The 288,358-nt window shown below is 39.4% G+C and overlaps 13 protein-coding genes, 1 long non-coding RNA gene and 2 other non-coding genes across 47 annotated transcripts in view; 7 read left to right on the top strand and 9 right to left on the bottom strand.

The window, feature by feature from the left end:
* LOC110182196 (E3 ubiquitin-protein ligase CHIP-like) overlaps positions 1 to 40,957 on the top strand; it is a 167,973-nt gene extending 127,016 nt beyond the window's left edge. The window contains exons 5-6 of the mRNA XM_020950209.2: positions 40,428 to 40,484; positions 40,591 to 40,957. Of these exons, the coding sequence (XP_020805868.1) occupies positions 40,428 to 40,484; positions 40,591 to 40,842 (309 nt within the window). The 3' untranslated portion in view covers positions 40,843 to 40,957. The remainder of the gene's footprint in view (positions 1 to 40,427; positions 40,485 to 40,590) is intronic.
* Positions 40,958 to 64,915: 23,958 nt separating this feature from the next.
* On the bottom strand, positions 64,916 to 66,878 carry LOC110182189 (trypsin-2). Its single transcript, XM_020950198.2, has 3 exons — positions 66,465 to 66,878; positions 66,128 to 66,398; positions 64,916 to 66,063 (listed from the first exon to the last, which is right to left on the bottom strand). Exons 1-3 carry the CDS (start codon positions 66,779 to 66,781, stop codon positions 65,719 to 65,721), a joined length of 933 nt encoding a protein of 310 aa, XP_020805857.2. The 5' UTR covers positions 66,782 to 66,878; the 3' UTR covers positions 64,916 to 65,718.
* Positions 66,879 to 72,079: 5,201 nt separating this feature from the next.
* Positions 72,080 to 72,152, bottom strand: TRNAV-AAC (transfer RNA valine (anticodon AAC)). Its single transcript has one exon. It is a non-coding gene; the product is annotated as a tRNA-Val (tRNA).
* A 144-nt stretch (positions 72,153 to 72,296) lies between these two features.
* TRNAG-GCC (transfer RNA glycine (anticodon GCC)) lies at positions 72,297 to 72,367 on the top strand. Its single transcript has one exon. It is a non-coding gene; the product is annotated as a tRNA-Gly (tRNA).
* A 7,354-nt stretch (positions 72,368 to 79,721) lies between these two features.
* On the top strand, positions 79,722 to 81,917 carry a6. Its single transcript, XM_020950235.2, has 2 exons — positions 79,722 to 80,066; positions 80,131 to 81,917. Exon 2 carries the CDS (start codon positions 80,133 to 80,135, stop codon positions 81,384 to 81,386), a length of 1,254 nt encoding a protein of 417 aa, XP_020805894.2. The 5' UTR covers positions 79,722 to 80,066; positions 80,131 to 80,132; the 3' UTR covers positions 81,387 to 81,917.
* On the bottom strand, positions 81,798 to 83,201 carry LOC110182209 (RNA demethylase ALKBH7, mitochondrial). Of its 3 annotated transcripts, none has more exons than XM_020950236.2 (3): positions 82,603 to 83,201; positions 82,377 to 82,544; positions 81,798 to 82,325 (listed from the first exon to the last, which is right to left on the bottom strand). In XM_020950236.2, exons 1-3 carry the CDS (start codon positions 82,819 to 82,821, stop codon positions 82,062 to 82,064), a joined length of 651 nt encoding a protein of 216 aa, XP_020805895.2. In that variant the 5' UTR covers positions 82,822 to 83,201; the 3' UTR covers positions 81,798 to 82,061. The 3 variants fall into 3 exon arrangements, with proteins under 3 accessions (XP_020805895.2, XP_086688939.1, XP_020805896.2); XM_086832813.1 differs by having other exon boundaries at positions 81,798 to 82,303; positions 82,603 to 83,070; XM_020950237.2 differs by having other exon boundaries at positions 82,383 to 82,544; positions 82,603 to 83,070.
* LOC110182203 (coiled-coil domain-containing protein CG32809) lies at positions 82,998 to 104,486 on the top strand. 22 transcript variants are annotated; one of them, XR_015271707.1, is made up of 18 exons: positions 82,998 to 83,238; positions 84,270 to 84,391; positions 84,502 to 84,555; positions 84,620 to 84,786; positions 84,849 to 85,466; positions 89,911 to 90,001; positions 92,293 to 92,407; positions 92,485 to 92,589; positions 93,755 to 93,918; positions 94,144 to 94,209; positions 94,292 to 94,375; positions 95,566 to 95,628; positions 95,901 to 96,363; positions 96,434 to 96,616; positions 96,694 to 96,787; positions 98,054 to 98,097; positions 101,319 to 101,510; positions 101,583 to 103,625. XR_015271707.1 is itself a non-coding variant. In XM_086832810.1 (18 exons), the coding sequence occupies exons 2-18, from the start codon at positions 84,289 to 84,291 to the stop codon at positions 102,750 to 102,752; spliced, it is 3,828 nt and encodes a 1,275-aa protein (XP_086688936.1). In that variant the 5' UTR covers positions 83,010 to 83,238; positions 84,270 to 84,288; the 3' UTR covers positions 102,753 to 104,486. The 22 variants fall into 22 exon arrangements, 8 of the variants coding, with proteins under 8 accessions (XP_020805884.2, XP_086688936.1, XP_086688932.1 ...); XR_015271713.1 differs by having other exon boundaries at positions 83,004 to 83,238; positions 98,054 to 98,780; positions 101,583 to 102,164; XR_015271710.1 differs by having other exon boundaries at positions 83,010 to 83,238; positions 84,505 to 84,555.
* b6 (pentraxin-related protein b6) lies at positions 85,484 to 89,916 on the bottom strand. Of its 2 annotated transcripts, none has more exons than XM_020950234.2 (5): positions 88,326 to 89,916; positions 87,001 to 87,094; positions 86,802 to 86,922; positions 86,485 to 86,706; positions 85,484 to 86,418 (listed from the first exon to the last, which is right to left on the bottom strand). In XM_020950234.2, the coding sequence occupies exons 1-5, from the start codon at positions 88,858 to 88,860 to the stop codon at positions 85,720 to 85,722; spliced, it is 1,671 nt and encodes a 556-aa protein (XP_020805893.2). In that variant the 5' UTR covers positions 88,861 to 89,916; the 3' UTR covers positions 85,484 to 85,719. The 2 variants fall into 2 exon arrangements, with proteins under 2 accessions (XP_020805893.2, XP_086688937.1); XM_086832811.1 differs by lacking the exon at positions 88,326 to 89,916 and adding an exon at positions 87,381 to 87,643.
* LOC147643641 (uncharacterized) lies at positions 91,561 to 93,857 on the bottom strand. Its single transcript, XM_086832814.1, has 2 exons — positions 93,027 to 93,857; positions 91,561 to 92,961 (listed from the first exon to the last, which is right to left on the bottom strand). The coding sequence occupies exons 1-2, from the start codon at positions 93,044 to 93,046 to the stop codon at positions 92,586 to 92,588; spliced, it is 396 nt and encodes a 131-aa protein (XP_086688940.1). The 5' UTR covers positions 93,047 to 93,857; the 3' UTR covers positions 91,561 to 92,585.
* A 3,672-nt stretch (positions 104,487 to 108,158) lies between the features above and the next one.
* On the bottom strand, positions 108,159 to 111,862 carry hfw (leucine-rich repeat domain-containing protein hfw). Its single transcript, XM_020950233.2, has 4 exons — positions 111,475 to 111,862; positions 109,941 to 110,821; positions 109,372 to 109,882; positions 108,159 to 109,064 (listed from the first exon to the last, which is right to left on the bottom strand). The coding sequence occupies exons 1-4, from the start codon at positions 111,493 to 111,495 to the stop codon at positions 108,672 to 108,674; spliced, it is 1,806 nt and encodes a 601-aa protein (XP_020805892.2). The 5' UTR covers positions 111,496 to 111,862; the 3' UTR covers positions 108,159 to 108,671.
* On the top strand, positions 110,601 to 111,176 carry LOC147643640 (uncharacterized). Its single transcript, XR_015271706.1, has 2 exons — positions 110,601 to 111,003; positions 111,073 to 111,176. It is a non-coding gene; the product is annotated as an uncharacterized LOC147643640 (long non-coding RNA).
* A 984-nt stretch (positions 111,863 to 112,846) lies between the features above and the next one.
* dor (vacuolar protein sorting-associated protein 18 dor) lies at positions 112,847 to 117,467 on the bottom strand. 2 transcript variants are annotated; one of them, XM_086832803.1, is made up of 6 exons: positions 116,804 to 117,467; positions 116,088 to 116,746; positions 114,588 to 116,034; positions 114,371 to 114,522; positions 113,812 to 114,309; positions 112,847 to 113,752 (listed from the first exon to the last, which is right to left on the bottom strand). In XM_086832803.1, the coding sequence occupies exons 1-5, from the start codon at positions 117,078 to 117,080 to the stop codon at positions 113,827 to 113,829; spliced, it is 3,018 nt and encodes a 1,005-aa protein (XP_086688929.1). In that variant the 5' UTR covers positions 117,081 to 117,467; the 3' UTR covers positions 112,847 to 113,752; positions 113,812 to 113,826. The 2 variants fall into 2 exon arrangements, with proteins under 2 accessions (XP_086688929.1, XP_020805891.2); XM_020950232.2 differs by having other exon boundaries at positions 112,847 to 114,309.
* Positions 112,923 to 113,815, top strand: LOC110182211 (protein Nazo). Its single transcript, XM_020950239.2, has 2 exons — positions 112,923 to 113,403; positions 113,485 to 113,815. Exons 1-2 carry the CDS (start codon positions 113,202 to 113,204, stop codon positions 113,703 to 113,705), a joined length of 423 nt encoding a protein of 140 aa, XP_020805898.1. The 5' UTR covers positions 112,923 to 113,201; the 3' UTR covers positions 113,706 to 113,815.
* Positions 117,468 to 121,110: 3,643 nt separating the features above from the next.
* br (broad-complex core protein) lies at positions 121,111 to 169,552 on the bottom strand. 5 transcript variants are annotated; one of them, XM_086832797.1, is made up of 8 exons: positions 169,305 to 169,552; positions 149,298 to 149,945; positions 146,226 to 146,414; positions 145,641 to 146,157; positions 145,315 to 145,564; positions 145,102 to 145,247; positions 144,901 to 144,951; positions 132,727 to 134,985 (listed from the first exon to the last, which is right to left on the bottom strand). In XM_086832797.1, the coding sequence occupies exons 2-8, from the start codon at positions 149,481 to 149,483 to the stop codon at positions 133,451 to 133,453; spliced, it is 2,874 nt and encodes a 957-aa protein (XP_086688923.1). In that variant the 5' UTR covers positions 149,484 to 149,945; positions 169,305 to 169,552; the 3' UTR covers positions 132,727 to 133,450. The 5 variants fall into 5 exon arrangements, with proteins under 5 accessions (XP_086688924.1, XP_086688927.1, XP_086688923.1 ...); XM_086832798.1 differs by lacking the exons at positions 132,727 to 134,985; positions 169,305 to 169,552 and adding an exon at positions 121,111 to 123,824 and having other exon boundaries at positions 149,298 to 149,483; XM_086832801.1 differs by lacking the exons at positions 132,727 to 134,985; positions 169,305 to 169,552 and adding an exon at positions 127,576 to 128,300 and having other exon boundaries at positions 149,298 to 149,483.
* Positions 127,576 to 128,046, bottom strand: LOC147643639 (uncharacterized). The gene has a single exon (XM_086832802.1). The coding sequence runs from the start codon at positions 128,044 to 128,046 to the stop codon at positions 127,738 to 127,740; it is 309 nt and encodes a 102-aa protein (XP_086688928.1). The 3' UTR covers positions 127,576 to 127,737.
* Positions 155,400 to 254,550, top strand: Mur2B (Mucin related 2B). 3 transcript variants are annotated; one of them, XM_020950178.2, is made up of 9 exons: positions 155,400 to 156,113; positions 165,416 to 165,547; positions 175,252 to 175,304; positions 208,312 to 208,355; positions 246,559 to 247,385; positions 248,932 to 249,045; positions 249,118 to 252,226; positions 254,137 to 254,262; positions 254,329 to 254,550. In XM_020950178.2, the coding sequence occupies exons 5-9, from the start codon at positions 247,074 to 247,076 to the stop codon at positions 254,463 to 254,465; spliced, it is 3,798 nt and encodes a 1,265-aa protein (XP_020805837.2). In that variant the 5' UTR covers positions 155,400 to 156,113; positions 165,416 to 165,547; positions 175,252 to 175,304; positions 208,312 to 208,355; positions 246,559 to 247,073; the 3' UTR covers positions 254,466 to 254,550. The 3 variants fall into 3 exon arrangements, with proteins under 3 accessions (XP_020805837.2, XP_020805835.2, XP_086688922.1); XM_020950176.2 differs by having other exon boundaries at positions 252,325 to 254,262; XM_086832796.1 differs by lacking the exon at positions 165,416 to 165,547 and having other exon boundaries at positions 155,403 to 156,113; positions 252,325 to 254,262.
* The last annotated feature ends 33,808 nt before the right edge of the window (positions 254,551 to 288,358 follow it).

Here is a 288,358-nt window from a genome sequence, read left to right as displayed (position 1 = left end):
ATTTGAAATTTTTCGACAAATCAAAATTTAAAAATCTCATAACTAGGCCAAAAACGCATTAATTTCAATTCGGAAAGCGGCCGTATGCAATTTTTTAGCAGGTTAACAAAACTGCATACTTCATTTAAAATGTGAATTTTTGGCCGATTTTCGCAAATTTTCATGATGGTACCCCTTTCCTTTTTTTTAAAAAATGGGAAATTTCGGAGAAAAATTTTTTTCGGCCGGAGATGGCTTAAAAGATTCGCCTGTAGATGCTGATCAAGAATATATATGATTTATAGGGTCGGAAATGACTCCTTCACTTTCTTTTAAGCTTCTGAATAAAGGTCCATTACCATTTTTGTACCGATATTAACAATATTTTTATTTGAAATTTTTCGACAAATCAAAATTTAAAAATCTCATAACTAGGCCAAAAACGCATTAATTTCAATTCGGAAAGCGGCCGTATGCAATTTTTTAGCAGGTTAACAAAACTGCATACTCCATTTAAAATGTGAATTTTTGGCCGATTTTCGCAAATTTTCATGATGTAACCCCTTTCCTTTTTTTTAAAAAATGGGAAATTTCGGACAAAAATTTTTTTCGGCCGGAGATGGCTTAAAAGATTCGCCTGTAGATGCTGATCAAGAATATATATGATTTATAGGGTCGGAAATGACTCCTTCACTTTCTTTTAAGCTTCTGAATAAAGGTCCATTACCATTTTTGTACCGATATTAACAATATTTTTATTTGAAATTTTTCGACAAATCAAAATTTAAAAATCTCATAACTAGGCCAAAAACGCATTAATTTCAATTCGGAAAGCGGCCGTATGCAATTTTTTAGCAGGTTAACAAAACTGCATACTTCATTTAAAATGTGAATTTTTGGCCGATTTTCGCAAATTTTCATGATGTAACCCCTTTCCTTTTTTTTAAAAAATGGGAAATTTCGGACAAAAATTTTTTTCGGCCGGAGATGGCTTAAAAGATTCGCCTGTAGATGCTGATCAAGAATATATATGATTTATAGGGTCGGAAATGACTCCTTCACTTTCTTTTAAGCTTCTGAATAAAGGTCCATTACCATTTTTGTACCGATATTAACAATATTTTTATTTGAAATTTTTCGACAAATCAAAATTTAAAAATCTCATAACTAGGCCAAAAACGCATTAATTTCAATTCGGAAAGCGGCCGTATGCAATTTTTTAGCAGGTTAACAAAACTGCATACTCCATTTAAAATGTGAATTTTTGGCCGATTTTCGCAAATTTTCATGATGTAACCCCTTTCCTTTTTTTTAAAAAATGGGAAATTTCGGACAAAAATTTTTTTCGGCCGGAGATGGCTTAAAAGATTCGCCTGTAGATGCTGATCAAGAATATATATGATTTATAGGGTCGGAAATGACTCCTTCACTTTCTTTTAAGCTTCTGAATAAAGGTCCATTACCATTTTTGTACCGATATTAACAATATTTTTATTTGAAATTTTTCGACAAATCAAAATTTAAAAATCTCATAACTAGGCCAAAAACGCATTAATTTCAATTCGGAAAGCGGCCGTATGCAATTTTTTAGCAGGTTAACAAAACTGCATACTTCATTTAAAATGTGAATTTTTGGCCGATTTTCGCAAATTTTCATGATGGTACCCCTTTCCTTTTTTTTAAAAAATGGGAAATTTCGGAGAAAAATTTTTTTCGGCCGGAGATGGCTTAAAAGATTCGCCTGTAGATGCTGATCAAGAATATATATGATTTATAGGGTCGGAAATGACTCCTTCACTTTCTTTTAAGCTTCTGAATAAAGGTCCATTACCATTTTTGTACCGATATTAACAATATTTTTATTTGAAATTTTTCGACAAATCAAAATTTAAAAATCTCATAACTAGGCCAAAAACGCATTAATTTCAATTCGGAAAGCGGCCGTATGCAATTTTTTAGCAGGTTAACAAAACTGCATACTCCATTTAAAATGTGAATTTTTGGCCGATTTTCGCAAATTTTCATGATGTAACCCCTTTCCTTTTTTTTAAAAAATGGGAAATTTCGGAGAAAAATTTTTTTCGGCCGGAGATGGCTTAAAAGATTCGCCTGTAGATGCTGATCAAGAATATATATGATTTATAGGGTCGGAAATGACTCCTTCACTTTCTTTTAAGCTTCTGAATAAAGGTCCATTACCATTTTTGTACCGATATTAACAATATTTTTATTTGAAATTTTTCGACAAATCAAAATTTAAAAATCTCATAACTAGGCCAAAAACGCATTAATTTCAATTCGGAAAGCGGCCGTATGCAATTTTTTAGCAGGTTAACAAAACTGCATACTCCATTTAAAATGTGAATTTTTGGCCGATTTTCGCAAATTTTCATGATGGTACCCCTTTCCTTTTTTTTAAAAAATGGGAAATTTCGGAGAAAAATTTTTTTCGGCCGGAGATGGCTTAAAAGATTCGCCTGTAGATGCTGATCAAGAATATATATGATTTATAGGGTCGGAAATGACTCCTTCACTTTCTTTTAAGCTTCTGAATAAAGGTCCATTACCATTTTTGTACCGATATTAACAATATTTTTATTTGAAATTTTTCGACAAATCAAAATTTAAAAATCTCATAACTAGGCCAAAAACGCATTAATTTCAATTCGGAAAGCGGCCGTATGCAATTTTTTAGCAGGTTAACAAAACTGCATACTTCATTTAAAATGTGAATTTTTGGCCGATTTTCGCAAATTTTCATGATGGTACCCCTTTCCTTTTTTTTAAAAAATGGGAAATTTCGGAGAAAAATTTTTTTCGGCCGGAGATGGCTTAAAAGATTCGCCTGTAGATGCTGATCAAGAATATATATGATTTATAGGGTCGGAAATGACTCCTTCACTTTCTTTTAAGCTTCTGAATTAAGGTCCATTACCATTTTTGTACCGATATTAACAATATTTTTATTTGAAATTTTTCGACAAATCAAAATTTAAAAATCTCATAACTAGGCCAAAAATGCATTAATTTCAATTCGGAAAGCGGCCGTATGCAATTTTTTAGCAGGTTAACAAAACTGCATACTCCATTTAAAATGTGAATTTTTGGCCGATTTTCGCAAATTTTCATGATGTAACCCCTTTCCTTTTTTTTAAAAAATGGGAAATTTCGGAGAAAAATTTTTTTCGGCCGGAGATGGCTTAAAAGATTCGCCTGTAGATGCTGATCAAGAATATATATGATTTATAGGGTCGGAAATGACTCCTTCACTTTCTTTTAAGCTTCTGAATAAAGGTCCATTACCATTTTTGTACCGATATTAACAATATTTTTATTTGAAATTTTTCGACAAATCAAAATTTAAAAATCTCATAACTAGGCCAAAAACGCATTAATTTCAATTCGGAAAGCGGCCGTATGCAATTTTTTAGCAGGTTAACAAAACTGCATACTCCATTTAAAATGTGAATTTTTGGCCGATTTTCGCAAATTTTCATGATGTAACCCCTTTCCTTTTTTTAAAAAAATGGGAAATTTCGGAGAAAAATTTTTTTCGGCCGGAGATGGCTTAAAAGATTCGCCTGTAGATGCTGATCAAGAATATATATGATTTATAGGGTCGGAAATGACTCCTTCACTTTCTTTTAAGCTTCTGAATAAAGGTCCATTACCATTTTTGTACCGATATTAACAATATTTTTATTTGAAATTTTTCGACAAATCAAAATTTAAAAATCTCATAACTAGGCCAAAAATGCATTAATTTCAATTCGGAAAGCGGCCGTATGCAATTTTTTAGCAGGTTAACAAAACTGCATACTTCATTTAAAATGTGAATTTTTGGCCGATTTTCGCAAATTTTCATGATGGTACCCCTTTCCTTTTTTTTAAAAAATGGGAAATTTCGGAGAAAAATTTTTTTCGGCCGGAGATGGCTTAAAAGATTCGCCTGTAGATGCTGATCAAGAATATATATGATTTATAGGGTCGGAAATGACTCCTTCACTTTCTTTTAAGCTTCTGAATAAAGGTCCATTACCATTTTTGTACCGATATTAACAATATTTTTATTTGAAAATTTTCGACAAATCAAAATTTAAAAATCTCATAACTAGGCCAAAAACGCATTAATTTCAATTCGGAAAGCGGCCGTATGCAATTTTTTAGCAGGTTAACAAAACTGCATACTCCATTTAAAATGTGAATTTTTGGCCGATTTTCGCAAATTTTCATGATGGTACCCCTTTCCTTTTTTTTAAAAAATGGGAAATTTCGGAGAAAAATTTTTTTCGGCCGGAGATGGCTTAAAAGATTCGCCTGTAGATGCTGATCAAGAATATATATGATTTATAGGGTCGGAAATGACTCCTTCACTTTCTTTTAAGCTTCTGAATAAAGGTCCATTACCATTTTTGTACCGATATTAACAATATTTTTATTTGAAATTTTTCGACAAATCAAAATTTAAAAATCTCATAACTAGGCCAAAAACGCATTAATTTCAATTCGGAAAGCGGCCGTATGCAATTTTTTAGCAGGTTAACAAAACTGCATACTTCATTTAAAATGTGAATTTTTGGCCGATTTTCGCAAATTTTCATGATGGTACCCCTTTCCTTTTTTTTAAAAAATGGGAAATTTCGGAGAAAAATTTTTTTCGGCCGGAGATGGCTTAAAAGATTCGCCTGTAGATGCTGATCAAGAATATATATGATTTATAGGGTCGGAAATGACTTCTTCACTTTCTTTTAAGCTTCTGAATAAAGGTCCATTACCATTTTTGTACCGATATTAACAATATTTTTATTTGAAATTTTTCGACAAATCAAAATTTAAAAATCTCATAACTAGGCCAAAAACGCATTAATTTCAATTCGGAAAGCGGCCGTATGCAATTTTTTAGCAGGTTAACAAAACTGCATACTCCATTTAAAATGTGAATTTTTGGCCGATTTTCGCAAATTTTCATGATGGTACCCCTTTCCTTTTTTTTAAAAAATGGGAAATTTCGGAGAAAAATTTTTTTCGGCCGGAGATGGCTTAAAAGATTCGCCTGTAGATGCTGATCAAGAATATATATGATTTATAGGGTCGGAAATGACTCCTTCACTTTCTTTTAAGCTTCTGAATTAAGGTCCATTACCATTTTTGTACCGATATTAACAATATTTTTATTTAAAATTTTTCGACAAATCAAAATTTAAAAATCTCATAACTAGGCCAAAAATGCATTAATTTCAATTCGGAAAGCGGCCGTATGCAATTTTTTAGCAGGTTAACAAAACTGCATACTCCATTTAAAATGTGAATTTTTGGCCGATTTTCGCAAATTTTCATGATGTAACCCCTTTCCTTTTTTTTAAAAAATGGGAAATTTCGGAGAAAAATTTTTTTCGGCCGGAGATGGCTTAAAAGATTCGCCTGTAGATGCTGATCAAGAATATATATGATTTATAGGGTCGGAAATGACTCCTTCACTTTCTTTTAAGCTTCTGAATTAAGGTCCATTACCATTTTTGTACCGATATTAACAATATTTTTATTTAAAATTTTTCGACAAATCAAAATTTAAAAATCTCATAACTAGGCCAAAAATGCATTAATTTCAATTCGGAAAGCGGCCGTATGCAATTTTTTAGCAGGTTAACAAAACTGCATACTCCATTTAAAATGTGAATTTTTGGCCGATTTTCGCAAATTTTCATGATGTAACCCCTTTCCTTTTTTTTAAAAAATGGGAAATTTCGGAGAAAAATTTTTTTCGGCCGGAGATGGCTTAAAAGATTCGCCTGTAGATGCTGATCAAGAATATATATGATTTATAGGGTCGGAAATGACTCCTTCACTTTCTTTTAAGCTTCTGAATAAAGGTCCATTACCATTTTTGTACCGATATTAACAATATTTTTATTTGAAATTTTTCGACAAATCAAAATTTAAAAATCTCATAACTAGGCCAAAAACGCATTAATTTCAATTCGGAAAGCGGCCGTATGCAATTTTTAGCAGGTTAACAAAACTGCATACTTCATTTAAAATGTGAATTTTTGGCCGATTTTCGCAAATTTTCATGATGGTACCCCTTTCCTTTTTTTTTAAAAATGGGAAATTTCGGAGAAAAATTTTTTTCGGCCGGAGATGGCTTAAAAGATTCGCCTGTAGATGCTGATCAAGAATATATATGATTTATAGGGTCGGAAATGACTCCTTCACTTTCTTTTAAGCTTCTGAATAAAGGTCCATTACCATTTTTGTACCGATATTAACAATATTTTTATTTGAAATTTTTCGACAAATCAAAATTTAAAAATCTCATAACTAGGCCAAAAATGCATTAATTTCAATTCGGAAAGCGGCCGTATGCAATTTTTTAGCAGGTTAACAAAACTGCATACTTCATTTAAAATGTGAATTTTTGGCCGATTTTCGCAAATTTTCATGATGGTACCCCTTTCCTTTTTTTTAAAAAATGGGAAATTTCGGAGAAAAATTTTTTTCGGCCGGAGATGGCTTAAAAGATTCGCCTGTAGATGCTGATCAAGAATATATATGATTTATAGGGTCGGAAATGACTCCTTCACTTTCTTTTAAGCTTCTGAATAAAGGTCCATTACCATTTTTGTACCGATATTAACAATATTTTTATTTGAAATTTTTCGACAAATCAAAATTTAAAAATCTCATAACTAGGCCAAAAACGCATTAATTTCAATTCGGAAAGCGGCCGTATGCAATTTTTTAGCAGGTTAACAAAACTGCATACTCCATTTAAAATGTGAATTTTTGGCCGATTTTCGCAAATTTTCATGATGTAACCCCTTTCCTTTTTTTTAAAAAATGGGAAATTTCGGACAAAAATTTTTTTCGGCCGGAGATGGCTTAAAAGATTCGCCTGTAGATGCTGATCAAGAATATATATGATTTATAGGGTCGGAAATGACTCCTTCACTTTCTTTTAAGCTTCTGAATAAAGGTCCATTACCATTTTTGTACCGATATTAACAATATTTTTATTTGAAATTTTTCGACAAATCAAAATTTAAAAATCTCATAACTAGGCCAAAAACGCATTAATTTCAATTCGGAAAGCGGCCGTATGCAATTTTTTAGCAGGTTAACAAAACTGCATACTCCATTTAAAATGTGAATTTTTGGCCGATTTTCGCAAATTTTCATGATGTAACCCCTTTCCTTTTTTTTAAAAAATGGGAAATTTCGGAGAAAAATTTTTTTCGGCCGGAGATGGCTTAAAAGATTCGCCTGTAGATGCTGATCAAGAATATATATGATTTATAGGGTCGGAAATGACTCCTTCACTTTCTTTTAAGCTTCTGAATAAAGGTCCATTACCATTTTTGTACCGATATTAACAATATTTTTATTTGAAATTTTTCGACAAATCAAAATTTAAAAATCTCATAACTAGGCCAAAAACGCATTAATTTCAATTCGGAAAGCGGCCGTATGCAATTTTTTAGCAGGTTAACAAAACTGCATACTCCATTTAAAATGTGAATTTTTGGCCGATTTTCGCAAATTTTCATGATGTAACCCCTTTCCTTTTTTTTAAAAAATGGGAAGTTTCGGAGAAAAATTTTTTTCGGCCGGAGATGGCTTAAAAGATTCGCCTGTAGATGCTGATCAAGAATATATATGATTTATAGGGTCGGAAATGACTCCTTCACTTTCTTTTAAGCTTCTGAATAAAGGTCCATTACCATTTTTGTACCGATATTAACAATATTTTTATTTGAAATTTTTCGACAAATCAAAATTTAAAAATCTCATAACTAGGCCAAAAACGCATTAATTTCAATTCGGAAAGCGGCCGTATGCAATTTTTTAGCAGGTTAACAAAACTGCATACTTCATTTAAAATGTGAATTTTTGGCCGATTTTCGCAAATTTTCATGATGGTACCCCTTTCCTTTTTTTTAAAAAATGGGAAATTTCGGAGAAAAATTTTTTTCGGCCGGAGATGGCTTAAAAGATTCGCCTGTAGATGCTGATCAAGAATATATATGATTTATAGGGTCGGAAATGACTCCTTCACTTTCTTTTAAGCTTCTGAATAAAGGTCCATTACCATTTTTGTACCGATATTAACAATATTTTTATTTGAAATTTTTCGACAAATCAAAATTTAAAAATCTCATAACTAGGCCAAAAACGCATTAATTTCAATTCGGAAAGCGGCCGTATGCAATTTTTTAGCAGGTTAACAAAACTGCATACTTCATTTAAAATGTGAATTTTTGGCCGATTTTCGCAAATTTTCATGATGGTACCCCTTTCCTTTTTTTTAAAAAATGGGAAATTTCGGACAAAAATTTTTTTCGGCCGGAGATGGCTTAAAAGATTCGCCTGTAGATGCTGATCAAGAATATATATGATTTATAGGGTCGGAAATGACTCCTTCACTTTCTTTTAAGCTTCTGAATAAAGGTCCATTACCATTTTTGTACCGATATTAACAATATTTTTATTTGAAATTTTTCGACAAATCAAAATTTAAAAATTTCATAACTAGGCCAAAAACGCATTAATTTCAATTCGGAAAGCGGCCGTATGCAATTTTTTAGCAGGTTAACAAAACTGCATACTCCATTTAAAATGTGAATTTTTGGCCGATTTTCGCAAATTTTCATGATGTAACCCCTTTCCTTTTTTTTAAAAAATGGGAAATTTCGGAGAAAAATTTTTTTCGGCCGGAGATGGCTTAAAAGATTCGCCTGTAGATGCTGATCAAGAATATATATGATTTATAGGGTCGGAAATGACTCCTTCACTTTCTTTTAAGCTTCTGAATAAAGGTCCATTACCATTTTTGTACCGATATTAACAATATTTTTATTTGAAATTTTTCGACAAATCAAAATTTAAAAATCTCATAACTAGGCCAAAAACGCATTAATTTCAATTCGGAAAGCGGCCGTATGCAATTTTTTAGCAGGTTAACAAAACTGCATACTCCATTTAAAATGTGAATTTTTGGCCGATTTTCGCAAATTTTCATGATGGTACCCCTTTCCTTTTTTTTAAAAAATGGGAAATTTCGGAGAAAAATTTTTTTCGGCCGGAGATGGCTTAAAAGATTCGCCTGTAGATGCTGATCAAGAATATATATGATTTATAGGGTCGGAAATGACTCCTTCACTTTCTTTTAAGCTTCTGAATAAAGGTCCATTACCATTTTTGTACCGATATTAACAATATTTTTATTTGAAATTTTTCGACAAATCAAAATTTAAAAATCTCATAACTAGGCCAAAAACGCATTAATTTCAATTCGGAAAGCGGCCGTATGCAATTTTTTAGCAGGTTAACAAAACTGCATACTTCATTTAAAATGTGAATTTTTGGCCGATTTTCGCAAATTTTCATGATGGTACCCCTTTCCTTTTTTTTAAAAAATGGGAAATTTCGGACAAAAATTTTTTTCGGCCGGAGATGGCTTAAAAGATTCGCCTGTAGATGCTGATCAAGAATATATATGATTTATAGGGTCGGAAATGACTCCTTCACTTTCTTTTAAGCTTCTGAATAAAGGTCCATTACCATTTTTGTACCGATATTAACAATATTTTTATTTGAAATTTTTCGACAAATCAAAATTTAAAAATCTCATAACTAGGCCAAAAATGCATTAATTTCAATTCGGAAAGCGGCCGTATGCAATTTTTTAGCAGGTTAACAAAACTGCATACTCCATTTAAAATGTGAATTTTTGGCCGATTTTCGCAAATTTTCATGATGTAACCCCTTTCCTTTTTTTTAAAAAATGGGAAATTTCGGAGAAAAATTTTTTTCGGCCGGAGATGGCTTAAAAGATTCGCCTGTAGATACTGATCAAGAATATATATGATTTATAGGGTCGGAAATGACTCCTTCACTTTCTTTTAAGCTTCTGAATAAAGGTCCATTACCATTTTTGTACCGATATTAACAATATTTTTATTTGAAATTTTTCGACAAATCAAAATTTAAAAATCTCATAACTAGGCCAAAAACGCATTAATTTCAATTCGGAAAGCGGCCGTATGCAATTTTTTAGCAGGTTAACAAAACTGCATACTCCATTTAAAATGTGAATTTTTGGCCGATTTTCGCAAATTTTCATGATGTATACCCTTTCCTTTTTTTTAAAAAATGGGAAATTTCGGACAAAAATTTTTTTCGGCCGGAGATGGCTTAAAAGATTTGCCTGTAGATGCTGGTCAAGAATATATATGATTTATAGGGTCGGAAATGACTCCTTCACTTTCTTTTAAGCTTCTGAATAAAGGTCCATTACCATTTTTGTACCGATATTAACAATATTTTTATTTGAAATTTTTCGACAAATCAAAATTTAAAAATCTCATAACTAGGCCAAAAACGCATTAATTTCAATTCGGAAAGCGGCCGTATGCAATTTTTTAGCAGGTTAACAAAACTGCATACTCCATTTAAAATGTGAATTTTTGGCCGATTTTCGCAAATTTTCATGATGTAACCCCTTTCCTTTTTTTTAAAAAATGGGAAGTTTCGGAGAAAAATTTTTTTCGGCCGGAGATGGCTTAAAAGATTCGCCTGTAGATGCTGATCAAGAATATATATGATTTATAGGGTCGGAAATGACTCCTTCACTTTCTTTTAAGCTTCTGAATAAAGGTCCATTACCATTTTTGTACCGATATTAACAATATTTTTATTTGAAATTTTTCGACAAATCAAAATTTAAAAATCTCATAACTAGGCCAAAAACGCATTAATTTCAATTCGGAAAGCGGCCGTATGCAATTTTTTAGCAGGTTAACAAAACTGCATACTTCATTTAAAATGTGAATTTTTGGCCGATTTTCGCAAATTTTCATGATGGTACCCCTTTCCTTTTTTTTAAAAAATGGGAAATTTCGGACAAAAATTTTTTTCGGCCGGAGATGGCTTAAAAGATTCGCCTGTAGATGCTTATCAAGAATATATATGATTTATAGGGTCGGAAATGACTCCTTCACTTTCTTTTAAGCTTCTGAATAAAGGTCCATTACCATTTTTGTACCGATATTAACAATATTTTTATTTGAAATTTTTCGACAAATCAAAATTTAAAAATCTCATAACTAGGCCAAAAACGCATTAATTTCAATTCGGAAAGCGGCCGTATGCAATTTTTTAGCAGGTTAACAAAACTGCATACTCCATTTAAAATGTGAATTTTTGGCCGATTTTCGCAAATTTTCATGATGTAACCCCTTTCCTTTTTTTTAAAAAATGGGAAATTTCGGAGAAAAATTTTTTTCGGCCGGAGATGGCTTAAAAGATTCGCCTGTAGATGCTGATCAAGAATATATATGATTTATAGGGTCGGAAATGACTCCTTCACTTTCTTTTAAGCTTCTGAATAAAGGTCCATTACCATTTTTGTACCGATATTAACAATATTTTTATTTGAAATTTTTCGACAAATCAAAATTTAAAAATCTCATAACTAGGCCAAAAACGCATTAATTTCAATTCGGAAAGCGGCCGTATGCAATTTTTTAGCAGGTTAACAAAACTGCATACTCCATTTAAAATGTGAATTTTTGGCCGATTTTCGCAAATTTTCATGATGTAACCCCTTTCCTTTTTTTTAAAAAATGGGAAATTTCGGAGAAAAATTTTTTTCGGCCGGAGATGGCTTAAAAGATTCGCCTGTAGATGCTGATCAAGAATATATATGATTTATAGGGTCGGAAATGACTCCTTCACTTTCTTTTAAGCTTCTGAATAAAGGTCCATTACCATTTTTGTACCGATATTAACAATATTTTTATTTGAAATTTTTCGACAAATCAAAATTTAAAAATTTCATAACTAGGCCAAAAACGCATTAATTTCAATTCGGAAAGCGGCCGTATGCAATTTTTTAGCAGGTTAACAAAACTGCATACTCCATTTAAAATGTGAATTTTTGGCCGATTTTCGCAAATTTTCATGATGTAACCCCTTTCCTTTTTTTTAAAAAATGGGAAATTTCGGAGAAAAATTTTTTTCGGCCGGAGATGGCTTAAAAGATTCGCCTGTAGATGCTGATCAAGAATATATATGATTTATAGGGTCGGAAATGACTCCTTCACTTTCTTTTAAGCTTCTGAATAAAGGTCCATTACCATTTTTGTACCGATATTAACAATATTTTTATTTGAAATTTTTCGACAAATCAAAATTTAAAAATCTCATAACTAGGCCAAAAACGCATTAATTTCAATTCGGAAAGCGGCCGTATGCAATTTTTTAGCAGGTTAACAAAACTGCATACTCCATTTAAAATGTGAATTTTTGGCCGATTTTCGCAAATTTTCATGATGGTACCCCTTTCCTTTTTTTTAAAAAATGGGAAATTTCGGAGAAAAATTTTTTTCGGCCGGAGATGGCTTAAAAGATTCGCCTGTAGATGCTGATCAAGAATATATATGATTTATAGGGTCGGAAATGACTCCTTCACTTTCTTTTAAGCTTCTGAATAAAGGTCCATTACCATTTTTGTACCGATATTAACAATATTTTTATTTGAAATTTTTCGACAAATCAAAATTTAAAAATCTCATAACTAGGCCAAAAACGCATTAATTTCAATTCGGAAAGCGGCCGTATGCAATTTTTTAGCAGGTTAACAAAACTGCATACTTCATTTAAAATGTGAATTTTTGGCCGATTTTCGCAAATTTTCATGATGTAACCCCTTTCCTTTTTTTTAAAAAATGGGAAATTTCGGACAAAAATTTTTTTCGGCCGGAGATGGCTTAAAAGATTCGCCTGTAGATGCTGATCAAGAATATATATGATTTATAGGGTCGGAAATGACTCCTTCACTTTCTTTTAAGCTTCTGAATAAAGGTCCATTACCATTTTTGTACCGATATTAACAATATTTTTATTTGAAATTTTTCGACAAATCAAAATTTAAAAATCTCATAACTAGGCCAAAAACGCATTAATTTCAATTCGGAAAGCGGCCGTATGCAATTTTTTAGCAGGTTAACAAAACTGCATACTCCATTTAAAATGTGAATTTTTGGCCGATTTTCGCAAATTTTCATGATGGTACCCCTTTCCTTTTTTTTAAAAAATGGGAAATTTCGGAGAAAAATTTTTTTCGGCCGGAGATGGCTTAAAAGATTCGCCTGTAGATGCTGATCAAGAATATATATGATTTATAGGGTCGGAAATGACTCCTTCACTTTCTTTTAAGCTTCTGAATAAAGGTCCATTACCATTTTTGTACCGATATTAACAATATTTTTATTTGAAATTTTTCGACAAATCAAAATTTAAAAATCTCATAACTAGGCCAAAAACGCATTAATTTCAATTCGGAAAGCGGCCGTATGCAATTTTTTAGCAGGTTAACAAAACTGCATACTTCATTTAAAATGTGAATTTTTGGCCGATTTTCGCAAATTTTCATGATGTAACCCCTTTCCTTTTTTTTAAAAAATGGGAAATTTCGGACAAAAATTTTTTTCGGCCGGAGATGGCTTAAAAGATTCGCCTGTAGATGCTGATCAAGAATATATATGATTTATAGGGTCGGAAATGACTCCTTCACTTTCTTTTAAGCTTCTGAATAAAGGTCCATTACCATTTTTGTACCGATATTAACAATATTTTTATTTGAAATTTTTCGACAAATCAAAATTTAAAAATCTCATAACTAGGCCAAAAACGCATTAATTTCAATTCGGAAAGCGGCCGTATGCAATTTTTTAGCAGGTTAACAAAACTGCATACTTCATTTAAAATGTGAATTTTTGGCCGATTTTCGCAAATTTTCATGATGTAACCCCTTTCCTTTTTTTTAAAAAATGGGAAATTTCGGACAAAAATTTTTTTCGGCCGGAGATGGCTTAAAAGATTCGCCTGTAGATGCTGATCAAGAATATATATGATTTATAGGGTCGGAAATGACTCCTTCACTTTCTTTTAAGCTTCTGAATAAAGGTCCATTACCATTTTTGTACCGATATTAACAATATTTTTATTTGAAATTTTTCGACAAATCAAAATTTAAAAATCTCATAACTAGGCCAAAAACGCATTAATTTCAATTCGGAAAGCGGCCGTATGCAATTTTTTAGCAGGTTAACAAAACTGCATACTTCATTTAAAATGTGAATTTTTGGCCGATTTTCGCAAATTTTCATGATGGTACCCCTTTCCTTTTTTTTAAAAAATGGGAAATTTCGGAGAAAAATTTTTTTCGGCCGGAGATGGCTTAAAAGATTCGCCTGTAGATGCTGATCAAGAATATATATGATTTATAGGGTCGGAAATGACTCCTTCAATTTCTTTTAAGCTTCTGAATAAAGGTCCATTACCATTTTTGTACCGATATTAACAATATTTTTATTTGAAATTTTTCGACAAATCAAAATTTAAAAATCTCATAACTAGGCCAAAAACGCATTAATTTCAATTCGGAAAGCGGCCGTATGCAATTTTTTAGCAGGTTAACAAAACTGCATACTTCATTTAAAATGTGAATTTTTGGCCGATTTTCGCAAATTTTCATGATGGTACCCCTTTCCTTTTTTTTAAAAAATGGGAAATTTCGGACAAAAATTTTTTTCGGCCGGAGATGGCTTAAAAGATTCGCCTGTAGATGCTGATCAAGAATATATATGATTTATAGGGTCGGAAATGACTCCTTCACTTTCTTTTAAGCTTCTGAATAAAGGTCCATTACCATTTTTGTACCGATATTAACAATATTTTTATTTGAAATTTTTCGACAAATCAAAATTTAAAAATCTCATAACTAGGCCAAAAATGCATTAATTTCAATTCGGAAAGCGGCCGTATGCAATTTTTTAGCAGGTTAACAAAACTGCATACTCCATTTAAAATGTGAATTTTTGGCCGATTTTCGCAAATTTTCATGATGTAACCCCTTTCCTTTTTTTTAAAAAATGGGAAATTTCGGAGAAAAATTTTTTTCGGCCGGAGATGGCTTAAAAGATTCGCCTGTAGATGCTGATCAAGAATATATATGATTTATAGGGTCGGAAATGACTCCTTCACTTTCTTTTAAGCTTCTGAATAAAGGTCCATTACCATTTTTGTACCGATATTAACAATATTTTTATTTGAAATTTTTCGACAAATCAAAATTTAAAAATTTCATAACTAGGCCAAAAACGCATTAATTTCAATTCGGAAAGCGGCCGTATGCAATTTTTTAGCAGGTTAACAAAACTGCATACTCCATTTAAAATGTGAATTTTTGGCCGATTTTCGCAAATTTTCATGATGTAACCCCTTTCCTTTTTTTTAAAAAATGGGAAATTTCGGAGAAAAATTTTTTTCGGCCGGAGATGGCTTAAAAGATTCGCCTGTAGATGCTGATCAAGAATATATATGATTTATAGGGTCGGAAATGACTCCTTCACTTTCTTTTAAGCTTCTGAATAAAGGTCCATTACCATTTTTGTACCGATATTAACAATATTTTTATTTGAAATTTTTCGACAAATCAAAATTTAAAAATCTCATAACTAGGCCAAAAACGCATTAATTTCAATTCGGAAAGCGGCCGTATGCAATTTTTTAGCAGGTTAACAAAACTGCATACTCCATTTAAAATGTGAATTTTTGGCCGATTTTCGCAAATTTTCATGATGGTACCCCTTTCCTTTTTTTTAAAAAATGGGAAATTTCGGACAAAAATTTTTTTCGGCCGGAGATGGCTTAAAAGATTCGCCTGTAGATGCTGATCAAGAATATATATGATTTATAGGGTCGGAAATGACTCCTTCACTTTCTTTTAAGCTTCTGAATAAAGGTCCATTACCATTTTTGTACCGATATTAACAATATTTTTATTTGAAATTTTTCGACAAATCAAAATTTAAAAATCTCATAACTAGGCCAAAAACGCATTAATTTCAATTCGGAAAGCGGCCGTATGCAATTTTTTAGCAGGTTAACAAAACTGCATACTTCATTTAAAATGTGAATTTTTGGCCGATTTTCGCAAATTTTCATGATGTAACCCCTTTCCTTTTTTTTAAAAAATGGGAAATTTCGGAGAAAAATTTTTTTCGGCCGGAGATGGCTTAAAAGATTCGCCTGTAGATGCTGATCAAGAATATATATGATTTATAGGGTCGGAAATGACTCCTTCACTTTCTTTTAAGCTTCTGAATAAAGGTCCATTACCATTTTTGTACCGATATTAACAATATTTTTATTTGAAATTTTTCGACAAATCAAAATTTAAAAATCTCATAACTAGGCCAAAAACGCATTAATTTCAATTCGGAAAGCGGCCGTATGCAATTTTTTAGCAGGTTAACAAAACTGCATACTCCATTTAAAATGTGAATTTTTGGCCGATTTTCGCAAATTTTCATGATGTATCCCCTTTCCTTTTTTTTAAAAAATGGGAAATTTCGGAGAAAAATTTTTTTCGGCCGGAGATGGCTTAAAAGATTCGCCTGTAGATGCTGATCAAGAATATATATGATTTATAGGGTCGGAAATGACTCCTTCACTTTCTTTTAAGCTTCTGAATAAAGGTCCATTACCATTTTTGTACCGATATTAACAATATTTTTATTTGAAATTTTTCGACAAATCAAAATTTAAAAATCTCATAACTAGGCCAAAAATGCATTAATTTCAATTCGGAAAGCGGCCGTATGCAATTTTTTAGCAGGTTAACAAAACTGCATACTTCATTTAAAATGTGAATTTTTGGCCGATTTTCGTAAATTTTCATGATGGTACCCCTTTCCTTTTTTTTTAAAAATGGGAAATTTCGGAGAAAATTTTTTTTCGGCCGGAGATGGCTTAAAAGATTCGCCTGTAGATGCTGATCAAGAATATATATGATTTATAGGGTCGGAAATGACTCCTTCACTTTCTTTTAAGCTTCTGAATAAAGGTCCATTACCATTTTTGTACCGATATTAACAATATTTTTATTTGAAATTTTTCGACAAATCAAAATTTAAAAATCTCATAACTAGGCCAAAAATGCATTAATTTCAATTCGGAAAGCGGCCGTATGCAATTTTTTAGCAGGTTAACAAAACTGCATACTCCATTTAAAATGTGAATTTTTGGCCGATTTTCGCAAATTTTCATGATGTAACCCCTTTCCTTTTTTTTAAAAAATGGGAAATTTCGGAGAAAAATTTTTTTCGGCCGGAGATGGCTTAAAAGATTCGCCTGTAGATGCTGATCAAGAATATATATGATTTATAGGGTCGGAAATGACTCCTTCACTTTCTTTTAAGCTTCTGAATAAAGGTCCATTACCATTTTTGTACCGATATTAACAATATTTTTATTTGAAATTTTTCGACAAATCAAAATTTAAAAATCTCATAACTAGGCCAAAAATGCATTAATTTCAATTCGGAAAGCGGCCGTATGCAATTTTTTAGCAGGTTAACAAAACTGCATACTCCATTTAAAATGTGAATTTTTGGCCGATTTTCGCAAATTTTCATGATGTAACCCCTTTCCTTTTTTTTAAAAAATGGGAAATTTCGGAGAAAAATTTTTTTCGGCCGGAGATGGCTTAAAAGATTCGCCTGTAGATGCTGATCAAGAATATATATGATTTATAGGGTCGGAAATGACTCCTTCACTTTCTTTTAAGCTTCTGAATAAAGGTCCATTACCATTTTTGTACCGATATTAACAATATTTTTATTTGAAATTTTTCGACAAATCAAAATTTAAAAATCTCATAACTAGGCCAAAAATGCATTAATTTCAATTCGGAAAGCGGCCGTATGCAATTTTTTAGCAGGTTAACAAAACTGCATACTTCATTTAAAATGTGAATTTTTGGCCGATTTTCGTAAATTTTCATGATGGTACCCCTTTCCTTTTTTTTAAAAAATGGGAAATTTCGGAGAAAAATTTTTTTCGGCCGGAGATGGCTTAAAAGATTCGCCTGTAGATGCTGATCAAGAATATATATGATTTATAGGGTCGGAAATGACTCCTTCACTTTCTTTTAAGCTTCTGAATAAAGGTCCATTACCATTTTTGTACCGATATTAACAATATTTTTATTTGAAATTTTTCGACAAATCAAAATTTAAAAATCTCATAACTAGGCCAAAAATGCATTAATTTCAATTCGGAAAGCGGCCGTATGCAATTTTTTAGCAGGTTAACAAAACTGCATACTCCATTTAAAATGTGAATTTTTGGCCGATTTTCGCAAATTTTCATGATGTAACCCCTTTCCTTTTTTTTAAAAAATGGGAAATTTCGGGGAAAAATTTTTTTCGGCCGGAGATGGCTTAAAAGATTCGCCTGTAGATGCTGATCAAGAATATATATGATTTATAGGGTCGGAAATGACTCCTTCACTTTCTTTTAAGCTTCTGAATTAAGGTCCATTACCATTTTTGTACCGATATTAACAATATTTTTATTTGAAATTTTTCGACAAATCAAAATTTAAAAATCTCATAACTAGGCCAAAAATGCATTAATTTCAATTCGGAAAGCGGCCGTATGCAATTTTTTAGCAGGTTAACAAAACTGCATACTCCATTTAAAATGTGAATTTTTGGCCGATTTTCGCAAATTTTCATGATGTAACCCCTTTCCTTTTTTTTTAAAAATGGGAAATTTCGGAGAAAAATTTTTTTCGGCCGGAGATGGCTTAAAAGATTCGCCTGTAGATGCTGATCAAGAATATATATGATTTATAGGGTCGGAAATGACTCCTTCACTTTCTTTTAAGCTTCTGAATAAAGGTCCATTACCATTTTTGTACCGATATTAACAATATTTTTATTTGAAATTTTTCGACAAATCAAAATTTAAAAATCTCATAACTAGGCCAAAAATGCATTAATTTCAATTCGGAAAGCGGCCGTATGCAATTTTTTAGCAGGTTAACAAAACTGCATACTCCATTTAAAATGTGAATTTTTGGCCGATTTTCGCAAATTTTTTTCCCTTTCCTTTTTTTAAAAAAATGGGAAATTTCGGAGAAAAATTTTTTTCGGCCGGAGATGGCTTAAAAGATTCGCCTGTAGATGCTGATCAAGAATATATATGATTTATAGGGTCGGAAATGACTCCTTCACTTTCTTTTAAGCTTCTGACTGAAGGTCCATTACCATTTTTGTACCGATATTAACAATATTTTTATTTGAAATTTTTCGACAAATCAAAATTTAAAAATCTCATAACTAGGCCAAAAATGCATTAATTTCAATTCGGAAAGCGGCCGTATGCAATTTTTTAGCAGGTTAACAAAACTGCATACTCCATTTAAAATGTGAATTTTTGGCCGATTTTCGCAAATTTTCATGATGTAACCCCTTTCCTTTTTTTTAAAAAATGGGAAATTTCGGACAAAAATTTTTTTCGGCCGGAGATGGCTTAAAAGATTCGCCTGTAGATGCTGATCAAGAATATATATGATTTATAGGGTCGGAAATGACTCCTTCACTTTCTTTTAAGCTTCTGAATAAAGGTCCATTACCATTTTTGTACCGATATTAACAATATTTTTATTTGAAATTTTTCGACAAATCAAAATTTAAAAATCTCATAACTAGGCCAAAAATGCATTAATTTCAATTCGGAAAGCGGCCGTATGCAATTTTTTAGCAGGTTAACAAAACTGCATACTCCATTTAAAATGTGAATTTTTGGCCGATTTTCGCAAATTTTCATGATGTAACCCCTTTTCTTTTTTTTAAAAAATGGGAAATTTCGGAGAAAAATTTTTTTCGGCCGGAGATGGCTTAAAAGATTCGCCTGTAGATGCTGATCAAGAATATATATGATTTATAGGGTCGGAAATGACTCCTTCACTTTCTTTTAAGCTTCTGAATAAAGGTCCATTACCATTTTTGTACCGATATTAACAATATTTTTATTTGAAATTTTTCGACAAATCAAAATTTAAAAATCTCATAACTAAGCCAAAAACGCATTAATTTCAATTCGGAAAGCGGCCGTATGCAATTTTTTAGCAGGTTAACAAAACTGCATACTTCATTTAAAATGTGAATTTTTGGCCGATTTTCGCAAATTTTCATGATGTAACCCCTTTCCTTTTTTTTAAAAAATGGGAAATTTCGGAGAAAAATTTTTTTCGGCCGGAGATGGCTTTAAAGATTCGCCTGTAGATGCTGATCAAGAATATATATGATTTATAGGGTCGGAAATGACTCCTTCACTTTCTTTTAAGCTTCTGAATAAAGGTCCATTACCATTTTTGTACCGATATTAACAATATTTTTATTTGAAATTTTTCGACAAATCAAAATTTAAAAATCTCATAACTAGGCCAAAAACGCATTAATTTCAATTCGGAAAGCGGCCGTATGCAATTTTTTAGCAGGTTAACAAAACTGCATACTCCATTTAAAATGTGAATTTTTGGCCGATTTTCGCAAATTTTCATGATGGTACCCCTTTCCTTTTTTTTAAAAAATGGGAAATTTCGGAGAAAAATTTTTTTCGGCCGGAGATGGCTTAAAAGATTCGCCTGTAGATGCTGATCAAGAATATATATGATTTATAGGGTCGGAAATGACTCCTTCACTTTCTTTTAAGCTTCTGAATAAAGGTCCATTACCATTTTTGTACCGATATTAACAATATTTTTATTTGAAATTTTTCGACAAATCAAAATTTAAAAATCTCATAACTAGGCCAAAAACGCATTAATTTCAATTCGGAAAGCGGCCGTATGCAATTTTTTAGCAGGTTAACAAAACTGCATACTCCATTTAAAATGTGAATTTTTGGCCGATTTTCGCAAATTTTCATGATGTAACCCCTTTCCTTTTTTTTAAAAAATGGGAAATTTCGGACAAAAATTTTTTTCGGCCGGAGATGGCTTAAAAGATTTGCCTGTAGATGCTGATCAAGAATATATATGATTTATAGGGTCGGAAATGACTCCTTCACTTTCTTTTAAGCTTCTGAATAAAGGTCCATTACCATTTTTGTACCGATATTAACAATATTTTTATTTGAAATTTTTCGACAAATCAAAATTTAAAAATCTCATAACTAGGCCAAAAACGCATTAATTTCAATTCGGAAAGCGGCCGTATGCAATTTTTTAGCAGGTTAACAAAACTGCATACTCCATTTAAAATGTGAATTTTTGGCCGATTTTCGCAAATTTTCATGATGTAACCCCTTTCCTTTTTTTTAAAAAATGGGAAGTTTCGGAGAAAAATTTTTTTCGGCCGGAGATGGCTTAAAAGATTCGCCTGTAGATGCTGATCAAGAATATATATGATTTATAGGGTCGGAAATGACTCCTTCACTTTCTTTTAAGCTTCTGAATAAAGGTCCATTACCATTTTTGTACCGATATTAACAATATTTTTATTTGAAAATTTTCGACAAATCAAAATTTAAAAATCTCATAACTAGGCCAAAAATGCATTAATTTCAATTCGGAAAGCGGCCGTATGCAATTTTTTAGCAGGTTAACAAAACTGCATACTTCATTTAAAATGTGAATTTTTGGCCGATTTTCGTAAATTTTCATGATGGTACCCCTTTCCTTTTTTTTTAAAAATGGGAAATTTCGGAGAAAAATTTTTTTCGGCCGGAGATGGCTTAAAAGATTCGCCTGTAGATGCTGATCAAGAATATATATGATTTATAGGGTCGGAAATGACTCCTTCACTTTCTTTTAAGCTTCTGAATAAAGGTCCATTACCATTTTTGTACCGATATTAACAATATTTTTATTTGAAATTTTTCGACAAATCAAAATTTAAAAATCTCATAACTAGGCCAAAAACGCATTAATTTCAATTCGGAAAGCGGCCGTATGCAATTTTTTAGCAGGTTAACAAAACTGCATACTCCATTTAAAATGTGAATTTTTGGCCGATTTTCGCAAATTTTCATGATGTAACCCCTTTCCTTTTTTTTAAAAAATGGGAAATTTCGGACAAAAATTTTTTTCGGCCGGAGATGGCTTAAAAGATTTGCCTGTAGATGCTGATCAAGAATATATATGATTTATAGGGTCGGAAATGACTCCTTCACTTTCTTTTAAGCTTCTGAATAAAGGTCCATTACCATTTTTGTACCGATATTAACAATATTTTTATTTGAAATTTTTCGACAAATCAAAATTTAAAAATCTCATAACTAGGCCAAAAACGCATTAATTTCAATTCGGAAAGCGGCCGTATGCAATTTTTTAGCAGGTTAACAAAACTGCATACTCCATTTAAAATGTGAATTTTTGGCCGATTTTCGCAAATTTTCATGATGTAACCCCTTTCCTTTTTTTTAAAAAATGGGAAGTTTCGGAGAAAAATTTTTTTCGGCCGGAGATGGCTTAAAAGATTCGCCTGTAGATGCTGATCAAGAATATATATGATTTATAGGGTCGGAAATGACTCCTTCACTTTCTTTTAAGCTTCTGAATAAAGGTCCATTACCATTTTTGTACCGATATTAACAATATTTTTATTTGAAATTTTTCGACAAATCAAAATTTAAAAATCTCATAACTAGGCCAAAAATGCATTAATTTCAATTCGGAAAGCGGCCGTATGCAATTTTTTAGCAGGTTAACAAAACTGCATACTCCATTTAAAATGTGAATTTTTGGCCGATTTTCGCAAATTTTCATGATGTAACCCCTTTCCTTTTTTTTTAAAAATGGGAAATTTCGGAGAAAAATTTTTTTCGGCCGGAGATGGCTTAAAAGATTCGCCTGTAGATGCTGATCAAGAATATATATGATTTATAGGGTCGGAAATGACTCCTTCACTTTCTTTTAAGCTTCTGAATAAAGGTCCATTACCATTTTTGTACCGATATTAACAATATTTTTATTTGAAAATTTTCGACAAATCAAAATTTAAAAATCTCATAACTAGGCCAAAAATGCATTAATTTCAATTCGGAAAGCGGCCGTATGCAATTTTTTAGCAGGTTAACAAAACTGCATACTTCATTTAAAATGTGAATTTTTGGCCGATTTTCGTAAATTTTCATGATGGTACCCCTTTCCTTTTTTTTTAAAAATGGGAAATTTCGGAGAAAAATTTTTTTCGGCCGGAGATGGCTTAAAAGATTCGCCTGTAGATGCTGATCAAGAATATATATGATTTATAGGGTCGGAAATGACTCCTTCACTTTCTTTTAAGCTTCTGAATAAAGGTCCATTACCATTTTTGTACCGATATTAACAATATTTTTATTTGAAAATTTTCGACAAATCAAAATTTAAAAATCTCATAACTAGGCCAAAAATGCATTAATTTCAATTCGGAAAGCGGCCGTATGCAATTTTTTAGCAGGTTAACAAAACTGCATACTCCATTTAAAATGTGAATTTTTGGCCGATTTTCGCAAATTTTCATGATGTAACCCCTTTCCTTTTTTTTAAAAAATGGGAAATTTCGGAGAAAAATTTTTTTCGGCCGGAGATGGCTTAAAAGATTCGCCTGTAGATGCTGATCAAGAATATATATGATTTATAGGGTCGGAAATGACTCCTTCACTTTCTTTTAAGCTTCTGAATAAAGGTCCATTACCATTTTTGTACCGATATTAACAATATTTTTATTTGAAATTTTTCGACAAATCAAAATTTAAAAATCTCATAACTAGGCCAAAAATGCATTAATTTCAATTCGGAAAGCGGCCGTATGCAATTTTTTAGCAGGTTAACAAAACTGCATACTTCATTTAAAATGTGAATTTTTGGCCGATTTTCGTAAATTTTCATGATGGTACCCCTTTCCTTTTTTTTAAAAAATGGGAAATTTCGGAGAAGAATTTTTTTCGGCCGGAGATGGCTTAAAAGATTCGCCTGTAGATGCTGATCAAGAATATATATGATTTATAGGGTCGGAAATGACTCCTTCACTTTCTTTTAAGCTTCTGAATAAAGGTCCATTACCATTTTTGTACCGATATTAACAATATTTTTATTTGAAATTTTTCGACAAATCAAAATTTAAAAATCTCATAACTAGGCCAAAAACGCATTAATTTCAATTCGGAAAGCGGCCGTATGCAATTTTTTAGCAGGTTAACAAAACTGCATACTCCATTTAAAATGTGAATTTTTGGCCGATTTTCGCAAATTTTCATGATGGTACCCCTTTCCTTTTTTTTAAAAAATGTGAAATTTCGGAGAAAAATTTTTTTCGGCCGGAGATGGCTTAAAAGATTCGCCTGTAGATGCTGATCAAGAATATATATGATTTATAGGGTCGGAAATGACTCCTTCACTTTCTTTTAAGCTTCTGAATAAAGGTCCATTACCATTTTTGTACCGATATTAACAATATTTTTATTTGAAAATTTTCGACAAATCAAAATTTAAAAATCTCATAACTAGGCCAAAAATGCATTAATTTCAATTCGGAAAGCGGCCGTATGCAATTTTTTAGCAGGTTAACAAAACTGCATACTCCATTTAAAATGTGAATTTTTGGCCGATTTTCGCAAATTTTCATGATGTAACCCCTTTCCTTTTTTTTAAAAAATGGGAAATTTCGGAGAAAAATTTTTTTCGGCCGGAGATGGCTTAAAAGATTCGCCTGTAGATGCTGATCAAGAATATATATGATTTATAGGGTCGGAAATGACTCCTTCACTTTCTTTTAAGCTTCTGAATAAAGGTCCATTACCATTTTTGTACCGATATTAACAATATTTTTATTTGAAATTTTTCGACAAATCAAAATTTAAAAATCTCATAACTAGGCCAAAAATGCATTAATTTCAATTCGGAAAGCGGCCGTATGCAATTTTTTAGCAGGTTAACAAAACTGCATACTCCATTTAAAATGTGAATTTTTGGCCGATTTTCGCAAATTTTCATGATGGTACCCCTTTCCTTTTTTTTAAAAAATGTGAAATTTCGGAGAAAAATTTTTTTCGGCCGGAGATGGCTTAAAAGATTCGCCTGTAGATGCTGATCAAGAATATATATGATTTATAGGGTCGGAAATGACTCCTTCACTTTCTTTTAAGCTTCTGAATAAAGGTCCATTACCATTTTTGTACCGATATTAACAATATTTTTATTTGAAATTTTTCGACAAATCAAAATTTAAAAATCTCATAACTAGGCCAAAAATGCATTAATTTCAATTCGGAAAGCGGCCGTATGCAATTTTTTAGCAGGTTAACAAAACTGCATACTTCATTTAAAATGTGAATTTTTGGCCGATTTTCGTAAATTTTCATGATGGTACCCCTTTCCTTTTTTTTAAAAAATGGGAAATTTCGGAGAAGAATTTTTTTCGGCCGGAGATGGCTTAAAAGATTCGCCTGTAGATGCTGATCAAGAATATATATGATTTATAGGGTCGGAAATGACTCCTTCACTTTCTTTTAAGCTTCTGAATAAAGGTCCATTACCATTTTTGTACCGATATTAACAATATTTTTATTTGAAATTTTTCGACAAATCAAAATTTAAAAATCTCATAACTAGGCCAAAAATGCATTAATTTCAATTCGGAAAGCGGCCGTATGCAATTTTTTAGCAGGTTAACAAAACTGCATACTCCATTTAAAATGTGAATTTTTGGCCGATTTTCGTAAATTTTCATGATGGTACCCCTTTCCTTTTTTTTAAAAAATGGGAAATTTCGGAGAAAATTTTTTTTCGGCCGGAGATGGCTTAAAAGATTCGCCTGTAGATGCTGATCAAGAATATATATGATTTATAGGGTCGGAAATGACTCCTTCACTTTCTTTTAAGCTTCTGAATTAAGGTCCATTACCATTTTTGTACCGATATTAACAATATTTTTATTTGAAATTTTTCGACAAATCAAAATTTAAAAATCTCATAACTAGGCCAAAAATGCATTAATTTCAATTCGGAAAGCGGCCGTATGCAATTTTTTAGCAGGTTAACAAAACTGCATACTCCATTTAAAATGTGAATTTTTGGCCGATTTTCGCAAATTTTCATGATGCAACCCCTTTCCTTTTTTTTTTAAATGGGAAATTTCGGAGAAAGATTTTTTTCGGCCGGAGATGGCTTAAAAGATTCGCCTGTAGATGCTGATCAAGAATATATATGATTTATAGGGTCGGAAATGACTCCTTCACTTTCTTTTAAGCTTCTGAATAAAGGTCCATTACCATTTTTGTACGATATTAACAATATTTTGATTTGAAATTTTTCGACAAATCAAAATTTAAAAATCTCATAACTAGGCCAAAAATGCATTAATTTCAATTCGGAAAGCGGCCGTATGCAATTTTTTAGCAGGTTAACAAAACTGCATACTCCATTTAAAATGTGAATTTTTGGCCGATTTTCGCAAATTTTCATGATGGTACCCCTTTCCTTTTTTTTAAAAAATGGGAAATTTCGGAGAAAAATTTTTTTCGGCCGGAGATGGCTTAAAAGATTCGCCTGTAGATGCTGATCAAGAATATATATGATTTATAGGGTCGGAAATGACTCCTTCACTTTCTTTTAAGCTTCTGAATAAAGGTCCATTACCATTTTTGTACCGATATTAACAATATTTTTATTTGAAATTTTTCGACAAATCAAAATTTAAAAATCTCATAACTAGGCCAAAAATGCATTAATTTCAATTCGGAAAGCGGCCGTATGCAATTTTTTAGCAGGTTAACAAAACTGCATACTCCATTTAAAATGTGAATTTTTGGCCGATTTTCGCAAATTTTCATGATGTAACCCCTTTCCTTTTTTTTTTAAATGGGAAATTTCGGAGAAAAATTTTTTTCGGCCGGAGATGGCTTAAAAGATTCGCCTGTAGATGCTGATCAAGAATATATATGATTTATAGGGTCGGAAATGACTCCTTCACTTTCTTTTAAGCTTCTGAATAAAGGTCCATTACCATTTTTGTACCGATATTAACAATATTTTTATTTGAAATTTTTCGACAAATCAAAATTTAAAAATCTCATAACTAGGCCAAAAATGCATTAATTTCAATTCGGAAAGCGGCCGTATGCAATTTTTTAGCAGGTTAACAAAACTGCATACTTCATTTAAAATGTGAATTTTTGGCCGATTTTCGCAAATTTTCATGATGGTACCCCTTTCCTTTTTTTTTTAAATGGGAAATTTCGGAGAAAAATTTTTTTCGGCCGGAGATGGCTTAAAAGATTCGCCTGTAGATGCTGATCAAGAATATATATGATTTATAGGGTCGGAAATGACTCTTTCACTTTCTTTTAAGCTTCTGAATAAAGGTCCATTACCATTTTTGTACCGATATTAACAATATTTTTATTTGAAATTTTTCGACAAATCAAAATTTAAAAATCTCATAACTAGGCCAAAAACGCATTAATTTCAATTCGGAAAGCGGCCGTATGCAATTTTTTAGCAGGTTAACAAAACTGCATACTTCATTTAAAATGTGAATTTTTGGCCGATTTTCGCAAATTTTCATGATGGTACCCCTTTCCTTTTTTTTAAAAAATGGGAAATTTCGGAGAAAAATTTTTTTCGGCCGGAGATGGCTTAAAAGATTCGCCTGTAGATGCTGATCAAGAATATATATGATTTATAGGGTCGGAAATGACTCCTTCACTTTCTTTTAAGCTTCTGAATAAAGGTCCATTACCATTTTTGTACCGATATTAACAATATTTTTATTTGAAATTTTTCGACAAATCAAAATTTAAAAATCTCATAACTAGGCCAAAAATGCATTAATTTCAATTCGGAAAGCGGCCGTATGCAATTTTTTAGCAGGTTAACAAAACTGCATACTTCATTTAAAATGTGAATTTTTGGCCGATTTTCGTAAATTTTCATGATGGTACCCCTTTCCTTTTTTTTAAAAAATGGGAAATTTCGGAGAAGAATTTTTTTCGGCCGGAGATGGCTTAAAAGATTCGCCTGTAGATGCTGATCAAGAATATATATGATTTATAGGGTCGGAAATGACTCCTTCACTTTCTTTTAAGCTTCTGAATAAAGGTCCATTACCATTTTTGTACCGATATTAACAATATTTTTATTTGAAATTTTTCGACAAATCAAAATTTAAAAATCTCATAACTAGGCCAAAAATGCATTAATTTCAATTCGGAAAGCAGCCGTATGCAATTTTTTAGCAGGTTAACAAAACTGCATACTCCATTTAAAATGTGAATTTTTGGCCGATTTTCGCAAATTTTCATGATGGTACCCCTTTCCTTTTTTTTAAAAAATGGGAAATTTCGGAGAAAAATTTTTTTCGGCCGGAGATGGCTTAAAAGATTCGCCTGTAGATGCTGATCAAGAATATATATGATTTATAGGGTCGGAAATGACTCCTTCACTTTCTTTTAAGCTTCTGAATTAAGGTCCATTACCATTTTTGTACCGATATTAACAATATTTTTATTTGAAATTTTTCGACAAATCAAAATTTAAAAATCTCATAACTAGGCCAAAAATGCATTAATTTCAATTCGGAAAGCGGCCGTATGCAATTTTTTAGCAGGTTAACAAAACTGCATACTCCATTTAAAATGTGAATTTTTTGCCGATTCTCGCAAATTTTCATGATGGTACCCCTTTCCTTTTTTTTAAAAAATGGGAAATTTCGGAGAAGAATTTTTTTCGGCCGGAGATGGCTTAAAAGATTCGCCTGTAGATGCTGATCAAGAATATATATGATTTATAGGGTCGGAAATGACTCCTTCACTTTCTTTTAAGCTTCTGAATAAAGGTCCATTACCATTTTTGTACCGATATTAACAATATTTTTATTTGAAATTTTTCGACAAATCAAAATTTAAAAATCTCATAACTAGGCCAAAAATGCATTAATTTCAATTCGGAAAGCGGCCGTATGCAATTTTTTAGCAGGTTAACAAAACTGCCTACTCCATTTAAAATGTGAATTTTTGGCCGATTCTCGCAAATTTTCATGATGGTACCCCTTTCCTTTTTTTTAAAAAATGGGAAATTTCGGAGAAAAATTTTTTTCGGCCGGAGATGGCTTAAAAGATTCGCCTGTAGATGCTGATCAAGAATATATATGATTTATAGGGTCGGAAATGACTCCTTCACTTTCTTTTAAGCTTCTGAGTAAAGGTCCATTACCATTTTTGTACCGATATTAACAATATTTTTATTTGAAATTTTTCGACAAATCAAAATTTAAAAATCTCATAACTAGGCCAAAAATGCATTAATTTCAATTCGGAAAGCGGCCGTATTCAATTTTTTAGCAGGTTAACAAAACTGCATACTCCATTTAAAATGTGAATTTTTGGCCGATTTTCGCAAATTTTTATGATGTAACCCCTTTCCTTTTTTTAAAAAAATGGGAAATTTCTTAGAAAAATTTTTTTCGGCCGGAGATGGCTTAAAAGATTCGCCTGTAGATGCTGATAAAGAATATATATGATTTATAGGGTCGGAAATGACTCCTTCACTTTCTTTTAAGCTTCTGACTGAAGGCCCATTACCATTTTTGTACCGATATTAACAATATTTTTATTTGAAATTTTTCGACAAATCAAAATTTAAAAATCTCATAACTAGGCCAAAAATGCATTAATTTCAATTCGGAAAGCGGCCGTATGCAATTTTTTAGCAGGTTAACAAAACTGCATACTCCATTTAAAATGTGAATTTTTGGCCGATTTTCGCAAATTTTCATGATGTAACCCCTTTCCTTTTTTTTTTTAAATGGGAAATTTCGGAGAAAAATTTTTTTCGGCCGGAGATGGCTTAAAAGATTCGCCTGTAGATGCTGATCAAGAATATATATGATTTATAGGGTCGGAAATGACTCCTTCACTTTCTTTTAAGCTTCTGAATAAAGGTCCATTACCATTTTTGTACCGATATTAACAATATTTTTATTTGAAATTTTTCGACAAATCAAAATTTAAAAATCTCATAACTAGGCCAAAAATGCATTAATTTCAATTCGGAAAGCGGCCGTATGCAATTTTTTAGCAGGTTAACAAAACTGCATACTCCATTTAAAATGTGAATTTTTGGCCGATTTTCGCAAATTTTCATGATGTAACCCCTTTCCTTTTTTTAAAAAAATGGGAAATTTCGGAGAAAAATTTTTTTCGGCCGGATATGGCTTAAAAGATTCGCCTGTAGATGCTGATCAAGAATATATATGATTTCTAGGGTCGGAAATGACTCCTTCACTTTCTTTTAAGCTTCTGAATAAAGGTCCATTACCATTTTTGTACCGATATTAACAATATTTTTATTTGAAATTTTTCGACAAATCAAAATTTAAAAATCTCATAACTAGGCCAAAAATGCATTAATTTCAGTTCGGAAAGCGGCCGTATGCAATTTTTTAGCAGGTTAACAAAACTGCATACTTCATTTAACATGTGAATTTTTGGCCGATTTTCGCAAATTTTCATGATGGTACCCCTTTCCTTTTTTTAAAAAAATGGGAAATTTCGGAGAAAAATTTTTTTCGGCCGGAGATGGCTTAAAAGATTCGCCTGTAGATGCTGATCAAGAATATATATGATTTATAGGGTCGGAAATGACTCCTTCACTTTCTTTTAAGCTTCTGAATAAAGGTCCATTACCATTTTTGTACCGATATTAACAATATTTTTATTTGAAATTTTTCGACAAATCAAAATTTAAAAATCTCATAACTAGGCCAAAAATGCATTAATTTCAATTCGGAAAGCGGCCGTATGCAATTTTTTAGCAGGTTAACAAAACTGCATACTCCATTTAAAATGTGAATTTTTGGCCGATTTTCGCAAATTTTCATGATGTAACCCCTTTCCTTTTTTTTTTTAAATGGGAAATTTCGGAGAAAAATTTTTTTCGGCCGGAGATGGCTTAAAAGATTCGCCTGTAGATGCTGATCAAGAATATATATGATTTATAGGGTCGGAAATGACTCCTTCACTTTCTTTTAAGCTTCTGAATAAAGGTCCATTACCATTTTTGTACCGATATTAACAATATTTTTATTTGAAAATTTTCGACAAATCAAAATTTAAAAATCTCATAACTAGGCCAAAAATGCATTAATTTCAATTCGGAAAGCGGCCGTATGCAATTTTTTAGCAGGTTAACAAAACTGCATACTCCATTTAAAATGTGAATTTTTGGCCGATTTTCGCAAATTTTCATGATGTAACCCCTTTCCTTTTTTTTAAAAAATGGGAAATTTCGGAGAAAAATTTTTTTCGGCCGGATATGGCTTAAAAGATTCGCCTGTAGATGCTGATCAAGAATATATATGATTTCTAGGGTCGGAAATGACTCCTTCACTTTCTTTTAAGCTTCTGAATTAAGGTCCATTACCATTTTTGTACCGATATTAACAATATTTTTATTTGAAATTTTTCGACAAATCAAAATTTAAAAATCTCATAACTAGGCCAAAAATGCATTAATTTCAGTTCGGAAAGCGGCCGTATGCAATTTTTTAGCAGGTTAACAAAACTGCATACTTCATTTAACATGTGAATTTTTGGCCGATTTTCGCAAATTTTCATGATGGTACCCCTTTCCTTTTTTTAAAAAAATGGGAAATTTCGGAGAAAAATTTTTTTCGGCCGGAGATGGCTTAAAAGATTCGCCTGTAGATGCTGATCAAGAATATATATGATTTCTAGGGTCGGAAATGACTCCTTCACTTTCTTTTAAGCTTCTGAATTAAGGTCCATTACCATTTTTGTACCGATATTAACAATATTTTTATTTGAAATTTTTCGACAAATCAAAATTTAAAAATCTCATAACTAGGCCAAAAATGCATTAATTTCAGTTCGGAAAGCGGCCGTATGCAATTTTTTAGCAGGTTAACAAAACTGCATACTTCATTTAACATGTGAATTTTTGGCCGATTTTCGCAAATTTTCATGATGGTACCCCTTTCCTTTTTTTTAAAAAATGGGAAATTTCGGAGAAAAATTTTTTTCGGCCGGAGATGGCTTAAAAGATTCGCCTGTAGATGCTGATCAAGAATATATATGATTTATAGGGTCGGAAATGACTCCTTCACTTTCTTTTAAGCTTCTGAATAAAGGTCCATTACCATTTTTGTACCGATATTAACAATATTTTTATTTGAAATTTTTCGACAAATCAAAATTTAAAAATCTCATAACTAGGCCAAAAATGCATTAATTTCAATTCGGAAAGCGGCCGTATGCAATTTTTTAGCAGGTTAACAAAACTGCATACTCCATTTAAAATGTGAATTTTTGGCCGATTTTCGCAAATTTTCATGATGTAACCCCTTTCCTTTTTTTTAAAAAATGGGAAATTTCGGAGAAAAATTTTTTTCGGCCGGAGATGGCTTAAAAGATTCGCCTGTAGATGCTGATCAAGAATATATATGATTTCTAGGGTCGGAAATGACTCCTTCACTTTCTTTTAAGCTTCTGAATAAAGGTCCATTACCATTTTTGTAGCGATATTAACAATATTTTTATTTGAAATTTTTCGACAAATCAAAATTTAAAAATCTCATAACTAGGCCAAAAATGCATTAATTTCAATTCGGAAAGCGGCCGTATGCAATTTTTTAGCAGGTTAACAAAACTGCATACTCCATTTAAAATGTGAATTTTTGGCCGATTTTCGCAAATTTTCATGATGTAACCCCTTTCCTTTTTTTAAAAAAATGGGAAATTTCGGAGAAAAATTTTTTTCGGCCGGATATGGCTTAAAAGATTCGCCTGTAGATGCTGATCAAGAATATATATGATTTCTAGGGTCGGAAATGACTCCTTCACTTTCTTTTAAGCTTCTGAATTAAGGTCCATTACCATTTTTGTACCGATATTAACAATATTTTTATTTGAAATTTTTCGACAAATCAAAATTTAAAAATCTCATAACTAGGCCAAAAATGCATTAATTTCAGTTCGGAAAGCGGCCGTATGCAATTTTTTAGCAGGTTAACAAAACTGCATACTTCATTTAACATGTGAATTTTTGGCCGATTTTCGCAAATTTTCATGATGGTACCCCTTTCCTTTTTTTAAAAAAATGGGAAATTTCGGAGAAAAATTTTTTTCGGCCGGAGATGGCTTAAAAGATTCGCCTGTAGATGCTGATCAAGAATATATATGATTTATAGGGTCGGAAATGACTCCTTCACTTTCTTTTAAGCTTCTGAATAAAGGTCCATTACCATTTTTGTACCGATATTAACAATATTTTTATTTGAAATTTTTCGACAAATCAAAATTTAAAAATCTCATAACTAGGCCAAAAATGCATTAATTTCAATTCGGAAAGCGGCCGTATGCAATTTTTTAGCAGGTTAACAAAACTGCATACTTCATTTAACATGTGAATTTTTGGCCGATTTTCGCAAATTTTCATGATGGTACCCCTTTCCTTTTTTTAAAAAAATGGGAAATTTCGGAGAAAAATTTTTTTCGGCCGGAGATGGCTTAAAAGATTCGCCTGTAGATGCTGATCAAGAATATATATGATTTCTAGGGTCGGAAATGACTCCTTCACTTTCTTTTAAGCTTCTGAATTAAGGTCCATTACCATTTTTGTACCGATATTAACAATATTTTTATTTGAAATTTTTCGACAAATCAAAATTTAAAAATCTCATAACTAGGCCAAAAATGCATTAATTTCAGTTCGGAAAGCGGCCGTATGCAATTTTTTAGCAGGTTAACAAAACTGCATACTCCATTTAAAATGTGAATTTTTGGCCGATTTTCGCAAATTTTCATGATGTAACCCCTTTCCTTTTTTTTAAAAAATGGGAAATTTCGGAGAAAAATTTTTTTCGGCCGGAGATGGCTTAAAAGATTCGCCTGTAGATGCTGATCAAGAATATATATGATTTCTAGGGTCGGAAATGACTCCTTCACTTTCTTTTAAGCTTCTGAATAAAGGTCCATTACCATTTTTGTAGCGATATTAACAATATTTTTATTTGAAATTTTTCGACAAATCAAAATTTAAAAATCTCATAACTAGGCCAAAAACGCATTAATTTCAATTCGGAAAGCGGCCGTATGCAATTTTTTAGCAGGTTAACAAAACTGCATACTCCATTTAAAATGTGAATTTTTGGCCGATTTTCGCAAATTTTCATGATGTAACCCCTTTCCTTTTTTTTTTTAAATGGGAAATTTCGGAGAAAAATTTTTTTCGGCCGGAGATGGCTTAAAAGATTCGCCTGTAGATGCTGATCAAGAATATATATGATTTATAGGGTCGGAAATGACTCCTTCACTTTCTTTTAAGCTTCTGAATAAAGGTCCATTACCATTTTTGTACCGATATTAACAATATTTTTATTTGAAATTTTTCGACAAATCAAAATTTAAAAATCTCATAACTAGGCCAAAAATGCATTAATTTCAATTCGGAAAGCGGCCGTATGCAATTTTTTAGCAGGTTAACAAAACTGCATACTCCATTTAAAATGTGAATTTTTGGCCGATTTTCGCAAATTTTCATGATGGTACCCCTTTCCTTTTTTAAAAAAAATGGGAAATTTCGGAGAAAAATTTTTTCGGCCGGAGACGGCTTAAAAGATTCGCCTGTAGATGCTGATCAAGAATATATATGATTTATAGGGTCGGAAATGACTCCTTCACTTTCTTTTAAGCTTCTGACTGAAGGCCCATTACCATTTTTGTACCGATATTAACAATATTTTTATTTGAAATTTTTCGACAAATCAAAATTTAAAAATCTCATAACTAGGCCAAAAATGCATTAATTTCAATTCGGAAAGCGGCCGTATGCAATTTTTTAGCAGGTTAACAAAACTGCATACTCCATTTAAAATGTGAATTTTTGGCCGATTTTCGCAAATTTTTATGATGTAACCCCTTTCCTTTTTTTAAAAAAATGGGAAATTTCTTAGAAAAATTTTTTTCGGCCGGAGATGGCTTAAAAGATTCGCCTGTAGATGCTGATAAAGAATATATATGATTTATAGGGTCGGAAATGACTCCTTCACTTTCTTTTAAGCTTCTGACTGAAGGCCCATTACCATTTTTGTACCGATTTAACAATATTTTTATTTGAAATTTTTCGACAAATCAAAATTTAAAAATCTCATAACTAGGCCAAAAACGCATTAATTTCAATTCGGAAAGCGGCCGTATGCAATTTTTTAGCAGGTTAACAAAACTGCATACTCCATTTAAAATGTGAATTTTTGGCCGATTTTCGCAAATTTTCATGATGGTACCCCTTTCCTTTTTTTAAAAAAATGGGAAATTTCGGAGAAAAATTTTTTTCGGCCGGAGATGGCTTAAAAGATTCGCCTGTAGATGCTGATAAAGAATATATATGATTTATAGGGTCGGAAATGACTCCTTCACTTTCTTTTAAGCTTCTGACTGAAGGCCCATTACCATTTTTGTACCGATATTAACAATATTTTTATTTGAAATTTTTCGACAAATCAAAATTTAAAAATCTCATAACTAGGCCAAAAATGCATTAATTTCAATTCGGAAAGCGGCCGTATGCAATTTTTTAGCAGGTTAACAAAACTGCATACTCCATTTAAAATGTGAATTTTTGGCCGATTTTCGCAAATTTTCATGATGTAAACCCTTTCCTTTTTTTTAAAAAATGGGAAATTTCGGAGAAAAATTTTTTTCGGCCGGAGATGGCTTAAAAGATTCGCCTGTAGATGCTGATCAAGAATATATATGATTTATAGGGTCGGAAATGACTCCTTCACTTTCTTTTAAGCTTCTGAATAAAGGTCCATTACCATTTTTGTACCGATATTAACAATATTTTTATTTGAAATTTTTCGACAAATCAAAATTTAAAAATCTCATAACTAGGCCAAAAATGCATTAATTTCAATTCGGAAAGCGGCCGTATGCAATTTTTTAGCAGGTTAACAAAACTGCATACTCCATTTAAAATGTGAATTTTTGGCCGATTTTCGCAAATTTTCATGATGTAACCCCTTTCCTTTTTTTTAAAAAATGGGAAATTTCGGAGAAAAATTTTTTTCGGCCGGAGATGGCTTAAAAGATTCGCCTATAGATGCTGATCAAGAATATATATGATTTATAGGGTCGGAAATGACTCCTTCACTTTCTTTTAAGCTTCTGAATAAAGGTCCATTACCATTTTTGTACCGATATTAACAATATTTTTATTTGAAATTTTTCGACAAATCAAAATTTAAAAATCTCATAACTAGGCCAAAAATGCATTAATTTCAATTCGGAAAGCGGCCGTATGCAATTTTTTAGCAGGTTAACAAAACTGCATACTCCATTTAAAATGTGAATTTTTGGCCGATTTTCGCAAATTTTTTCCTTTTTTCCTTCCTATTCGCCTGTAGATGCTGATCAAGAATATATATGATTTATAGGGTCGGAAATGACTCCTTCACTTTCTTTTAAGCTTCTGAATAAAGGTCCATTACCATTTTTGTACCGATATTAACAATATTTTTATTTGAAATTTTTCGACAAATCAAAATTTAAAAATCTCATAACTAGGCCAAAAATGCATTAATTTCAATTCGGAAAGCGGCCGTATGCAATTTTTTAGCAGGTTAACAAAACTGCATACTCCATTTAAAATGTGAATTTTTGGCCGATTTTCGCAAATTTTCATGATGTAAACCCTTTCCTTTTTTTTAAAAAATGGGAAATTTCGGAGAAAAATTTTTTTCGGCCGGAGATGGCTTAAAAGATTCGCCTGTAGATGCTGATCAAGAATATATATGATTTATAGGGTCGGAAATGACTCCTTCACTTTCTTTTAAGCTTCTGAATAAAGGTCCATTACCATTTTTGTACCGATATTAACAATATTTTTATTTGAAATTTTTCGACAAATCAAAATTTAAAAATCTCATAACTAGGCCAAAAATGCATTAATTTCAATTCGGAAAGCGGCCGTATGCAATTTTTTAGCAGGTTAACAAAACTGCATACTCCATTTAAAATGTGAATTTTTGGCCGATTTTCGCAAATTTTCATGATGTAACCCCTTTCCTTTTTTTTAAAAAATGGGAAATTTCGGAGAAAAATTTTTTTCGGCCGGAGATGGCTTAAAAGATTCGCCTGTAGATGCTGATCAAGAATATATATGATTTATAGGGTCGGAAATGACTCCTTCACTTTCTTTTAAGCTTCTGAATAAAGGTCCATTACCATTTTTGTACCGATATTAACAATATTTTTATTTGAAATTTTTCGACAAATCAAAATTTAAAAATCTCATAACTAGGCCAAAAATGCATTAATTTCAATTCGGAGAGCGGCCGTATGCAATTTTTTAGCAGGTTAACAAAACTGCATACTCCATTTAAAATGTGAATTTTTGGCCGATTTTCGCAAATTTTCATGATGTAACCCCTTTCCTTTTTTTTTAAAAATGGGAAATTTCGGAGAAAAATTTTTTTCGGCCGGAGATGGCTTAAAAGATTCGCCTGTAGATGCTGATCAAGAATATATATGATTTATAGGGTCGGAAATGACTCCTTCACTTTCTTTTAAGCTTCTGAATAAAGGTCCATTACCATTTTTGTACCGATATTAACAATATTTTTATTTGAAATTTTTCGACAAATCAAAATTTAAAAATCTCATAACTAGGCCAAAAATGCATTAATTTCAATTCGGAAAGCGGCCGTATGCAATTTTTTAGCAGGTTAACAAAACTGCATACTCCATTTAAAATGTGAATTTTTGGCCGATTTTCGCAAATTTTCATGATGTAACCCCTTTCCTTTTTTTTAAAAAATGGGAAATTTCGGAGAAAAATTTTTTTCGGCCGGAGATGGCTTAAAAGATTCGCCTGTAGATGCTGATCAAGAATATATATGATTTATAGGGTCGGAAATGACTCCTTCACTTTCTTTTAAGCTTCTGAATAAAGGTCCATTACCATTTTTGTACCGATATTAACAATATTTTTATTTGAAATTTTTCGACAAATCAAAATTTAAAAATCTCATAACTAGGCCAAAAATGCATTAATTTCAATTCGGAAAGCGGCCGTATGCAATTTTTTAGCAGGTTAACAAAACTGCATACTCCATTTAAAATGTGAATTTTTGGCCGATTTTCGCAAATTTTCATGATGTAACCCCTTTCCTTTTTTTTAAAAAATGGGAAATTTCGGAGAAAAATTTTTTTCGGCCGGAGATGGCTTAAAAGATTCGCCTATAGATGCTGATCAAGAATATATATGATTTATAGGGTCGGAAATGACTCCTTCACTTTCTTTTAAGCTTCTGAATAAAGGTCCATTACCATTTTTGTACCGATATTAACAATATTTTTATTTGAAATTTTTCGACAAATCAAAATTTAAAAATCTCATAACTAGGCCAAAAATGCATTAATTTCAATTCGGAAAGCGGCCGTATGCAATTTTTTAGCAGGTTAACAAAACTGCATACTCCATTTAAAATGTGAATTTTTGGCCGATTTTCGCAAATTTTTTCCTTTTTTTTAAAAAATGGGAAATTTCGGAGAAAAATTTTTTTCGGCCGGAGATGGCTTAAAAGATTCGCCTGTAGATGCTGATCAAGAATATATATGATTTATAGGGTCGGAAATGACTCCTTCACTTTCTTTTAAGCTTCTGAATAAAGGTCCATTACCATTTTTGTACCGATATTAACAATATTTTTATTTGAAATTTTTCGACAAATCAAAATTTAAAAATCTCATAACTAGGCCAAAAATGCATTAATTTAAATTCGGAAGGCGGCCGTATGCAATTTTTTAGCAGGTTAACAAAACTGCATACTCCATTTAAAATGTGAATTTTTGGCCGATTTTCGCAAATTTTTATGATGTAACCCCTTTCCTTTTTTTTAAAAAATGGGAAATTTCGGAGAAAAATTTTTTTCGGCCGGAGATGGCTTAAAAGATTCGCCTGTAGATGCTGATCAAGAATATATATGATTTATAGGGTCGGAAATGACTCCTTCACTTTCTTTTAAGCTTCTGACTGAAGGCCCATTACCATTTTTGTACCGATATTAACAATATTTTTATTTGAAATTTTTCGACAAATCAAAATTTAAAAATCTCATAACTAGGCCAAAAATGCATTAGTTTCAATTCGGAAAGCGGCCGTATGCAATTTTTTAGCAGGTTAACAAAACTGCATACTCAATTTAAAATGTGAATTTTTGGCCGATTTTCGCAAATTTTCATGATGTAACCCCTTTCCTTTTTTTAAAAAATGGGAAATTTCGGAGAAAAATTTCTTTCGGCCGGAGATGGCTTAAAAGATTCGCCTGTAGATGCTGATCAAGAATATATATGATTTATAGGGTCGGAAATGACTCCTTCACTTTCTTTTAAGCTTCTGACTGAAGGCCCATTACCATTTTTGTACCGATATTAACAATATTTTTATTTGAAATTTTTCGACAAATCAAAATTTAAAAATCTCATAACTAGGCCAAAAATGCATTAGTTTCAATTCGGAAAGCGGCCGTATGCAATTTTTTAGCAGGTTAACAAAACTGCATACTCAATTTAAAATGTGAATTTTTGGCCGATTTTCGCAAATTTTCATGATGTAACCCCTTTCATTTTTTTTAAAAAATGGGAAATTTCGGAGAAAAATTTTAAAATTTAAAAATCTCATAATTAGGCCAAAAACGCATTAATTTCAATTCGGAAAGCGGCCGTATGCAATTTTTTAGCAGGTTAACAAAACTGCATACTCCATTTAAAATGTGAATTTTTGGCCGATTTTCGCAAATTTTCATGATGTAACCCCTTTCCTTTTTTTTAAAAAATGGGAAATTTCGGAGAAAAATTTTTTCCCCCCGGAGATGGCTTAAAAGATTCGCCTGTAGATGCTGATCAAGAATATATATGATTTATAGGGTCGGAAATGACTCCTTCACTTTCTTTTAAGCTTCTGAATTAAGGTCCATTACCATTTTTGTACCGATATTAACAATATTTTTATTTGAAATTTTTCGACAAATCAAAATTTAAAAATCTCATAACTAGGCCAAAAATGCATTAATTTCAATTCGGAAAGCGGCCGTATGCAATTTTTTAGCAGGTTAACAAAACTGCATACTCCATTTAAAATGTGAATTTTTGGCCGATTTTCGCAAATTTTCATGATGTAACCCCTTTCCTTTTTTTTAAAAAATGGGAAATTTCGGAGAAAAATTTTTTTCGGCCGGAGATGGCTTAAAAGATTCGCCTGTAGATGCTGATCAAGAATATATATGATTTATAGGGTCGGAAATGACTCCTTCACTTTCTTTTAAGCTTCTGAATAAAGGTCCATTACCATTTTTGTACCGATATTAACAATATTTTTATTTGAAATTTTTCGACAAATCAAAATTTAAAAATCTCATAACTAGGCCAAAAACGTATTAATTTCAATTCGGAAAGCGGCCGTATGCAATTTTTTAGCAGGTTAACAAAACTGCATACTCCAATTATAAAAATATAGATAAATATAAATATGTCTTATAAAAATATAGATAAATATGGATTAATAAATGATTTATTTTTTGTTTTTGTTGCAGTGGGATCAGAGCAAGGAACTACTCAAAATATTTGACAAGCTCTTTGAACGTCGTAAGGTAAGTAGCAAGAGTGACCTGGACTAAGGAATAAATAGAGTGACGAGAACCTTAGCTAATGTGCATAGAGTAACTGCAGTGACTTCTAATAATTGAACCTTTTCAGAGCCGTGACATTCCCGACTTTCTGCTGTGCCCCATAAGCTTTGAGATTTTCAAGAATCCGGTTATCACTCCCTGTGGCATCACCTACGAGCGCACAGCGATTGTGAAGCATTTCACCAAATGCGGTTTCTTTGATCCTGTCACACGCACCGAACTCACCGAGGATCAGCTAATACCAAATCGTGCTGTAATGAATGCCGTTGAATCGTTTTTGGGCCAGAACGAATGGGCCAGACACGAATTAAATGAGTAAGAAAAAGATTCGAAGCTCGACGGTAATAGCAATGGATTTATATTTACTAATTCTACACAATTTCCTTATTATTGTACTTATAAAACAAGTTATAATTATTTCTTTACCAACTTAAGCTCTTGTGTTTTTTTTGAAGTTAGAAATCTTTTCCAGTGCAGCATATCTGGGTTCTGGGCTGTGGGTCCACCATATCAGGGTGCCATATCATTACTGGAGGATGCAAATGAAGCCATTTTCAAGCCTTTCAGACCGAAAACTACTCACTACAATCGGGGGAGGCTAGACCCCAACTTAATCCCTTTGTGAGCAAACATACGCTGACCCAGCCAGGAGCTCCTGCTGCTCCTGCTTCCAGTTCCGCTTCTGTTTGTGACGCGGGCGGTGGAGGTCACAAAAAAAGTGTGGCAAGCGGAAATCAAATGAAAAACTCGTGCAGAGAAAATAGTACACAAAACAGAAAATGGAATGAAATAAAATGGTATGAAATGAAATAAAATAAAAGTCAACTTTTGCCGAACGCATTTCTATTGTCAGCGGCACACAGAGAGAGAGCGAGGGAAGGAGAGTCACAGTCTTCTTGGCTTTTGGTGGGTGGTAAAACTTTTCCACTGCGGGTCCCTGGCTCTGCCCTTTTGTTTGTTTGTTCTCCTGCGTTTGTTTTCCTTGGCCAACCTTCCTCTACCCCCCATTTATATTACGTATTTCACTTCTTCTTTTTTTTAGCTGTGGCAGCAGAACGCCGAGCCGAGCCGTTCACTTCATTTGCCTACACGGACCAAGGAGAGTCAAGGAGCACTTTTGCAGGCATCGTTGTTACTGCGGCTGACAGGAGGCACAAGGCGCGAGGGCGGTTGCCTCTGCCACTGGCAAAAGGACAAACTTTTGTCGCTTGGTAATGATGGCATTTTGGCATTGCTGCCCTGGCCCGCTTGCTGTTGTTGTTATTATTGTTGTTGTTAAAGTTTTGCGCACACACAAGTTTAAACAAAAGCAGCCGCCAGTCCCATAAACAGTCGACAGGCGTTGCACTCGCTTTTGGCCCCCTCTAGTTCTTGCAACAAACATTTTGCCGTTCGCATCTGCATTTGCTTGCCACCGCGTCGTATACTTAATGCCATATCAAGTATACGCCCCGAGTAACGCTTTTCCGCTTCTTTCTGCCAATAATAATTCCCTTTTTTGCGGTTGACTTGCCACGAATTGTCCTTATCACTTAATTGAAAAGCATAAAACAGCGACTCATTAGTTAGTTTATTTAGTTAGTTACTTGTAATACTGCTAATCGGCTTATGCAATGCATTATAATTTTCGTAACCTCGTTAAATGGCAAAATAATTTGCCAGGCGAACCTTCGCCCCTCCTCTGAAACCCAAAAGTTTCTTATCAGACGCAGGACTTGCACGCTCCACTGAGCAGCTCGTGGGACTTTTCTTTCTGGACAGCAGAAAGCTTGGGGTAGGTGATAAGCAGCGGGGTAACAAGCCCCAGAGGGGGGGCATAGATAACACATAATTGTGTCCAATGTTATGGCAAATTTTTGGCAGGATGACCAGAGGGACATAGTCTGAACTCTGAACTGCGAACTGCAGCAGCTGCTGGAACTCTTTCGTCATCATCTTAAATTGGTCCCTGGAACAGTAAGTACACCAGCATCATTTGTGAGATGGTTGAAGATGGCTTTGGGTATCTTAATGACATGAATGTCGGAGGAGTAGAAGACAACGTCAACGTCTTGAAAAGCGTTTAATTTGTTTCTCAAGAATTTGCACAAAAGCGTGCCAGGCCATCGTCCTCGTCCTCGTCCTTCGGTGCGTTTCTTTCTTCTATTTTTTTTTTATGAACTCTTTTCGGCATGTCCTGGGCGCGTTATCTCCGATTCCTCGAGTCAAGTTCGCTGGCACGCTTAATTACCGCCTCTCGACTCTAACCGACAGTGGGGAAAAATATGCTGTGACGTCATTTAGCTTCAATTAAAATAGCTGAGCGAGAGAGAGAGAGAGAGAGAGGGAGAGAGTGAGAGGATTGCATGAGGATTTTTAATTAAAATTTACTTTGTAAATTATACGTTCAGGGATTTGGCCAGTGCGTGCTCTCAGCCCACAATCGTTCGTTGGTTCGTTCATTTATCCCCAGTTCACACTTTATGGCCAACTGTTTATCGTTAAGGCCTCGTCTTCTATTTGGAATTTGCACCCATATTCACCTTATTAACTGCATTCGCCTTGTTAAACTCCTTATACCCTTGTCGAGAGGGTATTGGCATTTGCCAGGATCAATGTCTGTCTAACTGGGTTGGGTCTCAGTTGATAAGGGATATCCAGTTTATATGATAACTAATCCAAAATAGCATTAATTTTAATTCGGAAACCTTTCTTATATTAGTTTTGATTAGTTTTATAAATCTGTATTCTTAATTACAAAAGTTATATTACCTTGTAAGAGCTATACCCTTATGAAATATATTACAATTTAAAACATTTTCGGTATGCTTAGATTTTGATTATGATTTTTTAAGATATTATATTGCATGGGTTTTTTTCCTAAATTGTCTTGAAAGGGTGTCAGATAGAAAACTAAACTCGACAGCAAACTAAAACTCCTTCGCATATGCAAAGGGTTTAAGCAAAACGCAATGTCCTTGCCAAATTAGGAGTCAGAGGAAGCTACGATTTAGTTACAGACTTTGTACGGTCGTAACAATTAATAGACTCTTAGGTACAAACAAGCTCAAAGTTGTTTTATGTGGAAAATAAATTGCTTTTGCCATGCCATGGCCATTGTCCTGGCTGGCTGCTCGGTTTTGTGTTGTGTTTTTGCCGCTGCTGTCGTTGGGTCCTGTCAACGCTTATTTGCCAAACGAATTTACAGGCGAAAATGTGTGTTTATTTGCATATGTTGAATATAAATAAATAATTGCCACAGCGATGGGGCAACAATTTATGCATATTTCAATATAATAATTTCATTGGAAATTAAATCGTCGTCGTCGTTTGGCCAATTGAGGCAATTAATGGGAGACCCAGCTCCAGCATGAATCCTTGGACTTGACAAAACCAAAAGCCAAAAAAAACCTATGCCGACACAACAGCTTGTTGTATCAATTGACAGCGAATAAAAATGTCAGTTGGGGGCTGCTGGCGTTGTAAACAAGGGTCATGCGTTCGGCATTTGAGTGTCCAATTTTTAGGAACCACAAACACAGAGCACACAGCACACAGCACACAGCGAGTAAGACAAACAGCACACAGGACACACAGAGGAGCGGAAGCCAAGCTGCCAATCCAATCCAGAAACACGCAATGCCCTTCCCCCAGCTCCAAGGAAGCCTTGACAGCATGCCGAAGGAAATATAATAAGGAGGAAGGACACGAGCGTGTGGGTGTGGGTGTGAGACCGAGACTGGGTCACACTTCCAATCGAACCCACTTAGATGGGTCCTGGCTGGTAGGCATCCATCCTCCTCCTCCCTTATCCTCACCCGCGAACTGTGTGCGTATATTGAAACGTATGAGCACATTATCTACGTGTTTACATCCCAATTTGATTCCCCGATGATTGCCTTTCGTCCTTCGTCCTGGCCTGCTGCCTTCCTGACTGCTGCTTGCTTTTTGTCTTGGCAAGATTTGTTGGCAATATTCTTGAGAACGTCCGCTTTCCTCGCTCTCTGACTCTCTCTCTGCAGCCACGCTTTTCGATTTCCGTTCAACATCCTCGTATATCCTGCGAGCTTAGTCACTTACAGTCATGTCTCGGGAACAGGCAACCACCAGCAGCATATCCGGTTAGCAGTTGCCCCACAAATGGCTACATTGCGTCTCCCCCTTTTGCTTTTCCTTTTCCTCTTTTTATTTTTTTTGTGTCGTGTTATATGTATAGCCTCCTGTCTCGTGACTTCCGAGGTAGCCCTAATAACTGCTGATTGTGTGATTTCCCCAACTCAACCCAGAGGGGGGTCAGACCTCCCCCATCCTTGGCCTGGGCTGTCAGCGTTTCTGTTTGGCATTGACCCTCCGGAGACCTTTTCGTGCACTCATAAATGTCTTTCAATCATAATGTTTCAATAAGTCAAAATCGATTACGAACTTCATATGAAATTTATTGCACTTTCGCAAATATGACATTGACTGGTTGTGTGTAAGGGTGTGCGTGGTGTGTGTGCGTGTGTGTGTGGGTGTGTGTATTGGGGTGTGTACATGTTTACGACTGTTGGGATAACTTTGCTGATGAGGGAGGAGAAGGAGTAGCACGAGGTAGCTGGGCAGCCGGACTCCAATCTGACGCGCGTGTGTACCGCATTTGCGGTTTGTTTATAGCAATGACAGAAGAGGGAAGGGAAGGGGAGTGGGGGAGGAGCAGGGTGAAAGGTGGGGAGTGGGGGAGGAGCAGGGCGAAATGTGGGGAGGAGGGTAGGTTTTATACAGACAGGTGAGAGAGTGAGAAGGCAGGTGACCGCCTGCACACAAAATTGAATTTGCCAAAGGGGCAAAGTGCTTAAATATTTAGTCAAATGATTGACAGGGATTGCTGGTTTGGGGGGCGGGTGGCTTCACCCCAGCTATATCCTTTCTCCCTTCTTCCTGTCTATATATGTATATATTCAGAATATTGACGAAATTATTGACTGCTGAGCGACAGGATTAACATGTGATTTCCCCCGCAAAGTCGTCAGATTATCGCCTTGCATCTCATTTGACGCCCAGATAGTATCTTTTATGAGCTATATACGTTCGTTGGACCGGAAGGTCATTCGTTGGGCCACTGACCCAGGGGCAGTTAGGGGTGGTAACAGGAAATGGGATAGGGGGTATTAACAGGGACTTGCTTTCCCAAAAGGACATATGAGCGAGGGAGAGCCCGCTTGAGAGTGGCGTCTGCCGTTTTGTGTGCTTTTTAATTTCACATTTGTTTGGGCAAAGGTAGCAGGAACAGGAAGCAAGGAGCAGGAAGCAAGGAGCAGGTGCTAGGAGCAGGTGCTAGGAGCAGGTTGCAGGGCAAAGCAGGACCAAAACTAGAGCTGGAGCTGGCTTCAAGCAGGCGGCGCTTAATCAAAATCATACGCCACGGTGCCCTGCATTGCGCAACAACAGCAACAAAGGGACAAGGCACAAGGACAATAAGTCGACCTGAGAGCCTTTAGCTTCTGCTAGCACCTCATCCATCCTCCCTGCTCCTGTTCAGTGGCCTTCCCGGCAAGTCGAGGATCGGCGCATTCATTATTTTGAAATAATTTTTTAAAGCGCGCATTTTCACAGCGCCTTCCTTCCTTCCGCAGGATGCCATAAGAGAATTAAAGGAACGCGCAAGGAGCGGGGGAAAAAGGCCCGCAAGCAAAAGCTGGTTTAAATAACAATTTCGCGATAGAGCTGGGCAACTAGAACTGAAACTGGAAGTGGAACTGGAACGGGGAGTCGCAGGTGTGCATCACCTGCTGTGTGTGTGTGTTTGGCTTAATGAATGCGACATTATGCCGTTGCTTCAAGTCCTTGGCGCGGATTAGTGTGGCTGCCAGCAGGGGTGCCACAGCACCAGGACCAGGACCAGGACGAGGACGAGGACGAGGACCAGGACCATCCCCCACCTCAGCTGCTCGCTTTAACCACCTTGATTAGTATAATGCGCAATAATCGCTGAGGCAGCAGCAGCAGCAGCAGCTCCTGCCTGGGCTTTGGTGAAAGTAAAAGTGAAAGGATTTTATTATTATTATTGCCCCCTGTTGCTTGTGCTCCTTGTGCTGGCCAAGGATAACTGCGGGTGGTTTTGCTAGTTGGGCGTAACTAGAGCTGCATAATTACATCCGGCAACGAGCCACTGTCAGCAACTCGTCAGGACGCAGAACTTGAAGACCATATCGTTTTTATTAGCATAGCCAGGACTTAAAGGCTTTAGATTTTAATTAATGCCCGAATACATTATTAGAGCCTGCCAATGTCCAGAAAAACCGCTTCAACTGCATCCGACACCAACTAAACCTAAACTAAAAACCCAAGAAACCCTAAATAATAGGGAGATGGAGCTATGCCCCGGCTATTAACTGGATTTGGAAATAAAGACACCCGTGTTGCAGCGACAACTGACCACCGCTAATGGCTGATGGTTGGGTCCTTGACTCGTCCTGCAGGTTGGGAATATAATCAAATGCGGCACATTTCCAGGCTAGCGAAATGAGCAGGTCCTGGGAAAGAGAGCAGCGGTAGCAGGAGCACGAGTGCAAGCGGAAGCTGGAGAGGGAAAGCCTGGGTACGTTGCCAGGGTCATGATGCTCCGGCTGGGATGGCAAACAATGCTCCTGCTTAGCCTCAACAAACAAACGCAAACACCCCAGCTATGGCAATGGGTGTGTGTGCAAGTGTGCAAGTGTGCGAATGTGGGAGTTGCATGGCGACTGGCTTCCGTTTCCTGTTTCGTTGTGCTGCCAACTCAACTCGAATCCTGTTTGCCGTTTAATTAGAGACACACACACACACACACAGAGAGAGAGAGACACATCCTCCTTGCGTTACGTCATACCGGGGGAGAGAGAGAGTGCGGGGGTGTGACTGTGTGTGTGTGTGTGCATGTCCGCCTATGTGTGTGGCTTGTGAGCGTATAACGATGTGGTAGGTAATCAGAAACTGCTTTTAATTATTCAAGGTTCCATTCTGATGAATGAAGACAACAACGATAACAGCGGCGGCGACCAGCGCCAAACTGCGCAATAAAGGCAACAGTGAGAGGCGGCAACAGCAACAGCAGCAAAAGCAGCAACAAAAATAGCTGCAACAAAAACAAGGGCCAAAGAAACGGCCGACAGTCCACGGTTTGTGCTTGGCATTAAGGCAACAAAGATAAAACATTGGGTAAAGACCATAAGATATCCTGCTTTTAAAGAAACAAAAAAATACTGGAAAACAGTAGGTAAAACTTTCTTAATTGAAAAGTTCTAAGATTAATTGTTTACATACAAATGGTAAGTATAGATAACCTCTGTTAAGAAAGGCTTCAAATAAGAGAAGCTACTCCATCTTTTATTTTTGATTTCCGGTTTGGCTAGGTGGCAACCCTAAGCGATCGAAGGAAATGAACAGTTCAGCTTCCGCTTTCCCTCTCTCTCCCTCTGTTATTTTGACAGACGATTAGTTCCTTTTAAGTAAAACATGCTATTTATAAAATAATAAATCAATAAATAATTAAAAACCATAAAGTAACAAATATATATCCCCCTACAGTGCCTGCAACAAACCACTATGGTTTAATCTCATTACACTCCATAAATAAGATCAAAATGGAAAGACAATATACCCTAGAACATCACCGAGTACCAGGTATAAACACTGACTGACATCCAATGAAAGGGGATTAAAATTCACTGCAACAACAAAGTGCTTGCTATGTGTGTGTGTGTGGATTGGTTCTCCGCTTTTTGATGTTGCCGCTGTCCAGCGTGGTTGCACTTGCTCCAGCTCCAGCTCCAACTCCAACTCCAGCTCCAACTCCTGCTGGAGCTCCAACTCCAACTCCTGTCCCTGGCCCACGCCATTTAAATGTGCGCATAAAAAAGTCAAGCACTGATGGCAGCTGCAACAACACAAGAGCAACAAGAGCATCCATGGACAGCGACCAGGACGAGGACGAGGACGAGGATGACGACATGACGACGGGAGCACTGACCACAACAAACGCAAATAAGTCACATGAAAAATGCCCATCGATGGGAACGGGAACGGAAACGAGAACGGGGATCACTCCGGGTGTTGACTGACGGGTGTCCAGTGGCGGTTGGCCAACAATAAGACGCAACACAAATAATTTTAATGCACTCGGGCAAAGGACTGGATCGCAGGTGAAAGAAGCAATGCGACGACAATGACACAACCAAAAGAGTGTCTATAGAGAGAGATTTCATTGAAGAATGTGATCGAAAAAAAAGAAAATACAATGACATTTATTAATCGGTATTTATCTATATTTTTGTTAGCCAATTATTTAAACAAATCAAAGTTTAAAAATCTCATAACTAAGCCAAAAATGCATTAATTTCAATAAGGAAAGCTTCCCATGCTAGTTTTTATAAGCTAAACAAATCTGCATACTCCATTTAAAATGTGAATTTTTGGCCAATTTTCGCAAATTTTCATGATGTAACCCCTTTCCTTTTTTCCGAAAAATGGGAAATTTCTGAAAAAAATTTTTTTCGATCGGAGATGGCTTAAAAGATTCGCCTGTTGATGCTGATCAAGAATATATATGATTTATAGGGTCGGAAATGACTCCTTCACTTTCTTTTAAGCTTCTGATTGAAGGTCCATTCCCAATTTTGTACCGATATTAACGATATTATTATATGAAATTTTTCGACAAATCAAAATTTAAAAATCTCATAACTAAGCCAACTAAGATTCGCCTGTTGATGCTGATCAAGAATATATATGATTTATAGGGTCGGAAATGACTCCTTCTGGTGTTACAAACTTCTGACTGAAACAATAGTGACCTGCAAGGGCAAAAGTATATAAATTAAATTTATAAAAGAAACATAGTGCTTCCTTCCGCCACAGCAACAAGTCTTCTTGGGAGCAGCCGGAATCTCGAATCCAGAAAAAAACCCCTCATCAGGCAATTAACAAGCGCTAAACTGGCCGACAGACTGACTGACAGAGTGACAGACATCCTGCTCCTGCCTGGAGCTCTCTGTCAGCCGGTCTCCCCTGCTCCTGGAGGGTCAAAAAAAGTGTTTTGTCACGCTCGTTAAAGCGGCAAAAGTTACGGCTCAGCCAGGAGCCGCGGGAGCTGGAGTTGGACTGGGACCAGGACCAGGACCGGGACCAGGAGCAGGAGCAGCAGCAGGAGCACTTGGCGGGGGTCACTTAAAGAGCCGGTTGGGTTCAGGTTGTTGGCTTCGCCCTTTTTTTAATGGCTGGGGCACATTGTGATCGTGATTGCGATTGCGGCCTGTCGGAGGTGTAAATGCGAATGTGAATAGGATGTGGCTGTGGTTTGGGGGTCCTTATTATGTGCGTGTGTTGTGGCACCGCGGCCTTGCCGGCTTTTGTTGTTAATTCTGTTTGCTTTAAAGCGGAAAGCGGCAAGCGGAAAGCGGAAAGGAAGTGTAAGGGAAGCCTCGTCTGGACTGGCAAATATTTGTCATATTAATGAATGCACGGGTTAATGTGTTTACATGCGGCTGCTGACAAGGAAGGCATGAATCCTGGCGACGACGGCGGCCATCAATTTGAAAGACGACAAACGCGGATTGACCCTCACCCGCCGGTCACCCACATTGTGTCCTTGTGTCCAGGTCTCTTGCCTTGTGCCGTGTGCCGTGTGTCTGCGGCTAGAAAATCAATAAATCGTCCTTCCGGCGCAGAAGGAGATGCGGCAGGACCTGCTACTCCCCCACCACCAAAGGGAAAGTGGAAGAGAGAGCTCATTGACCGTATTCGGTTTACTTTTACTCCGTCGGCTGCCGCAACAAATTATTGTACACATGAATTTCCACTTAAGGCCAATGAAAATGTTTCAACAATGGCCCCCCGTTTGGGCCAAGTGGCTACCGGGAAACTGTTTTAAAATGTAAATTCCATTTTTCTTTTATTTCGCTCGCTAGCAAGCCGGCATTAAGGCCAATAAACAGAGTAAATGTGCCATTTAATAAATGCGAAAAGTACGAAAATACGGGGGAAAAATACGAACAAAAAATACGGCTAAAGAAATACGTAATGCAAAATGCAAAATACGTAAAGCACACACACACACAGTGACGGGGGGAGAGAGCTCAACGGAAGGAAAGGCAATAAGTTAAATTGAATTAAAAACAAATTAATTAAATCCCTCATGAAAATCTGCAACAAGGATGAGGCAGGAGCAGACTGGAACCTAATGGCGGAGGCCGGATTAAGGGGAGCAGCGGATGGTGGCTATAAAGTGCTTCAGGGTTCTCTCACAATTTCCACATAATTAGAGGCCTGGCACAGCTGATGCATCATCAGGTATGAAGGCATCCATCATGCCAGGATAATTACCAAAATGCCACCGCACAATGCCCCGCTGATCAGACCCGAAAAATCTAATTCCACTAATAGGAATCATAAAAAGGCTAACACGCAATAAATAATGACACTGACACAGCCTGGTCTCCTGGATTATTGGAAATGCGCGGCACGTATGTATTCAATTACTAGGTGGACCTGGGGGATCATACCGGGGTATCCTTGCATCCTTGCCAGAGTTCAGGGTTCCGGTGGCGTAAGAGAGAGAGAGAGGTCGCTCTGCGAAATCATATTTTCTGTTATTGTGGCAGAAATGAGATTATTAAATGGGTTTTTCGGATAAAACCCAATAAGGCGCCGGGTCGAATCAAAACAGCAGACGGCGGGAATGTAAACAGAGCAGAGAGTATCAGGGAGGAGGTAAGGTCCTGCCATCCTGCCGGGAGGACAACTGTCTGCTCGTGAAAGTGTAATGGGCTGTGGTGGTGTAGAGTGTGCTCTGAGCCGCGTACGTGACATGTATACAGTGTCCCACCAAATATGTGAAGGGGTCTCCCATCTTGAGTCCTGAGTCCTGAGTCCCTCTCCTTCCAGACCATCGTCTTGGTTCTGGTTGACTTTTCAAGGTTCATTTTTCGGACGCAACAATGGCAACAGTTGTCGGCAACTCCACTCCTTAGACTTGTGTCTAAGCCGTCTGTCTGGAGCAATTTGTAACCATTTACCGATGGGCCAGACCAGAACAGAAGCCGGAACAATCACTGAGAGGTATCTGTTGCTCCCAGTTGCCACTGGCGGCACGTATTGTTTGTCCACTCAATCGGGGTCCATGATTATGTGTCTTTGTCTAGGGATAGCCCTCTCTCTATCTCTCTCTCTCTCTCTCTCTCTCTCTCTCTGGGATTCAATAAATATTTAAGCCCACTCAAATTAGCATCCAGGGCGTGGCTCTTGGCCTTTAATTGTGCCTGGAAATTGGCATCAAGAGTGAGGGGAAACCCCCTTTATCCCTCTGTCTGATCCAAATATAAAATCTTACAAAGGCGGCGTCAAGCTTATGCAAATTATTCAACGGAAATGCGGAAAGCGAAATGCGAAATGGATGTCATCTCCTTGCACAGGATGCTCCGCCTTGCAAATCCTCCTTGCAATGTTGCAGCGTAACTTGGTGGTGGCGTTCGCAAATTAAAATTCAAGCAACGCCGCCGTATGGAAACATTTGCATTTGCATGCGGCGGATCCTTACCTCATCTCGTGTCCCTTCTCACCTTTGGAGTTTGACTTGTGCCACACCTGCGGTGTGTGTTTTTTGGGGGGGTGTATGTGTGTGTGTACAACTGCTGATTACGAAAGGAAAATTGAAAATCTTAAGACCGGAATGAAGGCATATTGAAAACGGCAATCCGGGTCACGAAGAGGCGTTGCCTTGCCCAGGACCAGAAGGAGCAAAAGGAGCTGGAGAAGTCTGCCTCCGCAACTCAATCGGAATCGCAGAAGGCCAACTTTATTTCCCAGCAGCAGCAGCAGCAGCTGTTTAGACTATGAGCCACGTGTGCCTTCATTTAAGTCAACTGTCAATGTTTCGTTTTGTTTTTCGGTTAGCTTACAGCTCCAGCTTGGTCCTTCGTCCTGTGCCTAGAACACACACAGATAAACTCAGAAATTGTGTCGAAAGTCGAAACTGATTCTGGTGCCGTGCATATTAATGAGCGCGAGGGGGAGGTGGCCACAGAGAGACAGAGTGAGATCAAACAGCTTAGGCTGCACCAGGCAGGATGGCAGGACTTCCTCCCTCTCCCTTCAAAAGCAAAAGTAATAAAGTTGCGGTTAAATTAAATTGTGCAGATGTATCGATAAAGCTTTACGAGGACAAGGCTGTCTCCAGTGCAATTACAGGACTCTAAACCCACCTCCACCACCTCACCACATTGATAGCTTGTTGCTTCTGACTTGACTTTGCTCTCAGCTCTCCTGGAGTAGGATTGGCCACCAAAAAAAAAGAAAACAAACTGATTAAAATGTTGGCCACAAAACGTATTAACATGTCGACGCCAGAAGAACCATTTGACAGCCGGGGGAATAGGAGAAGGAGCAGGAGGAGGAGCCTAGACCACGGACTGAATCCTGACAAAGTCAGGGAAAAGAAAACACACACACAACGAGAACATCAGGGAAAACGCAGGAGAGCAAACAGACAAAACAAATAAGCCAAGCATAAAAGTTTATATTGCGGTCTCTGATTCACTACCGTCGCTTCACCATCCTTCCCACCAAAAAAAAAAGCCCCGGAACATGAACCCGGTGTAGTGCCCTGGTCCGAGGCACAGCTGCAGCATAGGGCCATTCAAAAATTTTGACATTTTGCGTTGGATGCGTCTTGGCTTCGCCCACCGCCTGCTGTTTACACACAGTGGCAGGACAGGACACAACCAGGACATCAGCAGCAGCAGGACCCCTCAGGACAGAGCAAATGAGTCATAGGTTTGGCATCTTGGGGCAGCCTCCCCAGGCAGGGAAGCCAAGGCAGGCAGACATGCCTGGGTTCGAAACCCATTTACTTAATGGATATAATAAATTTTTCTACAAATTGAAACTCGTAATTTCCATTGTTCTCGCGCTGCTCTCTCTCTCTCTCTATCAAGCTCCTTGCTTGGTCCTTGCTGTGGTTCTGTGCCGAATTTTGCCCAGCTCCCCAGGACCTTCATCTTCTTGTGCTCTTGTGCCTTGGTGTTGGCTCCCAGCTCAACCGTAAAACTACTTGTAATTACGTTAAGCATTGTGGCTACAGTGGCCATGCCACTCCCCCAAGGGAAGGTTTGCCTTGAGTGTGGGGAGCGGGGGAGGCGGTATTCCCAACCCCCCTTCCAGTGTCGAACCCCGTTGACACCGACACCGAGTCCGACCGGAGTTGGAAGTGGTGACACCGCAGACACACAGCTCTCGAGGATCCCAGAGAGAAGATCACACGGCGACAAGCCCATGCACAGAGACAAAGACCGAGACCAAGCTAGTTCTAATTTGTAACTGGGATAAGCATCAGTTATGTAGGAATTAGTGCCGGTAAAAATGTTATGTCCTTAATTCGCTTTAAAGCACACACAGAGAGAGAGCCCCGGCAGGACCCAGCGGTGCCCAAGGAAATATGTTTTTCAGTTCCTTGCGGGCCCGAGTCCCAACTTAATGTCTGGCTTCATAAATTTTATGTTGGTGATGTTTAATTTGGCAACGGTAACTCATGTCTGCTCGGACTTGGAGCCCCGTCCCCGTACCGGCACCGACCTACTGCTTCATTTGGATATATAAATAAATTTTCCCTCTCATCCTTTTGCCGGAATAACACCGTACAGCGACACGTAGCTCTCCCCCCACCCCCCTGCTAGACAAAAGATGGATTGTTATCGCTCAAGATAAGAGCCTCCACACACACACACTAACACACAGCAGGTATCCCAAAATCCCCAAGCTAGCCCCCAGCCCCAACTGCGATTACCTTTTCAGGATGCCCCAACGACCGTTATTTCATTAGTGTCTGAGCCTGAGCCTGAGCTGTGCGCCAACAAACACCTTGCCTGCCATTTGCCCTAAGTACGTGAAAATTTTTCATCAGCAAATTAAGAATATACACGCTTAACCGCCAGGCGTACCGGCTGGATAAACCAAAGTGGAGGATAATTTCCATGTTACACGGTGTGCTTAGATTGAAGGTTCTTTGCTGAAAATGTAAGAAAAATAAGGATAATAGGATAACCGAAAGCGACAAGCAATCGCAGCAAGTGGACAGGCCTTAATGGAGAACACCCTGTTAAGTTGCAGGCTCTAGCCATCCCTTTCCTTTTACCGCTTTCTTAATCCGCCATTTTAGGTGTCAAGCTTGGATTAAATCTAACCAATAAATCGCCAGATTGACAGTTCTGACGCTGGCGGAATGCCAAATACGAAATCGAAATCGGGAATCGCACTTGTCTTGGGTAAACAAATATTTCGTGCATATCGATATTAACATTTATGGGCTCTTTAATAAGTAATTACCCGCGGCCCCCTGGCCACCCCACAGGCTCTAGGCATTTCTACATACTAAAAAATTCAATTAGTGCTGCAAAGCCAGATAGTGAAAGTTTAATACATAGCCGGCAATATAATAAGCATGTGTGTAGGGGTGGGTCTGGGCCAGGCAATGCACAAATGTTAAATCCAAACAATGAAATCAAATGATTTAATTATAACAGACAATAAAGCAACAGAATAATTGCGGCCGGTAACTGTGCTGTGCAAAGGCTGCTGCCTGTCATTGAAGTAGCCATGACCACGCCCACTGTCCTGGCTAGGACTGGGGGTCAGATGCTCCTTTTTAGGGCGTTTGTAATAACCACAAAATACACGAGAGACAGAGACAGAGGTAGAGAGAGGCGTCCACAAACACACTGGCCAAGCAGCAACAATGAATAGCAATAATAAAACAAACAGAAACAACAACAAAAAAAAAAGCACACACACAGAGAAACACAATTTCAATCACAAACACAAACACAAATACAAAATGCAATGCAACTGCAATTGCAATAACAATTGCAATTAAAATGCGTGCAAAAACAACGCTGCCAACAGTAACAATAAAAAATAACGCAAATAATTCACAATGCCCAGACTGGGGGTAGTAGCAACAACCACATGTTGTAAACTGTTAAACAATTGATTAACAACAATTAGCCGCTTATTAAATTACAATAACAACGCCTCAACAACATAGCGCCACAAAAATAACTTTTGCAATAAAGCCAATTCGGATGCAGAGCTCGTCGTACACGGGTCTCTCTCTCTCTCTATCTTTCATTTCAGCGTACACAGGAAATAAACATGGAGACTAAATAGAATTTTAAATAAATTAAATCATAAAATACGCTCCCTGGGTTATCGATAGCCCCCATCAGAGAGTGTTAACAAAGGCAAAATGGCGGCTAACAAAAACAGTTCTCAGTTGTTAATAATAATTATATTTTTCTTTTTTAATTCAAAAAAATTGTATTCTTAATTTTCCTCAGTGCAAGAGCAAACGCGGCCACATGGCCACTGGATGCGGCCAGCAGCTGCCCATGGACAAGTCAATCGGTTAGAATTTAACGCGCATAAATTATTGCCAGTCCTCCTCCTAGATGTGTGTGTGTGTGTGATTTAACGAGGTGAGGGGGAGGGGAAGCCGGGGGGGGGGGGAAGTGCCACCAATTATCCACGCACTGTCCGCCATGGACTATGGCCCTGTTGAAGGACCACCAACTGCCACTTTGCCTGGCATTAGCAGGACGAACTTCAAAAAGTGTAGCATACTTAGGAGGGCTTACCTGAGTCCCGAGGCGAAACGCATGCAAATTTCTAAACAACACATGCTGACAGGACAGGCGGCAGGAAAACAAAAATAAAACAAAAAACAGAAGAAGGGGGACAAGTCACATTTGATGCTAGACGGTGAGGATACCCAGTAACAGCAGGTTTTATTTAAAATGGTGGAAAAATAATCTTAAGGGTAAATGGGAAATGGAAGGACAAAAGTACATTGGAAGTAGAAAAAGCCAATAAAAGGATGTTGGGAGAGAGAGAGAGCTTTCTTTCGATAGCCGAGCCTTAATCGTCTTTCTTAATATACCCTGTACACTCTATGGCTACGAGGTATCGAAAAACTAAAATAAAAACAGCCATGCAAACAAACAAAAGGCCGGTCCAAAGGTTCTACCATCTCCGGGGTTAAAAGTTGCAAATGTCTAAACCGCAAAATGGGCGACAAATGTGAAAAGTTTTTTGCCTTAATTTCCGACACATTTGTAGCCAGGACGAGTACCGCCGATCAATATGCCACTCAGCTGAGAGATATGGAGTCAGAGCGAAAGAGAGAAGGGAGCCCATTGACACTCATTAATGTTGACCTTCTTGAAAGTAATTAAAAGTGACCCTCAAGTATAATGCTTAGTAATTTTTCAATACGCAGCAGCAGTAGCACCCCTTACACACGGCACAACAAACAGGAGGCAGGAGGCAGAAGTCGGGATTTAGGACACTGCAGTCCGGAGCCTTGCCCGAGGGCCAAAACCATTTCCATAAGCAATTTATGCATGGCGATAGTTTTCGCACACGATGACCCATACAAACACAAGCCACAACACACATATACACTAACCTGCAGGACCCACACACACACACATCTATACACACCCACGCCAGGCTGGCTGGCAGGCAGAGCTGCAAACATTTTGGTTAACGAGACTTTTAATCTGTCCAAAGGTATTTAAAGTTGGCTAAGCCCCAACACTGACTGACTTTTATGGTTACGGAGCAAGTGTCAAAATGTTTGTTGACGACAATGACCCTCTCCTTCCGGGCTCCTCCTGGCTCGTCCTGGCACCTCCTGCCAGCCGCAACCACGCCAAGGAGCACAACATGAGTGGTAATTTATTTTGCCTTTGCTTTACCAGCAGCCACACCCCCCCGACACCAGGCGGATCTACGCCCAGAGCAACAACAAGGAGCACAAAGGATAACCCCAGCTAGCTTCAGCAGGTCCTGCGACATTAGGCGCTAATCTGGATACTGCACCAGGCAGTGGGGCTGGACCCAGTCACTCATCTGGCGCTGACAAGGAGCGGGCAGTCAAGGTTAAGCTATTGAAGCAGAGCACCACGCCCTCCGCCCCTCCACCCGAACAGGACACAGGATGACAGGATGACATGTCCAGGCTAGGCTGGAGGCGTTGGAGATTTAATTGAGCAGCGGCGATCATAAGCACGGAGAACCAACCAAGGCTGCAAACATTTTTGAGCCTGATTCACTGAGTCAGCAGGACCTGAAACTCCTCTCTGTGATGCGGTTTATAATCCCCGCCTCTCGAAGTGGATTTAAAACTGTTGGTTAAGTAACTGCTGGGATTAATTCAAAACGTGTAAAGACGAATCGCTCTGGGACGTGTGTGTTTGTGTGTGTATGTGTGTCCTTGATGTATCACTTCCGCTGTCTGTTAACTTACGAGTGCGCCATAAATACGCTTGGCGGGCAAGAGCACACGCGCGGCAAGCGTACCATTTGATAGCAACACGTCTTTCTGGTATTTTCACACGCTTGAGCATCGCATTGGATTCAACGTCACGTTTTAGTGTCACACACCCACAGCTACAGCTACAGACCAGAAGCAGGAACAGGAGCAGGAGCAGGAGCAGGACGAGGACAGGAATGAGGACCCCAACCTGGACCCGGACCCGAACCCGTAGCCGCTGTCGAATGGCGACGCCTAATATGCTTATGCTGAATGCCCGGCCAGCTGTCTGGCAGCCAAAAGAGAGAGAGACAGGCACGATATCCAAACAGACGTGGATGTGGCTCAGGGTGTGGGTGCGGACGTGCAATCGAACCCTTTTTTGGGTGGAACAGACGAAAGGCCACTGCCACATCCACTGCCACATCCACATCCACAGACAGAGACAGGGACAGAGACTGGCAGACACACGCACGGGCCCCACGGCGCAGCACGTCAATGTTGATATTTCAACTACAATATTATTTTCACTTTTAGACAGACAAGCGGGAAACCCAAAAGCATACAGTTAGTTTATTTTGCAAATTATAATAAGCCACTTTGTGGCGGAGGCCTGTCAAGGCAGGACCATCCAGGACCTGTTTGCCAAAACTTATTCCAGCTTGAACACAGATTACGTTTCAGTGAGGGGGAGGTAGCTTTGGTTGTTTTGCAAATACACACTGTGATGTGAATCAAAGTCAAAATGCATATAAATCTGTATGGATAATGAAACATGAAATTGGGTAAATCTATTTATTTAAATTCAGTTTTGGTTATACAAGAAATGAAATAGGGTTTAAGGATTACCCAATGGAGGAGAGAGCTACGAACGTCCAAAGTTGCCAGTTAAAAGTTAAGTCCATTTTCCATTTATTTCTAGTAATTAAATTTGTATAAAATCTTACTGTCTGTCCTTCGTCCTATAAAGTCCCTTTTATGAGCCTAATCCAAATAAACTTATGTGCAAAAGACAACCCCTTAAGAATTCACCATCATTACTTATTGTACATCAGCTGAAAAGGACTGAAAGCCGACTATCTATGGCTGCTCTTAATAGGATAAGTCGCGGCCTTAAGGACAACTAATGCAATTTGAGATGGAGAACAGAGCCGGAATGCAGCCGACAGCCAACAGCATTTCCAAATTCAATCATCCGTGGAAAAATTGCAACGGCAGGAGCAGAGGGAAAAATGTAATTAAGCTGGGGAGTTCCAGAGGAAGGCCTCCCTTCAAAAGAAGCACACGGAGTCCTGGAGAGCCACCTCTCTCATAGAGAAGGCGAGATGACAGAGATAATTAGGATTATGTCCATTACGACGGGGCTCTTTCTCTCTGGTGAAGCGAAAAAAGTAATTTGCTGAGCAGAAGAGCCTTGGCCAAGGTATGTCACGATGATCGTCCTTCGTCCTGACGGTGATCCCATTCCATTCCTTGGAGGACCTGCCTGCTGACCTACACTTCTCATGCACCGACCTTCGCGCGAAATGAGAAATATTGAGGCTGTGCGGGCACAACTTTTATCATAAATTTTTGAGGCAGTTCAGGGAGAGTTCGTTGTGGTTAATGTAAATAAATGGGCCCAACCCGCGCCTTCCTCATTCAACACTGGTTGTTGCTCTTTAAGCTGAAATGGCGGGGCATTTCACAATCACAGTTGCTGCTCCACTCTCCTGGGTGTCTCTGTGTGTGTGTGTGTCCCAGTTCGAGGACTCCATCCCGACGGTGGGATAATTTCAATTTTCCAGGCCTTCGAAGCTTAAACAGTGTTTATGCCTGTTAAATGCGGATCAGATAAAGGTCAACCAGCCCTCTGGCAAACGTATCCTCCTTTGCGGAGCCTGGATGCGGCGTCGGAGTGCTGAACAATTCCCAGGACTCGGGACGACGACAGGCGGAATCAAATGTGTCATCAAGTGCCTGCACTCTCTGCCCCGGTTTGCTATGGTTTGCCATATGAATAGTTAATGACTCGCAGGACACTCTCACTCCACAGACTAGCACTGGCCCTGGCCTTGTCCTTGCCGCATTAGCCATGCAGGACGAAAGGACGAACGGATGGTGGGACAGAGACAGGTTTGCCGTGCGGTTAAATCTTACAGTGCAGTTTATGCAAAATTGCCGATAGCAATTTGCAAATTTAATGGCGTGAACAAATTCAATCAATGTATGCAAACAAATATCCTGGCAGGCAGGTCCTCCTTTGCTGTTGTCTGCCTCAGCAGCTAAAACTGTAAAAGGCAACAATAATCACAGCTCCTGCCCAAAGATAACACACATATACACATACAGAGTCTACTTTCGAAAAGCTGCCCGTGAGGAGGAGTATCTGCTATCTGAGGGCAGTCAGGTGCCATAATTGTTTGGCTCCTGTCCAGGGGAACTGCTGCAGCTGCTCCTGGGCCAGCATTTCCGATTCAAATTCGTTGTCTTGTTGCTTTTCCCAGATACTCCTGCTAATTGCTGGGCTTTAGCTCTGGCTCTGGCTCTGGACTATGCACCACCTCCATTATCATGCATTGCCGATGGACGAGGAGAAAAGAGTTCCTTTCTTCAGCCTGAAATATATGGCCAACATTTTCTTTTCTTTCTTTCTTTCATTTTTATGCCTTACAAATTTGTCTCTAGTAAGCGGGGCAAAATGACAACTCAACTTAAAAAGTTGGCCAAAGGCAGCGGGAAGCCAAGGAGCAGGCAGGAGCAACGAGCTCCCGGGGACTCGCTGGCAAAAAAGAAATATATCTGGTAAATTATTGCAAAAAGCAGGCTGCAAATTAATGATAACGACCCCGGCCAAACACCTTCGCTTCATTCAACCACCAAGCAACCCACCCAAGGCTGCCAGGACATCGTCGAGTGCCTGGCACGCCGGGAATCCAGGACAGGCCAAGGCATCGCCGCCTTAAGTGACATGAAACAACCAACTACTTACTTACGAAGGGAACCGGGGGGAGACGCCATATAGTGTGTGTATGTTGGAGGTCCTTTTGGGCTAGCTGCAGTGGGTATAAATAAATGCTTCCTGTTGCTTCACACCCGCACTATCCACGCACACACACTCTCGACCCTTCACGCATGCAAGTTATTTATGAAGACGAGTTTTTCATTAGCTTATCGGATCGCTGAAATAGCTATCAGCATTGGCCAGTGTCAGTGTCCTTTGACAGCACTCTTCTTTCTTTTTTTTTTGGCTCGCAAAAACGTATATGAATATATCCTTTCAACAAGGACTTTGGAAAGTACTGTTCTTGCCGAAAAAATATTGCATTTAATTGATTAAATAGAGATATTGCCTTTGTATTATAACATTTTAATCTGTTATCAAGTTAATTTTATTTATTTTTATGTTTGCAATACCCATTAATTATTGTATTTTAACATCGCTTTGAAAACAAAGCCAGCTAACTTTTGTGGATGTATCATCTCTGGTCTCTTTTTCAGCTAGAGCAGAGCATGCCCACTAATTAAAGGACCTATGGATCCCTTGGATAATCCTGGGAAAGTTAGCAACATACCTGATCCGATTTAGAGGACATCCAATTGCCACATCGACATTATCCTCAATGCTGAGCATCTAGTATAGATCCTGGGAGTTGTCAAGAGCTGGCTTCCTGGAATATTGGGATTTCAGGATTTGAGTAGCATCCAGATTCGGACGTGGCCATGGAACTGCTTTGGATAAAATAATATTTAAGTTATTTATGTTATTTTAGATTATCCTAATTTCAGTTAAAAGCTTGAAACGCAGTGAAGGAGTCATTTCCGACCCTATAAATCATATGTATTCTTGATCAGCATCTACAGGCGAATCTTTTAAGCCATCTCCGGCCGAAAAAAATTTTTCTTCGAAATTTCCCATTTTTTTAAAAAAAGGAAAGGGGTTACATCATGAAAATTTGCGAAAATCGGCCAAAAATTCACATTTCAAATGGAGTATGCAGTTTTGTTAACCTTGCATACAGCCGCTTTCCGAATTGAAATTAATGCGTTTTTGGCTTAGTTATGAGATTTTTAAATTTTGATTTGTCGACAAAATTGTGATTTAAAAATTTCAGCAAATATTGATTCAAAGAATGCGAATATTTTAAGCTAATTTATTATCGATTTTCGATTAGATCCTATAATTCAATTGCAAACTGCAAGAGTAAATAAGCTTTGGAGTGTCGAAGTTAGCTTTCCTTCCGGTTTTACATTTTATTTCAGGCATTTGAAGTCAGAAAAATTACGTATACGCACTGGTGAGATCATACTTTTGCAGGCCATTATTATTTCAGTCAGAAGCTTAAAACATAGTGAAGGAGTCATTTATAAATCATATACATTCTTATATCCTTATATATACTTTGGTTTTCCCCAAAAATTCAGCAAAAAGAAATATCAATTTTTAATGAATATAGTTCCAGGTCTTCATGGTCATATATGAATACAGTATGTAACTGGCGAACGTTGCTCATCTTACACTTCTCTACAGTCTCTGGGGCTATACACTGGTTGGCTAATCCAATTACATAATTAGTTCAACTAAAGCCCAGGGAGAGCGAGAGTTTGTGAGTGTTGACTCCGGACCAAGGATTTACGATTTCGATTCTTTGTTTATCAAACATTTGATTTGATTGCCCAAAAATCTGGCGCACATTCGGCGGGAGCGGATGAAGGAGGAGGAGCCGAAATATGGCGTTATAATAATTTTCATTGCGAAATTTACACATGCATAATTAATTAGTATCAAAAATTTAATACTCACACTTTGTATCTGCTTAAATATTTACACTTCGTGCCAAATTTGTATGCAAATCGCTTTGCTACAGACTGACAATAACGAGTGTGTGTGTGGGTGTGGGTGTGGGTGTGTGTGTATCCACACGCACAGGCACACGCCCTTACAGACACCAGCACCCATTCGCCCCCACACACAGACACACAGACACACAGACACACAGACGCACAGACACACAGGCACACGCGAAATGTCAGACAATTAAAAAAGCATACATCATGGGGCATGCAACTAGCTCCGTTTTCAATTTAAATTTTAATTCGTTGAATCGATATTTTGACATGACAATTTATTTGACAAATCATAGTTTATAAAAACAAATAACTTAGCCAAAAAAGCAATAATTTTAGTTCGGAGAGCTTTTAATTGTTAGTTTTCATTAGCTTTATAAATCTGCATAAGTTTAAAACGTTAAAAAGTTCACATTTTTATCAATTTTTTAAAGTTTTAACGATGTAACCTCTTATAAAATTTTTGAAATTTTGAACTAAAAGATTCGCCTGTTAACGCTGATCAAGAATATATATGATTTATAGTTATCATAGTTTAGTTTTATGCTTCAGACTGAATTTATAATACCCTTTAAAAAAATGAAATGCTTCTTTCACCAAGTTTTATGCTTCTGACGGAATTTATAATACCCTTTAAAGATATGATAAACTTGTATACATTTATTATTACTTCTTACTTTATCCAATATTCCCTATCCTTTGGGAATCCTTGCTCCTAGTTGAAGGACCGCAACTGTAAGCCCGTCCAGTGTTGGGTAAACAGAATCGAAAACGGGTTGCCTGCCGCTGGCGTTCCTCTTGGCTCCCAAAGCTCCCAACCTCCAAGTCCACCGAGGCTGGTCGATTGGACCGTGGCTCTGGCCATCGCTCTGAGTCCTGGGAGCGGGAATCCTGCGAGCCAGGATGATGGCAGGGAGGGGGATTTTGGCAATGGGCTGGCAGAAGGGTCGGTTGCTGCTGGCGTTGATTGTTGTTTTTGAAAACCCTTTTGGTGTTTGCATTTAACGAACAGGGCCACAACGACAGCGGCAACAAAAACAACAATAGAGCCAATATAACAGTCGGGACGAGATGGGTCTGAACCGGGATGCTATGCGATGGAATGGGCCTGGAATGGGCTAGGCCAGGGTGATGTGGGATGGGATTGGATTGGGTTGGGTCAGGACAGAGCAGGGGGCTGGTAGGTAGGTCGGTATGCCACTGGAGCTAATAAAAGGCTCGTTACAATGAAAACAAATCAAATCGCTGGCGAGGCCATCATCATCATTCGTCTGAACCAAAGCAAATCCGAGAGCGAAAATGAAACACACGGCTAACACCGCCGCCAAACAGGAAGTAGTTTGGATTTCCGGTGTCATACGGAATGGGGTTTGGGGTTGGGGTGCATCCCCTAAATGTTCAAATTGATTACGGTGGGCGGTGGGTGTGGCTGGGGATAGGTGACCCCGCATCCCGGGGTCAGCTCAGCCTCACTTTGAAATGCCATTAAAATGTATTTACAAACGCAAATTGATACTGATTTTCGGTTTGGTCGATTTGGGGTAAGAGGAATAGGGGATGGTTGGTATATGTGGTAGAGCCTTGGCCAGGACCTCCTCGTGGTCGACGCGTTGACGTTGCAGCTTAGCCACGCCAGCAGGATTTGTTGGCATGCGTGTGCCATGCCCCCAGCCCGCAACAAACCGCGATTAACCGAACTCCATCGGACTCCGCCGGACTCCGAGAGTGCACCTACCTAGTCAGGATTTCTGGATTTCCGGAGTTGAACGACCAGGAAGGGGAAGATTAGCCCAACATCCCTGACATCCTCTAGTTGGCTATAATTCCGACTGGAATAGAGTGCAGTTACTAGTGGAGATTCCTCTGAAGCCAGCATGAGAAACGGAGCCGCAATCAGACAGCTACATGCCAAGTTTAACTGCAATTATTTTCAAATGAACTTCACTTGAAAAGCAATTCCGGGCATGTGTCTAATATATGCAAACAATTTAGCTGGCTGAGCAGCAGCAGGAGCTGGAGCAGGCGAAGGAGCGGCAGCAGGACCAAGTCCTGGCAGCACTCATGTGTGCGTGCGAATCAATATGCAGCGGCAGAAGGACGAGCCAGAGAGCCTGGGTAAACTTGGTAAACAAGAAGCGTGACAAAATGATAAAGTGTCGACTGGCAGTGGCTAAGAAAACAACAGCAACAACTTGTTGGGGGCCGCAGGCAGGTCCTGGCAGGTCCTGGTTGGCGTACGAAGGCACTGACAAGACCCATGGCAAAGTGAGCAATAAACATACGCGATTAAATTCATTATGAGCACTTGAATAGCACACAATGCGAATGCGAAATGACAATCCTGATTGCGATGTATGTCCTCGGAGTCCTGGGAGTCCTGGGAGCTGCTGCCACAGCTGGTTGAGAAGCTCTATACATCAATTTCACATTGTTTCTGGTCAGGCTAGGGATCAGGACAAAGGGCAAGTGAGCTGGGGAGTCTGGGATTCTGGCAGCCTGGGACCTTATTCCTCCGCCTCTTCGTCCTGTCTACTGTTTTCCTGCTTCCTTCTTCCATACTAATTGCATCAAAATCAAAATCAACATGATTTCTTTTGCAGGACTCATCTCATCTGGCCTTGCCGGGAATCCATTGGGTGCATAATCTGAACCCTAATTGGTCCAATCAACAGTTTGGCGTATGGCCCAAATTAACCATGGCGAATTGTGGCATAATGTCCTGTCGGTGCAGAAGGTGCAAATTCCAGGCAGGTGTGTGTAGTTGCCCCGCGATAATTGCTGTCACAAACAGGGGGTTCCACGAACCAACCATAAACCATTGGCCGGCGCATGCATGTCCTCGCACCGTGCACCGTGCACCGTGCACCGTGCACCATGCACCGCAGTTATCCTGCCATGTCCTCGTGTCCTCCTGTCCGCTGTTTTTCACTCAATTTTGGTTTGTCGTCTGCAGGCTGCATGGTCACAGGTGGCCGAGTCCAGTGAGAGGTTACAGCCGCTGCTTGACCGCCTCCTCCTGCTCGACCTGTTGCATGCGCCGCCTCTTCATCATCATCATCATCAACATAATCACCACCATGCGGGCTGGAGGAGAGCCAACACCAGAGACACTTGGGACACCAGTCGGAGGTGCGCTGAGTTCTCTACGATCCAATCGTGATAGTAATAGACATCGGTGTAAACACCAGCCGAGTACTTTTCACCGCAACCCTCGCCGAAGGACACAACGCCGATGAGCTTATTCTCTGAGATGAGTGGCCCGCCGGAGTCACCCTGGCAGCTGTCCACTTCGCTGTCGTCACGATTTCTGGCACAGATCATTCCCTTGGGATTGAAGTTGGCCAGCTTCGTGCATTCAGAGTTGGGTAGGACTTCTAGATCACCATTGATGGCCTCATCGGGACTGGGACCAAACTGGAAAAAAAAAAGGGAAGCATTCATCAAGTGAAATCGAACCTGATCTCAGTCCCTCTCTCACCTGGACGACCGTGCCCCAGCCGACAACGGTGCAGAGTTGCCCTGGAGTGGTTGCCTTATCGGCCAATGGTATTATGGCAGCGGCTTCTGTTGGGCTGACTTCGTCCCTGAGCTGGAGCACGCCAAGGTCATGCCTGTACTTGCCAGGCCTGTACTTTGGATGAGGCAAAACTTTCTTCACCCGTAACTCCTGGGTGGTGGACGCCTCCTCGAGCCTCCTGGGTGTGCCGGCGAAGACCCTTAACTTCCTGGCCTGCATCATCATACCTCTTCTGCAAGTGGGGAAAGGGGGGAGTGATAGTGAAATGGACAAATGGATTTCGCATATAAATACACACTTGGAGTACATGCAGTGGCCCGCCGTCAAGATGGCCCGCTTGCTGATGATGGATCCGCCGCACATGTGGTTGGTCCCAAAGAATCTCTTGGCATCGCCAAAGCGTATGGACACCGCATACTTGACCAGGTCGTTTACCGGCGGCCTATAGCCGCCCGTCACCAGGTAATGGAAGTCGGACGGTTTGGAACCATTGCTACTTCTAATCTCTCGCCACTGGATGAGCTCGTGGGAGAGGGGATCGGTTCCCTGGACCAGGTGGGGCACAGTATATAGAAAATATAGTAAAAAGCACGTAACGAATTTTGAGGGTCTCATTTTCGAATTTCAAATGTCATTATACAAAAAAAAATGTGTATTGAAAAAATATATTCAGTGGGCTAGTGTGTTGACCTTAATCAAATATTAAATGAATACTTGTCATGTTGTTAAGGAATTCAGGTACAATATGAAATAAGAGGTTGAAAAAATAAGGTAATAAATAAAAAATAAAGTAATAATAAGTAAAAACTAATATTTAATAAGTTTATTTATTTCATGAGTGCTCCGATAACTTACCTATAATAAAATAATAATTAAGTTTCATGAGACGGAATATATGAATATGTGTAACTTTTGGCAATCATTCGCTTTTTACTTACCAAAAGACAAAACACTATTTATTATGCATTTAATAAAATGAATAAAATCATTTTTTTGGGAAATTCAACATTCTAAAATGTAATAACTTGGCCAAAAAACAATTCATTTCAATTCGGACGATTATAATCAGTAATTAACTCTGAAGAGTAAGTATCTATACATGACAAGTAAGTAACTATGATCTTTAAGTATCTATGACCAGTAAGTGTGTATGATCAGTTACTTACTTTGAACACTTGTAAACAATGACTTGCAACTTTTTTAACACAACACATTTCTGAGACTTGGCCGGCAGCAGTCACTTCGTTCCGGGGATGTTTGAACCAGTTGGGAATCATATGCTCGGATGTGTGAGATTTGTTTTGAACCAATTTAAGAGCAAGCTATTAGAATGAAACTATGGAGTTATTCTTCTATATAATTTTTCTTTCATATATGTCGGAGCATGGCGAATCGGTGGACTATATATACATATATGCAGCTGACATAGGAACAATCAGACGAGTTATAGAACTATGATCAGTAATCAACTATGATCAATAATTAACTATGACCAGTAACTAAGTATGACCAGTAATTAGCTCTGAACATCAATTTACTCTGAAAAGTAAGTATCTATACATGACAAGTAAGTAACTATGATCAGTAAGTATCTATGACCAGTAAGTGTGTATGATCAGTTACTTAATTTGAACACTTGTAAACAATGACTTGCAACTTTTGTAACACAACACATTTCTGATACTTGGCCGGCAGCAGTCACTTCGTTCCGGGGATGTTTGAACCAGTTGGGAATCATATGCTCGGATGTGTGAGATTTGTTTTGAACCAATTTAAGAGCAAGCTATTTGAATGAAACTACGAAGTTATTCTTCTATATAATTTTACTTGTATATAAGTTGGAGCATGGCGAATCGGTGGACTATATATACATATATATAGCTGAAATAGGAACAATCAGATGATTTATAGAACTATGATCAGTAATCAACTAAGACCAATAATTACCTATGACCAGTAACTAAGTATGACCAGTAATTAGCTCTGAACATTAATTAACTCTGAACAGTGATTATCTATGACCAGTAAGTAACTCTTAACAGTAAGTATCTATGACCAGTAAGTAACTCTGAAGAGGAAGTATCTATGACAAGTAAGTAACTATGATCTATAAGTATCTATGACCAGTAAGTGTGTATGATCAGTTACTTACTTTGAACACTTGTAAACAATGACTTGCAACTTTTTTAACACAACACATTTCTGATACTTGGCCGGCAGCAATCACTTCGTTCCGGGGATGTTTGAACCAGTTGGGAATCATATGCACAGATGTGCGAGACTTGTTTTGAACCAATTTAAGAGCAAGCTATTTGAATGAAACTATGGAGTTATTCTTCTGTATAATTTTACTTGTATATAAGTTGGAGCATGGCGAATCGGTGGACTATATATACATATATATAGCTGACATAGGAACAATCGGACGAGTTATAGAACTATGATCAGTAATCAACTATGACCAATAATTAACTATGACCAGTAACTAAGTATGACCAGTAATTAGCTCTAAACATTAATTAACTCTGAACAGTAAGTATCTATGACAAGTTAGTAACTCTGAACAGTAAGTATCTATGACAATTAAGTAACTATGATCAGTAAGTATCTATGACCAGTAAGTGTGTATGATCAGTTACTTACTTTGAACACTTGTAAACAATGACTTGCAACTTTTTTAACACAACACATTTCTGATACTTGGCCGGCAGCAGTCACTTCGTTCCGGGGATGTTTGAACCAGTTGGGAATCATATGCTCGGATGTGTGAGATTTGTTTTGAAGCAATTTAAGAGCAAGCTATTTGAATGAAACTACGGAGTTATTCTTCTATATAATTTTATTTGTATATAAGTCGGAGCATGGCGAATCGGTGGACTATATATACATATATATAGCTGAAATAGGAACAATCAGATGATTTATAGAACTATGATCAGTAATCAACTATGACCAATAATTAACTATGACCAGTAACTAAGTATGACCAGTAATTAGCTCTGAACATTAATTAACTCTGAACAGTGATTATCTATGACCAGTAAGTAACTCTGAACAGTAAGTATCTATGACAAATAAGTAACTATGATCAGTTAGTATCTATGACCAGTAAGTGTGTATGATCAGTTACTTACTTTGAACACTTGTAAACAATGACTTGCAACTTTTTTAACACAACACATTTCTGATACTTGGCCGGCAGCAGTCACTTCGTTCCGGGGATGTTTGAACCAGTTGGGAATCATATGCTCGGAAGTGTGAGACTTGTTTTGAACCAATTTAAGAGCAAGCTATTTGAATGAAACTATGGAGTTATTCTTCTGTATAATTTTACTTGTATATAAGTCGGAGCATGGCGAATCGGTGGAATATATATATATATATATATATACGTATATATAGCTGCCATAATAGGAACAATCGGAAAATTTTAAGAAAAAAGTATTATAACTATTTCAGTTTTCAACAGATTTTAATTTAATTAATTATATAGCCATACTATATTAATCTAAAACTTTGTGTAAAACTTTAAAAAATCTGACTACTTTATAATATAGCTGCCATAGAATCGATCTTTAAAAATTGTAATACTTACTAACAATTGCTTGCGTTACGCAATTTAAACTTTAGAGTCTGCCCAGAGAGGACATAGGATATCCTGGCCACCACCTCTCCTCCTCCTCCTGCTCCTCCCCAACCATCTCACCCAGAACTCAAGACAGCACTTCGATGGCAATAATAACAAAACATTAAGTGCGAACAAAACGACCTAACAAATAGACAAACAAACATGCCAAAGGAGTCGAACAAAGCCGGTTGGATGTGGATACAATGTAACTAACGCCTCGGAATGGCGGCAGGATTCAAGTTGATTGGGATCCGGGATTGGTATAAGGATTTGGTATAGGCATTGTCATGGGGTGGGGTTGAGTGGGGATGGCACAACACAAAGGCGATGGGATATCAAACAAGAAATTCTATTAAAACTTTTTCACTTTCCGGCGCCTCGTAAGTGTTTCGGATTCAAAAGCCAAATATCCCAATAAATAATTTACTATTCCGTGTGCCGCAGTGGTAGCTCCTTAAAGCGCATTAGCCAGTTCCCGCCGCAGAGGGTCCTGAGTCCTAAGTCCAGTCCGGATTGGTGGTTCCCCGTAAATCGACCCAGGAATACCCAGTGGTTCTTGAACTCCCTTTGCCACGATATACAACATAATATCTATATGCTTGAACCTCAAGTCCGGAATACCCTCCAGGAGGTAAGATTTGTATCCTGTTGTGGAAACTTTCCAAGGCTGATAACTGCGGCTGACGCGGGAGTCTGGGAGTCACCGTATCCGTACGGCTACGTACCAATTACTCTCTCAACGGGCTCTCCAGGCTCTCTAGGCTGTCCTCCAAGAGGACAAACAGACTCTGTTCAGCAAAAGTCCTCGCCGTCGAGTGCGAATCTGTCTGCGAAAGTGTAATCTACGACCAAGACCACTGCAGACTATTTGTATTAATTTCTTGTCGGCGACTTGGTGGCTTCGTCAGATGCTGTGGGGGAATCTTCAATCCCTCTCCCTATCCCTATCCCTATCTCCACAGGTCGTCCTGCGTCCCAAGCATGTGCCAAGGCCAGCAGGCCATGTCAGATGCTGGGGAAAACTCCTGGATAAAAAGGGAACGCTTTGGCTTGTTTTTGTAATTGTTTTCAGTTAACAAGCTAATTGCAGGTTTTTTGGCCACCTCAGAGATTATTTTATTATAGAAAGTGAGGACTAGTACTTACCAGTAGTTTATCGGAATTAACTATATTTTTATATGCAAATTTTACGACACATCAAAATTTAATTTAAATTTTAATCTCATAACTAGGCCAAAAATGCATTAATTTCAATTCGGAAAGCGAAATTTTCAATTTTCATCAAATTTTCATGATGTAACCCCTTTCCTTTTTTTTAAAAAATGGGAAATTTCGGAGAAAAATTTTTTTCGGCCGGAGATGGCTTAAAAGATTCGCCTGTAGATGCTGATCAAGAATATATATGATTTAAAGGGTCGGAAATGACTCCTTCACTTTCTTTTAAGCTTCTGAATAAAGGTCCATTACCATTTTTGTACCGATATTAACAATATTTTTATTTGAAATTTTTCGACAAATCAAAATTTAAAAATCTCATAACTAGGCCAAAAACGTATTAATTTCAATTCGGAAAGCGGCCGTATGCAATTTTTTAGCAGGTTAACAAAACTGCATACTCCATTTAAAATGTGAATTTTTGGCCGATTTTCGCAAATTTTCATGATGTAACCCCTTTCCTTTTTTTTAAAAAATGGGAAATTTCGGAGAAAAATTTTTTTCGGCCGGAGATGGCTTAAAAGATTGGCCTGTAGATGCTGATCAAGAATATATATGATTTATAGGGTCGGAAATGACTCCTTCACTTTCTTTTAAGCTTCTGACTGAAGATCCATTACCATTTTTGTACCGATATTAACGATATTATTATATGAAAATTTTCGACAAATCAAAATTTAAAAATTTCATAACTAAGCCAAAAACGCATTAATTTCAATTCGGAAAGCGGCAGTATGTTAATTTTTAGCAGGTTTACAAAACTGCATACTCCATTTAAAATGTGATTTTTTGGCCGATTTTCGCAAATTTTCATGATGTAACCCCTTTCCTTTTTTTTAAAAAATGGGAAATTTCTGAAAAAAATTTTTTTCGATCGGAGATAGCTTAAAAGATTTGCCTGTTGATGCTGATCAAGAATATATATGATTTATAGGTTCGGAAATGGCGCCTTCACTTTCTTTTAAGCTTCTGACTACAATTATAATCCCCTGCAAGCATATAATTAAAACAATATTCAAATGATTAAAAACAACATAAAATTAAGAAAGTAATAAAAAAATAGTAGAACCTGTTTCCGCCCGGGATCGAACCGGGGGCCTTCTGCGTGTTAGGCAGATGTGATAACCGCTACACCACGGAAACCGGATGATCGACGCTGGCTGAATGACAGAGAGCTCCCGCTGTCTCTGTCCCTCTCTCTCTGCCACTATGGCTTTCGTTATCTGAACTATCAGACCAGTGACGTCATACACCTGTAGAGACCAGTTGGGAAAGAGTGAGACACAAGCATCGGTGGTTCAGTGGTAGAATGCTCGCCTGCCACGCGGGCGGCCCGGGTTCGATTCCCGGCCGATGCAAATGATATTTTATTATTATTATTTTATTTTTCCCTCTTGTTTTATATTATTTAGAAGCTATTAGTTATTATTTTTTCTTTTAGAAGTATATACTTATTGAAAGGCGGACCACTCTGCCCAACCACTATGTTGATTTTCAATTATTCATATTCCCTTTCAACGCAAATACTTACAGGACGAATGGAGGAGGACTAACTCTCCGCCTGACGGAGCTATTAAGCCAAGCATAACGAATAAGAGAGAACAGAGCACGGATAACGAAGAACTTGCAAAGCGTTTCATCCAATTAGAAAGTGTAGTTCCATTGTTAATTGCTCCATCAGAGATAGAGCCAGAGTTGGAGCTAACTTTTCGGCGCATACCCAATGAGTTGTAATTAACTTTGGCCGAAAATCTTTTGCCCAGTTGCTGCTGTCCAGCTAGCTGGCTGATGGGTCGTTAGGCCCGAACTTGGCGACTGAAGTGTTGGCGTTTTTATTGAGTTAAGCGAAAATAGGCAAAGTTATGCAAAGATGCCCTAATTTATGGTAGAGCCAGTAACCAGTACCAGGCACACTATCCCTGAGCCTTGGTCACTCTCTAACACACACATCCTTTGGCTTGTTTCCTCTACTCCTTGGCCATTGTTGTTTCTACTGTTTCCTGATTATTTTTGTAATTGCTGTTTAAGTTGTTGCGGCAACATCAGCCGCACTTCCTTCCGCCTTCTTGGCGGTTGCCGTTTTGGGGCGTGATTTAATTGAAATCAATTAGCGGTAATGAGTGGTCATTAAGTTGGCTTAGTGCTTAGGGCGCCGAGCTCTGTCAGTTCATTTGTTGGGCCATGTTTGAGTCCACTTTAGCTGGGGATAAAATGGGTTCATCGCACCACAAGCAGCTGCCAGGGTGGAGTGGACACATGAGTTCTCCTCCTCAACTCGACCGACTTTGAGTTCCATTTAAATAGAATTTAATGCAAATTGAACGCAAACTTTTGCAAATATATTTCAATTAGAAGGAGGCCGGAGGAGCAATCGCTAACAATAACAAATTAACTGCGACCCCACATTCAGCAGAAGGTCGGTCCAGTTCACATATTAAATGAAGACCTCCATGAAACGCAACCCCGACCAGCCCAAGCCTACATCCTGGCAAATGGTAGATGAACATCCTTAAGAGTGCACTGGAAGGAAGGATACCCTGGGCAATGGGAATGGGAACATGAAAAGGCGGTTCAGGCGCAACTTTTTAACTAGGTTTTTAGCGTTGCAGCCAGTGGTGGTTGGTGGGTTGCTTTGGTCCTTCGAGAGGGAGGAGGGGTAAAGTAGTCCTGTGGTTAGCTCTCAGTGTCGTCGCTCCACTTGGCAAAACGTTACATCCTTTGCTTTGTCCTTGTTCCTGCCAGCTCTTGCTTTCTTTCTTTTCTTGTCTATCTCTCTCTCTCTCACTCTCTCTCTCTCTCTCTCTCTCTGTTTTTTTATAATTGTTTTGCTGTTTATTGCAAAATTACACAAAAACAATGCACGTTGATGAAGACGACAGCGCCGAGCAGCAGGCCAAGAAGTAGAAAAAGAAATCAATGCTAAATGGGAGAGAATAAAGGATACCCTAGATGGGACAGATATTTAGAATTTTGATCTAAATATTCAGTAAATAATAAAGAGAACTTTTTTTCCAAAATTCGACTAGGTTACAAACCTTAAGCAATAGATGATCGTCACCGGAAATGGGCAGTCCATTTGTCAAAAAATGGTAAGTAAACCTGTCAAAGGATCGTGACAAGTTGGCAGCCCAGCTGTCAAATAGCTCTGTCCTTCCTGCTATCCCTCTTCATCTCACATCTTTTTAAGTTCGACGAAAAAAGAGACAGATGTATAAGTCTGATACATTTTTAATGGTACAGTGGGTCAAGATAGCTTCTAGTACCCTCTGGAAGGATGCACAAAACAAAAGCCAAGCAGCAGACGGCCAAATGATGATGATGATGATGATGATGGTGATGACGTTGCTGGAGAAGGAGCAGGAGCAGGACAAAAGCAAAAGCCCAAAAAACAAAAGAGATAACGTAGAGGAAAGGGGGAGATCCCCGAGTGTGTGTGTTTGTGTGTGTATGTGGGTAGTGCAACTGCAGGCCAACAGCAAGCAGAAGTAGCAAAACGCGCACAAAATAAAAACTTTCCAAAATGGGAAAACTTTTTTCCTCAACGAGCGAGGACAACCAGGACACCAAGTGGGGGCGGTGGCCAGTAACGAGCCAAGTTGAAAAATCTTTATTGTGTATCAAACCATTTGTATTAATTAGAAGCGGTAGCGGCAGCAAAATAATTACAAACAATGCAAAAATGGAGGAAAAGGGGAAAAAAGGGAGTAACGGGAACCGGAAACCAGGAAAATGAAAGCCAAAGTCCACAGTCCAACTGGAGAGCATATTTCCTTCGCATGTAAATACTTTGGCTCCCTCCCCTGGCTCCACCTGAAACCGAAAGGAAACAGGACTCTCTGGACCAATATTGAATCCTAAAGTAACTGGCGGAAATTCGAAGGAAGGCAGCCGTTGGGTTGATAATAAACTTATTTACAGCATAGTTTATATACTGCAGATATCACTCATACGACATGGTGTCGTACATTTAACATGCACCCTGCTGTAAAATGCGATACGGCCGCACAACTGGCGAAGGCAAAGCAAGGACCCCCAAAGCAAGGACCTCCTCCCACTCGAGGAGAGAGAGGTAGGGAAAAACTCCTGATATAACTACAGAAATATAAGTACGTACAAGCATAATGCGATCGTAAAAAGGCTTTTCATTGCGAGCATAAAGTATTAAGCTACTTTGCAGCATCTTTGCATGCATTACCAAGGATAATACACAGACAAGTGCCTCTCTGTCTCTCCACACACGCACAACGGAATCACGTATCCTGCCAGAGATTAGCCAGGGGGAGAGCTCCAGCTGCCTGTGAGAGATGAGATCCTTTTGGTGGAAAGAAGACTCCATCGCAGGCTGGAGACTGGAGTTCCAGGGAAGATAGCTCCAGCTCCTCGAACTCCTTGAGCTCCTCGCGAAATTGAATCTGCTGATAAGTTGCCGGGGCGAAAATAAAATTGCCATTAACTGGGATTCGTACTATATGGGGGGGGGGGTAAGGAATAAAGAGTCCTTGCATGCAGCCAGGACAAGGACAAGGACGAGGACTAAGCCTTGGCCAAAACAACAAACCAAATTTATGAAATACTTACTCCAACCAACCCAACACCCATCCATCCATGTATCCATCCATTCAGCCATATATTCCTTCATCTCTCAACACTCGCTGTCCGCACGGAAGGATGAATTTACAAGCGCTGGCAAGTGGCCGAAGGATACTTTATATTGCAATGCGTCCACGACGAGGACACTCTAAGTCTCACATATGGCTGTGGATCTGTATAAATACATTTTTGCGTCGCGACTTCAGTTCGGTTTTCGTTTTCAGTTAACTCGAGTCTGAGTTCCTTCCACACACACACCATTCACCCACCCACCCACACATGCAGGCAGGCAGGACGGCCGGCAGGACCTGCACACACACACACTTGCTGGTCAGGCCGGCGACATTTTCGTTTTGGCATTTCGCATGCAATTTGCGGTTCATTGATTCGGAAGTTTTCCCATTTAACTTAAGCCTCTTTAACAATCCTATTGACGCAAATTTCTACTTACCGTTTCCCGGTTGCCGCCGCAGGAGTCGCAGGATGCCAAAAGCGATACAGGGTTGACCCCACCCCCTCCTCCTCCTCCTCCTCCTCCTTGCTCAGGTGTATGTGCCCTTGTTGTTGTTGTCATCGTCGTCGTCCACTTAGGCAGAGCGAAGCAGATGTCCTGCAGCCAGCAGAGATGCCATATGTCCAGCATCAGGCAGTGCTCGATAATTATACATAATAATGCCGATGGGTCGTTATTCTGACCTGCAAACCGATAGATCTTAAGGAGTCCTTTCGCCTGCTCTATTATTATATACATAATAATGCCCATGGATCCGTGTGATGACATTGCTCCTACTTCATGTTAAGAAATGGTCTTATCCGTTTGAACTGGTTAACAAAAGTTTTGGCCAAGTTAATAAGTTAATGAATTCCGCAAGAGAAAACATGCATACATGTCCCGGAGATGGAGTACTTCCAGTCGCTGCCAGGAACATCATCAAAGTAACCGCTGTTGCTGCCGGATTCAGACACATCAGCATCATCATCATCATCATCATCATCATCACCATCGATGAGCTGGCCATCAGGGAGCCGAACAGCAGAGCAAAATGCCGCAAAAGGATGCTCCAAAGGACACACGGAACGAGGAGCAACGAGCAGTAAACCAAAGCGCCAGCCGCTGCTCCAAGGACAGGTGCAATGTGCAATCTTTTGGTATTTTGTTGGCTTTACACATTTGGCGTAATGCCAAAACACAATAAAAAAAAAAGAGGGGAAAGAAAACGAACAGGAGTAGAGGTATGAAAGCAAAGGTAAGAAGTAAGAGGGGACCAGGACAAGGGAAGGATTCTTCTTCTACGAAAAAGCAAAAACAACTGCGGCAGGACGAAGACAATGCCAACTCTCGACTCCACTCAACACCTGAACTGAGCTGGAGTTGAGGAGAAGGGCAAACACTTGAAGGCGAACAGCGCGGCACCCACGCGAACCGGGAAACCGGGATGAGCACCAAGGACGTGCATTCATTCAAATCGACTCCGGCGCCCAAGCTGGGAAAAGGAATTCATTTTAATGCACAGGCAGCAAAGGCTGCAAGAGGATGAAGTGGGTAATGGGAGGTCCTGGGAGGGTACTGAGAGGTACTGGGAGGTACTGGGAGGTACTGGGAGGTACTGGGAGGTAATGGGAGGTACTGAAAGGTACTGGGAGGTCCTGGTCGTCGTTGTCTGAGCCAGGAAACGTTTGCCGGCAGACAGAGGCAGGGCAGAGGGAGTGGGAAAAGGTACCAGGGAACCGGGAAAAGGTGAGGGAGTACGAATTCTAGAAGTAACAGGAGCAGGAGTGAGTCGATTACGGCTGCGTGTGGTGCGCCAAGATGAGCCTGCCTGCCTCCATAGTCGCTGCCTTCCCCTTCATCCTTGTCGGTGGATTTAAACGGCCAAAGTGCAATCCAGAAACACAACACACGAGCACAAACACAAACACGGGCACAGTCAGAGTCGGAGTCAAAGGAGCTGCTCCAAGTGCAGGTGCAACTCCAGCTACAGCTGAGGTGGGAAAAGGACAAGGCAAGGACAAGGAGACACACTGGCTGGCAAAAGCATAGCGCCAGCTACAGTCGAGCCAAGTCTATGAGAGAGAGAGAGAGTCTATAATTTTTGTTGTGGTTCCTGTCTATTGTCTTACCAAAGCCCCCTCTCTATCTCTAAGCGGTCTCCTTCGACAAGGACAGCAGCTCCTCCTTCTTCAGGTTCCACCAGCTCCTGCTCCTCCGTTAGCTAGGGAAATGAGCCATTCGCGTGAATTACTGAAATCGGATCTGCCCCGTTTTTCCACCGCCCCCCCAAAGGAGTTTACTTTGGACTGACTCCTGCGGGGTCTTCTTCTTTTTGGCTTTAAAGCTACCTGGGAGATTATGGGATGAGGATCCTTCATAAACTCTCAAAGCATGAAAAACAAGGTTTTTGGGTAACATTTTAAATGGGTTATTTAATTATTCATGATATTTACATATAAGCAATTAAAGTTGAGAAATTGACTATTATAAAGGTAGTATTTGTATTTTAATATAATATCAACAATGAAATAATTCGAGTTTTGAGAAAGGAAACTAACTTTTGGGAAGCTGTATTTTTATATGACATTTTTTTCAACAAATTCAAATCTTTAAAAAACTCATAACTTGGCCAAAAAGGCATTAATTTAAATTCGGAAAGCATTCCTATGTTAGTTTTTACTAGGTTTACAAATCTACATACTCAATAAAAAATATTAAAACATTAAAATTTTTATCAATTTTTGACAATTTTAATGATGTAACCCCTTATAAAATTTCAAAAATTTTGAAAAAATAAATTTTTTGTTTGACATAGCCAGTTTGACTCGGCTGTTGACGCTGATCAAGAATATATATGATTTATAGGGTCGGAAATTCTTCCTTCACTCTCTTTTGAGCTTCTGACTGAAGGTCCATTACCATTTTTGAACCAATATTAACTATATTTTTATTTAAAATTTTTGGACAAATGAAAATTTTAAAATCTCATAACCAAGCCAAAAACGCATTAATTTCAATTCGGAAAGCGGCCGTATGTTAATTTTTAGCAGGTTAACAAAACTGCATACTCCATTTAAAATGTGAATTTTTGGCCGATTTTTGTAAATTTTAATGATGTAACCCCTTTCCTTTTTTTTTTAAAAAAATGGGAAATTTCTGAAAAAAATTTTTTCGATCGGAGATGGCTTAATAGATTCGACTGTAGATGCTGATCAAGAATATATATGATTTATAGGGTCAGAAATACCTCCTTCACTGCGTTGCAAGCTTCTGACTGCAAGGGTATAAAAAATAATATATTCTGATAATATTCTAGGTAACATTTAATCTTTCTTGAGGCGTTCAACTTGAATTATCTATTAAGTGGCTCAATGCCTTATGCGGCTTAATCGCTTGCCATTGCGTTTAGACCATTTAAAGTCCCTGTTACAAAATCTGTAAGAAATAATTTTTAAAGTTAATAGCTTCCGCCGCCAACCGCCTGACTTCGATGTTGAGGACTTTCTGGTCGTTGCCGAAAATGCCGCTGGATGCGGGGGAGTAAAAGCTGCTGTCCAATGAGTGAAAGCTCCAGGAAACCATCTCCTGTCACAGCGCCTGCGCCGATTGAGTGCGTCTCAAAATGTGGGTGGCGCCAAAAATGAGCTTGAGTGTTTTTCCCTATATTTTTATTATTTCATTTTCCGCAGGACACCAAAATAAGTCGTATGGGGTTTCGCTATTCATTAATGGTTATAACGAATCCAGAATATCGCATATAGATGTATATATATACTATACATGCTTTACTTTTCTTAAATATAAATGAATTATTTGTTTGGAAGCAAATGATGGTTCAAACTGCGCGCCACACCAGAATGGGCTAGCTAACGATAACCGAAGCAAAATTGTTATCGCTGCAACTAATGCTTTCTGAAATTAAAATTAACCCCTAACAACCACAACTTTCTGAGATTGCAAAGTACAGATTGCAGCAAATAAATTTTCTTTTTATGAACAAATTAAAAAAAACCAAAACTAAATAAAATATGAAATTAATTTAAAGTTATATATTCAAATTCATAATATCGATAGATACATCCCCTTGTTCCGTTGCCAGCATTTCGGTCAAAGAACTGTCGACTATCGTTATCGCACTATCGATTTTCAGTGCGTATCGATGCACTTCTGACATCGCTACCAAAAAAATAAACAGAATCGGTGGAAAAAAAAAGAAAAACAAGAACGAAAAATACAACAAAAGCGCACCTACAGCAGCTAGGCGCGCATGCAAATACCTAACTACTAGGCCACCGGTCGCATCCTGAACATGTCCTGCGGCGAGAGACGCAGCGCCTAGACCAGCGCCGCCGCCGCCCCCGGGAGCGCCCTGCTTGCCACGCAATTATGCAAGTTGCAGCCGCGGAATTAACTGTACTCGCCTCGCTGCCAGTGGAAGTGGAAGGGGAGGGCTGGAAGAGCAGCACCCAGAGTCGGTGAGCAGGAGGCAGAGCACCATCCTCAGTCCCATCTGACCCCCATCCCCTTCTGCATTCGCAGACATGAGCCAGAGACATTCCGAGCCATTCTACATATCGCCCCGGCTGTTCGACAACCGGCGGCTTAAACGGCGTCGCTGCCGCTGGATGGAACGTCTGCGCGAACGACAGCGGGTCTGCATGGCCCAGATGCGCGTCCAGGCGATTACCTCCAAGACTGATGGCCGGCGGCAGCGCCGCGGGGGCGCCGCCCTGCCTGCGGCAGTGACCATTGACCTGTTGTCGGACGACGACGAGGACGAGCAGGAGGCGGCTGGCCCGTCCGCCGGCCACAGCCGCCTGCTGCTAATTCCTACTACTGCCCTGACAGCGCGTCGTCCACCAGCTAGATTGGGACGGCGTCAAGGAAACGCCGCTCAGCCACAGACAACGTTCCCGATCCCAACCGAGAGCATTCTAATAACCAGCGACGATGAGAACAATGGTCACCTAACGACATCGGGCCGGCTGGTATCTATGCGGACGCGCTCGCCCCCGCCGCTGGCACCGCTAACGCTTTCGGATACCATCGAGGAAGTCACCGTGTCGCTGGTGCCGCGCAGCTCCACCACAGCCAACTGTCAGGCGCGCCAGATGCGGAACTCATATCTTTACAAGACCATGGTAACAGCGCCGCCCACTAACGGAGAAGGAGGCAGCAGCTCAGGCGATACGAGCGGTTATCTGGAAGTGGATGTGGGCGGTGCCATAACGGCCACGCTGCCGGATGAGACCACCGTCCACACGGTCATTGCCAACCGCATCTACGAGCTCTCGCTTAGCAAGCTACGCGAGGGCCTGGCCTCCAGCGGTGTGCCGGAGTACTCGCATGATCTGCTGCCGGAGCAGCTGCAAAAGCTATCGCCAGCGCTGCGCGCCAAGGTGGCGCCACTTGTGGCCCCGTCGCCGCCCACGCCCATCTCGCTGAAGCTGTCCAGCGACCTCAGCATATCACTGATCTCAGATGACGATGACTGCGAGAGTAGCAGCGGTCCGCAGGCCAACAGCAGTGGTTCCAGCGGTAACGGCGGAGGAGGATACAAGTCCGAGCTAGTTCATCCGGTCAAAGTGGCCGCAGCGGAGGCCCATGCGGCCGCCAAGCTGCTCAAGCAACAGCAGCCACAGTTGTCGGTGGTGCAGCACCTGCAATATGGCGGCGGCGGTCGGACGGTGCCGGTGGCCCTGGCTTTACCGGTGATGGCACAGTCTACGTCGTCATCCTCGGCAGCGGTGGCCCTTCCTGTCCTCCAGTTGCCGCGACGCCGTAAGCTGGGCTAAGACCTTGGGACTTGTGGCCATAATGTAAACATTCCCCCAAGTAGACTTTACTCTTAGTGCAAATATGGAAGTAGGCTTAGTCACTCCCACAGTTTTTCCCAGTTAGTTATGCTTATTATTTTCTCCCCCTCAATCTCTTTCTTTCTCTCTCTTACGCACTCTTTATTCCTTTCCTTATCAACCCCTACCTCTTCCTGTCTCTGTCTTTCTCATATTTTAAGCTTTAAAAAGGAACGAGATGCAACGTACAAAAAGAAAGTAGAAAGAAAGACTTCATCTTTCGCAATACAACAAAATTGTAAAATTTATATAGGAGAGAGTATGCAAAATAGGAGAATATAAGGTGGAATGCTACGGATATTCCGCAAAGAATATTTCGAAAAGAACCCCAATATTTATACCAAGTACAAGTAGGTTAGTTTAAGTCTTATATTAAGTGTGATTAAGCGAGGATGGAGACCCTTCTCTGTATTACATTTACATTACAAAACTGATTACCAAAATCGGAATAAACTTGCTCTTGTATATATACCTGTACGGGCCTTTTGTTTACACAGCCGCTGGAAATAGGATTATCTGCATTTTCGGTAAGTCCTTGCAAGATCAAATCAAGGGTGTTGGATGCATCAACGATTCTCAGCATTAGCTATATATCCTTCTGTTTAGGATCCCTCCTCAAGGTTCATTGCGACAAATAACTGAGAGGCGTCGCCTCTTCACCACTCGACTATTTCCAAACCACGACTGCTCTTGGTCCAGAACCTCATGCGTGAACTGGTAACGCGCCTCATGGCTCATAATATACAGCGATCGACGTGGCAGGAGTACATCCACGACTCTGCGCTCTGAATCCTTGGCTACATCCTTTGAGGAAACCTTTGCCAACCTCATGACACAGTCGCTGAGCAGGCTAAGACCTGAAATGGTATGGCCACAGAACTGAAGGAAAATGGAAGTTAATGTAATGAAGAAACGAGCCTAGAGCCTCACCCGAACACTGTCCACGTGCGGCTTGATGACGCCCTCCTCGGTGAGGTCCAGAATGTGAACATGGGGCATTACCTGCCCATCGAAGGCGGTCTTAGAGACCCTATCCAAAACGCTGCGATTAGACACTGTCCAGTCTCTCCGCTCCGATTCCCGGTAACCATGAATGGCCTGCAAAGGTAAAGGTTATGAGTACTTGGAAACATTACATATTGGACAATACACACACATCATCCCAATGGCTGGACTCGTAGGGCAAACGCCTGAGATGGGGCTCTATTTCCTGGACCAGGCCCAGCTCCTCTTGCTCACTGACAAAGTCCTTGAAAACCCGCATATCCGCTTCGAACACTTGCTTCTCTAGTGGCGTCCAGTCGCCGGAAAAGTGAAGCAGGCTAAGGCGACGCAGGATGCCGGTAGAAGGCAGTCTTCTGCCCAGGAGCAGCATGTTGTTGCGTTGCGTCAGAGGAGTAGGTTATTCCTCTATCGATTGGAGCCATTCGATAGGCACTGCCAGAGGATACATCAGCCAGGGGAATCCCCAACAGGCGCTGCCACTACATCGCTTTTGCTGGTCTGGGAGCACCGTGAAGCACACTCGATTGGATGGCCCACGCATGCGCCGGAGCCAGGCTCGCCTTCGAGTTAGGGCGGAAACGCTTTCCGGTGTAGATATTCCAGAAATATTTCTGCTCTCCAGCCGAACTGCTGCGACGAGCTGGCCGGAGCTGCTGCAGGACTGAAGCTGGGAAGCTGGAGCTGAGTGCAGATTGTGGAGTGTCCACCAGTGTCGCGAGTGGTGTCCAAGTTTCCAATCCAAAGCGTATTGAACGGTTTTTTCATTAAAAGCACACGGCTGCTGACGGTGAGAGCTCCAAGAGCTATGAGCTACGGTGGTGGTGGTGCTGGCCCGTTAATTGTGGAACCTTCTTAATCGGCAAGTGCGTAGAGCAGAGAGTGCGGTGTCCAGAATCCCGGAGTCCCTGCCGGCGGTGGTGTCCCAGTATCCACATCCACGCCCACGTTCCGCGTTCCAAGGGTTCCGTTACCGGAAAGTCGCACTTAGCAGTTTGTGAGTGTGTGAAGCGTGTCGGTGCACTGGACACCCTGCGGGCGAAAAAGAAAACGGGATAACGGTAAAACGGGGACACCGCACCTACAAAATCTAATCTAAAATTCCTTCAGATACCCGCAATTATGGCATTGCGAGCCATGTAGAGTGTGTGTATACACAACACACACACACACGCACACACCCCGCAGCCGTACCCCCTGTTCGTGTGCACTGAAAAGTATACCATGTACATATGTAATGTACGTCTCCTTTCTCCACCTCTCTGTTTTGGGTACAACAGGCAAAGTTTATGTGTACTCTCTCTGTACATGCATACATATGTATGTATGTACATACAGGGATCACCCTGTGCCTTCCCCTCCCTTCTCTATTGGAAAGAAAATGTGTTAGTTTCTTTGTTTTCTTACGAGTTTAAGAGCTTCCTTTGGCAAAATGATCCCAGGGCTCATACCGATGCAGCAAGAGCTCCCGTTCCAAGCTCCAGTCACGCCTCTAACTCGGTCCCGCGCCTCTCCGTGTCGCCGCATCCAGGAGTTTGCGCACTCCCTTCACCTGGCCTCGTCGTCGTTCGTTCCGTTGCATGCTTCTGCATCGGGCAAGACACTGCGAGAAATTCCACCACACCCAATTGCGAGCATGTAGCCGATGAATACATGCTCGTTGGCGTCCTGGTTTATCTACACCAGAATCCCTAAAACAATGACCATAGGCGGCTGCTGGTGTGTGTGTATGTGTTTGTGTTTGTGTTGTTGCCGGTGCCAAATGTAAACAAAGCCGTTGACAAAAATTAATGTACAAATATTCTTACTTTCTGGTGACAGCCCTTAAGCAAGCGGCAGGATGCTGATCCGCTGGAAGAGCAAAGACAAGAGCGCCTCCTCCAACCAGAGCGCCTGTGGCAGTAGCTCCTCCTCGAAGAAAAAGCGCAAGGGACGCGATGGCGGTGAGTACTGGGGAGAGAGAACGAGAGAGAAAGCACCGTTACATAGCGTGAAGCCCAGTACTGGCCACTGCCAGTGTTGTAAAATATCTAATGGAAGCCCTCTTTTTCAGAAGAAGATTGGCAAAATGAGAACAAATCGGGACGAATGCCACCAAATGAGCAGGGTAAGTGTCTGCTTCCGATATAGTGCATCATTAATCTCTAACCGTGAGTCCTACTTACTCGCAGGTGGTGGCAGTGGAGGCGGTGACGAACGACGCCGGGCCATGCGACGCGACGATCCGCGACGGCACACGCTTGGTGGCGACATGCTGGTCTACGGCGGCGGCTCCCAGCACCAGCATCCGCATGCCCATCAAATGGCGCCCCAGCAACAGCGGGCCATGGACCTGGAGGTGAGCCGTCTCTAAGTTTACCCGCTGCTAACCGTAATCCGAATCCAAATCCTTGCCTGTAGATGAGCACACGGGCGCAGAGGAACAAAAAGAATCAGCCCATGCGTGGCTATGCACCCGTCAACCAGGGACCCCTGTTCGATGACGATCCCGGGATCATGTCCGAGGTGGAAACGGCAAGCACTGGTTTCCGTAGGGGCGGCAAGCAGCGCTCCTCGCTCCCCGTGGTCCGTACGCCCTCCAAGACGCTGGAGCGGCCGCTAGGGCTGGTTTTCCTCCAGTACCGCTCGGAGACGAAGCGCGCCCTGCTGCCCAACGAGATCACCTCGATCGATACGGTGCGTGCCCTGTTTGTGCGCTCGTTCCCTCGCCAGCTGACCATGTCCTATCTGGAGGGGCCGAATGTGAAGATCTACATACACGATGCCAGCAAGGATATGTTCTATGAGCTGGAGGATGTGCGTTCGCATCTACGCGAGATACGCGATCGATCCGTGCTGCGTCTGTTCGAGTCCACAGAGGTGGCGGCTCCGCCACAGATCCTGCCCGGTGGCCCGGGCATACCGCAGCCTCTGCCGCAGGCCCAAGCGCCGGCAGCCAACTGGGATCAGGATCAGAGCTATTTCAGCGAGCCGGAATTCGATTCGGACTACAAGCACCAGCACATTCACAAGTCCAAGGTGAGTTTTTATACATATTTGGTTTAAATTAATCCTTTATTCAATATCACCGCGTTGGGGCTTAGAAGGTTAGGCTTCGGGCAGATGGTGTCCATGGGCGAGTCAAGGATTGTTCGGGGCAGGCCATGAGCCGCTACTCTAAAGCATTGACTCCCGCATGGACAGGCAGAGAGGGACGAGGCGAAGAACGTGAAGCGGGTTAAAAAAAAAAGTGATGAGGATTTGCAGAGGTGAAGCTTAAACTTGAGTGCAACTAGAAGTTACCGCAGGGTCCCACTGTTAGCCCCTTGAGCGCATTATTCATATGCTCCTGGACATCCTTCCACGCAAATACAATGGCCCCCTGGAAGGGCTCCGCGTGACAGCTACCACAGATGCCCATCACCGCCTTGACCTCCTCCTCGGCAGGTTCACGGTCATGCGTACTGATCTCCTCCTCCAGGCTCATCTTGAGCGTCAGATCCTGCTTAAACTGCTGTCCACCAAAGTCGGCCAGGCCGTTATATATCTCACTGGCAGCGCCTGTTGTACCTGAGCCAGAACCGGAGCCATCATCCACCACGGAACCATCATCGAGCAGGACCAGGCCACGCTTATGCAGCTTCTTGCTGTCAGCGCCACCAACCTCCCGCTTGAACTGTATATGAGTCTCGGTTTCATCGATAAACTGCACGTTGGCCGAGTTGCTCAGCATCTGGAAACGATTCCGACCTGGAGCTGGAGCAGCCTGAGATGGCGCAAGACCCAGTAGCTGCTGGGCCACCAAGCGGGAGCCGGCATTGATTTGGCCATTGACAAAGTTTGTGTTGATGGTGATGGCATCGCCTGGCGAAGCAGCACCAGCAGGAGCACCAGGCGCAGATGCAGGCGTTGGATTGGCCAGATTGATGCGCACCCGAGTGGGAATTTGACCACTGGCCAGCAGATTGTGCATGGGCTGGGGACGATTGATCTAAGGAAGAGAACAGCAAGGAGAAGAGAATAAGCAAGGAGTCTGGGAGATTTAAGCATCCCTTACCGTTGGCGGAGCCCGAGTGGTGCTCGATACCTCCAATCCCTCGTGATCAAAATGATGGACATGATGATGCTTATGATCCCGATGCGCCTTCCCCGCACTAAGAGCCACCCGATAGACCTGGACCAGCGTCATCTCAAAGTGCAGACCGTGGCTAACCTCACCGGTGACGGAGTTGCCGCCGGAGCGCAGTTTACCATTTGCTGGTATCTTGTGACCCACAAGCTGCAACAAGGAAAAACAAAGTAATTAATGTTTGAGAAAGAATGGGTGGAGCTCCGCCGTCTCCTCCTCCTCCTCCAGCTACTACTTATACTCACCGAATTGTGAAAGCCACGCCCTATGCGCTCCGCCTTAAGCCAGGCCTGCCACTCGCCCGTCTTGCCATTCCAAGAGCTGCACATATGATGCCACTGTCGCATTTTCAATGGATAGTTCAATCTTCACCAGACCGGAGCAGAAAGAGGCATTAATTAGCTGTGGATGAACGCCATATAGTCACCGAATACCGAATCTCACCTGAACATTTGCTGCCCCTTTATGGCCATCGAAAGGAAACTGGAATTTTGCGCATTCGCGACCCAGATTTGTATCTCGCGCGGTTCCTTGCCAGCTGTAGATAGATGGATGGATCAGACTCGCTTTCAAGCCAATTATGGTTGGTCATGGCATGGATATGATGATGAAATCGAAGCGTAATCCCGCGAATCTAGCTCAAAGACAGAACCAAAGTCTGGATATTCCTAACCCCCCCCCCCCCACCTTCTGGCCAGAGAGACGCAACCGATCAGGAAGCCCGGTTATACAAGAGCTTGGGGAGAGCTGTAGCTGAAAGTCTACGAAAATCCTGTTAGGCTGTTTAGCTCGAGACCGCTGCATACGATTTAAATATGAATCACCTGACTGACCAGCGCTTGGCCTGCCTCTGAAAATCATTTCCTAGGCAGGCGGAAGCCCGACCAACGTCGCCGTTGCCGCTATTTCAATTGATGCTGAGACTGAGGCTGAGGCTTAAGCTTTGCCTTTGGAATTATGTCAAATGCTAAAGCCGCCGCCTTAGCTTCCAGCCTCAGCTATAGCTCCCAGCTTTGGCTTTAGCTGCTCACCGACACCGACACCGACACCGAGAGACCAGCAACAATGCCGACGACGACATCCAACTGGAAACAGGTAAATTATCGCTTATGTAATGCGACCGCAGCGGCGACAACAACAAACTTGAACAACAACCAACAAGTGGCAGAGGTGGCGGCAGCAGCGGCAGCGTCATGGGGCATAGAAAAAAATTGTTTAGAAAATGAAGACAAGAAGCTAAGCTAAGCTAAACAAAGCTAAGGCAGCAGCTACTAGACAGCTCCAAAGAGTGACTAACTCTACCAAGATTCCCCTCCTGACACTCAAGAGGTTCAAGCATCATCGTTGACCATCAAATCTTGGTAGCAACCTGTCGTCTTAGAGCTTGTGACTTAGACTTGCATCAGGAAGTGGGAGCTTCCTTTCACTTTCCCAGTCACAGCCAGGTGCGAGCGCCAGAGCGTGGCCCACAAATTTCATTGCCCGCCAAGCGAAGGTCTCTTTAACACCAGCAAGCTCTAGTAGTGGCCCATCAAAAGAGATTGACGCCCGTCGCTGGCCAGCTTATGCAACAAACCCCAGCCCCGGTTAGTTCCCTCCCCTCCTCCAATGTAAGTCATCATCATCATCATCATCATCTGGTCACTCGGTGGAGCCCATTGTCAAGCCACTAAAGCAAGTCACGGTGAGAGGCGGCATGCAAACAGCAACGCCTCACCTCAAAACCCCAAAGTCTCCCCGAGTCGTGTAGTGATTGACCCCCTACTTACCCTCGTAGGTCAGGAGGACATGGTCGCCGCTGTGATTGGTGAAACGCATCCAGAAGCAAAGCGTAAACTGATCCAGTTCCGGCAAATGGTTTCCATATTCCACCTCGCCGTCCTGATTGAACGCGAACTTCTTGACGCTGCAACGATTGGCGCCATACAGAGGTGTTCGCGTGAAGGTCAGCGCATCCTTTGGGGTTGCCTCGATATCCTCTAAGCTATAGGACTCATACTGATCGTCCACATGATCACCAAAGGTAATGGGATGAGCGGCCGAGACTGCACCGCCGGCTGTGTCCACGGCACGGGCCAGCAAGAGTTCATCCTCGACCTCGGAGGTCTCCTTGTCGCCGCTAAACTGTGAGAAGCTGGTGGAGATCTCGTGACTGCTGCTGGCTTCCCCCGGATGGGATTGCTTGAGACTGTAGGCGGCAGTGCTGCCGCTGCTCGAACTGACAGCGATTGGCTTCCAGGCCAGGACATCGAGGGTGTCATTTAGCAGCAGCACAAGGCTGAGCAAGGCCAGAGTTCGGGTCATTTCCAATGCGGGAATTGTGCGGAGGATGCCACAAAACCGAGTCAAGGGGGGAATGATGCCTGAAGATCGGAATCGAAATCGGGATCTCTTGCACGTCCGATTGGCGCGATGTCTCGGACTTCACTAATCATCCACGCATGCGCCGCGGCCAGGTTGAGTTGCGGCGCCGAAAATAACAACAGCAGCAGCAGCGTTTGAAGCTTGGAGCAGCAGCTCGGCCCAACTGGTCCCACGTTGCGCTCTGCGTCGGTTGTAACGAATTACGAATTGTAACTGCTATATTGAAATTGAAACTGGTTGAGGTCTGTCTGTCGACGGCTATGACCGTAGCAGGCGGCGTCGACGTTGCAGTGAGCCAACCAACTTGCACTTGTTGCACTCAGCACTCCACTCCGGGCCAGGTAATGCCTGCACTTGATGTGTAATCGCTGACGGCGGATGAGTCCAACCAGATCGGCACGTGCCATCTATCCATCTATCCAATCCCGAACATCGAACACCGAACCCCGAAAGGGAAAGGAGGGTATAGGAAAGGGAAAGGGCTTTCGTTTGGATCGCAATTGCTGTGTGGATTTGGCAAAGTGATTGGTTGTTCGCTTTGATGATCGATCGCATTGGGTGGGTCAAATGGCAATTAACGGGTATTCATCAGAAGCGACGACGACGCGTCGGTGGCCCTGGCACTCGACCAAGTTATTACACAGAGAGAAAGAAAGCTAAAGACTGTATAAGTACCCGTTTCTCCCCCAAATATATAGCTTAAATCTGTTAATTTATTAATTCATGTACCCCAAGTTTTCTCTACGTGTATGCCCAAGTGCTTTACGTGTTTCGGTACGCAATCTTATTTTTGGGATAGGCCACACAAACACCATTGGACATTAAAGAGAGGCAAAACCATGGCTAACATTTCGCTACTTGAACGAAGGCCAATTGGCAAAGTTAGGCAAAAACTATATACATTTGTGCCCTTGCCCCTTGTCTCTGTACTTTTTCACTCACTTAAAACCCCAACTAATCCTCTGTTAATTCATCTTTTGTATCTTCCAGATTGGTAAGCAGCCGGCTCCCTACTATGTGGGCTCATCGCAGACCCTGCCACGCGGCATGTACTCCTCAGAGCGTAACAAGGTGTCAATGGGTGCGTACCGTAGTCCAAGATCCCTTTAATCTTTAGGTTTTTCCCTTGGCTTTTGGTATTCTTACCCCCCTCTTACTTGAGTTGACCCAACGACTCCCTGTCCTGGCTGCAACTGATCCTTGCTTCCTAAACCACCCACCCACTCTCTCTCTAGATCTCTATATCTCTTTCGAGTTTAGTTCTGTGTCTAAATATGATTCATGTCCATATTCATTAACCCCCAAAAAAAAAAATAATAATATTAACACTCACTACAACAACAACAACAACAAAGGAGCGCCTGTGAAACCACTCAGATCACTCAATCCAAGGGGGGGTAGCATGGAACCCCTGTTCCCCTACACCCCGGATCAATTATACAGCATTCCAGGTACCCAAGAATATATATGTGTTTATGCCTTTCTATATACACTTGTAGCTAAGATTGTGTACGACATGGAGGGGAAAATCAGAGTCGCCCACATTCTCCACACACATGACAATTCTACATTCCATTATCATTCCATTGGCTTGTCTTGCTTCTTGCTGGAAATTATACTATATGAATATATATATTGTATATTATATGTCGGAGATATTTGTCATTAGTTGGAAACATAAAGAGAGTCAGGTTTATAAACTTAGCTTGACCGAATGTGCTCCTAGTTAGCCATAACAGAATGTATACATATATTAGATACTATATTGTACTGTATATAAAAGTCGTATTTGTATGCAAAATACGCCATTTGATATATTGCATTCAATGTGCGGTAAACACATATTTTGTTAGTTAGATTGGAACAATTAAATTGGAAAAAGAGACTTGTAAAATAATAAATACTCATAAATATTGATTATTATATATTTTGCAGGGTATTCATATATAAGTCAACAGCTTCCAACGTAGTGAAGGAGCCATTTCCGACCCTATAAACTATATACATTCTTGATCAGCATCAACAAGCGAATCTTTCTAGGCATGTAGGAAAGAAAAATAAATTTGGTAATTTTTTCCAAATTTTATAAGGGGTTACATCGTTCAAATTCTCAAAAATATAGATCAAAAATTTAAAAATTTTTACATTTTAAAGTTGATATGCGGATTTATTAAGCGCTTAAAACCTAGCATATAACTCTTTTCCGAATTAAAATTAACGATTTTTGAGAAAGATATGCCATTTTTAACTTAGATTTCCTTGCACTTTTTAATCGGTTTTAATCAATATTTTTATATACAATTTTGTTCTAAAAATTAAAGCTTAAAAACCTCATAACTAAGCCTTAAATGCATGAATTTCAATTCGGAAAGCTGTTTTGTTTTAGTTTTTAATAGGTTAATAAATCTGCATACCAAAAATAAATATTTAAACTATTTGAATTTTTTCCGATTTTTCAATATGCCAACATTGAAAAAAAGAGCAAAAAAAAATTGACAAAATTTTTTTCAAAAATTAGTTTTCCTCTTTTATGTCTAGAAAGATTCGCATTTTTATGCTGATCAAGAATGTATATAGTTTATAGGGTCGGAAATGGCTCCTTCACTGCGTTTTGAGCTTCAGACTAAAACAATAATACAATTTTTTGAGTCTATTTTTTGATATTTTTATATGACAATTTCTTCTACAAATCAAAGCTTAAAAAATTCATAATTAAGCCTAAAATGCATTAATTGCAATTCGGAAAGCTGTTCTGTTTTAGTTTTTAAAAGGTTAATAAATCTGCATACCAAAATTGAATATTAAAACTATTTGAATTTTTTCCGATTTTCCAATATGCTAACATTGAAAAAAAGGGTAAAAAAAATTGAAAAATTGTTTTCAAAAATTAGTTTTCCTTTTTTATGCTTAGAAAGATTCGCCTTTTGATGCTGATCAAGAATATATATGATTTATAGGGTCGGAAATGACTCCTTCACTTTCTTTTAAGCTTCTGATTAAAATTCTAATACCTTGCAAACGAATAATACTGAAAAAAAATGTTAAAGTGATAACAGGTTTAAAAGTCACATAAAATTGAACAGAAAAAAGTTTTTTGAATTAATTAGTTCTACTATCTAGATTTCAAGGAACGATTCTAGAGATTGGCATTGAAAACTTATAAATATTTTTCGTTCGACATGTATATATATTTATAACTTTATCTGAATGCGTTCCAATCATATGCATCCTTCATTCCGAATCGATCTTGAATCTCATTCTTTTGCTTTCCTTTTGCCTCAATTAAATTCCAAATTGATAACTCAAAGCTACGTTTTAGGGAAGACCAAGATCAATGTGCTTACTAACCCCGAGTGTGACTACCTTTTGCAGACGGCTACACCAGTTCCCCGGAGCGGAGCAGCCGCGGCAACTACGAGGAGCCCTACTACAGTCAGTATGGAACACGGGGCCCAGTGGTGGCGCCCATCATTGACGAGGAGCAGAGGTGAGTCCCAGAGGGAGAAAGGGTGTGAGAGGAGTGCTTTGAATGATTTAAATACTTTGAAATACTTTTTTTCACAGCGATGGAACCATGACGGAGGATCAGTACGCCCTGTACGGCATCAAGGTGGGCGGTGGTCCCAATCGTCTAGCGCATCGCGGCAATCAGATCTACGATCCCACTAGGTGAGCATTCTCCCACGCATGGCCTTCATGTACGAGGCATAGTCCTGCTGCAGCAGGAGAAGATTGCTTCCTTGCTCCCTGGAACTTCGTTTGCTGCGTCGATAGATCTTGATGCGCTTCACATTGCCATTATTGGAGGTGGTGGTGGCCGTGGCCACCGGATGGAAATAGGTGGTGCCCTTGCTCTTGATGGCCTGCACAATGAGGCAGAGGAGGTAGCCGCCAAAGGAGAGGAAGGCCAAGGCTGTGATGCTTATCTGGAACAATGTTTGCAACTTTGTGGGCTTCGGTTCGGTCCAGGAGGGAGCAGGAGCATGAGAATGATGCGAATGCCAGGGGCCAGGTCCAGTACCGCTGTCGTGATCGCCGCCGCTGTCAAAGATAAAGGATAAAATTATAGTAGCAAGAGATTAGAGATCATAGAAGCAGAATCTTACCGATCAGCCATCAAGGCCATACGCTCTGGCAGTTCCGATACCAATCCCAAACGTGATTCAACCTGGTCTGTTTCCGGACAATTCGTGGTGGTCACTACCGGCTGATAGAATTCCTCCTCCTCCTCAGCCTCCAATCGCTGCACAGACTTCTTGAGCAGCAGCAGCTCATCCACCTGAAAGTTGGCCAGACAGCGGGCAAAGCGAGCTGGCGTGCCAACCACTGTTGGGGGGGTTTTTTTTCGGATTCGTCATGAGTCCACTTCACTACTGGCCAGATTGGATTGCCCAATCCATCGATCGATCGATCGATCGATTTGGTTCAAATTGGAATGCATACATACCACTGCAAGTAGTCATGGTTTTGGCCAAGTGTTGAGTGCTCAGTGGTTCTTGCTTCGACCCAACTTGCCAGCCAGCGTCTGACGACTGGCATTGCGTGCGCTCGGCGACTACACCAGCTCTGGCAGCTCCAAGCCAAAGCAGGAGAAGGATGAGGAGGGTACTTGGCAGCAGCCAACCGCATTCTTGCCAGTTTCCGTTATGGTTCACGCTCCAAGAGCTGCGACTTTGCTACCAATTCCGGTGTCTAAGCCAAAGCCCAGGCTTCGCTGGGCAATTGGAGCAATCGACGCAGTCGACGGATGTGTGGCCCAGTAAACGCAGTGACACGCTATGACTATTTCTCTACAGGTTATTTCATATTTTATATCAATTTATATTACTTGCAGGCCCGAAGACTTGCATCGCATACGCGTCGAGCATATGGAGCGGCAATTGGCCAATTTGACGGGACTGGTGCAGAAGGCTCTGGTTAATCAAAATCCACAAATTGGGCCACTGGCGGTGCCCACCTTGGATCCCAACTATCTCGTTGTGCCAACCCAGATGCAAGGTAAGGAAAGGGTGGGATACTTTGATGTCCAATTGTGTAAATGTTGTAAGCACAAACACGCTTAGAACGCTTGGAGCGAATCGAGATTTCGGCAGAGCACCGCCAGCACTGCTTCCACCATGTCACGCGTGTGAGATCCTTGATCATCTTTGCTACATGTCATGTCTTTGTCTTCTGCTCTTCTCTTCCTTATCCTTGACTCCTATCCACCTCTCTCTTATCCAGCCAATGGCTCCGGAGATGAGCTGTACATTCGGGAGAAAGCTCCCAAGCTGGGCAAGAACTCGTGCCGTAAGTGTGATCCCTGAAGAACCAACAGAAAATCCATACGGAAATCGTTCGCATTCCTTGACTTTGCACCTTGCTCTTGCAGAAAAATCCGTGTCCTTTGAGAAGTCCGTGTCGTTTAGCGATGACATACAGGGAATACCCAAGTCGCATAGCCCTCTACATGCCGGTAATTCCTATTCACTAATCACTAATTAGCTTTGGGTATACACTAGCTCTAAGAAAATCTGATAAATACTATTTAAAGTGTATCGTTAAAACATTTAAACCATGTCTCTCTCTCGCGTTGATTTCTTGTTAAATGTTCTCATTAGATCCTTTCTTAGTTTACGCTGTCTTTTAAAATCAACTTATTGGAAACAGAGTCCGTTTCATTTAAAGTTTGCAAAATTAGACAAATCAAACCTGAAAGAACTCATAACTAAGCCAAAAAGGCATTAATTTCAATTCGGAAAGCTGTTCTGTTATAGTTTTTAATAGGTTAATAAATCTGCATACCAAAATTGAATATTTAAACTATTTAAAATTTTGCCGATTTTTCATAATGTTAACAATGAAAAAAAGGGTAAAAAAAATGCAAAAAAAAATTCCAAAATTAGTTTTTCTTTTTTATGTCTAGAAAGATTCGCCTTGTTATGCTGATCAAGAATATATATGATTTATAGGGTCGGAAATGACTCCTTCACTGCGTTTTGAGCTTCCGACTAAAACAATAATACCATTTTTGAGACTATATTTCGATATTTTTATAAGACAATTTCTTCTAAAAATCAAAGTTTAAAAAACTCATAACTAAGCCTAAATGCATAAATTGCAATTCGGAAACCTGTTCTGTTCTAGTTTTTAAAAGGTTAATAAATCTGCATACCAAAATTGAATATTTAAACTATTTGAATTTTTTCCGATTTTCCAATATGCTAACATTGAAAAAAGGGTAAAAAAAAAATTGAAAAAAAATTTTCAAAAATTAGTTTTCCTCTTTTATGCCTAGAAAGATTCGCCTTTTGATGCTGATCAAGAATATATATGATTTATAGGGTCGGAAATGACTCTTTCACTGTGTTTTAGACTTCTGATTGAAATTAAAATACTTTGCAAGGGTAAAAAGCCGTTAAACCAGATCATTGGGTTTTTTCGTTTAAAAATTATTTTTTTAAGCAATAATTAGTTTCTGTCAATACTGGCAAAAGAACAAAGAGAGAGCTTTCTTAGTGATATTTTACAACACAAGATCAGAGCTGATGAATACCCATAGTTTTTCAATGAAAGTCGGATTAGGTTTGAAGAGTATAAAAAGCAAACCGTTTCCCTCTTTCGTTGCTCTCTTCCTTTGAATCGTAATGGACTCGTCTCCGACAGCTGACACGAAGCCTACCAAGCCGGCAATCAAGTCATCTACCCTGCCACGCACCTCGTCCCAAGGTAAGAATGGCCCCAACACCATCACGACTCCTAAAGGCATGCCTCAGTCCAAGCACAAGTCACTCACTTAATCATCAACCACTCATCACTCACTCACCACTCACTGATCACTCACTCAACACTCACTCACCACTCACTGATCACTTACTCATCACTCACTCACCACTCACTCAACACTCATTCACCCAATCACTCACTCACCACTCACTCACTCATGACACCTCCACGAACCTGTCCTCACCGCATCTTGGTTTCTCTCCCTCCTTCCGAAGAGCGCGATCGCCTCAAGCCTCCACCACCCCCGAAGCCGATAGTTCTGGCCCAGACCGCTCATCCCAACTACCGGGCTGACATTGCTCTGGCTCCCGAGGTCTATAACCATCTGCGTGGCCTGCAAAAGAAGGCCAAGGATTTGCGCATGGAGGTGCGAACCCTTCGACGTCTATCCCAGGCCCAGGCCGTTGCTGTCCGTGAGGACATCAAGGGCACCTTTATGCGTATCCGGGCCACACTTTTGGCGAGCAGCGGCAGTTTTTGGAGCCATCAAAGTGATCAGGACACTACACGGATATCACGCGAAGAGGAGCTGTACAAGCAGGAAGTTATACGGCTGGAGAAGGATCTCAGTGACCTCGAGGCATCGGTGGAGAATCTGCGCGGTGAAGTGATCAATCGTCGCACACGTGTCAACATGACTGCCGTGGAGGATATGGCTCTGGTGCTGAGTCGGGCCAGGTAAGAAGCATCTCTCTACATACACATAAATCCAGGGACTAACCGGTGTCTCTCGTTTCTGACTTTCTAGCAAAACCGTTGCGGAGTTAAAGCTCAAGTTCCCAGCCTTGTCGAACGGCTTGCGCTGCATATTGTCGGATGAAATGGAGAAGGTGGTGCGTGAAGAAAAGTTCCTCAAAGAAGAGCCCGATCGCCTGGAATCGGCACTGCGACGCTGCAAGAAGCTGACAGGGACCCTGGTCACGCTGAAACGGTGTGTTGTCTGTCGCTTGTCCTGTTTATATCCTCATTTCCCTAAACTCTCTGCTTTTCCTCTGTATAAAATCACAGCTTGGCCAGCGTTCAGGAGCAAAGGCTACCGCCCAATGAGCCAACCATTAGCGAGGAGCCGCCACGGTCTGCGGATATCTCGGCGCAAGACAAGGTAAGTGCCAATTAGCCGCATGCCACCGTTGGGAAGTACAGACAGATAAGGATAACATATAACCCGTGGTGGTGCTGCGTACATTTACACTAAAAGCTAGATCAAAATCTAATCCTTAAGAAAGAGAGAGCGCTACAACTTCAGCTCCAGCTCCAGCTCCACCTCAACCTCCATATTTCCATATCCATTTCCATTAATACTTATATACATATCTACTGCTACAGAACGTGTCATGTCTATATATACATACATATGTATAAAAGTATTGCTCCTATTTCTATACCTATCGCAGAGACTATAGTTGCTTTCATAACGAATTTGCTATGCTTAAAAAATAGATAGTATTACAACTGCAAGCCCATGTCTGATGTTTAGTCGGAGCTCTTGGCTATTAGTTAGTCCTGTGACGCTTCCGCGTCTGCCAGTTAGTCCTTAGTCCCTGCTTACAGTCCGTCCGAGAGTGATGATGTGTATGTACATATGTTTAAAACAGAGTCCAGTTTTTAATACGAAACTAGAGAACCCAAATAACCACACCCACACCCAAACCCAAGCCACCCCACTTAGTTGTATCAACTGGAAATATGACCTTGATTTACCTTTAAAAACATTTATTCGTTTGTAGCCTTTGGTTTATATATTTTTTGTGCGTTTATCTTATGAATAAGTTGCAATTGGCTGTTGTTACATAAATAGTGTTTTGGTTCATCGTTCATTTCACCACCAACAAATGAAAACAAAATGAAAATGGAAAAATCCAGCGAGCAACGAGTAGCGAGTAGCAAGAAGCGAGTCGACAAGTCGGCACAATTTTAGGTAGCGCCCCCTTTCCTGCATAGCACCGCTAAGCACCGCGAAGCTTTACCAAACCCGATCCCCCATAGAACCTAAAGACCCCAAGACCCTGCTCCTTCAAGCCCAAACTGTTTGAGCTTCTGCCTTGTTGGGTCCTATTACTAGAATATCTAGAATCAACACAGTTACACTTACACAACAACAACAACAAAACATAATAATGCTTAACCAGTTACTATATATATATCATAATTACATGCTGAATAAAACCCAAATCCCTAAGAATACAGAAAAAATAAAAACACAACAAAAAAAAAGTTAATTTTTATATCAGCTTGACCGTCTTTTAAAATGAGGTTTACCTTCGTTTTCTCTTCTTGCCTTTTCTCAAACATTTTTGAATATCGTTTACCGTTTAACCGTTTTAACCGTTTACCACTACAACAACAACAACAACTACAATCCACATAGTTTAACTGGCGATGGAGTTCAAACTTCAAAGAGGCAATTACTGAGTAATGACTGAAAAATCCAAATATATCAAAATACAACAAATCAAAAACCAAAAAAAAAGGAAATTAAAAAAAAAATCAAATTATCAACAAACCAAAAAAGAAAAACCCCCGTTTTTTGAAAAAATCAAGATGCAAAAATCATGAAAAAAAACAACCAAGTTGATTTTCCTTTTGCTAAAACATAATTTGCTCTGCATTAAACATACTAGTTTATATTTTTGTATACTATTTACTACTGCTATCAACTTCTAACTAAACTAATACTCGTAACTAAAACTAAAAAAAAAACCCCATATCGAAATTCATCATAAGCCACCAGAAAGAGTACTCCCAAAATAGCCAAAAAAGAAACCAAAACCAAACCAAACCAAACCTACAAGCTACATATATCCATGTTCTCGTATGTACATATATGTATCTATAAGAAAACCCCCCAATCCAAACACCCCCCCAAGTTGAATGACTGTGTGTGTGTGCCTACCACTCAAGTAAACCCCATATCCAAAAAAGGCTTCCAATTCCCAAGTCCCTGTTCCAGTTCCCTTTGCCAATCGTTAGCATCAGTGTGCCAGTGATCACCCGTCCGCATCAAAAGGATCCTTCTTCTTCTACTTCTTCTTCTACTTCTATCCTGTGTGTGCCCGAGTATCTCTTTTCCAGAGTTTGACGGTGTCGAAAATCAGGTAGGAAACGATGTATGGACAACACCAAATTATTTGCTTTATGAGGCCAACTTTTTATACATTTCATTATTTCCTCCCAACCCCTCTCACCAAAAACAACAACAAATTTTTACTCTTAATTCTAAATTCCAAATTCTAATTCTAAATTCTATTGATAAAAAAAAGAGTATGAAAAATGTACAAATTTTGTAAAGACTAGTTTCCATTTTTTTCGTGGCCCAACTTACACAAAAATCTAAAAAAAAGAACCCTTCTCCCCCTAAAACTCATTTTGGTGTTACACCACATTTTCTCTAAGTGTTTTTCTTGACATAAACATAATAACAGATTCTAAGATTAAGATTTATATGTGCCAAGTAAGCTCGATTTTGAGATATGAATGTATGTATGAGTGTGAGTGTGTGTATTATATGAATTCCCAATGCTCCCAATGATCATGAATTAAGTCAAATCAAGTCCATAACATTTGCACTCCATGCCAAGATCTCAGATGGTAAAATATCGAATGAATGATGGGGGTTAAACCCACAAATCCAATTCCATATCCATGTCTTGTTTTTTGATTTCATTTAACCCCATCCCTAGACCCCACTTAGGATCCCAGTAGTATATAGTGAAACCTCCTCCCTTATCCCTCATCCGTAACCCATTTATCCCTTAACCCCATATACGTACTCTGAGTTTTTGTTTTCAGTGTGTTCGCTTCTGCTTTTGCAAGTCTTCTTCTGTTGGTGTTCGTTCCTTGTTCTACATGTTGTCGCCTCCACCTGCTCCCTCCTGCCTGCCACTTGATTGTCGAGGGGGTTCCAGGGGGTTCTTGACCCCCCTAAAAAGTTGGGCTATTAGCCGTACCCACAAAAAGAGTTGAATCGAGTTCTTGGTCTGCACACAGTTTGGTTGTTCAATTCAATTAAAAAAGAAGAAAAAAAATGGGGACAGGAAATGGTACTAAACACGCACAGAATCAGATACAGTTCAAGATACTGATAAAGATACAGATACAGATACAGCTTACAGATCATAAAACTAATTACTACCTCAGTGCAGATCAAAGACACAACTCCCAGCCTCCCTTTAATTAAGTGTTTCTTTCTCAGAATCCCAAAAGAATCGGTTTAAACATTTAATTCAACTATTGTTTTCTTTCGGTTTCTTTTGTTGTCTTTTAATTATATGTTTTTTAAATTTTTTACTTTGTAGTGCGTGTGTGTGTGCGTGTTTAATATACAAAATATACAAATTAGATACATATTTTATGTATATGTACCCCATTGTACCCTGTTTATGTACGTACACACCATCAGCCTTCAGCCTTCAGCCTTCTGCCTTTAGCCTTCAGCCTTCCAAGCCCCTCATCCAAAACATCCAAAATAAACCATAACCATAAACCACTCTTAGTGCCTTACAATTAATCTTAATCAGACAAAATCGAATGGCCAATTGTATTTGCCAAAAAAACAGTCATCACTGTTCAGTCACTGTTCTCACTCATCGTTTGTTGTCTTTGAAGTTTCAACAATCTATCAAGCATTTAGCATCATCAATCATCTAGCCCAGCCCCTTAAACCCAATCACAATCATAATCATATCATAATATAAAATCATAATCATAATCATAATCATCAGAATCAGAGATAACTCAGTACCCATCTAGCCGACATAGAAACGAAAGCTTAGAACAAACCAGAGGCAGTAAGAGCTCAAGGAATACCTATATCCTCAACATATATAGAGAACATTCTCCCAGATCTATGATACATCATAATAATCGGTTAAGATTAGCTTGTAGACTCTTAGTGAGAAAGAGATTGAGAAAAAAGAACCAAGAACCACATCAAAGACGTCCAAGATTCAATGGAATTGTCATCATATATTCTCAAAAGCACACTCACATACCCCTTTAACCAAAGACAATATTAAGAATACGATGCATAATACGCAGACATTTCAATCTATTAATATGTTATATATAGGAATTTTGGTGCTTTGTAAAGCAAAATTCTCTATAAAGAATATCACCTGCTCATTACGCATTTTATTATTAAATTGTCTTTTTGCTTTTTAAACCAAACAAAAAAACGTTGTTTCAAACGCTGCTGCTTCGTTCTTACATACTCGTTCGTTCCACATACATGCTTGCCTGCGCCTATCTACCTTTTATATAGATATATATATATATATATTCAATGTATATCGCTTTCCATACATCCTAACTCCAGCTTATATGTAGACCGCTTCCTTTGCCTGTGAATTCTCCCAAGGATCTGGCGCCTTTATGTCATTCACTGCATGATCTTCTATGATTTATAAAGCCATGCACCTAACCAGATGCATTTGATTTGTTTGCTTTAGCTATATATATTATCCGATATATAATTGTATATGTTGCTGGCTAACAACTACCTTCCAGCTCTGTGTTGTGTCCCATTTATAAACTTATTAAATACTATATATATTATATATATCTTGTAACTAAAGCCGAAGCACCGACTTAATGCTTGTGTTCTATCTTTGCCGCTTTTGTGTGTGTTCTTGTAGCCAATCCCAACACCCAGGATGGGGTCGTTCACTCTCAGCGGGGGACTCGCACCCGAAAACGCACTCGATGCTCTGCTAGATGAGCTCAAGACCTTCTCCAAGCCTATTGCCCAGCAGCAACAGCAACAGCAGCAGCAGCAACAGCAACAGCAGCAGCAGCAGCAGCAGCAGCAACAACAGCAACAATACGAGGTGAGTGAGTGAGGGAGTCGTCTGGGGCATGCCCCAAACCAAACTAGAATGGAACCAAGTCTTCGCCCACAGATACGACCCGATGCAGCCGATTCGGCATCCGATGAGAGCGCCCAGGCCGCAGTACAAAGCACCGTCACCACGCAAATATCACAGGCCCGTCTCTACACGGAGGCAAATGTGAATATGCAGCAGGCCAGCGCCAGCACCAGCACCAGTGGCAGCAACATGGTCATCATTACCAGCAGCAGCAGCAGCAGTAGCATGCCGCAATCCCAATCGCAGTTAATGGTACACACCAATATGGGCAGCCTGCGACGCCTGCACTCGTATCCCAGTGAATCAGATGGTGAACTCTCGCTGGCCCCCAATGTGACCACCAATGGTGGTGGTACCAGCACCGGCACCGGCGGCAGCAGCAGCAGCACCAACAAACCACCCGTGCCCGAGCGAAATGCTGAATTGATCACCAAAGTGGGCCACAAGCGCATACCGCCACCTCCGCCGCCACGCACCAGCTCACGCAGTCCACTGGCCAGTCCAACCAGCCCCAATCAAAACCAGATTCCGACCCAGAATCAGAACCAGAATCAGAACCAGAATCAGAATCAAAATCAAAATCAAAATCAAAATCCTAATCCAAACAATATTAACAGCGCCGGTGAATCCTTTCTAGCCAGCCTGGCCAGTGACACCTCCAGTGGTGACAACTCCAGCGGCAATGAGTCCGGCAACGATCATGTCCAGCGTCAGGTAGCACTCGAGATGCGACACCAGGAGCTGCTCAAGAAGCAGAAGTTGCTACAAGAACAATACCAAAGATTGCAGCAGATGAGCAAGCTGCCATCGGTGGATCTAGGATGCACCGCACAGTCGCAGGGACAGGGACAGGGACAGGAGATGGGTGGAAATAATACGCTTCGGAAGCTGGGAAGCGAGACAAATATCCAACAAAAGATAGCAGCTTTAAGTTTAGCCTGCGAGGCTAGTGGAGCCGCAGCCGCGGCTGCTGCGGCGGCGGCTGCTGCGGCTGCTGCAGCTACCAATGGTAGCGGTGTGTTGGCCAGTGATGCTACGAGCGGTGCGATCGGTGGCGCCGGTGGTGGTATTGGTGGAGCTACCGGGACGGCTGGTGCGGGCGCTGCTGCTGCGAATCAGACAACGACAACCAACACCGCCAGCACCACCACCATCACCACCACAACCACCACAAAACAAGTGTACGAGACGGAGATACTTTAACACAACTGGAAATTGGCGTGGAACGAGGCAAAAATTGACATTTAAGCAAGGCTCAAGCTCACACAACCGAAATTGATAAGAGATCTAGGCGAGAGACTCTCACTCCCACTCCCACTCCCACAAGCAAAGATATCCTGGCAGGTCAGGGTCACACTCCACTGTATTTGTAGTTACGAATTGTATCTTAATCCTGAACACATGGTCCGTTTTGCTAGTAAACACCCAAGAATCTCAAGAAGCACAAGCAGGAATGAATAAGAAGAAAATGCAGCAGGATGGCAGGAGGAAGGCACCTGCAACTACAACTTTACACAATCGAATTGAGAATCAAAAATGATTAAGAGATGAGAAGAAAAAAAACACCCAGTATCTGTAATTCATAATCACACACTGGGCAATGGTCACAAGTAGGATAAACAGCATCCTCTCAATGATCAATGATCACTACCCCCAAGGTTCCCCAGATTCCCAGATGAATGTATTTATATATTTGTATGTATTCGCTTACATTGATGTACTCTTGTTGCATGTTGTGTTTTTTGTTGTTGTTTCAATGAACATTGCACAGAGGGAAAGCGAGAGAAAGTGAAAAGGAGTAAGGGAGATATATAGAGATAAAGCTCAAGGCAAGAGAAGCATTGGAGAAATAAGAGAAACACCCCGCACTTAAACCTAATATATACATATGTATATCGTACTGTGTGTGTTTATGTCAATGCCAAAGCAGGATCCCACAGGATAACACACACACACACACACACAAAAGACACACTAAGGAAGAATAAACCCAAAGAATTGCGACGAGTTACAAGAATAATTGCAAAGAATTAAAAGAATCATGAAGAATCGTGAAGAATAGGAGAAAAACCCCAAGAAGAATCATGAAGAATTACGAAGAATAGCTAAGCACAACACAACACAATACAGACAGCCAGTCGTACCAAAGGCCATATACTGAATAAGATGCGTAACGACATACGAACCTAATTCTCTCTTTTACATTTTCTGAAAATCCAAAGAGAGAGCGCATTCTATGGCAATTCGAGGCCTCAAATTTACGCATCTTGGGCATTATATGATCCTTGATCTCACGCACTGTTATGTACAGATCTCTTGCGTATGAACTTAAAGATATGTCATAGGTTTTCGAATTTTTGAATTAGCCTTGGTTAACCCCAATACATATATATTCCCATATAATACCCCATATACCCCATATACGTGAGACTGATAGTTCTATATACACATACACACACAAAATACACATACACACATGCATATACATATATGTAGCTCATCAAGGATACACAAGGCAGCAGCAGCATTATGATTGAAGTATGAAAGCGATGAGATATTGTTGTACTCTTTAAACATTATTTTTGTTAACTAAAAAAAAAAGAAAACGAAAAAAACAAAACAAAAAAATGTGACTAGCTAATTTTTAAATCCCACGTAAAAAAAAAAAAAAAAAACACAAGGCCAGCCATAGACACTCACACGCTCCTCCCTTCCCTAGAGCTCCTTTCGGAGAGTGTATGAGAGAGATCTGCATCGGACTACCGACGACTACTAACTATTATTGTTTACATATAGATGCTGCCTATATAATGGGTGGTTCGCTCTCTTTTAGCCAAATGCATTTAAAGCTAGAACAAGTCAACATCGAAGGCGAGGGCTCAGACTCTGGCCCTGAGCTCCTTCCCTAAATATGTATATTGTTTTTTTATCCCAAAATGTTTTTCCTAGTTAATTGAGATTCGTACAGCCATCAAAAGCGCCATCCCTCTAGCCTATAAGTATTTATATATATATATATACGGACATATATATACGGTATATGCAGCACACACTCATGCACAGGATACAGATAGATTTGTTCATTTTACAGCTTGGTCTGGCAGTATTACATTTCAGTATTATATAGGCTTATTTACACCTTTCAATACACACACACACACACACCAATTTGTTGCACCTTTGCCCGATTAAAAAGCATAATTGTTCACTTTTTCAAGTGACCTAAAGGTAGAACTGGAGAAAAATCGATTCCATCAACAAGGATTGAATTTATATACCTTTTTATACCCTTGCAGGGTATTATAATTTCGATCAGAAGCTTAAAAAGCAGTGAAGGAGTCATTTCCGACCCTATAATTCATATATATTCTTGATCAGCATCAAAAGGCGAATCTTTCTAGGCACAAAAGAGGAAAACTAATTTTTGAAAACAAATTTTCAATTTTCTTTACCCTTTTTTTCAATGTTAGCATATTGGAAAATCGGAAAAAATTCAAATAGTTTAAATATTAAATTTTGGTATGCAGATTTATTAACCTATTAAAAACTAGAACAGAACAGCTTTCCGATATGAAATTAATGCATTTTAGGCTTAGCTATGAGTTTTTTAAGCTTTGATTTTTAGAAGAAATTGTCTTATAAAAATATCGAAATATAGTCTCAAAAATGGTATTATTGATTTAGTCGGAAGCTCAAAACGCAGTGAAGGAGTCATTTCCGACCCTATAAATCATATATATTCTTGATCAGCATCAAAAGGCGAATCATTCTAGACATAAAAAAGGAAAACTAATTTTTTGAAAATTTTTTTGCATTTTTTTTAACCATTTTTTCATTGGTAACATTATGAAAAATCGGAAAAAATTCAAATAGTTGAAACATTAAATTTTGGTATGTAGATTTATTAACCTTTTAAAAACTAGAACAGAACAGCTTTCCGAATTGTAATTAATGCCTTTTTGGCTTAGTTATGAGTTTTTTAAGCTTTGATTTTTAGAACAAATTGTCATATAAAAATATCGAAATATAGACTCAAAAAATGGTATTATAATTTCGATCAGAAGCTTAAAAAGCAGTCAAGGAGTCATTTCCGACCCTATAATTCATATATATTCTTGATCAGCATCAAAAGGCGAATCTTTCTAGGCACAAAAGAGGAAAACTAATTTTTGAAAACAAATTTTCAATTTTTTTTACCCTTTTTTTCAATGTTAGCATATTGGAAAATCGGAAAAAATTCAAATAGTTTAAATATTAAATTTTGGTATGCAGATTTATTAACCTATTAAAAACTAGAAAAGAACAGCTTTCCGATATGAAATTAATGCATTTTAGGCTTAGCTATGAGTTTTTTAAGCTTTGATTTTTAGAAGAAATTGTCTTATAAAAATATCGAAATATAGTCTCAAAAATGGTATTATTGATTTAGTCGGAAGCTCAAAACGCAGTGAAGGAGTCATTTCCGACCCTATAAATCATATATATTCTTGATCAGCATCAAAAGGCGAATCATTCTAGACATAAAAAAGGAAAACTAATTTTTTGAAAATTTTTTTGCATTTTTTTTAACCATTTTTTCATTGGTAACATTATGAAAAATCGGAAAAAATTCAAATAGTTGAAACATTAAATTTTGGTATGTAGATTTATTAACCTTTTAAAAACTAGAACAGAACAGCTTTCCGAATTGTAATTAATGCATTTTAGGCTTAGCTATGAGTTTTTTAAGCTTTGATTTTTAGAAGAAATTGTCTTATAAAAATATCGAAATATAGTCTCAAAAATGGTATTATTGATTTAGTCGGAAGCTTAAAAAGCAGTGAAGGAGTCATTTCCGACCCTATAATTCATATATATTCTTGATCAGCATCAAAAGGCGAATCTTTCTAGGCACAAAAGAGGAAAACTAATTTTTGAAAACAAATTTTCAATTTTTTTTACCCTTTTTTTCAATGTTAGCATATTGGAAAATCGGAAAAAATTCAAATAGTTTAAATATTAAATTTTGGTATGCAGATTTATTAACCTTTCAAAAACTAGAACAGAACAGCTTTCCGAATTAAAATTAATGCATTTTAGGCTTAGTTATGAGTTTTTTAAGCTTTGATTTTAGAACAAAGTGTCATATAAAAATATCGAAATATAGACTCAAAAAATGGTATTATAATTTTAATCAGAAGCTTAAAAAGCAGTGAAGGATTTATTTCCGACCCTATAAATCATATATATTCTTGATCAGCATAACAAAGCGAATCTTTCTAGGCACAAAAGAGGAGAATTAATTTTTGAATTTTTTTTTCAGTTTTTTTTACCCTTTTTTTTCATTGTTAACATCTTGAAAAATCGGCAAAATTTTAAATAGTTTAAAATTCAATTTTGGTATGCAGATTTATTAACCTATTAAAAACTAGAACAGAACAGCTTTCCGAATTAAAATTAATGCATTTTAGGCTTAGTTATGAATTTTTTAAACTTTGGTTTGTAGAACAAATTGTCATATAAAAATATCAAAATATTGATATATATATTAATTAATATATACATATTCTGATACGATCCTATATTCCGATTGCAAACGGTAAGGATATATAAACTCCCTATTCCCGATATGAGTAGATCAACTCGGCTGTTGATGCGGATTAAGAATATATTTGATTTACAGTGTCGAAAAAGACTCCCTTAACTTTTGCTGTAAACTTTTGACTAAAACTATAATATCCTTGAGGTTTATAAAAACATTCAAGTGAAATAGATTTTTTTCCAGCTCTACTAAATGGGTTTTAGCATAAGAAGAAATAATGTCGAAGGGAATACATTTCGAGTATTTGTATTTGCTAATTATCATTTTAAAGATTAAATACACCCACAGTCCCGCATTATAATGATTACTGTCGAAGCGAATGGACGGATGGCAGAATATAATGATATATTGATACTGCATCGATATTTGACGATAAGTCGATATTTAATCGTTGCGATATGTCTATATTCTGTTAACATATATCGGACCACTTCAATCGGACAAAAAGACATATTGAATAAATTTTTCCTTTTATCTTTTGAAATTTGATATTGCTCGATATATAAAAATTTCAAATATACATGATATTTTCGATTTGATATTGAGCGCAATATTTATATTGATTCATATCATATTGCATTTTTCCTCTTGATATATGTACATCCCTAGATCAGAGAGTATATAGAGTATATACTTCAACCGCTCAAGACATAAAGACAACAAGTTATTTACTAAGTTAGGGCATTGTTTTTTTTTTTTTGTATGTATAATTTATTAATATGTATAACATATATATATTTAGATGCAAACAAAAATCACGCAACGAATACACAGAGTTAAAAGAGAACATATATACCATGCATACGATGATATGATATGATTACGAAGATAATAAATACCGAGAGAACGAACGAATGAACGCAGTTTAGGAGGCGTCAGATCATATTTAAGTAAAACAAGTGACAAAAGTGGCAAAGTCAATGGCATTGAATGTACATCGTACACCTAATTATATTCCTTATAAGGCACACTCACACACCACGAGACACACACCACACCCCCCACTTAAAAAAAAAAAAGAGAAGGTATTTGCGTATGCGGGAACGATCAGAAAGCGTTACAAGTGCGTATTTTTTTCTTAATAAGTAATAATTATTCTATTTAAATCACAACAAAAACCACAACAATAAATATCATTCGTAAAATGGACTCTAAACATGGCTTTCTCTATGGACGAGGAAAGGGTGTATCTCTGAACTACATAAAATAAGTCTGTTTATATTTCCAGCAACGAATAGTCCTTAACTCTACCATAAGATTATAAACAACAAAATCGTTTTTACGAGTACGTATATAAAAGGCACATTTGTATCTAGCTAGAGTGGTATATATAAAATCGTTTACTACAAAGTCCAATCGAGATTATGTTGTTTTAGAAACAACATAAACTCAGGTGAACCAATGTCGTTTCACGAGTTTATGTCGGTGGACTAGAACCGTCACCCCTCTAGGATATAAAATATATAGTTCACGTATGTAAATACGCCGTGTCATGTGATTGTGTCACGATTCTCTCTTCTCTTAGTGTGCTCGATGTCCCTTTACGATTCGCACAGCCAATCGCATGGCAATTTGGGCATTTTGCTAGCTGGCCAGGGCAGATATCCGGCCGTCTTAAAGACCCAATAGTCATACGACACCTTGGCGATTAGGGCTATTAACAAGAAAACTTCGGCGGCTATCAAATAGTATATATAGTCGGTCCAGTCCGGCGGCGATTGGCACAGCTTGGCCTCCTGCAGTTCGATGACACTCTGGGGTATATTCCGGCACCGTATGTCCATGTAGTCAGGTATGTCCGAGCTGCGCTCCTTGAGCCAATTCAGTAGCTTCTTGGCCGAGTTGCAATCACACTGCAGCTTGTTGCCGGCCAAATAAATGCGTCGACCAAGACCAGAGTCCATGAGAGCGTTGTTCAGGAAATATTCGGGTATCTTTTGGGGGGAATAAGGAATATGAGATTGGGAATCAGGGATAGGAATGACAGAAAATATCGATTATATCGATATGGGGATCAATATTTGACGCGAAGGTACTCAATCTTTAAGATTTATACATTTCGAATCAGTACATTCGAAAAAGTGCCTAATTACATTAATTTTGTCTGATAATTTTCGATTTCTCAAAACACTTTTGCTTTCAATATACACCCTAATTGATAATTTCGATACCTTAACGTTAAATTTGATCATTTTCGATTTCTTAAATTCCCATATACGAAAGAAATGTGAAGTTTCTTACCTTATTTAACGAATTATTCCGCATGTAGATCCGTTGGAAGCTCTCGATGAACTTGGTGCCCTCGAACTCGTTCATAGACACTATCTGGTTGTTGTCGGCCACCAGCCGGTTGATGTTGTGATAGGTGGGATTCGTGTGGAAATAGTCACCCAAACTGGTTATCCTGTTGTTTGTAATGTTTAGCACAAAGGTGTTGTCTGGCAGTCGCTGTGGTAGCTCCACCAGTCCGAGATTAGAGCAATCAACATGACACTGAGGCTTCGACTGATTGTCCTGTATAATCATAATGTTCTCCAACGTGCACTTGCAGTTTCCATGACTGGGTATCACCGGACAATTGGTTACGCAGCGCTTACGATTCTCGAGCTGCTCTACAGAGACCTTGTCCGTGGATTGGAACCAAGTTCGGGTGGCATTGTACTGGCAGTAGGAGTGTCCAGGATTCAGAAAATTTATCGATTCGTTGTGTATGATCTCGTTGAGAGGAGTGCACAGCATGCGTCTGTTGCCACTGTAAGGAATCATTAGATTACGAACCGACCTTCAATTATTATGTGGTTAGCACTTACCTTATATCCAGAGTTATGTTTTTGTTCTGATTCCGATGCGGCACCAGCGACAGGTTGTTGTTCGACATGCCAAAGAACTCCAGATGGGGCACATCTTTAACCGCACGCGAATGGATCTCCGATATGTTGTTATTCGATATATTCAGGCACTTAAGGGCAGAGAGGCGCGGAAAGGCGTTCACCAGTCGCGTTATATTGCCATCCGTCATGGCCAGCGACTGCAGCGAACGAAAGATGGGATTGGACAGATCCACATCCTTCACGGTCATGTTGCGCACATGCAGATTGGTCCACTTGGAGATGTTGCTGCAGCTGGAGATCATCGACACCTGCGAGATGTTGCAACAGTACCAGGAGTTGGGCTTGCTTGGGTGCTCCTTGCACTGGCAGCTATTTGCATTCGGTTCTGCCTCCGCTGGTGGTGTCAGGGCAGCATCGGTTGCTTCATCATTGCCCGCTGGTGCTTCACATAGATGCTCCTCGGCATAAAAGCAGTGCTTGAGGTAATCGGGTACCTCCGAAGCCGGTTCCGCCGCAGCAGTTGTTGTTGTTGTCGTCGTCGTTGTGGTCGTCGTGGACGTGGAGGTGGACGAGGACGTGGTTGTGCCTGTTGTGGCAATGACTTCTGGTAAGGGCGTGCTGGCGTCTGCAACAACTTCAGGCTGGGGTGTGCTGTGAGCTGCCGAGGCCAAGGCCGGACTTGACAAGGTCGGCAAGGTGGGGTCAGTGGTGTTGCCAGGAGCTAAACTTGGCTCCTCCACCGAGGGCAAGCCCTGCGAGAGCTCGTCGTTAGAGGTGGAGGAAACATCCTTTGTCCTATCTGGCTGCGCGCCTGCGCGGGCCACGACCAGCAGGAGAAGCAGGGGAAGCCAGGATGCGACCTGCAAGAAAATGAGAAGGGAGGTTAGTGAATGGGGAAAAGTACCCGAGCAACCTGAGGAGCCACCGCCACACATATCTATTGGACATATGCAAATATTTGCCCTTCTGTTGACGCAGCGAATTAGCCGGCTCTCCAGGCAGCCGACAACGACGAGGGCTTGGCCCGGACCCGGCAATTACGGTAAGTAAGCAAGCAGGCAGGCAAGCGGAAAACCCTTCATGACCACCACCCTCTGTCGCCTCGTTTTAGCGCCGCTACGCTAATTCGGCAATTAATTAACAATTTCGATTCCGACGATGCCGATTCGAATGTGATAAAAGGCCAATAAAAAGATTAATTGTTTGGGAGCAAATACACACACAGTTGGTGGTAAATTGGGCAACTTAACGAGTAACTGTAAATGCGAGCAACGGGATGCTTTCCATTGCATTGCGTTATTTTTAGCTATTTACAAGCGAAATTAATATCTATTTACTAAATCCACTTGCCGAAAAGGTAACATACAGAATATCTATGTATATATTCTTGAAGATATGCACGAAAATAACTTATTTACAATGTTTCCGAGATTAAAAGTACCGATAACATTGGCCAAACAACGGAGGTGGGGGCGGCGCACAGTTATTCCACTGCACTGCGCATTCGACTTACGTGTTTCCAATGGGAGAACATCACGTTTGGTCTTCTTCCAATAACGGCACTCAATAGGGAAGCGTAGCTAAACTCCTTGGCGACAGAACCCAGAAGAGGCTGTTGAGGAATTCCAGTCCCGAGGAAATCACACGTCCATTGCCAGGAGGATCGCTTCCATTTATATGATGTGCGCACATGTATGACTGTGGTGTTTGTCTGGCTTTAGTAATATGCTGCGGGGTGGTGATCGTAGCCAATGATACGGACACAAACAAAAGGCCAAAGTGTACACGGAATGAGTTAAAAAATTACATTACACAAAAGAGAACAGAACGCGAGCAGAGCACTGTTAAAATGAGTGCAATGTTCAACAAGTGGCTATCGATATATCGATACACTACGCGGCAGTGTGAGTCATGGTGGGACTATGTAAGGTGGTGTCATGCTACTATGCTTGGTTTTCTTTATACTAGTGTGACACTAACGCAATTAGATTAATTAATTAGATATTTCAATGAAAACTTGAAAGCTTTATAATGTTTCACATAAGTAGGAGAAATATTACTATACGGCAAGAATTGGCCAATGCATTGACTATGAATTAGCAGCGATAATCGATAGATCTACATAAAATGAACTAAATAAACAATTTAACCGACAACAATATACGGCTCTGGTGAACTAAATATTTATTTAGAAAATGAATTAATTAATTATTAGAGCTCATTAAAAGACGAGTTGTCAAAATGGAATCACAGTTCAAACTTTTTGCTGGAGTTTTGCATATATTTGTTGAAACTAAAATGTCAAAAATCATACAAAATTAAGAAAAATAATATGTTTAAACCTTTTTGCAATGCTAAATTAACAGAAATATCGTTTTTGGGTGTTATACAGGTGTAAATTATATATTGGTAGCATTCAAATTTAATTGCATGACAAAAACTTCGGAAGTACATATTTATATTTTCTTATGCATTGTTTTGAACTATCGGCAGGTGAATATTTTGATATAAACAAATATATGTGTCATTAAAGTAAGTAATCATAAAAGTCAAGTGCATTTAACCGATATTTCTATAAATTCCGGTTCAACCTAAAATGGCACAAATCTTAAAAAATATAAAAATAATAATATGTTAATGATTTTTGCCATGCAAAATGAACAAATATATCTTGTTTGGGTGTTATAGGAGTGTAAATTATAGATTGGTAGCATACAAATTTAATTGCATGACAAAAACTTCGGAAAAAAATATTTATATTTTCTTATGCATTGTTTTGAACTATCGATATGAGAATATTTTTTTTGTATATAAACAAATTTATCTGTAATTTAAGTAAGTAATCATAAAAGCCGAGTGCAATATATCAATATTTCTATAAATTCTTTTCTTCAGACTGAATAAACTTTATTTTTAGATATAAAAAATGTATTGAAATTAGCGATAGTTCCATCCAGTTTTGTGCATCTCTAGTCTGGCGCGTTCGGGAACCATTTGCCGTTGTTTAACTCAATCGTATGTTTTTGCACCTCTTTCTTCCGCTCTCCGTTCTCTGACGTCGCTATTGTTTATGTTGTTGTGTTGAACATTTGTTTCGCGCAAAAACCAGAAACGTCGCTCAAGCAGACATCGTCACATCGCGTCTGATTGAGGTGGTGACACATTTCGCTCAAAGTCTAACCCAAGCAAAGGCGCACATTACGAAATTAACACCACGTAGCCCAGAGAGATATAGCGAGAATGCCCATCGATACGCGGGAGCTGATGGAGGCGATAGCCATTGTGGCGGACGAGCGCAATGTCCGTGTCGCCGTTAAGCAGTCCGGCAAGGGGGCTGCGATCTGTGCCGCCTGCTCCTTTGCGGGTGGCATGCTCCTCGGTCCCGTTGGCCTGGCCGTGGGCGGAGCAGCTGGTGGCATAGCTGCGTACAAGATGACCAGCGGTAAGTTATATATATTTATATAGCTGGGAGCCCCAGAATATCGCCAGTCTTATCATTATTGCGTCTTCCACATGGCAACAGGCACTTTTAAACCACTTGGCGAGGTAATACTGAATGATTTGACGGATAGACAGCGCGAGCAACTGGTGGAGCATGTGTCCAAGGCCGTGGCCGAGATTCATCCCACCGATGTGGTTATGCTGCTGCCACTGATTGTCCAGAATGCGTCCATCCAACAGGCGGTGCTCAATACGGTCATGTCATTTATAAGCAATGAGCTGCGCATGCAGATCGTCGATTGACCTGGCGGAGGTGGAGCTGAAGATCCAGGAGGAGGAGGAGCAGCAAACTGTGAAATTAGTGCCGTTGTGATCTGTGTAGGTTTATTAATAAATACTCTATATGTACATAAGTGTCGCTGTGCTACTCCCACTCGACGTTCACCTGCTCCCAATCATCCACAAATGGCTGATCGATGGTGTCTATCAGCAGACCACAAAACAAGCAATCCGATGCCAAAATATCCTCGATTTCCGTCTTTAATGCCGCTCGCTTCTGCTGCAGCTCCATCGCCTGCTGTTTGGTCAGGCTACTGGGCTTCGTCTGTGTCGCCTGCTGTACTTCCGCCTCCAGCTGCTGTTTGAGAGTGCTCAACCGGCGACTTCGCTCCTTGGTGAGCATAGGCAGGACCTGCTTTTCCAGGCAATCACTGTGGAACTTGTGGCCGCATATAAAGGCAAAGAACGGCTTCACCAGCAGCATCATTTCGCAGATGGTGCACGAGTCCTGCGGTGTCAACTTGATGCTGTAATTTCGAACCTGTTGCAGCTCGGAGCACACACGATCGGACTGCTCCTGGGTCTCGGCCATTTCACGCTGCAGTTCTTGGATACGATGATTGTAGTCCTGCGAATAAGTCAAAAGTGTCAAGAGGAGCAGGAGCAGGGCATAAGCTATGGTTACTCACCCTAAGAGCATCGCAAATGGCCTCCTTGAAGTTATCAATCTTTTCAAAATCGGAAAAGAAGGGCAGAAGATCCTCAATGCGCAGCAAATCGCACTCCTTGAGCAGATTCAGGGCCTTCTTCACGTCATTGGTATCCTTGATGTCGTGGTAGGCTAAAGGAATAAAGCCAAAGATGTTTATCAAGAAGAAAAGGAAGTAGTTTCAACTGTATCCTTACCTATCCGAAGCCACAGAGCGCGCCGCATACCGCTATCCGTTGGCCTGGAGGCCGTCTCCTTGGCCAGCTTCATGTCAAACTTAAGGGCCAGCTCCACCGCTGTTATCCACATCTCCAGCAGACACTGCAAGAACACACAGGCTTCCTTGCGATCCATATCGGTGCACACTTTAAGGGCATAATGGATGTCATAGTGAACGAGCGTTTCGTCCCTGCCCTGGATCTCCAGATACTTCATCAACGACTTGGGATCGTGCTCGGCGTACAGGTGCAAAAGGAAGTTATGAATGGCATCGTTTGTGGTATTCAGCTTGTAGACGGCAAACTCCAGATACCGTGTCGTCTGCTCCCGCTGCTCGCGCGTCTCCAGCTGAATCAAAGTGGGCACTAGCTTTACCACGTCAAGTCGCGAACCCTGAGACATCAAGGACTCCACAGTGGCCTTGGGCAGCTTGGCCATCAGCTCCGGTGCGTATTTGTAGAAGAGTTCCGGCTCACGTTGCTTGGTTAGGGTCTGCAGGGCTTCCGTATAGCGTTCGGCTTTTAGTTGCTGTCCCACCACCTCGTCATAGTCACCGATGGCAATGGCAAACTGTGCCAGATTGTGAGGATCAGCGTGCTCCGCAATCAATTGCTGAACAGCCGTGCGATTGGCTCGCGTGCAGGCAAGGACCGGGGGCTGGCGCATTAGTTCGTCGTACTCCGACTGCCACGCCCGTCGCCATTCTTCGTTCTGGTCGGGCATGTTAATCTGGATGAGATAGAGATCGATCAGCCAGATAACCAGTGCCTTGATGGCATCGCTTTGGTCCCCGGTAGACTCCCCTGATTCCATTTCCGCTGGCTCAAGCCTGGGTGCTTTGGTGGTCAGTCGACTGAGTCGCTTCTTCACGTAATCAATGATTGGTCTTTTATCTGGCAGCACCATAAACTTGAGGCACACCTCCTCAAAGGACTTGGTTGTCTCAGCGTAGTAATCGGCTGCCACCTGGTAGGAACCTTCCGCAAAGGCTGCATCCGCTCGCTGGGCCAGTACCAGCTGTAAATGTTCTGGATTCTCGGCTGCATGGGCAGTGGCTAGCTCGTACTGACCCTTGTCCAGGTAAATCCGCCACACATCGCGTTCCTCACGCGTCACCCTCAGATTGAAGACCGTCCTGGCTGTATACACGTATATGGAGCCCGTGAGCTCATCCCTTTCGATGCTCAGGGGACGTCCCACTCGGGCCTCATCAAAGCCTTCCTGATAGACCTGCTCCTGGTTGAGCAGACAGATGGCTCTTATATGGTCGGCATAGAGGAGCACGGCATGGTACTCCGTTAGCACAAAGGCCTTGGGTATGCTCAGTCTGCGCTCCTCGTAGGAAAGATGCTTGGCCTTCTCAAAGTCCAGGGGGATGAGGGTGCTGCCCAGCAGGGTGGCGGCGCTATTTCCCTCGATGGAGAGCTGTAATCAATGGCTATTTAATATCTATGCCACAGAGACTCAGCAAAACTCACCTCTCCCACGCGTAAGCCCTCACCGCACAGCCACGCCCACTGCTTTGGATACTTGCTATTGGGCGGGGCAAAGAATCGTAGCTGCGAATAGGTCAGGTCGGTTTTCCGCTCCTCACAATGCGGTTCCAGCACTCCACTGACATAGCCCGCAAATATGGGCTGCAGTGAGCGCTCCTCCGGCTTCAGTGTCTCTTGGAATGTATAGATGCACTCGGGACTGGTCACCACCACTATGTATCTGCTGCTGTTGGGTACTCGGAGCAGCTTCAAGCCAGTTATGGGATATTTGGGCCTGCCTAGACCCAAATCGTACAGTTGCTTGCGCTGCACATGTCCCTCCATTGCGGGACTCAGCTCGGTTTCAAAAACCAAGCCACGACTGGTGCCCAGCAGTATGGAGCCGGTGGTAGCATCGCTGCCATGGTAAGGATTGAAGGCGACGGCAGTGATTTCGTGATCCTTAAACTTTTCAATGCGGCGCACCTTGAGTTGCTGGGCCTGCGGCGACTCAGTGCAATGAATGTACAGGAAGTCCGGTGAAACGCCGGCGGAAGCGGATCTCGGCACCAGAGCCACAATGAGATGGTGCCCGGTGGGATCAAGGAATATCCTCGTTATCTTGTAACCCGATCCGGACAAATACTTCTCCAGGGCCAGCTCTGCAGGAAGAAAGAACTCAAGTTAATGGGTAACCATCATTCTGGAGCAGTACTTACCCCCTGGCGGTATCGCACGCGGCAGAAAGAAGCGCAGCAGCGTCGTCCGCTCCCCAGTGGCCAGGATGCATACCAGCCAGTTCCGTGACACCGTCAAATGTTGCAGATCACCGGTGCAGTCACTGGGCACGCGTAAAACCATCTTGTGCCTGCTGAAGATCTCCTCATCTTCGTCCGTCTCGAAGGGATTGCCAGAGGCGGTGGCCACATAAGAGTTGCCGCCACTCCGCTCGATGCGGGGCAGGAACTTGGGCTGATTGGGCATACCCTGGGCCATGGCACTCGCACTCTGCTCCTCTCTACACGTATTTATTTACAAATAATTTTTATAATCACAAAATATACGCCCACACAGCAAAAAAAAATAATAATGATTGTGCACAAAACTATCGGTAGTCGATTGGGCCAGTGAGTCGCGATAGGCGACTATCGAATATCTGTGCAGCCATAAGATAGTTGCCAGACGGCCAACAGCTGATGAAACTAACACAGTAAACAAAACATAATCATAATTAAAATTTAGCACTAATCACTGTCACTGTCACACACTAAATGAGTCGGCCGATTTGTAAGCGCCTCTATTTATACCCCCTGGCTGCAAGAGCAAGATGAGCGAGAGAGCAGAGCACATGAGAGGGAGGGAGAGCGATAGAGGCTGGCAATCGATAGGAGTAATCGAAATGTGTTCAGTGGGCGTGAGAGTAGAGAGAAAGAGAGCGATACTGGCTAATCGATAGGAGTAATCGACACACCTCACTCAGAGCAGGGAGGGTGAGTGGCTGAATATAGAAGTAATCAAATTTGAATCATTTGGCGCGCTGTAGGGTATTGCCAATTATTCTCGCCCCGTCTCCCAGAAAATTCAAGTAGAAATATTGCAAGTTTTTTTGTTTTTTGTATTTTTATTAATAATTAGTGTTCTCTTTGTATACATGTAATTATATTATTTATATATATATTTTTGTTTGATGCTTGTTTTTGCTGCTGGCCGTGCGCTCACAGTACGGCACTGCTGAGTCTGCAAATTCAATCCATTATGCCTTTATGCATACCCCTCTCTCCCGCCTGACTCCCTCTGGTTTGCTTTGCTTTGTTTAACTCTTGTGTTTTTCTTTTGTTTTCTTATCTTTTTTTCTGCATTGCGAATAAATGTGTGGGACGATGACGCCTGCGTATGTGTGTCTATCGACATCGACTATCGACTACCGACTGCTACTTCTGAGTTTGGCGGTTGTGTTTGATTTTCAATAGTTTTTTTTTTTTTGTTTTTTGTTTAGTAATAAAAAAAATGTACAATTAGTTTGTATACATGTATGCTTCGTATGCATGAAATGGTTTTTCTTCTTTTTCTTCATTTTCATCTTGTTTTCTTAATTGTGCAATTTATTTACTAACGTGTAATTTGCTTGACTTTACGAGATACATCATTATTCGTACGCCTTCGCTTTTCTTTTTCGTTTCTTTTTGTTAATAAATTCGGACTTTAAAAGTGTTCGAAATTACAGATATACATATACATATATATGTTTATATATATTTTTATATATATATTATGTCTAGTAAATCCTACAAAAAAAAATAGTAATATTATTAAATGTTCATTCAGGTGTCCTTTTCAAGTATAACTAATATACAGATGTATATACTGCATGAGTTGTGCTTTTTTTGGCGAAGGGTGTGTGTGTGTGGGTGTATCTGTGTGTGTCTGCCTCCTGAGTGAAAAGTATCTGAGAAATGCCACCGCATATACATTGTATTTATTTTAATGTTATTTTTTTTAGATTTTCACTGTTGTGTTTGTTTTGTTTTTTTGTTTGTAATTAAATATAAATATACAATTAATTTTAAAAATTTAAATTTTGTAGTTAATCACAGATTTTCTTTTGTTTTAAATACCGAAAAGTTCAATTAATAAACAGCATAGTTCCGAAATGTATTTGTTTTTTGTTTGGTTTTTTTTTTTTTGCTTTCTTTATATATATTCACATGTACAATATATATGTATTTGCATCGTATGTGTATATATATAATATAATAAATAATTTTGACTAATAATTTTCAATTATCTAAAGATTCGTGATTTTTTTTGTTTGAATTTAGTAATTTAATTTAATTTTCTTTTTGCTTTTAACCCCTTAAATTTTTTTTTTTGTGATATGCGTTGCATTTTGTCCATCATCAATTTCTTAGCTTTATTCCGATACTGATCTCCTGATCTTGATACTAATCTCCCCCTGGATGGCTTGGGAGAGAGTGTAAGATACAGACTCCGGCTAACTGATAAGAGATATATGTTTAGGGTAAGAGGCTTCACTTTTGCTTTGCTTAACTTGTGTGCAGAGCCCGCATATACCAATCTTCCATGATTTGCCTGCAATGTACAAGCCATTGGAGACTTTCTATACGAGCTCTGGTTGTGTGTGTTTGGCTGTGGGTGTGGGTGTGGGTGTGTCTTGGGCTTGGTGGTTGGTGGGGGATAGTGCGTCATACAAATACGTTTTCTATGTCTAAGAATATCTCTTTAAACGAACTTTAGAGCTATCAACTACATTAATATGATTCAAAACTCTCTCTTCTGATTAATGGTATGAAATATATGTATATCTGCTTCGGTTTATTCTGGCCATGTTTGGAGTGGTTCGGTTTTCTCCTTTTATTGGGGAATGGGGATCGGCATCTCGGCTTGGGCATCGACTTTGGCATCTTACAAATACTATATATATATATTTATATATAGTTATAGAGGTAGTTTCCTGAGCAATCGTTTCGGCTTTCCTGAGTTCTTTTCCCGACAAACACAAAAGACTTAAAAAAAAACTTTCAAACTTTAAAACTAAATAATTTAAGTATATATACTTTATGTATCAAACTCCCAAAATGTATCGTGTTTTGTTTTTGTTTTTTGCTTCAAAAGATGGTGGTTTTTTATTGGCCAAAACAATATAATTTTGAATAGGTGTGTGTTTTTTTTTAGGTTTAATTGGATACATAAACAATACGTATACGCCGTGTGTATAAAGAAAAGTGCACAAAAAATAATACAAAGGTTTCGCATTCACAGTTTCGTCGTTGAGTATCTAAACATAAATTTTGTTGGTTTTAACATAATATATAAAAAGTATATATAGTTTATATATAAAAAAACAGCCAAAAGGGAATTTCGCACAAGGAAAATGCAATTTGTTTTCACTTTGTCAAAGATTTGTAAGATCACAGATTTGTTGTTGTTTGCAGTTAGCATTTGCATTATTTTTCGTTTTCTCGTATTCGTTATTCAAATTCTCAAAATAATAATTATAATATTAATAATAATAATAATAATAATAATAATAAGATTAATAATAATTGTATATATATATATTTTTTTTTTTTGTTAGAAATTAAACACTAAAATGTTAAATGTAATTTTATGTCCGAGAAAAATACAAAATGTGTTTAAAATAAAATTCTTAGATTAGATTAAAAAAAAAAGTAGAAGGTTTTTATCATAAATACGTGTAAGTGGAAGAAGAAAAAAATCGGATGCCATGAAAATCCTAGCGATTCGCTACTCGCCACTCGCTTTTCCCTACTCGCCACTCGCTTTACGCCATTTAAAATTCCCATTTCCGTTTGAATAACTACCGACTTATATTCCCTATCTGTATCTGTGTATCTGTATGGTCCTGAATAAATTAATTAAGACTACGAAAACGCTTTAATCCGGCTTTTATCGTGGATGGAACTTCGCCTGAACGCTGACGCCTGACGCTGATAAGGTAGGTTATAGGAGGATCTCGTGAAACCTGACTACTATACCAACTGATTCCCATTCCCTATACCACTACCGTTCCTTTCTTCCCCTTTCCATGTGTGCCAGCGAGTGGGTTCCATGGCACAAAGAATACTAATTACTCGCCTACGACTGTTGCTATTCTAAATATCTAGTTTTCATTATTTTTTTTCTTATCTCGCACTGCTGTTGATGATGATGATGACGAATGATGATATGCCCCATTGCAGGTATATATATAAATATACATATATATTGTATTGTATGTAAGTATGTGTGCTATAATATAAGGTGTAAATTGGTTTAATTTTTGTAAGAAATTCCTGAGACATTGAATTGATACACATTCTCCTCCCTCCTTCCTCCGCACACTACTAACATGGGTTTCTTCTTTAACTTCTTTGGCGACTCATCGACTTGAAATTCTCTATTATTTTGCACTGGCAGCATCACATTCTCCCTGGGGCCCAGACTGTGGCAGTTCTACGTCTAGTTCTAGCTCCTGAGTGTGTGTGTGTGTGTTGGGGCAGTGCAACTGTTTGCTGTTTGCTGATTCTCGCTGGTTATAGTCCAACACGCTGCTACTCGCTGCTTACTGGACGTGCTGAAGCGTGTTGTCTCTGCTCTACTCGCTGATATTTGATTTTGCTTTGCTTACGATATTTTTCTCTCACGATTCGTTTTGTTTTTTCACTTTTTGTTATTAAATTTAATTTCAGAACATTTGTACTTCGCTGGTGAAAAATCACTGAGTTACTTTACGGTTTTGTTTCGTTTTTTGTGTTTTTTGTTTCTTTGCAAAAAATGTTTGTTGCTACAGCTCATCTTGTTTTTTTCTTATCTTCAGTGTGTGCCTGTTTGTGTATCTGGATATCTGTATATATATTTATATAGAGTGGTTCATATAAAGGTAAATGTTGTAAAGTATATACATGTATACATAGACTTTAGTATAATTGTTTTTCTTTGCTTACACATGTATATAAATGCATTTATATGCAGATATATGCATGTGTACTTGTATAAAATAAATGATTTAAATTTCTGTTACTTTATTCGTCGTATATGTGTGTGTGTATATAAGTAGAAAAAGAGGAGACTTTGCTACTACATACTTGATATTTAATCCCTGATAACGTTTTACTTTTGTTTGTTTGTTTGTTTGTTGCTTTTTTTGCTCTTGTTACTCGTTACTTGTTACTCGTCGTCTTTGCAACGAATTCCTTGATGTTTAACATTAGATTTGCTTTAATCTTAGCTCTAGCCTTATACAAAGTCCTACATTTACAATTTAGGTTATCTTGCAATACAAAAAAAAAAAAAAAATTACACACATCTCGCTCTTTCTCTCTCTCTGTCTTACTCTAGGTCTCGCTGCTTGCCGGCAACGGTTGGCAGATAACATAATTTTAAGTTAAGTAAAACTAGCAAAAAAAATATATATATAAGGAGGTCTGTTTTTCTTTTATGAGTCTGCTGTGTTTTTGTGTGTATGTGTTTGTTTTGAGCGAGTAAAACCAACGAGTTGGGAATTGTAGAGCGTAGGAGCGGGCGCTGACCGGAATGAGGGCTCAGATTCGAATTTTTTTTTTGGAGGGGTATACCTTTCGGATTCAGATTCAGATGATATGTACTGGAGGAGTTTTTTCTTTTTGAATGCTCCATCCGCTCGGCTCTCGCTCCTTTTTTTTTGCAAGTGTGCGTGTGTAGTCCTTCGTTCTCTTCCCATTTTGTTGTTGTGTTTTAGTTTTTGTGATTAATGTTTAAACATAACTTTAAATCTAATAAGTATATACCTTAAACGCAACTTCACGCTGTTTTGTGTGTATTTTGTTTATATATGTTTTGTGGCCTGCTTTCACTCTCGTGCAGCTCCAGAGGTATTTTATGATTTATCGAAAGTATTTACACGATCCTTGAGGTATTGCACATGAAGCAGCGTAGGGCGCTTCCAACTACTAAGTAGAGGGGGAGCGGCACGAATAAACTAATTGATTACAAGATTACAAATTACCACATAAAAGATACAAGATACATTAAAAAAAAATACAAAAAAAAATCTGTTATATATATATATATATGATTACGTAAGGTAAAGAATAAGAATAATAAAACAGTTGACGCCAAAGTATGCCTAAGCTTAATTAAGGACTGGGTCAGCAGGACCTGCTGGACATGGACTCCAGCCAGAGAGTCGCTGCTGCCGCTCCTGCTGCTGCGGCTGCTGCTGCTGCTTGGGGCAAAGTGTGTGTAGCTGGTCTAAGCCTGATCTCCTGATCCTCTCCAGGCAGGCTCCCTCTCCCTCTCTCTCTCTCTATCTATCTTAAAAAATTGCATTCCAACTTAGCTCCTATTGAATGCCCGGCGGCGGCTGTCCCAGCTCGCTGGTGAAATCAAACAGACTGGTCCTGGGATGCGCCAGCGCATGATGATGGTGCGCATGCGCATGTGGATGTGGATGATGGCCACCGCCGCCATGACCGCCATGACCGCCGCCATGTCCCACCAGGCCATGTTTGATGGCCGATGTCTTGAGCAGCCGCTTCAGCATGCCGCTGGAGCCGCGATGTTGCAGACTCTTGTGCGTCGTCAGTGAGTTCTTGGTGCGATACCGTCGATGACAGAACTCGCACACATACAGCGTGTCCGACTGCTCGTGCTTGTCCTGGAAATGCCGCTTCAGCGAGTAATAGCAGGAGAAGGTGCGACGGCAATAGGGACACTCCTGTGGCTCATTGATACCACCGCTGGTGGGTGGTGGCATCCGCAGCGGCAATTGTGGTGTTCCCGATTGCGTTGCCGTTGCTCCCTGACTGCCTGGACTGTTGCCATTGTTATTATTATTATTATTATTACTGTTATTGTTATTGTTATTATTATTGTTGTTGTTGTTGTTGCTGTTGCTGCCATTGGAGGTGGGATTGGAGGAGCCATTGCTGTTGCTCCCACTATTGCTGAGGTTGCTACTGCTGTTGTTGTTGTTGTTGCTGCTGTTGTTGGAGGTGGATGAGGAGCAGAGATTGCTGCCCACACTGCTACCAACACTGCCAGGACGCGGCGGTGAGCCAAGGACATGTCCATGTCCGCCATGCAAGTGACCGGCATGACTATGAAGGCTATAGACAGCGGCGGCCAGGCTGCCATTTAGCGAACTGGTGGGTGAGGTGAGAGCCACCGTCGTGGGTGAGGGCGGTGATGATGTGGAGCTGGTGGGCGATGTGGCTGCCGAGCGGCTGATGCTGTGCGGTCCTGCACCGGGGAAAGAAAAAGAAGGTGTTAGTAAGGAGGTACTAGGAAGAGGTATACTCTTGGATAACTCTTTAGTGGTCTCTATATATTTATATTTATAATTATATTTATATATATATATAAGTATTTTATATTTATATTGCTGCTTTTGTTGTTGTTGTGGTGGTTGGGGTGGGTGATGTTTTCAGAAAGTATGGAAAATAAAAGTGCAAGTATTTTTTTTTTTAGGCTGAAGATACTAGGCTAAGGAGGATCGAACCCATCTCTCCCCCAAAGAGAGGAAGAGAGCGGGGGCAACCAGGATAGGAATACGGGGTAGGATAGATAGGTTTAGATGTTTAAAATAAAATATATAGGATATAATAGATAATGCTGAATGCTCTATATATATTAAAGTACTAAAAAAAACTGCCTAAGTTGTAGATGAGTTTAAGTTCAAGTTAAAATTCAAGTTTAAGTTTAGGTTTGAGTTTGAATTTAAGTTTGGTAGCTAGCAAATAGTAGAGATAAAGCGTTATATAGTTGGAATACTCGAGTATATTATAAGTTTATATTTTTATTTGTATATATTTTGAATAAAGTTAAGAATAAATATAGGCAAACTTCAGTTTCCAACTTTAGGCCGTCCTGTTTCCTTGATAAATGTACAGTACACGCGCTAAGCGGAAACAGCTCGGAGCGGAAACGGAAACTTCTTTTTTTTGGTTGTATATTATTATTAATATTAATATATGTTTTATATGCATATTATTGTATGGATAATGACGGAGAAGGATCGCTACTATTAAGGCTACTAACTGCTGTGTCCTACTAAATAGAGAGAGGCTGCTGAGCTCCTGGGCCCCACCGCCGAAGTTCATGCATGTCTGTGCTTGTACTGTCTCGGCAGCGTCGGCGGAACTGTACTTTGAACGCTGGTGACTACTTCGTAGGCGTGTGTTTTTTTTTAGGGAAATTTATAGGGCTAGTCAACAACCGATTTTGTACATATATACAGGTACGAGATACAAGTACGAAAGAGTTACGCTACAAAAACCAAACAAAAAGTTACACATGCAAATCACAACACGTACGTGTGTCTATGAGTGTGAGTTTGGGTGTGGTGTGTGGAGTGCGGTGTTTGATGATGATGTGGATGAAAAGGATGTGGTTGTGGGTTAGCAAGCAAATGTACACACATGCAGGCAAGCAAGCAGCGAGTGGGGACAAATGAAGAGTAGCGAGTGGCGAGTGGCGGGTTGTGTGGCAAGCGAGTGTAGCGTAGTGACATGCAGAGAGGCAAGCGAGAGAGAGAGAGCAAAGAATCAAAAGTAAAGCAATGAACATTAGTCTAAATTAGAAGCTAATCGCATTTCGAATATGGATTTCAGATGTGTCATGGCGAGTGAGCAAGGATTTACTCGTCGCTTTAATTTCAATTTGGTGTCTAATTATTTTAAATAGTTGCTTTTCTTTTACGAGTAAATTTCGAATTATTTCGAATAGAACGAAAGCGTTAAGTAAATGATTGATTAACAATGAATTGCAGTTAGTTTAGTAGTTTTGAGGGGCCCCCCGACTCGATTGAGCGTGAAGGAGAAAGCGTGGCGAGTCTGAATTCAATTTTAATTCCCGACGACGACGCAAAACTTACCAAAAAACGAAAATTGTGTGATTTATAGATATATATTTGAGATTTCTATGATTTCTATATATGTATAGATCTATTGTAGGAGTTGCAGCGTTCGTAATCCATTATCTTTTATATATTCATATTATATAGTATTTATATAGATGTAAGTATCTTTGTACATATGTGGGTAGTACTCTTGCTTATTTATACAGTTGCATCAGAGCGGGAACAGTGGGTGATGGGACAGAGAGTGAACAGTAAAAGAGAGAGAAAGAGGAACAGGAACAGAAAGAGACAACAATACTGCAGAGTACTGGAAACGCAGAGAGGGAAAGAGAGATGCCAAATCAACGCGGCGTGGCAGGAGTAGAAGTTCGCAGAAGGTCAAAGGATATCAGATGAACAGAGGAGCTAGGTGTTAGTGATGGGACCTCCGCATCTGATCGTTAGTTATACAGGTGATTCGATCTCCTCCCTGAAAGTTATCCAAGTCAATCAAGGTGGAGAAGGAGCGAGATTACTACGGTTAATTCGGGAGAAGAAAGAGGAAAGATAGAGAGAAGAAGCGGGAGGCACTCTTCTAGTGTTAAATGGCTAAGAAAAGCTTTGCAGTTGGGTTATATTTGTTGTTTGTGTGGCGAGTAGAGACAGAGAGTCGAGTAGGAAACAGAGATAGAACAAGTTCGACTACTGTAGCGAGTGGTGTGCGGGTCGTACTTACAGGTCTCAGATGATCTTTGTACATGAGTTAGTTAGGCTATAACTACGGCGAGTCTAGAGGAAAATGAGAGCGAGAGGCGAGAACGAGAGCAAGAGCGGGTAGACAAGTTCGGAGTTCGCGAGAGCAGGCAAGAGATATGGTTACAATATACATACGAGTAGCGGCAGGGAAATACGATTAGAGTGCTATTAGCAGACCTAGGCTGACAATGCCCACTTCCTGCTAACACAACTATTTTGCAGATGAAACAATTTTGTACAGAAGATATCGAGATAGCGCTGAGGTAGTGACGAGCGAGCTAGTACGCCCATGGTATCGTTAGTGTAGTGTAATGGCGAGTAGCAGGAAGATAGATAGAATTAGAGCCGAGTTCAGAACACTTGGCTCATATAGACAGATAGTGATAGCTAGTAGAGAGAGAGAAAGAGATAGGGACTGAGAGCGAGTAGAGAGTGGGAGGATAGCATGTAATGTACTAACTACGTATCTGCGCATGGTCGGATACTTGGCTACCAATGTAGTTGTAAGATGTTTTTTGGGGCTAACCTTTAGCAAGCGCGCGATCTTCTATATTGGACTGACTAACGAGTAGCGGGTGCGGGTAGCGGGTAGCGGGTGGTGGCTTCTAGCGAATTAAGGTCGACGCTGCAGCGAGTTGAGGTCAAGTGGAACCAGGCTCCGAGTCGCGGGCGAGAGTGTGTTGCAACAACTGTTGTACTGTGGGATACTGTGGATGTGTGTGACGGCAGTACTTGATGCTTTCGGTTTTTTTTTTTTTTTTTTAATTCCTCTTGATCTCTTGCTCTATGTGTATCCTTGTTCATCTTCTTGCTGATGTTAAGCCGAGCCGCACGCCATGTTCTTAAATACAATCTGTATTCATTCTTTATCTATCTCATCCATTTTATCAACTACTATTTTTAAATATATATATGTATATATCTTTATATATTATGTAAGCACACTCCTGTGTGTGTTACGTTAAGGAAGAAAGCACTTTATGATCTGTTCAAGCTCTGTCCAGAGTGTCGAGTGTGAAAATGTTACGTAGGTAATTTGTTTGTTTTAGAGAAGGCAACTTGTGTGCGAGGTTCGTCATCCCGTCCACGAAAAATAAAGAGAGCTCTATATAAATATTGTAAAATTGACTACCGAGTACGTTGTATGAGGTATAAGGTAAAAGAAGGCCACAGAGTGTAAACAGTTGTATATATACTGGTCCATAGGCATGTGAGTTGTGAAAAAGTCAGCAAGTCTACTACTACTAAGTGTTAGGTAAAGACATCGATGTACAGTTGTGTGTGTAATCTGGCTAATCTAAAAAAGGAGGAGTCTACCTCCTAAGCTTAGGTCTAACGTCTTAAGGTCTAATGTCTTTTTTTTCTTTTAGTATTTCTTAATAATTGTTCGTATTTGTATTCGTATTCATCGTATTCCCTTGCTCTCTCTCTTTATCTCTTTGATCGTCTTGTATAATAGAATTGGTAGGTAGATGTGTATATATATCACTACATAATGGCATTGCTTTAAGTTTGAGCTGAGGTGCTAGGTCAGTTTCTAGTCGAGTGTTTACGTCTATCCTAGTTGCTCGTGGTGGCAATCGAAGAGGCACCGCCATGACTATGACTGTGACCCAGATAGTAATCGTATAGTGTCATTATCTGTCGCTGCTGGATGAGCAGCTGGTATTGATCAGTATTGGTCTGGGTCTGGGTCTGGGTCTGGTTCTGGCTGTGATAGCTAGTGCTGGTCATGGTCGTGTTTATATTGGCTTTCTTCGCTGGTGACTGTGGTTGCATTTGCATTTGCATTTGATTTTGTGGCTGAATTTGTGGCTGAGTTTGAGACTGAGACTGTTGCTGTTGCTGCTGACCCGGCAAGGGTGTCATGTCTCAGATTGACGAATTGAATTGATTGTAGAGCTTGATGTCCTTCATTTCCATTTCGCCGGGTCGGGACTTGTGATACGTATAAATGTGCGTCATTAGGGAGTTCCGAGAACAGTAGACCCGCTCACAGATGGCGCAGCGATATTCCTCCTGGCGCACGGCATGCTTGTCGGCAATGTGACGCTTCAACGAGGCTTTTGAGCAAAGGAGCTTACCGCAGAGTTGGCATGAGAAGAGTTTCTTGGGCGAGTTTCCTGTAAATTGTTGGATTGGTGGATTGGATTTGTTGTTTGTTTATTTTTATTTATATTGGAAGGTTTTTTATTTGATATTTTCTTTTGTAGGGTTCAGTTACCAATTCTAAGAGAATCGATTTCTCGGAGATTTATGTTCTGCTCCCATTAAAAGGAGCACACTCTCTGGTGGGGTCGGGGGTTAGGGGAACTGAAATGTGTGATTCGTTCACGCATGAAAATGTCCTGCGGCTCAGGTCATGACATGTTCATGCGTGTACGCTAGTGATGGCAAAAAAAAGGACATTAATAATTAACAATACATATACAGGATACATAACAAAAATACGTTTGAATCTGTGGAGTGGGGTGAGGGGTGAGTGCACCACCAACACCACAATGGGCCGTGTTATCGACTAACAGTTAACAGTTACAGGTTACGACTAGAGCGTTGTTATCGGTTATCGGTTATCGGTTGGGTATATGGTAGGTAGGGGTAGTGTGTGTGTAAATGGGTGACTTAAGGTGGTTTCTTTTTTTGTTTTTGTTTTTTAATTAAAAATAGCAATCTAGCTAAGAGACGTTAGGCCCGATGATCAACAGGGGGGTTCAACACTGAGAGCGACACAGGGACACAAGGACACAGGCTGCAGGATGAAGTAGAATCGGGTAGAGTCAATGTCAATGGGTTAAGGCACTCCACACAATGATGACCAGGACTGAGTCAGAGACAGGTAGCAGGGTTAGTAGCGGATCAGCTCCCATTATCCTTTCCCCCCCAAGACCCTCCCCCCATCAGGGATTCAGGGAGAAACACACACACACAACAAGTAAGAAAGAAAGCCTCGGCACATACAATTGTTCACTTATATACATTCTATTTATTTAAATAATAACACGATATCAGTTTGTTTTTATTTTTATGAAAATACTTTCGTCTCCTTGATGATGTCTCTGTCTGTCTGTGTAAGTGTGAATGCGAGTGTGAGTGTCCTTCCTTCGAAATGAATGTTGTTTGTTGTTTCTTATTTTTTTGTTTTCTTATTTTTTTGTTACACAAATTCGTAAAATTAGTAATTATTGAAAACTTTGTTTACTTATTTTTCGTTTCTTCTTTTGCTTTGCATATACATATACTCATATGTGATATATGTAAAATGTATGTTATGTAAATCTGTGTTGGATGTTTCTTTTAATGGGCTTCTTAAGTGCTGGCACCTTTGCTTTTATATACACAGGTGTGTACATTACACGGGAGACAAAAATGTACATTTTCTCTTACTAGGCTAGAGTGGAAAACTTAATAGTTGTTATTATTCTTAAGTTGTGTGTTTATTGTAAGTATAGTTTTGTGAGTGGGGATCACGAGGTTGCCAAAATGAAAAAATTGTATCATCTTTATCTATTGGTATTCAGGCTATTGTTACTATTGTTTCATTCTCACTGTTGTCGGGGCTAGATCTACGATCGTTTGCCTTGTTCTATGATGATTTTTAGGGGATTACATCACGGTCGCCAAATAAAAATTTGTATGTCTTTGCTTTGGTTGCTATTGTGGCTATTGTTGTTGATTTTATAGATCTTTGATCTGGAGTGGGTCTTGGCTATGGATTCGGTTTCGGTTTCGGTTTCGGTTTTGGTATCTCTGTTATGGTTAAGTTATTATTTCTAACGCTATTAGTATTTAAGCGTCTGTACTAGATGAGATATTGGTATATTGAATTGGTTTCTGTTTGATTCCTGTCTGTCGTCTTGGTGGGTATACCAAGATTATGTCTGTGTGTCTCTATTTCCATGGATTATATTCGATTGAATGTTGCTCCTTGGGGTTCCTTTTGCTATTTTAAATATGTATTTTGTATATCCATGTAGTTACAGTATTGTTACTGTTAAAGCAGCTGTTACTGTAACAGTAAATGCATTTGTTTTTGTACTGTTACAGTAACTGTACTTTGACTGTTGCTGTTACTGCACTGTTACTATTACTGCATTGTTTACTGTTACTTGTTACTGTTACCGTTACTGTTATTGTAGTTAGTTTATTTCTTATATCGCGTATTGTAATTGTAATGGTAATTGTAAGCTTTCTGTGGCTTGGAGCTAATGATTCATTGGATAATACGGAGCTTGGAGTATGCATACATTGACTTAACTGGCAAAAGGTATGACTTGTGGGGGGGTTCAACTACACGAATAGGAATATATATATTAAAAAAAAAAGAACCAACCATAGTATCGTTAAGCAGGCCTTCTATGGATAGGTATTCTTGCTTTTTTTTGGTTTCTGCTTTTCGGTATATGCTTTCTGTGTATGCTTTCTGGGTTCTTACTGCTGCTATTTCGAGTATCAATATGCTATTTAGTTAGTTTAGTTTAGTTAGTGGTTAGCTTAGCTCCTCCTCCTCCTCTCTTCCCCTCGGCATAGAGTTGGAGTTTTGCGTTCTGTACTCACATGTGGACTGAGTGTGTGTGTGAATATTTCTGGTTTCTGCTTTAGTAAGTGGTACAAGTTGATATTGTAAACAACATTTAGTTGTAGTTGGGTTTTACATTTACATTTACATTTCCACATTTATTGAGCATAATAATAATAATAATAATAATAATAATAATAATAATAATAATGATAATAATAATAATAATAATAATTAAATAAAAACGAGGTGACATTTGTGGATATGAGGTTCGGTTATCTCTGATCTGATCTGTGATCTCTGATCTCTCGCGTGGGCATTACAAACACGGAGGGTTCTCCCTTATATGTAAGTAAAATACACAGTATACACAGTATTTTCGGTACGTTAAACTTATTATAGTCATGTGTGTATATATATAGTATGTCGCATAGGCTAAGTAAATCGAAAATTTGGTATCAAAACGTGGATGATTAATATCAAACTTAATCAACTTTTCAGACTTTTCGGTTTGCCAAAAGAAGCAAGAACAAAAAAAAATAGGGTATATAATGGGGGAATCATGTCGGTCGGTGTGTATGTGTAAGTGTGTGTGTGTGTGTGTGGAGTGAGTGTTACACTAAGTGCTAATTATAATAGGTTTTCTTTTTTCGGTTTTCTTTTCTTTCTTTTTTTGTATAAAAAATAAAATTCGACTATACTCGCACACAGCTTTGTAGCTCCTGGTTCTGCTTTTGCTTCTGTTTCTGCTTTCGTGCTTCTGCTTTCTTTGTCCCGTTCGAGCTCCCTTATTGGTATGTAAAGATACCCTGGTATGCCCATTTTTCCCCCACTTTTAACTAAGGCTACTACTGATCCATATCTCTCATCTCTACCGTATTCAGTCCCCTGTCCGATCTCCTCTCTCAAGATGAAATTGCACGAAGTTCCACTTCGAATGATCGTTCAATCTTCAGTCTTCAAATTAATGTAAGGTGCGAAGCAAATTAATAATCCCTTCAATTTTGATTATGCGTTCAGTATAGTGTGTTTGTGTGTCTCTGCCAATGGGAAAAGCATATACATATTCGTATATATATATATATATATATATATAGTCACCGTCGTTGTTGTCAATCGACAATTGAATTTGTTGAGTTTAAAGCTAGTCAGTCCTTGTCCTAGTCCTTTTTCTTCTCTGTGTCTGCCCCCCTCAGCTTCAGTTTCACTTTCAGTTCTATATACAATCCCCCTTCAGATCTTATCCAAGATTTATATATGGCCTTGCTGTGTGTATTTATGTGTTTTGTGAGTCCATAGTCTTACCATATATTGTATTCGTATAGTTATAGTTATTATGTTGGTATTATTATAAGTAAAAAAAAAAATTGTATTACACACACAGTTCATCTGGTTTTTCCATGACTTACTTTTAGTAGGTCTAAGTTTACATGGTGATTTTTACATAGACCTTGGCTCTACTACTCATTTCATGAATATTTTTAGTGTACACATATGTTTTATATTTATATATATCTTCTCTGATATCTGATATCTTACTATAATACACATAATAAAAAAAAATTTCACAAAAAAAATGCATTAGTTTTATGTACTTTTTGAGTGTGTGGATGAAGAAATAGATATTAGAAAATGCTGTACAAAGACCGGAAAAAGTGTAAGGGTTGGGATTCGTAATGATCGGGTATTCCCCTTGACTAATACTCGGATAGTGCTTATGGATTTGGGGGGGGGGTTTTGAATGTTTTGAATGAGTGATTAACAGTCTTCTCTCCCGGCTGCTGATGTTTGCTTTCTTCTATCCTAAAATCTTCTAGATTTTGCTCTTCTAAAACTCACGGTCTCCCAATTTGGGAGAGTTACAAAAAAAAAAATATCCTTATATATGTACGTGTGAGTGAGTGTTTATGTGTGTGTGCACGTGTCCTTTATGCAAGTCCTTTATGTCCAGTGTTTTTTTTTTTTTTATATTGTAAAAGACTTATTTTTGTTTCTCCGCTTGCTTTATAATCAAGTCGTAAATATAATCACAGTTTTTCCATTTGCCTAAAAATTGGTTTTTCCTCTCTCTCTCGCTCTTTGTTCTCTCCTTATCCTTGTCTCTTCTCTCCTAGGTTCGTTCGTTCGGTTCCTTGGTATCCTTGCTGGCTTCCCGTCGCTGTCCTGGCCGAAAAAGTCTTTGAATTTTTCGCTTTCTGTGAGATCCGAAATATACATGGTGTGTGTGTAAGTGTTGGTGTTGGTGTGGGTGTTGAGGTTGTGTGTGTGTGTGTGTATGCTGTGCTTCCTCCTCCTCCTCCTTTTACTCCTGCTTGTGCTGTTCCAGCTTCAGCTCCTCTTACATTTCCTTGCTCTCTGTAGCATACTTTCCTGCGCTTATTGATCTAATAAATTCATGCGTTCGTAGGGATGCTGATGCGGATGCGGCAGCTGGTGGGGATGCTGATGCGACAGCGGATGCTGATGATGGCCCAAATGATGCGGCAAATGATGAAATCCTCCACCAACGCCGCCGCCGCCGCCGCCACCACCACCGCCTTCCAGCTGTGTGAGATCCACGGTGGCCGTTGGACCACCCGTTCCCGGTCCGTACTCACCACCGACGCCAACACCATCCACACCGGTACCTCCTGCTCCTGCACCCTGCGCCATCGATCCTGGTCCCGCTGCAGCTGCCGCTGCTGCTGCTGCCGCCGCTGCTGCCGCAGAGTTATTGAGAGCCACGTGGAACAGCTGCTGCAAGAGTTGCTGCTGATCTTATAAGAAATCCATGCACGGTTTGACAATGCCCGGCGATGATTGTTGCTGTTGCTGCTGATGTTGCTGCTGCTGCTGTTGCTGCTGTTGTTGCTGCTGCTGCTGTTGCTGCTGCTGATGGGCCGCCGCCAGCTGTAGCGTTGAACTGGCCGTTCCACCGGCCACCGCAGCAGCTCCCACGATGGGTGATAGCAACAATTCGGCGGCTGCTGCTGCTGCTGCTGCGGCAGCGGCCACAGCATTGCCACCAGCACCACCGGCACCCCCAGCACCACCGCCACTCGCAGCTGCTGCAGCGCTCAGCGAGCTAAGGGATTGATGCAGACGGCTACCAGGACTGCCAACGGCTTGGCCAACGCCACCGCCATGATGGAAATACGAATGATGATTCTTCTGTCGACGATGATAGATACTCTTGTGATTATTCAGCGAGTTCAAAGTGCGGAAGACCTTGTGGCACAGATTGCAGACGGCATTATTCAACGGTTGCAGATGCTGCTGCTCCTTGTGTCGCTTCAGGGTGAGCTTGGTGCTCAACAGTTTGCCACAAACATCGCATCGATGGCACGCATTCAGGGGTAAGGGTAGAAGCAATCGATTCGCCTGTGCCACATCCTGGGCACGGACCGAGGATAGGAGACTTCCGGCCGGACTTGCTCCACTATTACTGCTGCCTCTTTGCGAGGCAGCTGCATTGCCAGCAGCCACAGCGGCCGCCGATGGTGATAGGGATGCCCGGCGATGATGCATGAGGGCATGATGATGCTCCAACGGTGATCCCGCCCTGGCCAGGGCATGGGCATGGGCTGCATGAGCGGCATGGGCATGGGCATGATGGGCAGCAGCCGCAGCGGCAGCGGCGGCACTCAACTCATGGTGGGTGGCATGCAACTGATGGTGGCTGGGCAACAGCGACAGCGGATGTTGGCCAAAGTGCGGATGATGTGAGGAGGGCGGCGGCGGTGGTGGTTGTAATGGCGACGAGGATGGTGATCCTCCGTTTCCGCCGCCGCCGCCACCTCCTCCGCCACCTCCTCCTCCCACTCCTCCATCCAGCTCTCGATCGTGGGATAATGAACGCTCTCGTTCTCGTTCTCGCTCCCGCTCCCTCTCCCGTTCCCTTTCGCGCTCCCGCTCACGCTCTCTGTCCCGCTCTCGCTCTCGCTTCAGATAGGCACTGGGCGAGGGCGTGGCACTGTGACCCGTTTCCGTTGCACCGCCCAGTGAGGAGCGGGAGAGGCTACGTTCGCTCCCGGCGGCAATGTGCAGGTCGCTGCCGCTGGACTTGCCGCTTTGCTTCAGTTGTTGTTGTGGTTGTGGACTGTTGGTGAGTGTTGTGGAATGATGTTGTTGTTGTTGGAGGAGGTGGTGGTGTGGTTGTTGATGGTGTTGTTGTGGTGATGATTCTGGGTCTACTTGTTGTTGATTGTTGTTGTTGTTGCTGCTGTTGTTGTTGTTGTTGCTACTACTATTACTAGGGTTGCCACTACCGCCGGGCACTATGACGCCGCCGAGTAGGCTGCCGGTGTTGCCACCTAAACGGTCATAAAAATAGGAAGAGAAGAAAAAAAGAGACAATAGTGACTTTTCTGTATATTTGACTTTGTTGTTATTATTTTTTTTTCTGTTTGTTTCTGTTTCTTGTTTGTAATTGTTGTTTAGTAAATGTATGTCTGTCTGTTGGTTTTTGCTTTGTGGTGTTTTCGTGTCGTGTGGTTTGTTTTTTGGTATTGTTAGTGTGTCTGTTCTTGTTTTTGTTGTTGTTTTTTTGTTTACTTTTATATAACACTAACAAATCCAGGCTCAAAACAATGTAAATTTGCTAAGTTTGCAAGTTTCTTTTTTTTTTTTTTTTGCTTTTTCATTTAATTTTTGCTTTTATTTTGCTTTTGTTTCTATGTATTTTGCTTGAAAGAACGCAGCTGCTGTTCTCTCGATTTAAAATTCGCATTTCGATTTTCGGTTTATGGTTTTTTTTTCTCATTCCCTTGTTTTTTTTATTTTATTTTTTGGTTTGGGGAAAACGCATGGAAATAAAATGGTAATAAAACGGTTTGTTGACTGTTGTTGTTGTAATTGTTGTAGCTGTGGCTGTTGTTGTTGTAGTTGTTGTTATAATTGTTGTTCTTGAATTCGAATTTTGAAGAGTTCTCGTGCCGCAGGTTGGAAGGTTTTTTTTTTTAATTCGAAACTCGACTCGACTAGGCAGACTTGAGCCCAAACTCGAACTTGAACCCGAAACGAACTCAAGCTCGAGTTCGAGTTCGAAAGTCCCCTCCGAACACCAAACGGCGTTGCGGGGGTGAGACCTTTTCTTTTGGTGAATTTGAATTTGTTGGTGTCTTGCCAATAATTTTTGGAGTGTGATTCGAGTTTCGTGGATGCTTTTTTTTAAACCAATTTGTTTGTCTTCGATTTCGTTTTTCGATTTGGATTTCTCGATCTATCGATTGCTCGATCGTTCGAATTTCGATTCAATTTCGATATCAATTTTAATTCCAATTTTGTTTGCGTTCAATTTTCGTTTGTCGTTGGTCGTTTTCGATTTCGATTTTGTTAAGTTTGTTTTTTTTTTTTTAAGCAAAATTTTGAAACATTTGTTTTTGGCCTGATTGATTTGTTTTTGTATATATATAAAATATGTTTAGTATTATTTTGATTTCTCTTTTTTTCGGTTATTTCTTTTTTTTTTTTTAGTTAAGTCGCAAGTTGTCAATAATTTTTTGCACTTGCGGTTGTCACTAGTGTCTCTTTTTTTCAAACTCAATCGCAGCACCGTTGCCTGTGTTGGGTTCTGGATAGGGGGTTGGGATAGGGAGCCAAATGTGCGGTAAGATTAACGTGCTTGGTTTGGTTGGTTTCTTTGGGGGGGGGTTAAGGGTACACACACACAGGTTAACGACTTTCTCCAATGGTCGGTGGTGTGTGTGTGTGTGTGTGTGTTTGGAGAGATCGGGGTCACCTAGGGACGTTGGTGATGTGGATGTGGGTTGAGTATTAGTAATTGTGTTTCGCTCATCATGGGGCTTAAAGTAAGTAATGATCCTGCAGCTGAGAGAGAAAGTGTCGGTTCGATTCAGTTCGGTTCGGTGTTCGGGCATCAACACACGTGAGACAATGAAACACTGAGGAGCTCTGGACGGGGACAGGACTGCGCAGGTCGGAGTGGTGAGTTAGGTGAAGTAGGGTAAGTAGTGGTGAGTTTGTTCCCTAGTTTGGGGTTAGAGGTTCCACGGTATGAGCCTGACGCCTCGAGTGACATGCATACAACATTGAGACCAGGTTGGGGAGAGTTGTTGGATCTTGGGATATCTTGGGGAACGGGATAAATGAAATATTCGCTTTGATGTGTAGACGTTTATTGTAATTATCATTAATCGAATATATAGAGCGCAAGTGCAATCGCTCTTATATTGTACATCGTACATGGATCTCAACTGATTGGCTTGTGTGTGTGTGTGTGTGTATGTGGTGTGGTTGTGTGTGGTGTATATATGGATATATATATATATTTGCTTGTATCATAGTTATATCTTATCTGTATCTTTACTTAGCAGCACTAAACATTAACGAACACAGGTGTACTCAATATATCAAAGTATCCGGGTCAAAACATTTCTTAACCTTCTATATATATATATTTTATAATAATCGCATAACTAGGTTAACATTAAATACAATACAAAAAAATGCAAAAAAGAAAAAAAAAATTGACTTACACACTATGGGTTAAACATTTCACTTAGCCTAGGGTGTTGTGTACGGTGTGTGTGTGATCTAAACCTAATTATTCAGAATCGTTACCTAGGTTAGAGTATTTCAAGAAAAGATCTTTTTGCAATTGGTCGGTCGGTCGGTCGCTCGCTTCCTTTCGCTTTTCTCCTATACTCCTAAACCTGGTCAAATAGTAACGCTTTTTTCATTCAACATTCTATATATATATACTATATATTTTATATATATATATTTGCTTTTGTGTGTGTTTAGGTAAAAACTGTAAAACTTTAGCTTGGTCTTTCATTATTTCAGTGCAGTAAAGAGAAAGAGAGAGATAAATCGTACGTCTAACGTGATCGATAATCGTTAATATATATATATAATTTAGAACAACGCCACGCTGCTCTTCTCTGCAAATCTGATAAATTGTATTTAGTTAAAGCCATTTCGAAGAATTCACTACGGGCACCCCTGCTCTGCTCTGCACTGCTTTGCTTTGCTGCTATATTCTAGCTCCTACTTAATGTTATTAAGACTTGTATAGCTGACGACAATAATGGTGTGTAAATGGGAAGTAGTTGGGAATGGGGTATGGAAAAGGGAATGGGTTGGGAATGAGTAGGGCATGGGTAAGGCATGGGTTTGACATGATCTTTATCATGGTTAGAAAAACAATTGAATACAAAAATGACTTTCTCAGAGTTGAATATCTACGACTATCGATTACTCTTGTATAAACTGTGTATCCTGTGCTTAGCAACTACCAAAGGCAACTAATTGTAACTAGCCTAGATTGTGTCTCTCTCTGTGTGTCGCTTGGACGAACCTTCCTAAAGTTAAATATGTGTACAAAAGCACCGTTCTGCATTTCTGTGAGTGTGTGTGTGTGTGTGTGTCCCTAAGTCTTACAAGAATCGACTAAGGCAAGCCCTACCCTCCTCCCCTCAACTGGAAAACCCTCTATCCCTGCCGCCATGGGTCACGTGGTGATGCGGCTGCTGTGGATGATGACGGCGCGGCTGCTGATAGTCAAAGTACATGAAGCCCTAGGAGGAGGACGAGTGATGATTTAGCTGCTGCTGCTGATGCTGCTGATGGTAGAAGCTATTGGCCGTTGGTGCCTGGGCGGCCACAGTGTTGCCCGGCTCCTGCTTGGGCTGCTTGAGGTTGCGATGGTAGATGCTCTTGTGGTTGCGCAGACTATTCAGCGAACTGTAGACACGCTTGCAGATGTTGCACACGGGCTCCTTGGTGGGTCGCATATGCACGTTCTGGATGTGACGCTTGAGGCGTGTCAGTGAGCTTAGATTCTTGTTGCATGGATTGCAACGGAAATCATCACCGCCGCTGGTTGCACTGCTGAGTCCGCCGTTGCCACCGCTGCTGCCACCGCCACCACCGCCTCCCGAGGTATTAAGACCCGCATTGGAATTATTCAGGGAGCTATTGGCACTGCCGCTGGTTGAGGCCGAAGCGGCCGAGGCCGCCATATTGGCCATTACCGCTGCTAACATTTGCTGCTGGGCCGTGGTGGCCGCCGTGTTGGGCGTTGGTGTACTGCAGGAACCCAGGATACCATTGGGGGTCTGACTGCCAGAGCTGCTGCTTCCCTGCTGCTGATGCTGCTGCTGTTGCTGCTGCTGTTGCTGTTGCTGCTGCTGCTGCTGCTGCTGTGAGGTCTGGTGTTGCGACGTCTGATGCTGATGCTGATGCGAATGTGGATGCTGCTGCAGAGCGGTCACCGAGAGGCCGCCGTTGCTGCTTCCATTGGCTGCGAATGTGGAGAGGTTAAGGCCACAGATGCCGGAGGCACTTGTGATGGCTGTAAGTCGAGTTGGAGTTCGGGTTATTGTTGTTGTTGTTGTTGGTGATGGATTTGTTGGAGTTGAGTTGGAGTTGTGGTTGTAGTTGGTTGTTGTTGAGTTGTTGTAGTTTGTTGGTGGAGAGTAAACGTTGTTGTTGTTGTTGTTGGTAATCAAGTTGTTGTTGTTTATTGTTGTAGTTGTAGAATTTGTCGTCAGTTTACCTGACGACAAAGTGGGGAAGAAAGTCAGAAAACGTCGCATTAGCCCAAGGACAACGAGTTTTATTTATTGGTTTTTTTGGAATTTTGTTTATAATTGCCTCAATTTCTCTTTGGCTTCGGATTATGTCTTCGGATTTAGAAAATTTGGAAATTTTGGAATTTTGACTCGATTCTTTCATAATTTCTTCTGTGTTTTCTTTTCTTCTGTTTTGCCGGATTTTTGATCGAAACAAATGAATTTCGTTAGCATTTTTTGCATCAAATATAAGTAAGTTGCTTTATTTTGTATGCTTTAGCTTCTGCTTCAGCTTTGACTTCAACTTTAACTTCAACTTCAGCTAATTGGCTAAATTTAACTTTGGATTTATTTTTCGATTGTTCAATCTGTTTTCTTTTCTGTTTTTTTTTCTTGTCTTTTTCTTGTGCGTGACATTAGAGAGAGACAGAGAGACAGAGAGAGAGATAGATAGATAAATAGACATATAGGAAGAGAGAGGCAGAGAGGGAAATATAGAGGGGACAAAAGAGATAGATAGATAGATAGATTTGGAGCAAGGATCAGGATCATTATCGAGATCGGGTAAAGGGGCAGATGTGGAAAAGAAAACGTTGATTCTTCTGGGGGAATTCTTCTGTGCGGGGCTAAGGGGTGGGATGGCATGAGAAAATTTTTGTTTTCTTTTTTGATTGTTCGTCGACATTGATAATTGTTAATGGTTTCTTTCGTTTCATTCGTTCTTTGTTTCTTCTCGATCTGATCGACTGATGGAGAGACGCTAAATTCTTCAGGGTATCATTCTTCTCTTGTTTTCTTTAGATTCTTTTTTTGTTTTTCTTTTTGTGGTTTCTTTTTTTTGTTTAAGGTTTAAAGGTTGTTTGTTGGCTGGTGTTTTGGGTTGATTGTTGGTTTGTTGTTTTTGTTGTTGGGTTTGGTTGTTGGTTGTAATTGTTGTTTAACTCATTACCAAGTGTGCAGTGTGGTAATTTACAAAGGGATTTTAGAATAGGAGAAAGGAGGAAGTTTTTTTGTTCATTTTTTAAATACAAACGTGAGAGGAGGAGCTAAAGAGGAGTGTGTGTGTGTTGTTCGGTTTCCCCTGTATCTGTGTTTGTGTTTGTGTGTGTGTGTGTCAAACACCATCACCGTTAAGTTCTAGTAGTAGTGGTAAAAGTTGTTGTGTTCTGTGTCTTCTTCCAGTGTTCGTGTTCTCTGTGTTCTCTCTGGCCTTCCTTGGTGTCTCTGTGTGTGTGTGTTGCGTGTGTGTTTTGTGTGTGTGTGGGCTTAAGGGGGGTGGGGGGAACTGTGTCACTTAATAAGCACTAAAATTAAACCCTCGCCAAAATCACCGTCATGTTCTTTCTTCACTTATATATTCATCATCATTCATCATCATCACCCTCTCTTCTCTCTGGGCTCTTAACTTTAATTGTTTTCGAGTTAAAATTTTTCAATTTTCAGTTTGAATTTCAATTGTTCCATGATGGCAAAAAATTTTGTAAAATGTACATTGTGCTTAGATTACATAGCTTTTCTTTTTTCTACGTTTTTTTTTATGCTTATGGAAGCTTCGGAAGGGTTGGAATTGTTGGAATCGTTGGAATGCTTCTCAAAGATTTCTATATTCCAAATCAGGTTCCAATTTTCAGTTTTCTAATAGTTTACGATTTATCAATTCCATTCCTTCTGCCACTTACCAATCGATCAATCGATTTTCATCAATTTTGTGAGTGCTTAGTTGGTAACTTAAATAGTTTGGTGATCGGTAGTCGATAATTGGTGATACATTTTTATCGATTTCTTTTTTTTTTTCTTTGTTTTCGATTCTAGTTTCAAATCGGAACTTAAAATTAGTGAATTTTGAATGCCTTTGCATAGGAGTTAAAGTTAAATTAGGGTTTTAATTCTACGTAAAGCTAAGTAACTGATTCTTCTTTCTGCCTCTGTGTTGGTTGTTGTTGTGTTCTTGTGTATGTGTATGTAGGTATTTTTTTTTTTAATAATAGGAATAGCAACAAATATATATGTATATATATAGAGCGTAATTTAAAGCGGTTTGTCAATCAATCAATTTAATATACTTGAAGCCTTGAGTTGTTTTTCTTGATCAGTTTTTCTGTGTTCTTTTAGTTTTAGTGCTGGTTTTGGGGGAAGTGGGTTTGTGGGTTTGGGGGGTACTTAAGGATAAAGGATAAGGTGTGAGATTGTATCATGTATCGAGTTGTCTGCTTGGGTCGCCTGTGGCTGTATCTTTGGGGGGAGTTGGGAGTTTTTTTTTTGTTTTTTTTTTTTAGTAAAGCGAATTTATAATACGTATACAGGGGTGGGGTGAGGTTAGATCAATCAATTCTTAACAATATCACACCAGTTTGTGTGTGTGTGTGTGTTTGTGTATTGGGGTAGTATATATATATATATATATATGTATATATATTTTTTCTGGGGGGAGACCTTTTTGGTCGATGGTTAGTACAATTGGAAAGTAAAGTAGAGGTTAGCTCTAGGTTAGATCTTTTTAATTGTTGTTAGCTGTTGGAGCGCTTAAAAGAGTTCATGTATGTGTGTGTGGGTGTGGGTGTGGGTGTGCGAGTGTGTGCTAGGGGGCGGGCTTGAGTGTGTGTATGTGTGAGCGGGTGAGTGTGGGTCCTAAGACAACTCCTTCTTCAAACGGCAAAGGAGTCAGGGGTTCGCTCTCAGTGATTTTTCACATTATTTCATTTCAAGGGGGGAAGAAGGTGTAGTGCGTGTGTGCGTGTGTGTGTGTGCGTCCTGTGGTGTGTCTATGCGTGTGTGTTGTATGAGCTGCAGTGTAACCTTGTTTGCTGTTTCTTTTCCCTTGTTTCTTTTTCAAGCTGAAACACAACGGAATGGAATGGAACGGAGCGAAACGAAACACGCCTTTGCACGCACTGTGTGTACTGTACTTTTGGTGTGTGTGTGTGTGAGGGTTTTCTGTGATCAAATGCCAATAGGTGAGAGGACCCCTAAACGCGGAAGGATAACCTATTTGAATATCTGAGATATAATCTTTATTGTAGCCTGTAGATTGAAGGGAGTGTGGTGTGTTTGTAATGTGTGTATTTCTGAGTGTATGGCCGAATTCAAGGGACAATGGGACAACTCTGAAACAGGGGTATGGAACAAAACCGAAAAGCGGAACAGTGAAAAAAGGACCAATAAAGAGTGTCCTTTCTCATCGTCACAGAGACAGGGCTTGGGACTTCGCAGTTGTTTCTTTTTAATTTTAAGACACATTGAAAATGAATGTGGAAATTCGTTCGAATGCAATTTGTTGTTGTTGTTGTTGGTTGTTGAAAATAAAGCTTTTCTTTTGACTTTGCTGTTGGTTGGGTTTTTTTTGGGGGGGTTTGGAGAGGGTCAATGGATGGTTAATTTGTATTAATTTTTTTTCGGTTGGGTTTACATAGTTTTAGACACAAGCACGACGACGTACAAATAAAGGAAAGAGTTCAATATTCAATATATATATATATATTATGTAAGGGTATTATGTATATATTCGATCTTCAAATGCGTTGCGTTTTACATGAAAACAAAAAGTTGACACCAATAAAATTTCGATTGCAAAATGTACTCGGTGTTACAGAGAGGAGCTCTCTCTTCCGTTTCATGTCTAGTGTTTTCTTTTTTTTCTTATATTTTTCTTATCTTCTGGAACTTTGGAATGAAACAAAACGGAAAAGGGGTGGGAACAACACAACAAAAATAGCAAATTGGATTGCTACACTGAAGGGAAATTATGAGTTTGAAATTTAAAACTGATAATTATTAAACTCTAATTTTTGAAAAATAAACAAAGGGAAAACTAAACAAAAATTCTCACTCTAAGGGGACGTATTTTTTTCTCTATGCAGTGTTGGGTTGGTGTGTGTGTTTTGTGTGTGTAGGTGCGTTTGGCTGTTTTTCTTGTGAATTGTAAGTAATTAACATTTAGCTGGGTTTTACTTTAGCACACAAAAAATGAAACGAAACGAAACGAATAAAAACCAGAAACAATGCAAAGAAAATAAGAAACAACAACGAAACTGAAACGGAAACGGAAATGAAAACTAAACACTGAATTACAACAATTTTAGCAACATAATAAACACATAAATAAGTAATCTCTTTCGTCAGGGTTTAGTATTATTATAGCATTCGGTACTGTTTTGGGTTCTGTTTTTGGTTTAAGGATCAGGACATGGTGTGAGCTGTGGCTTTAATGGCTGATCGAATGGAGCAAAATAGCTGCCAAAATACAAGTAGCAAAGAAAAAACACACACACCAAACAGGAGGAGGAGCTCTCAAAGAGCTGGGAGCTCAGAGCTGGGGGAGCCTGGAAGCCTGGTAGCCCCATAGCTGAAAGCCAGGATTGTTGCGGCCTAACCGCAGGCACTCACACATGTGCGAGGTGCGAGGACTTGTGATAGAATTTTGCTAAACACTCTGCGGCTTTGGCGCTGGTTTGGAAGTTAATTAATTTTATAAAGCAAGTTCATCAACAACAGAATAAAAAGCAAGTGAGTGAGTGATTGGTTTGTACACAGCTTTTAAACAAGAGATGCCTAAAGCCAGAAGCTGAATTCATAAGGACAATTTTTGAAAGAGGCGTTATGCATCTTATATACTCTTTGCCTCCTGAGATCCTCTCTGTTATCCTGGCATGTGGTGGTGCAGGTGTACGTGTGTGTGTCATGGTCATGGGGGTGTGATCGTGGTGGGTTGTGTGTGTGTGTGTGTGTGTGACCGAAACAAATGAAAACATTTACCATCGAAACAATCAAACAAGAAAAGAAAATTTTTTTTTATACGCTTCAATACGGCTACGACTTAAAATGGGAACTCGACTTGAAATCGCAAGGAGCAATAGTGGGTCTCTCTGGGATTATCCTTTCGGTTCGGTTCGTTCGGTTCGTAATGCTTCCAAGGATCAAGTTCGAATTCGTACTGAGGGGGTCGGGTATTGGTGTTTTTTTTTTTCTTTTTTTTTTGGGGAGGGCTGGTTGGGGGGTGGTGGTTTTGCGGATTTCAAGAGTTGAGTCAAACGGGAAATAAATCGAAAGTTAAATCAAAAGTCCTGCTACTGAGCGACACCTGTGCGATATGGTAAGTGTGTCCTCCGACAGTCAGTGGCAAACGCAAAAATCGAAAGAAACAAAAGGACAACGAAAGCGATAAGTAAAAGAAAAACCAAAGCAAAACGATAACAAAAACGATTGAATCAAAATGTAACAAGTTTAAACAGGATTAAATAAGATTCAACGGGATAAAACAATATGGCAAATCAAAGGATATATCAATAATGGTTCTCATCGAGCAGTTTTCAAGCAATTTTTTAACTTGCAACCTGATCTTTTTGGTCTGGGATTTTTGTTGGACTTTTGTGTAATTTTTTTTTTCTTTACTTTAGACTTTAATCTTAAAACTTTCTTTTTTTTATAAGTTTACTTTAAGCTTTGGTTGCTTTTGCCTTTCATTTCTTTGAGTATTCTGGGTTATTCTGACTTTGGATATATATTTATTATTTTTTTTGACTCTTGGTAAAAAAAATTGTATATTTTTCTTTTCTTTTTTTTTTTTGGCATTTGCATTTGATGTAAAAAATGTAATAATGAGCTTTTTTTGTATATATTTTTTTTTAAATATTTTTTTGAGCGCAAATAGAGCGGAACAATAGAGAATACGGATAGTGAAAGGCTTGGACTCACCTTGGGGGGAAACGGCTAGGTCACCGGACTGCTGCAACTGGGTGTTGAGACCTAAGTAAGTGATAGGTTCCATTGATCCACAAGGAGAGACATAGAGCAAGAGTAAAGAGGAGAGAGAGAGTGAAGAGAGAGTAGAGAAAGCAGAGAGAAGCTTTAGTTAGTAATTAGTTTAGTTAGTTGAGTTTTATTCGAAATACTCACCAAGCAACGCTGAGTGATCGAGATTGCTCATGGGAAAGTTAAAGGCGGCAGCCTGAAACATCTTATTCTCCGCCGGTGACATTATAAACTGCGGGGCGGCATGGTGTGTGGCAAGACCATCGCCAATTTCCTCATCATTACCAGAACTACAAATATAATCCATTAAATAAATATAGAACAAGAGATCTCAAGTTAAGCTGGGGGATAACCAACCTCAAAGAGCCCTTGCCGCCATCACCGCTGCTGGAACGATTGGCATCATGCTCGCCGGTGGAATCATTGCTATGCTCATCATTTGCATTGGCATTATTGTTCGTTGAACAGACCAGCTCCATGGGCTCCGATTTAACATCATCGGCACCGGCTGAAGCCCTAGCCAAAGGTGATGGTGTCAAGCTGCCCAATTTATCGCTAATGGAGATTCCGTTGCCGTTGCTAGCACCATTGCCAGTGGGTCCGTTGCCTGTTCAGGGGCGGGGAAAACAAGAAAAAGAGTTGAGATTAATATATTCCGAAAAACATCCTTGGGTAAAACTTACGCTTTCCTTCCTCCTTGAGCGGCGGTGTATTATTATTGTTGTGGTGCTTAATTGTGCTAAAATCAGCCGGTGTCTGTTGGGGCGAAGTGCTGCGGGCATGATGGAGTGATGGCAAATCCGGGCTACTATTATTATTGCTACCGGAACCACCACCACCACCACCACCGACACCACCTCCACTGCCACCACCAGAGAGTGGCAAGCCACCATTGTTATTATCAGAGCCACGTGGCCGTTTTAGAGCATGTGAAGTCTCCTCGGCGGCAACACTGCTGCGATGCATCATGGCCATGCGTTTCAATAGCTGATTATTGATATGCGTGGGCAGCGATGGGACTGCAGGTGGTGGCGGTGAGCCCGCACCCTGGCGGCTAAACAATGTGGATGCGCCGCCATCGTCATGTATGGAGGAGCCATGATGCGGATGTGAAAGCGAGTGGGCATGAGAGTGTGAATGCGAATTGTAGGGTGTGCGTCCGGCGCCGGCATTAGCCAGATTCTGGATTTGGGCCAAATGCTACAAATGGGAAATATAGAGAGATATATAGATATGATATGATATGATATAGGTTTCTATATACTCACGCTGTGTGTGTCCTCTGCCTGCTGTTGTGTCAGACCCGAGACGCGCAGCACCTCGGCGGTCTTAAGGAATGACTGCAGCGACTTTTGATGAACATTAACCTCGCCATGGTATATGAACTCCACCAGCGAATGCAGATCCATAAAGTTTACATCCTGCAGCAATATGACCGGGTGTTTGCAGGGTGTGCTCTGTGAGTAAGTAATACAAATTCGGATTAGTCACAATGTTAATGTTGTTTCTTGCCCAGACAACCTTCAAATATGACTGAAAATCACAAATATAAATAAGAAAAAATTAAAAAAGATAACAAATAACCACAAATTGAACGATTTTGAACGTTTCTCTGTACAAGTTTCATTTTTTTTGCTTTTTGCTTTCCGTTTTTCTCTTGCGATCCCCCCCGAGAGCTGCCATGTGTGGTTCCAACTCCGCTCTCCTTATCCCCATACCCAATCCCTTTTATTTTTTCAGGGCCAGTGCATTCCAGTTTGTGCCGCTTTACTGCATGAGTTTCACTTATCAAGTGGAACTCCAACAAAGGGAGCTGCTTTTGGTTCGCTTGCATGCCATGTCTGTGTTGCCTGACTAGAAATTGGGTCAAGTCTTGCCGCCTGCCTCCTCGGAGATCGTTGCATCCGTTGTCTTATATTTACTTTCAGACACAGATACACACGTATGTACATATGTACATGCAACTGGATATTAAGTATTTGCGATTGAGTTGAACACACTGAGAGAGAAAGAGGTAGAGATTGCAGAATCGAGGTCAGCTTTTGTTGGGGGGAGGCTAAGGGAAGCAAGATCTCGATCTCTGCAGCTGGCATTGGCATCATCAACACAATATTAACATCATGCAAATGCCTTGCCTTGCCTTGAGGGCGTGGTTCTTACACAAAAGTCAGAATGCTTTTTTTAGCAAACAGCTATTAAGACACCTCTGGACCCTCCTTCTCTTCCCTCCCCATAGGATTCACAGCAGTTGTTGTCAGTGTTTTTCTTTTTTTTTACACCTAATTAAAATAATGCGCTGCAGTTAATTAAATATTTATGCATAGGCGCAAAGTCGGGGCACAATTGCGACGCCAAGTACTCTGGGGGGGTTGTCTCTTGTCCCTGGGTCCTGCCTGTGTAGCTGGGACAGTGCCAAGTGTCTCCTGTTTTGCCGAGTCCAGTTCACAGTTCACAGTTGTCCTCCCTGTCCACTCTCTGTCTCTGGCTTCTTTGTGCAGCTCTTACTCCTTGGTCCTGCTCCTGGTCCTGGTTAACATTTCTTTTTTTGGCGCCCAACGTGGGACTGACAGTGCCCACTTGTATGTATTTCAAATTGAATTTACAAAGTTTTGTGCCGCCTTTTTTCGTTTGTTGCAAGAGAGCCCAGTGCCAGGCCAGGCCAGCAAAGTTTTGTATACTAATTTCTTGGGTACATAATAATTTGTGTCCCCCCCAACCCATTGTCATTGCTGTTTTTCTTGTTTTTCTTGCTCCCTCTTTTTTTGTGTTGTATCGCTGCATTTAGTTGGCCTTTTTAACAAATTAAATGCCGACTTTTGCAGTTCTTTTTTTTTTGTATTTTGTATTTTGGAAAGAATGAGAAGAGGAGAAGGAGGATCACAGAAACTTTGCCAGCAAACTTGACATGTTCTTGTTTCGGTTCCCTTAGACCTGTCCTGCCTTCAGTGTTGCGTAATCATCTGGAGCTGGAGCTGGAGGTGGAGCTGGGTAGCCAGGAGTTTCTCCTAATTGCAGTTACTATAAAAGCCAGGATTCCGAAAAACCCAAACAACTTTCCTCTACAACCCTTCTCTGTCTCTCAGTCTTTTTTGTTTGTAATAAAGGAAAGCGCAGCAAGTTTTCTATCATGTTAACAAATCATGTCGAAAGAGACAGAGTAAACAGAGCAACAACGGAGGGCGGGGCACTTTGTAATTTATATAATTTCTGCTGCAGTACCAATCCACCGCCCTGCCCCTACCCCCCCTTTTTGCTGACAGCTTGCAACAATGCAAATGGCAAAAATGGCAAAACTCTAACTGGCTCAAAAACCGCAATTGCGTGCAAATATTTTCAATGCAGAGGCAGAGGCAGAAAGCCACAAAGTTTTGGCGGGCAAACGTCGTCGCCATCGTTGTCGTTGTCGGCAACAACAGCGAATCCACATAATTTTAATGTCATAATAAAAATAATGAAGCGGGCCCCCCCCAGGGAAGTGGGGAGGTCCTGCATTAGTTGCAAAAAACTTTACTTGTGCCTCAAGGATTAGCCTGACTCTACACCCCTTTTTTTTTGACCTGGTCTAGTTTTTGTGGCAAGGGGAAGGAAGGCCTTATGCGTTGCATGATCGCAGCACACAAATCAATCATACGCCGCGTTGTCCCGCAAAAAAAAAAAAAAAAGAGGAGTCCTTGCCAAGTCCAACTCATTTGCACCGCAAAAACTCTTTGGGTAAAAAATAAACAAAAACGAAACAAAAAAAATAAACTAAGTAAGAGGCGGGCAAGTTAATGCCGTGTTGCAACTTCCCCGGCTTCCGGGCTTTCCTTATGTGGCGTGTCTATTGCGGCAGGCAGTTGTTTCTACTTCTTCAACTGTCCCAATCCCCAACTCCAACTTCCATTTGCAACTAAATAAATTAAAATTCAAGCTAAATGCCATAATTCCTGAGTTAAAGGGTCACAGCTTTGAATTCTCTGCAGTTTCTTTTGATTATAGTTATCTTAAAGATCGTTTTGGCATTATATATTATACTATATTGCTAAGTATATAATTTATACATGCACAGAGCACCCCCAGGAAGCAGAAAACTGAAGCTGGAGCACACCACATGTGTTGCAACGTCCAAGGGAGGGAGATAAAAAGAAAAGAGTGGGTCCAAAGTGGGTCACACACATATACAGTTCGCTTTAACTCTATAAATAAACCATATAAGCTACTTTTGTTATCCCCTCTTAGTTTCCTAAAGATACATCTTATCTTACACCAACTTTTAGCAACTAAAATACTCAAAAACAAACATTCAAGAAGTCTCCATAGAGGAAGTCTCCACCCCAAAAGGATATCAAAATTAAACTCACCTTGAGCAGGTCGCGGAAGTAGGGACTGCAGGCGGAAAGGACAACACGATGCGCCTTGATGCTCCTGCCCTCGCAGGCTAGCGTCACATCCACAAAGGCCTCATCATCTCGCAGATTCTCAAAGGCCGAGGTGATGCTGCTCTGGTAGTTGTTCCAGCGTAGGCAAAAATGCTGTGTATCGTCCATGATATCGCCTGTTTGGAGTTCCTGATGATCCTGATGCTCTTGCTCTTCCTGATCCTGATAATCAGCTGGTGTTGGTGTACGGGTTGGAGTGATTGGTGTGGGTGTTGTTATTGTTGGTGTGTTGTTGTTGTTGTTGAGTGCCTGCCGAGCGTTGTGGTCGTTGTTCTGGTTGCTGTTGTTATTGTTGTTGTGATCGTCGTCAACCGTCACAACGCTGGCCTTCTTCGAGGTCACCTTTTTGCGTATGTTGGCGGCTTATGTGTGCCTGTGTGCCAGGTTCCTGTCCTTGTCAAGGACAGAAAGCTCAGTGGCAGCTACTGGCTTCTGGCGCTATGCTCTTTGGTTAATAGTTCTTGTTGTTGGTGTTTGTTGTTGAATAGTTGTTGTTGCTGTTGTTGTTGAATAGTTGTTGTACTAGTACTTTCCTGGGCTGTGTCCTTGTTCACTTAGTGATTACTTAAACTGCAAATGTACAGAAAAAAAAGAGGAAAAAATTAGAATTCAAGTCACAATCGGATTACAAAATGGATCAGAATAAAGAACAAAAAAAAGAGGGGGGCTCCGAGACAGAGGCAACTCCCGGGTATTCGTGCTGTGCCCGCGAAAAAAAAAAAAAAAAAAAGTTGAAAGCATTTGTTTCTGCTTTGCCATGACTTTTTTCCCTGCTCTGTTTTATTCTGTATTTATTTTATTTTTCTCTGTTTTACTTTTCGCTTGCAACTATGCGAAATGTTCGAAAATTGTTAACAAATGCAGTTTAAAATGTCAACCACGGCGGCGACGAATGCAGGCAGCAAAAACCCCATTTCTATGTCACACGGCGAATCAGAATCAGAATCAGAATTAAATAAAACTATCAAGACGACAATTAGCACTCGCGAAATGCTTTAAGAAGAAGCAGACGGCTCGAGCAGACGGCGCAAAAAATTTATAACGAGTGCAAAAAACCATACAAAAAATTATATACATATATATATAAAAAAAAAACAAAGCTGAGAAAGAGGCAAAAGAAAACAGCAAACGCATCGCAAAGTGGAGAAAAAAAAAACGAAATTATAACAAATGCGAGTATAACAAGAACACACTTGTGCTGGGAAACAACAACAATAAAAAAATGCAGAATTAAAATTTTTAATTAATTTATATTATTTATATTTTCTGTTTCGCTTTTTATGACTTTTTGCTTGCTTTAATCTTTATTTGTTATATAAAAAAAAGATTACAGGCTTATTACTGGAAAGTGGAAGAAAGCTAATGGAAAGTGGAAAGTGGAGATTGGAAACGCATCTGCACATCTTGCAGATACATATGTACATATATACAGAACCAAAATCCAAATCGAAACCGAAACACAGAATTCGCATTTAGAGAGAGAGAAAGAGAGAGCGCACGTTAAGCAATACTCTCACCCGCTCGCACAGATAAGCACTAACAGAGAGAGAGAGAGAGAGAGCTTTCGCTCGACATTGAAAGTGAAAACTATTAGATAAGTCCGCCAGGCGTGCGCCCCTCTATGCTGCACTTTTTTATTTTTCGTTTTTTTGCCATTTATTATTTTACTTTATTTTTTTTCACCATTTATTAGGCTTTTGTGTGAGTGTGTCAATATATAAATAGCACGCAGAGCCTCAAGTTCTCTTTGTCTTTTGTCTATGGGAATTACGGGAATGCACGTCATCCCATTACCATTCCCACTGCGCTTTCCAGTGTGTGGATCGTTCGCGCGCAGCCCGTTCCCACCGTTTCTCCAATTCCCTGTCTCACCTTTCCAGCCGCCGGCGCTCGCTCTAATTGGAATCCGACTCCTGCTATGGCTGAAGCTGGAACTGGAGCTGGAGCTGGAGCTGTAGCTGTAGCTGTTTCCAGCTGTGAATTGTATTGCTCTGATTGGATTTGAATTGAATTGTGTAACAACTAACGGCTGTTTGGTGCATTTCTTCTCTTTCATTTATTTACTTTTCCAATCGCTAATTAATTATGACTGTGTTTTAGTGTGGCATTTTTTTGAATTTCGTTTAATTTCGACACTCGACAACAAACAAAAGAAAATAGAACACAAAAAAAAGATGACGGCACGCATACACACACACACATACACATATACACACTAGATGAACCGTTAGTTGGAGAAGCAAGGAAGCGAACCGAAACTGAACGAAGCGAAGGGGAAGCGACCCACCGACCGACCGACCGACCGACCGACCGAACGAACGAACGAACAAAAAACACTGAAAACTAAACTAAACTAAACTAATTGCGATCCCATTGCGAGATGCTCCCTTCTTTTTTGGGAAGCCAGGATAAAAGCGGCAATTCTTGGTTTCTCTCTTCCGATCACAGCGACTAGTCCGATTTGCGTGTGTTTTGTGTTTGTTGCGTTTGATGATTGCAAGCGTAGAAACTCAACTGAATTCGCGCTAAAGAAGAAGAGAGTGCCGTGCCAGTTGCTGCTTCTGATTCTGCCGCAGTCGCAGCCAGCGTCAACGTCCAGCACTCACAAAAAAGCGCATTAGCCAGCCGAAAAAAAAAACAAAAAAAAAAAACAAAACCCGAGCACACACTGGCGAAACTATTCCCCGAAATTTTGGCACTGCGTCTGTGTGCGTTCGTCTGGATGCGGGATCGAGAGAGAGAGTGACCAAGAGAGAGAGCGCGAGAATGAGAACTTGTGGGAGAGCCAGAGTCAGAGCGCGCTCAAAGGATTGAGCCTCAGGACGGCGGGGGCCGGTACCCCCCCCCCCTCCCTTTTTCAGTATTAGAATGTAGAATTCCCAGACGCAACACACACACACACACACACATGCAAGCAGCATTTTTTTGTATCGATCTCGCTTGCTCTTTCTCTCTCCCTTTATACTAGAGTTGAATTTTTGTGCATAGAACAAAACAAACATGTCGCAGTCGCCGGCTGACTAATAACTAATAAAGTCTGGCCAGGCAAAAAAAGGAGAAGAGAGAGAGAGCGGGAGGAGTGAGTGATTTCCCCCAGGCGGGAAAGTGGAAGGAGAGTGGCTGACGGCCAATAGATCATTCCACCTCTCTCTCTCTCGCTTGCTCTATTCCTATATTCCATATTCCACAATTTTTGACGCTGCATATAACAGATCTCCAAGTACGTGTGCACGTCGCTGCCCCTCTCTGTGTGTGTGTGTGTGTGTGTGCGGTCGTAGTGTTTACGAACTTTCAAGGCTAAATACTAAATTTGTTGTTGCTGTGCTGACTGTATTATTATTAAATTTTTTTTTGTGTGTTGTTTGGCGCATTTCGCCAGGCAGCAGCTATGGCTAGCTCTCTCCCTCTCACCACCGTTAGCAGCCTTGGAAATAGTTCTAGAAAAAAAGTTGAATTCGTTGCAGGCTTGTATGTGTGTGTGTGAGGTTTGAATAAAAGCAATTATTTGGCTGACTGCGCTGCTAAATAAAATAATAAAAAAAAAAAAGAACAAAAAAAGCTGCAAAAGCCAAAAAGCTAAAAGAGCAAAGCGGCAAAGAGATTAGATAGAGGCAGCGGTAGTTTGTTCAGTTGGAAACTAAATGCTAAGCACATATATTTTGCGTGTGTGTGTGTGTGTGTGCGCCACCCCCGCGGGTTCTAATCATTCTCCTTCTTTTTTTTTTTTTTTGGCAAACTTGTTTGTGCTTTTCTTAATTTCTCTATCTGTATGTTTGCTTCTTATATTTCTTTTCTTCTTTTTCATTTTTTTGTTTGCCCGAGAAACTTTTTTGCGGATTTCTTTATGACTTTTGCTTTTGGCTTGTTTTTTTTTTTTGCCTTTCCTTGTTGCTGTGTGCGGTTTCTATTTTCAAGGTTAAGTGATTTAGTTATGCACACACACACACACACAAGCTGAGACTATCAGCATTTTGTTTCCAATTCGCACTTTTTGCTATGCCCACATTCCAGTATTTCCCATTCCCATTCCCATTCCCCTTTCCATTATGAAAGCGAGATGGAACTACTATTACTAGTACAGTGGTGACAAGTCTACGACAGTTTACAAAACATTAAACAAGGTCAGTCCACATCCAGTTTTCACTCTTTGCTTTCCGCTTTCCGCTTTCCACTTGTTGCCGGCTAGACGCTATGGCGCCCACATTGCACACACACACACACACACACACACAGAGAGAGCCCCTGTGGCTCCCACCAAATGTAAAATCTAACGTCCAATGCACACACACACACACGCGTGTGTATGGGGGAGAGCCGAGAGTGGCAGTGAAAGCGAAAGTTGTGTAAAAACTAGCGGAGAGCAAGATAGAGAGGAGGAAGAAGACGCCACAAGGAGAGCATTACAACGAAAGCAGAATGCAGTCAGCCAGCCAGGCAGAGTGTGTGTGTGTGTGTGTGTGTGTGTTCGAGTGAGTGCCGACTGTGTCTGTGTGTGGCTAGACAAGTGCTAGACGCAAAAGGCGTCCACCCCCCGCGCCCACCTCTAAATGCATGAATGCAGAGTGACGCCGTGTATGCATTGTGTATGTGTACGTCCGGCATAACGGTGCTTGGCATTTGCATTTGCATTAAAAAGAGAAAAGGAGAAGGAGAAGGAGGAGATGAAGGCAGGCTTTAGTTAGAGGGAGACGGTTCTCTCTAGGGCCACCTGATTAATGCGTGTTAATTGGCCCATTAGGCTAATTGCTAACAATTAGGGCGGAAGGTAGGGAGCCAGAGTGCAAATAGAACTGGAATAGTCAGGCGGCGAGGTGCCACACGAGATAGCACACACACACACTCGACACACATAGCGAGGCAGACAGGGAGAGAGCATTCAAAACAAAACCCAATTCTTCAACTCGCAAACTGAGTCCAAGTTCAAGGTCTCGCGTTCAATCGCGTCTGCTCTGTCGCTGTCGCTGCCCGCGTCGCTGTTGCTGCCTAGCTAGTTGCGCATAATAGAGAGAGCCTCAGCCTCTGTCCGTGTGTGGGGGAAAGAGAAGGCATGCGTTAGAAAGCTTGCCAGCGAGCAAAGAGAGGCGGCGAACTGTGCTGCCAAGCAAGCAGCAGGCGCTCTCTGGCTCTGCCGATCGCCACCATGAGAGCGACAAGGAGGAGTGCGAAAGGAAGAGGACCAGACAGAAGAAGAATGCACGACTGTCTGCGAAATATATACATACCTCCCCCCCCCCCCGATCCTTTCTGTTGCCTGTCTTCTATGCCTACTATTCCGTCTCTCTCTCCCTCTTTCCTATCGACTAAAACGCTTTTGTGTTCTTTTTTTTGGTTTTGCTGCCTTTTCTTTTGTTTTGGTTTTCCGCTACCCCCCCCTTCCTAGCCCGTCTTGGCCCATCATTTGCGCTGACAAAGTTGATTTCTATTGTTAGTGCTCTGCGACTGCGCCGTCAGCAGCGCCTTTTGCGCTTTGGTTGTTTTGCATTTTCGCTAATTTGACCTTCACCTTAACCTAGTCATCGTGTGTCGGACATTCGGTCATTTACCCCGCACAAAATTTCACATAAAAATTCGCGAGCCAAAGTCGAAAAGTGAGCGGCAGAGAGGGAGCGAGCAACCGAGAGTGGGAGAGAGCAGTAGTGTGGGATGCGAGCGAGCAAACGAACGAGCGAGCAGAGAGCAGCGGCTCTGGTTAGAAACTCAATAGTGTTAGACAGAGACCACCTGCCGCCCTGCCTCCCTCTCGCCAGTTGGAGTTGTAACTGCAACTGAGAGTGAGTGCAGGAGTGCAAGAGTGCAGCAGCAGCAGCAGCAGCAGCATCCATTGAGTGGGAGTGAGACCAACGCGCCACTCTTTCGCTCAAATAAATGTTGCGACGCTCCTCTAGTTTCTAGCCCCAGTGCCTATCGTCGCTCTCCTCTCGCTCGGAAAACTAGCCATGTAAGTTTTCGACATCGACCGACGCGGTCTGCTCTTGAGTGCAAATAGTTTTCGCGCTAGATCGGCGCGTACATTTTCCATCGTCGGTTAGTTTTATTTCAAACGTGGAGTGAAGCGCGCGCGACTCGTGGATTAAGTGGAGTTTAACGGTTGTGATTTTTACAAGAGTGTGGAAGGAAGAGGAAGTCAATTCCGCCAATTCGGTTTGTGTGTGTTTTTTTTTTTTTGTTTTTGTGTGTGCGGTTTCGGTTTCTCGTGTTGTTTTTTTTTTTGCGCTGTCGTCATCCGTCGCTGCCGTCGGGGCTTTGAACTGCGTCGAGCGTTCAACGGCTTCGCCCCCGCGTCCCTCTACCCGGCTCCCCTCCGCCTCCCTACCGTGCGTTCGCTGTGCAACTCCTAAAAAAAATAATAATAATAATAATGTGTGACAACGCTGCCCGCCGCCGAATGTTTCGCATTATCTCCTCGTTTTTGCCCGATAAGTGCCCGTCCGCTGCAGTGACCCCGCTCCCCCCCCACCCGCTGCGCGCACACTTGCAATCCACAATCAGTTGTTGGCCGGCTCTAATGAACGTTGAACTGTACCAAAAAGCAAAAATGCAAAATACCGTACGAAAATAACAAACGGTTCAGTAATAAATGCTGTCATCGCACTCGCACCCGCACTCTGCTCTAGCTGGAGTGGGACATCCATTCGTATGGCTTTCGCTCGCACACGCATGTCCGAACTTCTCAGTGCATTCACCTCTAGTGTTTGCCCGTTCGCACCCGCTGCATCTCTATATCGGATGATGATCACCGTAAGTAGTCTACGAAAACATATGTATTTTTTGTGGGACAGGGGGCAGGGGGTGTTTGACAGGGAGAGAGAGAGTGAGAGTAAGCACCGTAACTGCGCCATTTCTGCTGCGTTTCGAATTCAGTTTCCGAAATTTGCCATTTGCATTTGCCCTCCCCCCCTCTACACCCCAGGCACACTACGTGTGTGGGAATATGGGAACCTGGAATCGGAGTTGACGTTGGCAGAATTAGCGCTACGTAACTGCTTTGATATATGGATATATTTTTTTGTACATATCGCGTTTTTAATGGAATAGGAATAGGCTAAGGGGGGTTGCTTGGTTTGGTTTTTTCGAGCTTTCTAAGTTGCAAGCGCAGCAAATTAATTCGCGAAAATTGAAATGTGAAGTGCTGGCAAAAGGAAACTGTCGATCGGTAAAGTGAGAAAGGCGAACAAAAGCCTATGCAAGGGTTAGGGTTGGGGGGGGGGGGGGAAGGGGAGCGAGAATGGAAATCGAAATCGAAAATCGAAATGTGCATGGAGGGGGCGGGCAGCGAAAGTCAGCTGCGCATTGTAGGTCTCTCTCTCTCTTTCTTGCCGAGGCAATTTAATTCGCATTACATGGAACTTGGCTTGTTTATTTTTTTCGCTCGCATTCCCGCAGTCATTTTCAATTCCAATTTCAGCGAGCACACTAAGAATATGCATTTATACATATACTTTTATATATGTATATAAGCCTACGCGTGTGTGTGTGTGTGTGTGCATGGCCAGCTCATTAATTTTATAGACAATTTTGCGCAATGTGGCACACTCACACACTGGCTCCCCGATCAATTGACACACACACACACACACACGCACACGATTGCAACAGCTACAATGTATTAGCATTTCTCATCAGAAAAAAAAAAAAAAAGCTGCTCTCGCTGCTCGTTGCTCTGCCAGCGCCGCACAGTCGCTGCGCCCGGCGAGGTTAAGAAACTTTTTGGGTTTAATAACATTGCACAAGGTTATTAGATAAAAAAAATGTGCGAGCGAGCGAGCTAGGGCTACGCTCCTGCTCTTCCCCCCCCCCCACCAACTCTTGGCTGCTCCTCCGAACATGTTGCTGCGTGTGTGTCTCTGTGTGTGCAATTCCCGATTCGCTCGGTTCGGGTTCGGCTTTGGTTGGGACGATCGTTCGGCTAGCCTCGTGTGTGCAAACTTCTGGGTGGAATGGAGAAGGGGGTGGGGGGGGGGGGTGTTGGAAGCAGAGTGCTGGTTGGGAAGCAGCATGGTTGCGACTTATTTTTAGGCCCTGCACACACAACACAAACACAAATGCAAAGCACACACACATATTGGAATGGATGCATGCATGCATGTGTGCCCGAGTTTTGTGTATTTTTTCGGGACTGGCAAATTTTTTTTTGGCCGTTGATCTTTGGCGTGTTCGTTCTCTCTCTCTCTCTCTCTCTCTCCCTCTCGCCTGTGGTATTTGCTTTTGCCTCTGCTGCTGCTGCTGCTTCTGACTGGAAACTGAATGTCATTGCATTGTTGAGTGGCGACGACGGGAAGGGATTGGAATGGGTGGCGGGAAATGGGACAGTGAGTGGTGGAGTGGGGGAGGGGGTGTGCGCATCTGGCTCACTGAGGGTACACACTTTAATTTTTTTCCACATTTTTTTTTTTTTTTTAATTTATTTATTTTTGCGAACTCTTCTACACTTTAGTTTTTTTTTTCACTATGCGGGCGAGGGTTTAGTGTAGAGGGAAGAAAGTTAGTTGAAAGAGTGTGAGAGTTTTTGTCATTGCTTGCCACATTTACCGTTAACCCATCGCATCGTCTCAAATTACCCGTTATTCTTTCAAGTATGAGAGCCAAAGCCAAGTCTACAACTACTTTTTATTTTGTTATCGTATAAAAAAGCGACCCTCGCTGTCTCGTCTGAGTTTTTGCGCACCTCCCCCCCCCACTTGCCTGGCCGCCTTGGTAAGCTGAGACCCTCGCCAATTGAAAAAAAGAAATACAACAAAAAAAAGAACAATATAAAAAACAAGAAGAAAATAATGAAAAAGAATCGAGTGTGTAAAATGCAAGTGAAAAAATGTCAACGAAAGTGCAGAAACAGCGATCGTATGGCAACGAAAAGCGTAAGAAGAAGAGGAAGCCCCCTTTTACTCCTCCTTCTCCTCCTCCTTCTTCTTCTCCTTCTCCTTTGACTGTCCTAGTCCCCCACAAGCACACACACACATACACACAGCTAACTCTATGCACATGACACTCATGACCAACTGACTGACTGAACTGGCAAAGAAGCAAAAACAAGACGAAGAAGAAGAACGAGCTGATGAAGAGGCCAGAAAAGTAGTGCCTGGAAATAGAAATGGAAACATCGCGAATCATGGAATGGGTCATGGAATGGAGTCAGGAGCAAGAAAGAGAGAGAGAGAGAGAATAAACAGAAGAAGAAGCAGCAGAGCTACATATATCTCTTCTAGTCTTTGTGCCTCATTTGTTTGTCTATCCAGCTCTTGGCCTTGGAGTAACCGTTTCCAAGAACTTGGGAGAGGCTCCTCCCCCCTCCTTCTCCTCCTATATATCTCCCCTGGTCTATAGCGATAACTATGCACTTTGTCTGTGTCTCTGTTTCGCTTTCGCTTTCTGTATTTTCTGTGTTTGTTTTTGCAACTTCTCCTCCATCCACTCGCAAGACTTGCTGCGGCGGCGGCCTTGGATGGCATCATTATTACAATGTGATCATGTTCATGATCATGATCATGATCGTGATCTCCATTTGCTATGGCATCTGTCTCTCTCTCTGTCTCTGTGCAGCCAAACAAGTGCGTTGTGCTAGAACTGCACTGGAAGTGAGTCACACAGGGCGCTCTGTATGTGTGTGTGTGTGAGTGTGTGTGTGTGTTGTGTCCACTTGTGCGAACGAATGACTCTCAATTGGCCGCTGTTGTTGTTCATTCCCGTTGATTGGTGTGCAAGGCTAACGGAAGTGCTGTTGGTACGCTTCGTTCGGTTCTAATTGTCAACGATAAACTCCGCGGAAACTCTCCACTTGGGCTTCACCACAACTCTCCACAACTACTCTCCTCTTCGGTCTCCTTTTATATAACTGCATTTTATATAACTGTAAATGGCACAAGATCCCATAATCTCTGCTCTCTTTGCTCTTATTGGACTTTCTACTCTTCCCATCTCTTTGTACTCTCTTTAGCTTTCCCCTGATCCCGTTACAATGAGTTTGGGAAGCCCTGGCAATTCCAGCTTTACTGTTACTGTTACTCACAAGGTTCCTGGAATATACATTTGTATATGTATGACATACAGTGTATGCTTCTCGCACTTTCCTGTGCGTTGCATTTCCAACAGCAGCAGCAGCAGCAAACAACAACAAGCTTATGCGCCGTCAACCTTGAATGTCGGCCAGTCGCACACACACACACAGACACACATAACACACACAGGGACACGCAGACAGCGTCTAGTCTCAGGCCACCAGTTTGGCGAGTCTCATCCTCCTCCTCCTCCTCCTCCTTTCTGCTGCTTGTGATTCTGCTGTTTTCCTAGCATTCAACCACACACACACTCACACTTATACACATCCTGAGCTCCACAGCACGTCCCACGTGTGTGAGCATGACCCCCCCTCAGCTAGTCTCCTCCTCCTCCTCCTCCTCCTCCTGTTGTCGTCGTCGTCATCGTCTGGCTGCGTCTCTAGTTTCTGCCGTTTTATGCTTTTTTCCACGCTCTTTCTTTTTTTTTTTTGCCCCCCACTGCTTGTTCCTTTTTTTTTTTTTTCTGTTTTGCGCTAGGCACACGCTTCGCTGCCTGCAATTTTCATTCAGTTTTTCTCCTCGTCGTCGCGCGACTTTCCTGCCAGCTCCATCTCCATCTCCCCCCCCCATAGCTCCTGGGAGCCTGCCTCTGCTGCTGCTATGCTCCCTCGCGTTGCAGGAATGCAGAAAAATGTGTTAGTGGAGTAGTTGCCATTACGTCACCTTGCTGTGTCTGTGTGCACGTGTCCATGTGCGTGTCCGTGTCCGTGTAGAGGTGGAGTGAGCTCTTTGTGGCCTCTGCAGATGGGAACCGCGATGGGTTATGGTGATGGGAGGTAGGAGGGTGCTGGAGTGGGTTGTTGTTATAGTCTGGCTCTCGGTCTCGGTCTCGGTCTCGGTCTGGGTCGCCCTAACAACTAACTATCGGGAGGAGCTGGAGTAGGAGGAGGACCAGGCGTAGAGAGCTCCTCTCTATTCAGCAGACAGAGGAGACGGAGACGTATGGAGATGGAGACCCCGACAAGTGACCCGACACTCACCCTGAGTGCGTGTCTGGCCAATTCCTGTGTCCCATTTTTGTGTGAAAGCGAAAGTGGGTCCCGTGACTTACCTTTTTTACTGCTCTCTCAACAAAAAGAGAGAGAGCAAGAGAGCAAAGTTTATCCTGAGAGTGTGTGTGTGTTCCTGATCGGTCCTTAACTAAGCCTGAGTGGGTCTTTATTTTTTCCAGGATAACAAACGATGTGTTAACAAACAATTAAACAAAAAAACGTTAAAAAAAAAACAAACAAACGTTAACAAAATGCGTGCAAAGTTGGAAGCCAATAAGGGAAGTGTAGTAATTAAAATCCTTGCACTTGTCGCGAGCGTCTTTAGCGCTTTACAATTCTCAATTAACAATTTTGCAATGAGCAACAGCGACAACGACAACGAGAACGACGATGACGAGACACGACGTTTGCTCAGTGCGACGCTGAACAGCAAACTGCAGTTTCTTCCAAAGCGAAAACGAGGCATTCTGCTGGCGATCCTCTTCCAGCTGCTGCCTTGGTGAGCTTCGCGAAGCGTCCGAAGTGCAGCCGAAGAAGACGCGGAGAATGGCAGAGGTGCCGAGGAGAAGAGGAGGCGGGGAGACGAGGAGCGCAGCAATGCAGCAGGCGCAGTCTACTCCCTTGTCCGCCACTTCCTGCATTATGTGTGTGTGCGTGTGTGTGTGCGTGTGTGTGTGTGTCCCTATCCCCGCTTCGCTTTTGTATCTTTGTATGCAGATGCACCGAAAATTTTGCAAAACTTCCAAAAGAGAGAGAGAGAGAGAGGGAGAGAGGGAGAGAGCAGGCAGGGGCCAGGAAAGTAGTGCTAATGAGCATGAAGGAGGAGGAGGAGCAGGAGTAGGACAAGAAGAAGGAGAGAGGGAGAGGCAGAAGATGAAGAGAGAGAAGGAGAGGGAGATGGAGAGGGAGATGGAGAGGATGGGGAAAAGAAGCTGGGCAGCTGGCAAATGAGTCAAATGTCCTTTAAAATCAAATTTAAGAGTATATTTGTATCTGTATCCGTATTTGTATCTGTATCTTTATTTGCATCTATATATCTATATGCATCTAAATCTTTATAAGTATCAGTATCTGTATTTGCCTTTGTATCTGTATCTTTACCTGCTAAAAGCTTAAAAAAATACCAGAAGACAGGGATGTCCAGTCAGTTTTCATACAAGGAGCCTAGGGATATGTATCTTTAACTGATCGAACCTTTAAAATACTAGAAACTTTGACCCAATGAGCCTAAGGAACCTGCTAGAAGCAAGCAATGACTAGAAAACAGGATTGTATAGTCAGTTTAAGGAACTCAAAAAGCTTCAGGATATGTATCTTTAGGTTATAGGATCTTAAAAAAAACTAGAAGACAGGAGCCTAAGTATCTATATTTGAACCTGCTTAATCACTATCTTATCTATAAAACAGGGATGCCCGAAGGATCTACAGAATATGTATCTGTATCTCATTAAACCTCTGAATAACTATGGAACAGGGATGCTTAGATAGCTTTAGTAATTAAAAGAGCCTTAGGATATGTATCTGTATTTGCTAGAAGCTCAAAAAACCTAAAAAAACCTAAAAAAATAGCGTTAAGATCTATATTTAAACCTGCTAAAAGCACACAAATATTAGAAAACAGGCATGTCCACTCAGTGAGAACCCAAGGAGCCTAAGGATATGTAACTGTAACTTATAGAGGCTTACAGAGACTGAAAGAAAGGATCATAGAGCCTTGGCTCCTTGCCACACTTTTTGCGGTCTTTGATCTGACTTTGACCTTACCTGGCTAGAACTGGGCTTCTCTGGCCTTCCTGGCTGCCTGAATTTTTAGCAGCAGGCGCATCCTGGCACATTGCGGCACTGCATTTGTGGGCACTTTTTTTTTTTTTTTAATTTTTTAATTTTTTATTCACTTTTTGTAAAACAGATTTCTGGATTTTCAACAGCTTTCTCCTCCGGCTTTCTCCGGTTCTGGCTGGGATCTTTTGGGGATCTTTTTGTTTGTTTATTTGTTATGATTTTGGGGACAAGGATATTTGATAGAAAAAAAGGTGTAAGTTGTACGCGCACTGGCTCTTAAGCTCTTGGCTTTCTTCTGGCTTTCTTACACTTGACAATATTTCAGCAAAAGAAAAAAAAATGTACAAAAAAACGTAGTATGTGTGTCTAATCCTTGTGTGTGCGTGTGTGTGTGTGTGTGGCTTAGGTTTAGGTTTTTAGGTTTTTAGGTTTGTTTTTGGAACAAAATTGAAAATTGAAACTGCAATTGTGCGTTTGGGCTGAACTAACTTTAGTAACTGAACCGATCGAATTAAAAAGCTCAACTGAGTTCCGAAAAAATGCAGTTAAGTGTGTTGTGTGTGTGTGTGTGTGTGTGTGTGCTGCCGCTGCTGCCCTCCGACTGCGTGTGTGTGTGTGTGTGTGTGTGTGCGCCGCCTGCCCAATTGAATCAGAGAACCCCGCTGGTGTATGTGTGCGCTGGTGTGCGTGTGTATACTTATGCCGCCGCCTGTATGTTTTGCCTTTTGCTCTTCGCTTTTTCACATTCTTTTTTTTTGTTGTTGTATATATTTTTTTTTTGTATTTTTCTGCCCTGTTTTTTGCTTGCTTTTGTTATATACTTCTCGACTGCGACGCTGCGTCGGCGAGTGTATTATTTCCTTGGCTTTTTTTTTTTGTATATTTTGGAGTGCAGCGACGTCGGCAGAGGCAGCAGCGATCGCTGCATTTTACAGGCCAAAAAAAAAACCCCCCTCCCCTCCCCCCGCCGAAAGAGCGAATAAGCAAACGAGCGGCTCATTCGGTTCTTTATTGTTTTTCTTTTTTTGTGTGTGTGTGTGTTTTTTTTGTTCTTTTTTTTTTGGAGAAGAAGAAGTAGAATTTTTTTTTGTTTACCAGAAATAATTTTTTTGTGTTTTTTTTTTTGGGGGGGGGGGGTAAATGTAAGACATAGCCACAGCAAGGGGGCGAATCAGCGATCAGCAAATTGCCTCCCACGCACACAATTGCACTTTTTGTTTCTGAAAAAGCAGATCGCAAATAGAGGCTTACAAGCAACTTTCGCTGCTGCCCAGCATATATCTTGATATAAATATAAATATATATAAATATAATATAATATATCCGCGCCCCACAACTGTAACTGTAACTGTAAGATATAGAGAGCCCCCCAAAGAGTTATCAGTATATGTGTATAGCCCACAAACCCAAACCCAAATCCCAGTCAAGAAAATAACACGTCTTTGGGAATTTGTTTTCCAGGCTAAAGTCATACATATATATATATATATATATATATTTAAATATTTAAATATTTAAATATATATATTTTTGTGCTGATGCAAAGGAAAGAAAATAAAGAAAAAGACTTGCTTAATATTACCATTACCATTACCGCATTTTCGCATTTTATTACATGGTATGGTGTGGGGGGCACCCCTGTTTGCCATAACCCAGATTCCCAAAGAAGCTCCCCCTCCTCTCACAACCTCCCCCCTACCCCCTCTTGTTCGTTCCCTATCCCCACCCCCCCCACACCTCTGACACGCACAAAAGAAGACTGGAGAGGAGACGGAAGACGAAAGACTTAAGATTGGCCCTGGGATCTGAATCTGAGGCTGAGAAACTTGTTGCCACTTGCATCGTGTTTGCCAGTATTTTTTTTATTTCATTTTTTTGCTGTGCTTTTTACTTTTTTAGTGCTTGTTTTTAATTTTTTTTGTTCAGTTTTTTGGTATAGTTTTTTTTGTTTGTAATAATTTTTGTGTATTTTATTGTATAGATTTCTTATACGCTTTTCTAAATGTATTTTTTTTTTAAATTTATATTTGAATATATTATATATTATGTTTGTATATTTTAAATATATATTTATATATATATTTCTATATATATTTTTATATATATTTTTATATATATTTTTATATATATTTTTATATTTATTTTTATATTTATTATTATTATTTATTTTTATATTTTTATATAAATTGTATCCTTTTTTGTACAATTTTTGATTTATATTGATATTTCTATATATGCTCATTTTATATTTTTTGTATATATATCTTTTTACAAATATATATTTAAATATATTAAATACATACATACATTATACATAATATAATGTTTGTATAAGATAAATATATTTTTGTATACATATTTTTGCATATATAAAATGTATCCTTGTTTTGTAATTTTTCTTTTTATAATTCTTGATATATTTTATATTTTTTGTATATTTATTTTTTACAAAATTTGATATATTTTTATATATTTTGATTCATTTTTGTATTACTACTTTAGTGCGTGGCGATTTTTGGTTTTATTTTTTACTACTTTCATGCGTGGCGATTTTTGGTTCTTGTGTGTGTGTTTTTTTTTTTTACATTTTTAAATTCAGCTTGATTAGCAGAATTATTTTTAAATGTTGTTTTGTTAAGGTTTTTTTTTGTGCAGACCTGCTGAGAGTGTGACCTCTTGGCGATCCGATTCATAAACCGATTCACTCCATGAATGTAGTATCTACACGTACATATATATATATACATAAATATATATGAATATCTATATATATATATATACGTATCTATAATGTCTTTATTGCCGCGCGTCTCTCGGTTCGGTTTTAATGGTTGTTTCAAGATCAACGCAAAATGTCACCGAGAGACAACTCGGAAAGATTAGCCGGAAAAAAGGAGAGCCAGTTGCCTCTGAGTCAGAGCTTATTACAAAACGATAATGCGAATATGACTACGATGAAGAGGGGCTTTTTAATAAATAAATAATAAATAAAATAATAAATAAGAAAATTATATTTTGTAGGAAAATAATATTGAAATCAAATGATACATTCAAAATGAAGTCTTGTTATATGAATATATTTTGTATGAAATGCAAGGGTTCTTAGAAAATAACAGATCTAATAACTAAACTAGATATTTATGAAATTTTTACTGATCTTTTCAAACTAAATATAATAATAAAAGGATCTTTATATCTTTTTTAACTTTAAAAGGCTCTGAAATAGTAAATTCTTACTGGATACTGGATTGGCTATCTTATATCTTGAAACTCTGGTTCAAAATGAAGTCTTGCTGTTATATATTTTTATCTGAGAAGCCGAGAAATAACAGATCTAATAAAAAAGGTAGGTATTTGTAAAATAATTACTGATTTCCTTAAACTAAATATAATAAAAAAATGATCTTTATATTTTATTTAACTATATAAGGCTTTTAAATAGTAAATTCTTACTGTGTACTGGATTGGCAGTCTTATATCTTAAAACTCTGGTTCTATAATAAGTACTTCTTTGAAATTTTGTTAATAACATTCCCTATAAATCCTATAATTCAGGTTTAAGTAAGTTTTAAACTATTACAATGATTACTACAACCCGCAGAAATTATAAAAAATAGTTTGGGTAGGAATTTATGGAAAAGTATATTCATTATAGATAAAAAACTAGGAAAAGTTTATTAAGTGAAGCGTGGATTATATGTTATAGATTAGTTTTTAATGTAGATAACAGGAGATTGCTTTCATTTGAGGATTTCTTTTGTATTATTATTTATTTTATATGTTGAATATATTTATATTTGATGTATATTCTTGTTTTAATTATATTTATAGTTTATTTATATTTCTAATCTTATTTTTTCTTCTTTATCTTATTATTTATTATATTATTTATTTCTATTATATAATTCTATTGATGTCTTGATGTTACTATTGAATCTTTAACTCTCGAAATGTATCAGAAACTCTCGCTCTCTCTCTCTGTCCCCATTCTAAGCTGCTCCTTTGTTGGGGCTCTCTGTGTGTGTTTTGCAATTACAACTGGCATTAACCCCTAGGTGGCCGGTGGACCTCGACAACAACCTCTCGGCGTCGCTGTCGACGTCGAAGGCGAAACGATCGCATTGAACTTGTCGTCGTTTTTCTCTGTCGCTGTTTGTTCTAATTGGCGGCACTGCACCGAGTTAGTCCCAAGTATAATATATATATATATGTACTATATGTATAAAAAAGGGAAATAAAAAAAACTCTACCGCTCACGCACTCGTTATCGCTCTTTCTCACTCTCTCACTCTCTGTTTCGCTGGCAGCGAAGGCCTAATATCGGATGCGTGCATTGCCCGCTGCTCAAGGCAAAAAAAAAGCAAGAAAAAAGCAGCACGAGCCTGTGATCCGGCGGCGTATACGTAATATGCGAGGAGGTCAACGACGGAACCATTAGAGAGAGAGAGAGAGGGAGAGAGAGAGAGATCCATTCGGATCCCCAAAACCCAAAACCCAGAATGAGAATGAAACCCGTGTGTTTACACGAAGAAAGCTCTCTGAGCAGGTTCAATGCCCGCCCGTTTGCCATTTGGGAATGCTGTTAAATATATATACAAATATATATACAAATATATATACAAATATATATACAAATATATATACAAATATATATACAAATATATACACAAATATATATACAAATATATATACAAATATATATACAAATATATATATAATATACATATATATACGCGGAATAAGGAATGCGAATTAGGGCAATCGGGTGAGAATAATATCAGGGATAATTGAAAACAGAAAGGCATAGGGGAAATAAAATCGTTTAAAAAAGATTAAGAACCCTAGTTCGTTTTGTATAAAGATATATTTCTAGGACAGATACCATAAAAACAATAGATTTCAAATAGAAAACTGATTAAAACCAAGTAAAGAAATAAATAATAAATAGTATATAATAAAATAAAACAGGAAAGTAACTTCCGAAAGCCGTTCATTATAAACCCTTGCAGTTTGCATTTAAATTATATTATTGAAACAGATCTCGATCATAACTAAGCTAAAAATATGCAGCTTTTTTTAAACCATAATTAATGTTATTTTTATATGACAAATTAAAGCTTAAAAAAACTCATAACTTTGCCAAAAATGCATTAATTTCAATTCGGAAAGCTGTCTCATGTTAGTTTTTAATAGATTTATAAATCTGCATACTCAATTTAAAAGTTTTAAAAAGTAAAATTTTTGCTCATTTTTTAAATCTCAATTTTAACAATTTTAACCTCATAAAATGTTGAAAATTTTGAAAAAATTAAATTTTTATCAGACATCGCTAAATCGATTCAGCTTTCAACGCTGATCAAGAATATATATGATTTATAGGGTCGGAAATGACTCCTTCATTCCTTTTTAAGCTTCTGACTGAAATTATAATACCATTTATTAGGCAATATTTACTATATTTTTATAATGCAATTTTTTACTTAAAATCAAAGTTAAAAAAAATCATAACTAAGCCAAAAATGCATTAATTTCAATTTGGAAAGCCGTTCTGTTCTAGTTTTAAAAAGGTTTATACATCTGCATACCAAATTTGAATTTTTAAACTATTTAAAATTTTGCCGATTTTTCAAGATGTGAACAATGAAAAAAAAGGCTTAAAAAAATTGAAAATTTTTTTTTCAAAAATTAATTTTCCTTTTTTATGCCTAGAAAGATTCGCCTTTGTATGCTGATCAAGAATATATATGACTTATAGGGTCGGAAATGATTCCTTCACTTTCTTTTAAGCTTCTGACTGAAATTATAATACCATATATTAGGCAATATTTACTATATTTTTTTTGGGCAATTTTTTAAACTAACATAACTCATAACTCAGCCAAAAATGCATTAATTTTAGTTCGGAAACCGTTCCTATGTTAGTTTTTATCAGCTTTTTAAATCTACATACTCAATTTAGAATGTTAAAAAATTCACATTTTTGCGTTTTTTTTTTGACAATTTTCATGACATAAAATGTTGGACAAATTTTATAAAATTTTTTTTTCTGCCAGAGATGGCTAGATCGATTCCCCTGTTGATTGTGATCAAGAATATATATGAGTTATAGGGTCGGAAATGATTCCTTCACTGTGTATGAAGCTTCTAACTGAAATTTTAATACCCTGCAAAGGTATATGTAAATCTATAAAAAATAATAAATAAGGCAAAGAACTATGTATATATAAAATAAAAAATACCAGAAATAATTAATATATCACATGATATGGATTTAAAATTGTTTAATCTTTAATTTGAAAATAATTTAAATATATTTCTCAATCATTATTAGAAAGAAATGTATTTGATTTAATGTGAAAACGAAATAATCTTAATAAAAATAAATAAAATTCACAAACTTCCAAGTAATATAAATGCAAAAATTCTTAAATATTTCCTAAAAAATCTCTATCAAACCTTTGAGTAAACTACTTTGAGTAAAAAAACCCAAAATAAATACAGAAACAATGTGGCAAGAACAAAAATTCTTATCAAATGTATAGAAGTTTTTCTAGGAAATGAAATCAATCCAGGGTTAACTTAGGACTTGCAAGCTAAGCTGGGAGGAATTTGATGGTTATATTTCAGTATATAAGAAAGAAATCGAAGCTTAGGAAAGCTGAGAAGTTAAACAATTATTTTGAACGGAAGAAGTTCCTGGAAGATTCGGTAACTATACTAAGAGCGTAGTATAGAAGAATTTGATAGAAAATTTGATAAATATGAGAGCAGAATTTGATAGTTAAATTTGTTGTACAGAAAGTTGAAAAGATATCAAAGCTTATCAAAGATTAAAACAGAGTTGGGATCCCTTAATGAAATAGTTCTGAACTTTAGAAAGTTCTAGGAACTACTTGGAGTTAAGTAGAAAGGATTTTCAAGTAAGAATTAATAGAATTCGATGTTATATCTTATTTCTTATTCAGTTATTAAGAAAGAAATAGCATTTTACACACATATCAAAGAACTATGAGTTCTGGGAACCCCCTGACTAAAAGATATAGTTTGCAGGACCTTTTCAAAAGCTAACTGAAGAAGTTTCATGGCATCTCTCATGGACTTACGTGTCTTGTGTGTGTGCTCCTTTTGTGGGGATGATCCTGCTCCTGCTAGGCTGCTCAGCGCCATGTGCATTGCTCCAGGATTCAAGCCGGCTACCGTCTACCGCCCTTGCCGTTTCCGTTTCCGGTTAATGCTCCTCCTCTCTGATGTCCTGCTGCTGCGGCTGCTGCTCCTATACTTCACTCTCACTTTCACTTTAGAGTTTCTGTTGCGGTTGCTCGCTTTATATTCTTTTTTTTTTGTTTTAGATCTGTTCGGGACACGGTTAAGGTTTAATATTAACGATTAACGTTGAAGGATACGAATTTTTGATGCTGCTGCTGCTGGTGTGTGTGTGTGTGTTGCGGTGTCTTCCTAAACTGCACTTGATGATACGATTTCGATACGATTTGATTATGATATTGCACAATTTGTCATCGTCATCGGTGCTTTTGTTTATTTCTTTCTCTCTCTCTCTCTCTCTCTCTCTCTCTCTTAATTTTCACCAAACAAAAATGAAAACAATCAACAATCGGCAACAAATCGGCAGGATGCTGTCCTTTACACTTGCAAAAAAATATATATAATGATGAGGAAGAAGGATAAGAAACTGAACTCTGTTCTTCGTTTGGGTTTTTTGTGTGTTTGCGTTACAATTTGCTATTTCCGTTTCCGCTGTAATGTAAATGTCTCTCTTTAGATATTTGTTGTATATTTTTCGGTTTGTTGTTCTTCTTTTTTGTATTATTTATTTGTCGGTATTTTATTTTGGTTTTTTGTTTTATTTTTTTATTTCTTGGTCCGCGTCGCAGCACGCGCACGTAACGAGCAACAAACAGCAACTAACGTTATTTTTAAAAACCCAACTCGATTGAAGTCCAAGTCACAATCGCCGCTCTGCCGCTCTGCAGGCGCCGGCAGCGGCAGCGGCGACGGCGGCGGCGGCGGCACAAGGCGGCACAACAGCCGAAGCCGCCCGAAGGTGGCCCGAAGTCGCCGCCAGCCGCCGCAGGACGAAGGCAGCAGCAACAGCAACAGCAGCAGCAGCGGCAGCGACGCTGAACGATGCGACGACGACGAGCTTTGTTTTGGTAAAGGGGGGTTGGGAGGATGCTGCGAGGGGGGTGGTGAGCAAGGACCAGGACTAGAACTAGGACTAGGACCAAGAAGGAGGCTAAAACTAGGACTAGGACTTGGATAAGGAGCAGGACTAGTACTAGAAGTGAGACTAGAACTAGAACTAGAAGTATGAGTGAGATTAGGAATATTACTAAGACAGGACAAGGCTTAAAACTGGAACCAGGACGAGGATTAGGAACACAAGTATAACCAGAAGGATAACCAGAAGTATAACCAGAAGGATAACCAGAAGTATAACCAGAAGTGTAACCAGAAGTATAACTAAAAGTATAACCAGAAGTATAAACAGAAGGATAACCAGAAGTATAACCAGAAGTATAACCGGATTATAAACAGAAGTATATCAGAAGGATAACCAGAAGTATAACCGGAAATATAACCAGAAGTATAACCAGAAGTATAAATAGAAGTATAACCAGAAGTATAACCAGAAGTATAACAAGAAGTATAACCAGAAGTATAACCAGAAATATAACCAGAAGTATAACCAGAAGTATAACCAGAAGTATAACATAAAGTATAACCAGAAGTATAACCAGAAGTATAACAAGAAGTATAACCAGAAAGATAACCAGAAGGATAACCAGAAGTATAACCGGAAAAATAACCACAAGTATAACCAGAAGTATAACCGGATTATAACAAGAAATATAACCAGAAGTATAACCAGAACTTCCTAACAAATTTGACTATGAAAATATCCCTTCAAACACACACCTTGAGAACACACACACAGACACACCATTCAAGTCCTTAGAAAGCGCCCAAAGTTAGGCTATGCCGTGTGGACTCTGCAACATCCTGGAACCCTGCTGCATCCTGTGGATTTTTGGCGATTTCTACGGGAATCCTGACCGTGTCCTTTTTTTTTCTGCCGCTGCTCTGCCATAAAAATCAGCCGCCAAACAACGTACTAAACACTCATTACTCATTTCGCAGGACACACCACACGCAGCATCAACACACACACACATACACACGCACAGTTTGCTCTTTTTTTCTGCGTGTGGCGGCCTCTAAAAAAGAAAAAAAAAAAACGAAAAATAAAAAGGATGCGACTGCGACGGCAACGGCGACTGCGACGCTGGCGCAAAGGAAAAAGGAAAATCAGAAACAAAACAAAAATGCGAAAAACGAACGAAAAATGCTAAAACCAAAAGCGGCGGCGGCAGAGCAGCAGCAGCAGCAGCAGGAGGAAAAATTGTGTGGGAAAAAGGGAAAAGCAGGAGGATAAGAAGCGGCAGCAGCAGCAGCACCACACACACACACATATATATATATACACACAGATGTGTGAGAGGAAAAAATCGCTTTTGCTCAACCCCACTGCAGGCGGCGCCCACAAACAACCCCCGTCCGTGCTGCCGGCAGGGAAAAAATTAAAAAAAAGGACGAAAAAAGCGCGTTTACACGACGACACACACACACACACACACTGTAGAGAGAGAGAGAGAGAGCGAGCGAGCGGAGCGTGGCGCAAAAATGAAAAATACAAAAATTTGTAAAGCACGAAAATAAAAAGGACTCTCACACACACTAACACACACGCGAACTACGAGCATACGAAAGGGGAAATCGACGCACGAAAAATAACCAAGCGAATAAAAAAGGATGGCCTGTGCGCGTGTGGGTGTGGGGGGGGGGGGAGTGTGTGTGTGTGTGTGTGTGTGCGAGGAGGGGAGGCGTTTTTTAAATTTTAATTTCTCATGTCTTCTCGCTTGCTCCAAAAGGCCAGCATATAAGCGCTGATAAGTAGGCAATGCTAGTCAAGAGAGAGAGAGAGGGAACCAGTGAGAGAGAGAGGGAGGGAGAAGGAGTAGAAAGTAGGGAGAAAGAGAGAGGGAGAGTGTGGGAGTATGTATATAGAAAGATCCTAAACGATCCTCACCTTTGAGCTAAAAAATAAAACAAATAACAAAACTAAAAAAACGTAAACGGAAGCAGCTAAAAAGCTTAAGCAGCTAAGGAGCAGGTCCTGGCAACGACGAGTCAGCCACGACGTCTTAACGGTTACTAAAACTGCCCAAGATACTGCCCCCCAGAGAGAGAGAGAGAGAGAGAGAGAGAGAGTGCTGCCACAGAGTCACTGAGAAACGAGAAGTGAGCCTTGCGAGCATCCTTGAAGGACTGCGGAGAGAGAGGAAAGGTAAAGTCAGCCGGCAAAAGTCTCGGCATGGCCTTCATTGTCACAACACGGACAAGCAGCAGCAACAAAAACAAGAAGCAAGAAGCTGTAACAGGAGCCAAGGCAGGAGGTCAAGACATTATCCTGTTGCTCTTCTGGCCAGAAGCTACTTCTACTTCCCCCTACAAACCTCTAAAAACACACACACAGACATATAAACTCTAAGAACTATACGCATACAAATGAGCGTAATAAAATCAAATGCTGATAGTGTGTAGTTGGACGCATATTACCCAGAAATCAGCAGAGGCAGCCTCCCCTCAAATACACGCACACACAAGGAGCAAAAGGAGCAAAAGGAGCACAAGGAGCTCCAGCAGAAGCAACACAGGACTAACACACACACACACACACAGTTGGAGCAAATCTACTACACGCAATCTTCATTTTCAACGCCATTCAAAGCCATTCCAATCATCATTATCGTCGCCATAATCATCAAGTAAAGTACCCACCAGTAGAGCCTTGACGCAGGACACTCACTCCCCCCCCTGTGCCTGCTTGGCAGCCCCAAAAAGTATGCTATGCGCCCGCTCTCTTAGACGAAAAACGACAAGGACAACGACGACGAGGATGAGGACGAGGACGCGGACGAGGAGATGCCAACAAGTGCGCCCCGAAGTATTGGCCTTTCTTTCTTTTTTTTGTTTTTTCTTGTGTTTCGTCTTCGTCTTTGCCAGGACTCTCTGGCCAAAAAGAGAGAGAGAGAGAGCCTGTGTGTTGGTGAGTTGGCGCGAAGCTGGATAAGGATGTGAATGTTGACGTCTTCGTTGTAGTTTCGCGCTTAGTTTGGGGAAGGGGAGTGAGGAGGACTCCTTGCAGGAGGAGATGGCATCCAAGCAGCCGGCAAATGCGACAAATTATTTAAGCTTGCATGTGGTGAAGAAGAGCATCCTTCGTCATCCTTTTTGCCGGCTCTTCTTTTGTTTTTTTTTTTTTTTGGTTGCATTAAAATCTTAGAAAAAGGGATGCACACACACACACACAGAGAGGGATGCCTACTACATTTTGGGCTCAAAGTTTCCTGCACACAACACACACACGCACACTAGCACACACACTCATATGCTCGTATGCAAATTATTATGCTTCGGTATAGGTGATGGGGGTGGTGGGTGGGGGGTGGGGTGAGCAGTAATTAGCCAATAGGAATAGCTCACAAGCTTGTGTCCCGCCCGGGGTTGCGTATGAGCTTAAGAGTGTGTGTGTGTGTGTGTGCGTGTGTGTGTGTGTTCACACATCCCTCGGTGCCTTGTTTTTGTTTTTTGCCTATCGCATTCGAGCTTAAGATAATGTCCTCCCTTGGAATCCTTTTTAAAAAGAAGTCAACACTTACCTGCGATCCTTGATCAGCAAAAAGAAAGTGCAAAAAGGAGCTGAAAAAATAAGAGATGAGGAAAAAAAGTGGGTGTTAATTTGAGATTAAAGTAATTATTATAACTAATTTGTAAACTAATTAAGGAAATTATTTTATGCTAAAATCTAAAGCAGCTTCAAGTCTATATTGTGTTTAGATTGGGTTAAAATTAAGTTTAAGTGTTCTAGGTAAAGTTCTCGTTAGAACACTTTCCGATAACATTCCGATAACACTTTTTCGATAACTTTTAGATCACTTTCCGATAGCATTCCGATAACACTCAAGTTAATTTTGAGTCTGACCTAAAACTAAAGTTCTACTTAAAGCTACGTGTAAGGTTAGGGTTAATGTAAAGGTTGATCATTAAGGGTTAAAGTTTACAGGGAAGGTTAAGGTTTAAGCGCAGGTTAATTAAGCAGATATGATTAGGAACTCTTAGGTTAATTAAGAGATTACTTAGTTAAGGCATTAAAATACTTGTTAAAATTTTAAGAAAGAAAATGCAAATAATTTAGCACTAGAACTTGTAGATGTTTAAGTGAGTTACTAACTATAATACTACGATATATACTATCTATCTACTGTAGATCTACTATCTATCTACTATATATCTACTATCTATCTATCTACTATCTAATATGTATCTATTTGTATATTATATTCTTGATTTATTGGTATTTGATTACTTCTGCCTTATTCGCATCTTCAGCTTAGTTTTTTTATTTTTACAAAATATAATGTTTCTTTTTCAGAACAATAACTATTCCAGTTATATTGTAAATCATATTAGAGATTTATTGGTATTTGATAACTACTGCCTTATATCTATATTAAACTTAATTTTTCATTTCTACAAAATATAATGTTTCTTTGTAAGAAGAATAACTATTTCAGGTTTTCTTAATCTATATATTTTGACCTAAAACTTTTGAGAAAAACTATTAAATAGGTAAAGAAGTTTGGCAGATATGAGAAATATCTAAAGATGGATCGGTTTTATATAGATTAATTAGGTTAAAGCTAGGTTTCTTTGATGATGATACATAATTGAAAGGAAATTGAAATTTGAAGTCAGACTGAATTTCAGGTTTATTATCTTTTGAAATATTATTTATATATAATATATTTTTATATTATATATTTATATATTATATATTTTTATATTATATATTTATATATTATATATTTATATATTATATATTTATATATTATATTATAGTTATAATCCTAGATCCCCAATCAAAGATAAATCAGTTAACCAACCGTATATCCCTTTCCTCCATTTCAGCGTTTCCCCGATTTTGACTGAAACAATTCACAATTTGGTATATAATAATATTGGTAAGTCCCCTTCGTTATTAATTATAAACCATTGCACAAAAGAAAAAAACCCCAAAAAAATAATAAAAGAAGATGGATGCCACATCCTGACTGGAATGTGTGTGTGCGTGTGTGTGTGTATATATATTTATATAAGCGTTTTTGGGTGCATATTGGCCAAGTGTGTGTGTGTGTGTGTGTGTGTGTTATGTATAATTGCCAAAGAGTAAGCTTCAAGTGTCAGAGGCAAGTTGGAAATTTGTTGCTCCACCTACTTTTTTTTTGGTGTGCGGTGCGCCTTTGTTTTTTATACCCCACACTCTTTCTCTCTCTCTCGCACTCCCTCTTGCTCTCTCTTTCCCCTCTGCTTCTTCTGTTGTTGTTGTTTTTTGGTTAATATATTACGCATATGCGGGGGTGGGGATGGGGGCACACACTAGACACACACACACACACACACACACACACACACACACGCAGAGGGGGACCGAGGAAAATATTAACCAAACACAACGAGTGTGGAGCTCTTCGCAGCAGTTAAAAATATTTAAAAAATTTTCAAGTGGGCGCAAAAAAATACAAAAAAAAAAGGAAGAAGGACGACAACGACGAGGGCATGCGTGTGACAGGACGAAGGGGGGGGGGGCACCACCACCCCTGGTTAATTGCCAAAAACAACTACAAAACGAAAGAGGGAAAAGTTTGGGGGAGCAAAAGTGGGGAAAAAACGAATTGGGAGATACCCTCGAAAGGGATCGTTTTTTAAATAAAGGATCAAGAGAGGACTGAGAGGGTATTTTCTGTATGTATTTATATATATAAATATATTATATCGTATATCATATCGTATATCATATCGTATATCATATCGTATATCATATCGTATATTATATTGCATATTATATCGTATATTATATCGTAAATTATTATTATATCGCATATTATATCGTATATCATATCGCATGTTATATCGCATATTATATCGTATATTATATCGCATATTATATTGTATATTATATCGTAAATTATTATTATATCGCATATTATATCATATATTATATCGCATATTATATCGTAAAGTATATCGTATATTTTATCGCATATTATATCGTATATTATATCATATATTATATCGTATATTATATCGTTTTTTTTCGAAAGAGTATGCAAAGAAAGTTGAGTTGAACAGTCCCCATTCCTTGGGAAAGCTTATGTAAACTCTCCGCTTTTCCTGTCTCGCTTTTTCGCATATGAATATGTAAGCATATAGAACACTGTCGAACACACAGCCTACGCCATCACACACACACATGTGTGTGTGTGCGAGTGTGTGTGTGGTGCTCCCTTTTTATTATTTCGCGCCAGCAACAACAACAACAGGATACAACAACAAAAAATGACAAAAAAAAGAAAGAAAGAAAAGTAAAAGGTACATAAATTGCAAATGTATTTGTATGGGAAAAAGTGCGTTGTGGTGCGTACTCTCCTCTCCCTGTACAGTACTCCCTCCCTACCCACTCTACGCCTCTGTTGTTACCCTACACTGCCACCTCTGCTTGAAAGCTTATTTTTTAATTTGTGCGTTGTGCCCACCCACCCACTTTTCCACCCGCTTTTCCTCCCACTTTTCCCCTAACCACCTTGTGCTCCCCCCTTATAAGGTTTGCCAAATAATTTAACATTTTTTGGAACGCTCTGCTCTACGCAGCGAAAATATTTGGGGTGTTCTTTTAGAGAGAGAGAAGGGAGAGGGGGAAGAGAGGGGTTATAGGAGGGGAGTAGATAGTAGAAAAGATAGTAGTAGGGATAGTAATAGGAATAGTAATAGGGAAAGTAGTAGGGAAAGTAATAGAGATAGCAATAGTAGAAGGTGTTATAGGAGGAGTAATCGAAGAAGTAATTGTAGTAAAAGTAGTATAAGTAGTAGTTGTACAAGTAGTAAAAAGAGTAGTAATAAGGAGTAATACAAGTAGTAGATATAGAAGTAATAGTAGTAGGAAGACAAGTAGTAGTAGCAGGAGAAGAAGTAGTAGAAGGAGAAGTAGTAGTAGCAGGAGAAGCAGTAATAGGAGGAAAAGTAGTGGTAGGAGGAAAAGTAGCAGTAGAAATAGAAGTAGTAGTAGGAGGAGAAGTAGTAGTAGTAGTAGGAGGAGAAGTAGTAGTAGTAGTAGGAGGAGAAGTAGTAGTAGTAGTAGGAGGAGAAGTAGTAGTAGTAGTAGGAGGAGAAGTAGTAGTAGTAGTAGGAGGAGAAGTAGTAGTAGTAGTAGGAGGAGAAGTAGTAGTAGTAGTAGGAGGAGAAGTAGTAGTAGTAGTAGGAGGAGAAGTAGTAGTAGTAGTAGGAGGAGAAGTAGTAGTAGTAGTAGTATCACACCGCTCAATAAGTTCCCGGCCTAACAAGGAAAAACATTTTTTTTTTTGAAAATTTTGTTTTTTTCATCAATTTAGTGTCCATCTACGGCTATACACTTAGTCCAGCGCTTCTCCAACCTTTCTATGCCATTTTTGTAGAAAGATGAACTTTTACCCTCAAAATAGGTCTCAGTATCGACAATCACCTCCTCATTTGATCGATATCTCTTGCCTTGGAGGTCCTTTTTGAGATCTGAAAAAAGCCAGTAGTCACTGGGGGCCATATCTGGAGAATAAGGTGGGTGCGGCAGAAGTTCGAACCTCAATTCACTTAATTTCACCATTGTTGCCATAGACTTGTGGCATGGTGCATTACCCTGGTGAAACAGTGGTTTCTTCTTGGCCATACGTGGACGTTTTTCCTTGATAACGCGATCCAATCGATCCAGCAGTTTTATATAATATTCGCTGTTTATTGTTTTACCTTTTTCCGGTAGTCTATAAATAAAATCCCATGTGCATCCCAAAATACAGAAGCCATAACCTTACCCGCCGATATTTGTGTTTTGGGACGCTTCGGACGGCTTTCACCGGCTACCACCCACTCAGAAGACTGACGAATGGATTCTGGAGTATAGTGGTGTATCTAGGTTTCATCCATGGTTACGTAACGGCGAAAAAAATCGGTCCTATTGCGCTTCAACATGCTTAAACACGTCTCGGAAGCATCGATGCGTTGTTGCTTTTGGTCCGGTGTTAGCAATCGCGGCACCCACTTCGAGCAGAGCTTTCTCATGTCCAAATGTTCATGTAATATCGTAAACACACTGGCTTCCGATATCTTTGAGGCATCAGCTATCTCCTTTAATTTCAATTTGCGATCGGCCAATACCATTTTTCGGATTTTTGCCACATTTTCTGGCGTAACTGCTGTTTTTGGGCGACCACTGCGTTCAGCGTCTTTGGTGTCCACCCGACCACGTTTAAATTCATTGTACCAATCTTTGATGGTTGATTTTCTCGGAGAAGAATCTGGGTAATGTTTATTAAGCCAAATTTTGGCTTCTACTGTATTTTTTCCTATCAAAAAACAGTGCTTAATCAGGAGACGTAACTCCTTTTTTTCCATATTGTAGAAAAACTCAAAGGTTGTATTACTTAAAAATTTGTAACTTAAAAGCACGTGGTCACACAGTTGTATAATTTTTACACAGAGCTTATGATAATCGACACTTTCGATAAAAAATATCTATATTTGCTTACTACTGCTCCTTATATGTCGGGCCGCGAACTTATTGAGCGATGTGATAGTAGGAGGAGAAGTAGTAGTAGTAGTAGGAGGAAAAGTAGTAGTAGGAGAAGTATTAGTAATAATAGACAATTTTTTTTAAAACAAATCTAAGCTTAAAAAATCCATAACTAAGCCAAAAAATCATTAATTTCAATTCGGAAAGCTGTTCTATATTAGTTTTTATAAGGTTAATCAATCTGCATATTCCATTCAAAATGTAAAAATTATGAAAATTTTAGATTTTTTTTTTGACAATTTTAAACCCTTAAAAAATGTTAAAAAAATTAAATTTTTTTTTGACTGCCTGAGATGGCTTAAAAGATTCGCCTGTTGATGCTGATCAACAATATATATGATTTATAGGGTCGGAAATGACTCCTTCACTTTCTTTTAAGCTTCTGATTGAAGGTCCATTACCATTTTTGTACCGATATTAAAGATATTAATTTATGAACTTTTTCGACAAATCAAAATTTAAAAATCTCATTACTGAGCCAAAAATGCATTAATTTTAATTCGGAAATCTGTCCCATGTTAGTTTTTACTAAATTAATAAATCTGCATACTCAATTTAAAAGTTTTTTAAAATCAAATTTTTGACAATTTTTTAATCTCAAATTTAACAATTTTAACCTCATAAAATTCTAAAAATTTTGAAAAAATTAAATTATTGCCAAAGATAGCTAGATCGATTCGCCAGTTGATGCTGATCAAGAATATATATGATTTATGGGGTCGGAAATGATTCTTTCACTTTCTTTTAAGCTTCTGATTGATATTATAGGAGCTGGAAATTTTAAATAATGTAATTATATTTTTGTTCTGAATTCTAGTCAAAGTTATTAGTTTTGTCCGGAAAGACAAGAGTACTGACGGACAAACGGACAGTCCTTTTATGATCTATTTAATCTATAAACTTTATCTAGCTTGAGTTGAAGCTCAAGTTTAATTGTTGACTACTTATACGTTTTTCTGTGTTTTCGTTTGTCCTTTTAATTTTATGTCCTTTTAAACCTTTTATCTATTTATCTTTGCTTTTTTGTCCGTTAGCATAATCCTTATACTTTATCTAGATTATAATAATTAGATCTTTCTAGTTTATCATTAGCATTACTTAAAATGTTGGCGTACAGAAATATATTTTAAACAATTTGTTTCATTTTTTATACTGCATTTTCTATACACTCTACAAAAAAAGAGTTGATTTTCCCTTAGGCTCTGTGAAAAGTGCATTCATCATTTCATCAAGATTATCATCGTCATCATTTCAGAGTTGTCTTCGACAGCGACTTTGACAGGTCCTTTTTCCTTTGCAATGCTTGCTCCTTGGAGCTGCTGCCAAGGCTTCTTTTGCTTGCTTTGACTCGTCTTGTGTTTGTTTTAACTTGTCTTGTACCCCCCTTGGTTCCCTCTTTCCCCTCCCCCTTCGTGTTCCTTGGCTACCCCTATCTCCTGCTCCTTACCTTTTTTTTTTTTCTACCCATCTTACCAAATCCCTTTGCCTTTCTTCACATCCTGGCGGCATCCTCCTTCTTTTTTTTTTTTGGCAAAAGTTTTTTGCTTTTCTGCTGGCATGTGCGTATGCCACACACCCCACACACACCACACACACCGAGGAGTACCTCTTCCCCCCCCTGCTAGTCTTTGCCTCTTTAGCATTCGCGCTAGTCTGTTAGTGACAGTCGACGGCGAAGCCGGCAGCAGCCAATTTAATTTTTCATATGTACACAAAGCTCTCTCTGTGTGTGTGTGTGTGTGTGTGTGGAGCCAAAAACAAAAACAACAAAAAACCAAAAAAAGGAAAAACGGGGAAAAAGTTTTTCTAATTCGCATTTGTATTTAATTTGATGGAGCTCTCTTTCTGGCTCTCTTGGTTTTTCGTCCTTACCAAAAGGAAGGATCCCCCCCCCCCCCTTTGGTGGTGTGTAACCCCCCCCCCACCTGAGCTTCATGTACCCCTCCCCCCCTCCTCAGAGTATGTACCCCTCCCCCTGCTCCATTAGGTTCGCTGTTCGCCCTTTTTTTAATGGGGTGCTTTATGACAAACTTTAAGCGCGAGCGACTCTAAACATTAAAATTGTACATGGCTCAGGCGAGTGGGTGTGTGTCCTTGTGTGTGTGTGTGGGTGTAGGTAAAAGTAAGAGGGAGGAGGGGGAAGGGGGAAGGGGGAAGGGGTGTGGAGGCTAAGCGGGGGATGCGCGCTCTTTCTAACACCGCCCACTAATGCCAACTGTGTCTAACTCGTGCAATGACTGCCACTTGCTGTCTCTCTCACACAAGAGTGTGTGTGTGGGTGTATGTGTGTGTGTGTGCGCATATGTAAAGTGAGGTATACCCCCCTTCTACCCCACTACCCCCCCCCAATATGCGTGCGCGTGTCTGCGGAGTAATTTTTTAACTAATTTTCTATACAAATTTTTAGCATGTCGTTCGGGGCTTTGCGAGCACACACACAATTTTTTTCACTTTTTTTGTACTTATTTTTGCATACATGAATATGTATATATGGGTGTGTGTGTGTGTGTGTGTGTGTGTCGCCTGCTCATTCGCTCATTTACGGTGTGTGTGTGTGAGCCTATTTCCCGCCAGCAAAAGAAACGAAAAAAAGCGAAGGGAAAGTATAAAAAGTTTGTAAAGGCCTTAAAAAGGATATTTCTTGTTTTTTTTTTTTTGCACTATTTATAGAGAAAAAGATATTCTCTATAGAAATAAAGATATATAGGTTTATATAGAAAAAGATATTCTTTATATTTCTAACATAAATAGGAGAAGATATTTTCTATATCTCTAATATAAATAGGAGAAGATATTCTATATATTTCTAATATAAATAGGAGAAGATATTCTATATATTTCTAATATAAATAGGAGAAGATATTCTATGTATCTCTAGCATATATAGGAGAAGATATTATGTATATCTCTAACATATATAGGAGAAGATATTCTATATATTCTCTATATCTCTAACATATATAGGAGAAGATATTCTATGTATCTCTAACATATATAGGAGAAGATATTCTATAGATCTCTAACATATAATATATATATATATATAGAATATATTTTCTATATCTCTAGCATATATAGGAGAAGATATTTTATATATCTCTAATATAAATAGGAGAAGATATTCTATGTATCTCTAACATATATAGGAGAAGATATTCTATGTATCTCTAACATATATAGGAGAAGATATTCTTTATATCTCTAACATACATATATAGGAGAATATATTTTCTAGATCTCTAACATATATAGGAGAAGATATTCCATATATTTCTAATATATATCTCTCATATCTTGGGTATATCTTTAAGATATCTCTGCTATATCTTTACCATATCTCTGTTATATCTCTGATTTGCTGGAAACCCTTAAAGATCAAACTTTGGGATCCCTAAGCCAGGATCAGTTAAGTAGCAGTTATATTAAAGTTACTCAAGGATAAGTCACAAGATCACTTTGATTAAGGATACTTTTCATTGTTCAGATATAATTTAAATATATAACCAACAATATATCAACTTTGAACTTATAATTTCTTTCTAAAGTATAGTTTTATATGAAAATGTTAAAAAGGAACTATAATATCATATTGATTGTGGTTTCAATTTCTGATATTGACACTTGAGGTCTTGTCAAAACCTTAATTGGATCTTTTAAGACCACAAAGTGAGGCAATAAATATATATATCTAATATAATATATATATATATGTATATATATTCAACTTTTGGTCAATGCAAGTCACTTCCCTTTGCCCCCTTACTCTCTCTTCCTCTCCCTGAAACTGTATTTTCTTCTTTTTTCTTTTTTGGGGGTCCTGCCGTTGTTATGATGATTTGACAGGATGGCAAAAGCAAAAAAGGGAAAAGGTCCTGGCAGCTGGGAGCTGTGCAGTAAGAAAGAGCGGGGGTGAAGCTGGTGTGCCTTCCTGGCAGTGATTTGCATTGTTTGTTAGCAATGTCAGCTGCCAGAGCAGATAGACCATACACAGGTCCTGGCCATATGTGACTGTGTCCTTGTTTGTGTGTCTGTGTGTGTGTGTGTGTGTGTGGACGACGCGTCGCTGTTAAATATTACATCAAAATAAAATTAACATTTCATTTGGTGGCATCTTTTTTTATATATTTTATATTATTATATTTCTTTTTTGTGCCAAAGAGAACGCTTCATCGATAAATTTCGCAGTCGGATTAAGGGTTGGGGTATCTATGGGGTCTCTCTGATGCGATTTTCGCCATTCATTTTTTATTTGCGACTCGACGACTCTCTTCTATTTTTAATAAAAAATCATTACATAGGCAAATATAAATATGGCCGGACTGGACCACACCCCCCCTTAAAGTGTGTGTGTTAAAGTGTGTGTGTGTGCAAAAATGTTGCGGTAAAAAAAGTCGAGCATTATGTAGAAAAAGCCAGTGACGCCAAATATTTTCTGCCATTATTCATGGGGCTTTCATTTTTGCACAAAAATGCATTTTAATTGTCACATAAAATCATTTTCAGGTGGTGTGGGGGGGCATAAAAAAAAATTAAGGGTAAAAGGGGGGTAACAATAGGTAGCCAAATATATATATACATATATCTATAGCTGATTCGATAGCCGATTCTAGACTCGGGTCGTGTGTTATTAGTTATCTCTTTAATCTGAATTAGGGTTAACTTTTGCTCATATTTAACCCCCAAACGAACAATAATAAACTCTCTCTCTCAGCCCCAAATAATCACTAAAACAGAAAAAAATATTGAAAATAGGAAAAATAATAAATAAAAAATTTAATAGAACTTCTGCTTGTGACTGAAGTTATAATACACTGCCAGGGCATAAAAATATTGGGAAAATTTTAAAAACTAAATTTATAAATATAAAAAATAAAGATTTTATGAATTGTATAACACAAATACTGATTTTTACAAAAAATTATCATATAAAATAAAAATATTGATCTATATTTCCTATAAGGAACATATTTGATGTTTTATTTGGTGATAATTCCTGAAGCAGTCATTTCCGACCCCATAAATCATATATATTCTTGATCAGCAAGAGGAGTCGAATCGATTTAGCTATCTTCGGCGGAAAATTTTTTTAAAATTTTTTTCAACATTTTTTATGATGTTATTTTTCATCTTTTAAAATGTCAAAATTTGACAAAATTTAAAAATGGCTAAATTTAAAAACTGAGTATACAGATTTGTTAGCGCTATAAAAACTAGATTAGAACAGCTTTCCGAATCAATATTAATGCATTTTTGGCTTAGTTATGAGATTTTAAAATTTTGATTTGTCAAAAAAATTTCATTTAAAAATATTGTTAATTTCGGTACAAAAATGGTAATGGACCTTCAGTCAGAAGCTTAAAAGTAAGTGAAGGAGTCATTTCCGACCCCATAAATCATATATATTCTTGATCAGCGTCAAAATCCAAATCGATCTAGATATGTCCGAGAGAAATTTAATTTTTCAAATTTTTTCCAAATTTTATGAGGTTAAAATTGTTAAAATTGAGATTCGAAAAGTTGGTAAAAATTTTAATTTTTTAAAATTTTAAATAAATTATGCAGATTTATAAAGCTGATAAAAACTAACATGGAAAAGCTTTCCGAATTAAAATTGGCGCTTTTTTGAATAAGTTATGCGATTTTTAAACTTGGATTTATCGAAAAAATTTTCATACAGATATAGTTAAATATCGATTCAAGGAATACAAATATTTTAAGCTTATTTATGATCGATTTCCGATTCTATTCTATAATTCGATAGGAAACTGCACGGCTATATAAACTTATGCTTCTTGAAGTTAGTCTCCTTTCTTGTTTCAGTATAAAATATGGTTTTTGAAATACAATTTTAAACTACAAATTTTTATTTTACTTTATAACAACCTATTTTCCTTCAAAATAATTGTTTTTTTTATTCTAAAAATGATTTTTTTTAATATAAATATATAAAAATAATCAACTCCATACAACCTATACGTGTGTAGGCAAAATATTTTTGTAAATTTTTGTAAATACATTTTATTTAGTGCCGACACAACCGAGTCCCTGAGGGAGGAGTTCCAGACAATTTCCTTTCTGTGTATTTTTTTTTTTTTTTTTTATGTGGAGCAAGGCATTATAATATATTTTAACTGCTGTATGCAGTAAAGAGTGGGAGGAGTAGAAGAAGGTGAGAGAGTGTAGAGAGTAGAGAGAATAAAAAATAAAGTATAAAGATAAATAATACAACTACATTCACGCAGACACACGCGTTTACTACCCATTACCCGGAGCCCAGTTCCATACCATTTCCCTTCCTCCCCCCCTCTAAACTGGGTAGGACTCCGAAAGGGAAGCTGTGTGTGTGTGTGTGTGTGTGTGAATCCTTGAACACATATACGCGCGATTCTAAAAAATTAATGTCGCTTTCAGTAATTTGAACAGCAGCAGAGGCAGCGACTGAGAGGGGAGTCAGAAGTGTCGCCACGAATCGCGACAGTTGCCAGAGGAAACAAGGGGTTGCAACGCCTTAAATACCCTGGAGTTTTTGAAATTAATTCAAAAATTATACAGAGCGAGTGCAGAGTTCAATGATCATTGATCATTAATAGAAAAGGGTATTAGAATACCAGTTAGAAGCTTACAAAGCAGGGAAAGAAAAATTTTCGACCCTATAAATCATATATATTCTTGATCAGCATTAACAGCCGAATCGATCTAGCCATGTTTGGTAGAAAACTTTTTTTTTCTCATTTTTTTTTTTAATTATTTGAATGTCAAAAATCGACAAAATTTTTAAAAAATTTTTCAATATTTTATTGAGTAAATAGATTTATTAATCTCATTAAAACTAGCATAGGAAAGCTTTCTGATTGAAGATTAATGCATTTTTGACTGAGTTATGATCAATTTTCTCTGCAAGAGTATATAATCTTTGGTTTCCCGAAGTTAGCTTCCGTTTTTATTTTTTTTTACATTTTTTGATATTGTTGCAAATTTTTGTTACTTAAAAAATACAGTGTATCAAACTAATCATAATATTTTTGTCAGTATGCCTTAGTTTAGGTGCATTTTGTATATTTAGAAATTGTAGTGCATCATAATATTTTTAATATTATTCTAAATATTTTCAATATTATTCTAAATATTTTTTATATTATTTTAGATATATTTTATATTATTCTAGATATTTTTTATATTTATTTAGATATATTTTATATTATTCTAGATTTATTTTATATTATTCTGTTTTTTTTTTATTGTTCTAGATTTTTTTATATCGTTCTAGAAATTTTTTATACCATTTTGGATATTTTTTATACTATTTTGGATATTTTTTATATTGTCCAAGATATTTTTTATATTATTCTAGATTTTTTTTTATATTGTTTTAGGTATTTTTGATTTTATTCCACATATTTTTTATATTATTTATTCTAGATATTTTTCTATTTTAGATATTTTCAATAATATTCTAGATTTTTTTTATATTATTTAAATTTTTTTTATTTTATTTAAATTTTTTTTATATTATTTAAATTTTTTTATATTATTTAAGTTTTTTTTATATTATTTAAATTTTTTTATATTATTTAAATTTTTTTTTTTGTATATTGTTTTGATTTATTTTATATTATTCTAGATTTTTTTTTATATAGTTCTAGATATTTGTTATTTTATTCTAGATATTTTTTTTATCTTATTCTTTTATATTATTCTTGATATTTTCAATATTATATTATTTTAGATATTTCTGATATTAATCTCGATAATATCAATATGATCCTCGATAGTTTCTATATTAATTTCGATATTTCTATCGATATCCTTTCGATATACATTGCTGAGTAACTGTAACAGTAACAGTAAAAGTAACAGTAGGACATGGGGGCCAAGGCTGGCACCAGACTCACTTAAAAATTCGAATGTTATAGAAAAGTGAGCAAAGGCACAACGATGGCGAAAAAGAAAATTATGTGGGTGGTGGGAGGAGTAAAGGGGGGCAGCACACACAAAGCAGAGCCGGAAAAAAACGAACTCAAATTACATAAAATGAAAAGTTCTCGTTACGCGGCGCATTTATTGTGAGCCGACCCCCCTTTTCCCCCCTTTCTTTTCCTTAATTTTTTTTTTCGCTGTTTCTGCTCTTCGCGGCTTCTGCTGCTGCTGCTTCTAATCATCTCATCTCTTTCTAACTCGGCAAAGTCGCGTCCGACGTCGCCGTCTCGTTGCTCTTCGGGGGCATCCCCCCCTCCCTTTGCTACTGCTCCTGTTCCTCTTACTGCTCCTGTTCCCCTTACTGCTCCTCTTACTGCTCCTGTTCCCCTTACTGCTCCTGCTCCTGCTCCTGTTCCTGCTCCTGCTCCTGCTCCTGCTCCTCTGCCAGCTGATTACTACTTTTATTGCTAGCAAATATCTGAACTTCTTCGTTCTGCTCCAAGGCGAAGGTGAGTCTGTGTGTGTGTCTCTCTCTCTCTCTCTTTCTGAGCTTAGCTTTTTAGGCAAACGTAAAGGGGGAAAAATCTAAGGAATGGTGAGGGGGAAAAATCCAAAGGGGGGGGGGGGCTGTACTCTTGTAACTTGCGCGGAAACAAGGTTTTTATTTCACCATTTCTTTCTTTACTTTTCACTTCGTTTTTTTTTTCTGCCTTCCTTCCCCCCTTTCTTTCCTTTTGCCGCGGCAATTTCGCTTTAGATTTTACTGCGCGAAATTCTTTATGTTGTTGTTTTTCTTTTTGCTTTTTTTTTTTTCAAGGCAAAACCACCCCCACTGCATGTGTGTGTGTGTGTGTGTGTGTGCTTAAGGACTCCTTGTGAGTTGGAGAATGGAGTCTCCTGTCGCTGTAGTTGTATATATTTTTTCAATTTTTGACGTCGACTTTGCTCCCAGTTGCAGTCGCTAGTTAAGCAGAGTCGCGCTCTCATTTCTCCACACGTTTTTTCGTTTTTTAACTACGTGTTCGTAGTTAAACAATCTCATCTTGTGTTCTCCCTCTAAATGTGTGTGTGTGTGCGAAGGCAGAGGCTCTGGCAGAGTCACAAAAAAGGGGGGGAAGAGGGATGGAGTAGACTGGGTCCTGAGTCTGTAGCTTACAAGTGCACGGCGGGATAAGCGGAATTAGTAGTGGAGAAAAGGTGATTTTTAGACGCGTTCTCATGCACTGAGAGAAACAAATGGGAGGCGTTTGAGAGCCAATTGTAAATTATTTAAGTAAATTTATTATAGTGTTGTATTTTCAGGAATTTTGAAATAGCAACAAAAATAAATCACTCTTTAAATAAATTAAATTTTCTGGATAATATTATTTATTATTACTTGTTGATGTCCTAAAATTCCCAACTGTTTTTAAAAGTATTTAAAGAAAAAAATTAATAAAAAGAAACAAAGGAAACTACCTTATATACTCTTGCAGTTTGTCATAAAATTATTTTATAAAATCAGAAAGCTTAAAATAATCGAATTTTTTGAATAGATATTTTTGTAATTTTTTTATATGACAATTTTGTTGAACAAATCTAAGCTTTAAAATTTCATAACTAAGCCAAAAATGAATTAATTTAAATTCGGAAAGCTTTCCTATGTTAGTTTTTAATAGGCCAACAAAGCTGCATACTCCAATAAAAATGTAAAAATTATTAAAAATTTTCAATTTTTTTTTGACCATTTTAACCCTTTAAAAAATGTTAAAAAAATTAATTTTTTTTTTGTACTGCCTGATATGTCTAGATCGATTCAGCTTGTGATGCTGATCAAGAATATATATGATTTATAGGGTCGAAAATGACTCCTTCATATAATTTCAAGCTTCTGATTAAAAATGTAATGTCATTTATGGGACGATATTTACTATATTTTTATAAGGCAATTATTTAAACAAATTTAAGTTGAAAAATGTCATAACTAAGCCAAAAATGCATTAATTTTAATTCGGAAAGCTGTTTTATGTTAGTTTTAACTGGATTTAAAATTCTGCATATTTAATTTAAAATTTTAGAAGATTAAAATTTTTACCAATTTTTTGGTGACTATTTTAAGGATTTAGCCCCTTGAAAAATGTTGAAAATTTAAAAAAAATTAAATTTTTTTCTGATATAGCTAGATCGACTCTCTTGTTGATGCTGATCAAGAATATATATGATTTATAGGGTCGGAAATGATTTCTTCACCGCGTTTGAAGCTTCTGACTACAATTATAATACCCTGTAAAGGGTATAGTAAACATGTCATCAATCCATATGGAAATCTTCTCTCAGTGTATTTCTTTTGCCATATGATAAGTGGCGGGGTCGCATATATGCCACCCAATCCCCCCCCCCCCACCGCACCTTTTGTCATGTGCTGCTGCTGCTGCTTTTGCTGCTGCGGTGTTTAGAGAGTTTTTCGCTCGAAAGCTGAATAGATGAGACACTCTTTTGCCGCATCTCCCGGCATCTATGGAGTCTGCAGACCAACAAACTAAGTACCGGAGCAGCCTAAAAAAAAGGACACGCGGTGAAATGAAAACGAAAGGAGCGCGGCTACAGGAAGGTGGAGAGGGGAAGGGGGGCGACGGAGAGTTTCCAGTAACTTTGAAAAATAAAAAGCACACGAGGGTTGCTTGATATATTTCTTTTTCGCTGGTATTAGTTGCTGTTGTTGTAAGTGGATATTAGGGGGATATGCTGCTGCTTCTGCTATGTGTGTGTGTGTGCGAGTGTGTGTGTGAAAGGCAGGCATCCTTTTATATTTAAAAACATACTCATTTCAATATCTAAGTGCGGGTGGTCGTCCCCGCCCCCCTTTCCCGCATAAGGCACTTATTATTACTTTTAATATCGTATTTTTTTTGTGCAGCTCTTTATGTGTGTGTGTGCGAAAGTGTGTGTGTGTGTGGGTATATGGCAAGTGCGTGTGTGCGTGCTTTTTTCATGCTTTTGCCGTCTGCTCCTTTTTAGTGGTCGCATTTAAGTTGAGTTTTTGTGTGGGTAGAGCATACCCATACCCTAATACCCTGTACCCTGGTACCCTGGTACCCTGGTATCCTGTACCCTGGTATCCTGTACCCTGTACCTTTTACCCTGTACTCCTTCCGCTTAAACAGCCTTCACCCATACCATATACCCGTCCTTGGAAATAAAGGGTATCATAATATTAGTTGGAAATATGCCAAGCAAAAAAAAAGGTTTTCTAAAAACAACAGGCGAATCAATTTAGACCATTTTAACAAGAGTTTTAAAGCTAATCAAATGGTAATATGTTTAATGATTGTTTAATACCAATAACTTATTTATATCTATGTAATATAATTCAAGTTAATTTAAAAATATAAATAAATATTTATTAAAATATCAATTGTACCGAAAATATTCTATTTTATTGAATTTATTTGTTTCTTTTCAAATATATATTCTCAAATATATTTATAATTACACTATATATAAAATAAATAAATACTGAAAAATATCGAATATGAATATATTTTGTCTCTTTTCGATTAAATTGCTTCGATATATTAAAGAAAATATACAATTCTTTCTGTAAAATATCTCCTATAAATTAAAAAGACTACATATTCATAGCATATATTTCACAAATATTGAATTGTTCAACAACTTTTAGAATAAATACTTATAAATAATAGATTTATCGATATATTATGACATCCCTAGGGTATATAGACTTCGTCTACCCCAAGTTCTTTGCCTTTCCCATTCTGTTCTTCTTTTTTTTTGTGGAATGAATGAGCATACGCAGACTAAAAACGAAAGTAAATTTGACAGTGAGCAGAGGCAAAGCGGAAAGAGAAGATTGTGGGGGAAGCTATAGCTGAAAGCACGGTAGAAAAAGTTGGAAAAAATCTGCGGGCTCAGACGACGACGACGACGACAATGGACGGGGAACCCCCTTGATTTGAAGTCCTTGCTACCGTTCCCCTTGCATTTTGTTTAGTTTTTTGCTGATAAGCAGAGCATGTAGGTATAGCTATATACATTATATAATGGAATATATAGAAAAATAGAAGGAAAATTGGGTAAGGGGAAATTATCAACTACTGGCAACTGTTTTAGATTTATAAAGCTTCAATTATTTATTTATGTTGCTGACTGCTCCTTGTGCGGGCCATAAATTAAATAAAGTAAAACGCAACAAAAGGAGGCGCTCTAAGAAATCAAATGGAAATTCAACGAACTTTGAATACTCTTCATTTAACTTTTAATAATTAAAGAAATCAAGAAGGCAGAAAGAAGACTTTATGAGATTAAAAGTTCTGGCAAAAGGATATAACTTTGTCAGATTTGACTACAGTTTACAGGTGTTTATTACCTGTTGTAGTGAATGTAACCTCTTGTGAGAGCATCAATGGAAGCTCTCTCGCTCGTTGGTAACAAGGAATGCCATAAAACATACAAATGGCCAAATAAAACATTTTAAATGTAGCAACAACAAAGCAGAAAAAGCAAACAAAAAATACGGCAAAATAAGAAAATAGTATTGTGCTTAGAAAAAAGCAAGGAAAAACCAGAGCGGAAACAACAGGAGTGCCAGGAAGGAGGCACATTAGATAGATTAGATTAGATTTTTTATGCTGCTGGGAAAACCTTTTCCACAGTGAGTATGAGAGTGAGAGAGAGAGAGAGAGAAAAGTAGCTCAGGCAAAGCGAACTATCAATCGGAGGGAGGCCTCCTCACCTCCCCACCTGATCCGAGATGAATCGACTTTCGCCTTCCTGTAGCAAAGTAGCTCCCACTGGGAAGCCTCTGCCTCCACTTGATCCTGTACTTATTCAGCAGCGAAAAGCTGCCAACTTTTCCGCTCACGCAAAAACTAACATTTTCTAAAAGTTGTGCTGCTTTTGCTGCTGCTTTTGCTTTTGCTCTCTCTTGCTTGGCCATTCCCGGGAATTATCTCAGGTCCTGGACCCCCCCCCCAGGAAACTCATCTAGCAGCATTTGGGTCCTGCCTTACCTGCCTGGGTTTCCTTTTCAAAGCTTTCTTTTTTAGCTGGGAATAGAGAGGATTCGGGAATAGCGGATAAAGGACCACGTTGAGCGCACAAAAACTTAGAAATAATCACCGACATAAATCTTAAAATGGGGGCTGCCCTACGCCTTGTGCCTAACTATACTCTCTTAGGTGGGGAGTAAAGGTGGGTGGTGGTAAGGATTTGGAAGGAGCAGGAGCAGGAGCAGGAGCAGCAGGAGGAGGGTCATCTGGCGCTGAGCGTGGCAAATGAAAAATAACTTAGAAGCACGTTTTGTGGCATTTTTCCTTTCGCCTGCCTCGTCCTTTTCTATGCGTCGTATTCTATGCTACTACTCCTGGATCCTGGCTCCTGCCTCCACTGATTGCTGTTCCTTTTGTTGCCTTCTCTACTTTAGTTATCCTCCAGCTTGGGGCTACTAAGAAGCAAAAGCAGGAGCAGAAGCAAAAGCAGAAGCACAAGCAGGAGCAGAAGCAGGAACAGTAACAGGAGCAAAAGCAGAAGCAGGAACAGTAGCAGGATCTCAGGGGGAGGAAGGGCCCAGCTGGATTGCTTTATATTATTGCACATAGTTGAGAGACAAAATGCGGCAAAATTCTAAAATTCATTCGAGCAGAAAAGCACCAACAAAAGTGCGTGGGTGGAAGGGGAGGGGTAAGGAAAAACTTTTGGTTTCCTTTTGCTTCGATTTCGCTAGATTTTCCGTTGAATCAGTCGAACCTGCCCACCCACCAGTTTCCAGTACCCCATACCCTCCCCTCCTCTTCTCTCTTCCTGCTGCCCCCCTTAAGTTTACTCTCCTCCCCCCGTTGGTCGACAAACTGGCACGTGGCCTTCGACCAATGCCAAGGCACAGTGGTACAAAAATAATGGTAATAATCCAAAAACTATAGAGAAAGATTTTATTTTGTTTTCCTATTTAATGGTCTTTTGGTAAATACTTAATAATAATGGGTTTCCAATAAGTTTGTTCAACTACTTATTATAGTTATGAAAACTTTAAAGATAAAACCATCAGTTGGAAACAATTTTGCAATGTTTTCCTTTATTCTTTATTATTTTAATAATAGTTTTTAGTAAAATATATGCCAGACTTGTGCAATTTTGATGGTTTTATAATAGAAAATACTAATTGTAAGGTTGTATGATTATTTAACTTCTTTAAAAATATAGTTTACACTTTATACCATCTAAATTCAACTCATACAAAATATTTCCAAAGGTTAATTTCTGTCAGTGTAGTAAACAATTGGTAGACTTATACACATACTATTTAAACAGCTTTCTTTGGTCATACTCTAAGGTCAATGGAGTTACTCTCACCAACTTGGCTAATTCGTGGATCATTAACATTGGAGTTGCGCTTGCAAAACATGAAGCCAGCTGCTTCAACAATTGACAATTGTGCGAAGTTGCCTTCTATTTGCCAAAGTTTCCACCTAAGAACCACAAATATTGGGTATATTTGTACAGAATAAATATCATATATATGATATTTTATTTAAGCAATGAACCCGCAACCTTGAAGTTTAATTAAATTATTATTAGTATTTTTTTTTTTTGAAGAGCTTTTTGTCATATCTAAGACCACTGTGGCAAGGACCAAGGAACTAGCAACTAACAACTAAGCACCGCAACAAGCAGCCCCCCCTGGAAAACTTGAAACCCTCTCCAAGGATTTTCCTGGACTGTTTGTGTGTATGTATTTAGGGAGTACTATAATTCAGCGTTTGCTTTTAATGGCTTTCAAGGGGGAGGCGGGAGGTGGTTGGTTTTGGTTAGTGGGTGGTGGTGGTGGTGGTGGTGGTGGTGGTCTGTAAAAAAATGAAAAGAATATTTTATAGTTGAAAATCCGATGGCGTCTTAGAAATCTAAACATTAAACTTGCCTGCAAAACTTTTTGCGCCAACCACCAACTGTGCCAACCCTCAAAGCCCCCCCCCCAGACCAGGCCAGGACCCCAAATCGCGACCAAAGCCGCGTCAAAGGACGAAGCCCCGGGAAAGCGAGAAAAGCAGTGGCAGAGAGGGGTAAAGGGGGTAGAGAGAGCCACAAGTTGAGGTAGGCGGCCGCAAGGGCAACAAAAAGGGGGTGGCTGCCTTTGGTGGATGGGTTTTTCGGCAGTTTTGCTTTTTTAGCTGCGTGAAACTTACAGCAACAGCATCTGCGACTATTTCTCCTCAATCCTCCTCCTCCTCCTCCTCTCACCCTTCCATCTCTTTTACCGCCGACGCCGCATTTTACATAAATCTTCTTTTCAAAAAAAAAGAAGAGAAAAAAGTAAAAAGAAAGCGCAAAAAAAAGAAGAATGTAAGAAAGCGAAGCAGGGAGAGAGCAGAAAAAATAAATAAACACTAATGCCAAGGAGGCAAAGGCAAAAAAAAAGGAAATAAAACGAACTAGAAAATTTAGTATCTACACACACACAGACACACACACTCTCAAGCAAACAAACACAAAAGTACGCACACACACACACACACACCGAAAAAAAGAGAAAAATTTTTTATTACAGCGAGAAAACTTAATGGCTGCTGTTGCTGCTGAGGAGCAGCTAGGGAAAATTGGGTAAGGGGTAAGGTGTAGTCAAAGGAAGCTTCAAGCTGAAGACGCTCAGGGAACAAGGACGAGTTCGTAGAAGGATGAGCTGATGAGCAGGAAGGAGAACGAGCTGCTTGGGTGGCTCCTCTTGATTTCGGCAACAATCTTTTCCCTCTCCTTCCCCCTCTCAATACACACTACAACACACACACACCTCCCACCCGATATATTCAAATGAAATGGAACATATTTCTTTTAATTTCCCAAAGAGGGGGTTATGGGTGTTGGATAGGGTTCTCTTGTTGTCTCTTGACCCAGATATATCCATGGAAACGTGGCGCTAAAGTTTCATTGTATGCCAAAAAAAAAAAAAGAAAAGGGGGAAGGTGGAAAATGAAGAGAGATACTTGAAAATTAAAAGTGTCCCAGCTACTGTGACACCTACCCCAGCTCAGTTGTCTTAGGAAGACGCTACCCCTTTTTCTTCTATGAGAAGACTCTAGTCCTTTTTCTTCTTAGGGAAGACTCTATCCCCTTTTCTTCGAAGCAAGATACTATAGAGTAGACTTTACTAGCACTTCTTCCAAAAAAAAGACTCTACCCCTATTTTTCTAGCAGAAGACCTTACTGCTTTTTTAGGAAGACTCTACCCCTTTATTTCTTAGAAGGACTCTACCCCCCTTTGGTAAGATCCTTAATGAGATCCTAGCTCCCCTGTAATAAGACCCTACTCCTATTAATAAGACCCTATCCCCCCCCACTATTTGGTATGACCCTTACCCCTCTAAGAGATCCCGGCAACCCCTGGAATACCCTAAAAATCTGTACAAAACCCAGCCCAGCCTCTTTACCGCCGCCTGTCTTGGAATGCCGCTCATTGATTTTGGGCGAGAGACATTGTCTGGGATGGGTGGGGGGTGGAGGTCTAGAGTTCTCTAAAATTGTAGTTAACCCCCCCCCCCCCCTACCCTAGGAAATCCCCCTTCCCCTTCCCCACCACCCACTCACTTACTCACAAAAACCCTATTCGCGAACTCATTCAAGGATAGCAGCTGCGCCGCAGCGCAGTTTTCTTCAAAAATTTTCTATATCGATACTTTTTATTTATTTCGCTTTTTGTTTCTGCGCTCTTTTACCCCCCTCCCCTGTAGTCCTTTTTCCTTAAGCTTTGTGCTTGTAGTTGTGCGTCGTCGTTGGCGTAGACGTTGACTGCGACAGAGGCAGAGGCAGAGGCTGGCTGGCTGCTGACTTCGACTTCGACTTCGTCTTGCTCCGACCTTGTTATTGCTGCTTTTGCTGTTGTTGCTTTTGCTTTTTTCAATTTTTATTTCTCTATATTTTTTACGATGCTGGAAACTACCCTTAATGATGCTGACTGGTGGATGCTGCCACCGCTGCTCACCTTTGCCAGCGAAAGCCTCCCTTGCCTTGCTTTACTTTTTTTGTAATATATTTTTGATGTAAGTGTAAGTTTGGGTTTTTTTCGGAAATTGGGCAAAAGCATAATAAGCATAGAGCTCTGCTTTAGATCGATCAACGATGATATATCTTTTGATAACTATCAAAATCAAAGTTTCATATGGAAATGGTATCAAAAATAGTTTTTAAATTGAATTTAAATTAGAATCAGAAGATGATTTTCAATGAGAAGCTAAGATGATGGGAAAACTGGCTGAATACTTCTAATTTTACATTTTATTGTTTTTTGTTTCATCACTTTTTTTTGTTCACTTTTTCCCCCTTTTTTTTAAAGGGGTTCATAAAGGGTTGATTAGGAAGAAGTAGAAGTAGTACATACACAAAGCAGAGCGAAAAAGGGGACTGGGAAACGGACTTGGGATTCAATTGTATTGGCATCAGCAGGACGACCAGGACGACCAGGACGATTACTACTATCCAACCCCTCTGACTGGTCCAGCGTTAACTTTAATGACCTGAGCATGCTTTGATTTTTGTTATTCCGCTTTGTGGCCCATTCCTCCTCCGTCTTATCCTTGCTTCTTGGTCCTTCAGAATCCGTTACTTCCGCTCCTGCCTTTTTTTTTTTTATTGCGGCCAATACGAAATTATTAATGCGCGCATAAAGTATGAGTATGAGAATGGGAATGGATAGTAAACATTCGGGCATTTCTATTTCGGGCAGTTTATGACCCCCGGGATCATCTCTTGTGATATAATTCTCTCTCTCTTACTCTCTTACTCTCTTTCCCCTTCTGCTCCTGCAACTAGCCTTAGTCCCCCCCCCCTTGGAATCCAATTTGGGCCTTTTTCCTTTATGCTTTATGCGCGCGTAAATGTTGATGGCCCATCGTGAGTGACCTCCACCTCCTCCTCCTCCTCCCACTCTCTCTTTTATCAGAAATGTCTGAACAGTGTGACTGCATTTGATAATCCATGTTTAAATTGATCCATAGAACTTGGACTTGGAGTCTCATTAACATATTTGCTTTGCGAGTACTTAATTAGGGCAGGGTCACACTAAACAGTTGGCTGCATTTTTCATAAATTTGTGAATTTATAATCCTTAAATTAATTTGTAGAATCTCTAAATTTAATCTAAGCTTGTTTATTTGTGGGATGATCACACTAGAAGGATGCGAGGATGTATTTCTTAAATTTTTAATAGTTGAATGCTACATTGTTTTTATTGAATGTTTATATAGGTTGTTTATATTGGTTGTTTATATTGATTTCCTTAGCTAAAAAATAATTGAAAAATCTTTTTCTTTTAATTTTTTTGCCTGACAATCTCTTTCTTCCTCTCCCACCATTTTTCTGAATCTTTTCTCTGTACTGTTCTTTCTCTCTGATTTCTTGCCTTCTCTTTCTTGTGTTCTCTGTGCCTCTCGATTTCTCTCTTTCTCTTTTGGTTTCTTAAAAATTTCTCATCCTGATTTTTTCGAGTTTTAAAAATCTCTTCTCTTTCTTTTTTGTTGAGCTTTCTTAAAAATCTCTTTCCCTCGCTTTGCCTTTTTTAAAATCTTTCACTCTCTGTTTTTTTGAGAATCTCTTATTTTCTTTCTGCTTTCTGGAGAATCTCTTTCTCTTTCTCACCTTTTTTTAAATTTTTTTTTTTTAAAATCTTTTTTTAAATCTTATTTTTTGTAGACTAAAGATCTTTGGCATGGTCACACTAAAAAGTGTGGCTTCTCTTAAAAAACTTGTCCCTGATGGAGCCTAAAAACGATCGATGATCCCAGACTGTGGCGGGCCTCAAACCCCTTGACAACACACACACACCTACAGAGAAGGGACTGCCATTTAATTTATTTCGCTTTTTCCTAACCATCACCACCCCTCCTCCCCCCCTCAATGCCACATCCTTGAGCTCTTCAGTGCCCCGCGTCTAACTTACACAAAAATCCTTTTACCTTTGTCGCGGCATTTCGGAGCTGTCGCAATCCGCGACTTGTCTCGTTCTCCTTTCTGCCTTCTCTCTCGCTCTTGCTCTCGTCCTTTCTCTTTTCTATTTTTTTTTTTCTCTCTCTTGCTCCTTCTATCTCTCACTCTCTCTTTCTCTATTCGTACTAACTAAGTAAACGCGGCCCACGCAAAATGCGTTAAAAAATTAACAAAAAAATAAATAAAAAAAGGAAGAGAAAAAAGAAAAACAAAATAGAAACTTGAAAAAAAACACACGAATAAGCGACGGCGGCGAAATAAGAGAAGCTCAATGAGTAAAAAAAAGAAAACTGGGAAAAAAAATTGAAAAAATGTGGCTGGGAAATAGTAAAAAAAAAAAGAAAAACGAGAAGAAAAAGCAACAAAATGGCAGAAAAAGTTTTTTTCGGCTTAGTTGAGCAGGGTCGTCGCGGAAAAGGGGGGCTCAAGGGGGGCGGGGTACCAACTGGGACTGCTGCTGCCTCTAAAGTTGGTGGCAAAGTTAAAATAAACGGCAACTTGGCATTAGAGACACACACACACACACACACAGTAGCACACACACACCAGCACACAGATGGATGTTAGGCAGCCGCCATATTAATGGCAATTGGGTGGCAAGCGTTGTTCTTCCCCCTCTGTGTGTGTGTGTGTGTGTGTGTGCGGGGTACATGAATATAAAACTTTATTTTTATTTATTCGCTTTACCTCCCCCTATATCCCTCCCCCCAACTTCTCCCCTCCCCCCTTTGCCACGCCGCGCACATAAAGCAAAATTTATTAGAAAACATTTCATTCTCATTCGGTTTCTCGCTCTGACTCTCGCCCCAAAAAAAGGACCTTCTTCTTCTACTTCGTCCTTTTGCTCCTGCTGGTGCTCCTGCTACTTCATCTTCTACTTTGCTTTTTGCATGTTTATTCGCAATTGTTGTTGTAATTGTTTTCATTGTTACAAAGCCCTCCTTGCTCCCTCTTAGCTCCTCCAGTTGGGGCAAGGAGAAAACTCGGGGAAAGGCCAAAACAAAACAGAGAACCCAGAGAGAGAGAGAGAGAGACACACACAGTGAGAGAGAAAAAGAGAGGGAGTAAGGCTGAGAGAGAGAGGGTGGGGAGAGAGTGGAGAATGCTACACAGAAATGTGTGGCAACATCTTTAACGTGGCTACAATGGCGGCATCGGCATAGAATTATTGCTCTGGCTAAGGCTACAGTTCCTACCAAGGACCTCGTACTGCCTACCTCCCTCACTGCCCATCCCTGCCTGGTGCTGCTGCTGTTGCTGCTGCTTCTTGTGTCTATGCCCAGGACTTGGATTCAGTATCAGATTCAGCTGCCGCTGTTCCTGCCTTTCCTTGGCATTGTTGTAGGCGTAGGCAGGACCAGGAGCAGGAGGCAGGAGCAGGGGGCAGGAGACAGGAAGCTGGAGAGCAAGGCAACTAAACCCCAGATGGCGCACTACACAAAGTTATGATATAATTTGGATTTCTTTTCGCTAAATTGCTTGTACCAACAATAAATATGTATTTATGTTGGCTTGTGTCCTACCCAACCACTACCCCACTTCCCTTACTCCTCCACTACCAGGACCCCACAACCACGACCAGGACCAGGACTTTGCCTCGCTCTATATTTATACGAAGCATGCTTTCAGTTAACATTTTTAATAATAGATTAGGAGCAGAGGAAAGAAGAGAAACCAGACCAGGACGAGTCATTCCTAGCCGGGCTTAAGTGTGTGTGTGTGTATGGGTGTGTGTGTGTGTATGGGTGTGTGTGTGTGTCGTTGTCATCCGCGAAATAAATAAATATAATATTTACATACACGCCAAGGACTAGAGGAAATGGTGGGGTAGCCACCCAACTAACCAACACCCACCCACCCAGAACTTCATCATCAGCAGCAGCAGCCATCAAAGCAGTTGCCGAAAAATTTCTCCAGAGAAAGAGGAAAGAGTGAGAGAGAGAGAGAGAGAAAGAGAGAGAGAGAGAGAGGGAGGAAGAGGAAAAAAAAACAAAACAGAACACGAAAGAATTTAAAAAAAAAGGGCGACGTTGACGTCGAGGCACAGCAACATCGTTGGCTGATTTACATTTTTAATTGTACCTCCAAAAGGGATAAAAATCGTTATATATAAATATATATATATTTATATTACATATATATGAAATATAAATATATATATATGTATTTAAAACTAGCTTAGATGACGTGAATTGACTTTGACTAAGTCTAAGCTAATTTTTAATGGCTTACTAAAACATTTTTGTTTATTTTTGACTTTTTGTGACCGGAACTTGAAGGTTTTCATATCTTTTATATCTCGTAACTAGATTAGTTTTCATAATATTTATGATTATTATTATATATATACCTGAGATTATAGGTTCTAATTATTTTATTTACATTTTAGGGGCGTTTATCTCTTTTGTCCGTTGTGTCTTTGAGCATAATGTTCTTCCCTTTGGAGATTATAAGGTTTAGAACTATCAAACTTGTTAAAAACCTTTTTATTCTAAGATCTAGTTGAAGTTGAAGCCTTGTCCGTTGTGTCCACTTCTCTGTTTGTCTCTTTGTCCGTGTTGTCCGTTGTGTCCGTTAATTTAAACACCTTTATCTTGAATATAATAAGAGCTTAAGGTAATAAATTACTTTTATCCTAAATTCCATATAAAGTTTATATGAATTTAGCTTTTGTTTTATTTCCATTTGTCTTTTTTCACCTTTGTCCGTTGTGTCCGTTAGTATAAATAACTTGATTTCAGAAACTTAAAATGCTAAAACTCCCCCTCTTAAAGATTAAATTAGTGTCTTAAATAAGCAACTTCAGTTTAAGGTTTTTGCTTTCTTACTTGTTTTTGTTTTTCATATATATTTTTTATTAATTGTTTTTTTTTTTTTTTCTTCTCCTATTATTTAAAAGTCTTGGTGGAAGGAGACATTAGTCGCTTTGCTGTTGCTTCGCAACGCGCGAGATTAAAAATTAGGCAAAAGGGTAGTTTTAGTCCTTGCACACATACACACACACACAGGGATACAGGCACACACATCCATTATGTACTGTGTAATGAAATGAACACACAACACTCACTCACACACACACACACACACACAGAGAGAGGAGAGGAGAAATGTATTATAAAATGTGAGTAGTGTATGCTAATGGCAAACGCTCGCGCTTGGCGCTGCCACCACCATCAGCAGCCGGAGCAGCACCACCCCCAAGCCTTACCTTCCTCCACCTCCTACTCCTCCTCCTCCTCCTCCTGGCACTGCCTTTCCCTCTAAGTACAACTTTCCAGAGGGGGGTTGGGGGGTGTGCCAAGTAAAAATGGAAAATTTGTTTCTACTTTTTTCTGTTTTCCGCTGTCAGCGAGGTGAAGGCAAAAGGCTGAGGCAGAGCAGAGAAATGCGTGAGGAAAGTACACACACACACACACACACACACACATACACACAGCGATGATTGTGTCTAATGTATGCAAGTGTAAGTGAGAGAGTGTGTGTGTGTGTATAGGGGGGTGTTGTGTCCCTCCCCACTGCCTTCTTATGCCACACGTCGTTTGCAATTTTTCATTTTAATTTTCATTAGCGTTTTTCTCGTTTTTCCTGCGTGAGCGCGATGTCTGAGTATGTGTGTGTGTGTGTGTGTTCGATAGCTGTCTTTTCTCTTGTTTTGTTTTTTTGTTGCAAAAAAGAAAAAAGAAAAAAGAGGAAAAGGGAAAGGGATCTGCCCCCCTTATAGCACAGCTCCAAAAACTCAAAGCTCTCAAGGCTCTTCCCCCAAAAAAAAGGCAGAACCCCGCCTGCCCTGAGTTTGGTTTTCATCTTGCTTTAAGGCTTTACCCCCTACCCCCTACCCCCACCCTTGACACACACCCACACACACACACACCCCCTTCGGGTGCTTCTCCTTTCGGCTTTCTAAAATTCCGCACATGTACTTTGAAATTATGTAATGAGCGTATAAAATGTAAAAATGTTTTGCTGCGCCGCTTAAGTAGTGAGTGGAGACTCCTGCAGGGGGCGGAAGAGTGAGAAGAGGGAAGCGGCTGGCCCTGACAGCCCTAAGGGGGGGGAGGGGTTGGGGGGTTTAGGGGGGGTAAAGCGGTAGAGCAAATCAAAGCAGCGACAGCGATGCCAGCGAAACTTTGCGCTCGCGTAATTTTTCAATTTGGCAGCGGAAATTGCCTAGGGAGGTGACGCACACCCACACACACCCACTCACCCCATTAACATACACCCATGTGTATGTGTGTGTGTGTGTGTGTATCTTAACCCTCATGCTGGCAAGAGCTCATGTGGCAGGCTCCACCGCATCCTGGAGCCAACCCTCCATCACCGCAGCTGATGCTTTTTCTAATAATTAATTTAAAACTTTTTCTTTTAAACTGAGCGGCAGAGACCTCCCCCAACCCCCAAACCCCACCCCTTTTCCTTGGTGAAAATATTTGGCGCTACTAATTAACATAAGAGAGAGAGAGAGAAAGCAAAGAGCTGAGCTCAGGGGGGGTTAGTACCTCTTCAAAGATGAAGAAAAACTCTGTACAAGAAGGAAAAGAAAGTGGAAAGTAGTCAGAAGACGCCATTTTTAAAATGGGTGTACCCACTCCCACATATGAGCTAGTCACTAATTGGCCTAAGCCAAGACCATTTTCCAACCCTCTCCCTCCTCCTCCTCCTTCTCCTCCTCCTCCTCATATGCTTTCACCACTAATCAAGAGCTTATTGTGTCCGAAAAGGGATACCCAAAGAGAGGATGGGAGGTGGGGGGAGAGGACGGGCGACCCTTGAACCCTGACTTGTCATAGGCCAGGAGTCAACACTTAACCTTGTAGAGAACCGCTTAACCTCAAACCACTTCCCTCCTCCCCCCCCCAAAGGATAATAGCAGTGGGTTGTTGTTTTTCCTACAAAAAGTGAGCGATTCGAAAGCGACAAAAAAATAATCGTCATTTTATAAACCATTATCCCAGGACATGTGTGTGTGCGAGTGTGTGTGTGACCTCATAACATATCCCAAATGCAAATCAAGTTCCCGAATGGGCCTAACCCCTGACCTAACCTGACCTTGCAACCCCCAAGAGAACCAGATTTCCCTAACATACTCCAACCCCTCAAAAACCCCGAAAAAAAACCCGTTGCTCATGTGGAAATCTTTTTGCCTAAAAACACTTAGCAGGAGAGACACGGCCCAGACAGGGACAGACCGGGGACAGGAGCAGGAGCAGGCAGGAGCAGACAGGGACATGCTGGAAACAGGAAAGGGGACACAGGACACCCGTCTGTCTGACTTGATGTCCCAGTAAGTGATAGCGCTCATGACTGCTCGACTGGTTAACTGGTTTTGTTGTACTGTCCCGTCGTGTCCTATTCCGGATGAAGGAGGAGTGATGGCTGGGGTCAAGGGTGACACACAATGCGGGTTAGATTCGAAAATCCTGATTTCAATTCCGATTCGGTTTTGGTTTCAGTTTCGCATTCGGACTTTTTCTTCCTTCATTCATCTCATCTCTCTATTTACATTTATTTTCACTACTTTTTCCTCTGCTTTTACTGTTGTTTTGCTTGTCAACAATGTCTGCCAGCTTGTCCTTTGGCCTGTCTGTGTCTTCTCCCACTTCCCAGGACCTTCCACATGTGCTTAGTGCGACAAGTTGTCTGCTTTTCATTCCGGGGTAGAAAATGATGAAAATTTCCATATTATCGAAGTTCAACGGGCACTCAAAAAGGAAGGAGGAAAGTCAGGACACAGGACGGGGCCAGACAGGAGCTGGGTTGGGGGGCAGCAGCAGCAATGTGTGATAATTTGTTGATTTGGGCCTGGGACTTGTTGCATGCCGCCCTTGAGGCGGCTTGTGGCAATACAATGCCAAAGAGGACGAAGGCGTGACCCAGGATTGTGTGGGTGTTTCTCACAGAGGGGGGAGCAGAGTAAAGGAAGGAAGGCAGGACCCAGTGGGTAGACGGGTCCTTCGTCTGCATGTGTATTTCGATGCCGGACGTCAAGGACACACGGCACAAGACGGTCGAAAAATACTCGGGGAATGTTGAGAATACTTTTTCTTGCTCGCTCTCTTTCTCTTACTTTTGGCTTAAGCCTCCCCTCCATATCCTTCGTCCTTTTTGGTGTGTCTGTCTGGCCTTCTGGCTGGCCGTGTCTGGGTGAGTGTGTTAATGTATTCATTGCCTGGCCGCATGCCGGATGCCGGATGCCGGGTTCCCGGTTAGCCGGATGCCGGAAGTAGTAGTCAGCAAGCCATAAAAACTTAAGGAGCAGGAACCCCCCTTAGCCCTCCTTTCTACCTCCCCACTTCCCCCTCATACACACGCATATGTTGAATCCAAAGCCAAGAGTGTGTGCTTGGGGTTTTTTTTTGGCATCACATATGCTCCTGGCTGGGTGACAAACACACAGGCAGGACTCGGCTAGCTAGGACTAACAGGAGAGTGTGTGTGTGTGGGGGTTGCCACTGGCTCGCCGACGGTTTTCTTTTTCTTCTACTTTTATTTTCATTCTTTTTTTTTTTTTGGGCAGGACCAAGTGAAAGTGAGTCACATGCCAGGATAACAACAACAACAGAGAGGAGGATGTCAACGACTCACTCACTTGCCTGGTCAATTGCCATGTGTGTATGTGTGTGGGTGGGTGTGAAACGACCTTGGCCTTACTTTCTGCCTTTGTCGTTGTCGTCGTCGTCGTCGTCGCCGTGCGTGTGTTGACTGGCTTCGTCCTTGGGTCTCTCCTGCTTCTTGCTCCCTGCTCCCTGCTGCCTGCTTCTTGTTCTGGTAATTTTATGCGGATTATCACTGGCAAACACACACACACCCACACACTCACTCTCTCTCTGGCAGGTGAGAGGCGTGCGTGTGCTTGTCAGACAGGTAGACAGACGGTGGGCGGGCAGGTCTGGCTCCCAAGATGGCAGCCGCTGCAAGGTCAAGTCGTATCGAGTCGAGTCTCTCGGTTCGGTTGCCAGGCAAAAGTAGGCAGAGCTTGGAGAGGAAGTGAGGGGGGGGGAAGGAGCCGGGAGCCAGGAACTGTAGAAGCCGGAAGTTAAAAGTCCACAAAGTGGGACAACAAACCAGAGCTCTGGGGGGGTGTTATGGTCTTGAACATCGACAAACACTTGAGAGCCCAGAGCACGGACAGTCTGGATTTTAATTTTCCAAAAGCCACCTCCCATCCTCTTCCTGGTCCTGTTCTGTTCGCATTGTCTGTCGGCTATGGTGTGTATATATGTGTGTTTGTCTCCAGCTTCCAGTTACTTCCCCTGCCACCTCTTGAGCTCCCATCTCTCCACCTACATCTCCATTTCCCCAGCTGTTTGTCGACCAAACTCCTTCGCGGTGGCCACGCAACGTCCTTGAGGCATTACCCAGCCACCACCACAGGAGGCTGAGGTCCAAGGTGGTTTTGTTTTTTTTTTTGGGTGATGTTTGCTTCTTGGGCTTCGTCTCTAGGTCAGAGCATTTGCCACCTGTTGCAGGATTATTTAAGAGAAATGAAAGGCGAAAAGAGGAGCGAGAAGGAGGCTCAAGGAGAGGCTCAGGAAAAAGGCGCAGGAATGGGCACAGGAAATGGCACTGGGCTCCACCTGGCAGACGCTAATTAATGACCTCAGTTGCGGCCCCGTTCAATACCATTGTCAATAACAATTATGCGGATATTTTGAACAATCCAGAGTGTGTGTGTGGAGAGTGTATTATTGTATGTTTGATATTTTATTGAAAAACTTTGCTGAACCGAAAAGCGTGAAACGTAGAACATGGAAATGCAATAAAGCGGCTTCTGCTTTTTATTTTTTTTTTATTTTTGGGTTGGTGGCTGTCGTCCTTCTCACTGGCTAAACTTTGCATGAAATTACAAGCTCAAATGCGCCACAGGAGGAAAGATGCAGGAGCAGGAAATCCAAACAAAATAAAAAATTGCATTTAACAAAAAAATGCAAAATGAGAAATGGCAGGGCAGAGCAATGAGAGGCTTTCAAACAATAGCAAAAAACTATCAAAACTGACTTTCTACAATTTACACACATGTCTCCACACACACACACATACACACAAAGATACAGATACAGATACAGAAACGAAATGAGTGGAAAAAAATTTATAATTATTTTAATACAAAAGCGCAAAAACAAAAAGCGACAACAAAAGCGAAATTGCATTAACAATGCAGCGAGGAAGCTTCCCCCCTCCCATAACCACACTATATCACATATATGTATATGTATGTGTAAGCCACATAGACCAACGAATAAGGAAAAATAAAAAGTAGGAAAAAAAATATAAAAAATAAATAGACAGAAGGAGGAGAAGCAGGAGCAGGAGCAGGAGCAGGAAACAAGGAGCGCTGGGAAAAAAATGGGAAAAAATAAATACCGCACCAAATTATATTATAATTATATTTAAAATGCTGCCGACGGAGACGCGCCTGGCCACGCCCCCTTCCTGGTTGTGTCCAGAAAAAAAAGGAAAAGAAAAATAATAAAGAATTACTAATAATTTTGTTGGCGAAAAAGGAAAAATATATGCACACACACACTTTGGATTTGAGCTTTATATATAAACATATATGAGAAAAGATAATAGATAATATAAAAAAGGAGGTTTATATATGTATATAAAATGTAGAATATTATAAAAGAATAGCCTTCCTATAGTTTTTTGTGGGTCTTCTTTTGTGTTAGATGATCGAGAATATATTTTTAAATAATTAAAAAACAAAAAAGAAAGATATATCCTTCTTTATATAAAAGCTACTTGTTTGGGTTTTAAGTTAAATATTTTAAAATAAAAAAAATATATAAATATATAATATACATAAATGTATAATGTATATAAATGTATAATATACATAAATGTATAATATATATAAATTTATAATATATATAAAAATTAATTGAAATTATTAATTAAACTTCTAAGCTAAGAGCTTTCGGAGCAAAAATACAATAAAATATCATATATCATATTAAAAAAAAACCGTAAACATTGATATATCAAAATTTGAGTTATGGAAAAATTGTCTTTTTCAATATTGAAATATCGAAAATATCAGGAAATATAAAAATATCATATATCATATCCATACAAATCGTTCCCTTAGATCTATAAAATTCTTAGATATTTAAAAATATTGCAATCAACCTTAACATAATAATATTCTCGATAATTTTCTAAAACAGGGTTATTGATTTTCTTTTTTTTTTGTAATAATATTAGTTTGATATATTAAAAAGAATAATTTGTAATTGCATATAAATATATTGCAACCCTAAAGTATGGATTTAATTATAGAATTTTGAATAAAATGAATGGGGACTAAACTAAAAAAAGGACTGAATATCCTTTCCTATTCAGTCCTTTTTTTAGTTTAGTCCCCATTCTTTGGGTTTCTATAAGAACTAAAGCTAGTTTTTAGGGCACCTATCTGTAAATTTAATAATAAATATATATATTTTTTTAAATAAGCCAAAAGCTGAGACCTCACACACACAACAAGATAAAAACTAAATGAGATTTTCCCGCTGAGCCTTCAGGGGAGTCTTCTAACTTTGTGGAGAGTGGTGTTGGTGTTGGTGTTGGTGTTGGTGTTGGTGTTGGTGTTGGTGTTGGTGTTGGTGTTGGTGTTGGTGTTGGTGTTCGGTGTTGGCCAGAATAACAGGGAAAAAATGCATAATATGCCGCCGCCGGCACAACAACAATGACACACACACACACAACACAGAAGCTAGGAGGAGCTCCTGGAGAGGGATGAGGATTATGAGGCAGTATGTAGACGAGGTCAGGCGAATAAATTTCTGGCGCTTCGGGAAAACGTATCACGTATACGCCATGTGTAACACGGTTGCCGCAGTGCAGCCCAAACACAAACCGTTTAGACGAGTAAAAGAGAACCTGTTTGAGCAAGCAAGAGAGGCGAAGAAGGGAAATGGGATGGAATATATAGATATGTATATGTTATAGTCCTGGCCAACAGCCAAAAAACTCTGATGCTAACTATAATTTGCACTCCTTGCTCCTGCCGTGGCTGTTTTAATTTCATTTGCATACCCTGCAATTGCCATGACGGTGAATTACAACCAATTTTCCGGTAGCTTTTCCGAGGTCTTAGGAAGAGGTATCTGGAAATCGAACCCCCCCGGGTGGGCATTACTCAATACGTGCCGCTTTGTCGGCTTAATTTCGTGCATTTCTCACTTTTTTTTTTTGTTATGTTCTTTTGGCTAAAAGTAATTTATGTATTTATTATATTTTTTACAAGTCGCTCTCGGTATCTCTTCCATGCAATTCATTTTCGCTCCATTTGTTTTGGTTGCCTTATAGGTTTAATTTTTTCTATTTTTTGTGTTTGGTATTTAGACAAAACCCCAATTGTTGTGGCCCCTAACTGACTTTGGCATAGACAATATGTGGGCTATATATTGTTATATTCTTTCTATCTGTGTGAATTTGTGCCTCAATTTATTACAAATGCAATTTGTTTTCGATTTCTCTTTTTGCAGGAGCTAAAAGGAGCATTCTAGGAGGATTTTTGAACCAAAATGGGGTAAGTTTTTATTGAAACTTTCTTAATATTTAATAACATGAGAGAGTTCTATAATTGGGAGAGAATTTGATTTTATTATAAGAGAGGAGATTGTTCGAAAGGGGTACTGCTTTGGTAAAATTGGAGAATATATAAGTTATCTTTGAGTTAGATTGAAGAAGTATATAGAAATGATCTATTTCTTAACCCACAAATATAATCTCCAAGATTCTAAGCTTATTACTAAGCAAGAGATATATACTTCTATACAAACTCCTTTATATACTTCTTTAAATACTCCTCCATATAGTTTTATATATACTCCCCTATATACTTTTCTATATCATCAAATCCCTGCTCCAAATTTCCGCATTTGCAACTCAAAAAAAAAATAAATAAAATAAAAAAAAGAACAGAAAACGCAAATCGCAATTTCCATCTTCGGTCTCAGGCGTGACATTCCATGCGAATACATCATTTTCATTTAGCGGAAATCTCAACTACAATGTGCTCAATGCCAAAGACACTGGAAGTGACAGGAGTGTAGTAGGAGTAGGAGTAGGAGTAGGAACAGTAGCAGCAAAAGCAGTAGCAAAAGCAGTAGCATGGAGCATGAGCAAGGATGTGGTGCCCACCCCTGTTTGGCTCTATATAGCCTGTGCCTCCCCCCCTCTCCCCGTCTGGCAGTTACCGCACATTGCCAATCTTTTTTATATATGCTCGAGTAATACTTTTGCAAACTTGGCTCCTTTGGCGCTTCCTTTGCTTCGCGTGGGCGGGCTGTAAAATTTGTGTCTAAACGCAAAACAAGGCGAAAAAAAGGAATAAAATAAATATAACGGCAACTCAGTGTACAGTGAGGAAAATATTGTATTCTAAGAAGTTTTCTTTAATTTTGTTATTTTTTATTAAATAAATTTACCTTGATTATGTTTATTTTAAAAAGGTGATAGTTTTAGAAGATTCTATAATCTCTTTTTGAAGATTTAAATGTTATAGATATTATATTCTATGAAGTTTTCTCAATTTTTGTTATATTTTATTAAATAAATTTACCTTTATTATGTCTATATTAATAGAATTATAGTTTCAGAAGATTCTATAAGCTCTTTTTTAAGATTTAAATGTTATAAATATTATATCCTATAAAGTTTTCTTACTTTGTTGATATATTTATTCCATAAATTTACCCTAATTATGTATATATTAAAAGGGTGTCAGTTTTAGAAGATTCTAGATGCTATTTTTGATGATTAAAATGATGTTTTAAAGGTTTATGTTGCTTAAAGATAATTTAATTGATTTAATGATATGAAAATTGATTATTGAAAGGTTATAATTGGTAGAATGGGAAATTCTGAAGTTGTATAATAATATTCCTGAAACAGTAACAAAAACATTGTGAAACAAAATTTAATAAGCTTCTAATTAAGTTATTTTTCTAATTGTTTCATTTGTTATTTCACCATGAGAACTTTGTAGAATTTTATTGTTATATTAATATCTCAGTTTACCCCAAAATTTCTCTAAGTGTATGTATAGTGAGCAGTTCGTAGCTCGTATCTTGTAGGTTGTTGCAGGGCTCTGGGACAGCCGCACAACCGTTCAATCAACACCCCATTTGACTAACAACAACAACAACAACAAGTTGGCTATGAAGACGAAGGCAAAGGCAAGGACAAACAGCTCAAGAGAGAGAGAGAGAGATAGATAGAGAGAGGGAGAAAGAGAAAGCGAGATGGAGAAAGCAGCACAAACACTATTCTAACGTTCGCGGAGCTATAAAAATATTTTTTAACATTTCTCGCGCGCGAGTTTTTGGCGCTCTCTCTCTCTCTGGCTCGCTTTCTCTTTCCCTCATTTTTCTTTTTCTTCTGCTAACTCTGTCTCTATCCTTGTCCTTGCCCTTGCATCCCTTTTAGCCTTCCCTTATAAAAAAAGAAACCCCCCCCAGATACCCATTTTTTTGTATTTTGTAGGAGAAACTGTTAGAGCTGCGAAAGTTTGCGTCTGTTTGTCTTCGGAGCGCAGAGACTTGGCTGGGGTTCCTTTTTTATATTTTATTTTTGGAGGTTTGGGGGTTCTGGCAGCATAATGAGAGGCACCCGTCTCTGGCAACAACAACGCAAAATAATAATAATAATAATAATAATAATGAAAAGTTTTATGTTTCTGCATAGAACGAAAGCAGGCAGAAAAAAATATTGCCAAAAAAAAAAGGACAAGGCAAAAGGAGCTCCCATGTATTTGAAACTAAACTGCAAAATAGAAGAAGCTCTGCGGGCTGCGGGCTTAGGGTTCGGGCTTCACTGCACATTAACTTGCCTCGTCCTGTAGCAAGTCCTGCTCACTCTTTATCCCCCCCCCCCCTCCTCCGCTCCTCATCTCCTTGAAAGAAAGTTGTAACTATGAAAATTTTATAAATTCCGCAGATTTTCTGGCGCTAAGAAAACCGAGCATAGCTAGGGAATGGTGAGGGGTTAAGGGTAAGGGGTCCTGCACAGGAATTAAAAATGTTTGAGAAAGTTGAATTTATATTTTCGTTGGAATTACATATATTTTGATATCCTTGCTGGGTAGTTAGAAGCTTAAAAGAAAGTAAAGGAGTCATTTCCGACCCCATAAATCATATATATTCTTGATCAGCATAAAAAGGCAAATCTTTTTAGGCACAAAAGTGGAAAACACATTTTTGAAAATTTTTTTTTTTTCAATTTTTAAACCCTTTTTTTCATTGTTAACAAAATGAAAAATCGGCAAAATTTCAAATAGTTTATAAATTAAATTTTGGTATGCAGATTTATTGACCTATTAAAAACTATAACAGAACAGCTTTCCGAATTGCAATTAAGGCATTTTAGGCTTGGTTATGAGTTTTTTAAGCTTTGGTTTGTTTAAAAAATTGTCTTATAAAAATAGTAAATATCTACTAATAAATTGCATTATAATTTTAGTCAGAACCATAAAATCAAGTGAAGAAATCATTTCCGACCCTTTAAATCATATATATTCTTGATCAGCATCAAAAACCGAATCGTTTTAGCTATCTTCTGCAGAAAAAAAAATTTCAAATTTTTTCAACATTTTTTAAGATGTTATTTTTCATGTTTTAAAATGTGAAAATTTGACAAAATTTTAAATTTTAAAAATGTAAAAACTGAGTATACAGTTTTGTTAGCGCTATTAAAACTAGCATAGAACAGTTTTCCGAATGAAAATGAATGCTTTTTTGGCTTAGTTATGAGTTTTTGAAACTTGGATTTTGTCTATAGAATTGTCATATGAAAATATCGATAAATATCGAGTCATAGAATGGGAATATTTTAATTTTAGTTAAGATCGATTCAAATTGGAACCTATAATTTGATTTCAAATTGCAAACTGCTTGCCAAAATTTGTTTTCTTTCTTATTTTATATTAAAATATATTGTATATATTTTTATATATTATATAACATATCTTTTATATAAATTTATATGTTATATTATATGTTTGATATATATTATATATTATATTATATGTTTGATATATATTATATATTATATTATATGTTTGATATATATTATATATTATATTATATTATAATATAATATTTTATATTATATTATATTATAATATTTTATATTATATTATATTATAATATTTTATATTATATTATATTATAATATTTTATATTATATTATATTATATTATATTATATTATATTATACTATATTATATTATATTATATTATATTATATTATATTATATTATATTATATTATATTATATTATATTATATTATATTATATTATATTATATTATATTATATTATATTATATTATATTATATTATATTATATTATATTATATTATATTATATTATATTATATTATATTATATTATATTATATTATATTATATTATATTATATTATATTATATTATATTATATTATATCATATTATATTATATCATATCATATCATATCATATCATATCATATCATATCATATATCATATCATATCATATCATATCATATCATATTATATTATATTATATTATATTATATTATATTATATTATATTATATTATATCATATCATATTATATTATATCATATCATATCATATCATATCATATCATATCATATCATATATCATATCATATCATATCATATCATATCATATCATATCATATCATATCATATCATATCATATATCATATCATATCATATCATATCATATCATATCATATCATATCATATCATATTATATTATATTATATTATTATTATTATATGTATGTATATATCTGTAATTTCTCTGTGTGAATTATAGGATCCCGCTTCCCAGTCGTTTGGGGCAACGCTGGGAGTAAGGTGGTTAGGTAGTTAGAGGTAGGAGAAGGCACTATGGTGGGTAGAGGGTTCTCTGGGCCCTGTGCCTTTGATAATGCGAGCTCTGGCATTTCCAGTTGGAGCAGGAGCTAACCTCCAGCTTCCTTTCCCCACCAAGACCCCCCTTCATAGTTGGTAAACTTTTTGCAGCATGATGATGCAGTGGGTGGGTGGGTGTAAGGCTGGGGAGATGGGCCACTCGAGAGGCGTTGCTTTGATGGGAAGCAAAGGAGTCGTAATACTTAGCAACAGAATAAGTGGCCAGTGCTCTAAACAGTTTTTGAACCCAGATGAAATATGATTAAATGAGTGAAGGGAGAGCAGGAGCAGGAGCAGGAGTTAGCCTCTCGATTAAATCACTTCAAATTTTCGCACAAATAATTGAACGTTCAACGGTCCTCTCTTTGCGGTCTCAGGCGGTAAACAAGTAAATTCAAATTTAAATTCAATAAAAATTAATAAGGATGTCTGGCAAGGAGTCCGAATTGAATTATTTAATAAATTAATAAAGCAAATGAAGTTGGAAACATCGAGGCGCAGCGGTTACGCCCACATCCTGATGAAGAGCAATTAAGTGAGTTTGGAGCACGGAGAAGGAGGTGCGAAGGAGCTAGAGTCCTGGCTGCACCAAGACAATACCCTAAGTCAGGTACTTTTCCCACTTTTCCTGCTTTCTATTCACCAATAAAAATTATATATATATATATATATATAAATAGGAATAATAAAAAAAAGTGAAGAAAATCGATCGATAATTTTTAATGTAGTCGTATTTCTTTTTAAGCACTCCCATCGTCATTGTACCTTTTTTCCCTCTCCCTCTCTCTCCCTCTCTCTCTGTCTCTCTCTGTCTCTTTCTCTATTGCTTGCTTTCTTCCTCTCTTGCTCAACCCCAAAAAAGTACCCTCTCTCCTACTGCTCCCTTTTTAATATTTACCCAATTCATCAAAAAATAAGTAATTATAAACTTTTCAGTTTTTCTTCTACCGTCTTGCGTCTATGTGTGCGTTTGCGTAGCGCGTTTTCCCTTTTGCCAAAGCGCTTTTCCTTCGCCTTTTCCCTTGCCTTTAGCCCCCCCCCCCCCCTCCCTCCTTCACCTCCTCCCTTTTGTGCACACACAGCTTCGATGCTTCGATGTCGATGTCGTCCTTCTGCCTCCCGCCTCCCGCCCCCAAAAGTAGAAGAAAAAAGCAGAAAAAATTGGAAACAACCCCGAAAAAAGAAAGTTTTTGTTGTATAAGCGAAAAACTAAGCTTCTATTCAAATTCTACGCCATCGAGTGCTTCGTTTTTATTATTCATTCATTCCCGTTCCCCTCCCTCCCCCCTGCTTGTATTTTTGGCACAAGCAAAATGAAAGCACAAGAAAAAAAAGAAAATATATATATATATATATACAACGAGGAAAAAAAAGTATGTAAAAAAAGATGAAAAATGTAAAGAAAGAGGAAAGTTTCCGATTACAGTGGTGGTTCTCTGTAGATGAAGGCCATGGAGAGGAGGGGGACGGGGGGCCCGGGACGGGTATTGTAGGCCCAGCACAAAAGCCAAGCACTAGTCGTACCCCCCCCCTGAAATCTACCTAACCTGCCGCCGCCACTGGCTTGGGGCTCTCTCTCTCTCTCTCTCGCTCGCACCAGTTTCAAAGTTCTCAGAGTTCCAGGAGGAGGAGGAGGAGGAGGCGACGGGGGCGATACACGCGCGTCTTTTGAGCATAAGTAGAATATAAAAATTTTGCGATTATGAATTTGAATAAAAACGATACGAAAGCCAACAGCAGCAGCAGCGGCGGCGGCGGCGTCGTTGAGACTCTGCCTGCGTCTCAGTTGGCGCCGCTTGACAATGTAGTTGCTGCTACCGCTTCGCTCTGCCCAGAAACTGCTGCACCCCCTCCCTCCTTGGGTGGATTAGAAGCTGCCATGGTTGTGGAGCGCAAAGGAAAAACAAGGGGGGGCATCAGGTGTGGCAGGTTACTTTCAACGGCACCCCCCACCCTCAATTGCTTAAGATTGTTTTATTTCGCTTATCATCATATATGCCAAAAACATATATATAAACATATATATAATATGTGTAAATATATATTTATTTACCTAATTCAAGGTAAATTTAAATATATTTATTTTAAATATTTTTAAATATATTTATTTACCTAGTTCAAAATTCAGTTTAAATATATTTATTTACCTAGTTCAAGCTAAATTTACTTAGACAAATTTAAATAATGAAACATGACATAAATAAATTAAATATTTGTCCTTTAAATAATTACATATAACCTAGAGAGACAGTTAAGAATATAAATAAATAATAATTAAAAAAATAGTTAATTAACTAAAGTGGTTCTTATAATAATAACATAAAAATACATATAGAAAAATAATTTATGCGTTAAAATTAAATCATTAATGAGAAAATTAAATAAAAAATAAGGAAAGAAGCAAGAAGAAAGTAAGCACACCGAAATTTCTAAATAGATTTATTTTAAATATATTTATTTACCTAGTTCAAGCTAAATTTACTTAGACAAACTTAAATAATGAAACATGACATAAATAATTTAAATATTTGTCCTTTAAATAATTACATATAACCTAGAGAGACAGTTAAGAATATAAATAATAAGACTAATAAAAAAATAGTTAATTAACTAAAGTGGTTCTTATATTAATAACATAAAAATATATATAGAAAAACAATTTATGCGTTAAAATTAAATCATTAATGAGAAAATTAAATAAAAATTAAGGAAAGAAGCAAGAAGAAAGTAAGCACACCGAAATTTTTAAATATATTTATTTTAAATATATTTATTTACCTAGTTTAAGCTAAATTTACTTAGACAAACTTAAATAATTAAACATGACATAAAGAAATTAAATATTTGTTCTTGAAATAATTACATATAACCTAGAGAAACAGTTAATAATATGAATAAGAACAATAAAAAAATAGTTAATTAACTAAAATGTTTCCAAAAATAAAAACATAAAGAAATATAAAGAAACAATTCCTGCATTAAAATTAAATCATTAATGAGAAAATTAAATAAAAATTAATGTAAAAAGCAAGCAGAAAGTAAGCAAGCTTTGGAGTGCCGAAATTTCTATACCCTTCCAGAGAAAATCCAGCATAACTTAATTAAAAATGCATTAAGTTCAAATCAAAAATTGTCCTGTGTTAGTTTTTATTAGGTTAATAATGCACACTTAATTTAAAATGTAAAATTAAAATTTATTTCTTATAATTTTTATTATTAATTTTAACCCATAAAAATATTTGAAAAAAAAATAAATATTTGTTTTCTGCTTGTATAATTTATTTCTAATATTTTAATTTATATTGATTACAAATTTAATTGCAAATTGAATGACTTTTGGCCAAAAATGGCGTTTTGCCCTTGCATACCTCATAGAAAACTTCAAATATATGTATTTAAAGTATATTTTATTGAAATTCTTATATGCTAATTTTGGGCTTATTTTGAGGGTTTTCAAATATCATAACTAGGCCAAAAATGCATTTATTTCAATTCGAAAACCTGTTCTATGCTAGTTTTTATAGCGCTAACAAATCTGTATACTCAGTTTTTAAATTTAGACATTTTAAAATTTTGTCAAATTTTCAAATTTTAAAATATGAAAAATAACATCTTAAAAAATGTTGAAAAAATTTGAATTTTTTTTTTTCTGCCAAAGATAGCTAGATCGATTCGGTTTTTGATGCTGATCAAGAATATATATGATTTATAGGGTCGGAAATGATTCCTTCACTGAGTTTTAAGCTTTTGACTGAAATTATAATACCCTGGAAGGGTATATCTAATAAAAAGAATATAAGAACAATAATAAAATCAAAATGTATACAAAATCGGACAATTAAATTATAGAAAACCATAGTAGGAAAGTATTTTATATATTTAAACAATTTTTAATACGTTTATTCTGTATTTAACATTTAAATTTAAAAACAAATTAAACATAAATATGCTAATGTTAGAAGAATATTACTTATTTTTGTTGCTATTATGAACTTTCTTTATTTTCAAGACTTTATTATAATTTTAAATTAAATACTACCGAAATTCTTGGCTTGCTTATTTAGTAATAATTAAAAAGTAATAAAAAATAAAAAAAGGGTAATAATTGTTAGACCCCTTCTATAATTTGTACCTACTACGCCCTTGTAACCTGAAGAAGCTGCTGAGGGGGTTTTTGGTGGGTGTTTCGCGAAGGTTTTTCTTTTCGCAGAAATAGTCGCTGCTGTAGTTGTTGGCGCTATTTTCCCTGATTTCCATTTTTGTATTTTTTTTTTTCGGGGGAACATTACATTTTTCATTTGCCCCTCTGTGCTCCCCCCCCACTCCCCTCTCACCCCCTCTCCATCACTGTTAAATCACAAAAAGCAGCATCGACGATCACAGGCGGCAAAGGCGTCGCTTCGCTGCCCGCGTCACTGCCTTGGCATAATAATAACACAATCAATAATAAGAGCAAGGGCGTCGCAGAGGGGGGTTTTAGGGGGGTTGGGTTGGGTTGGGAGTAAAAAATGTGAAATAGTAGTAAATAGAGGATTGCTGTATTAGAGGCTGGTGCCGCGATGTGTGCGCCACAAAAGGAAAAGCAAGGAGCAGGAGCAGGAGCAGGAGCATCTTCCAGGAGGAAAGCGAAGGACGAAGGACGAAGACAAGCGACAAGCGACACGAAGATGGCGGAGTCGTCGACGTTGGCAAATGTTTAAGCTAAGGATTAATATTTTTATTTCTTTTCTTGTCTGATTTTTTTTTATTTTGTAAATTTTTTGTTCGCTTTTTTAGAATTTTGTACTTACATGGCAGAGAAGCCTGCTGCTCCCTTGCCTCCTCGCCTTTCCCTTTCTATTAAAATAAGGACACGAGTGTGTGCAGATGTAGCAGAAATCTTTGTAAGCAGTTTTCACTTGAGGAAAATGTTTGGAATTTTCTTTTCTTTCTTTTTTTTTTTTTCTTCTTTAGCTCGAACGAAATGATGAATAGAGTTACTCAAATACGAGAAGAAGGATGTCTGCTAGCTGCTGCTCCTCCTCCTTGTGTGCGTGTGTGTGTAGTTCAAACATGTTTAAAAATTTCTATAACGTCGCTGGCTTTGATAAGTGGTGGAAAATGGGTGGGGGGAAAATGGAAATGGAAATGGTGAAAGAAGGAGCAACAGAACCTCTTACTTCCCCATCAGCAATAACTTCTAGTTCCCTTTACTTTTTCTTTCTTTTTTTTTGTAATATTGTTTGAATTTGACGTTGTCGAAGGATAAGCAGGGGAGCTAAGACTTAGGTGGGGAGCGGGGGGAGTATTGCTTTTCATTAAAATTTTCCCCTAGTCATTTGACAATATGAAGGAAAATGTGGGGTTGAGGGACAATGATTGATAGCTCCTCATGGCTCCATGGGTTTTTGTCATTCAGGGGGGAGGTTAAGGAAACTCTCAAGGATATAGTATATAGTTGAAACGAAATCTTAAACCAAATCCATATACTCCGATAAGGTGGACTCTCTCTCTCTCTCTCTCTCTCTCTCTCTCTCTCTCTCTCTCTCTCTGTGCACGAGATACTAAATTTAGCTTTCGATTTTGTTGTTTGCCTCGTGAAGCAGCGATCACTGAACCGCTGAGAGAGACCTTATCGGAGGGGGCCAAGTTAAAGCTTTGAGGAGATCGATCAGGGGGGAGGTCCACTGTGTGACAGAGAGAGAAAGAGAAGCACACATGGTGTGTGTGTGTGTGTGAATTTCTAACACCTCCAACGGGTCGGCGACTCATAGGTGGGGGAGTCATCGCCCTCAGTGATCATCATCATCATCATCATCATAATAATCAATCGGTTTATTTCGATTGAGTTTAAGGTGTGAATCATTTGCCTTTTTGGGCCAAGTCAATGCTCTGTGAACGGGTATCTAAGTGTAGCTGCTGGTGAGGAGATTGAACTAAAATCAAGGGAAAAAGAGTGAAAGAAGGGAATGCGAGGGCAAGTAGAATGTAAAACGCAGAAAAAAGAAACTGGAATTGTGAAATCAGAAGGTCAGAACGTAGAAAATATTAAGGGAAAGCACAGAATAGAAAAGCATTTCCTATTCCATGCTTTCCCTTTATAAAAGGAAATGGAGAAACAATAAAGTTAGAAGATAGATTAATGAAATAAATAATAAATAAGAGAGAAAATATAAGGTAAATGGTATAAAGAAGAATCGATAAAGTAGAACGTATAAAAAAGTTAGAAATTCAAAGAATTAGAAAGTTAGAACGCAAAAAGGAATCTTAAAAAAAAAGAGGGAATTCAAGGTAACTAAAAAAAAGGTAGAACGTAGAAAGAATAAGTTAGAACAAAGTAGGCTGAAAGGAGATATTAAAAAAATGAAAGGGAAACAGAGAAGGAAGAATCTAAAAGTTAGAAAGAAGAAAAGAGAAAGTATAACTAAAAAATATAGAATGTATAATTAAAATGGAGGTTACAGAGAAGGGAGTAGTTAGAACGTAGAAAGAACAGAAAAAAATTAAGGGAAACCAAGAACATAAAAACTAAAAAAAAGAAAGAAGGAAGGCTAGAAAGGAAAGAATACTACCCCTTTCTTTTCTGTCCTTCCATCTAATAAAAAATAAGGAAAATTAGAAAAGAATGTAAAAAGATGAAACGAAAACAGAGTAGGGAGAATGTTAAAGCTAGAAAAAGGGGAGTACGGTCAAAGGAGAAGTAAGAAGGATAAAAGATGAAACACGAAGGAAAAGAGAAAAAGGGAGGCTTTAGACCTTAGAACTTGTAAATCTAAATGAAATAAAGAGAATAGAGAAGAAATGGGTAGAATGTAGAAATAATATAGATAAAGAAGATAGGGGAAAGAAGATGGGAGATGATAGAAGAAAAATGGGTAAGAAATTGTGGGAAAACTTAGAAAAGGTAATGAAATAGGGGAAACATAGAATGAATAAAATGAGAGAAGGATTATGACAATAGAAAGAAGGCTGAACGTAGAACTTAAAATGTAGAAAAGGGTAAAGAAAGAGGGGTAAGAGTAGAGTGGAAATGGAAGAAGAAAGAAGAGATAACTTAGAAAGGATAATGAAATAGGGAATGTAGAAAGGGTAAAGAAAGAGGGGTAAAAGTAGAGTGGAAATGGAATAAGCTAGAGGGAGATAACTTAGAAAGGGTCATGAAATAGGTGAAACATAGAATGAATAAAGGAGATGAAAGAAGGATTATGACGATAGAAAGAACGCTGAACGTAGAACTAAGAATGTAGAAAGGGTAAAGAAAGAGGGGTAAAAGTAGAGTAGAAATGGAAGAAGAAAGAGAAAGATAACTTAGAAAGGGTCATGAAATAGGGAATGTAGAAAGGGTAAAGAAAGAGGGGTAAGAGTAGAGTGGAAATGGAAGAAGAAAGAAGAGATAACTTAGAAAGGGTCATGAAATAGGGGAAACATAGAATAAATAAAGGAAATGCGAGAAGGATTATGACGATAGAAAGAACGCTGAACGTAGAACTAAGAATGTAGAAAGGGTAAAGAAAGAGGGGTAAAAGTAGTAAGAAGAGGGAAGAAGTAAGAGGGGGATGAAGAACGTAGAACGTAGAGCGTAGAATGGGTGAAGAAGGAGGTGAAGGCAGCACGAAGAAGACCCCAGAAAGCACACACATCCCCCCCCCAGAGAATAATGCGAAAGGCGAGAGTCAGAACGAGAGACACACATGAAGAGCGAAGCGTTGCTGCTTGGTGAGATCACCATATGAGTCTCCCCCTTGGCCCCCTCCCCTATCCAATATGTGCATGTGCATACACACACACACACACACACACACTATCGCTCTCTGTTTAACTTGTTTGCTATCTTTCTACATCGCCACTCTGTCGCCGCTCCTCCACCTCCACCTCCATCGCCTTGGCCCTGATCGCTCTCGCCTCGAGTCGTTGGTCGTAGGGTCAATGACTGCCAAAAAAAAAAAAAGAAAGAGCGCTGTGTGTTTTTTAAAATTTTTGCACAAACTGAATAGTCGCACACACTCATACACACACGCACACTCCTGAAGGCATACAAGTGTTGTTCTGGTTCCGAGAGAACCAAAAAAAACCGAACCGAACTTCAACCGAACCTCTCCCCCGATCAGGCCTATGCACTTTCGTAGGCGTCGTTGTCGCATATATCGTATTATTCCTATATATATACAGACTCGTAGCAAATATATATATATATATTCCATAAAAACTGCGCATAAAAAAGTTTAGTTTTTGGCCTGCTTCCCTCTTTGTCATTTAATACCCGAAATTCTAGTCTAACCGGATACAAGGTTGGCTGCATTATTTTGCATTTGCATTATATACACTTCTTTTCTTTTTTGTATATTTTTGTATATTTTTGAGGGGTTTCCAAGATCTCTAAAGAGAGAGAGAGAGAGAGAGTATAAACTATATAGTATAGTATAGTTATTTTATAGATGTAATAGTTCAATTTCTAATCCTTTACCCCATGGCGTATACTTGATATTTCAAGGGGTTAATGATCTTTCTTCTCCTAACTAAAAATCCTTCTTTTTGGGGTTGCATCTTTGAAGAATCTCTCCTGCTCCTCTCATCGCATGAGTAATTTGCTATTTGATATATATATTTTTTTTTTTGCACAAAATTTCAGGTTTCAGAGAAGAAGAAACAAAAAATAAAAAACATCGTCATTTTGGCAAAACTGCAACTGCTTTCTGGTCTCTTTCTTCTCATTCTTTTCGGCAAAAAGAATCTGAAAACTGAAGAGCGAAGAAAGAGACCTTTAGTGCAGCTTTTGTTGTTGTTTTGGTTTTGGTTTTTTTTTTTTCGGTTTTTGGTCCCTCGGTTTTTGTATTTTCTTTTTTTTTTTTTGGCTTTTGTTTGGAATCAACGCCGCCTGTTTGGGTCATTGAACCTGTCGTTTTGTGTGTGCCTCTTTGCCTAAAAACAAAAAATTGCAGTCTCAATTTTTGGAGGGACTGCGTGAAATTTTTGCTGGAATTTGAACTCATCCCTACCTCCCTCTCTTCCCTCCTCTTCCCTCATGTTCCCCTCCTTTTACCCTAACAAAAGCGATCGGCGAGAGAAGCAGCGAAAATACAGAGATTGCGAGCTAAGAAGAAAAATAACAAAAAGTACACACAAAAGTCCCAAGTAGGAAGTGAAATTTCACACAAAAATAAAATATATATATAAAAAAAAGACATGGAAATGAGAAGTTAAGTATCTTCAAAGGAAGTCAAAAGTGAATATAAACTTTCCTCATTTTTGCTTTCGTTTGTTTTTTGTAAATAAATATTATTAATAATATAATATAAAGGGTATAATCAAACAGGAACTCTGGGTGAAGTTTCTTTTAAAATCTTTTAAAATAAAAAACTCATCAGAAAGATGAAAGCTATTTGTTTTAATTTATAATATAATATAATATAATGAATGAATTGAATTGTAAATGTAATCATAATTATAGTTATAAATCCTATATAAGATTTGCTATACAATTATAAATATTATATTGAGCCGAACTAGAACTTAATATCAGTCAAAGTCTTTCATAATTAATATAAAAAGTAATACAAGTAATATTACTAAAATTATAAAGAGTATAAACATTGTATGATATGTTCAATATATTTCTAATATTTTATTCTATATTGATTACGAATTTAATTGCAAATCTAATGACGTTTGACAATCATGTTTTTTGATATTTTATACCTCATAGAAAACTTTAAATATGTGTATTTGAAGAATATTTTACTGAAATTTTTATATGCTAATTTTTGGGCTTATTTTGAAGTTTTTCAAATCTCATAACTAAGCCAAAAATGCATTAATTTCAATTCGGAAAGCTGTTCTATGCTAGTTTTTATAGCGTTAACAAATCTGTGTACTCAGTTTTTAAATTTAGAAATTTTAAAATTTTGTCAAATTTTCACATTTTAAAAGATGAAAAATAACATCTTAAAAAATGTTGAAAAAATTTCAAATTTTTTTTTCTGCCGAAGATAGCTAGATCGATTCGCCTGTTGATGCTGATCACGAATATATATGCTTTATAGGGTCGGAAATGATTTCTTCACTTGATTTTATGGTTCTGACTGAAATTATAATACTCTGAAAGGGTACAAAAATTTATATAAATAATCAAGTCAAGTTACTTGAAAGCCTTCCCTAATAATAAACAATAATGAGAAATTTATTAATTATAATAAAAATATAATAAATAAATGTAAAAATCTTTTTAAAGTAATAATAAAATAAAAATATAAAAACTTGAAGGCTTTCAAAAGCTAAAATTCTGGTTTTCATAGATTCGCTTCCTTGATTCGTTTTAATTTAACAACTATATCGAATATATAATTTAATTAAAATGAAATCGTATCAATAATAAAAATAACTATAATATAACAAACATATATTATAATATAATATTTAATTAATATAATGGAAATATTATTATATGGATAATAATAATAAAAAGTTACTATTACCAAGTATTATCAAGTAAAAAATTGAAGACTTCTGTTACTTAGGAAATATATATATCAAATCAATTAAGAATTAAGTTTCTTTTAATTTCCAATTGTTAACTTACTACCAATTCGTTTTCCCCCCTCTCCCTTGCTTGCATTTCATTAACTTTTAGCGCCTAATTAATATAATAAGCAACGATTTAGAGCACACACACACCGCACAAAATTGAAATTAAATGGCAGACATTAGTGGTTACACCCCCTACTTTTCCATATAAATATCCTGTGCTCTCTCTCCCTATGGAGGAGCTCTCTACGGAGAGTGAGGGAAGGGAGTTGTGGTAGGTGTTTGTTGGGCAATTGACTCTTGGACACTTGGTCCTCGAGGGGCCACACACTCCGCACTCCGCACTCCGCTTCGTCCTGCCTGCAAAACTCTTTTCATCCTCACAGATTTCCTGCCTGTGTCGTGGTCGCACTTTTGTTGACTTTTGTCTGTGTTTGCATTTTTTGTTGCAACCTGTTCTAAAAGGGGGTGTAGATGGGTGTAGAGGGGGGTGTAGGTGGGTGTAGGTGGGGGTATACAGGGGTTGTGTGTGAGAGGGGTATGTGAAAGGGAGTGTGTGTGTGTGGAGTTTGAGGTGTGTTTGTGAGGGACGTTTCTATCCCTTGTCTATGGCTGTGTGTGTCCTTCTATGCTTATAGGAGGGGTCCTTTAGAGGAGGATGCTGGGCGTGTGTGTGTGTGTGTTAAACGCCGTTTTAGTTGGTGTCGCGGTTTTTTTCATTGTCCTTTTTGCAGGAGTAGGAGCAGAACGAGGAGTAGGAGCAGGAACAGCAGCAGGACTAGGAGCAATAGCAGGTGCAGGAGTAGGAGTAGGAGTAGGAGTAGGAGCAGGAGCAGGAGTAGGAGTAGAAACAGTAGCAGAAACAGGAGTATGCAGGAAGCGGGGTACTAGGACTAGGACCCAGAGCAGGAGCAGGACCTTCAGCCTCCTTTTTTTTTGTATTCCCCGCTTAACCAAAGTGTTGAAAAATGCTAAAGTAAATGTTTTGCTTTCCTCCCGTTTATTGTTGTTATAACTTTGTAATTTCTAACGCCAAACTTGGGGTTGAAAAAAAGTTGTGCATATGGGAAAGAATCACCTACCTGTAATGGTGTCCTTGTGCTTGTCCTTGTCCTTGTAAACTGATAGAGATTGTCTAGCAGGGCACTTGGCACGCACTTTTAGAGATCTTAAAAGATGATCTTGGGGGTTCTTGGTAGAGTTTTTGAATGAAGTGTTTATAGTTGGGTTTGGCTTGGGGTTTTTCCTAGGGTTTTCCTGGTTTTTAATTGGAGTTTTATTGAAGTTTTTCTGGTTTCCTACTGGAAATATTACTTGGTTTTCTTACTGGTCTTTTACTTGGTGTTTTTACTGGAGTTTTTCTAAGATTTTTCCTTTAATTTTTTTTGCAGGGATTTGTCTTAGATTTTTTCTGGGTTTTTATAGGGATTTGTTTTAGATTTTCCTGGGTCTTGATGTTTTTTTTAGGGTTTTGTCTAGGATATATCCTTAGTTTATTTTTTACTGTAACTTGGTTCTTTTTGTTCTTTTTTCACTTGTCAAAAACAAACAACAAAAAAAAGAAACTGTTTTTTAAGCAGCGCACTTGAACAAAAAAAGTGTCTTTCTTTATACTTTTCTTTAACTTTTTTTTTTTGAGATTTCGAAAGGATTCACGTGGATCCTGGCTCCTCCATAACGTTTAGCGGCGGATTGTCTTTGTTTTAGGCATTATTATTATTATAATTATTATTATTATTATTGCACTCGAGTGTCCTGTGTGTGTTTTGTTCAGATGTTGTTTTCCCTTGGCTTCCTTGTGAACTGATTTGGGAGTTACTGTGCAAAACTGTGATGTGTCCTAGTTGGGGGTCGAACGACGCACACGTCCAATCGGATAGCTAACTGATGTTCATCTAAATGGATCCCAACTATACGGAAAATAATGTTGCCCAGAAAATGTGTTTTTGTGAGAGATCAGGCGGCAGCACAGCGTCGTCGCTGCCTCGGTTGGCAGAGAAGCTTACCTACCTCCCCCCCTCACTCGGATTCTCTGATTGGGATTCGGTTTCGGATTCGCTCGGGGGGGGGACACCAGCAACAAAATTTTTTGGAGTCCGTCCTCCTCTATGTGTAGTAGTTAGCACATAAACACACTCATCCCTCTTTGCAAGCTACATGCGTGTGTATAGAGTGGTGTGTGTGTGTTGTGCGTGCGACTGTGTATGTGTGTGTGTGAGTGTGTGTGTGCGGGGCAACGGCAAAGTCGCTTCTGAGCCGCTGCACCGCTTGGACAACACACAAGCACATAATATGCAATGCGGCAGCACACGTAATGAGGCAACATCATCATCGTCATCACACACACACACACACATAGCTACCCCTACTTCTGGACCTGGTCAAGCTCCCGCATCCTTGCTCCTTGCTCCTTGCTCCTTTACCTTGCAACACTCTCGCTGTCTCTGTCGGACGAGCCGGTACTGGTCGCCGAAAAATAAAAATCTGCCCAAAAAAAATACAAAAAAAAAACACAAAAAATACTGCAAAAATGCACAAAAATCGCTCACAAAAAATACACACACACACTCAAAAACAACAACAACAAAATGTACACAGCACACACACTCACTTCAAATTGGTTGAAAAAAAAGGAAGCTAAAAAAAAGAGGAGAAGCAGGCAAAAAATGCAATCGAAACCCTATAAAAATATGTGTGCAGCACACACAACTCCACCCCCCCCCCACCCCTTGAGGCACCCCCAGCTCTTACACACACACACACACACACACACTCGCACACACACACACAAATGCGTGGCAAATGAGCGAGGCTTTTCGTCCTTTTTCGGCCTATGCTGAGCCGACAACAACGACGTCAACGTCGACAGAGCCAGCAGAGATGTGCGTCGAATAAAAAAAAAAAAACAAAAAAAAAAAATATAACAAAAATAAAAATCATTTAAAATAAAAATCAAAATAAAAACAAAACAAAACAAAAATGCACACACAAAACAAAAAAGAAATCGGCGGCGCAGCCTTTTTATATTATATTTCGTTTTATATAGAAATAATGCACAAACACCAGTTGCAGTGGCAGCATTGCAGTTGCAGTTGCAACTGCAACACCACATAGCCAGATATATATACACATATATATATATTGATATATATATATATATAAAATATATTTAATCGCTGCACAAAAAATATACAAAAAAAAGCAAAGGAAAAAACTAACTGAAATGCAATTTCAAATGGGGAGAAAAAAGTTCAATGCTTATTTATTGTGTATGTGTGTGTGTGTGCTTGCTGCTCTCTTTTTTCACATTTTTTATTATTTCTTTTTGGCTAAAAATCGAACCAACCCCAAGCCCTTTTTTTTTTTTTTTTGAATCCACCTTACCCTCCCCTTGGAGCCATGGCAGTGGGACACAATTGCTGCAATTAAGCCGCAAAAGAGAAGAGTTGAGACTGGAAAAGGATCAGAGGATTAGGCCAAAGTACCTGAGGAGCATCTAAAAGGGGGAATAATAATAATACCAATTTTGGTTAATAAGGGTAACTTTTTGGTAAATAATAAGCTTCAGATTTGAAAAGTATATAGAAAATATCATAAACTTGGATATAAATCAACATCAGATATAACTATATCAAAATTTAGTAAATATCGGTTAAAAAATGGTAATGCACCTTCAGTCAGAAGCTGAAAAGAAAGTGAAGGAGTCATTTCCGACCCTATAAATCATATATATTCTTGATCAGCATCAACAGAAAAATCTTTTAAGCCATCTGCGACCGAAAAAAAAATTTGAAAAAGTTTTTGCTATTTTTTTCAACATTTTTTAAGGAGTTACAAATGTGAAAAATTCAAAAAAAATTAAACAACATTTTAATTGTAAATTATTTATGCAGATTTGTTAACCGAATCAAAACTAGCATAGATCAGTTTTCCGATTTCAAATTAATGGATTTTTGACTTAGTTATTCATATTTGAAAACAGTAATTTTCACAAAAGAAGATCATATAAAAATATTGATCTATATTTCCATAAAGGGGCATATTTTATGTATTTTTGGTGATAATTCTTAAAGGAGTCATTTCCAAACCAATAAATCATATATATTCTTGATCAGCATAACAAGGCGAATCTGTCTAGGCATAAAAGAGGAAATAAATTTTTGAAATTCTATTTTCAATTTTTTTAACCCTTTTTTTCATAGTTAACATTCTGAAAAATGGGAAAAAATTTAAATAGTTTAAAAATTAAATTTTGATATGCAGATTTATTGACCTATTAAAAACTAGAACAGAACAGCTTTCCGAATTGCAATTAAGGCATTTTGGGCTTAGTTATGAGATTTTTAAGCTTTGATTTGTAGAACAAATTGTCATATAAAAATATCGAAATATAGACTCAAAAAAATGGTATTATTGTTTTAGTCTGAAGCTCGATACGCAGTGAAGGAGTCATTTCCGATATATTCTTGATCAGCATAAAAAGGCGAGTCGATCTGGCTAAGTCTGACAAATATTTAAATTTTTCGAAATTTTAAGAAAATTTTAAGGGCTTAAATCGTTAAAGAATTTGAACAAAAAAATCTTTTTTTTTACATTTTTAATTGAGTATGCAGATTTATTAACCTATTAAAAACTAGCTTAGGAAAGCTTTCCGATTGTAAATAAATGAATTTTTGACTGAATTATGATAAATTTTCTGTGGAATTTTCGGTTTCTCAAAGTTAGAGACTTCATATATTGTAATTTGTGGATTTCTTTATATTCTTTTATTATTTAAACTAATTTTAAAACAATTTCTTGGGTTTACTTAAAGAATAAAGCTGCTTATTCTTTAATATACAATATATAAAATAATTAGGACGTGATATCAACTGATGAAGATAGCTTCAGAAAAAAAGAAAATCGTTTCCATTTCAGCAAACTGCGTGTCAGTGTGCAACTCATTATATTTATTTAGTTAAGGACACACACACACACACACGAGTGGCGCTATGCCTATGACTCAAAAAGAATAAAACAGAAAAAGTAAAAAAGAAAGCACAGATGAGGATAAAAATGCATATAACATTACGTATACGCACCGCCTGCCCTCGGACAATCGGCAATAGCCATTGCCATAGCCAGTGCATGTATCATCCTTTGCTGCCCAGCTGCCAGGATCCCACCAGCTCCCAGATCCCTCCTCCTCCTGCTTGCAGGATCTGGAACCTGCGTACATAGGCAAACCTTTCAAATCCCCCCCAAAAAATAAAAGGCGAAGGGGGGGCAGCCTATGTAGGCCTATCAAAAAGTCGCTGGCAGTCACGCAAAACGAAGCACATAATGGGAGAGTGCCAAAAAAGACAGGAAAAAAAAGTGCCAAGCCAGGAGCAGGAGCAGGAGCAGGATGTGAAAATGTGAAAATGCAGTGCGGGCAAAAAACCAAAACTGCAATCGGGGAAAGCAGCGAAAGAAAGGGAAGGCACCTGCAGTTTGCCGCCTCGCTCTATCACACGCACTTTTCACGCACACAACAAAAATACAGAAAACAACAAAAAAAGAAAACAACAAAAGGACACACAAAACAAAACAAAACGTGGTGAAAAAAAAGGACTAAAAGCAACGAAAAATATAAATGCAACGCGCGCAAAAAGTAGGCAACACAAAACAAAAAACCCAAAAAACCCGGCCGATGCACTGACATTGAATGCAGGCGGCAGGCGGCAGGCGGCAGGCGAAAAAAGGATGCACTTTGCCAGGACACAACACACACACACGCACACACACACATCCTGCCTGATCCTGCTGCAATAAAATTAAAAAATAAGTCAATGCAAAAATCGAACGAACGAGACGCACACGATGCGATGCAATGCATTCCCCTATCCTTTTTTTTGTGCTATTTTTTTTTTTTATGTTGCAATGTCCTGCGAGCTGCGTCCTGTGCCTGTGCGTGTGAGCAAAACAACCCCCGAAAAAAGGACATGCCGCTGCGTGCGTATGCGTGTCCTGGCCAGTCCTGGACCAGTTATGGGCGTTTTTTCGTGCGCCAAAAAAAAAAAGAAATAAAAAACGAAAAAAGAAACGAGGATAAATTCAAATAAAAATGCAAAAAAAGCTAAAAATTATAAAAATGCAATGCTGCCGCTGCCGCTGCATCCGAGTGCAGTTGCAACAGTGCTGCCGCTGCTGCTGCTGCTGTTGCTGCTGTTGCTGCTGCAGCCAGAATGCAGCGCAGTTAATGGCAGTAGGCGGGTGTGGTGCGGCAAGGTCGCGGCGCGTGTGGCAGCAGCGGGTTTAAAAAAAAAACACAAAAAAATTAAACAGAGAAAAAAAGGGGACAAAACAACCAAAATAAATAAATGCGCGCGCGAGGCAACAAAGTGGAAATTATATAAAAATGCGCTAAAATCCCCACGCACACACACACACACACACTGCTGCAGTTAGGCGTTTGCTATATATGTGTGCACGCATACATTCGTAGGTTGTGCAATTTTTTCGCTGCCTGCTTTTGGGCGCCCTGAGTGTGAGCAGGCCAACCTCTGCGCTGGGCCAGGGAAAAGGGAGAATACTGCGTGTGTGTGTGGTGTGTGTGTGTGTGTGGTGTGTGTGTGTGTGTGGTGTGTGTGTGTGTGTGGGAGGAGGGTGTCCTGGTAATATGTTTGTTTAATAGGCCTAGCCAGAGCGGAGTAGAGGTATAAGTGTGTGTATGTGGCAATGCATCAATGCAACCAGAGAGCACCATAAACTTAAGCTTTGATTGGAAAAATCTATGAAAAATCTAGGAAAATGTAGTTTTTTTAGTCACTAGATTGCCAAGAGGGTTAAGTTTTAGGCACCTGTTGAGCCTAGATTGTAGATCAGTGTTTTCAATGAGAGGAAACTCAGATTTGTTGAGGAAATTTATGACAAGAAATACATAATTTTTAACAATATATTTAAATGTTTTCATAAAAAAGCTTAGATTATAAAAAAAACATAATTTTCTTTACATCTTAATATATATAAATAAATAAATTTGTATATGCAAATAAAAATTAGAAGTATATGCTCAAGTAATATTTAAAATAAATACATATAAATTTTGTTTTAATTATTTGAAGAAAGATAGTTACATTTTTACTTATTTACCCACATTTTAGGGTCCCTAATTTGTTTTGTTTATTTCTTAATTGTTTGTTTAAATGTAAATTATGCAAGCCACAACAATATTACTTTTCAGTAAAAGTTTTATTGGTATAATAAATTAACATATTCAAATTTTAAATATAAAAGAGAATGTATATGATTTATGTAATCTGAAATGACTCCTTAAAAATAACGAATTTGTCAAGGTATTTATAAAAACATAATATAATTATGCACTATTAATATATTTGTAGTATATTTAAATAAAATGAATAATAGAGAGAAAAATAGAGAGAAGATTTCAGGCATATAAATGTAAATATTGAGCATAAAAGTACTATTAATTTTTCTATTAACATTATCGCACTCATCATAATATAGAAAATATTGAAAAATCTCATTTAACATAAAAATCAAAAACAATTCGAAATATCAAAAGCAAAAAATCATACTTAAATTATTTGTATTATCCTATTATATTGGTTCATTAATATCAAACAGAATATACTTATTTTTTATGTTGCATATAGGGCTATGCAAAAATATCGAGATTTATCTAGAATTTTGTTATAAAATTTCAAACTAAATCAATATTTACAGCATTAAAGGTCTTCCTATATTGTTTTAATTTTTATTATTAAATAGTGAAGGTAAATAAATAAAATATCTAAACAAATGAATTATCCCTTAACGAACTGGAACTAGCTTAGGAGTCTTTTTGTATCCTTTTTAGGCTGCTGGTTAACTAAATTATATAAATTCTTATTCTTTTCTCACATGTGTTTTTCGTTTACTTTCTGAGTTTTTGTTGTTTATCAATCAATTGTTGGTTTGGTTGATGTATCCTGGCATCCTCCCCAGGAGTCTACCATTGTCCTCTTGGACATATTGGCCTGAGACTCCTCCTGTGGAGGAGCCTTCAAGGGATCGAGATCGAGAGAAAGAGAGAGAGAGAAAAAGAGAAAGAGAGAGAGAGGCTTTCGTTGGGGGATTCATCTTATTCTTTGTTGTTGGCAACCAATTTTGCGCCTATTCTGGAAGAGTCGAGAAAGTGCAGCAGGCAGGCAGGCACTGTATCCTTCTCCCAGGACTCTCAGTTCTACCAGGACTGTCCAAATTGCCGTTAGCTGCAGGAAAATTGCGTGAAAAACATTTTTTTGTATGCACCAAAAAATACAAAAATGTATATATGTATATCCTGGCGAAAAAAGGAAAGGAGCAAGGGTTGTATGTCTATGTTATGTACGTGCACTTTGGGCTCCCCGAAAAATATCACATTAAAATCAACGACATGCTCCCCTCACCCCTCCCTCACTGAGTAATACATAATGTACAAAAAAAAAAAAAAAAAAAAAAAAAAAATGACACAACAAAATTGACAAAAGTTTAATAATAATGATACAAAAAAAAAAGTAATAATAAAAAATCACCAAAACTCTCCTCGCCAGGACATCACACACGCATGAAAAATAAAATTGCAAAAGGGGGCTGGACCAGGATATGCCGGATACAGGATACAGTGTCCAGCCATAAGGCCAATGCATTTTTGTTAATCACACACACACACACACGCACACCCTCACACACACACTTACACGTGGCATTTATTTGGTTCATTTTTCCCTCTTCTTTTTTTTTATTTTTCCTGCGTTTCGCATTCTCGCCTTCGTTTGTTTTGCTCGTTTTCTCCACTGACATCGTTTCTTTTTTTTCGCATTGTTGCTTTTTTACGCGCCTTGTTTTGTGTTGTTTTCACTTTTTTTCTTTCTTTTTTTTGTATTTTATTTTGTTTTGTTTTGTTTTCTGTATGCGCTGCACTGGGCGGTGGGTGGTTGGGTGGTTGGGCGGTTGGGTGGGTGGCTTTCTGTACAAATTACACATACGCCGTGTGGTACATGATGCATCAATACATGCCAGGCCCGTGCGTATTATGAAAATGACATACGATGGGTGGCAGCGAGGAAAAGAGAGAGAGAGAGAGAGTAGCAGAAGGAGACAGAAAGAGAAAGAGGTAGTCAGCTAGAGAGAGAGAGAGGAAAAGAGGTAGACAGAGACAAAAGGCAGGGGGGCAGTGCGTAAGTTGAAGCCTGGCTAGCTCCACCCTCTCAGTCCTAGCAAAAGGATGTGGACTGTGTGTGTGTGCGCATTTGATTTTGGGAATTAGCAGGAAAGGTGGAAAGGAGAGAGTAAGCCAGGACCTGCACACATTCCCCTTTCCCTTTCCCTTCCCCCAAAAAGGCTACCAAATTCTCTTTGAATTCGTTCTTTCTTTTTATATTACCCCCCATGTTTGATTGTATTTATCTATACTTTTGGCTTAAATTAACGTTAACAAATGCCATAGCAATTTGGCCTAACCATTTCAGGCTTAATTTTCTTTATTTTTTTTCACCCACAATTTTTGGGCTTCAGTTTTTTGTATATTTTTTTTTGAACAATAAATTGTTATGCCTACAAAAGAGAGAGGGAGTGAGAGAGCGCGTGTGGTTATTTATTTTGATTTTTGTGCAATTTCCAAACCAATATATATATATATATATCTATATATATTTATAAGCTTATATTGTCTGAATGCAAACACACACACACACACTCATACCCGTGGCAGTGTTGCAAAAAGGCAGCCATTTTTAAAATGTTAAAAATATAATGTAACGCCGCTGCGTGTCGTCCTTTTTTCGGTGAAATCAGGATCAGGAGAGGGGGAGAGGCGTGTAGCGGGGGTTTGGGCCACGCCCCATGCTCTGTGCCATCGCCTTTTTTGTGGTTGCATGCGATTTTTCCTTTGCTGCCCCTTTTTTTTTTGTGTACATTTTTTGTATTTTTTCTTTTTTTTTTTGTGTACCTTGTTGTTTCTCTTCAATTTTTTTAATGACTTTTTTTTATAATGTTTACCCGGGCTCTTAATGAAAAATGCTATACAGTAGAGGTGAGTGAAAAAAATTAGCATAAACGATTTTAATTGATTCCGTTAGAGGCAGGTGAAATGCAATTGCCACTGGAAGTGAATATGTGAAAAGGCCCGGGCAAAGCCCATCCTGAACTCAATTCCACGATCCCCTTTTTTAACTGGGCAAATCAAAAAGAGAAATCGTTGCCTCACAACATCTCACAATGTTTTTTTTATTTTGGAACACAAAAAAAAAGAGTCAAATCTGCAAAGAAACTTGCACAAAAACTTTCTACTGAAGTGAAGTTACTTCTCTACCTTTCTACCTTCCTCTGGGCAGCACCCTTTCCCGCACACCTCTCCTTGTGCCTTCCCTTGCTGCATCTTTTTCCTGGCTTCCACGAGAGAGGAATGCTACCCATCGATCTTACATGATTTAAGGGCCCCTTTTATGCCAAGGCTTTAGCCATAGAAAGCTGTGCGCAAATTGGCCAAACAAGATCCAACAACCAACAAGAGTTGCAATGCCCGAAAAAAAAAACGAAGCCAAAGAAAGGAATATATATATATATATATATATAACAATATATATCTGTAGGGAAAAACCAGTTTGTGTGTGTGCCAAAAAATAATACAACAACAACAGCAACAAAAATATATTGCAAACTCACAAATCTTCTTTACCGAACGAGTTTGTGTCTTCTTCTGTGTGTTTTTCACAGTCTCGTGTTTTTATTTTTTGCGTAATTTTTGTGTAATTTTTAGTGCGCCACAAATACAGCAAAAGCAGCAAAGCAAGAGCACCAAGCACCAAGCACAAAGCACAAGCGCAAAGGCGCTTGTCCGTCCTTTGGATATTTTGGCAAATGACTTCACTTTAATCATGCTCTCTCCCTCTATCACACTCTATATATCTCTGGCCATCTCTTTCGCTCTCTCTATGCCCCTCTGGAGGAGCACTTATAATTTCCAAAAAGTAAAAAAAAGAAGCACAAACTCGGCCGACGAACGCCTTGCGCTTGGACCGAGGTTAACGGCTTCAATGCAACTTTTTTGAGGTTTCTCAATGCATATACTATATACATATACCATATATACTGCAGATATATATATATATATACATTTATATGTATATAATGTGTACGTTCAGTGAACGATCAGCGACCTAGCGAGGGCAGCACACAAAATTTAGGAAGTAGCCCCCGAAAAATAATACCCAGGGGAGAGGGAGAGCAACCGAAATGTGGACTTTTGTTGGTTTTTTGAGTGTGTTGTGTGTGTTGTGTGTGTGTTTGTATTGGAACATGCACATTTCAAACTATGGCAAGAGTGTGAGGCAGAAAGAGAGAGGGAGTATGAGTGAGAAAGAGAGAGGGAGCTCGACAGAGAGAGAGAGACAAGGACAGTCTTGATACGAACGATCGCCGTCAAGCTCTGCTCGGTTCGCTGTTTCGCCCTTCCTCACTCTTTGGCTGAGTAAATTTGCCAAAAAAAAAAAAAAATTAATGATGAACAAAAAAATACAAAAAAATATACACTTTTGCCAAAAAATGTGTTGTGCTCTCCTGCTCTGACTCACTGAATCCGTCATTAGTCTTCCCCTTTCTTCTTCCCTGGAAGTCTTTGTCGTTTGCATTACATAGATCGCTCTGCCTGCGCCGAGTCTCCCAGATTCTTCCCCTGACTCTTTCCCAGATTCTTCTCCCCAATCTTCCCCTCATGACTCTTTCCCAGATTCTTCCCTTGAGTCTTTCCCTGATTCCTTTTCCAGTCTCCTCTTCCAGCCTCATCACCCCCCTTTGATCAGGCTGAAAGATCGCGCTACTTTGGAGCTGCTTTGAAGTTTGAAGCCCCTAGCTGGGACTGTACAAATGCAGAGAAGCCTCTGCATTTTGGAGATTCTCTGATTCACACACAAACACACTCTCTCTTCAGTTTTTGGGGCTGTGAATCTTAGCAGGCTTTCCAAGCTAAATTATGGCCTCTTCCAGAAAAAGGGATCAACGCACTCGGGGCTCATCCTACGCCTAACGCACAAAATGAGGCATCCAAGATGATGATGATGATGAGCTACAAGAGATGAGAATGGAGGGGGATATATATGTATATATCTCTGGGAAAACAACTTGTTACCATATTCATTATCAATCACGCTTCTGGTTAACCGCCAATTTAGAAAGCACTTTAGGCTGTAAAAGTCTCACTTAAAAAACCCCCCTAGCTCTAGGGTTTGGGTTGGGGATTATGGGTATTAAATGATTCGTCACACAGAGTGAGGGAAGAGAGAGGTTGGGAGGTAGAGAAATCGTAAAATAAACAAGCAACAAATGGTGGCAAAAACTACCAGCAAAAGTGAACCAATCCCAGTCGGGAAAACCAGCTATCCCGCAGCTATTCACCCCACACACACACACTCTCTCTCTCTCTCCAGGAAGTTCAAAGTTCAAAAAGGCTTAAATGCCACAAAATCAACACCATTTCAACACATACTCACACACATGTGTGTGCCTAATAGAGCAGTAAGGGATTGGGTTTGGGTTTGGGGTTGGGGTTGGGGGTTTTTTTTGGGCTTAGAAGTGCCGCCGAGAGGCAAAACCACTTGAGTACGCCTATAAAATGGCTGTGAAAATTTCACACTAAAAACTTTTGCCACACAGAAAGCCAGAACCCAAAAACTGTAGAACCCAAACCCAAACTCGAACTCGAATTTGAACCCTTACCATAACCAGGACAAGTTTAAGTCAAGTTAATGATGATGAAGTTGTTGATATGTTGTGCGTGTCCTGGCGTGTGTGTGTGTTTGGGTGTGTGCAAATGAGCTAGAATTTTAGGGCAGAAAATTCATCATAAAATCACTTAAAATGGCATTAACAACCCTCCTCCTTAAATGGGACCGGGGGGTAACCCACACATGAGCCCGGATCCCCGGTAATTGCGTGTCAAAACTTGTGTAACCTCTGACCTTCCCGGTTCAAGGAAGGCAAGGCAAGCAACCCTTTCTCCCCTTCCTCCTCCTCCCCCCCCCCCATTGGTGTCCTGTCCCATTTGCCGTCTAATCCTTTGATGGGCCTAATCGCTGCCTGTCCGTCCATCCTTCTCTCTCTCTCTATCTATCTATCCTACTCACACCCATCGCACACACACGCATATCATGCTAATTTGCGGACAGCCGCCTTCGTTTGACTTGGCTTCCGGTTCTTGTTGGAATAACGGCAACCGGACACCCCATAAAAAGAAAAAAAAAACTTTGGCCTGAGCTCAGGATCTGACCTTATGCTTATGCTCACTCATGTGGCTGTGGCAAACGACGGAGGATATAAAAAGGATGGAAGGCGGCGCTAAAGTGGCATAAAAGTGTTGAAATCATTTTAGGGTTAATTTCCGCCTCCTTGTGGGACACTAGACAGAGACAGAGAGAGTGAGAGAGAGAGAGAGAGCTGGTCCTGGAGGAGACTATTGCTAATTAATTCAGACTATACCTGGGAGACCTTATGGGAGAGTGGGAGTGGAAATAGGAATAGGAATAGGAATAGGAGTGAGTGTAGTAATAGGAGTTGTAATAGGAATAAGGAGTAGGAATAAGCATTGTAATAGGAATAAGGAGTAGGAAAAGGAGTTGTAATAGGAATAAGGAGTAGGAAAAGGAGTTGTAATAGGAATAAGGAGTAGGAATAGGAGTTGTAATAGGAATAAGGAGTAGGAAAAGTAATAGACAAAGCAGTAGGAAGAGGTACTAGCAGCTACAGAACTAGAATAATTATTAGGAGCAGAATAATATGTAGAAGAAAGTGTGAGAGCAAGGTGTAAGGAATAAGGAGTAAGGAGTAAAGATAAGAGTAGATAAAGGTAGTAGAAAAAGGAGTAATGTGAGTATGAAAAGGATTAGTATTTGGAGTAAACATAAAAAGCAAGGAGTAAGTGTAGGAGTTAGAGATAGAGATAGGAGTAAAAGTAGGATTAAATTTTGGAGTAGTAAAAGAAGTAAGGAGTTAGACTAAGAGTAGTAGTAGGATTAAGGAGTAAGACAAAGAGTAGTAGTAGGATTAAGGAGTAACACTAAGAGTAGTAGTAGGAGTAAGGAGTAAGACTAAGAGTAGCAGTAGGATTAAGGAGTAACACTAAGAGTAGCAGTAGGATTAAGGAGTAACACTAAGAGTAGAAGTAGGATTAAGGAGTAAGACAACGAGTAGTAGTAGGATTAAGGAGTAACACTAAGAGTAGTAGTAGGAGTAAGGAGTAATACTAAGAGTAGCAGTAGGAATAGGATGTATGTAAGGAGGAAGGAGGAAGGAGTAGTGAGCATGTCTAGGAGTAGAGTAGGAGTTGGCGTAAGAGTAGGAGTGGGATTAAGGAGTAAGGTTAAGGAGCACGATTACGGAGTACGGTAACGGAGTACGGTTACGGATCACGGTTACCGATCACGGTTACGGAGTATAGTTACGGATCACATTTACGGATCACGGTTACGGATCACGGTTACGGAGTATAGTTACGGATTACGGTTACGGATCACGGTTACGGAGTACGGTCACGAAGCACGATTGCGGAGTACGGCTACGGATCACGGTTACGGATCACGGTTACGGAGTACAGTTTCGGATCACGGTTACGGAGCAGGGTTAGGGAGCAAGGTTAGGGAGAAAGGAGTAAGGAGCAAGGATAGGAGTTAGAGATAAAGGCAGTAAAGATAGGAGTTAAAGGTAGAGGTGGAGTAAGAATACAAATTAGAGGTAGAGTAGGACTAAAAGTACGAATAAAGGTTGTAGTAGGAGTAAAAATAGGAATAAAGGTAGTAGTAAAGGTAATTTTTAAGAATAAGAGTAGTAGAAGGAACAGAATGTAAGCAAAATGTAAGGAGTAAGTAGTAAAGAGTAGCAAGCAAGGCTAGGAGTAGGCGTAGGAGTAGGAGTAAGAGTAGGAATAGGAATAGTATTAGGACTAAGAGAAAGAGTAGGAGTAGGATAAGGTAGTAAGGAGTATATGAAATACGGATGGGAATAGGAGTATAAATAGGAGTCAAAGTAGGAATAGAAGTAAGGAGTAATCAGTATGGAGTAGAACTAGGAGTACAATGATTAAAACTAGGAAGCACGCTGACCAGCCGGAAAAAAGTTACCCGCAGCACGTGCCAACGTCCTTGGGCATCTCCAGGACACCATCCACAACCATCCCATTACGGAAGTTCCCATCCCCCCCTGAAAGTCCCTTTCCCCCCAACTCCAGACACCACCACCACCACAAGCTAAACACATTTGTGGGTCAGTCAATCGAGGACGTGCCTTGTGTGTTTGTGTGTGTGTTAGCCGAGAAATCCGAGAATTTCACTCTTGAATTTCTAATAAATTCATAGGGCTGTCTTCTGGGGGAAAGCCCTTTTCCTCTAGAGTGTTTGTGTGTGTGTGTGTGTGCAAGTGTGGGTGGTTTGACTTCCCCTCTCCTGATGATGTGTGTAATTTCCAATTATGACTTCCTTTGACGTGGCTTAGTCTTATTTAATAAACTTGGTATCTTTGGTCTTTGGTCTGTGCTATTGCTTAATTTGAATGCCCGCAAGCAGGCACACACACACACACAGGGTCAAGAAGTCCTTGAGAGCCGGAAGTGGCAAAGGACCCACGACCAAGGGTTGTGTGTGTCTCTCTCGGTTAATCCCACAGATTTCTGGGCCTGACCTGCCATGGAGCCATGTGCGTGCGTGAGGGTGTCGCCTTCGCATAATTTGTAGGTCATGCATATTTGGCATGTTTGACATGTTTTCTTGGTGTTTTACATGATAAACACTTGAGGGTCCTTTGGACCAGTCATGCCTGAGCGTGTGTGTACTTTGGGAGCTATTTTCCACAGTCAATTGTCCAGGGGAAGAACTTAATTTCATTTTCAAGTGGGGAAAACTTTGAGATATTTCTATCCCTGAGATTCCTTTTTTTCGACCCAAACTGGGGAGGGGAGAGACTTTAATCAAATGCTTAGCCAGGAGTAAACCAGTTTTTGAACTGAAATCACACACAAGGAAAGCAACTAAACTAAAATGCCTTGGCGAAACTCAACGCAACTTGAGTTAAAACGAGTTTTGTTAGTTCCGCGTCGAAAAACCTGGGCCACGTTGCAGGCCGGCTTCCAATGGAAGAGGATTCTGCCACTCGACAAGCTCCTCTTTCTATGTAGGTCGCTGCTGCAACACACAATTGTGGCTCCTTGCCGTTGAACTGGTTTTCATTTTCTTCGTTTTTTTTTTTTTTTTGTTCGCTGGCTAATGCATTGCCTTTTCAAATTCATCCACAACTCCTCGGCGACCTCGAGGCAACACGCCATCACACGGATGCGATGCATTTGCAGTTGCCGGGGGAGAAAAACAGGTTTTTGTTGTTAAATGGGATAGAGGGGACAAAGGGACACAGGGACAGAGTCACAGGGTTGAGGGATTATTTTTGTGTGGCGATTAACTCATCAGAGGAGCAGGCTCTGACCCGGCCTGACCTGACCGATAGCAGGGACAATAAATCAAGGCGGTGGCGCTTAATCGCAAAAGCTTGACGAGGAGGAGGCGGGACCAAAGGACACTATTCGGCCAGGGGATAGGCCAACCTAGCCAAGAGGACATATCTTGAGGCTGACACACACACACACACCAGCCAGGACACGCGTCCACCTACACACACTCATATGTCTGGTTGCCAGGATTACGGCCCAGACAGGAGCTGGAGCTGGGGGGGGGGGGGGGGAGATGACGCCTTGACTGCTGTCATGACAGCGCTTAGCCTTAGCCCAGCACTCAAGGTCACTGGGTATGGTCCCGGCAAATAAAGGACACCCCCGCAAAGCACACACACACAAACACACACGCACGATTGCAACCTGTTGAGAGCCGAGAAGGCAGAGGAAAGCTAAGCGCGAGAAAATCCTTCTGGCAGAGACACAGCAGAAGCAGCAAAAGGAGCAGAAGGAGCCAAGGCAGGAAAAAAGAATAGAAGGAAAAAAAAGAAAAGCAAGACAGCCTTGGGGGAGTGTGCCACCCTAATCTCCGGTCAGCAACGGGGCAGGACTCCAGGCAGGACTACAGGTGGTTATCCGTCAGTACGTGTGTGTGTGTGTGTGTGTGTGTGTGTGTGCGAGTGTGTGACGGAGTGTGTGAGTGTCAGCTGTTGGTGTAATTAGAAGTGCAGAGAAAACAAAAAATGGGTGAAGAGATTCTATGGATATTAGAAAGATTATAGATTATAGATAGTAAAGCTATTATAGATATGTATAAACTAAAATATGCTTTTTGGCTATAAGAAGCTATCAAGATGGTTCCAATAAATAAATTAATAAATAAATATTAAAACAAATACATAAATAAATTCAAAAATAAATAAATAAATAAATAATCCAATAAATAATCAAATAAATAAACTAATAAATAAATAAATCGCATTATATGCATATTTATGAATAAATAAATAAATACATAAATAAAAAAAAAATTAAAAAAATAAATAAATAAATAAATAAATAAATAAACACTCTAATAAATAAATAAATCGCATTATAAGCATATTTATGAACACAACATATATACATTATTAAGAAAAATCAAAATTAAACAAAAAAGCAAACTCACTTAGGGAAGCCTAAATTTATATAATTCTGCATTTTGCAATTGATTTATAGAATAAAAAGGAAAATTGATTATAACTATGCTATTATATTCGCCTTTTCTTAATCAATTTAAATTAATATTTATACATAGCAATATATACCACTATTATGATTTTTATATGACCATTTTTCGACAAATCAAAGCTTTCAAAACACCATAACTAAGCCAAAAAATCATTAATTTTAATTCGGAAAGCTGTTCTGTGCTAGTTTTTATAGCGCTAACAAATCTGCGTACTAAGTTTTAAAATTTAGAAATTTTAAAATTTTGTCAAATTTTGACATTTTAAAAGATGAAAAATAACATCTTAAAAAATGTTGGAAAAAATAAAAACAAAAAAAATCTGCCAAACATAACTAGATCGATTCGATTTTTCTTGCTGATCAAGAATATATACGATTTATAGTGTCGGAAATGACTCCTCTACGAATTATCACTAAAAAAACATCAAAAACGCCCTTATGGGAAATATAGATCAATATTTTTATATGATCATTTTTTGTGAGAAATCGATTTATTAAATTATGAATAACTAAGCCGAAAATTCATCAATTTTAATTCCGAAAGCTGTTCTGTGTTAGTGTTTACTAGTTTAACAAATCTGCATACTCCATTTAAATGTTTTAAAAAATTAAATTTTTGACAATTTTTTTAATCTCAATTTTAACAAATTCAACCCATAAAATGTTGAAAATTTTTAAGAATTTAAAATTTTGTCGGATACAGCTAGATCGATTCGGCTGTTGATGCTGATCAAGAATATATATGATTTATAGGGTCGGAAATGACTCCTTCACTTTCTTTTAAGCTTCTGACTGAAGGTGCAATACCATTTTTTAATCGGAACTAGTTTTATTTTTAAATGAAAATTTTACGACAAATCAAAATTAAAAAACTCATATCTAAGCCAAAAATGCATTCATTTCAATTCAGAAAACTTTACGATGCTACTTTTTATAAGGTTAATCAATCTGCATGCTCATTCCATTTAAAATGGAAAAAGTTTTTGTGTAAATTAAATAAGATTTCACTGGTGAATGCATACATATTAGTTAACTAATAAAACCAAGAAGATTAAATTGCATATATTGATATTAATTGTTGTTAAATACAACATGTATTATAAAGTCCGCATTTTTGATATAACTTTTAGATTCTTTAATAGTTTGTTTTGATACAATTCCGAGAATTTCTCTCCGTGTGTGTGCCTCTCTAGTTGCTGGTCCTAGTCTTGTCCCTGGTTTTAGTCTCGGTCTTAACTTTGGTTCTTGGGTTACCTGCTTTCCTGGAACGATGTCTGCCGTCTGTCCATCAGTCAGTCAGTCCGGGGTCCAGCTCAAGGTCGCCTGATGCCACCCACAACCCAGTTTCTGGCCCGTTTTGTGTGTGTTTGTGTGTGTGTGTTACCTTGAAACCGAAACGTTGCCTTGCTGCTTTTCTTTACTTGATTTTTCTTGTTTCTTTTTCCTTTTTCCTTTCTTTTATTATGGTTTTTCTTTATATTTTCCTTGTATTTCTTTTTCTGTGTTGGCAAAGAAAGAAATGTATCAGTTGCCGCCGCACTTTGGCATGCTTTTTTCTAGCGCCGCACTTCTTGATGAGCACCGAATTTCCACCCGTTTTAACCTCCTGCCTCCCTCCCATCCATAGAAAAGGAAAAGCTGGGGGGAAAAATGGGAAAAAATAAAAGAAAAACCTGAAAAACCTGACGGCGCTGTTGGCGTCGTCGTTGAGTTGAAGGAAAAACGAACGGAACGGCGGAACGAGAGTGAAAGTCGTCCTGGCCACATGGGGAAATGGTTGGTGGAGAGGGAGAGGGAGAAAGGGGGGACAAGGACCGAAGCCTTACGCACTAACCACTACACCCGCACACCCGCACACTCGCACGCACACACACACACAGCGCCTACGCTGACGTTGACGCTGACTGCGACGTAGCGCCGATATACCAATACCAATACAGGATGAAGGATGAGGACGAAGGATGCAGGATGAGGAGGCTGCCTTCGCCTTTGCCTCTTTTTTTATTCACTTTTCCTCTGCTTGAGTTTCATGTTTTTTTTTTTTCGCCGCTCTGCCAGTGCTCTGCCACTGTTTATTTTGGTCGCAGGACCTGCTCCTGCTCCTGCTCCATCTCCTGCTGGGAGTAATTTTTCTTATTTTCATGCGCTCCTTCGTCTTGGCGAACTTTTTCTTTTCTCAACTTTTTTTTTCTCTATTTTTTTTTTTTTTGGGTACCCTCCTTTTCCTCTCTACTGTTGAGGAATAGTTGGACCAGGATCGTGGGTGGAGTGGGTGTAGAAGGTATATTTATTTTTCCTTTAGGTTTTTCCTTGATTTTCTTTGATTATTTTTTGCTTACAAAGCTGCCAGCTAAAAGCTTTTCTAGCTTGGTGGTGTGCGTCTTAGCTGGGCTTTTACGATCAGTAGTGGAGCTGCGAACCGAAAAGCGGAGAGTTCTTCACCAGAAGAATGGAGTCTTTTTCTCCGAAGATTTCTTTTCTATGCTGAATAAATTGTTCTCTTAGCTAAATAACAGTTTTAAATGCACTCTAGAATTTAGAAGAGTCTTGTATTAAATCTCTCATTGGAATGGTTTGTCTTTAGCAACGATCACTAGAGAAGTTTTAAACCAAACTCTACATGAACCTTTTGAAATGCACTGTTTGCGTGTAGAATCCATGATTGCTAGCGGAATCTGAAACCAATGTGGAGATTCTTGAATGCTCTACTCGCCGAATGACAGTTTTACATTCACCGTTTTGCATTTTTTCTTCTAACGATTGTTTGTATGGCAGCTATATGACCTATCAATCCGATTTTCAAAACAATTTTTCACAAAATTGTAAATAAATAAAAAAAAAAATATCCCAATTTTAATGAAAATCTATTGAAAACTGGAAAAGTTATAATTTTTAATTGTAATAATTTCTCCATCGTTTGTATGACAGCTATATGATATAGTAGTCCGATTTTCATAAAATTTTACACAAAATTCTAGATTAAAATATAATGGGTATATATGAAATTTTCCTAAAATGTTCCGATTGTTCCTATGGCAGCTATATATATATATATATATATATATATATATATATATATATATATATATATATATATATATATATATATATATATATATAGTCTACCGATTCGTCATGCTCCGATTTATATACTAGTAAAATTATATAGAAGAATACCTCCATAGTTTCATTCAAATAGCTTGTTCTTATTTGCCCCAAAACAAATTTCGCACACTGTGCATATGATTCCCAACTAGTTCAAACATCCCCGGAACGAAGTGACTGCTGCCGGCCAAGTATCGGAAAGGTGTTGTGTTACAAAAGTTGCAAGTCATTGTTTACAAGTGTTTAAAGTAAGTAACTGATCATACACACTTACTGGTCATAGAAACTTACTGATCATAGTTACTTACTGATCATAGTTACTGACTTGTCATAGATAATTACTGCTCAGACTTAATAACTATTCAGAGCTAATTACTGGTCATACTTAGTTACTGGCCATAGTTGATTACTGATCATAGTTCTATAAATCGTCCGATTGTTCCTATGTCAGCTATATATATGTATATATAGTCCACCGATTCGCCATGCTCCGATTTATATACAACTAAAATTATATAGAAGAATAACTTCGTAGTTTCATTCAAATAGCTTGCTCTTAAATTGGTTCAAAACAAGTCTCACACATCCGTGCATATGATTCCCAACTAGTTCAAACATCCCCGGAACGAAGTGACTGCTGCCGGCCAAGTATCAGAAATGTGTTGTGTTACAAAAGTTGCAAGTCATTGTTTACAAGTGGTCAAAGTAGGAACTGATTATAGATACCTAATGGTCACAGCTAATTAGTGATCATAGTTACTTACTTGTTCAGAACTAATTACTGTTCATACTTAGTTACTCGTCATAGTTGATTACTGATCATAGTTCTATAAATCGTCCGATTGTTCCTATGTCAGCTATATATATGTATATATAGTCCACCGATTCGACATTCTCAGATTTATATACTAGTAAAATTATATAGAAGAATAACTCCATAGTTTCATTCAAATAGCTTGCTCTTATTTGCCCCAAAACAAATCTCGCACACTGTGCATATGATTCCCAACTAGTTCAAACATCCCCGGAACGAAGTGACTCCTGCCGGCCAAGTATCAGAAATGTGTTGTGTTACAAAAGTTGCAAGTCATTGTTTACAAGTGTTTAAAGTAAGTAACTGATTAAAGATACCTACTGGTCACAGCTAATTAGTGATCATAGTTACTTACTGGTCACAATACATTGGTGATCCTAGATACATGCTGTCCTGAGTTACTTAATGTTTAGAGAAACTTACTGATCATAGTTAGTTACTGCTCATAGTTACTTATTGTTGAAAGATACTTACTGATCCTCTACATTTAACTACCGTTAACAAAACCAAGTATACATTGGTAGAAGCATTCTTTAAGGCTTCCAAAACTGAATAACAGTCTAAAAAGCACTGGATGCAAGTCTAGACTAAATTCCCACGATCGCTAGTGGAGCCTCGAACCCCCAAGTAAAACCCAAAAATAAAAACAAAAACAAAAAGAAATATGGATAATTATGAATGAAAGTGTGGGCTTCTCCACCTCTTTCTCTTACTGGCTGCGTCACGAACAGAATGAGCATTCCCCCAACTAAAATCTATTGTACGTGCTTCGATGCATATTTCAACAAATTCCAAATCTCCTCCAGACTTGTGTAGATACATAGCTGAAGATCTATGTTTCTCTTACTCTAAATATATCTTTCTATCTCTGTTTCTCTAAGATACTTTCACGCTTATCTTGTGGCTTGTGGAGACGTGTTCGAATCTTAAGAATTTTTTGCTTGCTCGAGAGCTTGTCCGACATGGATGACATGGCGATAGGTAAAGCTAGATGTCTCCAGCTTTCTGCCCTGTGTCATATAAATATAATGTATATATTCCCTGATTGATAATCACGTAGAGAATGAGTACGCTCCGGATCCAGTCCGGCTGATAGGAAACTCTGTGGAACTCACTGAACAGGTGATTGGAGGCAAATATCAGTGGCTTGTGCACCTTATCAGTTATAGAGCAGCAAAAACCGGAAGTTTCAATCAAAGTAGAGTACATATCACTTGGAAAAAACCTAAAGAATCGAAGAAAAATCATGTCCGAAGTAGGGTTAAAAAATATGGAAGAATATAGCTTTGCAAGTTCTTAATCAATATCATTAAATTAATATAGGTTTCCAGCTATAATTCGACTGTGTTTAACAAGTTGAGAACATGATGATAATCATTCACATATAACTGATTAGGAATACTATAAACTATATTATATAGTTAATATAAAAACATTAATTACATTCCTTGTTGTTTCACCAACGTGCTTATGATAAATGTACATAGTTTAATTTAATTACGTATAGGCCTCCGATCTCCCAATTCGTGCCCAAAAAGCAACATGACCGAAACGTGTTTAATGGGGATTCTCCGAAATTTACCAACTTTTGGAATTTTCGCATTTATTTATTTATTTTTTTTGGATGCGTAACACCCACAACGTAGCTACGTACGTGTAAGAATCGGAAGTGCTGCTCAAGAAGAGAGATTTTTGATGGTTACATGACCTTACATTACATTAATCATTGCAGATATCAGAAGAACTCTCTAACCAGTGGATCACGTCGGTGGAATGGAGAAAGACCGAAGATTACTCATACTCATGACCAAGAGGAGAAGACATCTCCATGGCGGAAGTGCAACACGTCTTTTGCTCTCCGGCAGAGCAAAAAAATAAAAGACGTTTTAGTCATGACGGTAGTCGCTATCTTCCGGTCACTGGTCTGTGCTTGGAAGCCACATGGTTCTCCAGCAGACAGAGAGAGGGAGAACTACTGCTCCAAGATCGTCGTACTTAAGCCACGGGCACTTGTCAATCGGCTTTAAAGTTATGCAACACATTCTCGACGGCAGCGACCTATTAAAGACCTGCTGACCCGCTCCAAGTCATCACTGCCACCGGAGAGCTCCAACGCAGTTGCAGTCAAGCTCAAGGATTAGCAACAAATGTGCTCAGGATATTGCCTTGACAAGTGAAGAAATCGAAAAGGATAGCAAAGGAAAGGATACAGGATAAAGGACTCAAACCTAGTGTAGTGACTCAACCATGATGCACTGCCTCTGGTCGCAGCAGCAGCTGCTGCTGGGCCTCATGGCCTTGGCCCTGTTCAACCTGACCGCCGGTCGTTCGGTCCGTCAAGTCGGTGGTGCAGGTGGTGGTGGCTATCCGCCGGTACTCCCGGGTGGTTACTATCCCCAACCGCCGCCGCCGCCCCATTATCCTGTCTATCCGCCGCACTCGTATGGATATGGTGGCTACCAGAGTCACCCGCCGCCACATGGCTTCCCTCCAGCTGGAAATTACTATGGTGTCTATCAGAGTTTTCCCGGAGGCGGTGATCCAGTGCAGTTTGATTATGTAAGTCATTATTGTTTTTTTATTTGATATTATTATTTGATTTATCACTTCATCACTTTAATTATTATTTATTGACTTTTTGGCGAAGAAATCATTTTTTACTTTTATATTTTGTTTCGAATTTCTGCAGCGGGAAGAATTTTTAAATGAATCTTTTATAACTTAAATAGATTTACTTTGTTATTGTCTTAATTTATTATTTATTTATTTTTGTTTTTATTTTTGTGGTGAGAAATAAGTATAATACTTATTGTTTTTAGAGGAAAAATACTTAAACTGGTTTTGGTTTGGGGGAAAACTTTAAATTTTGTAAAAAATATTGTTATTACTTCAAAATCTCTTTTTAAATAGGTTTACCTTTTTGAAAAGTGCCCTATTTCTTACTGTCAATATATTTTACATTAATCAATTTGATATTGAGAAGATCAATCAATTTAGTAGGAAATATTTTAATAATTATTAAGATGGCTCTTGAAGAGGTTTCCCTTGCTAAAAAGTTGTCTTAAAACAGTATTATTTTAAAAACCTTATGGGGTATTAAGTTTATAGTCTGAAGCTTCAAACCCAGTGAAGAAATCATTTCCGACCCCATAAACCATATATATTCTTGATCAGCATCACCAGCCGAATCGATCTAGCTATGTCCGACAGAAATTTAATTTTCTCAAAATTTTCACATTTTTATGATGGTAAAATTGTTAAAATTAAGATTAAAAAATAGCCAAAAATTAAATTTTTTTAAACTGTTAAATTGAGTATGCAAATCTATAAAACTAGTAAAAACTAGCATAGGGAAACTTTCCGAATTAAATTCAATGCATTTTTAGCTTAGTTATGAGATTTTTAAACTTTGATTTGTTTAGAAAATTGTCTTATAAAATATTGGTAAATATCGATTAATAAATGACATTTTACTTTTAGTCAGAAGCTTGTAATGATGTGAAGGAATCATTTCCGACCCTATAAATCATATATATTCTTAATCAGCATTAACAGCCAAATCGATCTAGCTATGTCCGACGGAAATTAATTTTTTTCACATTTTTATGATGTTAAAATTGACATTAAAAAAGTTGCCAAAAATTTAAATTTTTTAATATTTTAAATTGAGTATGCAGATTTATAAAGCTTATAAAAACTAGCATAGGACAGCTTTCCGAATTAAAATGAATGATTTTTTGGCTTAGTTATGAAATTTTTAGTCTTTGACTTTTCGACAAAAATTGCCATATAAAAATATCAATAAATATCCTTTAAATAATTATGCTGCATAATTTTAGTTTTCTGTGTTGAGAGCTCCTTAATAAACAAGAATTCCCTGCTCTAAAACTACTATATTCAGCTAGACAGTCTATATTTTTGTATATCTTTTCAATAACCCTTGAAAACATAGTAATGTCTTGTATCAAAGGATTCAATTAGACTCGCTTTTTAGTTGTATAAATCATAAATTCTCATCTTCATCAACGATTGAGCTACCAAACCAGCTGTCTCAATGTTCCCATCTTGACCTCTATTTGTTATTTTTAACTGTTTTGTGCCTCAGAATAATCGTTGTTCGCGGAACTACATTGGCATCAAGCCGCATCCTGACCAGCAACAGTACTATTATGTGTGCCAATCCAACTGCGTGATTTTCAGCAAGTGCCGTAACCATCAGGTGAGTGACCGAATGTCCTCCGTCCAAGGAGTCCAAGAAGACACCTAACCGAAAAAAATTTGCTCTTCTCAGAGCTTCGATCCGACCACCGGACGATGTGTCCAGCAGCGGGGTCCCCAGCAGTCACTCCAGCCGCATCGTTCCCGACCAAAGCCGTGCCAGAAGGAGGGTCGATTCCCCAATTCGCATGATTGCAGGACATACTATCGCTGTGACAAGAATCAAACGGAGCCCTGGCTATTCGCTTGTCCCGAGGGAACCATCTTCTCGCCGCTGGTCCGCAAGTGTGTGCCCGGTGACCAGTGCCCCTCGACGGAGATATCTTCCAGTGGCAGTTACATTCCACAGAACTGTGAGCTCAAGTTTCCCGTGTGCACCGAGGACGGGACCTTCCGTTCGCCGACGGACTGCGCTTTGTACTATACGTGCCGCCAGCAGGAGAGCGGCAACTATCTCCAAACGCGCTTCAAGTGTCCCGGCAGCAATAGTTTCGATACGGAAAGGAAGATCTGTCGGCCACGCAGTGAAGTTGATTGCTATGACTACCAGCCATCGCATCCCTATTATCCCTACTATCCGCCCTATCCGGCTGCTCCACTCTACGAGGAGGATGACTACGATACGGGAGCGGGAGCGACGAATAAGGAGCATCAGGAGCATTCCGTTCCAAAGTCCGGAAGGTTCCAAGAGAACATTGTCATACTGCCCACGACGACGACGACGACCACCGAGAAGCCCCATTATGGCTATCCGTCATATTCCTATGACGATTCTTCCTATTATCGCAACAAGGAGCCAGCCTCAGAAAGTTTGCACATTGAGGATGAGAGAATTGTTAAACCTTCGGTGAATGTTGTTATTCTGCCCAGCTCTACACCGGCCACAACCAGTACTCAGTATCATTCGACCAAATATCAATACAAGAGGTTCACAGAGAACCCGCAGGCAAAGGTGGATGCTGTTAAGGAGTTGCATCTTTCCAATAAAATTGTTATTGTGCCAACTACAGAGACGACAACGACAGCCAAACCCACAACACACTCATGTCCTACACACCCAACGCCCATACCAAATACCAGCACTGTACCAACAAAACCAACAACTACTCGAGAAACTAGTACGGTTACAACCACAACAACTCAGAAGCCCACAAAGCCCACTGTTACAACAACTACCAGAAAACCAACAACAACAACTCCAATACCAACAACAACAACTCCAATACCAACAACAACAACTCCAATACCAACAACAACAACTCCAATACCAACAACAACAACTACTCAGAAGGTAACAACAACAACAACTCAGAAATCAACAACAAGAGAATCCAGCACTCAAAAGACAACTGAGACAATCTCAACAAGTTCTAAGACCACAGAGAAGGCCACAACAACCACTCAAAAACTGGAAACAACGACTCCGATAATAACCACAACCACTCCGAAGTCAACAACGACGACCCCTAAGACATCGACAGTGACAACCACTACTCCAAAGCCGACAACTACGACTCCAAAAACATCTACAGTAACGACAACTACGCAAAAACCAACAACGACGACTACAAAAACTTCTACAGTGACAACAACTACAACTCCAAAAACATCTACAGTAACAACAACTACGACTCCAAAAACATCTACAGTAACAACAACTACAGCAAAGCCAACAACTACGACTCCAAAAACATCTACGGTGACAACAACTACTCAAAAGCCAACAACTACGACTTCAAAAACATCTACAGTGACAACAACTACTCAAAAGCCTACAACGACGACTCCTAAAACCTCTACAGTCACAACAACGACTCAGAAACCAACAACGACGACTCCTGAAACAAGTACAGTGACAACAACAACACAGAAACCAACAACGACGACTCCTGCAACATCTACAGTGACAACCACGACAGTGAAACCAACAACGACGACTCCTGAAACAAGTACTGTCACAACCACGACCCTGAAACCAACTACGACGACTCCGGAAACCTCTACAGTCACAACCACGACTCTGAAACCAACAACGACGACTCCAGAACCCTCTACAGTTACAACCACGACCCATAAACCAACAACAACGACTCCCGAAACCTCTACAGTCACAACCACGACTCTGAAACCAACAACAACGACGACTCCTAAAACAAGTACAGTCACAACCACGACCCAGAAACTAACAACGACGACTCCTGCATCATCTACAGTGACAACCACGACTGTGAAACCAATAACGACGACTCCCAAAACATCTACAGTGACAACCACGACAGTGAAACCAACAACGACGACTCCTGAAACAAGTACTGTCACAACCACGACCCTGAAACCAACTACGACGACTCCCGAAACCTCTACAGTCACAACCACGACAGTGAAACCAACAACAACGACTCCCGAAACCTCTACAGTCACAACCACGACTCTGAAACCAACAACGACGACTCCAGAACCCTCTACAGTTACAACCACGACCCATAAACCAACAACAACGACTCCCGAAACCTCTACAGTCACAACCACGACTCTGAAACCAACAACAACGACGACTCCTAAAACAAGTACAGTCACAACCACGACCCAGAAACTAACAACGACGACTCCTGCAACATCTACAGTGACAACCACGACAGTGAAACCAACAACGACGACTCCAAAAACATCTACAGTCACAACCACAACTCTCAAACCAACAACGACGACTCGTGAAGCAAGTACAGTAACAACCACGACCCAGAAACCAACAACTACGACTCTTAAACCGACAACGACGACTCTTAAACCGACAACGACGACTCCGGAAACCTCTACAGTCACAACAACAACCCAGAAACCGACAACGACGACTCCACAACCGACTACGTCTACTAAGAAACCGACCACAGTTACAACTTCGACCCAAAAACCAACAAGCACGACTCCTTGGCTAACCACGGAAATTACAAGAACAACGGAAACGACCACTGTACTAATTACCACTGAAAGGCCAACGACAACGACTCCAAAGACATCGACAGTGACCATAAGTACCCAAGGACCAACAACTACAACTGAGAAATTGACATCGGTGACGGCGACGAGCACAGTGACGACCTCTCCAGCCCCCGTAGACAACAGCACAGCAACGACGGATCTGACGACACGACCCCACTGCCCCGACCCGGACTCCACCGCAGGTAAGCCTCATTCACAGTCACAGCCTCAAGGCCACTGCGATCGAACAGCAGCAACAGAAAACACCTAATCCAAACACACACACACACTCGACTTGCAGATACAAACACAAATGCAGCATGCACACCGACACAACACCTGAAGTCACTCCAACAACAGACTATCGAACAGTCATCCAAGCAAACACACACCAACACAGCGATAACTGGGAGCGGGAATCCCCTGGGTAAGCAGGAGGAGTTGCGAGCGAATAGTTTGCACTCCAGAGAAGAGTCCCTGGACTACATGGACGATGCGCCATCGTTTCCGGCCGAGTTCGAGGCGGAAGCGGGAAGAGCAACGACACCCAAGGTGCCGACCATGTCCACCCTGGCAGCTGCTCACATTTTGAGGAAACTCTTTAATGTAATCTCCACGACCACTCCGGCTAGTCGAGAGCGTGTTCCTCCTACTCGGCGTCCGCCCGGAGTGACCATTGCCCAAATGGCCAGGCACAATTTGGCCACCTCCAAACCCTTCATAGCCCATTCGCTGCGTCTCTCCATTCAGCAATTGGCCTCCACGCAAAAGCGTTCTGTTCAGTCACAGATCCTCCCTGTGGCAACCAAGAAGGAGTCAGAGGATTCGGAGTATTATGATACCTCGGATGCCGATGATGAGGATAACCAAGTTTTGGAAGGAAGAGATGCACCAAAGGCCATGGCCAGTACAACCACAATGGCCGCTGTGCTACCGACAGTCCAGGATTCCATGATCACGACCACGGAGCAGCAGGAAACTAGTTCCCGGGCAAGTCCAACCACAACTACGATAAGTGATTCGGAGTATTCCGACTCTGATTATGTCAATGATGAGGCTGAGAATGAAATTCCGGGTGGAGTAAAGAGTCTGGAAGCAAGAAAGAGTATGCTGCTAAGCCTGCTCAAGGAGAGGCTGCAGCCACTGCCTCTGGCTATTACGGGAAAAAATAAAGAAGGAAGTACTAGTACAAGTACCAGCACTAGTACAAGTACAAGTACAAGTACAAGTTCAAGCTCTAGTACAAGTACAAGTTCAAGCTCTAGTACAAGTACTAGTACAAGCACTAGCACTAGTACGAGTACTATTTCCCCCATGACTTCGACTACTAAGCCAGAGTCAACGCTTTCAGCTCAAAATGAAAGCCATCGAAGCTCGGAATACTATGATGATGATGATGACTATATGGAAGATGAACCTGTTAGCGGTTTGTCTAACCAAAACCAAGAGGAATTGGCCAAGAAGCCTCAGACAATTAATGCCAAGCGACATATAGTTCCCACACAGTCTCAGTTACAGCCAAAGCCACAAATACAGAAGTTCATGCCTATTCCTATTCCTGTTACCAAATCAAAGCCACAAGAATTAAGTGTAGAGAGTTCACAATTACCCACAGCCAGCTTCCTGAGGCAATCCTCAGCAGAAGTGAATGCAGAAAAGACCAAAAGCAATTCTCTAGCAGATGAAGCTAGTCGCAGACTTAGTTTCCTTGGGCGTATTCTAGGGCTTACCAGCAAAGCCACCACAGTCACACAATCAACTACTACAACACCTAGGATAGTTTCCACTACAACATCATCCACTACTGAATCATCTACGACAACAGTCACAGAATCATCATTAGCATCATCAGTGACACAAAGAGAGCCAACAAGAGTGCCAAGAAGTTTCATGACAAATCTGCTAAAAAATGCAGGAAAATCACATATCAAACCAAGAACAGAAAGAACATCAACCAAGTCGCCGGCAGTTCGCCAGGAAGTGCTGTCCGTAAATGGCAAACCATGGCTGCTGGCGGCTCGCAATCAAACCGTTCACCTAACACCCATCGCCGTCACTTCCACCTTAAACCCAGTGAGCCAAGTTAATAGTTCGAATATCCTCCATCCGTTAGTGACCATTCCCGGGAATTATACCACCGAAAAGGTGCCGCAACTTATCGTCAAGGTATATGAACCCATCGATCTGAAGATTGTCTTTTGTCCCAAGTCCTGTGACCAGGACCATGACCACAAATATGGTGAGTACAAAGAAGGATGCACCTCGTCGTCGTTGAGTCCGATTCAAAACTGTTTAAAATCCACAGACCCAGCTGATAATCATAAGAATATAACCAGCTGTACTGGTGGTAATTGCCAGGACGAGGAGATACACAAGCATGTGGACATCCAGTGGAAGCCACTGGAACTCGACGATATTGCTAGCTTCCGGAATGCAGTCTAAAAAAAAAAACAAGGAGCACATTAACTTTTAACCTAGAGCCTAGACATTACCAAGAATTATATTTAAATCGAAAAATACTTTTAAATCCATCATTTGTTTTGTTGTGTGTGTATGTTTTTCTTTTGGGGTACCCGCTGTGCAGTTGCCTTTTGTCAAAAAGGAAAAGAAACTGGGGAAAGGAAAAAGGAGCAGTCAGGCACACACACACACACACTCACACAAAAAACCAGACATTCCAAAAGGAAGGAAAAACGTCCTTCAGTGGGCAGTGGGTCGTGTCGCGGTCGTGGTTGTGTCCTGTGGCCTGCCTGCTCTGCCTTCCTGCCTGCATGTGTCCAGGAACTTCAGTTCCAGGTGCCACCTGTTGCAGTCAAACAAAAGAAAGAAGTCCCTAACACAACAGGACCAAGCCAAAGTTGGCAATTGCATGATGCATACACATGGGCAACCATGGCAGGACGAGGGAGTTCCCCTCTTTCTCTCTGTGTGAGTGAGTTCACTTTTTGTGAGCCAAAAGCAAAAGAAAAATGCATGAAATGGAGGCAAGTGCAGCCTGGGTTTTTTTGGTTTGATTTTTCTCTTGCTGTTTTTTTGGTTTTTACTTGTTGTGTGGCACAGTTTTGGCTCCAAAAAAATAGAGCAGCAACTGAGGACACTGCCTCCCTCCTTGTTTCCACTCCTTTTGACTTCCAACTAAGCTTTTACATCCTCGACTGGCTCAGCAGAATTTTCTGTGTGTGGCTTTTCGTGCGATTTACAGTTATGCGTGCCACAAATCGCGGCATCAGGCCTTGCTTAGTCAGAGACATCATCATCATCATCATCCAAAAGCACACTGATGCCCTGCACAAATCTCCAGTTGGCCATGAATTATTCAACAGTTCAACAGTTGGCCTCCAGCCTCCTCCCCCCCGAACTATGTACAATTTGCAATTTTCATGTGTAGAGTCTTGGTAGTCTTTGGAAATTGACTTCCTTCAAGGAACACATACAACACACATGCTGCTCCTTGCTCCTTGTGCAAATCCTTTTTATGCCCGCATTATATAGTTCGCACCATGACAGGGGTGGAGACATCACATTTGGCACACGATACGCGAGCGTCATTCAATTCCATTTCCATTTCCATTGCCATTGCCATTGGTATTTCCCTTTTGCACCCTTATAACCCTCCTCTATACCCCTAGGCACGCCGACGATGCTCTGGCATTTTCACATTTCCATTTTGCAAAGAGGAAAACGCGCAAGGGCTCCGCGATGCCATTCCGAGGGTCATATAACCAAGTTCAATTACCTGTTACAGCCGTTAGATGAATTTCTATGGCCAGTACATGTCCCGACTAGTTGAGTACAGTTGGTAAGGATGAGCAGGAGTTGGGGTCTTGCCAGTGCGTGTGTGTGGCTTTTTTGAATATTTGAAATGTTTTTGTTCGCGCCAAGCCAACAACATTGAAACGCAGATCCTTCGAAGAGGATGTAGTATGTAGTAAGGGAGAATGGCCAGGGACTTGAGTCTTGCTCTGGTTCTTTGGGGGGAGGTATGTCTAAGGGGGTTTTGTGTGTGTGGGAAAGAATAACGACACACTTTGGCACGCATTTGTGATAAACATAAATGAGCTTAGAAATGAACCCCGCAGGATAAGGCGCACAACACACACACGCCCACGCATAGTGCAGAAAGGAGGAAGGCGTAGAGCCATCGAAGCCTCTGTATTGACTGCTGTTGTACAGTAGACATCAAGAGTGAGTGAGTGAGTGAGTGAGTGAGTGAGAGAGTGAGAGAGTGAGCATTATACAAATGATACGACATTAGATAAGCCTAAGTGCAAATTGGCTTACAAACCGGGATTTGTGTTCTCACACACTCTCACTCTCACTCTCACTCTCGTTTCGACTTTTGACGCCTTTTGTTACAGCCACTGGTTGGGCTTAGTCGCAGGATTCATAGCCGCATCCTGGCATATCCGTATACGCATCCGTATCCGCATCCTCTTGGCTCTTTTGCATGCCACAGCTGGTGTTTGGGTTAGCCTCATAACATCACATATGCATGAGCAGGAATGGGGAAAAGCAGAAGCAGGAACAGCAAAAAGCATGAGCAGTAACAGCAAAAAGCATAAACAGGAACCGAAAAAAGCAGTTACAGAAACAGGAGTTACTACAACTGGAACAGAAGCTGAAGAACTATATATATAGTGACCAGATGGCATATCTCCCCGACAGGTTTTGATTTCGATATCAGTTTAGGTTTATGCCTGACATTGCTTTTTAGCACCGCTTAGTTGAGAAGAGTAGGAAAAGAAGAAGGTTATCCTAATGAGCATTCAATGGACAGCAAACCACTTCAAGCTCCATTCACCTTCATCCTGGCTACCCTCCTCGATAACTGGGTCGCGCCTTTTGCCTGGTGCTTCCTTTTTGTGGCCTCAGTTGCTGGAAAAAAGCGCCAAAGAATCGCCACGTGTGTGCATCCTCTGTCTGTCTGTGTGTTTGTGGAAAAAGGAAAAGCAACAGTCGAGAAAACAAAGGCAAACCGACTGCTGCTTGCAGGAGGAGAGTAACATGGATGGATGAGTGGGTGGATGGTCGATGTGAATGTGAACCTGGATGTGCAGGCTAAAAAAATTGCCAAAAAATTCGTCCTTGATTCGTTGCAGTTTCTTTTTGATGACGGCGTCGGCTCTGGCTCTGGCTCTGGCTCTGGCTCTGGCTCCGGCTCTGGCTCCGGGTTCGAGTGTCGTGAGTTTTCTAAAACGAAAGCAAAAAGATGCAAACACACACACACAGAGGGAGAGGAGTGGCAAGGACATGGGGCTTGCGAGCTCATCGTCATGAATGAAAACTGAGGGGGGAAAACACACACAGTACACTCGTCTTTTGCCAATCTCCATTGCATTCTTTTTGGGCAACTGCCGACGCACTCTGATTGCTTTTGGCTTTACGCCACCGACACACAAGGACATCCTGATGCCCTCACAGCAAGGACACCCCTCATACCCATTTCGATCTGTCTTTTTTTTTTCTCTTTGTGTGTGTGCCACATTCATGGCGTGCTGCTCCTTTATTTTTTTGGGTGAGGTGGGGAGAAATGCAGTCGGAGTCGCAGTCGTTTGCGGCAAAAAGAAAAAGGTAGAACCTTGTTTTAGCCAATTGTTTCGTTTTGATTTTCGCTCCGCTTACTCTGCCACTCGCCGCTCCAGTTAACTGGAGGAAAACAAACCATGTTGAGGTCTTTGTACCCGAATTTCGTGGCCGAGTGCATCGCTCTTTCTCTCGACTGGCGTGCACCGGCCAGTGAACACAGAAAATGGCAACAAAATTATGCAGCTCAAGCATGGTGAAAGGAGTTGGAGAGGGTCCTTGAAGCGTGTCCGAGCTAACAAAATTCCAAGCCCCCGTATCTTGACCTCTCAGGACCTACTCCTCTCTCTCTCTCTCTCTCTCTCTCTTAATCCTTTTTTACACACTGCAATTGCCTCAAATAAATATATATATATATTTATATGTACATATATGCAATCGCATTAAGGTTGTCCTTATTATTTATTGACTTAATTGATTTTAAATATGCATAAAGCTGCGGTCCATCCAATATTTGTCTTTGGCTGCAAAGCGCAAAGGCGGCAGTGGCTTTCAATTAGCGTTCCCAAACATACACCATGGGGTCCCGTCATCATCATCAGCATTACCACAGGACGAGGAATGGGAAAGGATCAGAGGGACATGTGCCTCTCTTTCGTTTTTAATTTGCTGTTTGCATTATCCGATTTTCATTTTTATTTCAACGTTTTTTCAACAACCCACGCACTGCAAATATTTTCGTTTCTTTGATGCAATTTCGCTAGTTTGTGCCTGTGCCTTGGACCCTGGACCCTGGACCCCATGCATCCTGGCACTTTGTTGATTAAACATTAATTGTGCCTCGAAAATGCACAATGCAAAATGCAAATCGATTTCTGGGGGGGATGCCTGCTGGGCAGAAGGAGAAGGAGTAGTTCCTCCCCTTAACTAAGATAAAGTTTCCAACCCAAAACTAGCCTCTCCTCGCTTATTTTTTACGCTAATTGCTTTGTCCGGATGACAAAATGACTCACTCCCTTCGTCCCCCACCAAAAAGTCTGCTAGCTCGTTTTTAATGCAAACTTTTTTGTATTTTATTGAAGCATTAAAACGCATTTTTAACAACCGTATAGCAATATTGACGATACCCCTCTATCTCCAAGGAGCGACGAAGCCTTGTCTAGCCTCAGTCCAAAAGCCAAGAAGAGCCGAGGACACTGGCGAAGAGAAAACGCTTGATGGTCCATTAAAGACAAAAGATTTTTGTGAAAAATTACTACATTCACTTTACGGGCCAAGGCAGGAAGGAAGGAGGAGGTTGTTCAAGCTTTCCCAACTAGAAATACTCTGCCGCCTGCCGCCTGCCGCTGGCAAACAACAAAGTTGTAAAAATTGTTTCGTTTTTAAGTCAGCAGAAAAAATAAAAAATAAAGAGTGAGGGAATGCGCTTGGGGGGTAGCTAGGTAGGTAGGAGGTAGTTTGGGTTAAGTAAAGGTCTTCTGGGGGGGAGGTGAGAACAGTAAAGGAACTAAGGAGGTTTTTGGGGGTAAGGTTACACAGTAAGGAACTGTAAGGGGGGGTGGAGATTTTTCGGTAAAAGTCCTGGGGAGGGAGTGGGTTTGGACCGCGGTAAACTACCGTAAGTTTAACAGCGGCGCATAAACTGCAGCAGCAGCAGCCGAAGCCTCTCTCCGCCTTTGCCATTAGCAATAAAAAGGGGGAACGGGCAAAAGGACGAGGCTGAAACTGAGGCTTCCAAGGACTATATATATATATATATGTATACCCTTCGAAGATTGAGTTATGTGCGTTTCGACTTTGTTTCTGCAAGGGGAAGGAGTGTCTCAGAGCTACGCGCGCGCTGTTTCGGCAATATAATGGTAATAACCCAATCGTTACAATTGAGCTCAGTGCCTTGGTTCCACTTCCACATCCACTTCCGTTTCCGCTCGTTTTTAGTTGCCGTTAGAATGCACACTCGGGGTGCGGGGTGGCAGTTGCAGGTCATGAATTTGCCATTTTACAGCCGTCGTATTTTTTCCATCCTCCCATCCATTCATCCATTCCATCCATCTTCATCTCTGCCAGTGCTCTCTCCTCTCCTCCTAAGCTCTTATCCGGGTGAGCTGATTTTTGGGGGAGTTGGGGCATTGGGAGTTGGGAGTTGGGAGTTGGGGTTTGGGGGTGGTGCTACCCTAGAAATAATAACGCTTAAACTTTTTAGTGTTGTCATTAAATTCCTCGTGTAAGTTGCCAAAGGGGGTTGAATGGGCCAAAAGGACTCTGTCCTCCTGCTCCTCCTTTGGCCGCGTGTTTGGTTTGTTTTTGTGTGTATTTTGTTACTGTTTTTATTTAACATTTTAATGTCGCCTCAGCCTCAGCTTCAGCTTCAGCTTCAGCCTGTGTCTTGGAACACACTAACGCCCCCGCAGCAGCAGCACAGGCAGCAGCACATCTGCAGGTCTATAAATTTCGATATTTACTTTTTATATTGCAAAAATTTTTCTGCTGACGGAATTACGGAAATTAAAAACGAAATGAGCCTTGAACCAGGAACCGGGAAACCGGGGAAACGGGGAAACGGGGAAACTGGAAACTGGAAATAGGGGTAGAGATGAGATGTCAGCGCTCATGCGCGCCCGTTTCTGCTTATGGAGGTTAAGAGGTTCTGGGTTCAGTTTGAGGTTCCGCCTCCGCTTCATTCCTCAGTTTTTCCCAATGTTCTCGTTCACGATTCAGGTTCAGGTTCAGCTTTTTCACCCCCTTGGTCCGAGATGCCACTTTAGTCATAAAAGAAACATTATTCCGTGCACTTTTTAATATCCCGCACGGTTTTAACTTCCCTCCACTCGCTGTTCCTGCTGCTGCTCCCTTCCTGCCTTTATATTTAATCGTAAAGTTTAGAAACTTTGTAATGGCAGAAGAAGGCTTTCTTTTGGATACAAGATAGCAGATACCACACCTCCCAGGCAATGAGTATAAAGTGTTCTAGGTTGCTCAGGAGATTCAATCAAAGTGGAGGTTATACATTCAAACTCTGTTCGTTTCAATCATAACGTTTCAATCTTACTACAAAGAGCAGGTTCTTTTGTATTATAGTTAGATTTTATTTACATTCGGAGAGAGAAAAAAGTAAGAAGTTCTCTTAAGGAACAGCTTAAATTATAGGATCGAATCGGAAATTGTTCATACCTAAGTTTAAAATATTTGAATTCTTCGAATCAATGTTTTTACACAACAAATCAATGTTCAAAAAACTCATAACTATGCCAAAAACACATTAATTTTAAGAAGGAAAGCTGTTCTATCTTAATTTTCATAAGGTTAATAAATCTGCGTACTTAATTTGACAGGTTTAAAAAATTTCAAATTTTTATATTTTTTTTTTCACAATGTTACCCCTTATAAAATTTGAAAAATTTTGAAAAAATAAAATTATGTTTCCACATAGCTAGATCGATTCAGCTTTTAATGCTGATCAAGAATATATAGGATTTATAGGGTCGGAAATGACTCTTTAACAGGGTTTGAGTCTTTTGATCAAAATTATATTACCATTTTTAACTGATATTTATCCATATTTTTATATACAATTTTTTCGACCATATATATGTATATATATATATAGTCCACCGATTCGGCATGCTCCGATTTATATACCTGTAAAATTATATAGAAGATCAAGTGCATAGTTTCATTCAAATAGCTTAAATTTGTTCCAAAACAAATCTCGCACATCTGTGCATATGATTCCCAACTAGTTCAAACATCCCCGGAACGAAGTGACTGCTGCCGGCCAAGTATCGGAAATGTGTTGTGTTACAAAAGTTGCAAGTCATTGTTTACAAGTGTTTAAAGTAAGTAACTGGTCATAGATACTTACTGATCATAGTTGCTTACTTGTCATAGATATTTACTGTTCAGAGTTACTTACTGGTAATAGATACTTACTGTTCAGAGTTAATTAATGTTCAGAGCTAATTACTGGTCAAACTTAGTTACTGGTCATAGTTGATTACTAATCAAAGTTCTATAAATCGTCCGATTGTTCCTATGTCAATTATATATATGTATGTATATAGTCCACCGATTTGCCATGCTCCGACTTATATACGACTAAAATTATATAGAAGATGAACTCTATAGTTTCATTCAAATAGCTTAAATTCGTTCCAAAACAAATCTTGCACATCTGTGCATATGATTCCCAACTAGTTTAAACATCCCCGGAACGAAGTGACTGCTGCCGGCCAAGTATCAGAAATGTGTTGTGTTAAAAAAGTTGCAAGTCATTGTTTACAAGTGGTCAAAGTAAGTAACTCATTATAGATACTTATTGGTCACAATTAATTAGTGCTCATAAATACTTCCTGGTAACAATTAATTAGTGATCATACTTACTTACTCTCCTGAGTAACTTAATATTCAGAGAAACTTACTGATCGTATTTAATTACTGGTCATAGTTAATTATTGGTCAAAGTTAATTACTGATCATAGTTTTATACATCGTCCGATTGTTCCTATGTCAGCTATATATATGTATGTATATAGTCGACCGATTTGCCATGCTCCGCCTTATATACGACTAAAATTATATAGAAGATGAACTCTATAGTTTCATTCAAATAGCTTAAATTAGTTCCAAAACAAATCTTGCACACTGTGCATATGATTCCCAACTTGTTCTAACATCCCCGGAACGAAGTGACTGCTGCCGGCCAAGTATCAGAAATGTGTTGTGTTAAAAAAGTTGCAAGTCATTGTTTACAAGTGTTCACAGTAAGTAACTTATCATTGAATCTTACTGATCATAGTTATCTATTGGTCATAGTTACTTACCCAAACTAGGCATTTCTTTCAAAATCATTTTCTATCATTTTTAAGAATGGGATCCTGGCTCTTCCTAGCTCTGGCTCCCCCATCGATCTCCTGACCAACTCCATCTCTCCCCAGCTCAATCCCAATCCCATTCGGAGTCCTCCCTGATTAGAGGCCACTCCACACACAAAACGTTTAATGGCTAATCAACAGTCAGTGGAGAGAGTCATCTAATTTTCGAAATTTATGCTTTTTCCCGCATAGTTGTAAACTGAGGGAAATGTAAATAATAATGGGGCAAAGTGAGTGAGAGAGGGAGTGAGTGTGGGTGGTGGATGAACGCTGAATGCTGCACTTTTTCCCAACTGCCACCGACTGGGCTTTGATTTGATTTTTACGCCGCGCCCATAAATTGTTTAGATGAGTTTTTTAATCGAAATTGTTCGAAATGACTTAGGTGCGCATAAAATGTCTCTGTCTCCCGAGAGAAACCAAGAGGGGATGCTATGGTTTTGGTTTTGGTTTCGGTTTCGGTTTGGATGAATGGAAAGCGCTTTGCGAATAAATTGCCGGCCGATTTTGTTTAGGGCCTTCAACTGCGTTGCTCTCTTTTTTATAGGGCTTATAAAAAGAATATTTTTAATAGCGCATAAAAACTGTTTGTTAGTTGCAGGAGACTCAAATTGCACAAGGGTGGGTTATATTATATTGGAGCTGCTGCTGTTTAGGCCTTAGCCTAGTAACCTCGGGTCTCTGGTTCGTCGTCAGGTGGATATATATATATATATATATATATATAGCTATACTACCAACTTTCTATTGGTTGGATCGCTGGCCGGGATCGTGATGCCCTTCACTTTTTACTGGCCAGCAAAGGACTCGTGACTCGTAAATGTTTTTGCCGAAAAACTTTGAACTTGATGGCCTTCTTCCTTCGTCTTCTTCTCCATTTTACGGCAATGCCGTGTGCTGGCAAGCATCTCTCATGTGGTCATGAGGGAGAGGAGGAGGAGGTGGTAGCCACCACCACTGGCACCGCCACCACCGGCAGAGCCCAACATAAAAAGATACATTTGGCAGGCACCCAAACGACGCATAAAACGCGTTACTTTCATCCATGAGCGACGTTGATGGGCTCATAAATGCCGCGAATGTGCATGAAATGCGTATTTTTCTACTTTTTGATGATTTTGAAATTTTGTATGCGTTGAGTGCCGTTAACAGGGAGGCAGAGTGTGGGTGTCCTGCCAGAATGGGAAGCCCAAACTTGAGCCGGAATTGTTTTTAACCCACTAAAGGCTCTCTCTCTCTCTGTAGCAGTTGCTCCTGCCGTAAAAGTAATAAGAAATGTCTCATTTTTAGAGCTTCGAAAATAAAAAAAAAAGTTATCGGCCTGCAATTTCGTAAAAAGCCATAAAAAGGGCTGCGGTTTAGTTTCCCTTCAGCAGCAGCAGCAACTCTGTTTTTATATCAAGACTTGGTTAAGAGATTCCCTTCCCTGGCTAAGTCCTCAAATTAAATCTGACTCTAGCCATGGTTCTAGATTTATATGTAGTTATATATAGGCTGCTTATAGGTTCTTGGTAATTAAACCCTTTTGATTTTAGGGGTCCTGCCTCTTATTGAACACTTCCCTTCTGTTTTTATATCAAGACTTGGTTAAGAGATTCCCTTCCCTGGCTAAGTCCTCAAATTAAATCTAGATCTATATATAGTTATATATAGGCTGTCTATAGGTTCTGTTTTTTTTGTTTGGTAATTAAACCCTTTTTGATTTCTGGGGTCCTGCCTCGCATTGAACACTTTTTTGTGCTTTTGCCCATAAATGGTCATGGAGGAGACAAGAGTTCAGAGAGGGAGCAGGAGCAGGAGCAGGAGCAGGACCAGGAGCTGGGGGCTGCATCCAGGAGGCTTCGTCTGAGTGGGAGGAGCTGTCATAGTTGCGCATTTTAAATTAGCGTATCCTTGCACACACACACACAGAGAGAGTGAGAGATCCTCCTCATCTATCGCCATCTTTGTTCGTTTTCGGCATTTCGTTCGCCTGGCATTCATTAGATTGATTTTTATTTTATTGCCTCGCATTTTAGGGCGGAGTTTTTACATATTTTTTTCCCTACCAGTGTCCGTGTGAGCGAGAGCCTCTATCCCTGTCCCTGTCCCTGTCCCGGTTCCTTTTCCTGTCCAGCTTGAACGCCCATTTGGCATTTTAAATATATTTTTCACGCTTTTTTTTGCACATTTTTTACACTTTTTTTGCAGCCTTTTTCGCCTTTTTGTGTGTCATTTTTGTCACTTTTTTTGTAAAGCATATATATATTTTTTTGTTTTAATTTTTTCCTTTTTTTTTTCTCCCACTAAATTGCCAAACTGCACTGACCGTCCCCCGCCCCCCCTGCTCCTATGTAAAGTGCAGTTGCAGTTGCAGTCCTGCATCCTGCATCCTGCATCCTTTTTTTCGCTGTCATCGTTTCGGTTTTCAGGTTTTTTCTCCCCTTGCTCTCTCTCCCTCACAGTTCTCTGCTTAATTTTATTTATTTATGGTTTTTATATATATTTTTTATATATATCCTTTTTTTATTTAATTTTTTGTGCTAGCCAGCCGACCCCTTTGGGTGCTCCACACACACGCACACTCACACCTACTGCTCCTCCCACCGTTGCATCCAGGAGCAGCAGCATCAGCAGCATCGGCATCTTCCATCTCATCCCACCACGGACACCTCTCGCTCGCACCTCGTGCGGGATGCAGTGCATCCGCGGCGTGGAGCTGGAGGTGTAGGCCTATAGCTGGGCGGGGGAGAGAGAGGAGGTGGAATCCAATAAACTGCATTGCCGGCACAGGAGCGGATCGAAGTGAACTAAAGGATAACTACAGGACATGCAGGAACTGCAGCTTCATGTAAGTACAGACAAGATTATATATTTTACTTTGGGAAAAATAACTTCTTAGAAAGCCTTCAAAACAGTGTTGAAAAATATGCAAAAATATTAGTATATAGATATATAAAATATATATTATGAGACAAAAGGAAAGGGATTTCATATATAGGAGATTTCTTAGAATAGGACAAAATAATATATATTTTTTTCATATATTTCCCCTTTGTTCCTTTTTTTTGCCCCATCTTTACGGTTAGGAATTATTCTATCACAAATTTAAAGTCTTATTAATTGAATTAATATTATAATAATATTTTTATAATTTATTATAATACAATACTATAATACATTTTAATATTAAACAATTAGTAAAAGTAGGCAGTGTGCAAGACTTCAATGGTTGAAGTTGGACTAATCAATACAAATAGTTATTTTATAGCAATAATTCTTATGAGATGATTCTATATCCTACGTCCTGTTAATCATTTTTGAAATATTAAACAAAGGATGTCAAGAAAATAAATATAATAATTGGGTTTATTAAAATGGTTGATATTAGTTAAAAACCATCTATGTTTTAGCATTAGATTTCAAAGAATCAAAGTGTAATATGTTTTTGAACTAGTTTATATATTTTTATCACGTGTAACATTTTTCTATATTTAAAATGGGACTTATTCAATGTCAAATATATTTCAATTATATCGATTTTTAAAATTGAATACAATATTTTTTGATATTTTAAACTGCGATCTATTAAAATTTACAATATTTTCGATATGATTTAAAGTCAGATATTATTATAGATAGATATTATTATAGATTGATATATTATAGATAGATAGTTATATAGATTGATATAGATAGATATATCTTATAAGGATTTTTTCTCTTAACACTTCCCAAAAACTAACCATGCTTGGTTAATAATAAAGTTTACAATATTTTCGATATGATTTAATGTCAGATATTATTATAGATAGATGTTATTATAGATAGATATTATTATAGATTGATATATTATAGATAGATAGTTATATAGATTGATATAGATAGATATATTATATAGGGTTTATCTTCTAAATATTCCAAAAACTAACCATGCTTGGTTAATAAGAAACCCTTAATTTTCATACATTTTCCAAGGGAAAATATGTAGCTTCGCTCCTGGGAAATGCATTTTCTGGCAAAATAACTAAAACAACGTCCTTCTGCTGCGCTGCAGCGTCGCAGCAGCAACAAACTGCAACTGCAACTGCAACACACGCTCTCTCCCTCTCTCGCTCGCTCGGCCATCGTCCTTCCTGCTCTCGCCCAGGGCTTAGGATGTGTGCGTTTTGAGCCTATGCTTTCTTTTTTTTTTCTCTGCTCTGCTCTGCTCTGCTCTGCTCTCCTTTTTTTTTTTTGTACTTTTTCGGACAATTTTTATATATTTCTAGGATCTCCCTCGGTTTTTTGTGTTGTTTTGGTTTTTGTTTTTTTATTTTATTTCAGGGCCAAACTCGGCGGTCCGAAAGCCGATAGCCGAGTGCAGCCGAGAGCTGGGAAATGCATCGGCGTGCGAGCCCCTCCCACAAGGAAAAGTCGGGGTGGCATGTGGCAAGGTGACAGGAGGCAGGAGGCAGAAGGATACAGGAGGGGGAGGAGGCAGGAGGCAGGAGGCAGGGGGGAGGGCCAGGATGCAGTGGCCAGTGCAACGGCAGAGAGCCTGCTGTCATTTCACTCGCACCCAGGCCAGCATGCGATTGGGAATATGTTGTTTGATTTTCTTTCCACCACCCACCCCTCTCCAGTTTTTCCTGTTTTCCTCTTTTTTTTTTTGTAAATTTTTTTTTTTTTTATTTTTTTGTGCGTTGGTTTTTTGTGTGCAATTTTTTGTTGTATGTTTTGTGCTTTTTGGGCGGCTTTTTGTTGGGCCTTTCGCGCTTTTTATGCCTTTCCTGTTGCACGCAACTTGCAGCGCTGCATTTTTATTGGCTGCCAGTTTGGTGTGTGTGCGAGTGTGTGTGTGTGCGTGTGTGTGTGTGCCATAAGCCATAAGTAGGTGCTATGCATGTACTCTTTTTTAATGCCTTTTTTTGTAGTCTTTTTTTTTTGTACTTTTTTGTACATTTTGTACTCTTTTTATTTTGTACTTTTTGCCTGCGTATGTATTTTAGCATCGACATGGGCTTTTTTATATAATTTTTTTTTTTTTTGGGTTGATTTTTCACATTTTTCTCGCTGCTGCTGCGGCGCTTAATGCAAATAAAATGTTTGCATTGACTTGCATTATTCTGATGCCTCCCCTCTCTTTTTTCGCTCCTTTCCTGGCACAATGATAACGCATCCTGCATTCCCCCCCCCCCCAAAAAAAAAGAGGGGGGATGTGTTTTATTTTTCAGTCATTAAAAACTGCCCACGCTGAAGGGCTGGCTTGGTCCTGGCCAGGGTCCTGCTGGTCCTGCTGGTCCTGCCGGTCCTGGTCCTGCTCCTGATGGGGCGCCCGTTTGTTGTGGGTCGAATGTGGGTCGACTCCTTTTTTGTTGCCTGTCTTTTTGTTGGGCAACTTGCGTCGCATAATCGCCGGCTTCACACGCAGCGGAGAGACTGTGTGCCACCCCAAACAGGATACCCTCACAGGATACCCTCCAGAATCAACGTTTTTTCGGCATTTTGCATGGGGGTCTCCTTTCCGCTTTCCACTTTTTTCATTTTTTCACATTTACGTTGTTATGGTTGAGCCTTTTTTTTCACTGGCATAGCATCAGCTTCCTCTCTGTGCTGTCCTGGTCCTGGTCCTGGTCCTGTCTGACTCTTTCCATTACTCCCTAGGCTGCATTTTTCACATAAATTTCGCATCCTTTACAAAATTACCAATATTTTGATAGCCAGACCCAGGGCTTAAGCTGTCGATTAACATTGTGTAGTAGGCCCTGCTTTTTAGAGGAGCTACTGTCCCTCCCTGCCCATTGCTCCACAATTTACTGGATCCTGTTTTTTTTATTTATATTTTATTATTTTTTTGTTTGCCAAGTTTTTTGCTTGCGTTTTGTGCTTTGCTTTTCAAACATTTGCATTTTGCCACTTGACGCTTTTGTGTGTAATTGATTTCCAACGCTTTGATTGTCAAGTGGCAGCTTCTCTACCGGCCTCTGCCTGGCCACCACAGAGTAGCGTTCCTGCAACAAACAAGGACACAACAAAAGAGCACGGGCCCCTCCAGGTGCTTTGCTTTGTTTTTTTTTTTTTTTTTTGCCAACTATTGTTGTTTTGTTCCTACTGTTCCGCTTTTGTTTTGTTCCTAACGGCAGTGTGGCAGTGGCAGTGGCAGGAATGGGCACCTCGTGCACTCCTGGGCTCCCCCGAGCCAAGTTCCATCTATTACCCACCGTTTGGCAAAGTGCAAAATGCAAACACAAATTAATTTCCACCATTTAGTTGCACTGCCGTTCGAGTGGCAAAAAGGGGGGCGGGGTGTCCTTGACCAGGACGAGTTGCTGGGCAGCAAAGGTAGCAAAGGCAGCAAGGGAACAACCTCTGACCTTAGCTGCCGCCACTCGAGAGCCTCGGAACCTGAGCTTCAACCGGAGTAATCGATTGCCGCAATAAATCGATCCGGGGGAGAGGAAGGCAGCAGGCCATTTGTGGCGCTTTTCTGGTTGAAATTATTTATTTGATTTATTGAGACAGCAGAAATTAAGGGGGAGGAGAAGTGGGAGAGGGATATGTATTGAAATTAGAGGCAAATTCAAGGATAATTTGTTTATTTATAGTTGTATATAATACAGACATTATCCACAGACTTATTTCTAACATACTTATATAATAATATATATATTATTCCTAGGTATATTTCTAATATCACATCATACAAGATTATCTAGTTTATGTTAAGAAATAGCAACTAACAAAAGGTTATATTTATAACAATAGGAATAATTATAAAATTATTTAGGAACAGGAAAAGTTTTAATCGATGGCAGCTCAAATCCTTAATTTTTGTTTAATGCTGGATTATAATATTTTAATAACAATATATAAAACAATTAAAATATATTAAGCATGAAGGCGATATAGTTTCTATACTTTAAAAATGAATATATTAAAGTTATCTTTATTAATTCGCCTGCTGGGTATTATAATTATAGTCAGGAGCTTAAAACTTAGTGATGAAATAATTTCCAACCCTATAAATCATATATATTCTTGATCAGCATCAACAGACGAATCTTTCAAGCCATCTCCGATCGAAAAAATTTTTTTTCAGAAATTTCCCATTTTTCGGAAAAAAGGAAAGGGGTTACATCATGAAAATTTGCGAAAATCGGCCAAAAAATCACATTTTAAATGGAGTATGCAGTTTTGTAAACCTGCTAAAAATTAACATACTGCCGCTTTCCGAATTGAAATTAATGCATTTTTTGCTTTGTTATGAGTTTTTCAAATTTTGATTTGTCGACAATAATTTCATATACAATTCCCGTATAAAAAATATCGATAATATAAAAGGGTCTGTAATTATTTAAATATATAGAATATATGGAAACCGGATCAAGGGATTGATGGGATAAACGTTGAGGAAATGATATAAAATTTCTTAACAGAGCAGGGCACAATCTTGCAAGACGCTGAGAATCGAAAAAAGTTAAAAAGTGTGCAGCAAAACAAGAAATTCTAAAATTTTTTAACACATACAAGTTTTTTGTCAATTTTGTCAGTTTTCAATTTTACAGAATGATTATTAGTTGCAATAGTTACATCGATTCTTAATCTGGAGGATATTCTCCCGCCAGAAACAAGTTTAGTTTTTCCTGTATTTGGTTTTCACTCTTAATGGATATGATTCCATTTAAAAACACAAGACTCTAAATATGAACTTATTTTTCATTGTTCAACGTCAGTGACTTTGATGTTTAATACTAACTATTTCTAAAGTGTTACAAACTTCTGTCTAAGAGTATACATTTTATAGTTTTATTTTAATATAATATTATACTATATTCTAAACATTTTTAATTAGGTACACTTTTACACGATACAAGGGATTTGTTTCGAAATTTTTACTTAATTTGTGATTGTTTATTGATTAGCCTTTGAATGGCATGTTGAAGAGTATTTTAACATAACAATTTTTCGGCCTATAAGAAGGCATATTCAGATTACTTACTATCTATAAACTAAATATATTTATAACTCTCTATCTATGTTTAACTAATTTAATTCTTAAAAAAAAGTCGAAATCGTAGTGGCAGAAGTTTCTCCTGCTTTGGACATCGATCGCTCTTGGCTTTTAGGCTTTTCGAAGGGTTCTGAAGCATGTGAAGCATATATATATATATATATTGTATATACATTCCCTGAGCCTTTGGCATAAAATAAATAAATATTTTCCTTCGTCCTTCGTGGGGCGACAAGCAAAGGCATGCAAAAATACAGAAAAAAAAAACGAGAAAAATATTAAAAATCTTCGCACGCATTTTGGTCGCGCATTAAAATCAAAGTAAAATGGCATCAATATAAATACTCGTAAATTTGCAATTTCGAGGCAAGTCCCCAGTCCTGCCTGCTCCTGCTTTTGCTGGGTCCTGCTCCTGCTCCTGCTCCTGCTGCTCCTTCTCCTCCTCCTGGCTACATGCGCCTCTGTCAACATACGCGAATGCTGAACGGGATGTGAGTGGTGGAAGCAAGGAGCAGGAGCAGGAGCAGGAGTCCTGGGTCCTGCGTCGCATCGCATCGTAAAAAGCCTGTCCTCGTCCTCGTCCTCGCTTCGTCCTTGCCCATGGCTCATTCGCGTGTTTAGCCTGCGAAGCGCATATGTTTAGAGAAATTAGTTTTTCATAACGCACAAGTTGTTATTGCCACCCACGCACACACACACACACACTGCCTTTTAACGGGATTTTTTATTGCAAATTCTATTCAAATATCCATTCAGTTTTATGGGCTTCCTTTGAAGCCCTCCTCCCCCCTCAAAAAAAAAAAAGAAAAAAATTCGCATATGAGCAAAGGACCCAAGGGGCTGCTCCTTGCTACCTTGTTGTTACCGTTTTTATTTTTATTTCATTCTTCTCTCTCTCACTCACACACGCTCACTCTCTTTGCTTTTTTTTTTAAAACAAACACAATTTTTAATATGCCTGCAATTTTTATGAGTGTTTAGAGGAATTTTATTGCACAAGATTTCCCTGGCTCTACCTCCCTCCTCCCCCCATCGTCCTAGGCGGCAGAGGCTGGGAAATGTGGTCCCACGTCGCGTATGCGCGATAAGCGCCCCAAAAACTGCCTACTATACGACTCGTCCTTGTGGCCCAGAATGTCCTCGAGTACCATAAAAATAAAGAATGAAAATAATATTAAATATTATAATGTTAGAGAGAGAGAGACGGAGTGGGTGGTGGGTATCATGGTGCCACAGCTGGCAACTAGTCTTGGCCTTAGCCTTGAGACAAATGATCCCTATCCCTTCGACATTAATCCTCAGAGAGAGTGAAAGAAGAGGCACGTTGAAAATGCTTAATTTTTACTGACACATCTTTGCCACAGCATCACAGTATCTGCTTCTGCTCCTGTTTCTTGAGTCCTTGAATTCCGCTTTGCGCAAATTTCAAAGCTCACGTTTCGGCACATGTGTCCTCGTGGCCAAGGACATCTAAGCAAGGCCCCCCTTTTAAATGCCTAACCGGGTATGAAGACCTAATCTCATCCCTTTAGGTTACTTCTATGATTTGTATTGTAAAAGTATCTTAAACACCTGAAATCCCATATAAAAACAGTTGGGGAAAGTGTCTTAAAACAAGGGGTTTCTTTTATTAAAAGAACCACAGATAGAGGTGAGTGTACAAGTGAAAGTAGAGCTTTCTCTTGGCTTCCCATAGCTGATTGGAGGTTCATCCCAGAGCTATATCCTTGCAGCTTTCCACTGTCTTTGAAGGATAACCTCAAAGAAAACTTAAGCAGCAGCTATAGTCAGTTCATTTTCTAATCGAATTCTGTTTATAATCAATAATGTTTTATTTATAGCCTTTCTACATTAAATTTAAGGTCTATAGATGATCATTTCTAGTCACAAATCAATATCATTTGTATAACTTAAACCTATTATTTTGTATTTATTTGTAGGTTAAGAGAAAACCTACTTTTCTTCTTCTAATTAACACTTTTCACCTCCTTTGCTTAATTTAATTAAGACTTTGGGCCCAAAAAGCCTTACAAATTTGTTGCAGAATTAAAAAAAAAAAATAAAATACCTTACTCAGCACACCGAAAGTAATTATTGGCTTATGAAATCATTATTATCTTTTTTAAAGATAAATAAATCTATATTTCAGCAGTATTATTGGTGTAAATAAAAAAATCGAGGTTTTTATTATCATGTAAATGTATTTGCTCAAAAAAATGTGTGATTATTGTTTTACATTTTAAAAAGTTTTTAAAGTTTTTAAATAAAATAAATACAAAGAGTAAAATATAGGTAATAATAATAAATAATTATAGTTGAAAATAAAAAATTAAGGACTATTTAAACATTTCTAGAAGTAAGAATCAAAGATAAATTTTTTTATAATGGTTTGGTTACTCTTAAAGTAACTAAGTAATAACTAAGCCAAAAATGACATAGACATAGTTAGATCGATTCAGATTTTAATGCTGATCAAGAATATATATTATTTATGGGGTCGGAAATGATTCCTTCACTGCTTTTTAAGCTTCTGACTGAAATTGAATAGTTGGATAATAGGGATTATAATAGGGACTTATTTCATCATTAGTTTTATTATAACACAAAAATAGGGTTTTATTATACTATTTGTATTATATCAAATAAATAGTTAAACTAAGAAATAAATAATAAATTAGGGCCAGCTAGCTTTATCAATATGCTAGACCCTTTAAAACAAAATGATGATGTGGGGAAGCCAATTTCATTTCCAATTCCAATTCCCCAGAAATCAAAGTCCCCGCTAGCCAGGCTCACAAAGAACCAGGACATGGTTTGAGTTGCCAGTTGTTATCCCCAAGGATCCCATCTCTCATTTCCCCTTATCGCCAGACACAAATCTTTGGCACAACTCTTTGTGTTCCCCGGAACTGGTCTAAAGCATGGCTCCCAGTTGGCCCTTGGCCCAGTGTGCCTTGTCCCGTGTCCTTTGACCAGTGTCCTTTGACCAGGGTCCCTCGTTCAGTATATCCTTCATCCCGTGTCCCGATCTGAGCTGCAGTTCCGAAGCTCCTCGTTTATGGATCATCGTAAAAGGCTAGGGCCTTATGGAAAATAGGCAACAAATATATTTATTATTTTCATGCAATTTCATTTTTTTCGGTGGCACAGAGCAACAATATTATTATTACCAGAAGTCGCCACATATCGTGGCAGAGATAGAGAGAGAGAGTTGGAGAGCGGATTCTGGTTCCACGTATGGATGGGTAATGACTTTTTTATGACCATGTTGGAACAAGAGTTTGCCCGAGTCGAGGCAAAAATATTTTTATGACATGTTATTAAAATTTTGGCATCGACAGGACGACGAGTAGAGAGAGAGAGAGTTCCAGGTACGAGTGAGGGCTTATTAGAAAAAAATTACTTGTCCTTGTGCAAGTTACTGTATCTGTAGTATCTATATCTCTGCATCTGTATCTTTGTATCCCTATGCCATTGGCCCTGCATTTTTATGTATTGCCAAAAATGATGTTCTATAACATTTTTATTATGAATAACGGTTGTAAAATTGCGCCACGAAACAAAGGAGCCTGCCAGCAACAGTCGCAAGTCAAGGCTCAGCGGTGGCTTAGGGTGAAGGAGGAGCAGGAGCAGGAGCAGGAGCAGGACGAGGACGAGGAGCATCTCCTCGACCACACAACACATAAAAACACACGAAATGCAAATTGTAAATTACAAATTTGCAATAAAAATTTTTAATAGAATGAAACATTTTGCCTTTATGAGTTTGTCTTTTCTGCGCGGGGGCTGGGAATTTATCTGCTTTTATGATAACGTTATGTGTGTGTGTGTGTGGCAGCTCCTGGTCCTTGGTCCTTGGTGCTTTGTGCTCCTGCTCCTGCTCCTGCTCCTGCTCCATGCTCCTTGTTGTTTCGCCATCATCATTTTCTCGTATTGTTCTTGTTTGTCGTAACAGTTTTGCATTAACATTAACGTAATTCTCTCTGGCATTATCATAAATACATTTTACGCATATTGCCAGTGAGTACCAAGGACGAGGAGAGTCCTCCCTCTCATCTCTCCTTTCTCGACTATCATCAGCAGGCATCTGCTTTTCGTTTTAGTGCTAATTTCATGGTCTTTATCGATGGGCATGCATGGCATACTCATGGATTTAGGCAACCAAGGATAGGGGGTAGGGTTCCATGGATTGCATTAGTTTGACAGGACTCACCATTCGGTGGCCAATCAAACATTGGCAGCGAGACTTAGAAAGCCTTTCAAATCGTTGCATTCGTCCTTCGTCCTCGTTGGCACTGGCTGGCTGCTCGGCTGCATGTTCGGGTTCCTATTCGGTGTCCTCGGCGCTTTTTGCTTTTTAGCCTCTCTAATCAGCAATGCTGGGGGGGGGGTCCTTCGGTTAGCAAATCGTCCTTGCTGTCGTTGCTCGCTCTCACTCGCTCGCTCGCTCGCTCGCTCTCTCTCTCTCGCCTGCGTGTTGGTTGTGCTCTATTCCGCCTGGCATAGTTGTGCCCAGCTAGCCATGTGTGTGTGCTGGTCGTGCTCTTTTCATCAGCCACATCCTGATGGGGTTTCCCCCTCGTCACTCTATTATCCTGCTTGCCTCGCGTGCTCTCGGCTCCGCACACTCGTCGTCGTGCGTCGGCTCCGACCGCAGGGACCTCTGGCGGGGGGGAGGGGGAAGGCAGGCGAGAGTCCTGTCCTAGATTTGTTTAAATTATTTTGCGATAGTGTGATTGGCCTGTGCGCCCAGGCCAATGGGAGCCTTGCACATGCTTAGAGCTCTCGTCTGTCTGCTGCGAGTAGGTGCTCGCTCCTAGCTCTGACCTAAATGCGTGTCGTCCTTCGTCCTTCGTCGTCATCGTTCACGTTGCCGAATAGTGCAGGACCTGTGCCTCCTCCTCCTCCTCCCACCTCTTACTCTAACTGGACTAGTGTGTGTGTGTGTGCTCGTGGTTGGCCCGAAAGCCACGAGTGTGTTTAGTTTTGCGTGATAGGCCCGTCGTCCTGACTTGACGAAGGACATGGATTTGCATATGAGTTTATTTTATTTTTTTTTCAGGGGGAGGAGAGTTAGTTTAGAAGCCGAGCCATGGACGAGTGTCGGAGCCAATGGTCGTTGAATGTCCTTGACACAAAAGGGTTGTGAGAGCACACTATTACCTAATTCATTAAGATTGGGATCCTATGACCCAAGGTCCTGGAGCGTCAGGCATTTAAATTAATTTCAAAATAATCATGAGCAGGAAACAGGGCTTAATTTCCCTCTTGCCAGGACCAAGACAAAGGCAAAGGAATGCCGGAAAGGATACCCCCGTGCCTGTGCCTGTGTGTGTCAAGGATTTTCAGGGTTAAATTAGCTGACTGCGAGCGTGCGGTTAATTTTTTTGTACAGAGCCACAGAGGGGTTTTGTGAGGGAAAAGGAGAGATGAAGCTGTATGGGGAAGAGGTGAAAGCTGAAGGATGTGAAAAGCGGGGCCTTGATGGGCTCCTTTTTTTGTCTGGGGGGGGGGGAGAGAGAGAGAGAGAGAGTGGAAAGCTGGCTGATGATGGGCACGAACGATCTTGGCTGACATCTGAGACGGAGACGTTGCTGGGGGAAGCCCCGGCAAGTGGCACATGTAATGAAATATGCTTAAGAAGTGCGGCCTCCTCCTGCTCCACCTCCTGTTCCTCCATTGCTTAACTTTTTTGGCGCTCCAGCACATGGAGATGGAGATGGAGTGGGTTTTGTTGCCTACGCAGCATGGAGTTCCAAGGATCAAGGGGAAGGAGGACGGGGTATGGGCACAACAAGCATATGAAAAGTTTGTTAAGAATTCTTTTTGTGTGTGCGGCGCCAGAGCTAACCCCATAAAAAACGACACACACACCGCACACACACCACCCCCATCCACACTCACGCATTTCTACTAATGTCGCAGCAACATTTGCGGTTTTAATTCCCTCCCAATCTCACATCTGCCTACAGAGAAACCCCTTTACATAGAAAGAAATACATATTAATAATACATATTAATAATACATAATACCTTCTACATAATGCTTTTATGCTAGGTTCTATGGAATATAAAAGCTAGATGTATTTAATTTAAATACAACATCTTTATAGGTCAATTGTACATAGATCAAGATTTGTTTTAGAATCTCTTTAGGAATTTATTATGGTTGACTAAGGGTTAACCTAATAATATATCAATATATTGACACTGAATTATGCTTGATACTATAGACCATAGAATAAAAGCCATATTCAACATGTTATTTACATAAATTTTTCGCAATTGTCAATTTTTTTAAATTTTGAAATTGAGTATACAGAAATATTAACCTAATAAAATCTAAAATAGGAATGCTTTCTGAACTGAAATTAATCTTTTTTTGACTGAGTTATAAGTTTTTTAGGTTTTGATTTATAGAAAATATGTTCATATAAAAATAATGATAAATATCGATTCAAAGACTGTTAATATCTTAATCTTATATATGCTTGAATTCTGATAGAATCCTAGAATTCTTTTGTAAACTGCAAGAATATTAAAGCTTTAATTGCGGAAGTTAGTTTCCTTTCTGGTTTACATGCTACTTCCGGCATTCAAAGTCGGACAAATTACGTATACGCATAGGTGTACATGTACCCTTGTAGGTTATTATAATGTTCTTCAGAAGCTTAAAAGAAAGTGAAGGAGTCGTTTCCGACCTCATAAACTATACATTCTTAATCAGCATCAACAGGCAAATCTTTCTAGGCATGAAAGATAGAAACAAAAAATTTACTATTATTTTCAAAATCGTTAAAATTGTCAAAAATTTGAATTTTTTAACATTTTAAATTGAGTATGCAGATTTATTAACCTGATTAAAACCAGCATAGAAAAGCTTTTCGAATTGAAATTAATAATTTTTTGACGGAGTTATGAGTTTTTTAAATTTCGATTTGTCGCAAAATTTTTCGATATTTAAAAATGGAATATATCGCTGTTGTATTAATTGTTATGTTGTTCTCTTGAGTGTGATATATTTTTGTCGATATATCAAATCGTTTTTGTTTTTCTTTCGATTATATATATTCCCACCTTGAAGTCACAGATTTAAAAACATAGAACATAGATCTATTTGGGCATTAAACAGATTTTAAAGAGACAAAAATCAAATGGGATTTTAATTTGATTTTTAGCCTAGATTTCCTAAAGATTTAATACAAACTAATAGAGGTTTCTGGAAATTTATATGAATTATTTTATATATATTTATATATATTTATTTGAAAATGAGTTTCTAACGCTAAAAATATAAATTTAGTGAGCGAGGCAACTTAATGTAATGTTAATATTTATTAAACATCTAACTAACCTATCTATCTGCTACTTTTCTCTCTGTGTAATTGGGATATACTGAAAGAAAGATGAAAAGATGGAAAGAATTGTAAGAAAGTTTGGCTCATTATAGTCAGAGCCCGGCGAATCGCCAGAGACGAGGCCTGATGGCTGATGTCCTGATGGATGATGTCCTGATGGCTGAAGCTGCTCATCTTTGCGGATAGGATATAGTAGGATCCCGAAGCCACAATTCTGTCTTCGTCCTTGGTCTCCTCCATCTTTGAGAAGTGAATAAAAATTGCTTAAAAAAACAATTGCGCGGTTTCGCTTCGTTGGACTAAGCCAGGGCAAGGGGTATAAGGGGGGGCCTTGGAGGATGTTGTCAGGACACTGGGTGTGGTGTGTGTGTGTGTGTGTGTGTGTGTGTGTGCGCTGTGTGTGTGTGTGTGTGTGTGTGTGTGCTGTGTGTGTGTGTGCTGTGTGTGTGTGTGTGTTTGTGGTTACGCGTGTGCTTCTTCGTCCTGCCGCGAGGCAAATTAAAAATTTCGTTTCTCGACTTTTTCTCTTTCTCTTTCTCTATGTTCACTTTTTACCATAGCCCCGCGTTCTTTTGCAACTTTCCAGCAGAAGCACCGGATCCCGAGAGCTCCCAGCTCCCACCAGCTCCCCAGAAAACTTTCTAATAATGTTGTACACAATTTAAATAGAATTTGCTGTGTGTTCCGGAGGAGCTTGAGGAGCTGGAGGAGCTGGAGCTGGAGCTGGAGGAGCACCAAGCTGCGAAATACTGACGCATATGAGGATGGGTCCCCACAATCAACTTGGCCAAGAATATGGCTGCTCTCGCGTGGGAACAGAATGCTCCAGAGGGAGGAGGTGGTTTTTTTTTTTTTGGGGATATGAACACGCGGTTTCTCATTATGCTAACGAAGTAAAAACTTTACAAGCACATATGAGAAGTGCGAGGAAAACTCCAAGAAAAGCAGAAGGTGGAGGAGGTACAGAGGGAGAGAGTGTGCGGGAAAATTGAAAGAAGATGCAGCAGCCCGAAAGCACAACAATACACAGCAACAACTATTTTTAGCAGCAGCAGCAGCGCAGCAAGTGCATGAAAATAAGAAACGGCACAGAAAAATTGCAAAAAGAGAACCAAAAGAAAAGTACAAGAAAGCTGCAAGAAAATCAAGAAAGCTACGAAAAAAAAGGCATGAAAAACATAACGAAATTAAGCAAATAGCTAGGAAAAGGCAAGAATAAAGCAAAGCGAAATGCGAGGGAAAAGCTAGAACAAAGCTAGGAAAATGCAAGGGAAAAGCTAGAACAAAGCAGGCTTATGAGATAAGAAAAAAGCATGCATAGGAGGTAAGGAAAAAAGCTAGAAAATATGATGAAAATTGCATGAAAAGCAGCAGGAAAACAGAAAACAGCGATATAATATAGTAATGCTGGAAAAAATATCATTAAGAAAGCTAGAATATGGCCACAAAGCAAGCAAAAGCTGGAATGTACCAAGAAAAAGCTAGAAAAAAGGATTATAAAGGCTAGAATATGGCAGCAAAGCAAGCAAAAGCTAGAATATATCCAGAAAAAGCTAGAAAGCAGGATCAAAAAAGCAAGATTATGGCAACAAAGCAAGAGAAAGCAGGAATATATTAAGAACAAGAAAGGAAGCTAACTTCGGCACGCCGAAGTTTATATACCCTTGCATATAGAACTTCTATGAATAAAAAACCATACAATATAAATGATATATATTTGTGTTAAAAAACAATGAAGTAATACCTGCTTTCATTTCATTCACCTATACATATTATATTTGCAGTTTTACATTCACTGATTTGCATTTTTCCTCTACATCAAATGATCGTTTGTATGGCACCTATATGATATAATAGTCCGATTTTCATGAAATTTGACACAAAATTTAAGACTAATATAAAATGCCTATACCTAAAATTTGATGAAAATCAGTTGAAAACTGAAAGGTTATAAATTTAATTGTATTAATTTCTCGATCGTTCCTATGGGAGCTATATGATATAGTAGTCCGATTTTCATAAAATTTTATGCAAAATTGTAGAGTATAGTAAAATGGCTATATCTCAAATTTGATCCAATTCTATTGAAAACTGAAAAAGTTAAAAAAAAGTTTTGTAAAAATTTTCCGATCATTCCTATGGCAGCTATATGATATAGTCGTCCGATCCGGCCCGTTCCGACATATATACGAGTGAGAGTATATAGAAGGCTAACTACAAAGTTTCATTCAGATAGCTTTAAAACTGAGAGACTAGTTTGCGTAGAAACGGACAGACGGACAGACGGACAGACGGACAGAAGGACAGACGGACAGACGGACAGACGGACAGACGGACAGACGGACAGACGGACATGGCTAGATCGACTCGGCTGTTGATCCTGATCAAGAATATATATACTTTATATAGTCGGAGGTGCCTCCTTCACTGCGTTGCAAACTTCTGACTGAAATTATAATACCCTGCAAGGGTATAAAAAGCTAGAAAAATGCATGAAGAAAGCAGAAATATATTGAGGAAAAGCAAGGAAAAAGAACGAAGGAAGCAAGAATATGGCAACAAATCAAGAGAAAGCTAGAATATATCAATAAAAAGCTAGAAAAAGCCATGGAAAACCCAAGAAAAGAGCGTACAAATGACAGAATATATCAAATCTTAAGCGAAAAAAAGCGAGAAAATCTAGATAAAAAGATCAAAAATGAAAGAATATTGCTGCAAAGCAAGCAAAAGCATTAATATGCTAAGAAAAACTAAGAAGAAGCATGCAAAAAGTAAGAAAAAGTAAACATAAACAAAGATAAAAAGCTAAAATATATCAAGAAAAAGGCAGGAAAAATGTGAAGAAAGCTACACAAAAGCAACAGAAATAAAAAATATTAAGGCAAGAAAAAATGCAATGCCAAGAAATAAAACGTTCAAGAAAAGCCAAGCAAAAGCCGGAAATAAAATATGCATAATAATATTCACAATAAAACATGCATATGTGCCTCCAACTCTCTAGAGGATTGGGTGGCGAAAGGCGGATGGCGGATGAAGGGTTGTGGCAGTGCGACAGTGCGTGTGGCTGCCTCTGCCAAGTTGCTAACAAGCTTAGTTCCTCCTCCCTCAGAGTCCCATCTCTCCACTTCTCCCCCTTTGGAGCAGGCTGCAGTTACTCCTGGAACCAGACACTAGGGAGGTGATGCTTTTCCGCTGCCATTTTTAATTTAATTTAGTTGCCAAAAACCCTGGGCAGGTCAGGAGCCATCGGGACTGTGTTTTTTTCTCCTAGAAAATCCGATTTTATATGCAATATTTGATACCTGAAAATCTCTTTATCTCGTGATCTCTGCCAGGGCAGGAATTTGTGTTAATAATGGCATTATTGTGCAGGTTATTTTAACGAACTACTTTTTAAAACCAACTAATGTAATGGGAAGAAGCTCTCTCTTTCTGTGTTTCTATTGCCGGCACATTGATAGTAAACCTAGGACTCTCTCTCCTAGCCTAACCAATCTTATCTCTTCTATTTTAACAATATCATACTGCTAGTACATTGCTGGTAAGGCTTGGAGAGAGAGTCCTTACCTTTCCAGCAATGTGCTAGCAATATGATATTTTTAAAATCAAAGGGAGACCGTTATAGAAAATACCTAAATCCAAAACTAAGTAATTCTGTCATTACGGTTTTCTGTAATTTTCTGAGAATGGGACCCTGTTTCTTCTTAGCTCTGGCTCCTATCGATCTCCTAACCATTTCCATCTCTCCCTACCAACCTAATCCAGTGTTTCAAGGAATGTGTTTTATTGGTGTTCAAAATTATCTACAGTTTGTAATGATATTGAAAATATTGTAGTCTCTTTGGAAAAACTTTCTATAATTTTTTTAAACCAACACAATACAATGCAATGTTTTTTATATCAGCCTATTGACCTGTCCCGATATTGCAAAATGATCCGATTGATCTATTTTTTGTAAAAGTTTCTTTAAATATAGCTCCTAAACTTCACTCTAAACCTGTATTTTTGTATATGATATTAATAATATAATAATACAGAAATGGAATGCGTTAATTATTTGATTTCAAATTAAAAATACAATTTCTTGCAAAGAAAATCCATCATAGCTCAATCAATTTATAAATAATCAATCGGAAAACTTTTCCGTGTTAGTTTTTATTAGGTTAACCAATCTGGAGATAAAAATTAAAAATGTAACATATATATTTTATTTAAAATTTTATATGCTAATTTTTGGGTTAATTCATAGTTTTTCCAAAGCCATAACTAAGCCAAAAATTTATTAATTTCAATAAGGATAACTATTTAAAGTTAGTTTTTATAGCACTAACAAATCTGCATACTAAGTTTTGAAATTTTAAAAATTCAATTTTGTTTGTCAATTTTTGACAATTTTAACGATGTAACCCCTTATAAAATTTTCCAAATTTCGAAAAAAAAAAATTAATTCTACTCAGACATAGCTAGATCGATTCAGCTTTTCATGCTGATCAAGTATATATATGATTATGATTATGATATGATATAGGGTCGGAAATGACTCCTTTACGTTGTTTTAAGCATCTGATTAAAATTATAATAGGAATTTTTCAAGGAATTCAAGGAATATTTCCGAGCTTGCTATTTAGAAAATTACCCAAGCCACAAAGGTATTTAATTTTACATCTATAAATGTAACTGTGGGGGATACACTGTGGGTTTTTATTAATATATCATAAATGAATAAGAAATCCCCAAATGGAACCGAGAGTGCAAATAGCAGATAGCAGCAAGCAACTAGGTTCCAACGACCACATTGAGTACAGTTGTGTTCGCCATCCTACTCTTGCCGCTCCTTCCGGCACTAAGGACTACTGGGGCTTTTGTGATTCCCCGGGAACTGTCGCAGAAGTGTGTAATTACTCATAATGCCAAACACCCGGTTCGGGCTAACAAAGGACTTTAATTTAATTGCAAAGGAACAAAAGGGGCCGCGCCAGGACGAAGGAGAAGTCCCAATTCAGATGTTTCAGCAGGGTGAGAAAGAGAGAGAGAGAGTAGGAGCTATGCTGTGCAGGTGTGGCGAGCGGAAGGATAACGGCCTGATGACAGGATACATTACGACGATGCCAAGACAAAGCAGCTAGCAAAGGAGCAAGGTAGCAGGAGAGGAGGAGGCGCAGGTAGCCTGGAACTCTCTTCGAGGCGAGTCCCGAAATAACCAAGTTGAAAGCGTAAGCCATAAAGGGTCTCCAAGGGTCAAGGCCGAGCGTGAGGAGACACCTCATCACCAGCTTCTCCTTGGGGGCCATATCGATTGACCCAAAATGTGTCACTCTTCAGGAGCAGGAGCAGGAGCAGGAGCAGGAGCAGGAGGAAGAGGATTCACAGGAGGAGGAGAAAACGAAGGCGCAGACTGCTACTGTTGGCCCAGTCTGGCGAGGTGTGTTCCCTGTGTTTCTTGGCACAAAAAAACAACGAACTCAACGCCCCAGAAGTTGGCCAACTTCGCCTGTGTCCGTTTGGCCTTGAAGTGTCGAAAGGCAACAGAAAAAAAACGTGTGCAAATGGAGATGGAGATGGCGATGGAGCACCACCCCTGATGATGGGTCCTGAGACAGACAGACAGACAGACAGAGGCACTCTTTTGCCTTCTTATTGCGGCAGACACACACTCCCCCTTCACACACATCCCCCCCTTGCAAGGCCACTGCCACGAAAAGGTTGCAATCGTTGCCTTTAAAAAAAAATTCGACAACAATTCAATTTTCTGCGGCTTCCTGTTGTGTGTGTGTGTCCTGTGGCACCTGGGGCCGGGTTTACTGGGATTACTGCAATACTCTTTAGAAGCAAATCAGGATCAGGAGGGGGAAGGCTGTGCAGGAGCAGGATATAGAGAGGGACCAAGTGAAGGACCTGCAATTAGCATTAACATAAAATGCGACTGCAGTCTTGTTAAACAAAAATAAGCCGAGGCGAATGACTTGTCTATTGGGGCACTCCAAGGGCCACGGGTCGGGAGTCCAGATACTCCTGTGACTCCTTTTCCTGCTCCTGCTCCTGTTCCTGCTCCTGCTCCCGCTCCTGTTCCTGCTCCAGCTCCTGCTCCTGCTCCTGCTCCAGCTCCTGTTTCTGCTCCTTTTCTGGCCTAAAAGCATACAGCGGCATGCTGGGCAATTTGCGGCCCAGTGACAACATTGCCTTCTCCGGAGAGTGAGGAGAGCAAAGCACTGGGAAGCAGGGATCAGGCAGCAGGGAGCAGGAACCAAAGGGAGACACCAGTGACCACCAGGACCTGGGCAATGGCACCTCCATGGCGGAGTAAGTCAAACAACGCGGAGAAATGAATTATAAAACAACATGCCAACAAAAAAGTGCACCCCTTTTCTCTCTGTCTCTCCCTCAAACCCTTTTTGGTCAAGAGCTGCAGGACATGGACCTGGACCAGGACCTGGACCAGGACCAGGACCTGGACCAGGACTCTTGGGGGGCGGTGGTGTCCAGTCAGTGTGTATGCGTGGGTGGGGCACATGAAATTTTTATTTTATTTAAATGTAATTATCTGCTTGGAACACAAAAAAATGCTCATCACGATGAGCAGAGAGAGAGAGGGAGAGAGTGAGAGAGAGAGGCGGCAACTCATGAAGTAAAACACACACACATTTCCCCCCTCTACCATATACACACACACACACACACACACACGAAAAAATCCATTAAAATTGTGCAGGAAATATAATCAACAACAAAAAAGCAAGAGCAAAAAACAACACACAAAAGAAAAGCGAGCAAAAAAATAGAGGGAAAATCGCCACACACACACAAAAAAATATAAAAAACACACACACACACATTCTCCAAAAAAGGATATACAAAAAAAAAAGAGAAAAAGGGTTAAGCGAGGCAGGAGGAGGAGGACCAAGCAGGCGTGGCCTTTTTTTTAAACTCATTTGCCACGCACTTTTCGGCCAGAGTTGCAACCAACTGCAACTTGCAACTTGCAACGCGCAAGCCTATGCCTACGCCTATCGACCAGGGACCAGGGACCAGGATCAGGATCAGGAGCAAGGAGCAGGCAGCAGGAACCATTGGGAGCAGGGAGCAGGAAGGACCACGTACCATGCACCATGGATGGAGCTTGATTATGCACATGCCACCAATGACGTGTTGCCTTTTCGATTTATTTTTCGACAGCTCCTGCTCCTGCTCCTGCTCCTGCTCCTCACGCACACACCAGCCTATATACACACACACACTGGACCAGGTCCTTGTATGTACTCCACTCTCTCTCTGTGTGTGTATTTTTCCCTTTTTCCTTTATTTATTTTTTTTTTATTATTTTATTTTATTTCATTTTTTTGTTTGCGTTTTTCCTGCAGCGCACAGTTTTACGTTTACATTTTCTTTTTTTTTTTGGCGGCCGAAAAATGTTCAAAAATAAAACGAAGCTGCGCCCGCATTACGTGCGACACCAGCTTCCCACTCCGCTCATCCTCCCCCAGACTCGACTCGCGTCAGTTCCAATCCCAATCCGAATCTGAATCCCATCTACCATTTACCCCGCTGCCACCTCCTCCATGTCCTCGTCGTCCTTTGGCTCCTTTGCCACAGCTTTGTAGCAGGATTGGGAGCAACAACAGAACAACATCAGTGGCAGCGACACATTGCCATAGCCATCGACATGGACATGGACATTGGACCTCAGACTTTGGGCTTGAAAATGTATCAGAATCCTTGAATGCAAAATGGGGTGTGGTATTGAGGGGGAGAGGAGGTAGAAGAAGGATTTCATCCCAATTGAGGGGGTTTTTCTGATCGGGGAGATCAGATCAGGCTTTTCCAGAAAAAGAACATAATCGGAAGCGGAAATAATCTGCACATTTATTTATTAATTTGTATTTACTTATATAAAGCTAGAAGATTGTTCTAAAGTTAAGAATCTAAACTATAAGCAAACTTATTATTATGACCATTGGCTCCTGGGTGCTCTATTTGATTAATATTTCTTCTTCCTAATAATATATTATTTATTTCTTTATAAGGTATTAGAAATGTTAGCTAGAAACGTCTTAGTTGTAAACAAGGCAATTCCGGCCCTATAAATCATATATATTCTTGATCAGCATTAAGAGCCGCATCGATCTAGCTATGTCCAAACAAATTTTAATTTTTTCAAAATTTTAAATTGTTAAAATTTTCAAAAATTTGAAATTTTTAACATTTTAATTTGAGTATGCAGATTTATTAAGCTCATAAAAACTAACATGGGAATGCTCTCCGAAATAAAATTAATGCATTTTTCGCTGAGGTTTGAGTTTTTTACATATTGATTTTTCGGAAAAATTTTCATATAAAAATAATGATCAATATTGATTGAAAGATTGCTAATATTTTAATCTTAGGTAAGCTTGATTTCTAATTGGATACTCTAATTCTTTAGTAAAGAACAAGGGTATATAAGCTTTCGATACGGAAGTTAAATTCCTTTCTGGTTAACAATTAATTAACAAGGCATTTATAGTCAGAAAAATTACGCATACGCATAGGTGTACGTATACCCTTGCAGGCTATTTTACTTTTAGTCAGAAGCCTCAAACGCTGTGAAAGAGTCATTTCCAACCCTATAAATCATATATATTCTTGATCAGCATCAAGAGGGGTATCTTTTCAGCTATATCAGGGGAAAAAAAAAATTATTGTGAAATTTCCCTTTTTTTTAAGGAAAGGGGTAACATTAAAATTTACAAAAATCGGTCCAAATTTAACATTTTAAATTGAATTGCAGTTTTATTAACCTGCTAAAAATTAGTACTCCAACGTTTTCCGAATAAAAAATTGATGCATTTTTGACTTAGTTATGGGATTTTTAAACTTTAATTTTTCGGAAATATTGTCATAATTGTCATATCCATTAAAACTCGAACTTTTTTATCTTAGTTATAATATTTAGTCGAGGGACTAGCATGGAATTTGTTCTTATTAATGTAGATATTTCCGACTTGTTGTATTTATTTACTACTTTACTTAGTTGCATATTAAAAATTACTTCTTTTAATATGTAGTATATATTTTATTACTTATTAGATTGTCAATAGATAGCAGAAAAATAGCAGAATAGCAAAAAGCCAAGTATTTTCCTTCAAGGCATATAATTTCTGTTTCTAAAAAGCACTTTTCTTTATTTACCAACTTGTTGTGGAACCCTCATAGGTGGGAAATCTCTCAAAAACTCAATCTAAAAATGTGTTTAAAAAAAAAAAGTAAACACAGAGAGAGAGAGAGAGAGAGAGAGAGTGAGAGATTGGTAGAGGGAGAGAGAGCTCTAGGCTCAAGGCAAGTGCTCCACTTGGCCAGGCTTTGTTGCCATAATTAAAATCATGTTAGACGCTTTGCTGGAGCCTCGTGTGGCTGAGCTGACAGGCGACAAGCTCAAAGCGACACCCCAATCTGAGTCCCACTCCCAGTTCCATTTCCAACTGCATTTCGGATGCAACTGCAACAGCAAGGATATTAAAATCCCAACTTTGATGCAAGGATGTGTCTTTGATTTTAGTCAGAGCCTTTCATGTGCCTCTCTCTTAGTGCCCGAAGCTTCCTTGGATGATTAAAAGCATTTTCGCCCGGACTTTGTACCAAAAAAAAACTGCTGGCATTTGCGTGCTTTGGGGTTTTCGGATTTCTTTTGCTGGTCATAGTTTGCAATCAAGTACAGTCTACACAAAAGCCACACAGAGAGATTCAACCCTGTCGCGCTTGACCATTTTTGTTCCCTTTCCCCCCCCCAAAAAAAAACACCATTTGGGAATCCCCCCGTCAGAATTTAACGCTATAAACTTGTGCCTTCAAATTCCCAAACAAACAATCGCCGCTAGTCACCTTATCTAAAACGTGGTGTGTGTATATATATATATCAGGATATATCAGGATATATCAGGCTGGCTGTTGATGGGGTCCAGGGTGCAGGTGGCAACCCTTTAATTTTAACTCGTTTTTTGTGTGTGCCAATGCTTTTCTTTTTTTTATTTGTGTATTTTTTTTTTGGGCGCGTTTTTTATTTAATGTGCGCATTTCACACATGTCGACGATTGCGGTGGTGGTCGAACTTTTTATCGATCTGCCCGTCGCCATATAGTAATGAGATGGGGGGAGGTCCTGGTCCTGGTCCAGGTCCTGGAGATGGGTCGCCAAATATATGCCTAGAAAGAGAGAGAGAGAGAGAGAAGCAGGGTTGACTGGCACTAGGCAAGGGGGGGGGGGGAGGCAAACACAAAACAACAAAAAAAAGGGGCACCAAAAACAAAGCCCAAGTGATTAATTCAACATGCGAATATTCATATAGCATACTATATATATGTATATATATAGAGTATGTGTGTGTGCACAGCCACCCCCTTGAACCCAGACCGAACCCAATCCCTGGGCAAGTCATGTAATGAGCAGAAATTTTCCAGCCCCCCCAAAAAAAAAGCAAGGAAAAACCCGGGGTCAGTTTGAAAAATGAGCGGACGCGACTTCCTTCTCCTGCTACCCGCGACCGCAGCTACTTTCTAATTAAGCGTGCTTAGTTGTCCCGGGTTACGCGGCATCATCACGGGGGTAGAGTCAGGAAAGGATCGGGAGGGGTCAGGAGGG

This window comes from Drosophila serrata, unplaced genomic scaffold (assembly GCF_035046125.1).
Source record: "Drosophila serrata isolate PLE 108 unplaced genomic scaffold, ASM3504612v1 contig_251, whole genome shotgun sequence".
NCBI classification, from domain to species: domain Eukaryota; kingdom Metazoa; phylum Arthropoda; class Insecta; order Diptera; family Drosophilidae; genus Drosophila; species Drosophila serrata.
The sequence above is the reverse complement of the archived record's forward strand: the minus strand, read 5'-3'. Positions and strand labels throughout refer to the sequence as shown.

What these genes read in the sequence shown, in the direction of transcription:
- LOC147643641 (XM_086832814.1), bottom strand. Translation starts at nt 93,046, where the DNA reads ATGGCCTTGATGGCTGATCG. An exon ending in ATGGCCTTGATGGCTGATCG is followed by an intron (nt 92,962 to 93,026) that starts GTAAGATTCTGC and finishes TATCTTTGACAG; the next exon opens with CGGCGGCGATCACGACAGCG.
- b6 (XM_020950234.2), bottom strand. Translation starts at nt 88,860, where the DNA reads ATGACCCGAACTCTGGCCTTGCTCAGCCTTGTGCTGCTGCTAAATGAC. An exon ending in TGTCCTCCTGACCTACGAGG is followed by an intron (nt 87,095 to 88,325) that starts GTAAGTAGGGGG and finishes ATCTATCTACAG; the next exon opens with CTGGCAAGGAACCGCGCGAG. An exon ending in AAGGGGCAGCAAATGTTCAG is followed by an intron (nt 86,923 to 87,000) that starts GTGAGATTCGGT and finishes GGTCTGGTGAAG; the next exon opens with ATTGAACTATCCATTGAAAA.
- br (XM_086832797.1), bottom strand. Translation starts at nt 149,483, where the DNA reads ATGGACGATACACAGCATTTTTGCCTACGCTGGAACAACTACCAGAGC. An exon ending in GCTCAAGGAGGAAGGAAAGC is followed by an intron (nt 145,565 to 145,640) that starts GTAAGTTTTACC and finishes GCCCCTGAACAG; the next exon opens with GCAACGGACCCACTGGCAAT. An exon ending in CGATCACTCAGCGTTGCTTG is followed by an intron (nt 144,952 to 145,101) that starts GTGAGTATTTCG and finishes TCACTTACTTAG; the next exon opens with GTCTCAACACCCAGTTGCAG.
- LOC110182189 (XM_020950198.2), bottom strand. Translation starts at nt 66,781, where the DNA reads ATGAGACCCTCAAAATTCGTTACGTGCTTTTTACTATATTTTCTATAT. An exon ending in GGCCACTGCATGTACTCCAA is followed by an intron (nt 66,399 to 66,464) that starts GTGTGTATTTAT and finishes CCCCACTTGCAG; the next exon opens with AAGAGGTATGATGATGCAGG. An exon ending in GCTGGGGCACGGTCGTCCAG is followed by an intron (nt 66,064 to 66,127) that starts GTGAGAGAGGGA and finishes TTTTTTTTCCAG; the next exon opens with TTTGGTCCCAGTCCCGATGA.
- a6 (XM_020950235.2), top strand. Translation starts at nt 80,133, where the DNA reads ATGAGCCAGAGACATTCCGAGCCATTCTACATATCGCCCCGGCTGTTC.
- hfw (XM_020950233.2), bottom strand. Translation starts at nt 111,495, where the DNA reads ATGTTCTCCCATTGGAAACAC. An exon ending in TGTTCTCCCATTGGAAACAC is followed by an intron (nt 110,822 to 111,474) that starts GTAAGTCGAATG and finishes ATTTTCTTGCAG; the next exon opens with GTCGCATCCTGGCTTCCCCT. An exon ending in GGAATAATTCGTTAAATAAG is followed by an intron (nt 109,065 to 109,371) that starts GTAAGAAACTTC and finishes TCCCCCCAAAAG; the next exon opens with ATACCCGAATATTTCCTGAA.
- LOC110182211 (XM_020950239.2), top strand. Translation starts at nt 113,202, where the DNA reads ATGCCCATCGATACGCGGGAGCTGATGGAGGCGATAGCCATTGTGGCG. An exon ending in TGCGTACAAGATGACCAGCG is followed by an intron (nt 113,404 to 113,484) that starts GTAAGTTATATA and finishes ACATGGCAACAG; the next exon opens with GCACTTTTAAACCACTTGGC.
- Mur2B (XM_020950176.2), top strand. Translation starts at nt 247,074, where the DNA reads ATGATGCACTGCCTCTGGTCGCAGCAGCAGCTGCTGCTGGGCCTCATG. An exon ending in ATCCAGTGCAGTTTGATTAT is followed by an intron (nt 247,386 to 248,931) that starts GTAAGTCATTAT and finishes TTTGTGCCTCAG; the next exon opens with AATAATCGTTGTTCGCGGAA. An exon ending in CGACCCGGACTCCACCGCAG is followed by an intron (nt 252,227 to 252,324) that starts GTAAGCCTCATT and finishes CTCGACTTGCAG; the next exon opens with ATACAAACACAAATGCAGCA.
- LOC110182203 (XM_086832810.1), top strand. Translation starts at nt 84,289, where the DNA reads ATGCTGATCCGCTGGAAGAGCAAAGACAAGAGCGCCTCCTCCAACCAG. An exon ending in GCGCAAGGGACGCGATGGCG is followed by an intron (nt 84,392 to 84,501) that starts GTGAGTACTGGG and finishes CCTCTTTTTCAG; the next exon opens with AAGAAGATTGGCAAAATGAG. An exon ending in ATCATTGACGAGGAGCAGAG is followed by an intron (nt 92,408 to 92,484) that starts GTGAGTCCCAGA and finishes TTTTTTTCACAG; the next exon opens with CGATGGAACCATGACGGAGG.
- dor (XM_020950232.2), bottom strand. Translation starts at nt 117,080, where the DNA reads ATGGCCCAGGGTATGCCCAATCAGCCCAAGTTCCTGCCCCGCATCGAG. An exon ending in GCGTGCGATACCGCCAGGGG is followed by an intron (nt 116,747 to 116,803) that starts GTAAGTACTGCT and finishes TTCTTCCTGCAG; the next exon opens with AGCTGGCCCTGGAGAAGTAT. An exon ending in CGCTCTGTGGCTTCGGATAG is followed by an intron (nt 114,523 to 114,587) that starts GTAAGGATACAG and finishes TTATTCCTTTAG; the next exon opens with CCTACCACGACATCAAGGAT.
- LOC147643639 (XM_086832802.1), bottom strand. Translation starts at nt 128,046, where the DNA reads ATGACACCCTTGCCGGGTCAGCAGCAACAGCAACAGTCTCAGTCTCAA.
- LOC110182209 (XM_020950236.2), bottom strand. Translation starts at nt 82,821, where the DNA reads ATGCTGCTCCTGGGCAGAAGACTGCCTTCTACCGGCATCCTGCGTCGC. An exon ending in AGTCCAGCCATTGGGATGAT is followed by an intron (nt 82,545 to 82,602) that starts GTGTGTGTATTG and finishes TTACCTTTGCAG; the next exon opens with GCCATTCATGGTTACCGGGA. An exon ending in CGCACGTGGACAGTGTTCGG is followed by an intron (nt 82,326 to 82,376) that starts GTGAGGCTCTAG and finishes ATTTTCCTTCAG; the next exon opens with TTCTGTGGCCATACCATTTC.